The 277,463-nt window shown below is 42.3% G+C and overlaps 34 protein-coding genes across 53 annotated transcripts in view; 18 read left to right on the forward strand and 16 right to left on the reverse strand.

Annotated features, from left to right (window-relative positions):
- The first annotated feature begins 345 nt into the window (after positions 1–345).
- LOC108093653 (division abnormally delayed protein) lies at positions 346–70,153 on the forward strand. The gene is made up of 9 exons (XM_043208615.1): positions 346–1,529; positions 54,207–54,350; positions 64,570–64,693; positions 64,758–65,225; positions 65,624–65,813; positions 66,758–66,933; positions 67,514–67,718; positions 67,781–67,919; positions 68,101–70,153. Exons 1-9 carry the CDS (start codon positions 1,262–1,264, stop codon positions 68,259–68,261), a joined length of 1,875 nt encoding a protein of 624 aa, XP_043064550.1. The 5' UTR covers positions 346–1,261; the 3' UTR covers positions 68,262–70,153.
- LOC108096082 (probable isocitrate dehydrogenase [NAD] subunit alpha, mitochondrial) lies at positions 9,809–12,167 on the forward strand. Its single transcript, XM_043208617.1, has 2 exons — positions 9,809–10,996; positions 11,047–12,167. The coding sequence occupies exons 1-2, from the start codon at positions 9,889–9,891 to the stop codon at positions 12,078–12,080; spliced, it is 2,142 nt and encodes a 713-aa protein (XP_043064552.1). The 5' UTR covers positions 9,809–9,888; the 3' UTR covers positions 12,081–12,167.
- LOC108093818 lies at positions 66,935–67,460 on the reverse strand. Its single transcript, XM_017194137.2, has 2 exons — positions 67,304–67,460; positions 66,935–67,174 (listed from the first exon to the last, which is right to left on the reverse strand). The coding sequence occupies exons 1-2, from the start codon at positions 67,385–67,387 to the stop codon at positions 67,046–67,048; spliced, it is 213 nt and encodes a 70-aa protein (XP_017049626.1). The 5' UTR covers positions 67,388–67,460; the 3' UTR covers positions 66,935–67,045.
- A 201-nt stretch (positions 70,154–70,354) lies between the features above and the next one.
- Positions 70,355–73,117, forward strand: LOC108093892 (DNA replication licensing factor Mcm7). Its single transcript, XM_017194252.2, has 5 exons — positions 70,355–70,529; positions 70,588–70,957; positions 71,098–71,599; positions 71,660–72,717; positions 72,781–73,117. Exons 1-5 carry the CDS (start codon positions 70,499–70,501, stop codon positions 72,980–72,982), a joined length of 2,163 nt encoding a protein of 720 aa, XP_017049741.1. The 5' UTR covers positions 70,355–70,498; the 3' UTR covers positions 72,983–73,117.
- A 50-nt stretch (positions 73,118–73,167) lies between these two features.
- LOC108093901 (transient receptor potential cation channel subfamily A member 1) lies at positions 73,168–84,613 on the reverse strand. The gene is made up of 17 exons (XM_017194264.1): positions 84,547–84,613; positions 83,021–83,210; positions 82,367–82,522; positions 79,977–80,133; positions 79,830–79,920; positions 79,567–79,762; positions 79,145–79,252; positions 78,232–78,420; positions 77,650–77,878; positions 76,438–77,018; positions 75,914–76,228; positions 75,361–75,468; positions 74,963–75,183; positions 74,422–74,899; positions 74,202–74,364; positions 73,877–74,149; positions 73,168–73,815 (listed from the first exon to the last, which is right to left on the reverse strand). The coding sequence occupies exons 2-17, from the start codon at positions 83,162–83,164 to the stop codon at positions 73,520–73,522; spliced, it is 3,705 nt and encodes a 1,234-aa protein (XP_017049753.1). The 5' UTR covers positions 83,165–83,210; positions 84,547–84,613; the 3' UTR covers positions 73,168–73,519.
- A 1,116-nt stretch (positions 84,614–85,729) lies between these two features.
- LOC108093996 (myoferlin) lies at positions 85,730–92,100 on the reverse strand. The gene is given in 16 exon segments (XM_017194421.2): positions 85,730–86,010; positions 86,074–86,174; positions 86,234–86,524; positions 86,646–86,766; positions 86,893–87,074; positions 87,478–87,614; positions 87,669–88,733; positions 88,736–88,880; positions 88,948–89,119; positions 89,177–90,423; positions 90,508–90,956; positions 91,021–91,198; positions 91,262–91,385; positions 91,452–91,807; positions 91,902–92,054; positions 92,056–92,100. Coding segments are annotated over 16 exon segments (4,926 nt in total). The 5' UTR covers positions 92,083–92,100; the 3' UTR covers positions 85,730–85,832.
- A 588-nt stretch (positions 92,101–92,688) lies between these two features.
- LOC108093723 (tetraspanin-18) lies at positions 92,689–114,498 on the forward strand. Of its 3 annotated transcripts, none has more exons than XM_017193947.2 (7): positions 92,689–92,780; positions 93,199–93,282; positions 107,955–108,072; positions 108,545–108,643; positions 109,870–109,998; positions 112,779–113,138; positions 113,200–114,498. In XM_017193947.2, exons 3-7 carry the CDS (start codon positions 108,007–108,009, stop codon positions 113,347–113,349), a joined length of 804 nt encoding a protein of 267 aa, XP_017049436.1. In that variant the 5' UTR covers positions 92,689–92,780; positions 93,199–93,282; positions 107,955–108,006; the 3' UTR covers positions 113,350–114,498. The 3 variants fall into 3 exon arrangements, with proteins under 3 accessions (XP_017049436.1, XP_017049425.1, XP_017049447.1); XM_017193936.2 differs by having other exon boundaries at positions 92,734–92,970; XM_017193958.2 differs by having other exon boundaries at positions 92,734–92,944.
- An 887-nt stretch (positions 114,499–115,385) lies between these two features.
- On the reverse strand, positions 115,386–137,346 carry LOC108093688 (translational regulator orb2). 7 transcript variants are annotated; one of them, XM_017193888.2, is made up of 12 exons: positions 136,942–137,346; positions 132,802–132,904; positions 131,866–132,272; positions 130,987–131,048; positions 117,783–119,321; positions 117,510–117,717; positions 117,171–117,449; positions 116,917–117,114; positions 116,742–116,819; positions 116,465–116,653; positions 116,017–116,405; positions 115,386–115,947 (listed from the first exon to the last, which is right to left on the reverse strand). In XM_017193888.2, the coding sequence occupies exons 2-12, from the start codon at positions 132,824–132,826 to the stop codon at positions 115,521–115,523; spliced, it is 3,801 nt and encodes a 1,266-aa protein (XP_017049377.1). In that variant the 5' UTR covers positions 132,827–132,904; positions 136,942–137,346; the 3' UTR covers positions 115,386–115,520. The 7 variants fall into 7 exon arrangements, with proteins under 7 accessions (XP_017049377.1, XP_017049359.1, XP_017049367.1 ...); XM_017193870.2 differs by having other exon boundaries at positions 116,742–116,822; positions 136,942–137,345; XM_017193878.2 differs by lacking the exon at positions 136,942–137,346 and adding an exon at positions 136,100–136,703 and having other exon boundaries at positions 116,742–116,822.
- An 866-nt stretch (positions 137,347–138,212) lies between these two features.
- LOC108093908 (gram-negative bacteria-binding protein 3) lies at positions 138,213–139,828 on the forward strand. Its single transcript, XM_017194277.2, has one exon. It carries the CDS (start codon positions 138,239–138,241, stop codon positions 139,718–139,720), a length of 1,482 nt encoding a protein of 493 aa, XP_017049766.1. The 5' UTR covers positions 138,213–138,238; the 3' UTR covers positions 139,721–139,828.
- Positions 139,829–139,972: 144 nt separating this feature from the next.
- Positions 139,973–140,797, forward strand: LOC108093918 (50S ribosomal protein L7/L12). Of its 2 annotated transcripts, none has more exons than XM_017194289.2 (2): positions 139,973–140,082; positions 140,147–140,797. In XM_017194289.2, the coding sequence occupies exon 2, from the start codon at positions 140,158–140,160 to the stop codon at positions 140,704–140,706; it is 549 nt and encodes a 182-aa protein (XP_017049778.1). In that variant the 5' UTR covers positions 139,973–140,082; positions 140,147–140,157; the 3' UTR covers positions 140,707–140,797. The 2 variants fall into 2 exon arrangements, with proteins under 2 accessions (XP_017049778.1, XP_017049787.1); XM_017194298.2 differs by having other exon boundaries at positions 140,039–140,078.
- Positions 140,798–141,659: 862 nt separating this feature from the next.
- On the forward strand, positions 141,660–144,793 carry LOC108093880. 2 transcript variants are annotated; one of them, XM_017194231.1, is made up of 3 exons: positions 141,660–142,814; positions 143,424–143,582; positions 143,644–144,793. In XM_017194231.1, exons 1-3 carry the CDS (start codon positions 142,580–142,582, stop codon positions 144,516–144,518), a joined length of 1,269 nt encoding a protein of 422 aa, XP_017049720.1. In that variant the 5' UTR covers positions 141,660–142,579; the 3' UTR covers positions 144,519–144,793. The 2 variants fall into 2 exon arrangements, with proteins under 2 accessions (XP_017049720.1, XP_017049729.1); XM_017194240.1 differs by having other exon boundaries at positions 141,660–141,918.
- Positions 144,794–144,905: 112 nt separating this feature from the next.
- Positions 144,906–148,409, reverse strand: LOC108093872 (valine--tRNA ligase). Its single transcript, XM_017194218.1, has 5 exons — positions 148,145–148,409; positions 146,323–148,076; positions 145,817–146,266; positions 145,124–145,753; positions 144,906–145,066 (listed from the first exon to the last, which is right to left on the reverse strand). Exons 1-5 carry the CDS (start codon positions 148,236–148,238, stop codon positions 145,016–145,018), a joined length of 2,979 nt encoding a protein of 992 aa, XP_017049707.1. The 5' UTR covers positions 148,239–148,409; the 3' UTR covers positions 144,906–145,015.
- A 241-nt stretch (positions 148,410–148,650) lies between these two features.
- On the reverse strand, positions 148,651–150,182 carry LOC108094023 (probable polyamine oxidase 5). The gene has a single exon (XM_017194457.2). It carries the CDS (start codon positions 150,127–150,129, stop codon positions 148,699–148,701), a length of 1,431 nt encoding a protein of 476 aa, XP_017049946.1. The 5' UTR covers positions 150,130–150,182; the 3' UTR covers positions 148,651–148,698.
- A 228-nt stretch (positions 150,183–150,410) lies between these two features.
- Positions 150,411–151,127, reverse strand: LOC108093991 (40S ribosomal protein S14a). Its single transcript, XM_017194407.2, has one exon. It carries the CDS (start codon positions 150,997–150,999, stop codon positions 150,544–150,546), a length of 456 nt encoding a protein of 151 aa, XP_017049896.1. The 5' UTR covers positions 151,000–151,127; the 3' UTR covers positions 150,411–150,543.
- Positions 151,128–151,234: 107 nt separating this feature from the next.
- LOC108093963 (uncharacterized Golgi apparatus membrane protein-like protein CG5021) lies at positions 151,235–152,518 on the forward strand. Of its 4 annotated transcripts, none has more exons than XM_017194371.2 (4): positions 151,235–151,397; positions 151,534–151,616; positions 151,678–151,912; positions 151,962–152,518. In XM_017194371.2, the coding sequence occupies exons 1-4, from the start codon at positions 151,374–151,376 to the stop codon at positions 152,289–152,291; spliced, it is 672 nt and encodes a 223-aa protein (XP_017049860.1). In that variant the 5' UTR covers positions 151,235–151,373; the 3' UTR covers positions 152,292–152,518. The 4 variants fall into 4 exon arrangements, with proteins under 4 accessions (XP_017049860.1, XP_017049875.1, XP_017049868.1 ...); XM_017194386.2 differs by having other exon boundaries at positions 151,977–152,518; XM_017194379.2 differs by having other exon boundaries at positions 151,236–151,388.
- Positions 152,519–152,796: 278 nt separating this feature from the next.
- On the forward strand, positions 152,797–156,301 carry LOC108093826 (myotubularin-related protein 9). Its single transcript, XM_017194152.2, has 7 exons — positions 152,797–153,340; positions 153,446–153,696; positions 153,773–154,151; positions 154,214–154,689; positions 154,752–155,164; positions 155,218–155,315; positions 155,369–156,301. The coding sequence occupies exons 1-7, from the start codon at positions 153,182–153,184 to the stop codon at positions 155,444–155,446; spliced, it is 1,854 nt and encodes a 617-aa protein (XP_017049641.1). The 5' UTR covers positions 152,797–153,181; the 3' UTR covers positions 155,447–156,301.
- A 126-nt stretch (positions 156,302–156,427) lies between these two features.
- On the reverse strand, positions 156,428–159,080 carry LOC108093831 (protein Pixie). Its single transcript, XM_017194164.2, has 5 exons — positions 158,974–159,080; positions 158,454–158,667; positions 157,786–158,396; positions 157,015–157,731; positions 156,428–156,959 (listed from the first exon to the last, which is right to left on the reverse strand). Exons 2-5 carry the CDS (start codon positions 158,664–158,666, stop codon positions 156,665–156,667), a joined length of 1,836 nt encoding a protein of 611 aa, XP_017049653.1. The 5' UTR covers position 158,667; positions 158,974–159,080; the 3' UTR covers positions 156,428–156,664.
- Positions 159,081–159,463: 383 nt separating this feature from the next.
- Positions 159,464–161,801, forward strand: LOC108093930 (signal recognition particle subunit SRP68). Its single transcript, XM_017194311.2, has 4 exons — positions 159,464–159,613; positions 159,724–160,073; positions 160,136–160,798; positions 160,857–161,801. The coding sequence occupies exons 1-4, from the start codon at positions 159,514–159,516 to the stop codon at positions 161,559–161,561; spliced, it is 1,818 nt and encodes a 605-aa protein (XP_017049800.1). The 5' UTR covers positions 159,464–159,513; the 3' UTR covers positions 161,562–161,801.
- Positions 161,791–164,393, reverse strand: LOC108093937. The gene is made up of 3 exons (XM_017194324.1): positions 163,861–164,393; positions 162,724–163,013; positions 161,791–162,672 (listed from the first exon to the last, which is right to left on the reverse strand). The coding sequence occupies exons 1-3, from the start codon at positions 164,144–164,146 to the stop codon at positions 161,884–161,886; spliced, it is 1,365 nt and encodes a 454-aa protein (XP_017049813.1). The 5' UTR covers positions 164,147–164,393; the 3' UTR covers positions 161,791–161,883.
- A 1,963-nt stretch (positions 164,394–166,356) lies between these two features.
- LOC108093955 lies at positions 166,357–167,748 on the forward strand. The gene is made up of 2 exons (XM_017194358.2): positions 166,357–166,507; positions 167,352–167,748. The coding sequence occupies exon 2, from the start codon at positions 167,358–167,360 to the stop codon at positions 167,736–167,738; it is 381 nt and encodes a 126-aa protein (XP_017049847.1). The 5' UTR covers positions 166,357–166,507; positions 167,352–167,357; the 3' UTR covers positions 167,739–167,748.
- Positions 167,749–167,807: 59 nt separating this feature from the next.
- On the reverse strand, positions 167,808–170,784 carry LOC108093945 (N-acetylgalactosamine kinase). Its single transcript, XM_017194337.2, is given in 7 exon segments — positions 167,808–168,095; positions 168,152–168,356; positions 168,554–169,287; positions 169,479–169,575; positions 169,578–169,651; positions 169,717–169,895; positions 170,685–170,784. Coding segments are annotated over 6 exon segments (1,470 nt in total). The 5' UTR covers positions 169,890–169,895; positions 170,685–170,784; the 3' UTR covers positions 167,808–167,908.
- A 750-nt stretch (positions 170,785–171,534) lies between these two features.
- LOC108093754 (protein phosphatase methylesterase 1) lies at positions 171,535–173,736 on the forward strand. The gene is made up of 6 exons (XM_017194026.2): positions 171,535–171,752; positions 171,820–172,018; positions 172,081–172,190; positions 172,553–172,864; positions 172,923–173,147; positions 173,199–173,736. The coding sequence occupies exons 1-6, from the start codon at positions 171,679–171,681 to the stop codon at positions 173,506–173,508; spliced, it is 1,230 nt and encodes a 409-aa protein (XP_017049515.1). The 5' UTR covers positions 171,535–171,678; the 3' UTR covers positions 173,509–173,736.
- Positions 173,737–173,877: 141 nt separating this feature from the next.
- LOC108093765 (UPF0193 protein EVG1 homolog) lies at positions 173,878–175,075 on the reverse strand. The gene is made up of 3 exons (XM_017194037.2): positions 174,758–175,075; positions 174,254–174,625; positions 173,878–174,187 (listed from the first exon to the last, which is right to left on the reverse strand). Exons 1-3 carry the CDS (start codon positions 174,960–174,962, stop codon positions 174,012–174,014), a joined length of 753 nt encoding a protein of 250 aa, XP_017049526.1. The 5' UTR covers positions 174,963–175,075; the 3' UTR covers positions 173,878–174,011.
- Positions 175,076–175,371: 296 nt separating this feature from the next.
- Positions 175,372–183,073, reverse strand: LOC108093728 (protein Smaug). 3 transcript variants are annotated; one of them, XM_017194002.2, is made up of 4 exons: positions 181,876–182,116; positions 177,953–180,390; positions 177,310–177,883; positions 175,372–176,381 (listed from the first exon to the last, which is right to left on the reverse strand). In XM_017194002.2, the coding sequence occupies exons 2-4, from the start codon at positions 180,289–180,291 to the stop codon at positions 176,340–176,342; spliced, it is 2,955 nt and encodes a 984-aa protein (XP_017049491.1). In that variant the 5' UTR covers positions 180,292–180,390; positions 181,876–182,116; the 3' UTR covers positions 175,372–176,339. The 3 variants fall into 3 exon arrangements, with proteins under 3 accessions (XP_017049491.1, XP_017049473.1, XP_017049463.1); XM_017193984.2 differs by lacking the exons at positions 175,372–176,381; positions 181,876–182,116 and adding an exon at positions 182,623–183,073 and having other exon boundaries at positions 176,784–177,883; XM_017193974.2 differs by lacking the exon at positions 175,372–176,381 and having other exon boundaries at positions 176,784–177,883; positions 181,876–182,121.
- Positions 183,074–183,320: 247 nt separating this feature from the next.
- On the forward strand, positions 183,321–187,663 carry LOC108093744 (ubiquitin-protein ligase E3B). Its single transcript, XM_017194014.2, has 7 exons — positions 183,321–183,746; positions 183,799–184,288; positions 184,353–184,733; positions 184,791–185,416; positions 185,479–185,597; positions 185,673–186,853; positions 186,912–187,663. Exons 1-7 carry the CDS (start codon positions 183,592–183,594, stop codon positions 187,194–187,196), a joined length of 3,237 nt encoding a protein of 1,078 aa, XP_017049503.1. The 5' UTR covers positions 183,321–183,591; the 3' UTR covers positions 187,197–187,663.
- Positions 187,664–190,293: 2,630 nt separating this feature from the next.
- LOC108093679 (T-box transcription factor TBX3) lies at positions 190,294–192,411 on the forward strand. The gene is made up of 5 exons (XM_017193859.1): positions 190,294–190,480; positions 190,546–190,711; positions 190,866–191,133; positions 191,379–191,516; positions 191,584–192,411. The coding sequence occupies exons 1-5, from the start codon at positions 190,390–190,392 to the stop codon at positions 192,157–192,159; spliced, it is 1,239 nt and encodes a 412-aa protein (XP_017049348.1). The 5' UTR covers positions 190,294–190,389; the 3' UTR covers positions 192,160–192,411.
- Positions 192,412–193,750: 1,339 nt separating this feature from the next.
- LOC108093659 lies at positions 193,751–195,091 on the reverse strand. Its single transcript, XM_017193839.2, has 3 exons — positions 194,841–195,091; positions 194,247–194,786; positions 193,751–194,095 (listed from the first exon to the last, which is right to left on the reverse strand). Exons 1-3 carry the CDS (start codon positions 195,015–195,017, stop codon positions 193,877–193,879), a joined length of 936 nt encoding a protein of 311 aa, XP_017049328.1. The 5' UTR covers positions 195,018–195,091; the 3' UTR covers positions 193,751–193,876.
- A 3,170-nt stretch (positions 195,092–198,261) lies between these two features.
- Positions 198,262–206,386, reverse strand: LOC108094033 (T-box transcription factor TBX6). The gene is made up of 5 exons (XM_017194468.2): positions 205,840–206,386; positions 204,382–204,538; positions 200,711–200,978; positions 200,484–200,621; positions 198,262–199,450 (listed from the first exon to the last, which is right to left on the reverse strand). Exons 1-5 carry the CDS (start codon positions 205,928–205,930, stop codon positions 198,680–198,682), a joined length of 1,425 nt encoding a protein of 474 aa, XP_017049957.1. The 5' UTR covers positions 205,931–206,386; the 3' UTR covers positions 198,262–198,679.
- A 25,318-nt stretch (positions 206,387–231,704) lies between these two features.
- Positions 231,705–235,639, forward strand: LOC108093667 (T-box transcription factor TBX6). The gene is made up of 5 exons (XM_017193849.2): positions 231,705–231,967; positions 232,583–232,748; positions 234,005–234,272; positions 234,342–234,479; positions 234,944–235,639. Exons 1-5 carry the CDS (start codon positions 231,877–231,879, stop codon positions 235,451–235,453), a joined length of 1,173 nt encoding a protein of 390 aa, XP_017049338.1. The 5' UTR covers positions 231,705–231,876; the 3' UTR covers positions 235,454–235,639.
- Positions 235,640–238,340: 2,701 nt separating this feature from the next.
- On the forward strand, positions 238,341–239,690 carry LOC108093787 (arginine kinase). The gene has a single exon (XM_017194070.2). The coding sequence runs from the start codon at positions 238,431–238,433 to the stop codon at positions 239,589–239,591; it is 1,161 nt and encodes a 386-aa protein (XP_017049559.1). The 5' UTR covers positions 238,341–238,430; the 3' UTR covers positions 239,592–239,690.
- Positions 239,691–239,829: 139 nt separating this feature from the next.
- On the reverse strand, positions 239,830–256,384 carry LOC108093774 (arginine kinase). 2 transcript variants are annotated; one of them, XM_017194049.2, is made up of 3 exons: positions 256,331–256,384; positions 252,897–253,451; positions 239,830–241,326 (listed from the first exon to the last, which is right to left on the reverse strand). In XM_017194049.2, exons 1-3 carry the CDS (start codon positions 256,372–256,374, stop codon positions 240,243–240,245), a joined length of 1,683 nt encoding a protein of 560 aa, XP_017049538.1. In that variant the 5' UTR covers positions 256,375–256,384; the 3' UTR covers positions 239,830–240,242. The 2 variants fall into 2 exon arrangements, with proteins under 2 accessions (XP_017049538.1, XP_017049547.1); XM_017194058.2 differs by lacking the exons at positions 252,897–253,451; positions 256,331–256,384 and adding an exon at positions 242,086–242,726.
- Positions 256,385–260,831: 4,447 nt separating this feature from the next.
- LOC108093839 (F-box only protein 33) lies at positions 260,832–266,063 on the reverse strand. Its single transcript, XM_017194173.2, has 6 exons — positions 265,970–266,063; positions 265,638–265,901; positions 264,941–265,096; positions 264,774–264,878; positions 263,898–264,714; positions 260,832–263,834 (listed from the first exon to the last, which is right to left on the reverse strand). The coding sequence occupies exons 2-6, from the start codon at positions 265,778–265,780 to the stop codon at positions 263,712–263,714; spliced, it is 1,344 nt and encodes a 447-aa protein (XP_017049662.1). The 5' UTR covers positions 265,781–265,901; positions 265,970–266,063; the 3' UTR covers positions 260,832–263,711.
- A 277-nt stretch (positions 266,064–266,340) lies between these two features.
- LOC108093809 (cytochrome c oxidase assembly protein COX18, mitochondrial) lies at positions 266,341–267,630 on the forward strand. The gene is made up of 2 exons (XM_017194126.1): positions 266,341–266,878; positions 266,933–267,630. The coding sequence occupies exons 1-2, from the start codon at positions 266,414–266,416 to the stop codon at positions 267,521–267,523; spliced, it is 1,056 nt and encodes a 351-aa protein (XP_017049615.1). The 5' UTR covers positions 266,341–266,413; the 3' UTR covers positions 267,524–267,630.
- Positions 267,631–267,828: 198 nt separating this feature from the next.
- LOC108093796 overlaps positions 267,829–277,463 on the forward strand; it is a 10,171-nt gene continuing 536 nt past the window's right edge. Inside the window, exons 1-16 of one of the 4 annotated variants that reach the window (XM_017194094.2) lie at positions 267,829–268,047; positions 268,279–268,804; positions 268,855–269,049; positions 269,207–269,452; positions 269,506–269,982; positions 270,048–270,587; positions 270,727–270,969; positions 271,032–271,496; positions 271,555–273,117; positions 273,172–273,636; positions 273,694–273,972; positions 275,167–275,745; positions 275,913–276,304; positions 276,365–276,520; positions 276,580–277,360; positions 277,416–277,463. The exon at positions 277,416–277,463 is cut by the window's right edge and continues 45 nt beyond it. In XM_017194094.2, the coding sequence (XP_017049583.1) occupies positions 268,000–268,047; positions 268,279–268,804; positions 268,855–269,049; positions 269,207–269,452; positions 269,506–269,982; positions 270,048–270,587; positions 270,727–270,969; positions 271,032–271,496; positions 271,555–273,117; positions 273,172–273,636; positions 273,694–273,972; positions 275,167–275,745; positions 275,913–276,304; positions 276,365–276,520; positions 276,580–277,360; positions 277,416–277,463 (7,003 nt within the window). In that variant the 5' untranslated portion in view covers positions 267,829–267,999. Of the gene's footprint in view, positions 268,048–268,278; positions 268,805–268,854; positions 269,050–269,206; positions 269,453–269,505; positions 269,983–270,047; positions 270,588–270,726; positions 270,970–271,031; positions 271,497–271,554; positions 273,118–273,171; positions 273,637–273,693; positions 275,746–275,912; positions 276,305–276,364; positions 276,521–276,579; positions 277,361–277,415 lie in introns of all 4 variants that reach the window. The other 3 variants (XM_017194083.2, XM_017194104.2, XM_017194113.2) reach the window with 3 other exon arrangements.

Here is a 277,463-nt window from a genome sequence, read left to right on the forward strand (position 1 = left end):
ATTAGTCAACATATTTTGTTTTGGCTGAATAATTTGCTGATTGCTTCAAAAATGTGGTTTCCAATTTGTCATGGAATATTATTAGATATATAAACAAATTGTTTTTTAGCAATTTTTATTTTCTAATCGTAATGTGCACTTAACATTTCTGTTAGATATTCTGTTTGGTCATGTCGCACTCGTCCGGCAACATTTACTCTCTCGGCCACATGTTCGCTCTTTGGCAACATTTTCGCTCTCTCGACAGCACTTACGCTCTCTCGTCCAAATGTTGAGTCAACATGTTGCCAAGGCGAGAATCTAAGTGAAACTGAGGCGCCTCGGCTACATTCAAAGTTGGAAACAAATCCACGGCGAACGGTTCGTGCGAGCGCGTGAAAAATTCTACTTAAAGCGATTAATACGAGTAATACGAGAAAAACAAAACACAAGGTGAATTATTTCTGCGGGATATTTTCTTTAAGAATACGTTGAAATATTCAATTTACAAATTTATATTTCCAATTTATCGTTGCGCGTGCGGAAAAACTGAAAATCTCGGTGCGAAATTCGAACGGAAAAGCGATTGAAAATAAGGCGAGTGCATTTCCTCGACCTGCGAAGCTTTTGCAATTAAATCTATTTTCGCCGACATAAATACACAAGCCGTTGAAAACAAAATAGAAGAAAAACAAAACGCAATTGCTGGCAAATCAATTGCTCAAGGAATTGAAAACTATTCGCTGTTATGTCATGGAAAATCTCTGAGCGAATTTCTTAAAAAAAGTTTAACAAAATATTCGTGTGTAATTTTGTGACCATTTAAAAACTGCAAACCAACAACAACAACAACGACAGCAAAAAATTGCTAGACACGCGCGTGTTTTTTGCACACTTTTTAGCGGCTTCGAAGAGAAACTTCCACCGCTCCCCCGCGCTCTCTTCTCCTCTCAGCCGCCCACCACCCAACGTTTACTACCACTTTTATTGCTCACGCGTGTTTTTTCGGTGGCCTTTTGTTTTGTGCGCTCGTATTGGTAGCCCCAGTGTTCCGCAGTTCCTCTCTGTGTGTGTGTGAGTGTGCGTGTTAGCCGGCAAGTGCAGTTGTGTGTGTTTGTTGCCGCGAACAGCTGTTCTGCCCAGACAGCATGCAGAAGTAAATACAAGGAAATAAGAAGAGGCGAAAAGTGGTGCGAATAAGTTAAGTAAGCGGCTAAGAAATAGAAGGAAAAGCTAATTTCGCCGCATCATCCACTGTCTGGGCCAGCAAACATCCATCAAAATGGCGGCCAGGAGCATCCGGCTAGCGCAGCTTCTGTTTTTCTCTTTCCTGCTCTGCGGCCTCGCCGACATGTCAGCCGCCAAGCACCTGGACGTGGACGGGGTGCACCACCACCAGCACCACCAGCACAGCGCCACCACGCACCACCGCCGACGCCTGCAGCGGGACTCGCGGGCGAAGGACCTGCCCCCCGCCCACCAGTGCGAGAACGTCAAGAGCTACTTCGAGTCGATCGACATCAAGTCGAGTGGGACCTACAGCGAAAAAGGTAAGCACAGCACACACCGCAGCCATATGGCCAAGACATCGTAAAATCAGAAATATATAGGGGTATATATGCGGGCTAGGAGCTGGAAAGCCTCTGGGGGAAGTTCAAACTATCCATACGTTTCAGGTGCCTCGGGTGCAATTTCCATAAGTTAGGAATGAGAGAAAATATTCAATACCTAAGATATTCTAGATGTTGTGGATTAGCTTATCTTACTTGTATTACTATATGAACTTGTGAAGCTTTACTGCAAAAAAAACTTCATAAGCAGTTATTCGAAAATTAAATTAATTTTAATAACATTTATTGCACTGCAAATTATATTGCATTTATATAGATACTAAACTTTTCCAATAAAATTATGAAAATAATTAATTAGTTAAAACATATTTTTTTTTTAACGATACAAGTTTTACGATTAATAAACACTGTATATGTTCTTTAAATATGAAACTATAATTAATGGATAAATAATAAATTTACAAGCAAGATCCGTTTTCCAATGTGCATTAAAGCTTAAAGTTTAATAATTGACTGGATAAGCTTGCACGATAGACCCCAATCCGTCTTGTTAAGCAATTCATTCTTCAACCCTTTGTGCAAAATCTATTGCATCAATTGAGGACTTAACTTTAACGCTCGCCATCAGGCTTAAATACTTCAGCGAAGTAAATCGCGCGTCAGCCAAAGTTTTGGCGTCCTGCAGCTGCAGTTTCTCTTCTTTCTGCTCCCCTTAAATGCCCCCAACCCCTCTTCCACACCCCTTGAAACTTGAAAAACTGGAGGCATATGCAAATTCATTGAACTGAATGAAAGTCAGCCACTCGAGGCGAACTATGACCACTCGAACAGCCGGGCGCCGTTTGCAATTAGAAGATTGCGCATTGAGCAACGCCTCGGAAAAGTTTTCGACGTGGATAAAGTTTTTGGCCGCGGCAGGTTCATTACATCTCGCAGATACAAAGATACACTGGCGGCGTCATTTGTTATTCTGATTCCGATTCCGATTCTCTTGGCACTGCCATATCAAGTGGCACGCATCGCCAGTCGAACTGTGTGAAGGCTATGGGCGGTGTATTTATATATCCACCGATATCCACCAGATACTCGACATATTTTTGTTTATGTTATGCATATTTCACACATGAGTACGGCAAACGAGCGTCAGAAATAAAAGCAAAGTCAAAAGAAAAGGAACAATCGGATAAGATCAGAAACCAAACCAAACCGAAAACGAGCGAATGTCTATCTGTGCCACAGAGACGTGTAATTGAGTGAAAAATAATTATTATTGATTAACCGACCTTGACTCGGTATTTACGCGTTTACGCACAATTACATGATACGCAGCCAAGAACTCGCTTCGAATACAAATGAACAATATATGTTGTATGGTAGATATACATATATATATCTGACGATGATGTTGCAACTTTTTCCCCGTGCAATGCTTACTTGTCTGGAGAGGTTTTTCATTTTATTTTTATTTCTGTTTCTATTTCTTTTTACTTTTCTTGTTCTGGTTCTGGTGCTGGTGTGCTGGCTTTCCCACACGCAGGTAGTTAACGCCAAGAGGTATCTATGAGATACATTGCTGAGCAGCCCGCATCGGCGATGCCGCAAAGTGTGAAGAACCAACTGAGAGTTACAAGTGCATGTTTGTGTGTCCCGGCGACTTATCCACCTGACTGCCTGCCCAATTGAGTTGGTAGTTGCGAGTTATTAGCGTTGGCTTTGAGGAATTTCAATTTGGCTAATGCCCGACGCCGTATCTCCTCCGATCGGCACCCACACTCACACACACACACATGTATCTTGGTATCTTTGTATCTTTGCTCTGGTCGTTGCTCCTGCTTAAGTATGCCGAACTTTGTTTTCGACATTTATTTACTGTTTACATAGTTCCAATTGCGCCCTCCTCCGCCTTCCCAGTTATTTATGTATCTCTTTCTGTATCTGTATCTGTTCAGTACGTATCCGTATCTCCATCTATATCTCGTTCTGTTTGCTCTCGAGTGTGTTACTTTTACGTTTATGTGCTGTTTGTGATGCTAATCTCATGTCGGTGCCATGCATACGATAAATGCTCCTCCTCCTTCCCCATTTCTATTTTTTGTTTTTTGCCGTGCAGCTCCAGGTAGAGGCGCTCGGCATAAAACTAAATTTTAATTTAATTGCGCACACCACTCGACTGCTAATTGAGTTGCTTTTGGCCAAAAGAAGTACGAGGAGTAGTGCTAGAAATAAAGCGATATTCCCCGGCCCATTAACATGAACATTAAGCGCGTTACAAAGACGAACAGGAAGTCGTAGCAGCAGTATCTAATCATATCGCACAGTACCTCTACCTCTACCTCTACCAGTATCTGTATCTGTATCTGTTTGCCCACGGGTATCTGTATCTGGCCGAAGGCAGTTCCAATGCCCCGGCCGTGTTACTAAATATTTAAGCAACTCGTAACAGAAATTAGAGCAAACTATGAGATACGAGCCCGTGTATCCGCGTATCTCGAGCGACTGCGACAGTGAGTGCGACTATTTGTGTGTGCCGCACGGCTAGATAAGTGAAAAGTGCAAATAGAGAAGGCGAAGGCAAACGTGACTCGTTTGGAGCGGGGAAAACTGCTTGCCGGGCAACTTTTTCAAACGGATTCCATGACATGGTGATGGAGATGGAGATGGGCCAAGTGTGTGCTCATGCCTGCAGTTTTGGGTGCGTGGGCGGTGGTTATGCCGGCTTATGTCTTCAAAAGAGAGCGCGCATCCCTGGATAAAAATTTTAATTATCTCGAAAACTGCGCAAATACCCCGTACAGAAATCATTGCTGGCTCAAAGCAGCGCGCTCTTTCTGCCAATTAAAAGTTGAAGCTCCCCTTTCTGAGCGAAGGCAAATGGCATGGAACTCCACTTAAGGCTTAACGGCAAGCATAAATGTGCCAAATTTCGACTAAGCGAAATTCGTCAGAAAGTAGCTAAACCCATCAACCAGAACCGAAAAACGATCCATAACACTTATGTCGAACCGATCATAAAGTTCGTCGGCCAAATTCCAATGGCCAACGGAGAAAAACTCGTTTCCTATTTTGTTTTATTCATGAGACACATGTTTTGTTTTGCCCGGAATATCTGTTGGATAATTAAAAATTTATTTCTGTTCCAGTTGCAGCCAGAGCTACCCTTTTAGATCGACGACCACCTCCATTCAAGCGTATAACACTCATCCGAAGTTATCTCATCAATTAAGTTTTGAGTTCTTTTCAGTTGGGTTTAATTGCTGCCTTTTTCCTCCCGATCAATTAAACTCTAAGCCAGACAAAATTGTTAATTGATTTGGTGCTGGACGCAAAACTAATTACGACTGCGTTTTAAGTAGTTTCCAAAGGTTTCGTCCAGTTGCTTAATGGTTGGAAATGAGTTTTCCACTCCGCTTTCCACGGAGTCAAGGGGGAAAAGTCGATGGGTTCGTGGATAGTGGCTTAAAACTTTGCTTAATCGGTATTCATTACTGCACGTCTTTGTTTAATGCCTTGGAAAAGCTGAAACGTGGGAAAAACCCTGGGCGAAGTCTGTAGAATAAGTCTGCCATCGATAAATCACCGCTTAGAAGTTAATAAACATTTTAATTGCAGTTTGGATTTTTATAGAAATATTCTGAACACTAAACATTTCACCAAGTGCATTTAAATTGCTTTGATTTTACAAGGCTCACATAAACTATTTCCAATCTCTTTTCGAGACAACATCCGACATTTATTTGCCAGCATAAAACCATAAACTCTTCGCATAAAGCTTAAATATTGATAAGATACAACCAATCTGCTTCCTACACCTTGAATTGTACTCAAGAGTTTACCATCAATCTTAGAGAAGCGTTTTATGCTCCCGTAAATTAAACAACTCTTTCCGCTTGATGGTTAAAGAAACAGAGATCTTCATCGGCATTCCAGTCCATTGCTGATATTACACAATGCCCAAAAGCATTTTAGATTTTTTATATTTGCGCTAATTAGTTTCAATTAAAATTAACGACGCCTCTGCCCATCGATTTCACACGCATATAAAAAAGGCAAAATAAAGGCAAAAACAGGCAGCGAAACATAAAAATCTTGCCTTTGTATGTGGCCACTTTCTTAATGTTTGCTTTAGTTTTGTGTTTTTTTACACATCTGACCTCAATACCAAAGGCAATTCGAGAGTGGCTCGGTTCGGTTCGTTTTGGTTTCCAGTGTTTGCTTCAGTTCAGTGGTCGAGTTCTGTTTAATTTCTGATGGTTGTTTCAAAGGCGGAGTGATGTCATTGATTGGCTTTCTGGGTTTCTGTGCACGGAGTATCTGTTAGTTTCCAGAGATCCACGGATCCAGATGTTGCCGATGGGCTGCTCGCATTCAAATTGGTCAAATATTTCATCGTCTAACTCCCATTCATTCGGCTCTCAGGTGTGTTTGTTCATTGAGGGAACAAAACGATTTCCAGGAACACTCCGTTCTACATAACAAAACCCGAGAGGTAGTGACAATTTTTGTCGCTGGCTCGGCAAATACATATCTCATTTTCATTCATGCCTCATGCGAGTTCAGTTCACTTCATTTAAGTTCAGTTCAGGTTGGCTTAAACCGAACCTGTTTGGGTTGTAGTTAAGCTGACAAGAGGTCGTCTTGCTGTCCGCACATTTTAATTAGAATTAAGCCAAAGTGGAAGCAATTAAGTGCGAGTGTGTCCAAAGGAAGTTGTCAACTGGTCGGACTCTTCCGTTTGGCCAAGCTCGAATTCTACCTACCTATCTTCTTGGTCGATAAAGGTGAACTGGACTGCATTCCTGCGATAAGACGACCTGCAATAAGATAAGATAAAGTCCGAATGGCAACCAATTAAATATTTAGCGCTGGCCCCCTTTGTCTTGTGTATCTGCTGGATGCGCCCACGAGGGCCATAAAATGTGTGAAATTCGTCTAGGACAGGTAGTAGATACATTTGTATCTCACGCTCGTTACCTGCCAGCAGATATTTTTAAACATTCACCAGTGAATTCGTCAAGCAAACAAACAAACGCAAGAGGCTGCAGACAGCGATTGTGGATGTATCTGTATCTTGAAACTGTAAGTGTATCGCATCTGTATCTTCTTGTGACCGATTTGCTTTGGTCAATGTCGGTTGCTTATGCAACAATGATGATGCAGCAGCAGCAGAGGAGCAAAGTCAAAGCCAAATTCGCCGACGACTTACTCACTGGAAACACTTAACCCCTGCCGAATCGTACTCGATACCTTCGATACCTCTTGGTTCCGATTCTCCATCATCGTTTTCGAGTTCTTCGGCTGCCGATTCTCTTGGCGGCGGTTCATTGTTTGTCCATGTCTTTTGTGCCGCGTAATCGTTGTTTTCCAATGAACACACACACTGTGAGATACAAACGTCGCCGGATTCTTTCGGTTTTTGTGTTTTTTTGATTCATGGATGCCAGTGGCGCGTTGTTGTTCTTGATTCTTTACTTTGGATTGTTATGTTCACGGAAAAGGTAAAGGTTAATGCCTAGTGAAGTGTGCACAGCATCGAAATAGAACTCGGGGGGGGGGCTCGGGACGCAAAGATACAGATACAGATACAGAGATACAGATACAAATGCAGATAGCTGGGATACATAACTAACTAGTTGGCATTTCCGCTTCGAGTGGCGTTACCCCGGGGCAATAAAGCGTGTAATGGGATTGGGTTCTTGTCGGAAAAGCATCTTACTTAGATGATAAACACTTTTGCCACCTTTCCTGTAAACACTTTTTGCACCTCTTTGTCGCGGAGATTCCTATCATTTGCATGGCAGCAGAAGAGAAAACCTTTCGTCCCATCCCTAAATTGTTTTCGCCAACTTGTACTTACAGTGCGCCATGTCTGAGTCCGCGCATAAATCAATTATTTGCACCTAAGGCCCATAAATCATTTTGTGACGACCAACAGCAAAAGACAAACATTGGACTGGTCAAAAAGCCAGACGAACAATCGAATTAGAGGGGGTGAAACACGAAAAGCCCTCCACTGAGCCAAAAAGGCTAGCAAATTGCCGGAGTTGATTTTGTTTTCGCAATCTTTGTTTTGATTTTGTTGTCTTTTTTCTTTTTTTCTTTTTTGGGCCTAAGTGCCCTGAAAGCCGGGCTAATATGGCGTTGGCGTTCTTGTCTTGTTATCGCAGCAACAAAGGCCACAATAAAAATATAAACACACACGTACTATGTGTGAATGATTTCTGAAAATGACCAAAGGCACTTTGATTTCGTCTTTGTGTCTTTGTGTGTTTTTTAGAGCTTTGCCTCCTAAGCCAGGTTTTCTCCTCCGTCGAGTATTTCGACTCCATTCAATCGCCATCCGACGCGCTCCCTTTATTTTGTTCCCCTATTTGCTCGGCTCTTTATTCCCGCTCCTATTTGTTGTTGTACATTTATACGGTTTATTGACTTTGGCCGGAGCTTCTTTCGCTCTTAGCCAGTTTTTTGCACACTAAGCTCGCGTATAAACAAGAGTGGAAGTAAATGCAAACAATAACAAAAGTGTTAAATATGTGTAGAGGGTGTCAGCGGAGTGACTTTATATGTTCAGAAAAACAAGAAAAAATAGCTTTTAAATCAAGAAGTTCGGAATTATACAGAACAGCAAACAAATTGAATAGAGGAAAGTATAAACGTTTATAGTTTTATATGTTTCTCTTATACCATAACACAAGTTCTTGGAAAATAAAGCATCAGATTCCATTCTAAGCTACAATAAATACCTCGAAGTCTGTTATTATATTACCGTTTTAGCACCAGTCTCTAAAGTTTAGCACTCCAATTTACACTGCCCGACTGATTGACTAATTCCCTATATCTATTTGCTCCTCTCCATTTGCAGGTGCGTATTCCGAACTAAATGTCAGAGCAAACAGGGAAATGTTATCTGCTCAAATGTTTGCTTTCGCCCAGTCCTACAGCAATATATAGTAGATACAGATATCGGCGGGTATCTGGGCGGTAAGTCAGTCAGATAAGACCGCCCAAATGCGCATTCAACTAGACAGCTTGGCGATGCGACCCCTTGGCGAATTATAATTTCGGAGGTGTTCAAGTGTGGATGAGTTGAGCTCGACTGGGGATCATCAATCATTTAATAATAAATGCGCGACTTCACGCCAACGCTAGAAGCCAACCGCAACTAACTAAGAGCCAAAAACCAAAAACCAAAAAACCAAAAACAAAAGCAATCCAAAAGCGTAAAAAATCCCCCTACGCTCGCGTGGTATAGAAATCCACCAAATATGAATATAAATGAGAGCTGAGCTCTTTCAGAACATTAGGAAAATTTAATAAAACTTGAAAAGCGGGGAAAAAGGAGGGCGACGGTGGAACTTTGTGCTGCTTTGTCTGCAACTCGATGCCACCATTCACTTTTCGTTATTAATATATTTTTCGGTTAAAATTATGCTAATCCGTTGAAATATGATTATGCCGAATGACAACGGAGTGACGGGGGCGGTGGCAGGAGGGCGTGGCTGGTTGGGTCTGGTCTGGCGGATCGGTCGCATATATGTCGGCAGGTGTGCCCATTAAGTCGAGGGCTTGTGCATAATTTGATTGCCTTTCGCAGCTAATTTCGTTCACTGGGAAACCCGACCACCAAGCACTCTCGTCTAATTAAATAGATGGCGGAAATTTTCATATTAAATCATTTTGCGCGTTCTTCACCCGGGGTTGAAGTGAAACTTTTCCAATTAAAGGCAAGGCGACCTTCAAAGCAAACAAATTTCGAAAATGAAATTGCAGGCGAAAAAGTAATTTAATTAGCTTAACCCAAATAGGAATAAACAAAACGAAACGAAACCGAATCAGATTCGGAGAAAAGTCCTTTTCGCCGCAGCGTCTCCAAGTCGAAATCGAAAGGGTTGCACTGCTCGTCGCGTGTTTTTTTGGCCGAGAAAGTTTCGTTTCTTTGTCGGCGGTGGTGCCAGTCGCCAAACTTGGAGGCGCCAAGAGCAAAAGCCGCAGCAGAGTTGGCCATAAAAAGGCGCTGGCCTAAAAGCTATGCAAATTGGAACTGGAACTCGTGGCGATTCGGCCCCAAGTGTTGACTTCCGTCATCTGCAAATGAATTTTTTAAAATTCCTTCCAGTTAAAGTGGGAAAAGGAGAATAGTTATTGCTTTTAGGATCGTGGGAATAAAAAAATAGGTACATTTTTTATATTGAGCGAATTTAAAAGTAAGCAAATAAAAAGAATTTGATATAAATCAATTATTATTCAAAACTATTTCCCCTGAGCTTAAAATGTCGCATGCGTTCGTATCAATTTGTCGTAGTATTTTTCGACAGTAATTTTATCAAAATTTCTGTAGATCATGTCCGGCAAACTGCTTAAAATGTCAGTTTTTAGCAGGCCAACCACCACTGGCTTTCACACAAACCAAAGGATATTCCGACTGGTGGACGATGCCCTTATTCTGGTTGGCAAACCGATCTTCGAATTCAAGCAGCATCGAAGGTTTTTTTGGGACTTTAAAAAAAGGGAGATCCCTGTTCGGCAACAAGTTCCGCGGATCCAAAAGGTTCGTTATCCGGGAGCCAAGGAAAATCCTTTTCGTAGAAAGCCGGACTGTCTGCCCAGAAAAAATGAAGTTCTCGAGCCCATTCGCATTCAGCCGCCTCGGAATTCAATGTGTTTTTCAGTAGTTCGATTGTTTAGTAGCTCTGGCCCAAGTGGAGGATCTGGGGACCAGCCGGAAGATCGCGAGGGAAAACTTATTAAGTTCCCAGGGGGATCAAGTTCTGAAAAACCGCAAGCAGGGAAAGTTGAAATCTCAAAAAAAGAAGCGCTAACTTCTGACTCAGAAAAATCAACTACGAAGGAATCTAGTGAATCAGATATTGTATCAGAGATATCAGGAAACCTATCGAATAAGGACTCAACTTCTGATACACAACTCACAAAAGCTTTGGATAAGTCAGGAAAAGGCTGCAAAGATGATGAACTAAATAAAGTTATGCTTAAAGATTCGATCAACTTGTCAGTTGGTAAGGATTCCAGTGATCCCATCGGAATCCAGTCTCAGCCTCCCGAGACAAGTCAAAGTGCCAGCAAATCTCCAAGTGGAGGTAAGCCACCCACCAAACCTCCTTCAGGACCCACTCCTCCACCTAAACCGCCGGCAAAAAAATCAAAGACAGATCAAAAAGGAGCCCAACCTCCAAATAAAGCAGCAGCAGGAGGTAGTTCTCCCAATAAGCCACCCACTAGTGCTCCCAGTAAACCACCAACTGCCGCTAAGCCTCCCAATAAACCACCCACTGATGCTAAATCTCCCAGTAAACCACCTGCTCCCAGCAAAGCTCCACCTGCAAGTAAGGCTCCAAGTAAATCCCCCAGTCCGGCTCCAACCGCTGGCAATCCTCCCAGTAAACCTCCAACTAAGCCACCTGGCAAGTCTCCAACTGGAGGTCAACCACCCAGTAAAACGCCAGCGGGACCAACACCACCCACTTCCGGAGGAGACAAAAAGGCGGAGCTACAGGTGCACCCAGAGTAATCACCTTGATGCCCGGCGATGGCATTGGACCGGAGATATCGATGGCCGTGATTAAAATCCTCGAGGCTGCCAAGGCACCTCTGGTTTTCGAGCCCGTGGACGTGACCCCTGTGATGGATAAGCGAGGACAGACTTCGGTGCCTGAGGCGGTGATCGAGAGCATGAACCGCACGAAGGTGGGCCTCAAGGGACCCCTGATGACCCCAGTGGGTGGTGGCTTCCGCTCCCTGAACCTCACTCTCCGCCAGCTCTTCAATCTCTACGCCAACGTTCGACCCTGTCGATCTCTTCCCGGAGTGGAGACCATTTACGGGGATGTGGACATAGTGACCATTCGCGAGAACACCGAAGGCGAGTACTCCGGCATAGAACACACTCTGGTCAGCGGAGTGGTGCAGAGCATCAAGCTGATCACCCGGAACGCCTCACTCCGGGTGGCCGAGTACGCCTTCCAGTACGCTTTGGAAATGAAGAGGAAGAAGGTTACGGCCGTGGCCGAAATGTATGTGATGCGGATGTCGGATGGGCTGTTCCTGCGATGTGTTCGGGAAATGGCCGAGAAGTACAAGAGCCAAATGGAAAAGGCTGGCATTGTTTACGAGGAGTCGAACATGACCACCGTCTGTTTGAATATCGTGCAGGACCCAAAGCGATACGATGTGCTGGTCCTGCCCAATCTGTACGGAGATATCATTTCGGACACGTGTGCCGGATTGATCGGAGGATTGGGTCTGACGCCCTCGGGAAACGTGGGCACCGAAGGCGCCATTTTCGAGTCGGTGCATGGAACGGCTCCGGATATTGCCGGCAAGGACTTGGCCAATCCCACGGCCTTGCTGCTATCCTCCGTGATGATGTTGCACTACATTGGGTTGCACGAGCAGGCGGACAACATAGAACAGGCCGCGCTGAAGACCATCAGAGATGATAATATACGAACCATGGACTTGGGCGGCAAGGCAAAGTGCTCCGAGTTCACCGATGCTCTAATCAAAAACCTAAAGTAACTTGGGATCAAGTGATTCTATTCGGACAAATCTTAGTTAGCTTTTACTTTGTACAAATAAAATTCAAGTTGTCTATTCAATGATTAATTTAAACATAAATTAATCAATCCATGGCCAGAAATAGTTAGAATAACAATCGAGTTACCCATGCCTTTTACACAATCGACCAACCTTCCTCCCCTTCCTCCATTTAATTTGTGAAAATTCAATAAAAGCAACTCCCTTTCGTGGCGAAATGACTTTGTCAAAGCGTCCCTACCCGGCATGAGTTATCTGATGGCTCCGATCACACTAATTTTGCAACAGGCTGCGGAGTAACCAAACATCACAGGAAACCGCCAGCTCCGTCCGAGAGTCAAAAGCCAGAGCCAGACAGAATCGGCAGAGACCACAATGCCACTCCGATCCCGTGCCGAAAAACCCCCACCATCCCGAAAATTCCCAGCCAGCCAGTCTAACCAGTGCCAAAGTCAAAGTCGGACTGACTGCCAGAGAACCCAGAACCCAGAACCCAGAGTCAGTCAGTCTCTTTGGCCCGCTGCAAGTCATCAACCGCAGCACATGGTGACTCGCAACTGGTAACTGCTGACTGCTAACTGGTAACTGGGAACTCAAAACTGAAAACTGAAAACAGGGAACTGGGAACTGGGAACTCTCGTTCCTGCCCACTCCACTCAACCCAATACCACTCCTCTTTGGCCAAGTTACGTTGCATTTTTACATGCATGTTCTGCTCTGTTCTGTTCTGTTCAGCTCAGTTCAACTCGGGTCCCAGCACAAACTGAAACTCAAACTCCGACTGTGAGTCGACTCCTCGGTGTGCTGCGTTTAAAAGCAAAGAGCCGGCTCCTAAACAAACCGAAACTACTAGCCAACAGCAGCAGCAAAACAAGTAAAAGCAATGTAGTTAATGGGCAAAGACTTGACGATACCCTGTCAAGGATAATTTCGTAATATTTGAAGTCTACTTTAAGGCATTTCTTTGCGGAGCGAAGATCTTTGTTAATCAAATCGGAAGAGAGATATAAACTTTTAGTTTGGAAATTGTTTGTAATATAAGTAGTTGTTTATCAATTTAACTAAATCTTGTAGATTCTAAATGTATTGCATTGATTTTTTGGTAGAAAAAAAAACATTTTCAAAATTGGTTAACTATTCAGTAATCTTTTAAATTCTCTAACCTTTTAGTTCGTGGAAAATCAACTATTACCATTAATTTTTGTTTTCTATAGTAGAACATATATTTTCAATAGCAAACTTAAATTTTTTGTTCAGTAGAAGTTATGTTAAAGTGTTGTTTTTAGATGGACATTTAGAAGCTATATACCTATTCTATAAGTTTAAACACTGGGTACGAAAAGAACAACAAGTAAGGGCACTCCTTGGTTCGAGGTTCAGTGGAGCGTGCAAGAAAAAAGAACAGGAAGAAAATGCCACAGAATCAGCCAAAGAGTCATATAAAAATTAAAAAGAAACCAAAGGAAAAAATTTAATTTTGTGTGCTAGAACGAGACAGACTCTCTTGGTGGTTATCCGTGTGTGTGGTTGTGTGGGGTTGTGTGTGTGTGTGAGTGCATTTCAAAGAATTTTGATAAACAACAAAACCGGCGGAGGAAAAGAGAAAGAGGTTTCGAGGACCCGAGCAAAGCCAAAAGATAAACTCCGTTTTGTGTATGTGAAACAAAAGTCGAGAATTTTTCAACGCACAGTAACCGGTTTTCGGTTTCATTTTCCCCAAAAAAATCTAAAAAAAAGACTGAAAACTTCTGAAGCTGACACCATGAGCGTGGTCAGGAAGCGAAAAAGGGGGTGGACTGGGGAGGGGAGCGGCTGAGAAGAAAGGGGGTCGAGTGCAACTGGAGGCGGCCTAGTTGTCGCTGTCTTCCATTCATAAAACCCTCAACTGCAACTGCAACTACAACTGCAAATGCAGTGGCCGCCCAATTGGAATTGGCCAAAACACGCAAAGGCCAAGTTCTGCTGACTCGAATCGGGTGTTTTCGTTTTTCGTTTACATTTTTCCAGCGAATTCTGGCACAATTGCGAATAGAGGAAAAACTGGGCGCCATAATTGCCATGCACCATGCCACTCCGCTCATTAGAATGCTAATTTGTAAATGCAATCCGTCGGCTGGTCTTTTTTGCCAGAGCTGTGAACATTTGTGCCCTCGTAATTGCCCCCGCGGACTTGATTTCCCGGGAAATGCCGCAATCCGAGTACCACGAATGATGGCTGATGGGTAGCGAATTATATGTGTTTAATGCCAGATCAGACAATGTAAACAGATTTAAATGGAGGCACTGGAAACCGAAATGAGATCACTTCTCCGCGCAAATAGAACGCTAATGATCGAAGGTTGCCAAGCAAGGAATTCGCAGAAACTACTAAAACACAGGCATTTTAATCGCTTACCAGTATTTTATCTATCTTAACGAGTAATTAGCAAGTCACACTGGCTAGATAAGCAAAGTATTTCATATTTATAACACTTGGCGTGCGCATATTGATTGCGAAAGTAATCAGCGAACTTTGGGGCTACTTGACTATTTATAGTTATCTGACCGCTTTTGATTTATTTCTTCAAGGGACTCCGTTTCATTCATTCTTTTCGGCTTACTTTTCCATTAGCCGATAAGTTCACTCATCTGTAACCCCGTTGGCTCCTCGAAAAGGGGTTAGTTTGCGGAGTTAACCCCAACTTGAAAACTGATTTCCCTTGTTCGAACACACACTTAAACGCCCAACCCGTCGACCCACCAGACTCAAACCCACTGACATGGGTTCCCGGCACTTTTACAAAGATTTACGACCGCTGTCAATAGAGCTTTGCATAACACAAACTTCCACTCGGCGGCAGAAACAAAACAGCGGCTGCTGAAAAAGTGTTTTCGAATTTAAATCTATTTGTCACTTGCAAAACTTTTGCTACCTTTTCACTCGTTCAATGGCAATCGCACAAAGGTCCGACCATCGGACGCTGGCCAAACCAAAAAAAAGGTAATGCAAAGTGGCAGTTACAAATTTGCTGAAATCAAATGCGGGATGAACAAAAACAAGAGGTGGAGCAAAAAGGGAGACCGGAAAATATATGGGGCGGAGCAGCAAAATGTTCCATTTAAATGAGTCGGATGGCCTACACTCGGGTGGGTGTCCGTCGAAACTGCTCGATTGGTTTTGCCAAGGCCCAAACCAAACCACCACCCTTGTTACATTTCTCCTAATGCCCTTTTCAATCGTGGTAGCCTCCCCAAATCCCTGAGAGGCTAAACACCCCATTGCACGGACAAGTGGGAGGGGTCATAAAGAGTGTTATGAGTCCAGGAACACCCTATTTTAAACAATTGTATAAGGATCTAAAAAAGATAAGAGTAATTCTTCCTCACTTATATTGAAATGTTATGAAATTACAGTATTAAATAAAATTTAATAGGAATTTATTAATTAATTAGGAGTAGTTTCCTAAATCAAGTTGTTTATAAAAACAGTTATTGAATCGCATGACTTAAGGTTTAAATATTAATAATATTTTTTATAACTGCTTTTATATTGTTCAATTAAATGTATCGTATTTGATATACCCTCCCCTCACAAGTATTACTGGGTATGCAATCCCCCATCTAGATGGAGCAATAAGAAAGCAAGGAGAACAAAAAAAATGATTTGCATTTATTTATCTTGGTAGCTCTTCATCGTTCCCCGCCTGTATTTGAATTTGTTATTATTCTCGCACTCCGGAGAACTCCTTATTGTTTTGCCCCCTCAACGCTTTCCTTCCTCCCCATCAACTCCACTCGGATCCATTCTGCACCCTGCCCCACTAAACATTTCTATGCGGCGATGATAAAAATAATCCCATTTATTGTTTAATGCTTAATAAATAAAGCAATTTTTATTTATTCGCCGGCAGTTTGTTGCTGTTGCTGTTTGTGTTTCTTTTCCCTCGCTTTGCCTTCGTGCAATTGCGTTCCCTGTGTGCTTTATTGATTTTTATGCCTTTGGAGATGTCGATGGGAGCCCTGTTATGTGGTTGTTGCTATCGCCGGCAAAATACCATCAATTGTTTATTGTTTTGATAATGCGTTCGCTTGTACTTTATTGTTTGTGCTTGTGTCGAGGGCTTTGCGTGCAATCGTGGGAGTCACCGATAAGGCCCTCGTGTCCACGTAACAGCCGCCAACAAAGCGATAGTTAATTGGGCTCAAATTGAATGTGGTTTGCACTCTGCGTATATCGAGTGACCAATTAATTGAAATTTTTAGGGAGTAAATGGAGTCCCATTAAGCCCTTTTGTGTCTACACTTTATAGAAATGGTGGTTTCCCTTTGAAAAGATCGCATAACAAAACGAATTCAGTCAAAGCTTTTTTAGTGGTGGCTTTGACTGCTCTTGAATGCGAATTATTGGCCGCATAAATATTAATAAACATATTATTCTTCAAAGCCGAAAACTAGTTTTTCAATTTATTTATAACAAAGATTGATACAAATCTTTGGATGGCGCCTGAGCTTTGTCTTTAATTTATTCGTAGGTAAAAGGCTTTGTCTTTTGATCAACCTTTGAGTTACAAAAACTTTAAGCTATTGAGGTTGAAAGATCGGGTTAAGAAGATATCATTTACTGAAGTGAACTTATTAACACTATTGAATCATAATATTTGTTTAAATCTTTAAAGGCTTTTGCTACCAACACCTAACCTTTGACTTTCTGGGATTGGATTAACCTTAAATTTGCTTTACAAGTTGTTGACCTTCCCCTAATCGTATTTCCTATTTCCCATCTTGACTTAATCATTGATTAATATCAACTTGACTTAACTTTAAATTGCTTTATCCTGGAAGCCAGCTTAAGATGCATCTCTGGCTGCAATTCACATGGCAGGCAATTGGCCCGCTTCAGGATAATGGCGTTCAAAGCCCAATCGGTTTCGCATCCTTTCCTGCTGTTCACGTGTTAAACAGGATATCCGCTCGGGGTCTCCGTCGTTCCGCCAACAATCGCGATTGGTATCTACATATACACATATATAGTATAGTATGGCGATGCCGATGGCTGCCGTGCATCCTGGCTTTTCGCCTGATTTGCCCAATTGTGCAGCTAGGGGAAACTGGTGGAGGAGTGAGGAGAGCAACCGGGTGGCATAATAAAATTGATTGCATTTTTCACGCTGGAAGCTTGGGCTCTCACGACCCAGTTACTACACATGAGCCCAAAAAAAAAAAAAAAAAAAAAGCCAAACAAAAAATGGAGGAAAATATAGCACGGAAAATGGAATACTCGTATAATACAAGGGAACAACTTTTGCATAATGCGCTTGCACTTGCAAACAAAACCGGAGGCCCAGTGGCCCGGTGCATAATAGATTTTCCGTCCAGCCGAACTTTCGAGTGGAACTCCGGTTGCACGGCGACCTTAGTCGGCGGGGTTCATTGCCTTCCAGGTCAACAGCAGCAGCAGTAGCAGCAGTAGCAGCAGTAGGAGCAATTTTCGGCCTGGCCTGCTTAAAATTTCATACTGTTTATTAATTTCCAGGAGTTGCTGCCTCTATATACCCTGTTTGCCCAAATTTCTCGCAGGTGCGCCAGCAGTCTCATTTCAAATTTACAACTTTTAATTGAAAAACACTAAGCAGGATCTCCTGATGAAATATTACTGCAGCATTTTCGGGTGCTTAATTAAGGTGTACATACCGGGGGGATATGGTAGATATAACTCAACAGGTGATTGCAGACTTTTCGCTGTTCGTGTCACGTATCTGCAGAGGTTGGCTGCTTGGCTGAGTTTGGTTTTGGTTTACGTTCTTAATCACCGGAACCGACTGCACCAGCGAGTCCAGGTAGCCAGGCGGCAATTAGTGTGCCTTGGCCACGCCCACATTTGCCCACAAAGCCCCACCAAATATAGTGGTGAGTCGACCAAACACCCACCCACTTAACCACCCAACCACCCACTTACCCACTCGTCCAACGACAATGGCAAACGGGTAAGTTTTCTTTGGCAGGTTCGTGTTGCTGTTTTCTCTGCTGCGGGTTGTTCTAGTTAGTTGAAGTGCTTTGACTTGCCAGCGTTTACAACTTTGCCTAAGCTTCTTTTCGAATTTCGCAAAACATTCGAAATGGCCCGGGAAGAGCACTTTGGGAATTAGAAAGTTACTGAATGCAGTTGCGAAACTTATAACTGCAGCGATTGGTAAATAAAATGTAATTTCCTTTGAAATTCTCTGTAAATAAATTCTGTGTTTATTAAGTACCAAAATAGTTTACTCAGAAAGCCAGGCTCAAAATCAAAACAAAGCTTGGATGGCACTTAACCTTGATATTGGAGTATCAACAAGCGATTCCTTGCTATTTTTAAGTGCTGATTCGCATTGTATTGCCAGCTGTTCCAAACAAAGATTCCCAATATTATTTGTTTATATTTACTCCCATTTGTATACATGAAGAAACATAAGTAAGCTCGAATAACCCATGCAATGCGTAATACTTTTATGGGATTCTCCTTCAGCTTCTCGTGCGATTTCAATTATTCACACTCGGCTCTTAATTGCATTAATTAAACCAACACGAGAATGTTGAACATTTATTACAACGCTCGGCAGAAAACCACGCCACTTTCCTCCTGGGCGACCATGTCCTTATCAGCCACGTTTTTTCCGCGCTTTTCCTTCTGGAGCGCTTTTCCGGCGGTAATTGAATGCAGATTCCATAGAGACGAAAGGGTTGTGGGTGGTAAATGGGCAAGGACATTCGACTGTCACTGCCAATTAGCGAAGAGTCCGAGGAAAATTAAGGGAAAAGAGGGGAAAAACAGAGAGAGAGAGACAGTTCCCGACCTCTTGGCATTTATGAACTCCTCGGATTGCCAATTCATATTCGTTGATTGATTATGGCAAATACATTTTTTATTTTATCGACCCGTTGATTGATGTTGTGCAATTGGCGATGGATTCGAGCATCGAGAGTAATTTATTTATGCATATTTATGAGTCACTCTGGTTGTGTTAGGTCGTCATGGTGGAGTGTAAAAATAGAAGGGAATAATAATGGCTTTCGTTTGGTAATGTTTCGGTTTTAAGTGTCCTTCTCCAGGTTATGCAAACTTCCTGGTTTTGTTCTGACTCTGGTCCATCAAAGGCCATTGCCACGTGTCGCCAACTGGAGCGGGGAAAACACCTGCCTTTCTGCCTACCTTTCTGGCCCATAAATAATTTATTAAACAAAGAGCATGCCCAATGGCAGCAGTGACACTTTAAGCAGCGCACTCGTAATCCCGAAATGTCAGCCACCGCCCCCACTTTTGGCCCCATTCAGTTCGCTCCAGGAGGCACTTCAATTTGCAAGCCAGACAGAAATGTATCCGAGTGCCTGCCCTCCTCCCTTTCGCCGGATCATTGTTCCAATGGCATAAAAACAATGGCAACAATAATAATAAAGCACATAAATAAATGATAAGTCGGCCACATGCACAAAAGGACACGGCACACGTCACGGAAAAGGAGATGGAATTGTCATCGGGATGGGGGCACAAGTTGTAGATGCTTCTAAGTCTGAAAGTGTAGCATTCAACACGGCGAAACTGTGTTAAAGTTGTCAGGAAAAGGTCTTCTATGTTCCAAGGGAATATGCATATCAGTAGAATATAAAAGGAAGTGGAAGAGCATGCTCCACATGAACAAAAATATTTAAAGTAAGAAATTGCAAACTGATGTGTATTTAATTCTAATTTATATTTATATAAACCTACTTTTGCTGAGAAATAAGAAAACTTATGATCTAGATTATAATCACATTATACTCACACCTATCTGTATAATTAGCTAATTAATTGCCATATGTACACACTCCACCTCATATTAAGCTCGACTAAAATTACTTATTTCCCAGCGCAAGCAGTGCTCTGGTTAAATCTTCCTGCTGATGATTGCAATTAAATACACATAATTCCAGGCTAATGACTCTGCTAGAAGCTGGGAAAATATCAAACAGAGCCGCGCTTATCTCGGCCACGTTAAGCTGCCGACATAATTTAAGCCCGAAAGACATTCAGAGGCACTCGTTCCCCCACCAGAAATAATCGCACATTGAAACACATGCGCACACCGAATGAAACTGATGCCAGGCGGCAAGTGTTGGCCGCTTCCGTTTCCGGTTGGAGCTGATGATGCTGCTGCTCCGACTGCCGCTGATATCGGTTAAAGCCCTGCACTAAATAACTGTCAGACTGTCTGCGGTAGTCCTGTGACTTCCTCTCTCTTACTTTCAGTCCAATTCCCAGTCAATTTCGCAGACGGCAAAACTTTGACAATTTCTATGAACAGACTGCTGCGCGACTTTAGGCATAGAATCGGACAACTTGCGAAAGTTTCTGCATTTCAGCAGCTGGAGTCTGTAGTCTATAAAGAAAGTGGAGAACAACAAGCCAACATTGCTTCCCCAACGAACCAACGAACCCAGGAACTGCTGGCCATATTTTACATAACTCTGTGCGCAATAAAAATTAATTTGCTGCCCATTTGGAAGTGCTTAATTTGTAAACGAGACCATTGGGGTCGTCATGGAATCGCTTCAAATTGCTGACTAAGGTTGGGGGATATACATATATATATACATATATACGGAAAGCTCTGGGTGTTGGTGGTTTTATCGGTGTTGCCTTTACATGTTTAACAAGCTGTGCTTGCCTTTTGTTGCTGCCACAGGATAAATTAACTTTGAGTTGGAGTAGGATCCAAAAGGAAGTGTTGACATGGTGGAGAACAGCATATTGAAGTTACTTTGTCTGCTAAATGAACAGCTAACAGCTTTTTATTCACATTTTCCTATACAAATTTTAATAAAAATAATTTAATATACACTCTGATGATTTTATAAGAAACATATTTAAAATACAAAGAAGTTTTTGCTCTCCCAGCTGAAAACCGCAATTTAAAAATATGGTGGTTCAACGGAATAACTATAAATTTGCAGTATAAAGAAAGTTATTCTGTACTTTTAATAAAAGATGACGACTTTCAAATAAAATATAAAGAACTTGTTTTTTGAAAATATTAATAAAAATATTTTCCTTATTTTTGAAGGCTTCAGAACGCTGTTCAACAATATAAATTTCCTTACTCCCCATAAACTAAGCTGAACTTCGAAATTCTTTTATTAAGGGTATTCAAGCTTCTGGTTTCACCGAATCCCATTCTTTGGCATTTATTTCAGAGATTTTATCGCCGCTCAACGGCAAAAGCAACATCAGCAATCCGCAAAACACGAGCAACTTTTATGGCAAAAACGCAAATGGCGATGAATGTTTGCAATAAAACAAAAGTCGAACAATGCCTGCTTGTTTTTCTTGTTTTGTTTTTGTTTTTTGGCTGTTGCAGTGTATTGTTCATTGTTGTTGTTGTTGTTGTTACTGTAAGTATTCCTGTTGTTCCCGTTGTCCGTGTTGTTATTGTTGTATTTATTGTCTGACCCCCAATAGCCGGTTGATTTTTAAATGTCTGTGGTGCTGTCGGGTGCTGTTAATTATGTAGTTGAATGGACAAATTTATAGTTGTTCTGCTGGGCTGGAGGCAAAAAACCCACTCGACCGACAATCACCGAATTCCCTGCACTTGACACTCGTTGAACAGAGAAAATATATCAGTGGAACCTCTCAAGTAGCAACTTCCTCATTGCCACCAAATGGGTTACAAGAGCAAATGTATTTTCGTCGTCGTTCTCGTTGTTATTTACCGCCCAGTTGGTAGTTGATTAATAATTGTCAAAAGCAAAAACAGAAGGCTGAAAAATAGAATCATCAGCATTTGGCGCTCTTGACTTTGACCTCTGTGGGTGGCCCTCTATTGGGGACTTCCGCTTGTTTTATTTTTTTCTTTTTTTTTTTTTTGGATTCCAGTGGGTGGTGGCTAATGGCTGGCTGGCTGGATGGATGGATGGATGAATCCCCTTGTGGGCTCGACAGAAATGTCAAGTAAAGCGCGTCAACTGTACGATGAGCACAAGAGCTGCGACCTCGACAAACCGGAGGGATGAGCCCGTTCGGAAGGCCAAGAATGGGGCGGAAAAATTGTGGGAGGAGGGAGGGGCAACTTAGGGGGGACCGTCTGGATATTTGTCTGTAATTCCGCTCGTGTGGGCGGGCCTTACGTAAATCCAGACGAGCTGGCTGCCTGTCGCCACTGCATTAAATGCATACAAATTGGTCTGATTTAAAAAGGTCTGGAAAAATGCCCAACAAATTTTGACGAGGCCGACGAGGCCCGCAGATTAAACAGCAACTGGCTGGTGGCACTAAGGAGCGAACTGGTGCATCATCAGCCATAAGCATAATGCGCCACTCAATGGGGGTGTGCGAGTGTGTGTGTGTGTGTGGGTGGGTGTGTGGGTTGCAGGGACGTGGATGTCTAAGATACATCCTATGGGGTTAATATTTATGTACTGCTCGGTGGTAAAATGTTCAGCTCACATTGAAGGCTTTATACTCTGCAGTAAGGCGGCTTTGGCTTAAATCAGTTGTTTCCTCACCTAAGCTTTAGGGTTCTTACACTGAAAAGAATAAGAAACACTTCCAAATTAAAAAAAATATTAAATATTTTCTGTCTACATTTGCACTTTAAATACCAACTGATTTTTTTTCCCTGTGTGTAAAACCCCATTTCAAATACATTTTACATTTGCACTTAGTTTATAGCGCTTCCAAATGGATTCAATCAATCGAAAGGCCACCAAAAGTTCCATCTTTCGAATAGAAAGCCGAAATGAAATGATTAATAACTTTTGCCCATGCACAAAATCCCACCAAATTCAGTGGGGTTTTGGAACTGTCAGGGACAGTTACCCCCAAACTTTTTCAATAAGCCCCGCAGCAAATCGGGGGTTTGTGAAGGGCATCTGGTAAGTGGCTATCAAGGCATCCCAATCCGTCCCTTTTCCCGGATGCAGCTTCCCCAACATTTATAAAATTGTACATTGCTTTTTGTCAAGAACTTTTTACGCTTGCCACCCCATTTCTGTTTGCGTGTCAACGCGCTGACATCGGCTCCCCAAAAATGTGGCAAACCTGACTGCTTTCTAGCCAAATAAAAAATTTAAAAAAGAACCAGGAAAGAATAATATACAATTTTACTATTTTAACAAGTTAAAACATTTTATTGCTATTATCATATTTTTTTTAATAATGTTTTCACCTAATGAAGCAGCAAGCATTTTCTGAAACAAATAAATATTAGAGAATGTTTCTTTCTTAAAGTGTTTCTTTGTATTAAAAAAAAGGTTTTTATTTTTATAATATTACTCATATATAACATGATTTTCTGCTTGCTAAGTTTTTAAAAAAAATTTCGAATTTAGCTTTTTTTTTTGTGGTATCAAGTAGACAACACTGCTCGAAAACTCGCAACAAACTGTGTCAGCTGCCATTTGGCCCGTTCCGTGGTGGCGCGTCGCCTGACAAACTGCAGTGCGTGTGGTGGTGCATTGTGGCACGTTGGTGGTGCCGTGGCTCCACAGCCAACCACTTGACGATGCGTTATTTGTCTTTCGACACGACGCATCATCAGCGGCGGGGTTGCTGTGGCTCCTCATATTTTATTCAAGGCAAGTGTCATGTGCACATGAACTCAGTCAGTCAGACGGCGAGTGAATAGCAGCCACTTCCACTTGGCCAGGCATGAACTCTGACCCCCTGGCAAACGCCTCCTCGACCACCACGCCCCACGCCCCTTTATTGGCCATGTCCAGCTGGTAAATGGCTTTTAATTGCCGCCATGCAGACGAGACGCCGGCGAGGTGAACCGAGGTGAACAGAGCATTTTCCAAACATTTTCACTCAATAAACTGCACTAAAAATAGACGCCGGCGCATGTTGAACTTTGACACACAAGCAAACAAACAAATTACCTTCTGAGGTCGGGGGAAGATGGGGGAAAAATCTTCTTCCACGCACAAGTTGCATTATCTAAACAAATCGCTTCCCCGTCACGATGTCAGTCAAATGCATCCACTATTTCAGGTTTTGCCCCCGTTGTTTAGGCCGTTGTTGCCACATAATTAAATCCGAATTCAAACAAAATGCGCTAAACATTTCAAAGTATTTTATGGCTGTCGGATGGCAACAAAAAATTATAAAACCGAGGGGGGAATTCGTAAATAGATAGGGAAACTAAATGTGATGAAGAGGTGTGAGTAAATTTGAAATGCACACGCTTCGGTTACCTTCAAAATTTAATACGCTTTTATATTTAGAGAAAAAGGCATAAACAATATTTTTTATATAGTGTGTAACATGACTGGATACTTAAATTGTGAAAAATAAAAATATTTAAATTTTAAACCTACTGTTTTATGCAACTTAGCATTTATGTTTTCTTTTAGTGTTTGTAAATCCTCTTTAAATCTCTTACTAAAGCCGTATTTACTTTCTTCTCTTTTCAGGTAAGCTCACAGTTTCAAAAGGCACCGCAGCTGCAGTTTGTATCTGAATCTTGCTGAGTACACATAAGTACAAGCATCCACAAAGTCGGCACTCGCATTTTGGCTTGCCAGACACGCAACAAATAAGTGCAAGTGGTGCGAGCTGTTTGTTGCCTGCTTGATGTCCTAATGCCCCAAACAACAACTTTGGCGGCAAATGGAGGAAAAAAAGAGGCAGGAGTTGGAGCAGCGTTAACAAGCAGAACAGGGGAAATCACAACAATTGCCAGCAAAAGTCTTTAAACGGCAAACGGGGACAGATAGAAAGATAGACTGGGATACAGACAGCAACTGCTGCTGCTGAATCTGCTGCCCGACAACGAATGATGGCAACAATTGTTGCAGACACATTGACGGCAGCAGCTACGAGGCAGGAAACTCACTTGGCAGGGGTTCAAGGAGCAGCTGAAGGGAAGTCGTACGTTCTCTAGGTTTAGTTTTCCAGCTTCTCCTTCTTTTTCATCTTTTGGCTGCCGCTGACAGACGACTGTTGCACGACTGACTAAACGCACATTCCACTCGGAAATGCGGCTGCCATTCAGAAAAGCTAAAGTTTAGTAAAGAAGTAGCTTTATAAAAATATTTTCAGCTTACTTTTCAAACATGATTCGCTGTACGGATATTTTTTGTTGTATTTGTTTTATATATTTCCAAGAATATATTTCTACGCTAATCTTATCAGCCCCCGAAATATGTATTTCAATCTTAGGTCTGTGTTTAATTGTCTAATTAAACAGTTCTTGGCCGTCTGGAAATTAGTTCCTTATCATCCTCTCAAAATACATTTGATTTATGAACAATTATTATTGTCATTGTGATTTTTGTTTTGTTAGTTCGCTAATATTTGCCAGCTAGAGTCTAGCTAATTCAGCATCACTGCTCCGGCTGCCTGCAGCATGGAAAATTGATAATGAGCCGCAGACTTCAGACTTCGGAGCAACTCACCAAAGCCTGCCATATTTGGCAGCAAACGTCCGATGGTCCCTGCGGATGGAGCTGAATGAATGGAGTTGAAGCTGCATGAATGACTCGGCTGACCAACTGCAGATGCTTTATATATATATTACGCTATCGTATGCTGGACAAACTGCCAGTTTGTCTGGGGCGTAGAAAGCAATCAAGCGTGCGATAAGATAAGCCCGAAGCCCCGGCTTACAGCTCACAGCTCACAACTCAGCCAACTCAACCTGACTCCATCCCGAGGGCAAAAGTTTTAATTATGATTGACATGCGGTTGGCGTCGACGGTTCAGTTCAGTTCAGCTCAGCTCAGCTCGTTTCGGTTCGGTTTGGATCGGTTTGGTTTGGTTGCGCCTCCCTCGCTGATGGCATCGATTTCGACACAACTTAATTTCTGAAGAGGGTTGTTGATTGCCCCGCTCCGTCCGAAACCCCCTATCGAAAGGCCCACACCCCCCGGTATTTCGTTGGCGGTGTTGAAACTCATCAGTCAAAAGCGAGACAATTGCAACACAAGTTGCTGCCACGGACCACGGAACCATCCCTCAAAATGGAAATCTGCCCTAGATGAGGGTTGATGTCGATCCATGGGGAAACACAGGGAACACAGGCAAAAGCAGGGAAGCCGGGAAAACAGGGAAACTTGTAACAGACGGACGGGCAGACAGTCGAGGGCATTGTAACATTTTGCACACAGAAATATTAAATTATAGTCGCATTAACTGCAAACACGCAACACGACAAAGTCACTCCGCTTGCGTGTTGCATAAATCTGGCACGCAACAAAAAAAAAATATATTTAACTGATGGGATTACCGGCGATAGGGTGGTCCGCTCGAAGGCCAGAAAGGGAACAGTTGTCCTCCCATCGATTTCTGGAAATCTTGTTACGTAAACAATACCCTCCAGATGAAATGCGAGATGAAAATCAGTTTTAGTGGTTTTTTTAATCGTTTACAGCAAGATTCGGGATGATTCGGTAATTGAAGGAAGTCATTCTTAGCATAAGCAACAAATATTTCATATTTATTATAACAGCTGTTCTATTAACTATCCTTATATATATTTTTATACCTAGGTTGCCAAATACCATAATAGTTTGCATAACTTCCACAGTTTATTTAACATTTGATTTATAGATGTTCTGCTTTCCACCAAAAGATACCTTTTTATTTTCCCTTCCACAACTTTTTCGCCAAACAACTAAAAAAATACGACGTTGACTTTCGCGAAATTGTCCATTTAACAACAGATAAAAACTTAGTTGGCCATTAAATGTAAACCTTTTGGCTTATTATCCTTCGTGACAGGCGGGCAAATGTCCCGAAAATGCTTCCGCAAGAAGACCCAACATTAAAGTGAAACATTTCCCTTTATAATCCTTCGTGACAAACATCACTTATCATTCACACTGTCGTCCCGACATTATGTCAGATTTCTTATTTATATAATGGTCGTAAGGCAGTATTTCCTTTCCGCCTGACTCAACCCGCATTTGAATATTAAAGATTATGCAAACGGACGGGATGTTTTAGTTGGCCGCAGGGGGTCTATGCTGTCGCTTCCCCAAACTCTCCCAGTTTTCTTCTTCCCCCCCCTTTTTTTTTTTTTTTGTCATATGAGAATGGCCAACCCATTCAATAAATACACTGCAAGAAAAGCGGGGGAGGGGGGCAGACAGTCGGGCTGGATCCCACAACGCCCAAAACTTCCTTTCGTTCCATTTAAGCCGCTAAACGCGCAACGCATTCATCTTAATTAACAATTCGCAGCGGGGGAAATCAGGTGGGCTGTGTCGCTCAGTGTACGGGGGTAAACAGCCAAAAAGTTTGCCGACGCCAGCCTTTGACGTCGCATGCAAAAAAACCCACACTCTGCCGCACAAAAAGGATTTCGTCCGCAGGAGCAAACAGGCAACTTCTCGTTCCCTATATAGTAGGTTTTAACCCACCCAAAGATCCGCTTGCCCCACCGTCGCACAACAATGCCGCCCGAATGCCACTATGAATGATTGCCGCGGCGCGCTTTGTTCATGTTCGTTTCAAATTTTCAAACTAATCACTTGAAAAAATGTATTTAATTTAACTGCTGAACAGAAACATTTACCAGCAACAAATACATTGAGAAAATATTTCAAATTAAACAGTTTTAATTTAGTTTGAATTTTGCTAACTTTTTACTAGCAAGCTTTAAATATTTGTTGTTTCTATAAAGTAAAAAAAAAAAAGAAAAAAATTGTAAATAAAATAATAAATTTACATTTTCTTTTTTATACATTCAAAAATTACCATTTCAATGTTTTTGATTGGTGATCGCTGATTTGTTTCAAATTGTAATTAAATTCGCTAAACAAAATTTACATAACTGCTTCTATAGGAAACACATTACAAATTTTAAATTTATGAATCCACCACCCATTTTCTTGCCGTGCAGACGGGATAGCCAGACGGGGCTTGGACTTTTTGTGCGGCGCAGCGGATGTGAAGCAAAGCGGAAGCGCTCATACGCCATGTTGGCTGGCAATAGGGAGACGTTTGAAAATTGAATAAGCGCAAGTTTCGCGTGCCAAAAATTGTGCTTCTTGTTGCCGTCCGTTTTCTTGGCGCTCCCCTTTTTTTTCATTACCAGAAAACTGGCACTAGGAAATAACAAGGGAGCCGCCCGAAAGCGACTTGCAGATACTTGGCCAGCGATAAAAAGGTCGCGACTCGGCCCGTACAACTCAATAAGCCAAGTTAACAGTCGACTCAGTATCGAAGTCAGTGCCTTAGTATGTGTGTGTGTGTGTGCGAGTAGGACTACCCTTGTTGCTTGCGGAACTGACAGTTACCTAATGGCAAACATAGATAAACCATTAAGTTTTCGGGGAACCCAGACCCAGTCAACAAAAAAGGAAACGAGGCAAAAGTTAAATTCCAGCCGATGCCCCGTCGCCTGTCGCTGTCGCTCATACGAAATGCGATCGATAATTCGGGCTAAAAGATAAATTGCCGTTATGGCCCGTTCGAGGCAGTAGCCGCAGTTGGCTAATAGCGTTGCTGATTCCATTAATTTGCCCACTGACAGCGGAAAAGAGTGGGATCCGCAGGAGGCTGACCTCACCTCATCCCGATTCCAGAGATTCAACCTCCTGGATTCCCGAAATCCGGCCACGGCTCGCGCCATTTTGACACTAATTAATTAAGTTTTATTCTCAGTTGTTTTTTCGGTTGATGCTGTGATTCCCCTGCTCGGGAATTTATCTTGAGGAAATCAGGCAAATTGCAGCTGACGTATTATGTGCTATTTATAACAGCACAAGAATTTAAGAGGAAAGTGTGGCAAAACACTTTCAACAATCCCCTACAGATTTATAAGAATAATAAAATAATTCCTGATAATTCACTTGCCTTTAAGAAAAAGCTTATAAGTTGAATACTTTTTTTAATTCCCACTGCAACTCATAATTTGCCAAACAATTTTATAGCATTTTTGAAAACAATATCAAACCCCAACATTTTTTTCCCAGCTCGTTAAATATATCAAGCTCTCGCATATCAGAAATCCCTTTGGGGCCGTTCCCCCCAATAACTCACCAAATGAGAATCTCGAAAAGTGTGTGAACTCGCCTTATCCGTAATAAACATCTATGGTAATGGACCGATTGCAAAGTGTCACCACAAAAAGCTCTGCCTTCGGTCCTCAAGTAAATATAAATAAATATTAATTAATTCTGGGGCACACATAAATCTCCACCGAAATGCATTCCATCTGCTCACACCAAAGTTTCTCATATTTTTTATTTATTGTGAACATCGTGTGTGTATGTTTCTTGAAAACTTTCGAAATATTTTCCTTCACTGATTTATTAAACAAATATTTGGCCAATAAAATTGACCGAAAATACCGCGGAATACCAGAAAAAAGCAAGACCAAGTTGTTGTAATAAATATAAGCTAAATATAAATATTTGCCGAACTATATGAGCGTGTGTATATAGAATATCGGGCGAACGGGCGAAAGCGGCCAGCAGAAATGTTGGCAAGCAGTCTTTACAGCATTAAAAAATCTATAGAGAGGAAATTTGGTAAAATAGGCAAAGTATATTTGAAATGCTTGGTCGGTTGCCTTTTTTTTATGTTTTACTTTTTGGCGCGCCGCTAAATTTAGCAGGCAAATATTTGCGGCCCAAAGCAAAGAGAGCAGAGCAGAGCACCGCTTATGTAATGCAACCCGGATGGACGAGGAGATTTGAGGGTGGGGTGGGGTGGGGTATATTTTCGGGGTGCCCCAGCCTTTTAATTGCCCCAGCTCCCAAGTGTCAAAGACCCTGTGACCGAGTGGACCAGAGTGGGGAATCAAGAGAGAAATAAAATCTCAAATGAAATGTTGACAACTTGGCAACTTTCATCGTCTAGCGCTTCATTGCGTTCAATTAGATGGCAGCCGGTCAATCTCAAACGGACCGATCTGTCTGCTTATTTATTTGAGTGAAATATCTTGTATTGAAAAGTGTATCAAATTTTGAGATGGAAAAAATCCGTTGGAATTTCCAAGCAATTAAAAAATATAAGATATTGAAACATATATGAACATTTTTGGGGACTAAAAGCAAGTCAATCAAATTAAAGATCCAAGCAGTGGAACCCAATGGCATCGAAAACATTTATTCCAAGCTAATAAAAGAGTCTAACAACCATTTTATGGTACGTATGCACAAAAATACCTTGTCAACTAAAGACTATAAAAAAAGTGGGAAGTTCTGTGCATAAATATTGAACGGCTGGAAAACCGGAACTTTAAAATTCTAAATGTCATCGTAAACCATTTTAGTGCAGAGCCTGCGGGAAACTTGTGGTATAAATATAAGTTCCCACCAGCAGAGAGTAGAAAATAAACAGTGGAAAAAGAGGGAGCAGACACGTTTTTGCAGTTGCCAAATTAACGGGGCGCAGACTTTCAGCACAGACTGTCGCCGGTCGTCATTGTCGCTCGCTCGGCTGCCAACTGCAGCAACTGCTGCAATTTCTACTGCCGATGAGTCAGGCCTCATCTCGATGTCTACGTCTCAGTCAGCAGTTTGCATTTTAATTTTCATTTGTGCATTTGGCTGTGAAAATCGCTTTTCTATTTTCCACACCAAAAAAAAAGGGGCAACCAAAAACCAAGAGCCGAAAATGCAATTTTATTGTCTTCTCTTTTATTTTTTGACAATTTTCACACAAATGCGATTTTGAAAATAGTCTTTCCATGGCCTTTTGTCTTTAAATTGAATGCGTTTTAGTTTGCATTAACTTGGTTTTTCTGCTCCTGCTATTCTGCTGGTTTTCAGGTTGTTTTATTTTTTTTTGGCGACTGCACGTGCTTTGATGATGCAATTGAAAATCGACACACGCTGCCAGAATTCATTAAACACAACCATATAGACGGGTACCCATATGAACGGCTCTCTGTTTGGCTCAAATAGCAAACAGCAATCAGCCATTGGCAGTTGGCAACTGACTGCTGTGGTAATTGTTAAGCCAACACGCAACAAACAGAAAGTCAAGCTGCAGCGTTAAATGAATAAATACACTTTTTACTTTATCGTAAAGCCGTGGAAAAATCTGGGCATCTGGATATGCATGTGCTCATCTATGAATTACCTGAGCAAACGACTTCAAAGTGTTGGCAGACACAATTTTAGTTAATTGTTTTACTGTGAAGACTATCAATTATCCAATCAAACGACATTCTCGAAAGTCCACTCGAAACTCGTTTGGCTTTCTTGGAAATGTTTGTTCTTTTGGTTAGCGGGAAGTCCCAGTTTGGCACTTGGTATAAGGTAATCTTTATTTTTCAAGTTCAATGCCGTTTGTATAAAAACAACGATTAGATTGTATGCTGCACTTTGTGTGAAATGATTATCACATGGTTATGAACCTGAATTATTTGTTTCTAGATAAGATTGTGCATGCTCGAAAAGAAATGCAGACTTTGGGACTTCGCAAATTAATAAATTCATAGGAAGTAATGAATAAAAATAAAACATTTTATTCTTCAACAAATAAAAAGTGTGGAACTATTTAATATCTAGCTGAAAATACTCTGATTTCTTTGTAAGACCAAAGCAATTAAGTTTTTTTTAAACCAGTGCAATTGTTAGCACCAGACTTTCCGACGACAGCAATCAAGGCGTCAAGTGTGTCGAACGCCAGCAGCAATTCTGCAGCAGCAACACTGCATCAGCAACACTGCAGCAGCAACACTGCAGCAGCAACATTACAGTAGCAACATGGCCAACTAGCTGCAATCTCAGCCAGTTATTGCCATTGTCCCGTTTCGCAGTTGGCCAAGTGACATCATCCCCCCAGTTCCAAACAAAAAACAATTAAATACGTTTCGTTTGCTGGATTTTCTTAAAGCAATCCGGACATTGTAGGTATTGTCAACTCATCGCTGGCTTTCAACCAGTTTAATGGCCAGCAAGTGTCCCATGTGATTGATGCACTTTTATGACACCCGAGTGTGTGGGCGGTTGATGGCGGGGAATGTGGTCGTAATTGTTTCTAAATTGCTTGTACCACTAAAAATTCCACCCACCGCGTGGAAAAGTGCAATAGAAAGTTGGTGCCATAAAGTCTCCAGTTGGCAGCTTCATTAGCTTATTTATTTATGTATTTATTGCGGCGCGTTCGGGGCAGCTGAACAAACTTTCCCGGGTCGCGGCGTTTAACACTTAATTAATGCATATTTAACCGCCGGGCAATTTGAGGCTGGCTAATTACAAGACTCTCCATCGCCAACATCATCCAACCCCCGAGGGCGTCGATTGGAAAAATGCGAGAAGGGGGACCCCGGTGTTAATTTGAATAAACGGAGTCTTTTTTTTTTGAACACGCGAAGTTAACTCTTTTACCCATTTGCCTAACTGCCAAAAGACCTCGGGGCATAGACAGTCACAATTCCAGGTGGAGTTTTGACTTTTTTCCGCCTTTTGACAGCCGCCTGTCAGCTTGCATTTAACTCGAGACGTTGTAAAATATATAACATTATCGCTTTATCGTAATTATTTCCCCTTTTGCAAATTCTGTCCACGTTTTGTGCCTTATCAGCGGCTTTTGAGCCTCGGTTTGTGTTACTCGTTTTTTCGCAGCTCTTGCTGAAGTGCCATAAATTTGCTAATTTATTGTTAATGTTTTTTTAAAGGCAATTACACAACCCTAACAAAAAACCTTAAGGTTGTAAACGTTTAAGCATAATTTATGTAGGAATCGAAGTAAAAGTTCCCAGTAAAAAATTGATGACTTATTTAACCCAAGAGCTTACAAAATTTCTAACTTCTCTAATGAAGCCAGCCAAGTTTAAGCCACTAATTGATTGATCTGGAAATTGGGCAATCTTGCATTCCATAAAGTTTAAAATATCTGCGTTCGCTTTTATGTACAAGTTCCCTCTTTTGTTCTTCTCTGCAAAGATTTTTTAATTAAGTTTAATTTAGTTAATTGAATGTATTGATGCTCGCGGTGCCGCCATTCGCCTCTAGCAGTTTATTAGCAGCAATTAGTTAATTTTAGTAAATTTGGGCAATGAACTGTGATCTCACGTTGCGCCAGTCAGGCCGCTGGCTAAATAAATAATAAATACAAATAAAAACCACGACTATTTCCCAAACACATTCGATATACAATGTGGGCATATATATATATAAGGACACATATGACACATGGCAATGTCGCCGGCGAGTTCGTGACAATTTATTGGACATATCAATGACAACAAAAAAGGCAAATGCAATTGCCCGAAATCCATTTGGCATAAAGTTTTCCAAACTACTTTCGGCTTCGGGTTTTTCTCTCAACACATTCGCATTTACAATGGCTGCAGGAAAAAAAAATCACAAACGTAAATGTCATTTTATTGTGCGGTTTTTGTTTGCTTTTGTTGGCTAATTCTGAGATTGCAAAACTGAGAAATTGTCATCCGAGTTTTCTGCTGGTTTTTGGCTTTGCTGCCTGACCAAAAATGGTCATGATGCAAAATGTCAAACGCAAGTCACAGCCTTACACGGCGAGAAATAAGTGGCCGGCAAAGCAATTCGTCTAGTCTTCAATTAATTGGCGGTTCAGCCATGAATCTGGCTGTCAATTGCATTTACAAACGTAAACGTCAAACCATTTTGAAACTTTTTATATACACAGAAACAAATAAAGAGTCTGTGTAAGTAAATAAACATTTTATTAATAAGAATGATAACAAAATATTTTAATATCCCTGTTGTGGATAGTTTATTACTGTTCCTGCCTTTTGAAAATGTGTTTACCGAGATTTATTACACCTTCTTAGACTTTTTGGAATATTCAGTGAAATGCTTTAAATTAATCAAGTTCAAATGGGACATCAGCCATAAATTCCCGCGATTCGCGAAACTTGTTTAGGTAGCCGAACGTGTATGCAAAACTATGTCTAAGATAAATCGCAATCAGCCTTCGGTTTGTGGCCGTTTCATCTTTTCTCCCGGTGCTTCTGCTGCCAATTTATGGCCTGTGACCGACCCGATTGTGTTGGCCAAGTTTCTTGCGGCTGTTTTCGCTGTCTGTGCCCTGTCATCGTCATCCTTTCAAAGCTGCTTAGGCGGCACGCCTCACTACCAGCAACCAGGCAAGCCAGGCAAAGTGGCAACAAAAAGGCTAAGGCAGAGGCAACGGCACTGGCGGGGGCATCAACAATAACAATAACAATAACAGCCGGCTTTCAACAACTTCATTTGCACCGCTCTTGGCAAGGCTCAAATTACACGCACCGTCTGCTTGGCGAATCCGTCGCCGTGTCGCCATCGCCATCGCCACCGCTATAAGGTGCCCCTCCCCCTGCCCCTCCCCATTCCATCCCCTCCCCTCCCCTCTCCCTCGACGCCCATGTCGAACTCATGCACAATTAGTCACTTGCAAGTCAATTAGGTTCCCAGCGCGCCAACCACAACAAACGCCGGCTCTTCGGCCACATTCTCCCCACTTCCCCTCCCAACTTCTTCCCGCTGATGCCCCCCACTTCTCCAGATCCCCCTTCCCAATGTCGCATCCCCAGACACCCGGCCACACATCCCCATTCTCCATTCGGTTGGAACCCGGGTGACGATGACGATGACGGGGGCGACACCACACTCACGGATACCTGTGGCACCGTCTGGGAGCGAAGTTCTGGTTTCCACGGAGAAAAAAGCCAATTAATATATTAAGTTTCGTTCTCGAAACACAGGAAAATTTTCCTCAAAGGGGGCAAAGTATTAGGTATGACCAAGTTTGTTTGGAATATAAAAACCATACGTTATATATTGTCCTACCGGACAAAAAAAAATCTTTACACAAATTGCCTTGCTAATTTTTGTAATGTAGAATAATTTAACTCTACAAAATGGCATATCAACAATCAATCACAAATACTTTCTATAAAAAGGTAGTTTAATTTGTATCTTTATAAAAATGTTATCAATCATAGATCTCTTTTATGGATTTAAAATTAAAATAATATTATGTACATTTCATAAGTCCATTAATGATTATTTTTTATAACCATAATGAGAAAGCTTGTTTCATCATATATGAATTTACCCTCTAATATTTAAGCATCAAATTAAATCCTTATTTTGATAGCAAATAATTCGCGCAGTGTAGAAGCGAGAGTGCCAAGGAACTAGCACGGACCGCGGCACTCATTTGCAGTAAAAAGCAATGACAATGTCGGCGACAACGACTGCGACAAGAAAATTAAAGACAGACCCCGTAGACATGGACTCGAACACAGAGTGGGATGAGAGAAGGGGGATGAGGGGGAGGGTGGGAGGTGAGCACCGGGCTAAAAGTAAAACAAAAACCATATTATTAACGCCTCATTAAATTTTTAACGTTTTTAAATTACAGACTGCGGTGCGGGGCCGGCTAATGAATACAAATTAGCCGCAGAGTGTGTGTGCATTGAGCTTGGGATTAAGATACAACTGCCTGGTTACAAGGTTCACCTATGGCTCCAATATAAATCCGACATAGAGCGCCTTTCTGGCCTAAATGCTTTTCAGTGTTCGACAATGCGTAATTGACATCAATTATTGGCGGGGCCACTCCCAGCCAGGCCCAAGACGCCTCTGACGTAGCCAGGCCAAAATGATTATTAATCAGCCTTTGCTTCTGTTGTTGTTGTTTCTGTTCATTTTTTAATTGTATACACTTGTAACATGCAAATGAGTTTTGGACATCGACAGGGGACATGAGCAAACGCCGCCGTTCACGACTCGCCATCAAAACAGAACGAAGGGGAGGAGAAAAGGGGGAAGGAGGTGGAGGGGGAGGTCAGGGTGCTCTGATATATCACGACTTTGACTTTGCGAGGCAAACGATCCAAAATACCAATCCAAATGGTCACCATCACCGCCACTGCCGCCATCGCCTGCCTATGAATATTCAAATGTAGTTTTTCCATTTTTTAGTCCGAATCGCTTTCATTGAAATATTTAACATTCTGCCTTTGTCCATGCTCGACTTTAATGGTCCTCCCTCTGTTGTTCGCATGGCAAATTAAATGTATAATTAACAAATAAATTGCTTCCGTTGACGTTAATTATGTGACAGCATCGCCAAGATCTTAGGTGAAACAACAAAAGATGAAATTGAATGGAACACTCTTATGAAAAACTATTTTTTTTTGCGAGTCTGTCTGGTTGACACGTTTTAAATTTGTCTTTGTTATTAGCCAAAGTCCAAACTTTGATGGGAAGATTTTAATTTATTGTTTTGAGACCGAAACTGTTCCCAAGGAAGTACAAAGAAACAGGTCTGCATTTATCATTTATTTAATGACTCATAAAATCTTGTACTAAAATGTAGCTCGAGCTACTCAAGAAATATTGCCAAAATTAAAGCAATCATTATAAAAATAGAAGCAAAACTATAAATTATATAATATTTAATTGCCATACATATCAAATAGATTTTATGATTTATGATCCGAGTCCCTTGCAAATAATTGTGCATCTTTAAATCTATCTTGATTCATTACTTTCAATCCAATCGAATTGAGGGTTAAATATTTCCTACAATTTACTTCCGCATCCATTGGCAACATTTTTCCCGATTTCTTTGGGATTTGATTTGCCAATTTATGTGCTCTTTTCGTGAATTTCTCTTATATTCTTCAGCGAAATATTTCGCCTCCCTCTGACATAATTTTTCTAAAGGAAAATAAACGAGTCGCTCGCACGCTCGCCGGCTTTTATTTTTTTTTTTGGCCATTCCTCATGGCGGGGTTGTTGTTGTCGGACGATTTAATATCAAAGAATGCCGCCAGCAGACACAGGGCACATATAAACACATAGTGTATAGTTATATACGACTGCGGCCACGCCCCCCGTCCCTCAAAACAAAACAAAAAAAAATGAAATCGGTCGGCCTACGCGTCTGCGGTTGTTTTTGAGGGGTGCAAAACCGAAAACAAAAGTTAAATTGTTCGAAACATGAACTTTTGCGAATGTTGTTTTTGTTAGCCACTCGCCTGTGTTTTTCTTTTCGATATTTATCTTGGGTTTTTGCTCTCTGCTTTCTGGGGTGCAAGTAATTTGGCAAACAAAGAATGGCCAAAAAATTAGGCAAACCAAACACTCCGTAGAAATTGTCAAAATGCGAGAAATCGAAATTTATTCAAGCGTCACGCGATAAGCCATTTGAAATTGGTGTCTCTGGGCCCCATTGCGATTTCAGGTTCGAATCAAAGTCTGGCCGAAATCAACTTCGATTTTGGAGACTGTGTGGGCGCGTGTTGTTGGCAACATTAAGTCGAGATGGTGAGACAATCCGCCGAGATACAACCAACCAACTGGTTCCTCAGATCGTTTTATCGTTTTTCGAAAATAGATTTCATTTTTATTGAAATTATGACATTCATCTTAATTTGCGCTATCGCATAACTTATTAATTTTGTATTTCTTCTCTTGCAGGTGTGTATGTGACCAGAACAGGTTTAATCCCCCGACCAAATAAATCGAGAGAGATGTGAATAAGTGGAGAATCCATCTACGCGTCGTTAGGTGGATATGCGAAGACACTTTGCTGACTTGTGCAACTCATTAAAAACTGCAAAACGTTGCACAAGTGAACTTGACAGCTAACGAAGGTCCTCAGCCAAAGGTCCTTTTTCCTTTCCCGTTTTCCCAATGCCACAGAGTTCTCACGTTGACTAAAAGAAAACACATTCTCTGCCAGGCGAAGTGCATGGAAAACTGATGGGAAAATCTGTAAACGTTTTGTAGTCTTATCTCAGGTTGTCAAGGCGAAAAGTCAGTCGATAACATGTTGTTTGGGGTTAGGTTGGGATATTTTAAAGATATTTATAGAACCGATGAAAGAAAAAATGATGAAAAAAGTATTTTAAAGCAATTAAAATAATCGAAGGAATATTTTCGAAATTTAAAATCTTTGCAATGCTTTTTATTTTAAAAGAAATGTTTAGTAAATTTATTTATTATATTTTCTTTTATAGTCACTCTAGGGGGTTTCCATACCAAAGGAACTCCTTAGGTTCCCTTTCTTATCTTACATCACTTAATCTTTCGTTTTTCCGTCAGTTGCTTTGACCTTGCGACCCTCAATCATCCTTGAACCGAACTAAGTCACCCCTGGAGTGCAACTAGGACTCCTCTGCGGACGCCGCATGCAATTACTTTAGTGGGTTCAGTGTCGTCATGCCTCGTTTCGGCAGCTGCCACATGATGAATTCCCGGGACTCCCGGGATAGTAATCCGCTCGTTTGTAATTCAATTAAAGGCAAACAAGCAGCAAGACACAACTGCAAGTGTATCATTAATTTGAGCCTGTGCCAAGGCCCTGCACATCCGAGTTGTCCAAGTACGGAGCTACTATATATCCCATGGCTATATCCATAGCCGAAGCCACATAAATATCCATGTGCATGCCTGCTGTTTGGGGCTGTCATTAATCTTTCCACAGCTCCCCCGCCCAACTGGCAAAAAAAAAAAAAAAAAAAAACTGTGAGCTGTGAAAATCATTTTCAATGGCAAGGCTTTGTGTTTGGCTGCTGGCCGCCTTTGTCTAATGATCGCGTGCACTTTTTCACATGTTCTCCATAATGGGGCCGAGCTCCATACATCATATTTATGCCAAACTATTTCTATATCTCCATGCACATTTGACAACCCGAACACAGGCCTGCTTTTGCCTGCCAGATGAAGAATTATGTCGGTTGATTAATGCCCGGCTTTCCGTCCAGATGTCAGCTTTCTGAATGCGCACAGCGTTAATCACGGCAGCAACTTCTGCTTTAATTACCCGACTTGCTCACCGAGCAGGTTTTCATTCTGCTGGGATTATGGATTCAACAATTGATTGATCCTTTTATTACATTCCCGTACAATTTATTCATTGCAAGCTATTTACATATTGTATATACACAACTAACGAATGGACCACCCACAATGTGGCAAAGTGTGGCAATTGAATTTGAATACTTGCATAAGCAAATTACCGACCACGAAAAGGAAAAAGCTGTAACAGAAGTGTTGAGATCGCACTAATTACATGTCAACAGACACACACGCCCAGCGGCAACAGCAACACCAATCCCCGCAGCAACAGCAACACTAGCAACAACAGCAACATCAATCCCAGCAGCAACAGCAATTGCTTGCAACGCCAACACCTTGGCGCATAAATTTACAGCCAACGACGCATGTCACTGAAAGCAAATGCGTCACCCTCCCTCTCCCCTTTGGCTTTCCTGCCATCCATCCTATCCTTCAGATATGGATATATATATATACATGTTGCATGTGGAGCGGCGGCTGCCTCAATAGTGTCAAATGTGAAATTTATGTGGGCAACTGAGCGACAGGCGGAGCATGCGCAGCCATCAAACCTACAAAATTATACAAATTCCAGACGAAAGTTCCGGCGAACTGCTTACCATTTTTTAGTACCAGCAATTAGTGAGCATGCAAATTGCAGAGACATGATCACGGAGCTGAGACCAAACTGGGCCATAACTCGAAAATGCACAAAAAGCGGAGCACTAAACAAAAATACACTTGGTCAATGGGGTATAAAAGTTCAACAAAAGAAATAGTAACCTTCTAAGACCAACAACAAATACTATATTGCCTTGTTGGGTTAGCAGATTATACATCTAGAAGCGTCAAGATATATATCTATACAGCACATGCACCCGATTGACAAATTGATAGGTTGATTGACAGTTGCATTTAGCAATGCAAATATAGGCAAGATTTACACAAAAAATAAGGCATGCGCATCACAAACGATAAGTGTTTATTTATTTATAAGAATGCGGTAGACAATAAATCAAGGCTAGTTCTGCTTTGTAGAATTCGTTATTTATTATATTCCTAAATTCAATGAAATTCCAAATTAGTTAATTTTTCGTAACCAAAATAACTGATTTAAAATGCAATACAAGTATTCAATATTTATTTAGTTCACTGCTCAAATCTGTTTGTAATTTATAGAGCTGAAAAACTATTCCCTAAGTTGCATTAGTTGCATACTTTTCCCCTAAAAAATTTCCCCCATTTGCACTTTTTGCACTCATTAATTTAAGAGCATTTGCGATTCAGCGCAGACAGGCGGGCATTTGTTGTTTTCAAACTATTTTTTTATGCGTTTCTCTTTAAAAATGCAAATTTTTTCCCTCGCATATTGTTTGTCGGTCTGTTTTTATTATGTTTTGCGAGATATGTAGCACACGTCCATGTGGAACCGTCCGTCGTCCGTCGGTTCGTCAGTCCGTCAGTCCCTCAGTCAGTCAGTCTGCCAATGCCTCAGTCATTCAGTCAGTTGGGCAGACAAGCGTGTCACTGCATTGCCAACGGCTTTAGTTTTACACAAAAAAAAGAACAACAAATTCATTCAGGCACGCACACTCATAGATTCAGATACATTCATTCAGACTTTCAAGCGTTGTGCATTGTTGATTTTATGCTGCCTAAATGCTGTCACACAATGGCGCACAAATTGAGTCTTTACTGTGGGTGCATTCGGACAGCGGGTTGGAAAATTCTTGGCATTCAAATGAGCATGGAGCACTGCACGCCCACACTGTCAATTATGTTCGAAATAGTTTTCGTTTTGCTGTTCTATATTTACCAAGTGACAAGGCCTGCTCAATTCAGAAACTATGTTTTGCCTGTCATACTACGGTTCAAGGGTATTTTGATTAATGAGTCACACTCGCTTAAAGTGGGGAAATTATTTCGGGAACGGAGAGCCAAGTTAATCAATTCACTTGCGGGGTGCGTGGGAAAGTCCCTTTAATGCGCTTTTAATTGCAACCAACTCGTAAATAATTGCACTCAACTTTGTTGCGAAGGCAACTTTCACTGGCTGTAATTTAAACTGATATCGCTTCCCCGGGGAGAACTCTTTGCCAGCAATTACAGACGAACAAAAAACGTATAAATTACAGCCCCAAATTGGCATCGAACCCAAAAAACAAAAAAACTTTATAAGGAAGTTGGGCACCTACGTGTCGTATACGTAATTACAAATTTATGTGAATGTCGCTGGATGTGTACGAAAAACAATTACACGACCGCACAAACCAGAGACTCGAATGCATAATGCAGCAGTTGCAGTTGCACTTTCAGCCATTCAGTCAGTCAGTCAGCTGGCTTTGGGCCACACTTGCCAGGGGTCTTAGCCAGTTTACGGTTTTGCGAGCAATCGAAATCAATAAGCTCGCGCACAGTACAAATTTGTGCGACTGCCAAACTGGATGATCGACCCACGCACGAAAATTGCTTAAATAAAAAGGCGGCATTTTGCAATCCGTATCTAATGAGGTGCGAAAAGAGGCGTTACAACGCCCCGTTGAAACAAAACCAATGCAACAGAATATTGTCAACAGCTTTGCACTTTAGGCCTAATCCAGTGAAGTCTGGGATATATACCCATATATATGTGCACATATAGTGGGGCCTATCTGAAGGCGAGATCGACAGCGAGTGGGAAAACTTGCTCCTTTAACCACAAACCACCGATGATGAAGCTATTAAATTGAAAATTATATGCTGGCATTCGGTAATTGGCCAAGTGCCTTGAAATTAAGCCCGGTTTTAGTGTCTTGCGATTCGAGTTACACGAAAGTTTACCATTAATAAAGTTGAACATTAAACCAGGCGAATAAAGTTCAAGATATCTAACTAAAAGGATTTTTATTAATAAAGTGTTCGTTTAATTTAATTAAAGTTAACCAGTAAAGTTCAATTAAAATTAATTTACCCTTATTGAATATTTCATTTAATAAAGTTACAAAGCTAACTTCAAAGCCACTTAATAAAACCAAAATAAAGCCAGCTTAGCATATGAAAAAAACTATAATTGGTAGTCAATTGACTACTTTTTAGACAATCATAGAATATTTGTATTTAATTAAATTAAAAGCCATAAATAAAACAGGGGAAACCAAATGAAATACCAATATTAGCTTTTATTTATTAAAACAAAGCAAATAATATGAACCAACAAAGCGCACATTTGCACTTGAATTAAAAGCTTAAAGCGAAAATTGATTTGTATTTAAAAACCATATTTAGCTTTCTTATTGAAATGCAGAGTTTAAATAATTATTACAGTTTTTTTTTTCCTTAATATTATACTTTCAACATAATAAGGACGAATAAAAGTGGGAGATTTCGCATCTAATTTCCTTCTTACTTTCAACTTGTAATGAATTCTGCATTGCAAATTTAGACATTTAGACCGGCAAACCAGTGGATTACTATTTAAATTCCCTCAGTATTGGTAGAACATTCCAAGCTGTGGCTTAGATTGAACCAATTTCCCTTCTTCGCATGCATTATTCATTCCATTGTACGAGCACTTGGCCTATGCATATAAAATAAGAAAAAAGTTCGCTGAAATTCTCGATTTTTGCGCGCATTTAAAAATAAAAACCAACCCACGCCGAAAAGAAAAACGCGCGAAAAATTGAGGAAAAGCAGGAAAAGTCAGGGAATGCGTTCCTATGAATGAAGGCGAGGCTATATGAGTACGTCTAATTGCTTCCTTGAAATGAAACAGACCAAAAAACCACACATAAATAAATTTTAAACAATGCCGAGGAAAAGCGAAAGTATGAAGATAATTTTCCGCAGAAATTTTTGCGGTCCAGAGAATCAAAGTCGAACGATGACGTCGGTTCTGTGGTTCTGTTTTTTTATACCCTTGCAGAGCAAAAGGGTATTATAATTTCAGTCAGAAGTTTGCAACGCAGTGAAGGAGACACCTCAGACCCCATAAAGTATATATATTCTTGATCAGCATCACCATCTGAATCCAAATCCGTCTGTACGTCTGTCCGTCTGTCCGTCTGTCCGTCTGTCTGTCTGTCCGTCTGTCCTCCTGTCGGTTTCTATGTAAACTAGTCTCTCAGTTTTAAAGCTATCTGGCTGAAACTATATATAAATAATGGAAAAAAATTATAACGTCGTTGTTTTTAATCCCGCGAGCATGATTTTTGGAACATCAGGCTTTTCTAATACTCTTAAATCGAGAAAAAAATTTCATAAAAATCGGAGTAATATATCATATAGCTGCCATAGGAAAGATCGAAAAATCTATATAGAAATAACGGAAATAAAATTATTACCTCGATGTTTTTCATCAGACAATCATGATTTTTGGAATATAGAGTTTTCTTATGAGTCTTGAGTTACAAATTAAATTTTATCAAAATCGGACGACTATATCATATAGCTGTCATATGAACAATATGGAAAATTAATAGAAAAATCGTCATAGATTAGATGCTGTTTAGCCTTTTTGTATTTTGTTAGACATATTTAATGTCTGCATGGGTATATAAGCTTCGGCCTGCCAAAGCTAGCTTCCTTTCTTGTTTTTTTTTTTTTTTTGTATTTCTTGGCGGGAACTGGTAGATAAACAAGCACGTGAATTATCAAAATGCAAAATAAAGAAAACAAATCGCAGCATCGACAAACAAAACGAGGCGAGAAAAGACTCGTGTATGGGCCAAATCATCTAGGAAAACTTGGCAAATTTTTCTCGCCCCAAGCGAGCTACGTGAGCCGCATGAGAAGATAAACCAGGCCCGATCCCAAAGTGTTTGCCCGACCAAATGAATGGCTGCCTGGGAGACTGACTGAATGCCTGAATGACTGACTGGCTGACTGACTACTAGGTAAGAACAATCGCAGGAACAAGTGGAAAAGCCAGGAAAGAAGCCCAAATGAAAATCTCCGCCAATGTTTGCCCTCCGTGGCGGCGTCTTTTGTTTGGCTTTCTGTTTGCTCGGCGGCCTTAACGCCAAAACTCAATATTTATTCTTTTCGATTTACCCCTTTTTTATTTCTTCTTCGTTTTTTTTTTTTTTTTGGGATCCCTGAGCAAACCTTGGCGTGTATCCGCATTAAGTTTTATTTTTATGGCGAGAGCGTTGAGCGCAAAAACGCTCTTGGCTTTTGGCCGAATCCGGCTTGTTTGTGGGCGTAATTGAAAATCCCCGACGATGAAATGGCCACAACTAAATTTGTAAGGCAACTATTTAGTGCTGCTTTTGGTCCGATCTCCCCTTCCTCCTCTGAATATTCCCATAGCCCCTCGGTTTGCTCCGATAAATCGCTGGCTGGAGGCAACGACGTGGTCGGTCAACGCGGCGTATGCGCAATTTGTGCTGCACTTGCGAGGGCTTCCACCTCGAAATAAAAGCGTCGAAAAGAAGACTTGCGGCCATTTGCCAAACGCTTGAGTCGCACACCCGAACTGGCCAGACTTTCAATGGTTTCCATCCTCCTTCTGCTTTGAAATTCGGTCGGTTGTCTCTGGCCAGAGTTAGGCAAATATTGAAGCATTGAACACGTTTCGAGTAAATTGCAATTTTATTGTCCCACCTTTTGGCATTGTTCGGGTGGCCAAAAGGATGGAGGGATTGCAGCCTGTACGTTGGCTTACCATGATTTTATTTCCGGAATCAAGCCAGGGTGAAATTTGGTGTTTGGGTTTTAGGGATTTCTAAGGCAATTCCTCTGTAATAACATTTAATATTATTATATTGAAATGGTTTAATGTCGTCCCCAAAAGGGTTAAACTCAAGCCTTAAACTTAATATGCAGTTTTTTATGAGTAATAAAACTAAGTGCTTATTGAACTTAACACATTATTACAAGTTTTATGGTTTTCAGTTTATAAACATTTCTTCCCTGTTAAAGTGTTAAAACTACTATTTAAGTAGCTATTAAGATCGTTTTTCCCTTATACTTATACTCTATTCTAGCTTTCTTTCAATTAAATCCCATTTCAAGTTCTCCCTTTGTTCTGTTTTTACATCCGATAATTAGCCACCTATTTTCAAAGAGCCCCTTAAATGCTTACAATTCCAATCGTTAGCTTATCTCATCGCCCGACACCTCCAGCTCGCTTTGCGTTCCACAATTTAATAAACATTTACGAGCGAGTTCATGCAACCCGAAAAGCAAGGCAGTGGTGTGGATTGAAGGGGGGAAAGGGGGTTCGGGGGGTACGAGGTGCTAGGTGAGTGGAACCGAAGCTCTCATTGTTGTCATGCAACGCGCAAACACAAAACTAATTGAATTTTTCGTAGCTCTTCTCTATCCTCCGTTTTCTGCAAGTCAGCAGAGGCGTTGGCTGAAAAGGGGTGGAAATCCGAAGGAAAACCCATGGAAAAGCGGTGGGAAAAAATGGGGGGAGGAGAAGGGGCCGATGGGCAGGCCTTTTGTCTATGCCGTACGTGCCACAATTCCGAGTTGTCACGATGTTGTTGGCCGCTTGTTTGCTGCTGATATTGCTACGAAACATAATCAACATATAATTAAAAGCTACTAACATGCAACACATTACACGCAAAGTATACGAGTATTGCTGTTACACAATGCAATGTGGGTGGGGTTCTTCAGCATCCCACCCTAAGACCGAACCCCCTAGAAATTCCCCACCATTTTTTTTTTTTTTTTTCTGTCGTCGGACTGACCCAAAAATCCACTTCATGACCGAAGAAAAACAAAACCAGAGTGCGGTTTTATTATATTTATTTTATTTTTCTGCTGACTCTGGGTCTTGGCTCCATTTTTATGGCCTGGATGGTGCGTTGCAATTATAATACACACATTCACCAACAACAACAACAACACCAACAAGTGCTGCTTAAGTGCTCTGAACAACAACACAACAAGAGCACAATCTGATTGTCCAAAAAATAATAAATGTGACCTAATTGTGTTTTAGGGGTTTTCATTTCTGTTTCTGTTTCTGAAATAAAAAATAGTTGTCATAATTCACTTCTGTTGCTCCACATTTTATGCGAACTCTGCACTTATTTTGCTTGGCCAGAAACCTGAGTGGGCTTTTGTTGATCGGATTGGCATTACAAGAGTACGGAATACTTGAAACACGAGACAATCGCTGCGAGAGCGTAATTATATAGCCTCGCAGTCGGACAATAATATTAATGCCTCGGATCGCTCGACATGGCCCATATTTGGTGAATTGTATTGTAATTGTTGCCGGTCGTTATCAGTTTTCAGCTGCAATAACCCCATTAGCAGCAGACAACCCATTGGAATTAGATTTAATTTAGAAGCAGTGCTTAAACAAAATCTGTTTGTCAGCAATAAAGAGAAAGAGTTTATGATCCGTGTCGCAATTCAGATTTTACTTCATGCTTTTCATGGGACACATGAAAATGCAACTGATTGTTAATCCGACAGTTGGCTATATGATTTTAACGATCAGTGTCTGCAGTTTCATCCTCGATTTACGGCTTAATCTCCTGAATTTAGCAGCTTCAATTACTGCCACAAATGTCGGGTGCTGACAGCCACACTCAATAATTTTGCTATATTACCGCTGCATTTCTGTTAATGAACTTGATGAGCCTGGTTCCTTGGGATCTTCCACTTCGAATTCCCTTCCCATGCGCCTTATTTATAGTTGCGTTTGCCCAACGGCAATCATAAGAACTTTGCGTACATTAAGCCCATAAGTTTTTGCCCTACAATTGCCGGCATGACATTTGCCGGCAACGGCTGAAAAACAAGTTAATTACAATAGGATTACCCGGCAACAAAGGCAGCCAGAGCAGCCGGCACAAAAGGCTGCCCGTTCGCATATTTTCCCATTGGCATAATCCCATAAAATGGCATTTATGCGGGGTCCCTGGCAGATTTTCACCTCCCTCCCCGGGGGCTTGTTGATGCGTTAATTTGCATGCAACATGCACTATGATTACCCGCAATTTGCAGCAGCAGCATCAGCAGCAGCAGAAAAGCGGAAAAGCAGCGGCAATGCCAGCAACTAGATCGCCATTAGCGGGCCTAGCACTCGCAAAAAAATATAACTTTGACTTTTGTTAATTTAAAAGCAATCTGAAAAAATATTTAAATTCATTTACAGAATACAAAATGTATTTCTAAATTATTTTTTAAGTTTTTGAAGCTGTGGCCAACCATAGAGAACATATTTTCTTAAAAACAAGAACTTATTTACTTTTAAAAGTGATTAAAGTAATACAAATAATTTTGCATTAAACAGATTTTTAAGTTTCTAGTTTCAATTTTCAGCATATTTTTTATTCATTTTTTTATTCTTCTTTATTCTTCTTATGCATTTTTGTATTCTTTAAATATTGTGGGAAATTTTCAACCTATGTTTTGTTTTTTAGGTAGCTTTTCTAGATATCAGGAGAGATTCTCCCAGTGTGGCAGCTGGGGAATCGGATTGAAATCGGAATCGGACAGCTGGCCACGACCATCGGCCAACTGGGAGCTCAGAATTGGTTGCTCTTTGGACGCATTTATTTGTGGCTGTTTGTTTGTGTGTTGGGGTTTTGTTTTTGTTTGCCGCCGATGTTTGCACAACTGCGCCACAAGTGCAAAAAAAAGGAAAAAAAATTAAAAAATTCTGGAGTGCCATGGGGAACGCCTTGATACTCCCGTTTCTGCTGGCTGCCATTTGCTGGGAGCCCAGTTGTATAATTTGCAATTGTTTGTTGTTGCTGCCCCTGTGTATCGATGTGTTGCTATTGCTATTGCTGATGTTGTTGTTGTTGGTGGTGTTGCAATTGCTGCCGGGCTGCCCAGCAGCAATATGCAGCAGCTGAGCTGGTTTTAATTATAAAACTGCTGCTGCATCTGCGGCTCCTTTTTCGTGTTGTTTGGTTATTGTCAGCGATTTCCTCAATTATTTGCTTTCGTTTGTTCTCTTGTTTTCACAATATAAAAAAAAAAAGAATACAAGAAGCAATCCTCATAAGTTCAACATTTTGTTGTTCGTTTATTTTCGATTTGTGTGTTTAACATTTGCTTGCGACCAGCTTGTTGTAATTTGATTTCTTTGTTTACCCAAGTATATTTAATGTCCGTTCCTTTGTGTTTTTGGGGCTGCACTTCATCATCATGATTGGGTGATTGGATTGGGTGAATCACAATGATGATGAGCGGAGGATATGCATTCGGTTCTGGTGTTTATAAATAGTCCGTTCTTTGGCATTTCTGATGGATGCTGTGCATTGCCATCAAGTTCTTTGTTCGATGCATTTGAAATCTCCGATAAACTAGTAAGATATTTGCAATCTGTCTGCTGAGACAAAGTGCAGATCGCGATCTAAGAAATATATGTTCAAAGATTCCCCATTCAAACGACCAAAACTTTCCATCCAGTGCCATTAGTTACTCAGATATTGCAGACATTTGCATATAGATTGACTCAACTCAACTCCACACAACTCAAGTGAAGTCAACTCGCGCGGACAACTCTCTTTCTGCTGCCCCATAAATCTAAATAATTAATAATTGTCACTGCCCCCAAGTTGGCGACTGCAATTTGCGGCTAAAATGCTTTTTAATTAAATTTTTAATATATTTCGTACGGGCCACGAATTTAGCAGCACGAAGAACGGGAATTTGGCGTTGTGGCCAAGACGCGTCTGCCTGGCGCCTGCCAAAATGTAAGCCAATCCGAGGAGCTGGCCAAATATGGGGGCATGCAACTGGCAACTTGCAACTTGCAACTAGCAACCAGCTACAGCTACAACTCTGTGGCACGCATAATCTCGGCTGACGTTTTCATTGCAAGATTAGCACAAAGTGCAGTGCGTGCAGCCAAGCGAAGGAAGCTCAGATACGAATTCAGATACAGATACTGTTACGACGAGATACATTTGCGCGCATTCAAATGCGAATGCAAATAAACGGCAAAGAGATTGTCGCTGCAGCCGCCGCAATAAATTTTACATGCCACGCAGACGTGGCGCCAAAATCTGCCAGCTTCGATGTCAGCAGCATAAGCAACAACAACACAAGCAACAACAACAATAACAAAAACAGCAGAAGCAGCAACACCAACACCAACAACCTTGTTGCAAGTTAGCATCCGTGCGGAATTTGCCACACAAATTGAAAACTTATGCGGCACATTAACAATTTACCAGCAGAATTGTTGGGATTTTCCCGCGTGGCAGCTGCAATGCCAAATAATCGCTGCCAAACATATGCAAAATAACAAATAATTGAAAATGCCAGCACGGTGGCAAGTGACTGAAATGAATTTTTGAGGTTTTGCTTGTTGGTTTGGCTGGGAAATATAAATTTCGGGTAATACGGGTATAATAAAATATACAAAACGAAGGATAAATACTGGTTTTATAATAGCTTTTGTTTATTTGGTTTTAAATACCACTTGGAAACTAATTAAAAACCTAGTCTAAAATCGGTTCTTTTTTGCAGCGTTTCACTGTATCACCTGCATTTTCCGCCAAAGGATTTTAATGCTTGAAAAGCTAGCATGTTTCATATCAAATCCACGGATGGCAGGGATCTGTTTTCTGACATTGATTCGGCTCAAATGAAAACAGTTTCGATGAGATAGGGAAATCGCAAATATACCATTGTGGCCAATAAACAATACGGGCAGCGGCTAAATATAGACTGCCACAGTTCAACGAACCAGAAGTAAAGGTAGTTTTCCGGAAAGGAAAAACATGGAAAATGTGTAAACGGAAAGGGGGAAAAAAGTACAAACCAAGCGATCTGGTGATGATCTATGTTTGGTACAAACGTGTCATAACAGCAAACAGAAACCAACGAACCATAAAACGAACAACAGGCCAGGCACTTTGATATGGGGCTCCCTAACCCCTGAACCCCCCACCCCCCTTGACTTTAACCCCTCACCCCCTTGACTCCAACATCCCCTCCACCGCCATTTGTTGACATAATTGTTATCGCCGCTGCACAAATTGTTCGTGTTTGACAAGTAGTTTTCAACAATTTTTGATAAAAAAAAGAGCTGAAATTATTATGTGTGACATGCAGTCCGAGAAACGACCCCCCGACCCCCGACCCCCAATTTAACACCCCCTCTGCTGCGTGGATAGGAAGCCCCTGGCGACCGCGACGGATGTTTGTTATTTGGTTTGCACTGCAGTCGTTGCACGTTCATAAATTTATTAGAGAATTTATGGCTCTGGGCAATCGTTTGGACTATTTGTTGCGACCTGCGAGGAGAAATTAAATTGATGTTCAATCAAGGCCGTAAATTATACTCAAAATATACAAACGTTTTGGGGAGATTATATATATTTCATTAGATAAATATTTCAGTTGACATCGGCTGAAACTTCGGTTCGATAGAAAACTCTAAAGGGGTTTGATTTTTACCATTTACAAAATCATGGGTTTTTTAAATTTGTTTGAATTCAAAAGTGTTCTTATCAAAATACTAAACAAATTTATACTAATAATTTACGGCTCTTCAAAAAAAATTCAATTTTTTAAAAGTTTGATTGTTCCAAAAATTGCTCTAAATTTCAGTGTTGAATGCCAATCGATTGGAAACTGCATTGCAAACTCAACGAGGTATTACATTCCATATTCCGACCTTTATTTCCATTGTTGTTTTGCCAAAACTATGATTTTTTGTGTAAAAATATGAATTTGAAATCGGACTTCTTTCACAAGCACAAAATACGAAATACTACCGAACAGTTAGTAATTTTCATTTGATTTAATCAATCTTAATATGGTTAGACAATAGAGATAAATGTGTGTACCTGCAAATGATTCTATCTGCTTTGTAATTAAATTATTTTTAACACAAAGCCTGTCAAAATATTTCGGCAACCGAAGCAGGGATCTATTTTAATTACAGCAGTCAGAGGCAAACTTGCAGACAATTTGATAGGAACGGAATTCTGTTGGGCTCTCGGCTTCATTATTATCAACACGTTTGCAGTAAATTGTGCAAATTGAAAACGCATACAAGTGGCATATGCCACAGGGAATGCCTCTGTGGGGAGTGAAGTGAAGCGGGGGAGCGAGGAAGGGGGATTGGGGGGATTGCGGTGGAGTAAGGACACTCGAAATATGTCAAGGTATGCAAAATCCACTCCCAAAGCCAAGTGTTTTGCGGGCTAAGCGCTTTCTTGGCTGGCAGCCAACTTGGCTAATGCCAAAAGACAAGTAACCACAGAGCCAGAGCCTATCTCAATGGATATATATATGGTCTAAATATGTGCGTGTGGCAGTCAACTCGTGTGTGTGTGTGTGTAATCCACCCGCACTCCCCCTTTTTTGCAGTGAAGACAATTACAGTAAACAAATTCGCACACGTCGTCAGTTGCATTTGCGGTGACAGGCTGGAAAACAAGGCCTGAAAATATAGAGAGCGAGACAGTAGCACAGTAGCTGGAAGTGGATTGGGAAGGGGGGAGTTGGGTGGCAAGGGGGGTAGCAACGGGGAGTAATGGGGCCACTGGTCCCCTTCCCTCGTCTTCCCCGCCCCTTCCTCCTTTTGCGGTCAGGGCCGTTCCTTGGTATTTTTGGCAGAGCGTTTTCTGGCCATGCATGAGATTTGCATTTTTACACCCCTCCCAGTTGCCTTTGAAGCACTGTGAGAAAAATTGTTCAATAATAACACACCAAAACAAATATATAACAAATTGTTACAAAACGTTTAAAACATAAATAAAGTAAACTTTAACAAGAGCTTTTAACCCTTTCATGCCCAAATTAAATTGGGGACACGTAGAAAATATTTAACGCCATAAATGATCAATAGGAGCCCCAAGTAATGTTCATTACTGCGATGTTGCCTATAGGCAACATATGTCCATCCATATATATAAATAAGTACGTACGTATGAGTAATATTACCTTTACAAGAAAATACAATTCTGAGATTTTTATTAACAATAACTATATAAATATCAACTGCTTAACAAAAATTTGAAGTACACGTGTAGGCACTTTTTACTATATTGACAGTATAAAGATTAGCATAATTAATGAGTAAGAAGAATACTTCTAATTAATATATTTTTTTTATTTTAATTCCCGAAAAATAAATAGATTTTTTTGCTAGTAAAAGAAGATGCAAAGTTTTTCTTCTCCCGTTTTCTTTGAAGGGGAATGTTGCTTCTTTATTTCTGGCTTTTATTTTCTGTCAGTGTTGATACATCTCTCTATTCTCGGAGCTTCCCAGATCTCCACTTCAGCCGTCTCCGCTTTGGGCCTCCCTGCACGTTCCCTTTGCAATTTGGCAGTTGGTTGCCAGAAACAGTTTGCCATAGCATACTTTTCTGGGCCACGTCATGATATATGTATGCATGCAGCTCCTGTTGGTTTCCGCGTCTCTGTGTGTGTGTGTGTGTGTAAGTGCGTCTTTGCATGTGTGTATGCATGCACGTTGCAGCAATTGAATTGAATTTCTGCTGCTCGAGTTTTGAGCTCTTGAGCCACAGAAAAGAGTTGAAGGCGGAGCGTTCAGAAGCGAAGAATTCCAACATTGTCGGGGCAGGTTTAACTTGAACTGGCTTCCCTTTTTCACTTTTCCTCCGTTTTTCCTTATCTTTTTCCTTTTGCCCCAGCCATTTCTTCTTTTTTTATTTTGGTTTCCCCCAGACAGAGTGACTCGCTGACTGAGTGACGCCCGGGTTTCTGGCCAACTGCCATGCGGGAAGTGCTCCTTGGAAACCCTGAAACTCTGCCCCGATTTATGGCCAAGCAGTTGCAAAAACGCATAAACACATCATGGCCAAGGGAGCCTGAATGGCAGCCCCTAATCGATAAGTTATACAATGCAATCGCAAGGAGAAGAAGGGGAAGCCAAATCCTTTGGCTCCACTCGAGGAACCCAAACAGCTCGCCAATCGATGGCACATAACTAAAATCTGTTTGGCTTTCGTCTCTGTCGAGTTTTGATTGACTGACAGCAGGTCAATTTCGACTGGGAGGGGGATAGATATCATCTGTCCGATGGCTTTGAGCCAAGTCTGTTGTCAATTTCCATTTCGTTTTCCAGGCAAACAAAAAAAAAGAGAAATATGTGTCACGGCCCCCATCGGTTAACTGCAACTATTGATGTTTGCCATTAGTTAACCCAAAATAGATGCTGACTGCATTGGAATTTGTCTCTGCTTTTGTCAAACTCATTTCGCTAGCTAATTTTACGACAGCAACATATGGCCACCGAATCGGGCCACTCAGCGATATGCATATGAGAGATTGTTGACATCGTGTAAAAGCCATTAATTTAAATTATAAACTATAAAGTCGCAGGGGCAGACGACCATAAAAGTCGTTTCTGTTTCTGTTTCTGTTGTTGTCATTGCAGTTGTCATAAAAAGCCTGTCACACGATTTGTTTCTCCACTAATTTATGACAAAAGGCGATTGGAGGGGGAATTCCCCCCATTAACACATATGTTTTGTTGGGCTTTTAAAGCACCCGTTTTGTAAATCAGGACAAGTATCTTAGAGATACCCAATGGAAAACAATTCCTTTTCAATAAGCCCTGGCAATCAAGTCCCTTTTGTCCACGAATTTATTGTCCTAGCTTGAGATTTCTTCTTTCTCAGTTTCTTTCATTAGGCACTTTTTTCTGGGGCACAACGATTAGTCAGTTGAAAATCGTTTTAGCCCACTTTTTCCCCCATTTTCATTGTCATTGGTCTCGTGAAAAAACAATCATCGCCTGCTGCGAGTTTTATAGTCCAACATGAACTAAACTGCTTGGATTGTGTCGTTTTGTCAGCTTGAAAAAAATTGCAATTATGAGCCATTTAAAAGTTATTAACGCGACCGCCGTGATGAAACGTGCTGGCCAACTGGGTTCCTACTTCTGGCTGTGCATTTAGATATTGTAAATTGGCAAACCCACGCCGCGAATCGGAAACTATGGCCACTTTGTTGCTGCAGCCGAGAGCTGGCCAACACGCCCACTGCCGTTTTAAAGCCATAAACAATTAAGCGAGACAACCCACACGCCCACACACAGACAGTCGGCAGAGCTATGGGTAAATATTTGATTTGTGCGATAATTCGAAAATGATATAGGCGCAGCAGGCGTTTCATAATGATGCAATAGAAGATGAGCTGGCTAAAAGGGGTTTATTACTTCTCAACTCAGAGATCAAATGTGTTTATCTTTAAATTTACATTAAATGATGTCTTTGGTTTAATATAAAATGCTTCAACATCGATTTATTTCCCAAATGTTTAAATACCATAAATTAAACTTAAAGGAAATCAACTTCTATTCTCTCCTAATTAAACTGTTTGTCTATTAAATATTATTATAATAATATCGCATTTATAAGCCATTAGATTCTATTCCCTGAGCTCTTTAAGTAGCTTATTAAATTCTAAAATCCGAGTTGCTAATCCTTACTAATCCTCCGAATTCTTTTTAATTTCCAGGAGCCATTTGCGGTGGAAACTGCTGCAACAATGCCACGGAGCTGCAGCTGCGGGACAAGGCAGCCGGAATGTTCGAGCAACTGCTGCACCACCACACCAGCAGTCTGCGCGGAGTCCTCGAGACGAATGCCAAGCAATTCCAAAGTGAGTACGATGGGCAGATAGATAGATCCCTTTGGGGGACACAAAGGATTAGTGGGGATTTGTAGGAAGGCTCAAAGTGAAATCGAAAGCAGGCAAAATGCCTTTCTATGCAAATCCCTGGCCCAAAGAGTCTGGAAAGTTGGCCGGGCTTTTTGCGGGAGTTAGACCAAAGTATATTTTCGTGGCAATAAATAATTTATCATATGCAAATTCGCGCGCTGCGCAGAATTATGACGATAAAAAGTTCGCCTCGCAATCTGCAAAAGTGAGCTAACCAAATTAAACTTGAAACGCGAAATGCGAAATTGATTTGTAATTTGAATTTGTATGCAGATCAAAGCGACTGTATAATGAACTGAAATGAAAATATACCTTAAGTATATAAGGATTCATAACCATAACCGAACCGAACCGACTTTTTTAAAATGCAGCAAACGCGACTCTGACTGCATCTAATTAAAAAGGCATTAAATAATGTTGTAGCCTTTACTGTTGTTGTTGTTTTTATTGTTGTTGTTGTGGCCGCTGTCCCTTTTTAGACAATTTTGCAAACTTTGTCTGGGTCACGTTTTGGGGGCTGACACGCCTCCACGCTCCTCCGCCCCTTTTGTGCAGCCCCTTTCACACAATGCCTGCAAATTGTTGTCGTACATGCTGTAAATCTCGCTTCACTTTAAGGCCAGTTTTTGGGGTGATGTTGCTGTTGCTGTTGCTCCTGATGTTGTTGCTGCTGTTGTAGTTGCTGCTGCTGCCTCATTGTTGTTCTCGGCGGTCTGAGTCTGCAGTTCTTGGAAATGGGCGCCCGTTCGAAGAGACTTTGAGCACGCCCTCCTCGTTGTGAATGCCCACACATATTCGCATTCGGATATATACTGCACGTTTGTGCCGATCCGCAATTTTTATAAATACACTTTGGCGAATTTGTTTGCATTTTGTGTGTTGTCATCAGCTTAATTTATGCGAACCCCATTGATTCATTCGGATGGGGCTCATTAAATTTTGAGGCTTCCTTTCAGCAATATGACTGTAGAAAACCAGTGATCATTAAATAATTTTGGGATGAGATAACGCGTCTGGGGTTTTAAATTAATCAATTTGCTAATGGGCACTTGGGCAAATTATTATTCAAGGAAATCACAGAATAAAATTAATAAAATAAATACGTTTAAGTACTTGACCTCCAATAAAAATATAAATCAACCTCATTGTTCTTCAAAAAGCTCATCTGATTGAAACTCATAATTTTAAAATAATATATATTAATTTTATTATCGTTTGTAAAACGATTAATTGAACTGATTATCCTTCATTTCTTTTTTGATTTCCTGTTAAATTTGCTTTTAATGCACTCGATTATAGAGTGTTTCGCAAACAATTATCATTCAATTTGCATTGAAGAATTCAGCACACAATGATGTCACACAAGGCAAACACTGATAGTCCCGCGTTTATTAGATAAACAAAACAGGCAAAAAATTAAAATGCAACCGGCAAAGTCATTTGGCCTAACAATCGAATAATGAAACAAATTATAATATTTAAAACCAATTGCGGCAGCAATTTATTTGCTTTTACGAGCCGGGCTGAAAAGTAAGGAAAATAAATAAAAGTCAGCGAACGATTGATGAATGAATGGGGTGCAGCTGAATGCCAGTAAGATTTATGAAACAGTTGGCTAATTGATTCAGAATATAATATATAGGCCTGACAACTGGCGGATCGGGGGTAACTGATGGCTAATGGGAGACTGAAGTGTTTGCTTGTCTGGCGCTGATAACGGGTTGCTGCTTCTTGGCCAAAACTTCTGGCCCAAATGGCGTACTTGTGCTTATCGGCGAGTCGTTGCGTTGGCACGCGTTTCCCTTCGCTGCACCAGAGTGGCCATAAAAATTGATTTACTTTCTTTGGAGCACACCCGGCGTATGCGTGATGTTCTCCGCTGGGAAAAGAAAGAGAAGAGGGCCCTTCTCCTCAGTCCCCGAAAAATGCGCAACTATAAAACTTTATGCATTTCTTGGCAATCGCTGGTGTTATTGCTCTTTCTCCTGCTGCTCTCTAACGCATAAAATATTATGGTATGCGAAATAAATGCATATTTCTATTTTGTAGCATAAACTTGCCAACTACAACAGCTTGTGGCATATGCAATACAAGCCGGGGCTTCCTTCCTGTTCGAAAAATTCCCCTCCCTCTTTTCAACCCCCCTCCCATCCTCTTCCGGTTGGAGCTCATCCGCCCCCAAGTGCCACGCCCCTTCCGTTTCCGCGCCCTTTGTTGCGTCTCTTGCCCTCTCGCTCGCACTTTGCCTTTGTGGGTTGAATGCTTTGTTCGGCGTATTATTTTTAAGCAAGTATTTGCGTGTTTGAACACGTTTCGCAGCTTACGAATTATATGGGCCCGGGCCCCCGAATAACCCCAATCCGCAGATCTCGGCGATCCCCAGTTCCCCAGATGCCCCGCCGCCAACGCAATGCGTTTCCATTGCACTTACCACGTAGCCACCACCAACATCATCATCATCATCGTCGTCATCGTCCTCGATGCTGCTACTTTCATTTCGCTGGTGCAGTGAAAGAAAAACTTCTCAATACTTACATTTGGTGAAGATAATAAATGTTATTAAAAATAATTTTTTTAAGTATTTTTGCACTTGGTTTAGCACTTCCCACTTTCTTAAATTTAAGTTAAAAAATTATTTGTGTCAATAAAATATTAAATTGTTTAAATCATTAACTCCAATAATTTTATAGAGTCCCCAAAGAATTTTCTTAGACTGGACTAACTTATTATTTACTTGAGTTAATGTAGCACAGAAAATAAATATAAACTTTTTGTATTTGCAGACTAACTGACGCTTTACCCATGTCAAGAATTGCTCTTTTAATTTAATTTTTAAATATTTTAAAGTTTTTTTTCCTAATCAAGATAATTTAACTTTCTTTTTTCTCACTGCTTATTGTCATTGTCGTCTTGGCGTGTTGCTCACGCGCTTAATGCGTTTGGCTGGAAAACATTTCCACTCCCCCCGACACCTGGTCACACCCCTTCCCCCTCCCCTTCCTGCCCCCTTAACCCCCTTTCTGGGGGCCAGGGGCGTGCGCCAGCATAAAAGTTCCAAATGCTGACTTACTGCTCTGCCAGCACAACTTTTGCCCCTTTAAACAAAACAAAAACAAACAGCAACAAAAAAAAAGAAAAAAAAGAGAGCGGGGAACTGCAGAAATTATTTCTTTATTTTTGTGGCTGCAACGGCAGCTGCAGCAGCAATGCGTGCACTTTCATAAGTTGCAACTAGCAACTTTCCCCGACCGCTCCCCCTTCCAGCTTCAAGTTGGCCCAGGCTTAAGTCTTTTCGGCCATATCTTGTGCTTTGCCTGGCTGCCTTCTTGTCTTTACGGCTAAAGTGGTTTTTTGGCCGCCATCGCTTGTTAGCCGGCTTTTGTTTGTCTTGTCACATTCTGCCGTTGCAGGCTGTGCGAGTTTGTTTGCCAGTGCCAGTGCCACTGCCTCGGCCCCAAGTTGTTGCACTGGCAGGTCCAAAGTTTCCTGTTGTTGTCATTAGGTTTTAGTATGATTGAGGTGCCTCAGTTGGGTGTGGGTGTGGCAATCCCTAGTTAGGCTCTGACACAAAAAAAAGAATTATTTAAGTCTATCAAGAGAACAAATGCTGTTAATTTATTAAACTACCTGAAATAGTTTTGTGTATAATCTGCCACTTCAAACTAAATTTTTCAGAGAATGCTTATAAGAAAATATACGCCTTTTACCTTATAAACATTTTATATTGTATAATATGCCATCCATTTTTTTTGCACAAGAAATAAGAATGACTCAGATAAAACTTAACTGAATCCTAAAACCTAAATAATAAATAAATCGTCTCGATTCCTAAGTGTTATTTTTTTAAACCAAACTCGTTCTTCGGCGTTCTTTTTTCTTTCATGTTTACGTTTCAAATTTTTTTTTGGAGGCGATCTTCGGACTCCAGCTTCGATTTCTCAATGAATTTGAGGGGAAACTGAAGTTCAGAGCCAACGAACACGAACACCTGCAGATCGTTTGGGCCAAGAAAACGCCCCCGACTAAAACCAGTTGTCAATTTAGTTGACTAAGAAGATCTATAATTATTTGCTTGCTTCACTAATGCCGAATTACTAATGGAGCCGTCTTTTCATTAATTAGCAGAGCCTTAAATAAAAATAAACAGATAAAAACAAAAGCGATGCCATTTTGTCTGGCAGTTGCGTTCCAATATCGCCATTTGTGTGCATATATAATTACCATAATTAGTTGCTTGGCAAATTAAGCGCTGAAAGCTCGCGCTTGTAATTAACGCGCCACCAAAAACGGAAGGCAACTCGATACCTCGTTTGGCAACAAGAGGCAGCTTGGGGATGGGGTTGCAACTGGGAGACTCAGAGACTCAGAGACTCGGAGACAGAGACGTGGCAGATCAAATAACTCCAATGCCCCGGCCAATTGATGCATATGCTTTGAAGCATTTCAATATGTCAGAGCGGAGCTAAGCCGAAAAAAGGTCCTCCACTTCGGGGGGAGCCTTACCTCCTTTATTGCCCCCTCCCCCCCATCCCACCAACTCGATTCCAACAATGAAAAGTCATCCAATTACTTTGACATTGTGGAGCCCCTCCGGATCGGATCGGATGGCTTGCCATGGATTGCGAATGGGATGAGATGAGGCTGCCTGCCAAGAGCAGATTGCCCCAGGGCTCCCAGCTGTTGGAGCTGTTGGAGTGGCGAGTTGGATAGCTGGATAGCTGGATAGCAGGATGGTTGGATGGTTGGGTACTTCGCCAAAAAGGGGCGTGCCAAGTTGGCACGCCTGCAGAAAGCTAGTTACAATACATGCACTTAAGCTGCCTGCCACGCACAGTGGGCTGCAGCTCCAGATGGTGAAGTTCGGGGCTCAGAGTACTCAAGTTGGTAAGCTTATCTCAGGGTGAAGAGATTAAGGCGGTTGATACGAGGAAAATTAAATGCCAGTTTGTAGGGGCATTACTTATTGGATAAAGTAACGAAAGGATGTTATGGAAGTTTCAGTTTAAAACTAGACTCAGTTAGCAGTTAATATTAAACATGATAGTTTATTTCATAAAACTTTTACTTAATGTACACAAATGTATATAAAACAAAAATATTACCTTAGGGAAATGGTATTTCCGATTATTGTTACTTAATAGAAATCAGGTTTTTTTCTTATCTTATTGTTCAAGTTAATTATATGATTTTTTGTGATTAATTAAATTGTAGCTTTTTAAAATTAAAATACAATAAAAGGATATCCTCTTATTTACTTAATCATTACCTACAAATTGCAAACTAAAGTAATCAAAACAGCCATGCACTTATCATAATAATCCTTTGCTTGAATTCGAATAAAAAATACTTAAAACTAGTACTCTTAAAGATCTTACAAATTCCCCAATCCCAACTGGAGGTCATCCACCAACCACTGTGCCCATCGGCACTTCCCAGCCACTTCCTCCCGGTCGCTGGTTTCTGGTCTTCTGGTCGGCGGGCCGAGAGAGCTACTCCCGCCAGACGGACAGACGACCGGGAAGGCGACTTTGGGGCCGGGAAAGAACTTGCCACAGTTCGGAACGAAGCTAAACGCGGCTAAAAAGCTAAGCCCGCCGAATGGCAAAAAGCAAGGAGCGTAAGAGACGAAGAAGAGGAAGAGAAGGGGCAGGGGCAGGGGAAGCAATGAGGAGCACTAACAAAGTTGCTGTGGCATTCATAAGGCGGCAACGGATACCGCAGTCGGGATAGTGAACAAATACATGCATATAAAATGCAAATAAAAAATGCGGCAGATACTAAAATTGTAATATCCGCACAGGAACGCAGGCAACAAACAAAACACAAACAAACAGCAATGCTCTTCTTCTTCTTCTTCTCTTGCCCCGAGGAGCAAAAAAGTCGAAGCACTAAAAAAAAAATAAAAGGAATATATATAAATACAAAGCGGCAGGGAAAAAGCGGGCAAAATGAAACTAAACCTTTGGGCTGTGCTCGCTTTCGGTGAGTGTGTGTGTGTGTGAGTGTGTGTATGAATGTGTGTGTGCTGCATATTTTTGCCAGGGCGTGGGAAACAACAACACTGCCTGTGTGGACCGCGGTCGCGTCTGCCACAGGCCCCGCCTCCGCCTGCCGCACCGTTTTGGGGCTTGCCCCGGGGCACGAATCCCCATCGAAGTGCCCGTCCGATTCCGAAACCGAATCCCAAAACCGGTCGCCGCCTGGAACCCGGCATGCTAATCTCGCTCCTGCCAACAGCCAACTGCCAACCGCCGACTTCTAATGAAGCAATGAAGCCGAAGACGCAGGCGAAGCTCTTCCGATATTTGCTCTATGCGAATAGCTGAGAAAGCCACTGCGAAAAATGCAACTTATAAATATATCACAAAATTAATACAAATTCAACAAAAAAAACTCCAAGCTAACAACAAGCAAACTCAAAAACAACTTTTAAAATTTTTTTTTAGTTTTAGTTATGTAATAATGTTAGATAGCAGCATAAATTACATCCATAATGTTTACCTCTTTGGTGGGACTTCACTAAACCAAATAATCGAGTAAGCAAAACACATTTATTTATTTCAAATTTAAATAGCTTAAAAAAAAATACAAAATTGGTAAAAATTTGTAAACATATTATTAGGGGGTGTACTGAAATTAAAAGCCTCTATTCAGGTAATTGTAATAAAATTATGAGTGCATATATTTGTATACCTTAAATAAGGTTCTTAATTTAGAAACTTTGAATACAATTGCAAATTATTTTCGTTTTTCGCCAGTGTAAAAAGAAAACTGGCAGTCATATGAATGGACTTTTAGTGTCTGGTCATGGGCTTGGTGGTCGTCGGCTTGCCCTGGGAGTCAAAAAAGAGTTCCTTGGCCCTGAGACCTCCGACGGGCCAACTACTCTGGCCGCACTTTGTTGTCTAATTCAATTTCATTGTCTGTTTGCCCATTAGTGCGATTTTCCATGTGTGACGAGCGTGGATTCCTTTGCCATTTTCCTCCCACCCGGAAGGTTTTAAAAGCGAAAAAAAGAGGAAACCCAAGCTTAATGAAATTTTCATGTTTCATTGGGAAAGCCATTTGGCCTGCTTTATATTTGATTGCTGGTCGGGCATAGTTACGTATACGTACCGGTGTACGGGTATATATGGTATATACCTTGCTGCCACAATAAAAATGCCCTTGGTTAATTGTCAAAGCGGCAAGGAGATGGAGTGAGTGAGAGAGCCAACTAGGAAGAAACGAGATGGAGAGAGTGCGATAGAATCTGGACAGAAATTGCAATTAGTTGCACAGGCCAACGCAAACGTCCAGCAAATTGCATATGAAGTTTTGTGTGAGCCCGCAGGTGAAGTGCTGAGTTAACAATTTATGAGATACAAAGATACAAATGCATGCCACCTGAGGCGGCGCACTGTTCGTGTGTGTTTGTTTGTGTGTGGGCCCCGACTTAATTGAGCGCATTAAGCCAACAAAAGCAGCTGCAATAATGCATATCGAGCATACGCAGTGTTGACTGCTCTCAGCAAATTCCCTATCGACAATCGCTCGCAGCGAGTTCATTAAAATTGCAATTAGGCATCGAAGCGAAGGAAGTGCCACTGGATGCCGCACTGAATATTCCACCAAAGGAGTTAAGTCTGGCAATCCGGATAAGGGAAATTGCACGGGTTGAAAATGGAAATATTCGCAATCAATAGATGGCATTTTAGGCATGTCAGTCATGTAATTGTTGTCTGCATCCGCACTTTCTCGCCTGCAGCTCCAACTCCTCTTGATGGTTCACTCTATTTGCGCTCTCGCATCGATTTAATGAGCCAATCGAGTCGAGTTCCCGATGTCACACTGTGCGGGAATATATACGAGTACTCGTATACGTGTGTGTATATAGTATTTATCCCAGCGCATCAACACGTTCGACGCGGCGTGTTAATAATTAAATGTTTCCGCCAGTCAACGCTCCACTTTAACTATGCCACGGCAATGAGATTAGCGACAGGATGTATACGAGTACGTTCCCCACTTCCCCACCGATGTAACCCATAGATGAATCTCTGGCATCTGACGTTATTATGGTCGCCTTGTATCGCAAACGCGTTAAATCAATTGGCTGGCATTGTTTATCGCATCCTGCGCAATTGTCAGCCAGTGTCGAACGATTAGCGGCCCCACCAGTTGGTCCTGTGCTAAACCACGGCTCAAAAGCAATAGAAAATTTAATATCCCAGCCCCACTATTAAATCGATTGCCTTGATTGCTTACTTAAGACTTTAATTCAGTTTTATTGAAGCAGAGGTGCACATTAAATAATTTGTTTAATGGAATAGGATTGAAACGTTTATGCAAATTATCTCTTAGGCGCACCTCAATGTGACCTAGACTTTTTCTACTTATAATTTTCCTCACTTGTGAATTAAGTGAACTATCTAATTTACGTTCCGGTTTACTTATAATTTTCCTCACTTGTAAATTAAGTGAACTATTCAATTTGCCTTTCTCATCCTAAAAGTTGGTAGATACTTATGTTGATTTATTTATTTACATTTTTTTTTATTTACATTATCAACTTGAAAATCTATTTACCATAAATCAAAGCAACACCAATATTTATTTTATTAAATCGGGATTCTCTGGGTAATAAAAGTGTCATTAAAATATAATTTAAATGGCCATATATTAGACCTCCTGACACCTTGAAACTATTTTGATGTGAAACCCAACCAAATTGATGGCCAAACTAGAGCCCTATTTTACTGTGCACCGTTTTCACTTTTCTTCGGTTCGTTTACCCAAAAATCGCTTCCCGAACCCATAAGTTTTGCTAATTAAAAAGGGTAAGCCCTGCTCGCCACGGATGACGCATCAAAGGCCATTAGCCGATAAAGGCTGCCCGAGTGCAGAGCCAAGACCCCAGAAACTGACACATCGACAGCGCTCCAAGCCAAGCCCAAAAACCAGACACAAAGACTTATTCAAACGCTGAGAACGGAAATGCTCCAACATCGAAATCAAAATGAGCCGCAGCGCAGAACATAAAGCAAAAAAAAAAAAATAAAAACAACAACAGAAAAGAAGAACAAATCTGGAAACACTTTTGGCCTGTCGAAAAATGTGTGTTTAGTTTGTTGTTCCCGGCTCGCCGTTCTTTTGTTGCCAATTAACAGAGAGATTGACACTTTCGTTTGAAACCGATATACAAGACAGCGAATTGCAATTTGGAATTTGTCAGGGGCCAAAAAAGAGGGCGGGGCAGTGTTTGCTCTTTGTGTGTGAGAAATCACACGCCGATTTGACAGTTTCCCTCGATGCTATCTGCCTCTATCTATCCGATCCCCTCCCCACTTCCCTATATGTCGATATATATCTGGCCTTGGCCATTTGTAATCTGCGCTAATGACAGGCTGCCAGAAAAGTGTGTGTGTGTGTTTGTATCTGTATCCGAGTTTTGCATCGATTGCCAATCTGTGTATCCAAATCAATTCGCACAACTGCCGCTGACACCTTGACAGATAACATTGTGTCACATTTGGTTTTTCTTACGCTCAGCTATGTGATTAGTGTCTGAATATTAAGAGAATTTATCAACTTGCCGCGCTTAATTCGCGAACTGATTGACAGACTACAGATAGTAATCGATGGCTGCCAGTTGAAAGGGATTGAATGGGAAAACATCATCCAAATCAGTTTTATGTAATTAAATGAGGCATATAATATAAAGTATATTATTATGTGATTAGTGTTTGTATACATGAAAATGATATCGAGCTTTGGGTGATTGTTGGTAGATTATAGTAGAATAATTCTGTTCTTTACAATCAAATTAAACAGAACTAATTTATGCAAATTGGTATTTCTCTTTTCATTAAGAACAACCTCTGTTTCCGCCAGGTTTGTTCATATTTAACTCCACCTGGCATTGCCGACAGCCATATTAAATTGTATTTCATTAACTAAAAGCTTACTCGTACACAGAGATAAAGAGCAGTGGCAACAATTCTTTTTTCCAAGTGGGCGGAAATCCCAGCCAGTCCATTAGGACGGAAGTTTCGCAAATCCCAGCAGGGGAGAACTTTAGCGGCAAAGTGATTAAATTTCGCTAGGAATAACAATAACCATAACAATACTTTCATGGTTGCCCCTTTTTTTTCTCTTCCTCTCTCATTTCTTGCGGCAGGTCACGTCCTGGATCTGGTGCAGATTTCGGAGAACATGACCCATTCCCTGTTCTCCACGGTCTACTTCCGAATGGTGCCGCAATCCCGCATGATGATCCATCAATTGTACACGGAAATCATGAAGTAAGTACAAAGGGTAGATAATTTGGAGGGGTATATATATTAAACTGAGATACTCTTCTTTCAGCCAACTGATTTACACCTCAAATTACACGAATAGTAATGGCGAGCAGGGAAGACGGGGCATTGGAAGTGTGCAGGGAAGCTTGGAGTCCGCTGTGAGGCATTTCTTTGTGCAACTCTTCCCGGTGGCTTACCACCAGGAGGTGCACCTGTCCAAGAACAATCTGGGTGACTTGCACGACGACTACGTCAACTGCCTGAAGCACAACTTCGACGAGATGCGGCCTTTTGGGGATATTCCACGGCAATTGCAGGCCAGCCTGGGCAAGAGTGTCCACATGTCGAATGTCTTCATGAACGCCCTGCTCCAGGCAGCCGAGGTCCTCAGCGAGGCGGACGTCCTTTACGGCCAGCAGCTGACGGACACGTGCAAGCAGCAGCTCCTCAAGATGCACTACTGCCCCAACTGCCAGGGTCGATTGGCCAGGAGCGAGACGAACTTGTGCCAGGACTACTGCAAGAACGTGATGCGGTGAGTCCGGAATACTGAACTGGGGGATCAGAGGTCCACCAACCTAAATTTTGTAATGTACTCGCTACATTTCATACAATTATTAAAGTACAAAGTTCTGTAGTATTGGAAGAAGTTGATGTATAAATTCAAGAAATTTATTTTAAAATTTTATTTCCTAAAATTCAACAAAAAGCTTTCATTTAAATACGCTTTTAAATATTCGAATCATTTTTACTATCTTTAAATGATTCAAAAACCTTGACAACCCACTTTCAACATACGTATTTTATATAAGTAATAAAAATTATGTTCAAATTTTGAAAGTGTTATGTTGATTAAGATGATTGACCCTCATTTGTCATGTTTACGTTACAATCTTGTGCTTAAACTTTATGCATTTGTTTTACGATCTTCAGCGGCTGCTCGGCGGAATATGCTGGTCTGCTGGACGGTCCCTGGTCGAGTGTGGAGGATGCCCTCAACAACCTGGTGACCACCCACATTCTCTCGGACGGCGGCATCATCAACGTCATTAAACAGCTGCAGTCGAAGCTCTCCGATGCAATCATGACCGCCATGAACAATAGCCCTGATTTGGAGCAGAAGGTAAGTGGACCCATCCAAAGAACTTGCTAGTGATTCTGCTATTCAGATTTGGTTTTATAGGCCTTACAGCTTAAAACCAAAAAAACCAGAAAGTTATTTTTTTATTATACCCATTAAATGTTTTGGCAACCAAAACCAATATTGTCTGAAAGTTATTGAAATCTCGAGGGCACAATAAGTTTATTAATCTTAACTAGCAAAGAATATACCAACGATTTGGGATTCTTTAATTTATGAACTATAAATATTTGTCTCTAGTTATTATTGTGTATAGTTCCTATTTAGAATATACTATAAAAAAGGTGATTCATTTTAAAAATTTAAAAAGAAAAGAAATTAAATGCTGAAAAGTAAACTTTAGACATTACTTTATAAAATGTTGTAAAGTATTGGTTACATAAACAAATCAGATACCTTGTATTATCACATTTGGCATTCATTGGCTTTATATGAGCAATCTCTTTCGAGGACACAGCTCTTTTTTTTTGTGCCAGCCATCGGAAGATACGATCGATTTCGTTTATTTCTGTCCCAAGGACACGTCCGTTTAATGGTTTAATTGCCAGTTAATTTATGAACATTTTAAATGAATTAAATGAATCGGAATTCAGTTCCGGCCTTCGAACTTGCAGCAGCCTCGAAAAAAAAACATCTTTGGTATTTCGAGGGCTTGTTAAGCGTGCACATGACATCCAATTGATGCCCGTTGGCATGATTGACATGTTGCAGGGAATTTAAAATGCTAAATTAGAGCGAAGTTGTATTTTTATCCCCCCATGAAAGTTGCAATTTACATGCAGCTGGGCAGCTTAATAATAGTTGAAGAGAGGGGGAAACACGTGCGCCTTGCATGAGCGGCGGCGATTAGCAAGTGGAAGTGGAAGCCCCCGTAAACCGGAGAACTACATGGATGGCATTCCCCCCTTTTTTTTTCCATTTTCCAGGTGAAGAAGACGTGCGGCACTCCCAGCCTGACACCCTACTCCACCGCAGAGGCGGATGCGCGGCCACCGCCCCACAAGAACAACATCAAGTGGCCAGTTGCCCCGGATCCGGACATGGTCCGCTTCCTCTCGACCATCGAGAAGAGCAAGGAGTTCTACACGACCATCGTGGACAAGTGAGTGTTCAGACGATGCCACAAACTTTATTGATTGGGGTTTTGGGTGTACACAAACAACTTAATTGACTGACCAAGCTATGACTTCAAATGGGCCACATCCTGTGGGAAACTAGCCCTTTTTGGGCCCAGTGATCATGGCGATCAGGTCCTCCAGCAGGCAAAAGTACAGCGGTGTGACAATGGCAATGAAGAATATTAAGTTGGCGAAGAAGCCATTTTTCACCGGCACACGACAGCCCTAAAAAAATGATTTTAATTTGATTTTAGCAAAATAAAGTGGGGTACCTGTTAATATTAAATGACATATATATTTTATAGTATTTTAAAAATATTCCCATTTTGGAACTAATTTATATTCAAAACTTACTTGTCGTGGTGGCGGAATCAAAGGACGAGCCAGGCAAAAGTCATGAGCCAGGCGATGCATCCACAAAACGAATTCTTTAAACATTTTGTTTCCTTTTTTGTTTTCTTTGTTTATAAGGGAACTTGTCAATAAACATTAGTTGTTTTGGCAGAACTTAAATTGAGTTGAAAAACAAGCTTACTAAGTTCACACTTCGCTTTAATTGAACAGCTTCTGTGACGAGCAGCACTCTCGCAAGGATGAGCCCTGCTGGACAGGCGAACGCTTCGGGGATTACACCCAGTTGTTGAGTAAACCTGGAACTGATGGCCAGCGATACAATCCCGAGGTGCCCTTCAATTCGATGACTCAATTCAGCCAGCTGAACGAGCTGGTCGACAAGCTCATCAAGATCCGCAAGAGCATTGGAGCTGCGGTATGACTATATCTATAATTAATAATTGAGTTATTATTGAAATTAATGTTGGTTATTAACAGGCACCTTCGAACAGCATACAGTCGACTCACGACATCCAGAATGATATGGGAGAGGGTTCTGGTGGTGGCGAGGGCCAGATCGGCGATGACGAGGAGGAGTATGGAGGCGCACATGGTTCCGGGGACGGTTCCGGAGATGGTAAGATATTAAATCTTATATCTAAAACCATAAATAACATTTACAAAAGTTTATCCTGGAACTAATTGAAATATTATATTTAATCTGTGACATTTAACATAATTTAGTTATGAGAAACTTATTTAGATCATACTAGTTTGTATTAAATTTGTATTAAAAATTTAATTTTATTTTTTTTTAGGACCCCACACGCGCATCGAGGAAACCGAAGGCACCACAACCAACGACTTGGAGTCGCCGGACAGCGGCAAGTCGAGCGGGTCAAACCTGCTGGCAGCCAAGGCGACGTGGATGCTCTCGCTCCTCACTCTAGTCACAATGCTCTTCAGCAGTTGTAGTTAAGGATGCTGCCCCACCCGAGGGACTGGACGCACAATGTGCCCCGCTGCGAGGCAAGGAACGATGAAGGCACAACAAGAGCAACAAGAGCTAATGCACAAGAATCGAGTTAAATCATTAATTAACAACTATTATCATTATTATTATTATTTGTGTAATTCTTAAGTTGTTACAAGTAATTTATTAGGCCCTAAGCGCATTCATCTAGCAATCGACTAACAATTTACACACCAGAAGCGAAAAACTGAAACTGAACCCCTGAAGCGCACCTCTCCTTCTAGCTTTTCCAAATTTGGAGCTCATCGAATTTCCATGCCGCATCCAACTAGACTTGTGTGCCATATAAATGTGTTGGAGGTTTGCATACGGATCGAGTAATCGCTAAATATTACAATATGAAAATTACAAAAAAAAAATGAAGAAGAAAGAAAAATAGGCTCAAACTCAAGCAGAACCCTTTCCATAGAGTGTGCAGTTTGTTCAGATACATGTTAATATATATAGCGTACCGTACATAAAGCTCAATGTTCAAAGCAAGTTGTTCCTTTTCGGTGTAATTAACAAGTAAATAGAGACGAATTCAGAGGCGTGGCACCACATTCAATGGCTAGTTTTTGGAGCGATCACAAATATTATACGTAAAGGATATAAATCTGTTAGCTGTAGCTCAGTGAATGTTAAACTTAAACGAAATTATTGTTGTCTACACCTTTCGAACTGAAACGAATACGAACAATTTAGAAATTGATCAATTGGGTAAACGAAGCGAAATGCATACGAATGGAATTTAGTTGAGTAAACGCACTTTACGGAAAAACTAGAAGACTTACAGCTTTATACGCAAAACAAAAAACCGAGAAAAAAACACAAAACGAAAATCGATGAAAATCTATTGATAACATACGTACATTATATGTAGCATTATTTAAATTATATGAACAAAGAGAGAAGACCTTGGGGCAATGTCATGAAATGCATTCAGCTAATTAGAGTTTATGGGGCACTTCTGAAAGAGTTCTGAGAGAAAGTGCCGCAGAATGAAACGCAGAGTTCAGCGCACAAATCACGGTTCGCAGTCCGCAATCCGCAATTTGCAATTCGCAATCTGCAATTTCAAACGACACTATTGTTGCAATCTAACGGATACTTTACAGTGGGGCAGAGCGCTGCTGAATCAAATCCAGAGAGCAGCGCTGGCGACACTCTAAATAACAAATAAATCTATATATATATATATATATACAAATGAATATGAAATATGCATTAATACGAGTACGGCGCCAGCGATAAGAATGAAGTCTATATATATATATACACACATAAATGAATTAACTAATTAAATCGTAATTATATGCTAGTGCGTAAACTGTAACGATTAGCCCGTAACGTGTAAAAAGCAGAAACAGTTGATCGAGAACAACAAATTTAGTTAGTAGCAAATTAACAAAGGAAACGCCAACTGCCGCCGCACAAATCGAATTGGCACAAATATCGCTTAAATTTATGTGCGGGTGTGCTGGTTGAACTATGTATAATTATTATTTGTATCATTATTATTTAACTATTGCATGTGATTAATAATATTTAAGTTAAACGTAAACGCAACATATTAAATTGTAACTTATGTATACCGCAAACAGCCGCAATGTGCGAAAGGAAATCATCGTTGTAAATCTATTCGGAGATAACAAATGCGAATTGAAAATTGCACTAAAAATAAATGTACTACTTTTAGATGCCTAAAAACCAATAAATAATTATGTAACAAGAAAAGCAAGTCCAACAAGTTTATTGACAGCGAGACGCATTAGAGCTATGAGTAACGAAAACGAATACGAAAAACTTTTGTAAATTTCATTTAAAACCTGAATAAACGTCAATATTTGAAATTCAAATTTAACGTGGTCATTTTGGTTAAGCAATGTGGCAACGCTGGTGTACCCGCTAAAGGAGGATGTACTTGCTATGGTAGAGGGTGAATCGGTTTTGCTAGGACGGTGTACTTGCTAAGTGAAAGGGGTCACATCGCTTGGTGAGGAGGGTGTACTCGCTATCTCTTTTGGGTTTTTCGGTTAACTAAGGAACGGTCACACTAGCTCACTAAACGCATTTTTGGCGGGAAACATTATCATTATTTTCCCCGCATTTTCCGGCAGACAGCGTCCTGAAAAACACCTTGGGCAAGCAGCTGTCCTCAATTTATTGTTCTATACTCAACACACAAAAGAACCAAGCGCAAAATGGCTCGACGAGACTACGCTCAAGATAGAGGTAAATTTGTGTACCAATTTAGAAGGCATTAAATTACAAAATATTTATCAACTCACAGAATCCATCAAAACATTTCTGTCGGAGTTCTGTAAATGCGACGATGACGGCAAAAAGCAGTTTGTCTACGGATCGCAGTTGGTGAAACTGGCCCACCGGGAGCAGGTTCTGATCACCATCGATCTGGATGATCTGGCGGAATTCAATGAGAGTCTCGCCGAGGCGGTGATTGACAATTGCCGGAGATACACGTCGATTTTCAGCGATGTGATTGCCGAACTGCTGCCCAGCTACAAACAGCAGGAGGTGCACGCCAAGGACGCTCTGGATGTGTACATCGAACACCGTCTGATGATGGATTCCCGCACCCGGAATCCCATGGAGCAGCGCGACGAACGCAACAACTTCCCCTCGGAGCTGATGAAGCGATTGTAAGTGGTGGTTACTCTAATTTTACAGACAAACACGGGATGGTATAAAGAACGAAATTTAGCACTAATTTATATGAAACCTATTTTATAACCTTTTAGGTTAACTAATCATATAATAATAAGATCCCCTTCTCTTCCAGCGAGGTGGGTTTCAAACCCTTGTCCACCGAGAAGGCGCACTCCATTCGCGAGGTGAAGGCCCAGCACATTGGCAAACTGGTCACCGTTCGCGGCATCGTTACCCGCTGCACGGAGGTCAAGCCCATGATGGTGGTGGCCACCTATACTTGCGATCGCTGTGGCTCGGAAACCTATCAGCCGGTGAACTCGCTCTCCTTCACGCCCGTCCACGATTGTCCTTCGGATGACTGCCGAGTGAACAAGGCCGGAGGTCGTCTGTATCTGCAGACCCGAGGCTCCAAGTTCGTCAAGTTCCAGGAAGTCAAGATGCAGGAGCACAGCGACCAGGTGCCCGTGGGCCACATTCCCCGCAGCATGACCATCATGTGCCGCGGTGAGGTCACTCGATTGGCCCAGCCTGGCGACCACATCGTGGTCTCCGGTGTGTTCCTGCCGCTGATGCGCACTGGTTTCGCCCAGATGATCCAGGGTCTGCTCTCGGAGACCTTCCTTTCAGCTCACGTAAGTTGCTTTTAGAAAAACTTTAACATTCATCCAATAAATTCCTTATATTTCCCATAGCGCATCATTTGCATCAACAAAAACGATGAGATTTCGGACAAGGATGCCGAGCTGACTCCCGATGAGCTGGAGGAACTGGCCCAGGATGACTTCTACGAGCGTCTGGCCACCAGCTTGGCCCCCGAAATCTACGGCCATTTGGATGTGAAGAAGGCGCTACTTTTGCTCTTGGTTGGAGGAGTGGACAAACGCCCAGATGGAATGAAGATTCGTGGCAACATCAATATCTGTCTGATGGGAGATCCCGGTGTGGCCAAGTCGCAGCTGCTGGGCTACATCAGCCGATTGGCGGTGCGTTCGCAGTACACCACAGGTCGAGGATCCTCGGGAGTGGGTCTCACGGCTGCTGTGATGAAGGATCCACTGACTGGCGAGATGACACTGGAAGGAGGAGCTCTGGTGCTGGCCGATCAAGGAGTCTGCTGCATTGACGAGTTCGACAAGATGGCGGACCAGGATCGTACCGCCATTCACGAGGTGATGGAACAGCAGACCATCTCGATAGCCAAGGCTGGAATCATGACCACGCTGAATGCCCGCGTTTCCATTCTGGCCGCTGCCAATCCCGCGTTTGGAAGGTACAATCCCCGTCGCACCGTTGAGCAGAACATTCAGCTCCCTGCCGCTCTGCTCTCTCGTTTCGATCTGCTGTGGCTCATCCAGGACAAACCAGATCGCGACAATGACCTGCGTCTCGCCAAGCATATCACGTATGTGCACAGCCACAGCAAACAGCCACCGACTCGTGTCAAAGCCTTGGACATGAATCTCATGCGTCGCTATATTAACCTCTGCAAGCGCAAGAATCCCACCATTCCGGATGAGCTCACCGATTATATTGTGGGCGCCTATGTGGAGTTGCGACGCGAGGCTCGCAACCAGAAGGACATGACCTTCACCTCTGCTCGTAACCTGCTGGGCATCCTGCGTCTGTCCACCGCTTTGGCCAGGCTGCGTCTTTCGGACAGCGTGGAGAAGGATGATGTGGCTGAGGCCCTGCGTTTGCTGGAGATGTCAAAGGATTCGCTTAACCAAATCCATGAACACCAGAAGGGACAGTGAGTATTGCTCAAGATTTACAATGGCTACATATACTCACAAGTATTTATTTCTACTTTCAGTGTTCCCAACACTTCTGATCGCATTTTCGCCATCGTTCGCGAGCTCGCTGGCTCAGGAAAGGCAGTCAAGATCGCCGACATTATGGACCGCTGCACCACCAAGGGCTTCAAACCAGACCAAGTGGACAAATGCATTGACGATTACGAGGAACTCAATGTCTGGCAGGTCAACATGGGACGCACAAAGATCACATTCATGTAGATCGCCTCTTTCATTGTTCAACTTACAAATAGTAACTAAGTATTTGTCTCTTTATCGCCAATCGTTAATATTATTCCATACATTGTCACTTTACCATTTATCATTGTCATAAATAAATAAGAATTTTGTATTTGACTTGAGGACATTGTTTCCATTGTTTCAGTAATTAATCACTTTATAGTTCTGGGTAATATAATTTTATTTTATATACTTTTTAAAAGACATCCAAATAACAATGAATAACTTTTGCAAAGTGCATTTAAAACTACAATAGATCTTGTTGAAAGCCACAGCTTGTTCAAGTTACGAAAACAGCCCATGATCCTTGCCTATAAATTCGTTGTACAATTCCTTTAAGGACCTCACACGATACCATTTGCACATGCACACACACGATCCACGACGTCACTGTGGGACAACATTTGACACACACAAAAGGTGATATAAATAATATGGTGGCATAAGTAAGTTACATTTTTCTACTGAGGACAACACACAGATATAGTTATAGATGCGAGTCCCGCCAATCGGCAGGATCTACATGCTCTTGTTGAAGCTCAAGGCGGCTCGTAGTTTATTCCGGATTCTAGGGGAATTCCACCGATTTCCGCCCGCCGATCTTAGTCCCACCACGGATCGAAGTTCGTTGGGGGATATACCCTCATCCACGTCGTCTGCTTCGGTTTTTATCTCCATTTTCTGGACAATGAGCCGCACCAGCTGGTGTTGTTGCTCCAACATGCGGCTTATGTCGCGTAGTTTTCGTCTTTGTCGCTCCAATTCCGCATTGATATAGTCGTCATTGTTGTCGAAGGATATGGCGTCCATGGAGGCTTCATTATATAAGGGATTAAATCGGTTAAACCTATCCAAAATATGTCATCTATTACTTACAATCCTCAGTGAACGGATTGGAGAACCACTTGCGCAGGATGAAATCGCAGAAGCCAAGCTTGCACTTGGTCTCATTTGGGTACTCGATGAGCTCCATTTTGTCCACTCGCTGCAGCCAAACGTGCGGCAGCTTCCTCTCCAGCTCCGTGTGGAGCACCACCTGCATGGCCAACCTCTTCAGTTGGGCATTTCGACGCACTGACTCAATGTCGCCAACCGCCAAACCGATAAGCAGGTTCATCAGTAGAATGGGCATGAGGATCATGAAGACACCTAGGGTTATAAAATTCAATAAAGGGAAAATGCAAATGTGTATGTTGCATACTCAGAATCAAGAAGGAGGTCATGGGAACCTTCAACTGGTCGCGATAGTAGGTATTCACATAGGTGCCCACAAAGTCCAGCTCGCCCAGCATCATGGAGAAAGTTCTTAGCAAGGACATGGGTATATTGGAGAAGGACAAGTGGTTCGGTTGCGGGTCAATAATCTGTGGAAATAAATGCTTAAATTAATAGGAAACTCAATCTTTATTTGGTGCCCTTACCTTCGAAAGTAATATGTAGAAAGCCAATCCGAAAGCAATGATCAGTATGGAGAACACCATCAGCACCTTGATGAGCGTCTGCAAGATTTCGAGAAACATGACCACATAGATGCCCACCTGATCGAATCTCTGGAGGAACAATAGCAATCGGAACCAGGATAGAAACACGGCAATCGAGGCAGCCGAATAGTGAATTGTGGTGATACCACCATCCGGCTGAAAAGCCGGAGCCACCATCACCAAAGCCGAGATGTACAGAACCCAGGATATAAGGTTAACTGTCTCCAGGATATAGTGCACTTTCTGCTGGTAAATCTGTATGAGTTCCCGCAACGAATTGAGCAGTATGTAGACCACAATGACCACTGCACAGAAGAGTATCGCAGTGGTTCGATTTATGCGCTCCTGGCAGGAATCCAAGCGAATCTGGGATGCCACCGCAGGATTCTGCGAAAGATTCATTGTCAGCTGCTCCCAGCTGAAACAAAGGATTAGTTTTAATGCTTTCATTTACTAGTATGTTTTATAATTGAAAACTCACCCCATATTGCAGTACTGACTCATGGTTCTATTATCTCCAGCTTTTAATTCTATGTTGTTCATCATCAGCGAGGAATAGATGGTCACAAAGACCAGAAATATCGAGTAGATCAGCAGGTTGGCCAGGTGAAAGTACTTCCCATACGAGTTCCACTTCATCTGCAGATACTTCTGACTAAGCGGATGGGCCAGAAGTTCCACTCTGCCATGGGTGACCATTGTCTGTCCAAGGTTATATTGAAACATATCTCAGAAATGTGTTGAAGAACAAAAGATAAACATCCATACGACAACAAGATTCAAAAGCAAGACAAAGTGAGTTGGTTAGTGGGTTAGTTCTCGGGGACGATTCACAATTGCAGAGCTCTTTGATCAGTAAGAGAGTTCGAGGACACTCACGTTCACCACGGCCAAAGGCGAGGGTAGCCACTTGGGGTCATTGAACTCTTTGCGCTTGGCCTCAATCTGTTCGGGTGTCTTTTGATACGGCCAAAACGAATATTTTATCTAGATGGATTACCAATTAATGTTTAGAGATGATTGCTGCAAAGCTTTATGATGAACGATGGATCGTGAAGGCCCTTTTTCTGAACTCCATTCTAACTGATATTACTCCTCTCATTTATAGTCTAAATCCCTAAAGAAGGCATCCCCCATATTTAGATATGTGTCTTTTAAGGAAGGAAAAACAACACTGAAAACACACTCATGCAACAGATCTTTGAGGAATTCCAGTTTCCGCTTACATTTAAAGCTGGCAACGGAATCGGACTTGCTGTCGTAATTGACTCTCCGGTTTTCTCGTCAATCTTGGCAAACATAAATGGGCATTGCAAGAATGCGAAAGAGTACTTGATCTGGATACGATGATATCGATGGGAAATCAATTAGCTTCGATGGAATGATATGATGGAGAATAAAATAATTGCACCCTGGGAAACAACCCACTTACGTAGAAACTCTTCGAGTCCTTTTTGCAGTTGGCCTTGGTGATGCACTTATCCTGAACCGCCTCGAATACTTTGGGCATGGAGGCAATAAGAGCCAAAGTCACACAGGGATGCTTATCCGATCGCAGGGCCATGACCTCGTTGGCCCGCTCCTCGTGGGTCACCATGGCCAAGGCTGCCTCGGGATACTTGTAGTAGATGGCATAGTCGATGGCACTCATGTCCAGAACGTTGTAGAGCAGCTTGCAGCCCATGGACATCAAAACGGAGATTGCGTGAGGTTTGTTTTCCATTGTGGCTAGATGTAAGGCGGTGTTCTAAAAGGATAAGTATGAGCAAAGTAATAAAAATGATTTTTAAAATAAGTTTGGACTTTAATAACAAATAAGAGAGAGAGTTGGAAGACACTCGTATATACCTACACTACTCTTTAATTTAAAAACCTTTATAATATTTCATTTTGAAAATCTCAAATTCCTTGAAATTCCCAAATATTAATTATTTTATCCTTAATCTCTGCACTCACCCCATCCTTATCCACCTGATCAAGCAGATGTGAATGCACCGAGTGCAGCAATTCAATGGTTTCAGTGTATCCCGACATGGCCGCCAGCTGGAGGGGATTGCGTCCAGTGTGATCCCGATGGAGCAGGGCTCCTCGATTGAGCAGCAGTTGCACCACTCTGGTGTGTCCTTGCTGCGAGGATATGTGCAGCGGGGTCATGCCTGCACCATCGCTCTCGTTTATGATGAAGGACCCCTTCTCGGAATCCAGAAGTTGGCGAACCGTGTTGTATCTTCCGTAACGGGCGGCAAAGTGAAGCGGACTCTCGTTGTTGTTGTTCTTCAGATTGATGCAGGCTCCCAAGCGGATTAGGTTCTCCAGCGAGCGGATGTGGCCATCGCGACTGGCGTAGTGCAGTGGGGAGCAGCCCATGCTGTCCTTCTCGTTGAGCAGCAGCTTCAGCTGCGCATGCGTCTGGCAGTTGGCCACCTGCTCCGCAAAGTCCGTCAACCTTCCGCCGTTCATGATGACGAAGTGCAGCACGTTTCGAGCAGCGGCGTCCTTGACACTGATGCACGCCCCCAGGCGTATAAGGAGGTGCACTGGAAAAATTATATATTAGCATAAGTAATAAATATTTTTATTTTTATTTTAACAAATTAAATCTAGTATTTAATACTAAAGATAATGTACTGTAAGGCACTGGATACTAAGTCCTTCGGCCTGATATAAAGATATTTAATAATATTATATTATTTTACAGTCGAAGTGTAATAAATATATACCTAATATTCCCTAAAAATATTCAACAACATTTTTAGGTTGTTTTTGAGCAAAACGTGGCCAAATAAACTAATAGCAACTTAAAACCTAAACTAATTACCCACATCACTTCCCATCTGATTTTGAAAAGATTAATTTTTGTCCAATTTTCATTTTTTGTAAGAGGTAATATCGTAATTTGTTTATCAAAAATTGGTAAAAAAAATAAAATTGTCAAGGTTTGAATGCCAATTGATTTGAAATTAAATTACAAACTGCACAGTGTATTCAAAATTCTGACCATATTTACAATTTTTTCTTTCAAATTACTTAGTTTTTAGCGAGTTTTTATGGCTTCTGACAAAATTCAAACTTTTCTGGGCGTGTTCCTTTTATTGTGTTTATGATTTCGTTATAATTGGACAATTTAAAAGAGGCTATATAACATTTTTTAATGGCTTTGCAGCTCACCTGTTTTCCAACCGCTTCGAGATGCGGCCAACAGCAATGGAGAGCGGTGCTCCTTGTCCAGAGCATTTATATCCGCTCCTTCTGCCACCAAATAGGACACAATATCCGGGTGATCGAACATTGAGGCGCAATGTAGAGGTGTCATTTTCTGCACGTCCGTGCAACTGAGACACAGTCGCTTTTCCATCGGTTGCATTTCGAACATTAGCTTCACAATGTCAATGGCCCCCTAAAAAATAACAAATATAGGAAGAGAAGGGAAACCGTGTCGGATTCATTCATCCTTAGTGTGTATTTCAAAACATGGGAGTGCTTTGTTTTGTCAGCAACAAAGTCACGTTCGTCTTTGCGAATTTGCATAAGAATTTGTCAAATTAAAGTCAGCTCAGGACAGGAGGACACGAGCCGTGGCGAAACGAAGGGAAAGGAAACCACACAGCCACTTTTCATGGTCCCTGGGAGAAGCTTTAACGCTGTTTCCCTATCGCTTACTGACCAGGGAAACATGAGAGTTGCTGTTGGCTGCTTGGCGGCCTGTCAGTTAACCGCCGTTGAAGGATTTCCCGGGGAAACTCCACTCACCTGAGCACAGGCCAGGTGCACTGGCGTCGACAGATCGTGTTGCTGTGTGGATATCTTGGCCCCGGACTTGAGGCACAGCTCCACCGCCTTGATGTCGCCTCCGTGGACCGCCGAGTGGAGTGGCACGTTGCCCTCGGAGTCGTAGAAGGATATCATTTCCTCGCGGGTGCAGCCGCGCTGCTCGCCCCACTGTAAAATAAAATACGTGATTAGAACGGGGAAACTGATTCGTGTTTCCTCAGAAATAAACATAATTAATAAAATCGATTTGGTCAACGTTCAGGATGCTCTTCCCCAATTCCAAGAATAAAATATATTAGAGTATTATTATTTAATAATTCAAGTCCTTTAATCCCTTAAATACGACAGTTTGATTATATATTTTCGAACTTCATTTATCTTATCAATTTAATTATTTCCCTTGAAGAAATTTAAGTTTAAATTTAAAGAGCTAAAATATAAAAATGTATTTAATCTTATTTTGCCCCAGGAAATTTAATTGATATTTTGTAAAAAATGTTCACCCAAGTCAACGACCGACCCTTCCCGATTGTTCCAACATTTGATATTTTTTTCAGCTTAAACTTTGGGGAAAACATGTTTTCTTTCTGTCGTTCGTGAGAAAGATTGACCCCATGACAAACTTGATACTTTTTAAAGAGGACGCTGTCAACGCGGCGTATGCGCAACTTCAATCAGGGAGCAAGGGAAATAAAAATAAACGCAGCAGCAAGGAAAGTGCACAAAAGTTCAGAGGAGGGTTTAAATAAAAGGAATTAAGCAAATCGGTACGAATTCCAATCGGATACTTGCACAATAGAATAAAAGCGGGATGAGATGACATAGTTATTGGTTGGATGAACGATTCCATGCAACTAGTATATGCTAAAATCAGGGGAAACGGAAAACTTGCCTGGAAAAAGACCTCCATTGTCTTGGAGCTGGCATTCTTGGCCGCTTCATGTATGGGATAATAACCATTGTTACAGGGCTTACGGGGGCATGCATCGAACTCAGTTATCTGGAAGATACGATGAGTAATATAAAACGAATATATATATAGCTCTAATTTAATATGCTAACACTAGGGCACACACACACACACACAACCTTTAAGCAGGCAAACCCAAATTCTACGGAGGATACAAACCTTTTTTTCTGTTCTCTATGATAAATTAAACTTTTGTACGGTTGAGTGTGTTTCTCGATAGGGTGAAGGGTGAGCAAAGTTGATTAATGGTTCGATTTACATGGTTTAATGCAAATAAAATGCATGAATAAGTACTAAAGCGAAAATTAAAAGTCAAAATAATTACAAGGACTCACACCACTTACCAGGATGCGAGCGCACTCCTCGTGATCGTAAATGGCCGCCAAATGCAAGGCGGTCCTTCCGTGTTCGCCGCCCTGTTGGATGTCGATGACATTCCTGTACTGGCCCATCACTCTCAAGGACTTCACCTTGTTTAGCTCCGTGGCCAAGTGCACTGGAGCCTGTTTCTTTTCGTTGAGCACTCCCGTATCCACCGGACTGTGAGGAATTTGAGAAGAAATTTTAAGCTCTATCGCGCTAAATCAACCATCGCAAAGTCACTTACATGGACAACAAGTAGTCGAGCGCCTCGTACGAGTCGCTCTCGACGGCAATGTGAAGCGGGGTATTTCCCGCATTATCCTTGGCGTTAAAGTCTGTAAATCACAGTCGATAAGGACTTACTGCTTAAAGGCCAAAACCCCTCACTTACCGCCATTCTGGTCGCGGATGTACCGCAAAATGTTAACCCGATTGCGGGCAGCCGCCTGATGAGCAGCTGTTCGTCCTTTGGCATCCTTTAAGGCAATCCGAGAGTTGTCCGCCATGAAGAGACGCTTGAAGTCGTCAAGGTTCCCGGACTCAGCCGCCTGAAACGGAAGAGCAGGTGTCTCATAGTTTGTAGCAACTTCAATTAAAGCACTAAGCTCTGTTTACTATGCCAGCACTGAGAAAAAACTAGTGTTCTAATTCATTTTTAAAGATTATTTGTTTTAGGATGGTTGCTGAAATATTCTAGATTTTATTCCAAGTTTAGTTGAATTCCTTATATAAAAAGGACAACAAAATTATCAATTGTTTTTTTTACATTTTTTCTGTTCATTTTTTTTTTTAACTCTTTAATTTGTTTGTAATCTTTTGTTAAGCACTTATATTTTATAGAGTTCCAAGAATTCTGGCACTTTTTTTTATTTTATTCTCTTTAACGCGGCAAAGCGAAAGAAACCACTCTAAAAATTTAAGGTGAAGGTCCAGTTCTAATTATTTTCTAAAGAACTTTTTATTTGCCGTTTCAAGTGCAAGGCAAAGAGAGTACAAAACATCTTCCCACTGCAAAATGTCAATAAATCTTTAAACATTAACGCCACGAGGCAACTCAGTAATTCGATTGTCTTATTGCTTTTTCCGTTTTCCTCAATGAAAAAATACTATAAAGGGTGTTTTCTGGAAATATCCATCAGGAAAGTTTCGGTGAAAAGGGGGAAAAACTCTCCTTTAAACCTCTTAAGAGCTAATTTTCTAATTTGCTCGGGGTTAATTGAATGAATTCGAATTCGGCGTCCAGTAGTTTTACCTCGAGGTAGTCAACGATTTGTATCTTTGGCGACGAGGACATCCGCAGGATGCGTGCCCACTTTTTGGGCAGGTTAAGTGGGGCCATTGCAGTCATCTCCGCTCCGCGGGCACAGTTGCCCATCAGAAATCGCAGCGCACTCTTGGGGGTCTCCTTCTCGCCCGCTGTCATCGTCGACTTTAATTACATTTGCGTTTAGTTAGCAGATTAACTCTTATTGTCCCACGAGCTCAGTTCACATCGGGCGAGGATTCGAGAGCCTTGACTTAAGGATTTCTTCTGATATAATTTCCATAAGCGTTTGTTGGCCGAAGAACTCAGCTCAGATTTGCAGCTGTTACGTGTCGTTTGGCTTTTGTTTTAATTCCAACACTCAATTTGATTGCGTTTCGCAATCAGATAACTAGGTTTAGTTGCAACATGTAGTTTTTTGCTTAAAGAGTCCTGGCTTATGGGCTTTATTCTGATATAATTTCCATATGCCTTCGTTTTTTTGTATCAATTTAATTCTATTTTATGCATAGGTTGTTTGATTTTAATTCCGATCGATGCTCAATTACATTGCGGTAACCAGAAAAAAGGTATTTTAGATATGAGAACTTATAACTTTGATATGCATACGTTTCTCTAATTGCAAAAGTGTTTGTACTATAAATATAGTATATATTTATAAGTTAAAAGAATAAAAAGCTCGTAAATGCTTAAGGAAAAGCATCCAGTTAACAAATATTAAGTTTGAAATTTTATAATAAAACTTTAAACTAAACTTTGTTTGTGTAAATTGGTCCTAAAAAAAAATTTTCCTTTTCACTTTTTATTGCACGACAAAAGTCAAACAAGTATTATTATTAAAAGGGGTTTAAATATCCTTGTATATAATTAGGTATATTTTTAAATAGTTCCACTCGAATTTCGTAAATCTTTATTGAGTTAGGTAACCGCAATAAATGTCACAAATTGAATTTCTTTTGCAATGATTTTCTGGCAAAGTTAACTTGATTTTTGTAAGCGCGATGGAAATGAAATATCCGCAGGAAATAAAAGGTTAAGTTCACACAGGAAGAGCCGGGAATGACTGAAATCTCAGACCAAACACTCCTGCTTTTATAGCCAACTGGCAGCAGCTTCGGGTGCGTGTGCCAGAGGTCCTTTCAGAAGGATGTGCTTCGTGGATTTTCGTTCAATTCGCCAGTCAACGGCGGTTTCAATTTCAATCGCTGAATGTCAGAAGGACTTGTTGCGCCAAATCCATTTTTGTTAGTTTCTTTTTTAGAACGAATATATTTTATAATGCAATATTAAAAATTAAAAATCAAAATCAAATAAATCTTAAAACGAGTAAACTATTTCAGTTATTTCTTTTGGTAATCCTTTTGTATCTTAACATTTAAAACCCGAGTATGACATTCAATCGAGAAGCATTTATTATAGGTCTCGTTTGGGAAATGACCACGGTTCATCACTTTGGAGAATTGCAGCCCCCACCTGTATTTATCCTTTATTTTGTTTTTACCTCCCGATCGACTCACCCGCAATATCCTGAAGGGGCTGTCACGCAAGAGGCAGACCTCCGCCGGCGGTTCGGCTGGCAGGATGGCCTCCAGCGGGGTGTCCGCATCGTCGCCATCGATTTCTATGCGCTTGGGACCCGCGCTGCGCTCGATTATCATTGAGAATATCCAATACTGCAAAGGGATGTCAGTAATGTCAATAAATTTGAATAAAATATATGGCTAACCCTAATTGATAAAACCAATTCCGTGCAGAAAATTAAACAATAGTTTAACCATTATAATTAGGAGCAGAGATATGTTACTATAGTTATTTAATATTATGTTTGGTTGTGACTGCCATAATAAATGGTATCATAATTCATAATAATGAAGTGTTAATTAAATAACTTGTTTTCCTAGCTAAAAGAAATGTATAATGGACCTGAATAAAAATGTTTTTAATTCGCATAAAATGGCAATTTATTTTATAATAATGAATTCAAAGAACTGAAGTTTTGAACCATTTCAACTATAGTTTTAATTAAAGGGTATTCCAAATTAAATAATATTTGTTTTCCTACCCAAAGATAATGTTTAATGAATCTGAATGATGTACAGATTTTTTGGATTCGTTTACTGGACAACTACTTTTTTCCTTGGACATAAAAACTGTTGACTTTGGGCACTCACCTTGCTGTTCCGACCGGAGGTGGTGCCGCTGCCGCTGCTGTTGCTCCGCTGCTTGGGGAGGATCTTGGGCTGGGCCTCCATGAGGTCGGGGGGCGAGAGGGCGCCGCACTGGCCGCCGTAGACCCCGTTATAGAGCTTGGGCATCGTCGCACCGCTGGCTGCTGCAATCGTGAAGGGCCGCTGGTCGCGACTGTACATGGAGGTTAGTTTTTCGTTCGGATTTCGCCATTTATCACACATCATGGGGCGGCACAATCAGTGGGCTAATTAGATATTGATTGGGACTAAACGGTTTGCATACGCGTAAACCGACAGCAAAACCAATTTAGATAACCCGCCTGTCACATGATACAACCAGATATCTACTAGATAAACCCGAGGACGATAAAGACTCGGGAGAACCTTATCGGAGCAGGACCGAACAGCAACTGCAAATAGGGCTAACCGTGAAGTAACCCTTGGCCAATTTACACGCACTAAATGTCTGTATATATATATATATATATACTATATACGCGTTGGCCAGCAAGTCAATGGCCGTTTGTCATTTGCACAATTGTAGTCACTACCCCTGGGAATCGAAACGCCAACCCATTAACTGAAAGTGTCTAATTAATGGCTTGTTTATTTTCGCCAGAAGTTCAGCAGAAATTTGCATTATGCCAAGCCCCTGAAAATCCGGACTTACTCTATTTCCTCTAGGCTCATTTTGAACTGGTTTCGCCGAGCAAAGGATTCCAACTGCAAGCCCATTCGAATTGCGCAGAAAATTCCGGTCTTCCCAATTACATTACAATGATATCTATCGGACGATTTGGGCTGCGATTTCGCACTTCCTGCCCGCACTAATGAAATTGAAGTTGCAGCCCCAAAGGTAAGACAGAGCTCTGATTATTGAGCTACTGAGTTCCCAGGATGAGTTGACGAAACCCGAACCATTCGATTAGTGTAAGTGGTGATGGTCGGCAAATATCAGGGCAAACATCAGCCGACCGTCGGGTAAATAAATCCCTTAATTAAAAGGACACTTTATGGGCTTACTTTTTTGGTCAGGTTAAACGGTGTTCGGCAGCAAGCTTTTGATGTGTTGTAAAAATGTAGTAATTCCGGGCAAAGTAATTTCCATAATACATAAATATTATGTGCAACCAACTTTTATATGAACCATGAATTTTCAATATCCCTTAGCGGACTAAAAATAATACTATAGGATAGGAATTGAATATTGAAAACTATCAGAGGAAAGAAAAGTATTTATTATCTAGTATTATTCGTGAGTGGATTTTAATAATACATCTTAACACAATATTTTTTTAAAAATATATTCAAAAACCTATATTGTATTAACCAAAAATGTAGTTTTGCAAACCAAATAAAAAGGTTTCCAATAAAATTAAAAATGTGATAAATAAATAATAAATATTAACCAAAAATGTAGTTTTGCAAACCAAATAAAAAGGTTTCCAACAAAATTAAACATGTGATAAATAAATAATAAATATAATAATAAATAAATAATTTGTTACCTTATGTTTCTTGGAAATACTCGATTTTCAGCTCCTTTTTCACTCGATCAGCGTGTTTAGTATTTTCTCGGTGAGCAGCGAACGGGACGCACTTACATCTTCAGTCGACTTTGAACTTGAAAAACTTGAATTTGATTTTGATTTCCACCAAGACTAAAACAGAGCACACGGAGCAGGCACAACTGCGGCAGCAGCAGGAATTTTCCGAGCAGGAATATTCTGGCAGCGAGTTTAACCGCATTTAAGGCTGCTTGCCATATGTTGCACAGCCGATCCGTTCCTGCGACGTGGAGGAAGCACTACAAGGACTCGCGAGCAAGGACTCTGCAACGCCTGCAATGGCAACGGGTTGAGGCTGGGGCATGCAGCTAAATTAATTTGCAACTTTCACAATCGTGATGGACACCAGACACATTAATTATGGAACTTAATTAGCACCTTTGACGGGCAGAAAGGACTGCAAGGGGCTAGTTGTTTATGGGAACTTCCTGCTGAGTGATTTGCGAACCGACAGCTCCGATAGCTGGACACCAACTGAACGTGGCAGCCTTTTGGGCCCTCGAAGTTTCCCGGCCAGAACGGTTTCGACCAGTTCGGGGCGGTCCTGATAAGGTCCCTTAGCCTTTCGTCACTCTCGCCTCACTCGATTCGCGGAGAGTGTCGCCATTAACACATTAACACCACCACAAATCGAACCGATATAGATACCATATGTACTCATGAATGTTTACAAACCAGCGAATTGCCATTTTGTCACCCACATGGTGAAATAGTCTGGGATCCCTCAGATAGTTCTGGATGCTTTAAAGGGCTTCTCAAGGAAGTAAAAAACTGATACGCACTAGCATTTGGAAATAACAGATAAAATAATAAAGGAGAGCATGAGGTATGAATTGTTATAAAATAAATAATAAAGAAATAAATAATCAGAAATATAAAAGCAGGTGCTCTCCCTCATTTTTGAGTATTCTAATTTTGCTCTATTTCTAATTAACTTTAAGGCCTGTTTGTTCATATTAAAACCGCTTAAAATTCAAATTTTAACTATCATCATAAAAAGGTTAACCTATTTCAAGGGGCTAATTCCCAAGAGTTTTTATCGCATTCTCCCCGCAACTGCACTAAAGATGGCTATTACCCATTTCAATTAATTACTTTGCAAGTGACGTGGACGCAAAGCGAATAAACAACAAGTTAATTTATTGGAAAACTTTAAGAACGCAAAGTGGAACGCAATTTAACAAACAATAAAATAAAAACCAATAAACAAAACATGAACTAAACCTTCACTCCAGTGGAATGGTCATCAGTTTGTTGGGGAGATTAGAAAAGAAGAGCACCAGTCCCAGGATTACGCATAATATGAGTACAGTCCACAGGACATATTTCCGAATGACGGGCCAAAGGATGAGTCGCAAGGACTTGCAGGGATGCGTCAGTGGGTTAAAGGAGGTGTCCGGTCTGCTGTGGGTTTATACAATATAACAATTATGTACTTAAAATCTATATTTATACCATTCGACTTACTAAGGTGGATCCAAGGCCATTGGTGGGTCCTGTCCTCGTCCTGCTGGTCGACTGGCGGCCTCCACATCCGTGCAGATCTCGATACTCAGTTGCATTTTTCCCTGGATAGGGTTGAAAAGGTGAAAGGTCAAGAGTAAATTATGAAATCACCTTCACTCACATCGCTAACTTTGGCCTGGGAACGCTGCGAAGGATGCAAGTTGCTTTGCAGGGGAAACCAGCCGTTGATGACCTTGCGCTTGAAAAGGTTAATTCGCTTCCTCTTCTTGGGATAGGGCTTACAGATATGGGCGTTCGGATAGGGAGCGTACATATTGGAGAGGTTCAGCTCGAGGGCAGCCAGGTATTCATCCTTGGACAGCACATCCTTGTCCCAGACCTGGAAATAGATAATCGGGGGCTTCTTGAACTCAATCTCCTCCAGCAAACCAGCTTTGCGGCGTATAACCATCTGTGAATTATTAAATATAAAATATATAAAAAAACGGAAACGGGAGCCACTGAAATAATTAATGAGGGGAAGAAGCTCGGGTATTGTTTACTCAAACCAATTAGACAAGGTCGAGGCTCACCAGGTCCTCGTTGGGGGAATACTTCAGGCCGAAGACCATGCGCCAATTAAATGCCGCATCGCCGGCAAATGAGCGGTAATGGATATCGGTCGTTTGGCGCTTGTCCTCGTCCTCGCACCATCTGCGGAATATCACGAAAAACGTCGGTAATTGCATATCGTTTACTCGGTAATAAGCATCCCTACCAGTGGGGTAACCCCCATTCCCAATCCCCCCTCCCCTCTTTGAATTTGGGGTACCCTCTCACCCTATCACGTAGATGTCGCTCATTAGTTTGCCGAAAATGTTTTTGTCGCCCATCTGGATTCCACTCAGATTCTTGACCACAACACGCACCTCGAAATCCGCAGGCGGAACAGGCGTAATGTCAATGGGATTGGGCACATAAATGTTCGCCTCGAACAACTCGATCCACAGCTGGAGTTTACCCTGCAAGATATAGATATTAGTCGCCTCGTTAATTGATATTTTAGGATAACAAGAAAAAGCCTCCCACTCACTTATTTATTTCAGAACGTAATAAAAGATTGTCGTTGCTTCAAATAAACAGAATAACCTTTTAATGACATCAAATAATATCAAATAAAATTATCTAAAATAGATCAAACCAAAGTCATGCTTATTTATCATTTATCAACATTATAATGTTATTTATCATAGATTATTTTGTTTTGATAGAGGCTGTCTAGACCCTACTCCGAATAACTAATTATAGTTTTTTCATGGTAATGTTATTTATAGATAATGTTGACAATGAATCAGTTTTATTATTGGGTTAGGTTGAGCACTGATATTATTATGGAACTATCTAGCAGTAAATTTATTATTTTACCTGTTCGACGTTGGGAAAATCATCTCGGCACAGAGAGCGAGTTTCCACATGCTCGGGAACCAATTTGTAGCCAAACGAGGGAAGTTTTTCCAGATTTTTAAGAACAGCCAAACTGAGTCGCTCCTGCAGTTCCTCATCTGTAAAACAACTTTAGGTAGTTGGTTTAAAATACTTAATTTTTTTTAGCTAACCCTTCGATATAACCGTCTCATCACCAAACAGCATTCCATCCACCTCGATAACATTGCCATAATAATAAGGAGGCTGGATACCTCTCTTTTGGCAAAGATCTATAAGGATTTCCGAGGGCAACTTCAGGTCGTGCCAGTGGTTATAGCCACTTCGAGTGTATTCATTAGCCAAACCCACCGAAGCTCGATGTCTGGATCTCCACCGATCCTCCAGATCAATGTTCGTCTGCCCAATCACCTCATCCTTGATCTTATCGTGATCGTAAACCATTATCTGCAGCATGTGATCTCCTGGTAGCGTGGCTTCCAATTCAAACAAGCGACCGAAAACCGGATTGCTGTGATTGGGGGAAAAGTGGGCTCTGTCGGATACGGTTTTACCACCCAGAAATAGTTTCACATAGCAATCCGAGTCGCCTTTTACATCGCGGGGTCGCATCTGAACACCCTGCACTATATAGACACGAACTACTAGTTTTATGCTCTCGCTTAAAGCTTGAAGGGTGGATTGACTTCGGGGATGGATCGGATTTGTCCAAGGACGAACCATATCGCCACCTCCGCCAGGATCCTCGAGCTCCGAGCACTGGCAAGGCGTCAACTTGAGTTGCAACTTCAGAGTGGCATAGACATCCTCTTTTGGAGGAGCCTGCTTCCTGAACTTCACTCCATGAACCAATTGCACAGGCACTGCCCAATCCTGAAGGTAACCAAATTGAGCCTGCTTCTCCAATTCCTCATGATAGATCACCAATCGGTGTTTGTGTTCATGACTAATTTCCGCCGCAGTCCAAAACATTGAGTTGTAGAACTTTGTCCACCAGGTAAATTCCCTTTCCTCGATAAGTTCGCCATCATCCAGATCCCCATCAAATCTCAGAGCCTTACGATTTGCATAAGCAGCAGGTCGTAGGCCCAAAGCAAACATAAATCGCGTCCACCAGCTGTTGATCCTGGTGGGCTTGACCTCCTCCTCCTCCTCCCACTCCAGTTCGTCCTCCTCCTCACTATCCTCATCCACACTCACCGAGGTGGAAGCTTCTTGGGAAGCCTGCTCTTTTTGGGAACACACTTAATGGTTTTGTCACGCTGCAGGAAATTTGAGGAATTTGGAATGAGAGCAGCTCCCAAAGTGGATTCACTACTGAAACCGGAGAGCAGCACATCCGTGGCTATGATTGCTGGCCAATAATCCTGCTGGTCGGGCAGGCTCTGTTAGAAAAAATATATATTTATCAGATATTAGATATCAGATATATAGGAATATATATTAACTTACCACCACACCTGATGCATAGGCCACCAGAAAGTTAATGCTGTTTCTAATGCGAGCTGTTGAAGGACCACTGGTCAAAACCAAGTCACCCATCATCACCTTGATTTTTCGCTTGCCAGCGGAACTCATGCTGCTTTTGGAGTAATTCCGCAGACCCACAAAGAAAACTTCCAAGCTGAAAAAATATAATTAAATTAATAAAAAGTAAAAGGAAACACACTAGCAAACTCACATAAAATTCTGCATGTTTGGCCTTATTGCCACTGGAATTCCCGTGGCCAGAAGTGGCTCCTTGTTGACATCCTGGCTACTAAGACCCATTGAAAGTTCTATGAGCTCTGCGGACATTAGAACCTCAGCTTGAACGGATCCTTTTCTGGACACAGGCACCCATTTAAGAGGAGGCGGAGTGAGGTGCTTCAGCCTCTGCAACTTTTGGATGGGATTCTTGGACCAACCGCCAACATCCTCCCAACTGGAATCGGTGGCCCGATCTTCGCTAATAACACTCACTGCCAAGCTGCCCATTCCCACCAGATCGTTTGACAGACTCTTTTCCGTATTATAAAACTCCAAGGTAAGAATTGGGGGATTCTTCAGATACATATTAACACCTCCTGGGAGCGACAAGAAATTAAAGGTGATCACAGCATTCCAAATGGGAGAAAGTGTTCCAGGAGATGTATACGTTTCACAGGCTTGACCAGCAAATAAAATCCTCAGATGTGAATCAGAAATGCTCTTTTTTTCTCCTCCAGGACGAACTTTAGCCTGGTGAACATAAACGTGGCAGAGAAAATGTGTCTGCTTGGGACTTGGCTGCCAAACCATCGGTTCGATACAGTTCCAATTTTCACTAACAGTCGAATAAAACTCCTTTCGCTCCCGTTCCACCACAATGGCTAGACAACCGGAAATTATGGCTGTAGTGCAGCCGCAATTTGGACAGGTGTGAGTGCAACTTGAAGCCTTAAAGGAAAAGCTCCTCAATCTCCAGCAGAGAGTGTCCTGCTGCAAAGTCGCGTCCTGATTTTGCAAGTGCACAAAGAGCTTGGTATTCAGTCGGCAAACTCCCAAATCCTTTCCATTGGCGCTCAAGTAAAGGACCAACTCTGGCCACTCGTCCTGCGTGCGAGCCATACTAGAAAGTGCTCCAATTTCAGCTACCAAACGCTGCAGCTCATTAACCACATCGGCAACTGAGGCATCCAGGTGCTCCAGGAAACAGGTGCGCAGCCTTTGCTTTAGTTGATTGAGTTCTTGGGGCAACTTGGCGAAATAATCGAGGAGATACAGCTGCCTGCTTATATCCCAAGTGGTGAGTTGTGGTTGCACCTTGTGATCGAAACGGTGGGCTTCTAAACCCTCTTTTATCCTGCTCAACATGTTACCCACAATGGTTTTCAAGCACTTGGCCTGCTCATCGTCCTGAAAGGGATGTTTCAGCTGGAATATTTTGAAGATGTCGAGTTCGGAGCGCTGAAAACATATTTAAGAAATATTACAAAATATTTATTATAACAATTTTAGAGATATTAAAATTATATTACAATTTTATCTCACCATATAGTTGGCTATATCCATCATAAAGAAATCACTTTCGTACTTGGCACGATTATCGGGCAAACGAATTCTAAACATACAGGATCTATATGGTTCCTCCCGACGAAAACTCTTCGATTGAACTGCAGATCGAAACCGACCCGAAGGAGTCTTTAGCATTCCCTCCAAACTATTTGAACTGTGCTCAGCTAATCTCGCTGAGATCTTGTATGTGGTCGAGGTGGTCAGGATGTGGTGACCCATCAGTGGAAGAAACTCAACCAGGTAAACATCATCGTGCCAGAAACGAGACTCATCCAAACCAGGCACTGTCTTCGAGGACAATGTGTGGGTGGGCTGACCGTCATTTATGGTTTCCGAGCGAAGTTCCATCAGCAGTCGACCCACATAGGTCATTGGATTTACAGGATCGTACAGATGGATGTAGGTGGGACCAAGAGATGGAGTTCCTTAAGAAAAGATTTCTTTGTAATACCCTTGTACTAATTCTAATAATATAATTTAATAACTCACCTTTAAAAGCAATCTCCTCGAGGGACAACTCAAACTCAGCCACGCACTTCCACTGCAGATGTTCGTGGGCCAAAATGAGGATCAGGAATCGCTGCGCCACCGAGGGAAACATCCAGGCAAAGTTGATCTCGTGATTCCACACCGGCGTCGTAGTATTCTTGGCCACCGGCGTTTTGCCCTTGAAAGGATGGAATCTGTACTTTAAAAACGGAAACTTAAATCAATGCCAGGCGGCCAATACATTGAAGCCGGCGAACGATACTTGAATCATGTAATTGCCCTGCCTGATGAAGTATCCTCGATAGAAGGCGATGAAGTAGCGGATGTTGCTCTGGGTAAAAGTGTTTACGTTGGTAAGGAGATTTCTAGGGGATATAATAAACAATAAATATTAAGAAATACATTAAAACTATTTCCTTTTGGTAGCCCACCTCTCGATGTCATCGTAATCCTGATCCACCGACCACTTGTTCATATTTTGGGGATCCTGCTCTGATCTTAAACCTGTGGTCACCATACTATGCTGAGATACGATGGCCAAATCGAGTTGCAAGTAGCCATGAGATTCAGCGGAAGCCTCCAAGGGTTGGTTTTCCCCAATCGGTGCTTCCAGACGACCCCATTTCTTGAAGTAACCATGATTTGGCTGGTTCCACACACTGTGCAGATCCACTAGCAGTTCTCCCACAACCACATTTTTCTTATAAGTCATGTGCTTCTTCAGCTCAAAAAGGATTGTCAGACGCAGAAGTTCGGTCAGGGTGCAATGGAATTCGAAAACAAAGTACTGAAAAGGGGAATACATAGGTTTATATTGTTAAATAAATATCTATATATCTATCTATATATCTATCTATCCATATATATAATTCTATACACACCTCGTTAAAGAATGGATTCTCAGTATTAGGAAACGACTTCGTACTCTTGGTCATTTTATCCAGACTGATCCTCACATACAGCTCCCCGGAGGTCACGCCAACTTGAACCGCCTTGTGAACCGTGATGCAGATAAGAAACTCCTGCGGAGCACTCGGCGAAACAATCCTCCATATAGCTCATTATCTGTCCGACTCGGCTGGGAAACTGGGTTCGCAGATAGGCATTTTCGAACTGGGGTCGGAATTTAAGTGGAAAACAGGTGCAGCAGCTTTTCAGGACTTTGCATGAGCAAAGGCTCATGGCTTGGTTCGATCAACTCAACATTAACTTTGAGATTTCAAAAAACTGATTGAATTTTAGAAGATATTTTGACGGATTTATTTCTAATTATAATTGGATATTATTTTCTGCGCAATACCATACAAAAATATGTTTAAATATGATTAAACAGTAGTACAAACCAAATTAAGACGTAATTACCCATTTTTAATGTAACAAGCTTTTTTTAACAATTTTGTGGATAAACAATTTTATATGAGGTTATTGTAAAATATTTATTATTACATAAATTATACAAAAATAAACGACTTTTGGATGACAATGGGTTAAGAAAAGCCCCAAATAATTTGAACTGTCTGGCAACTCCGCAAAGCTCCCAAGTAGACTTTTGGTGCCGCTGTTTGCTGGCGGAGCCGAGCTTTCAGCCGGAGCAACCTGCTCCCCGCGCATGTATGCGTATGCGTGTGTATTGGTGGTGGCTCTGCTGAGGGGCAGTAACAACGAGCGGCAGCAGCAGCCAAAGCAGCAGCAGCTCAAAAGCAAAACGGCTTCAGTTGAAAGGCAAGCTTCCCAGCAGACGGTCGCAGTTACGCAGCAACGTGAGTCTTCGAGCGATTTAAGCCACGATTCGAGTCGAGAATCGAGAGTCGAGAGTTGAGTGCCGAGTGCAGTAGCTATCGTGGTCGGTGCCTGGTGCCTGGTGCCTGGAAGCATCCAAAACACACCCTACGCTCTCTTCGCGGTCCCAGTTTTTAAGCCATCGGTGCGTCTCTATCTGGATTTGGCTGTGTGCGTGATTTTGTGTATAATTTTTTGCGCGCGCTCAATCAAAACAGTGCTGCGTACTCCCCGTTTACTTTACTTTACTTGCCCAGCATCAACAATATTTACCAGCCACAAATAACTAGCTGCCCCAACCAGCCAACCCAGAAAAAAAGAAAAGAAATAAAAAAGTGTTGTGCTTTTTTCCACTCTGCCAAAGTTCTCAAATATTCAAATATTCTGGAATCATTGCAGTTTGATATATCCAGTGGGTCGTAAATCTTCGACGAACCGTAAATTATTAAACAGCTCGCTACGCAGCGTGCTCATATTTTACAGGTAAGTTTTTGCCTTAGTTTTTGGGAGTGCGCATATTTCTCAAAGCGGGGGGCAAAACAGAAAAATATACGAGCGAGTGCTACTGTTCCCAGTGAAAAGCAACCAACCCATCATCCACCACCCACCACCCACCACACAGAACCCACAACCCACGCCCTTGGGCATCCTCCCATCATCCGGGCACAGCCCTCGACCATCCGCTTTGTTGATACGCACACACACTTTTTGCGTCGCTCCCTTTGCCTTCGCCTTTCGCCTTTTGCCGCCCCCTTCCCTTTTGATTGCTGATGCTGCCCCCACTCCGCTCCTGGACTCCCTTTTGCGCTCCTGCTCTCCACGGGTACCGTTGTCTTTTGGGGCCGCTGCCCTGGCATCTGTGCCACTTTTCAATTGCGCGGCCTTTCTTTATGTTTATCACTAATTCTACCTTGCCTCTCCAATCGGGACAGAGAAAAAAAAATTCCAAATTTATCTGTTATTTTTCGATTTGAAAGGATCCTTGTTTTGAATATTCAATTTTAAAATAAATAAAAACAAAATGTTCGTGTCTTGTCTTTAGTACTATACAAGAAGTGTACAAGATTACTGCACACCAAAGCTTACGAAACATCAAAAACGTTTCAAATGCGATAGGTTTTTATTTTTTTTTTTTTGCTTTACATACATAGAAACTTTTTGTTGATTAGGCTTCATGATTTCTTAAAATATTTGTAAAAGGTTTGTATAGAGGAAGTAATACAAGGGTTTTTAAATGTAATTTATAAGAAATAAATAATATTGCTTTTTTTAACTGCAAACTTCGTAAACGTACATTTCAAATATCATTTGTAAGATAATAGTAATCGAATACATTTTGAACGATGGTCAGTATACATGACCTTTTCTAGGAACTCAAACATCTCTTTTATAGGTGTATTACTCAATAAAAGCTGGAAAACAAAAGTAATAAAATCAAAAGAGATATACTTACACTGTAAGCAAATATTTTTCAAAGTGTATCTGCAGTGAAAGGCTCCCTTTTGCAGTTTCCTCTCTATTTCCCTGCCCCTCTCCCGTTCCTTTTGTTGTGGAGTGTGTAAATTTTTGTGCAATTTCTTTTGCTCCACCGCCATTCGCTTTTTGATCTTGAAAACATGCTGGCTCAGAGTTCTCTCCCCTCTGAAAGCAACCTGTCCGCTCCACGAGAGTAGCGAACAAGTTTGTCAGGAAAACCAATAAAGCAAGTAGAATTGCTTATTGGAAATGAGCAAAGAACGAGACGGAGATAATGGGACAGAGAGAGAGGGAGAGCGAAAGAGCAAATCCCACAAAATCTTGTATTTTATATCGCACTAAATGGGGGAATGGGGCTACCAGGCTGATTATGATTACTTACAGAACTGCAGACTCACTTTTATTTCGTTAGTTTATTTTCTTGCCAAATTACCAATTAAATTATTCGAAAAAGTTTACCTCTGCACGGAAATGTGGAAAAAATTATATAAACGTTACGTGACTGTAAATTCATGTTTGATATTAATCTCTTAATCAGTCTGACAACAGTCTGCATATATAGTATTTAACGGGGTGAAAAGAGAACCAATTTATTCCGCTAATATATTAAATTAAATCAAAACCTGAAATTCAGTGTGCAAAATTAATTGCTGATATAAGTTATAAATTGGCAGCAAATAAATATTTGAGAAATTCATTTCAATCTGGCATTTTAACAAAAAATATTTCACAAATTCTGTGGTAATTTGGATGAAAGAGGCCGCAAGCATTGTTGACAGTTTCATAAATATTTAAGTTCTTTTACAATGCCAGATAATAAAATATTTAAAGCTTTTTGAGGTATAGAATGCCAGGGGCAAATGGACAAAAATGCATTTAAATTTGCAATGAGGTAACAATCAAATTAAATTATTTTATTTTGGTAGTTAAAGTTAAGTTTTAAGGAAGAATTCAAATTTAATAAATTTGTCTGTTTTAAATTGTTTAGATCCTGTGTTTAAGTATTTCAGATAAAATCGATGGCAATTTATTTTTAACTTCAAGATGATCGGAAACTGCAAACTCTAAGATATGTTAATCTTCTCTGGGAAGAATTAATGACCTAAGATTTACGATAACTTCTGAGTCTCTGTTTCCCGCAAAAACTTTGACTGCTTTTCCAGCAGTTTTTTTAAAGGACTTTTCTACCATTTTTCATCTTATCATCACACTAAAATCTCCATTGCTTGGGGGTTTGGCAAGGCACCTGCCAATTGGGACTGAGTAATTGGCTTAGATCTGGCTTCCCTAGCTTCCTCTATTTGGCTGGCAAATGGAAAACTAAAAGGGTAACAAATCACAGTAACTAGCTTAAAAATGTGATGAGCTAAAGAGTTGTGTACTTCACGAGGGAGATGCAGCTGCACCTGCAACCGGGTGCAAGAAACTTGGGCAAACATTTGAGAAGGGGATTCCATCTCGGCTCGAATTGAAGGCGTGACAAAACGATTCACAGCACTCCGAAAACCGTTAACCGTGTTTGCCAAGCCAACCCGTTTTGGCCGATGTGCTCGATGTGCGCAGAGAACTTGGTCTAAAGAGTTGGCCAAACTTTCCATTGGGAAATCGCAGGTAGGTGAGCGCACGCTAATGCACAGCCAAAAGGCAATAACTCAATTGGCAAATATCCGCAGCAGTCGCAGAACCATGAAGCTGACTTGCCGAAATGTGCAACATACATAACTCAATTAGTGGAATAAGAGCAGTGTACAAAACAGCAGGTTGTCGAAACGACGCCTCAGCGAGCATGAAATTGGCCAAAGGCCAACAGATTTATCATATACTACACGTAGTATTAAACCCCATTCATATGCTGGATGTGAATATAATATATAGACCATGGCTTTTAGCCCCCAAACTCGATGTTAAACGACTTTTTTACAAGCGCCGTTCCAAGGTGAACGAGCCACCCTGGACAGGCCCGAAACTGGACAGTATCTTTAGCTAAATATCTGTATCTGCATCTGTAAATGTATCTGTATCTGCGACTCCACTAAAATGTATATGCATCGGGTTACGTGTTGCGCATGCGTTGTCTCTGCATATTTTATGGTAATTCGAACTTGATCCACTCGCCGCCTTGGACTTTCACACATGTACAGATGGCTACCACATCCACCACCCTCGAGTGGTGTTCTTCGCCGGTCCGGTGGAATTTCCCATCGACCATCTTGTATTACACACGGACGCTTTCGGTTTGTGGCTCAAATTACTGCCGCAGTGGTGGCAAGTTCATTGCTTCTAGTGGCCAGTGGTAATTAAAATCAACCCAGCCATTCTTCACCCGGCAACACTCCATTCCAGCATTAGATCTCCGCCTCTTTGGCTTAAATTGCCTGCACTTTCAGCGGAAGCACAGGCACCGCAGTGCAAATACTTCAAATGGCTGTCCCACTGTGATTTGCGGCAATTGTCCAGCCATCTGGCCGACCATCCAACCATCCGACCATCCGCCTTGGGCCTGGGATACTTAATAGCCCGGCTGTATCTGCGGCTTTCCGTTCCGATCGATGTCAGTTAGTTTGTCATTGTCTCAATGCAACAATGGTCAATCCCAAACGAAGTCCCTTGCTGGCCATTTCGCAAACGTTTCTATCGGCAATGTAAACTGTCATTGATTTAAGTTAATTAAAAACTTTAAGCCAGCCATCTGGAACTGAACGAAAAGGGGAAACCTAATCGTGTTACACACTCAAAAATAAAGGTAGCTTTATAAGATTTTAAATACTATATACAAGGTTCATAGGTTTGGGTCGCACGGTAATTAGTTTTATTTTTAAAGCTGGCTGTTCGAAAATTTTAAAATTAGTTCATTCACTTGATAGGCCAATATCAGCTTTAAAGTCATGCAATAAATCATGCAACATAAAGTTTTATTTCTGTGTACTTTAAACTAATCCGGGACTTACGAGTTTTTACTCCCTTTACTCTCTCAAAAAAAAGGGAAAACAAAGATTTCTTTTTAAACTCTGACTAAATTAAATTTGCTTCCAACACTAAGATTATTATGTCATGAAAAGCTGTCCATCAAGAGTAAACTTTCTTATGAAAACTTAAAATAAACCACAAGAGAAAATCTCCTTATGTCATTATAAGTTTGCCCTTTAATCATATGGTTAATTCATAATCACCTTTCGAGGCCCTTGGCAATTTTCCCACTGCTATCTCTTTGTACCATTTTCTCATTTTTTATGCCCAGCAGGTGCACATAAGCATTTCCCCGACACATGATTAATGAACCGAAACTAGTAATAACTGCACGCATTGTTCGGGAAGCCAAAAATGAAAAATAAAGCGGATTGTAAAAATGTTTACTTTCGCAAGCCATGAAAATCTCCAGACAGCAAAACTGAATAAAAAAACAGATTGTGACGATTGCGCAATTGGAAATGCGTAACTTTGATTTCTGGGACTTAATTGAGGGAGCAGGGAAAGTAATAAGTAAAGGGGTAATAGCAATTAACGCACTTACCCACTTTAATCGCTGCCCGCCCACCGAACTCGGAAGCCCCCAATCAAGAGACCCATGATGTTTTTATTTGTGTTAACCATTTGTAATTGATTGAAATGTCGACGTGGATCGAGTGTGCGTCTTAAGTTCATTTTGAAATCTTGTTAACTGTTGACTGTTTCGTTTGACTCTTTTCCCAAAAAGAAAACAAAAGTGAAAGTCCAAATATGCAAGGCAACGTGCTGCTGCAACAATGCATATTAATTTTTTTTTTTTTTTTTTTTTTTTTGGCTTTTATTTTTGTGATGGCACGCCTCTGGTCATTTTTTGGAATTTTCTTTGGTTCGCATATGCAAAGAGATTAACGCCGAATAGCGAGTTGGCGATTGTTTAACCATTACTTGGCCCACCCCTTGGCCAAATGCTCATGTTTGGCTACAAAGAAGTACGCAAAGGTTTACCTATGTTTTAGCCTTTAGTTTTGTGTTTTTTTTTAAGCTGATGCAATTGGTCTATTACACAGCATGTGGAAGCGGACAAGTTTTTGGATAAAAAGCACAGCAGGTGGCTAGGCGAATTTGCTTGGGCATTTATTTTGGAGTCTAGAGTAGCGGTTCAGTTTGCTTATTTGGTTAAGTTTTATTCGCCGTAAAATTGGACTAGGCAAACCGATTGCATAAGTTTGTTTGAAGGCCCGAAAGTGGCAGTATGTGGTGTAGCCATAAAATTAAAGTTATTTTATAGGCATATATAAGGCTCCAAAGCATTAAAATATTTAATCTTTATTTATGAAACAAATAAAGAACCAGTTGCAATGAAAACATATCTGCTTTTATGAACTAATGGGACTCTCTGTGAATCGTTTTAATCTTAATATTATGCCTAAAAAAAGTAGAATTCCTGAGACTTCTTCTGCTTTTCATCGCATGCCTAACTTATTACCTTATCTCACAAAAACTATAAAGAATATTCAATCTGATGCATAAATCTTAAATGCAGATTATATCAGCAAAGATGAATGCACCCTTTTCGCTGGCCCCCTGTTCTCACAATCCGGAAAGGTTTACAGGAAGTCCGTCTCTCCGTTATTAGATAAGTTGCACTGTAGCCGTCAGGGTTTGGGATGTGGGGTTGGGGGTCTAAAATTACGAGCGTCATCAAAAAACTTCCCACATAAATTTAGCCAGCTCTGGGTGGGATATCTGCGTACTCTCACCGAGCGATGCGATATTTCATAGTTGCATAGGCGGTGGCGGCACAGGCACTTTGTGAGTGCAACTTTTTTTTGCTGCTGCACTTATTTTTTATTTTTCACTCCCATGCGTTGGGAGTGCAGTAGCATGTGTAGATACTTTTCTGCGGGTAGTCTGCATAGACTGAAATGTGAACCGAACCGAAATGAACTGAGCTGAGCTGAAATGAAACGAAACGATACGAAATGAAATGAAAAACTTGCCCCACAGCCGCAATGAGCAGTGAGCTTTGCTTTGCAACATATCGAATGAGAAGCATTGATTGCACTGCTGCATATTGCCAAATGCCAACAAAATGCGAATCGACTTGGCCGCCACGAAGTTTTTCGGGAAATTATCTTTCCATGTGGCAGGAGGAAGTGCCAAAGGTTGTGAATGTGAAAGTTGAGCCGGTGCTTGGTGCTTGCTGCTTGCTTGGCCAAAGGAGAGGCGGCTTTAGCCGCAAGTTAAGCGCATTGAACTTGGCCCCCAGGGGGTCCGAAAGAAAGTTAAATAACCGACGAAGATCGCACCGAGAGTCAACACACGATCCGCAGTTTTCACACTTAAGTTGGGTTCGCGTGTCCGTGGATGCAACTGTGACTGCAACTTATTTGCCAGATACTTATTTCATTTAAACATATGAAAGGTAATGTGTGAGAGCTGCTGCTGCTGCTGCTCGTTAAAACCCGCAATTTGCGCCCCGTGACTCGAAACGGGCATTATCTAAATCCAAGGGGCACCTTAATGCCCCTGGAATATCTGCTTTACTCCGCTGCCGACGAGCATCTGTTTGGCTTGTCGTCCGCCCACGCGGAAAATTGGGCGCCCGAAAAGGGGTAATGCGGGGTGTCCGCAACTTTAATGGAAATTTATTTGCATCTGTTATGAATTGAAGTGACAGCGGGCGTTGGTTATGCTGAACTCGGTTAGGTTTTGTCTCTCAAATGCAGGAAATTGTCGCTCCACGCCGCACACATGGCGTATGTGTAATCTCTCTATAACAATGGCACATGAACTCTCAATTGGAGAAACAAAAAAAAGGTGCATGTATATGTGGGGAATGTCTCTTAAATGGCACAGATGAAGTGGGATTGTTTAATAAAAACTGGATGAAACAATAGGAAGTCTGGTAAGTGGGGGTTATTGAATAAGATTATCAGTATATTAAAAACTGAAAACAAAAATTTTAATCAAACAGTTCTCAAGCTTTACTTAACCAAACAAAAATATTGTATAATATTTTATTGGGTGATATAGATAGATTTGTTTCATTTTAAATTGTAGGACCATTAAAACAAACAAATGAAATTTTAGTCCCTTCCACTTAAAATTCTCAAAAATCACAGAACCTGGTCCATTCTACAATTCTTGCACCTAATTTATATGCATAGGTTATATAACTTGTCTCCATTATTATTCCAAACTTTTGTGTTTTCCTCCAACTTTGATTTGACTTTGCCGCCTCTTTCTCCGTTTGTTTATCTTTGTCGAAACGCCTCATTATGCTACGCAAACAAAGACCATTTAAAGCATTTCATCAGTTTATTTAATTGATGAAAAGTGAAAAAAACCAGTAATAATAAACATAGTGGGGAGGAGCCAGACAGACAGCGATAAAGGCGAAACATTTGCCAGCTCATTATGGGCTAAATAAATGTAAGTGTGTCAACCTCGTTCAAGCTCTGTAATTCAGACTGACAGCTACAGCTAAAGTAACAGATACAGATACAGATACAGATCCAGATATTGTACATTACTCGTCTTGCAGCTTAACTGGAGCAATGAGAGTAATAAACCAAAAAGCCAGAGACATTGAACAAATTCTGGCTCGGAGCATTTCACTTTTCAGCAAAGAGCCAAGCCAGAAACTGAATAATTAAAAAGAAGAAATTAATAAAGAATCGGAGTGGGTTGCACGGGGGCGGAGAACCTACTCAATTAAGAAAATATATACGAGTAAATATGCAAAGTTTCTTTTCTTTGTCCACAGCGATGGTAATTGGCCCCAAATAGTTTCATATTTCTCCGGCCCCCACTTTGCTATTTACCTTAAAGTAGGTCAGTGTCTGAAATGTTATTCGACGTCTCGCGTTCTTGACAAAAATTTGATGCATAAGCTGAAATATTTGGGTGGGTCAAATAATTTACTCTGAAAGTAAAAAAAAAGATCTTTAATTACGAGTTGTTTGAAATAAAACTCCCTCCGTAGATTTTTATTTCAACGATTTTTTAAATCAACAGTAGATAAAATGTATGTATAGATATATATAGTGTGATAGAATAGAATGGAATGTCTCTATCAAAAGTTGTTTTATCTCAAGAACTGAATAACACAATTTGCATACTATCAGCGTGTTTCCCCTCCCTCAGAAATCTTTGCAAAAGTTATGGGCTTCTAAAGTTCATCAATTTTTTGACATTCTCTGATTAAATCTCTCAGCAAATTGAAGTTTTGACATTTTATCTGGCTAACAGAAAAGTTGTCAAAGCCATTTTCATACCGACTACCACCACCTCACTTTCGTAATCAAATCTAGAGTATAACTTCTGAAAATTTCCTCAACCAACTAGAAATAAATTCACAAAAATGTATCGCATAACTCTGCTAAATGGCCAGACGTGTCTGGGCCTCTCGTGGCCGGTTTGCAGTAGTAGTTGGCTTGTTTCTTTTTGGTGACAACCCGCCGGCCTGGCTACCAGATCTGGGTTCTACACAGAAATAAAAATATAAACAAATACATACCCCATACAAAAGAGAATTATTCAAGAAGGGTTTTCTAATAAATGTAAACTGGTTACTTGAAATGCTTAGAAGAACTCGAATTGAAAAGTCAAATTTCTAAATCTTATAGCATACGTTAAAATAAAAAAATAAAATACCATAATTAAAATATTAAAAACATTAAAGTGTTATGTTTTTATGGACATCAGTTATGGACTCTAAATTGATACCCAAATTGTTCTCAAATGTGGTAGTATTTTTTCCAGTATTGCTGCTGTACTGCTCTCGTAACGAAATGCTGTGGGCGGAGGGCGTGGCCGGGGGGAATTGGGGCTGGGGCGTTGCCATCGGAGCCCGCTCGCTTATGGCACATGGCTTGGTCCAGTGCACATGGCCCAAACGGAGCTGTCAGGTGTTAAATTGGCAAGCCATCAAATGGCAGCAAACATGGCAACAAACATCGCCGAAGCGAAGACCATTGACCTAAAAAAAGAGCGGAGTCAGACAAAGGGGCCCACTCTTCAACTCAAAGACCTTAGACTGGCTCCGGGGTTTTGACTTCGCGTCTCGTGCCCGAGCCCACTAATTATGTCGTATTAACGCACTTCATATGATTATATAAGCAAACTAGCCAAAAACTAACAGCCGGAGTTGAATGACTTTGCGAAGTGAAAAATGAAATTAACAAAACTGAATTTGTGCGACACTCAATTAGCCTTACGTGAGATGCCTTCAAATCGAAAAATGTATTTAATTAGTCATCTTCAAGGTACCATTTTGGCCGGGTCCTGTTGTAAATTCTGGCTCTCCGGCTTTGCCTTTGTGTATATACATATTTTAAAATTTGCCGTCCCAAAAGCTAACCAAGTTACTTGCCCGGCTTTTCTTGTTTTGATTTATATTTGCATTAATTAAGCTACGTTTATAAATAAATTGATTGTGTGGCTCGTGCGGCAGCGAAAAAACATCAAAAGCAAAAACAACAGCGTCAATATTGCGCTATATTTTGCTCAATTAATGGATTTTTATTCCAGTTGGATGAGTTCGGGTTTACAGCTTTTTTTTTTTTAAAGGGGACACAAATTTAGCAATCAACGAAGCGAAAGGAAAAAGGCAAATTGTTGGGCCAGCAATATGCTAAACTTTTTTATTCGAGGAACACCTTTGGGCAAGGTTGCAATAACTTGGTTTAATTAGTTTTTATTCGATTGAAAAATATGATAAGCCAAAAAAAATCGTTAACTTTTCAAAAATAAAAAAGCCATCAAATTAAATATATATTCATTGCCACCATTAAATAATAATTGTTTAAATATAGTGTCTAATTTATGACATTTTATATTTATGTTTATTTATCTAAGAACTATTTTGTTTACAAACGCAAATTTATATAGAACTGCAGTTTTTGGTAATTTATTAAGCTGTTTGGTTATAAAGCAAATGTATATATTTTTTTTTTTTTCAATTTTTATTTACATTCTGTGTTGTGACAATAAGTAAATTTTATGACAATAATTACATAACAGGAATAGCAGATTTCCAGTGAAACCTGCTATTAAGTATACCTTATCGTTTACTTAAATTTGCCTTTCAGGGAGATCAAGAATGAATGAAAGCTTTTGAGTCTTCTATATGTTGTATATTTAAGCATTAAATCATAGATTGATGATTTCAGTGAAGTTCAGCCAACGATGCAATAATTTTATGACCAGCCGTGCATTAAATTTTCTAAGTACATTAAACTCAAAAATAGAAATAGCGGTAGAAAGTGTTAAAGTAATGATTTAGTCGCGAGGCTTAATCAATTATACGAATAATTAAGTTAGGCCCACTATTTATTATGCAGCCAAAGTCGACTTAGGCATTAAACTCCTCTTAGAATAACCATTTATAACTAAGTAGTTCCCACACAGCGAGCCGGCTTCTTGAAATCCACTTTCGTATGCATACTTAAGATCTTAAGGGAGTGGGGGATTGGGGGATTGGTGCGCCACCCACCTGCATTTAAGTACTGTTTGGAGAGTGCGGTGACCCAATTGAGGCTTATTACTCCATAATTTAATTACCCGGCTGGGAGTTTAAGGGGAAAACCGCTGCTCTCAAGACGAAGAACGGAGAACAGAGAGTTTCTCACGCTTTGACAGATAGAAAAGTGGTTTCTGTGCGGTTCTCTGGCACTTTTGGTTTCGAGCTTGATGGGTTCTTTTTTTCCTCGATTGCTATTTCACATTTCCCATCTCCAGAGCCAGCCAGCTAACCAATCAAATCAGTATCGAAGAGCGGGAAAATACTCGAATGGGCAGCGGGCCGCGGAGCAGGGAAACAGAAAGCATTGGCAATAAATAAAATTTCTAAATTCTTGGCAAGCCAACGAACGTGACAAGTGTGAACACACACATGTTTGTGGGAGAGTGCAACTGGGATTGGGGATTGGGGAAATAACATCTCCAGTCCACAAGTTATGGCCAAAAGGTTTTGACAGCATTTTCAGTTCAAGCGCAGCGCTTTTTCTTCTTCTTCCTCTCAACTTTTTTGTTCCCCCGACTCTTTTTTTAATTAATACAAGTTACGACTTTCTTTAACCCATTTTGACGGTGACCTGCAGATGAAAACATTGGCGGGTACAACAAGAAAATCACTTCCAGTCCCACAACTGAGCCCCGCTCGAATTTCCTTTTTGCAATAGAAAACGCTTTAATCACCGTCGCGATGCCGAAAAAATGTGCATTGTTTTGAGAGCTCTCAGCTCCCTAGACTTCCACTTCCACTGCCACTTCCACAGCAGCCGGTACTACAAAACTTTCTACGGATAAAAAACGCTGTACGAGCATGTGCAAGCATTTAATTACGCAAATAATAAACAAAGCTCGAATCCGAATCAAAATCCGAATGCAAGTCAGCTGCGAAGCCCATGAATTTGCTGTGTATTTTGCGGCTTTTCTGTATTTGTTGTTGTATTTCACATTTTATTTGTTGCTGTATTTCACATTTTATACTTGTACAAAAAAAGCTTTAATCGAAATTTGCATCTCTCTTTGTCCACAACGAAAAAATATTATTATTGCCTGGATTAAACAGTTGCTTTTGTCCGCTTATTATTGGTATTTAAATAACCAATTTTATATTCATTTAAAATATTTGTTTTCAAACAAAAAATATTCACTTTTGTTATGTCAACTTAAAATTGGAGAAAAACAGCACTTTTCAAACAGTTTCGGTTTACCTTTGCCAATTTATCGGAATCTTAGAAGAATTTGTCATAAATAAAGGTCGCAAATTCACCTTCACCGAAGTTGAAAATTTAGACAATAAAACAATTTTTTATAAATAGAAGCCGGAAGGAAGGGTTAAATTAAACTTCGTCCTAAAAATAAAGAATCTTATTCATATAGGTTTGATTTAAATATAATTTTTTCCTCATCTAATATTTGAGTTGGTTGCGTACACAAAGTATCTTAAGCAGATCTGCATACTTAATATTTGAGTTAGAGGGAATGATGATGCTGAGCTGGCTGAATTTTTACCAATATTTTGCATGGCCCCCTTCAAAGTTAATTACAAGATTTAGCCCCTTCGTGTGTGTGGGCGTGGTGTGTGTGTGTGTGTGGGTGAATTAGCCATGCAGCCACGTAAGAGTGTGTGTGCTAATGGCAAGCTTTTGAATTTTGTATGGGCTCATGGCATCGGAAACCAGAAAGGAGAAACCAGCAGCGGCGGCTTAGTGGGTGGCTGCTGGAGCTTTTCCGATTTCCCACCTAACCGGAGCATTAATTAAAGCTCAGAGAGTCGATCTGTAGAGTTAATTAATAGATAAGGGTAAAGGTTGAAACGTTCTCTGATAAAACAAGAATCGAGTTTGCAAAGAGGGAGAGATAAAAGGGGTGACGCTTTTATTTAATGTAACAAAAATAATAAAACTTAAAAGTGAGTTTGGCCATCTATTTTTGAGTGCTTCAATGTTTATTTTATTATTGTAACATTTTTGAAAGCTTTGTGTTTGTTTTGCTTTCAACCAATCCGGTATGCAAATCCCCTGGGATAATATTCAAATTAGAATGCAAATAAAAATCGTTTTTAATACTTTATCTCTCAGTTAAAGCCTCTCGCAGACAAATGACTTGAGCGTCAATATTGGTAAACAATGGCTTGTATTTGCCTAAGCTCATATTATAAATTCAATGTCACATCCATTAAACATAGTATGCACATCCGTTAGGCAGTCATTTGCATGCGCTATCAGTAGAAAATTTAAACTAATTTAAAGCCAGAACTTCGGTTGTCGAAAACAATGGAAAAGCAATTAAAAATTTGTGATAAACTTTTGTTGCGTTGAAGGGTTCTGCGGGGGGATGAAGGGGCAAAAGTGGGGGTTGTGGCGCCCACAGAATCTCAGCTTATGTGTATGTATGTATATATATGTATGTATGTATGTATATGTAGGCCCCTAGAGCATTTTGCATTCAAGTACCTTATGCACTCAGTTTCTCTTTGGGTTAAAATTTATGGTCGAAATGTTAGCATTTTTATGCATTTTTAAAATAAAATGGCTTTTCAAAATGTTAAGCTTCATACCAAATTGTGCACTTACTGGGGTGAAAATAAAATTCTATAAAAAGGATACAAATTAAAGACAGTTTTAAAATGTTTTCAACAATTTATACTTTAAGTAATATTTTAGCAACAAATTTAAAGAACTTAAAAATTCAGACAAAAGTTAATAAATGTGTTACTTCATTTTAAATATCATAGAAAATGAATTCCCAAATATACCTGTGTTATTCTTTCGACCGCAGCTGTGTGCGTATACAATTACATTTTGGCCAAAACATCATTAGGGCTGCAACGGGGAGTAGGTGAGGGATGGGGGACGGGGGAGTGCTTTTACCGGGCTCAAAGGGACCAGCAAAAGAATGAGAACAGAAATGTTGGCAAGGAAAATGTTTGCCCGTCTCCGCGACTTGGCAACAGAACAGCATCGAAAAAAGCCGAGGCAAAAGCAGAGGGCTTAGCTCCGCCGCTGCCGAGTGCTCTACTTTTCCAACTTCAATAGCTCGTGACATTGTTTGTGTATGTGTATGTATGTATATGGTATGTGTGTGTGTATATATATTTACCCAAATAACAACGCGCACATGTAGAGAACTGAGAACTTGGCTCAAACCAGATGCCAACAACAGCAGCAGCAGCGGCAGCATCTGAAAAGAAAAGTGCTAAGCGTGGTGAACTGAAAGGGGGAAAGCGGAAAAGCGGCGGGGAAGCTGTTCTACTGCTAATGAGAAAGTTTACGTGGAACGAGATGCTGGAAATTGAGATCCCCGCCGACTCAATGAATTAATGAATGAACGAAAGCTTGTAATTTACTTAAACAATTTTTTAGTTGCTCTAGGAAGTAACGTATCTCTTTATCTGATGACAGCAGGCGGTGTTTCAGCTACACTAAAGCCGTAATTAATTTAGATTTAAATCGCATTTACGGCTTGTTAGCGAACTTGTTTAAATACTTATACGTACATATAGAAACTATTAGAATGTATTTACTTAAAAAAGAGAGAGTGGCCTTAACGTCTTAAATCAACTAAATTTTTAATTACTTCAAATTTAAATCGAATAAATGGTTTCAAGGCAAAACTTAAAGATAATCGGTCTGTTTTTGCACATTTAAGATTGACTTTCAACCTCATAAATACTTACTTACTTATATTTAAATTAAAACATTTTTCTTCATACTGAAAATATCAATCAACTCTAAAAATCATACAGAAATTTTTACACTTTATGTACTCCAAGTCTTTTAAGATCAAGTTCAAGTATTTATTTGAAATATTCCATTTTACACTTTTACTTTGTCAATTTACATGTTCTTTAATATTTTTGGGTACTAAAAATGGTGCTTTCTCTTTATCTGGAAATATTTCCTACCGAAGCCATTCTCTAATTTTTAAGGGCCAGCTTTACATGTTAATTTGTTGGGCACGAGGCACGTACAAACATGGCCGATAAGAAATGCAACTTGGCCAGAAATACTTTTCTTGTTTGTTTACACTTCTTGGTATTTTCGTTATTATGTCGTTTTTTTTTTTTTGTGCTGTGACACTTTCTTTTTGTGTGCTTGTGCCCAGTCGAGTGTGCGGCACTTAACATGAAATTAAGTAAATTAAGTAAAAATATTTTTATTCAATTAGAAACCTCAGTGGCGGAGTACTAAACATGGAATTTCTCTTTGTCATTGCAGTTGAGAGAGCTCCGAGGAGGAAAACAGCCCCAAGATTTCGAAAACAACGAAAATGGTCTTCGACTGCGGAGTCTGGTGTGCAAAGTATTTGCTTTGCATATTCAATTTTATATTTTTCGTAAGTATGAAGTAATGCCAGGTGATGTGTGGGCCATTGTGATTTATTCACCGGGTGCACATGGGTAACGCACCTATCTCTGCGTTCATGTCATACCAACAACTTCGACATCGACATCAACTATAACATCCATCCCATCAAATTCCATTGCAACTCAATCAAGCAAATCTCTGCGCATGCGCGCTGCTGTGGTGCTTTTTTCCCGCATTTTCAGCTCGGCGGCGGCGGTTCATTGACTTTCCGCCACTTCATCATTATCATCTTGATTGCCAAACATCATCATCGTCGACGTTTTCAAATGCAATCAACATGGGCAGGCAACGTCATAATAACAACAATCATCAAACTGCGTTTGCATGTCCAGCTGGGTGGGGGGAATTGTGTTTTATGCTTTATGTTTCACTGTAAAGCACATAAATGTACACACATATTTATGTATATTTTTCTTGTTTTATGTTTGTTTCTTTCACAGGTGCTAGGCACAATTATATTCGGCATCGGACTTTGGCTGGCCGTGGACAAGCACTCGCTGATTGCTCTCCTCAAGTTGGTCGAGAGCGAGCGCATCGAGGTAAGACCAATATCCCCATCTCCCCATCCATACCCATGGAAATCCCAGTGGCCGCCCAACTCCGGGTGAAAGTGTTGCCGCGGAAACACCCCCTTGAAGTTGCCCCCAAGAAACCGCTGCATTCCACCCAATTATAACGCAATTTATACGTATACGCAACCCATCGAAGTGTGTAATTCACATATCGAAATCGTAGTGAATCAACCCCGAAAAATAGATCACGTGCAGGTGCTCCAACTGGAGGTACAATTATTAAAATAAAACTATAATTATAGAATAAACATGTAGTTCGGTGGGGAATCGGTGGGAGTGGGGCACAAAAACGCTAATCAAAGTGCACGATGCATTGTGTTGACACACTGGCCAACAATAGGGGAAGGTTTTTCATATTACTCTAATTGGGTTGGAATAGTAAACCCCACTCTATATAAGGCAGTAAGGGGAAAAATTGAACTGGAAATAATGGAAACTAATAATATAAAACGTTTTGAAGGCGGAACTTTACTTTCCTTTGTTCTGATGTGTCAGTAAAATCGATAGTTTGTTGAAATTAGAGATTAGATTTACTAAATCATTTCAAATGAAAAATGAAAAACCATTCTGTAAATGTATGCAATTTAAGATAATTTTGTTTTGCTGAAATTTCCGCATTATATGTCATGTTGTCCCTTGCAAAACTTTCGAAAATTTACAAATCGTGGGATAAGAGGTTCCGCCCATTCTCGGGGGACAATTCACACAAATAAACTTTTTCAACTAATCTGCAACTATGACAAATTCCATCAAAAGTTGCATGTTCAGCGTTAACTAAAGTTGGTGTGCAGCCAGCCCCCATTTGCCATCTGAATAAAGGTAAAGGGTTTTTCGCTTTGGCAAAACAAACGAAAAGTGCATGTCCACACGGCAACTAATTGAGGGGTCACCTAGGATAAACACGGAGCAACTAATTGAGAAGGTTTAGCAGGAACTCTCCGCTGATGAAAAATGCCCCAGGTTGTTGGTCAATGAACCTGCAGCAGTAGTTTCCAAGCATATTTCAGAAATTATATAGACTAATTTACCTACAATTGAAGAAAATATGCGTATAATTCAATTACACGAATGAGGAAGAAGACAATTTTTGGCCAGTTCAAAGTTTAATTACGTATACGCAGTGGAGGCATCATCCGCAATTACTCTCACATTTGCTGACCATTTGTTTCCATTCCCTTTGTCTCTCGTTGTAGCAATTTACACAGCCGCAGGTCATAGAGCAGCTGGCCTATGTTCTGCTCGTCATCGGAGCCGTCATGTTCTTCATGAGCTTCTTGGGCTATCTGGGAGCTATGCGCGAATCCCGCTGTCTGCTGTCGACGGTAAGTGAACAAATCGAATATGGGTTACAGGTCTGCCCCCGGACAGTCCGACTCGAAACTGAAAGTCATCTACAGCTCTCGTTAAGGGCAATCAGTGATTTTTCGTGGGTTAGCCTTTTAAATAATCATAATTGAAAAATATGTTGCGAACTCAAGACTGTCGGTGGACTAATAAAATCATTAAGCCAGCTCAGGTTGAAAAAACTTAAGAACTTAACGCAGGCAGTTTTAAGCTGATTAAGATTCCTATGGTTAAAGACTTAATTGCCTGCACACTATCTGTTCCAATGAATAAACAACGTTTATTATTATTATTATTATTATTATTATTAAAAACTCGAATTTTTTTAAAGGCTTCCGTATTTTTTTTTTGAATAGAATGAGCTTAATAGTGTACAAACTTAATTTAAGTAAGTTTACATTATTATTTACATCTTCTGACTTTTGAACTATTAAAACTACAACTGAAAGCCGCAACTTAATCAATTTAAAAAAAATATAATAATACAACAATAATTTCTTTGGGAAAACTTATTTGCTTTCCATTACCGAGACGCATTGTCGCAAATTTGCATTTCCCCCGCCCAATCAATGAATCCAATCAGAGTTTTACGAGCTTGCCCCATCGGAAACATTGTAATGGATGACAGACAGCCACCGAAGATGCACAGGGACTCAGACTTTGAGTTGGGTGATTGCCAAGCTTTTGTTTACACATTTCACCGAAAAACGACTTTGCCACTGAAGAGGATTTCCATTTGACTTTGACTCTTGGCTGGAAAGCCCCCGACGAAGGCACTCGAGAGAAAGTTGTACCTGGCTGGGTATTTCTATGGGTAAATTATCGTATATATAGTGGATACATCCATATCGTGAGGCCGGGCGTGTTTGAACGATTGGTTAAGCGGTGGCCCCCATTGGCAAGCCCTTCACTTGGCCCTGTCGTCTGTTTGTATTGGTCTGTGAGCGGAATTGTAATTTCTCTGGACTGCTCGACTAGAAGATAATTTACATTTACGTACATTTGCAGTAAGTGGACAAAAGGGGGACTTTCCATGCTCGAGAGTGTTCACTCGGGTCGATTGTGGTAATTAATAAACGCTTTTATCGCACTCACCTGCATTATTTACCCCAGACGCACCCACATTTCTGGGCTTGGCCAGTTTAATTGCAGCGACAAACAGGTGAATTTAATTTACCTTAGCCAGAAGTGCTGAAGAATCGAGTGGGGGGAAGAGGGGGAGGAAGGGGGATGGGGGAAGGGCTTTGCGCATGCGCAGCGGTGCCGAACACGCGACCTGCATGCGACCCTCTTGGGTTTTGCACTTAAATTAGCCAAGGCCGTTCGGTTAACGCATCTGAAGGCCGCCAGCCAAACTCTTGGCATGGCTAACATGTCTTAGCATTGATTTTTTTAAGACGGCAATTTTTTTTCGTAAGCAAAAGACTACAAGCACACGCGTACCTAAACGCTTTCAAATCGCTACACTACACTTGGCATGCAAACAAAGTGAAGCTGCTCTCAATAGGCCGCAATTTGGTCGGATTGCATGTGTATCTGACAGATACATTTGCAGGGGGGAGGGGGCTACCAACGCCCACGATGGCTGAAATGAAACGCTGCCAGGCGTAACAGCCGCAACACAACCAGCTAAAACCGAGCATATCAGAGCATCGTATCAGGGCAACAACCACAACACGACAACCTCAGCGACAACATTAGGCAGGCACTCAGAAAAAAAGTTTAATGAGCCTAATAATAAGAAATATACTCACTCCTATTTACCAAGCAAGTTTAGAGTGAAATCAATTTTATATAACAATACGATTACGAAATTACTAAATTTATTGCAATTAAAAAAGCTACAGGGTTACTATACTATTTTTTGTTGGCCTAAGAACTATAGACTTAAAATATCATTTAAAAGTTACAAAAATTTTATGAAGTCTAGAATAACTTTGCATACGTCATAATACTTAACTTGGGATAAACGGTAGATTAAACAATAAATATTTTATAGTAAAAATATGAAGTTATTCTTTTCTTTCTCTGCATTACTCAACCAGAATAGTAGAATGAAAAGCCGCAAGAGCTTTTTCGAAACATGCAACAAAACATTGAGAAATGACCTTCAGCATTTACGCTGCATGCTGCGACCTCCTCCGGCCATCCGCCAATCCGGCCAACCGCCCATCCGCCCATTCGCCGTTTTAGCCACATTTCTATATACATATATGTATCTGTATCTGTATCTATCCGTGGCATTTCGCGAATGTGTGTGTGCTTAGGCCAAACTCACCACCAGCGGCAGGCCGGCAAATGCTGCACATTTGGCTCAGGGTCAAATGGCTAGATTTTTCTGCACGGCTCACAAAGTGGCCAACAAATTGGGTCAACCGCGAGCACATTATAAATAAACCAGACATCCGTAACATAAAATCACTGAATAAATGTATTGCATAATAATAAATTCTCACGCCTTTAAATGTTAATTATTTATTACTAGCTTTAAATTTAGTGGGTAGGGTCTAAGTCACTTAAGTTTTAATTTAGAACAAATTTAAAGTACACAGATAAATAGTTTTAAAGTTATAAAACTATTGTTTTATAAATTACCAGTAAATGTCTTTTATATATAAAATATATAATTTGTATTATGGATTCTTTTTATATATATTACTTTATGTATTATTTATGAAGTTATAAATACAGCTTTCATTAGAATTTAACTAACCAAATGGTGATTTTAATAAATATATTTTCTTATATTCTTTTGCAGTATGGAACCTTCTTAATCCTTCTTTTGGTGGCTGAGATTGTGGCCGGAGGACTGGCCGCCTTTTACAAGGACAAAGTGCGTGCAGAGAGCAAAAACTTCTTGCAGACGACCATCACCAGCTATTCGCTGGGCGAAAATGTGGACGCCACTTCGCTGATGTGGAACCAACTGATGGGCAACTTCGGGTGCTGTGGCATCAATGACTACCGCGACTTTGAGGCATCGCCGGCGTGGGTGAGTGGCAAGGGTAACCGCACCATTCCGGAGGCCTGCTGCATCCTCAAGGATGTGGCCAAGTTGGTGCCACGCGACGAGGACTGTGTAACCAATCCCAGCGATAGCAACAGTTTCTACAAGAAGGTAGGAGCAGAATAACCTTAAAACATTATGAAATCTAAATTATATTTGAATATTTTTTTAGGGCTGTTATGAGGCCTTCACCGAGTGGCTGATTGCACAACGCGAACTGATCATCGTGGCCATTGTGGTGGGAATTGTGCACCTGGTCCTCATCATTCTAGCCTTCGCCCTGTGCAAGGCCTTTGCCAAATACAACGACATGCGTCTGTAAATCGCTGAGGACGAGGACAGCGGATGTTGTGACAGTTTTCAGAGTTAGCAAAGTAGACGTAGGAACGAGAGCCAAAACAGCAGGACAGTGAAGAGCGACGATCCCTCCTAGAATTCCCCCAACAAAAAAAAAAAAAAACATACAACAACCAACGCCCTACCGAACACCGCGACGTGCTCAATGGATAAAAAATTAAAGTAAAAAGAAATTCTGCATTTGCCGCATGGAACGGGAAGAAGATGACACTTACACACAGTTTAATACAGCTATACTCTAACGATAAGCTAAGATCATAGCCAGCATAATCCATTTACCGATAATATTCAAGAATATCTTACAAGAAATGTTGCTCAATGTTTTGCCAGCAAACGGATGAATGGTTGGAATGAGAATCGGGAAGGTTTTACGAATGAAACTCACACTTGGAATATATTTATTTGTAAATCTGTTTTGATAGCAGTTTTTAGTTGTTAAGTAGTAAACTACAATATGCGTAGTATTGTAACTATTTTTCTTAGTCTTTTACGATTTTGTTATGCAAACACAATGCATTCGAAAACCACTCAAAAACATCACAGAAACCACATAAGATAACAAACAAATTTTTGAGATTGAGCGAACCATGAAATCAATTTTGAAAGATAACTTTTAACGAGGCATGAGTTTGGATGCCGCAAAAAAGCATAAAATACAAGCAAAGTAATATACAAATATCGATTGGGAAAATGATAAACAATGAAATGGCATTGACATTGAACTAGTATGTGTATTAGTTGGTAAGTCTCTAAGTTTAAGTTGTAACTTTAGTTGTTTTTGCTATGGCTATCTTCGAGTTTTTAACTACATATGCCGGGGCACGAAGTGTCGTGTTCCTGGCTCTTTTGTTAAAAATGAATGTTGTACATTTTTGAATTCTATATATACATATATAACTATTATTAATGCATATTATATACACGTATGTCTGTAGTTTACTTAATGTACTTTTTGGAAACAGCGCAATGGAAAGCCGTAAATCGAAAGCATAAACGAAAAAAACACACAAAACCGATAAATCCCCCATGAACGCGAGGCAAAAACCCCATTTAATGATGTACATTTCTGAACGTGAATGAAAAAGTAATTAAAATAAAGAAAATTTAAATCAAATTAAAAGGTCTTTAAGTTTGGGAAGGCCAAGCTTTTTCCGGTTTCTGTAGCAGTCAGCTTTTTGTGGGGAACAGAAATTGGTGTGCCAAAGAAAAAACGTTAACAGTTACCTATGTTAACTCAATGTTAAAATGAGCTTGAAAGCTCAATTATAACAGATGCCAAATCAAAATCAAACACTTTTGTGCTAGCAATTTGCTATCATTTATTTATGAAAAACATTTAAATATATATGTTGTAGCTAAAATGATTTACTTAGTTGTGTAGCCTGGAAAAACAACCGTGTAAATGATATTTCTTAGTTGTTGTATAAATTGGAACCCAAGGGAATAGTTTTGTTCTCATTTGGCAAAATATACGGATCCATTTCCGCTCTTTCACGTTCTAGCAGCGTATTTTAAATAGTTGAAACGCTTTAAGTACATACGTTTTGTTTTATATGGTTGAATGACCACAGATCGCAAATAAAATTCGATTTTCTTATTTTAAATTCACTCGCACTCTAAGTCTATGCTACGGGGAGTATATAAATATATATGGGTATATAGGTATATTGTAGTGGTTCGTGTAGAGTAGTGGATAAGTTGTAGAGCTATATGCCTGCATTATGCTATTGGAATACTTGTCGTGATGACCTCACAGAGCGGCTGTTGCAGCATATTCAATATGCTAAATCCTTTTCTGAGTTCCTTGATATATATTATATTATAGGGTATGTAAGTGTAAATTATTGTAGCTAAGATTGGGATTGTTCTGGAGTGTGAACAGAATGTGATGGAAATAAGCGTTTCGTAACTTGTCATTTGGAATCGGACGTCCCTTTCAACTTTTTCACTCATCGCTATAAGCGCTTAAGTATTTGAAATCGGAACTAGAGATCGCAGATCTAAGCTAAGCTTCAAATTTATCTCAAAACTAAAAAAATAACATAGAAAATCTCGCTCACACTTTGTGTTAAATTCATCGAATATAAAACTGTATCTCATTCCTTATTCCCTGCCTAATCCTCTTTATTTTGGTACTCAGTTGGCTGCATTCGCTGTCTCCTCATCGTAGCTGGGATTGCTGAGGAACGGTATGGAGAAGTCCACCATGTTCGGGTAGACCAGAAACTTGTTGACAGCCTCGCACAGTTTGCTCTCGATAACATTGGTAACGATGGACCAGTCGACGGATTTGTCGCCCACCTGGGGCTTAGTGGATATCCACAAGCGAGGCGGTCCGCGGAAACTAACCCACACGCGATCGGATGGCGGTGGCGGTACGTTCAACGTTCCACGGGCCACCATGCCCTTGAGATCCACGCGCAGGGTGATGTTCGCATTCATGTTCTCCATGGCTCGCTGCACGTACGGCAGCTCGGTGGCATATTGAAATAGATTGGAGGCGGCTATGCGATCCACAATCTTGAAGATGCGCCGCGCATTGCCGGGTGAATTCTGGAAGAATCTGTTGGGAAAAATAAAACATAACGTTTAGAGAAGGTTACACGTAAATAATACATTTTCCAATACATACTCCGTTCCGGCTGGATTTTCCTGAGCATTTCCCGGCGGTGGGCTCTCAGATTCGGTGGAGGAACCTCCTGAGCTCTCAGCATCGCTGTCGTAGATGACATTCTCCGAGTTCACATCCGAACGGCTGTGCAGATCCTGCGATTGCTCCGTCGCCATCGAGGTGGTGGGTCCGGTGGTTTCGGTGGCCATCGGTGACTTTGTCTTGCTGCGTATACGCAACAGATTCAGCTTGGTGGTCACTGTGATGTGGGCCAATCCCTCGTAGGTCACATCCGCATCCACCCAAACGCCGCGCTCATCCAGCATCGGCTGGGAGACACGATGACACAATACTGGCGATTGACCCAAGTAAATGTTTGTGATGATGACCTCCTCCATGAAGCTGGGCAGCTATTAAGAATTATAAATTACTAATGATTTCATCTGAGAAAGTTAATTAAAGATCTTACCTTAATTGAATTCAATTTCTTTTGCAATACTTCCTTGATCTTCTCTTGCAGCAGGGCGTCATGTAGCCAGCTGTAAAGGCAGCGACCCATTAGCACATTGGCCCACACAATGCTGCCGGATGGTCCCAGAAAAAGCGACTGGTCAATGCCCTTCCACAACTCATCTTCCTGACGTTTGGCACGGCGAGACTGTAAATAATTAGTAGTTAGTATTCCATTCACTTAAATTTAAAATGAGAATCTAAATAAGATTAAAATAAAAAATAATAAAACATACTTTCTTTGGGCGCCTTTCAACGGAATGCATTGTTCCAACGGAACTTCGGGTAACGGGGATTGATTTCTGGTTGCAAGCCTTCTACCAAAAGCCAATTAGAAATAACAAATAACAAATAATAGTAAATCAAAACTAAAAGACTGCAAATGAAAGGGGAGCTGGCCAGGAGTCATACCTGGTAAACGGCCATGAATCTGACATATTCGGGTGAATTCCGGGCCACATTGGCACTCATTATCATGCCGTCGAAGGTGTCGTCCTTCGGCGTCTCCAATAAATCCTCCTCTGTGATATTCTCGAATTGTCCATCAGGCGTTTGCTGATCCGGCTCATCGATTGCATTTGCTGTAGAGACCTCGTCCTCTGTTTTCCACTATAAATATTTAAATCTAGTTATTATATCATTGGGTTGCATTAGGGATTGTTTACCTTTACGCTACCCGTTCCTTTAGCCATTCCAGAAACCAATTGTAAAGCCTGTTTGGCGGCTGCCGCCTGAAGATCGGTATCCTCCACGAATCGTGCCATGGGCACCTGGAGGTCTTGTTCGTGGACGTGGCCCTTGCTGGCGGCTGTAAAACGGCGATACCAGTCTTCCTTTTCTCGATCACATCTCGAAAAGAGCAGCAAACGCACTTCATCGCCACAGGGGACGGTTATATCGTTGAGCTCCTTGTCCGGATTTACAGTATTTCGTAGTTGCTGTAACTAAATTAAAGGCATTACTTTAAAATTTCATTCCATTGTTATATTTTGTTGAAAACTTACATCTGCCTGCATCACTGTGGCTGCAAAATCCACTGGTTTCTCCTCCTCTGCTCCTGGTGGTGTTGTGCCCGATGAAGATGTAGTTTTGACCTCCTTGGCATCCTGTTTCACCGTTTGGTCCGACTGGCTCTCCACAGAGTTTTGCTCTTCGGGCAGATCCTTGTTGCTTTTGATAATCAGCTGAATGGGATACTTGCGATTGAAGAAACTAAAAGGGGGATTTATTGAATTTATAAAATATGTTAAAATATAAAAATAATGCAATAAATTCACCGCTTATTGGCCAGACCCAAAGGTAGCAACTCGATACGGCAATCCCTGAGATCGTAGGATCTATGATCCGTGAACAAAATCTTGTGACGATCGATTGGCGGCTCGTTCCACATGCGACGCTTGGGTATCCTGGCATTCGTGCCCGACATCTTCAAGATGCAGCCATCCAATCGCACATAGACCGCCCTTGTGAGACTGAAGGAGAACGTATTTGGATCGTAGCTATTGATCTCGTTCATCCAACCCGCGTAGGTCTTGATCGTCTTGTGTTCCTCGACAGCAGGGATTTCGCAAATCGGCATAAACTTATAGTTGGGAATGGCGAAGGTCACTCTCTCCGGGTGAGTGGTTAGCAGGAAGTCCTCGAGCAGGACTCGCAGATGGCCGCCACAACAATCCATCACGGTGAAGAACAGAAGAGTGGCAAAGACTCCGCGCAGAAAATCCGGCACAGGCAGAATCATCAACAGGACGAGAAATATGGAAAGGAGCACTGGAAAGGCAAACGCTGTGGCTCCTTGATGCTTCTCCCGCCACTGGCTAAGACTCATCACACTCCAGCTGGAGAGGAAGCTGTGTTTGCTCCACGAGTCGCGTGGTAATGTCGGCTCCTTGCCAATGAATGAACTGCCAAAGACCAGAGAACTCGCACCCGGCGTTACAGGAAGTGTCAGAGTGGCACGTGATTCTGCATCCACTGCGGCATCTGTATCGTCCTCTGCTCGTTTCTCAGTGGTTTCCCTCGAAGGTTCACTCTGTGCTTCGGTGGCGGGTATCATGTCCTCGAGCACCTCCACACCCGACTCGATCTCCACGTCCTTGCGGGCCAGCAGGATGCCCCGCTTCTTCACCTTGCCACTGACAACGGCGATCTCCGCCTGCTGGCTGGTGGACGGCTCACTGCCCGCTTCCACGACGTTGCGCCTGCGCAGGAATCCCGTTCGCACCGAAGTTGGCTGTACGGAGGTGCCACTGGGACTCACATCCTTCTTGCTCATCGCGGCCGCCGCTTGGTGTTTGGACTTCACCTTGGATCGGATGTGGGCCAAGCCTCGTCTCAGTCGAGACCTTTCCGAGTGGCCAGTGGCCGCTGTTGCTGCCACGTCTCCGCTGCCCAAACTTATGCTATCGAGCTGCAGCAGCTCCGCCTCCACGTCCGAGTCGGAGTTCTGCTTGTGCTCCTGGTCCAAGGGCAGCTCCTCGCTTATCGAGGTGTTCACGGTGAGACACTCGTTGTCCGAATCGGGATCGTTGCTCCAGCCAATCGATGGCGGATCGGCCACTATAATGGGTATGGCTGCCGTGGGTGGCAGCTTCGAGGACTTGATCTCCTCAAGGGTCTGCGTTACCTTGCCTTTAATTAGCCGCCAGGTGCCACCGCCGCTGCTGTGATCGCCAGAGGGGCCAGCCTCCCTGGCTCCCTGGCCGCCGCCTCCGCCTCCTCCTGATCCACCTCCTCCTCCTGCGCTGGCCACCGATAGTGCGGATATGAGACTGGTTCCGCTGGAGGTGGGCGACACACCCTCAATACTGCCAGATCTGAAATTTTGAATTTGTTTTCGTTAGTTTATTGTGTTTTCTGGAAAATCCCATTGATTGTTACGTCAATTTGGAAAGAATATTGGGCAAAAAATTAAAAATCCATCCTCTCATCATTATTATTTGTAGATTATTCTGTGCCACGATTGTATTCTAATACCATAAATTTTTTTATTTGCGAAGTTGAAAGAAAGATCCATGAAAATTACTTCTACGAACAAAACCTAGTTGAGAATAGAATTCTGTATTCAAAGCTAAAGTTAATTTTGCAGTAAAACCAGAGATCACCAGGTTTGCCCAAAAAAGTGTGCTATGAATTTTCCATTGACCAAAGGACCAAAGTTACAAAAGTAAAATTAATCTAAACATCTCGAACAAATTTAAAATCAAATCAATAAGATATTATTTATTTCCTATCTTGCTAGTACTTATTGTATTTAAGATTTGCCAACGCCTTTTTTCCCAAACGCCCCAATCTTAGCGAGAAAAATGAAACATTTCACTTTTGTATTATTCCAGAAAAAGTATTTTTATTTATTTGAATGAAGATATATGTTTTTTTTTGTTGCCATTTATGTTTTATTTACTTGTTCCATAACCTGCATTTTTCCTCAGTGACTGGGAGTGTGTTTATGTGGGGTGTTTTGCGTCATTCCAATTTTATTTCTTTTTTATATAAACACCATTTTCCGGATTTTCGTTTATTGTGAAGCGCTTTAAAAAACGACTTTGGTTTCGAATATACTTTGTGTATAATATAATCCTATATGTATATTTCCCTCAATAGGGGAGCACATATTTGTAATCTTTTATTTTGTATTTTTTTTTTTTTTTTGGATTTAGGGTTTGGTTTTTGTTTGCTTGGTTATCCTTTTTCGGTTTCCTTTGAAATACTGCATTGAAGTACTGCTGATATTTTGGTTTGCTATTACAGTTTCAATTTGTTGAGATTTTTTTTTTGGGGGAGAACTTTTTCGCGTATGAGTCTACTTTATATGTTAGTTTTGGTATTACTTCATTGACTTTTATTTCTATTTATTTTATTTTAGTACATATGTTTAATCTATGGTCTGTTTTAGTTTTGGTTTTCGTAACATTCGTTTTAAACATTTTTCTGGTAATTTAATTCAAAACGCTTCAACATCTGGAGCAAAAACACGCAAGGAAATCGAACTGTTGTTTACAATTAATATGTTAAATCAGTGTTTATCCCTTGATTTTGCGGATTTTAGAAAACTACAAATATTTTTGCTCATTTTTTTTCAACTTTAATTTTGTAAAAATTAAAAAATTACGTTTATTGAAAATGACTATAAAATATGGAATATTTTGCTAGTATCTTGTTTTCATACGCTTCATACAGATTACGTGTCATATATAAATTTATTTGTTTCACTATATAGTTTTCTGCCAACTGGTTTTTCGGTTCACTATTTATATTATTTTTCAGTTTTCAGTTATATTTTCACTTGTATAATGCTAAAAAATTATATGCCTTTGCTTGGTTTGTTTTGGTTTTGTTCTGAATATTTTGCTAAAAGGAATTCATTAGTAAGGGCGCTCAATTTCAGTTTATTCAAAGTACTAAACATTATATATACATATATATATATATATAGACGTAAGTATATGTATAGGCGTATGTCACTCTGTATTTCGCACACACGACCAAAGATAAATTAAAATGGAAGTGCGGGTGCCTAACACTCGCTTTACAGGCTACAATTTCTCAGTATCAATTTGATGTTTTATAAAATTCATTAATTATGTTTAAAAGGTACCGAATGTTGTTTTTAATATTCATTAATAACCTTGTCTTTAGCTGATTTCATTCTATTTTCACGGCGATCTAAGCTTCGATCCAATTAGCGTAAAATTGAAATTGTTTTCACATCGTTTCGGAGCTCATTGGGGTTGAGTCTAAAAAATTTTCTATTTAAAACGCGTTTGGTTTTCTTTCTTTCGCTAGCTACAAAACCATACACTGTACAAAAATTGTGCTATGAAAATACTCAAAAAATAATTAAATTTTTCTCTCAGCACTATCAGTTAAGCGTCCGTCCAACCCGAAACGAGGAGTATTTTCAACCCTATTTGCCAATTTTACATTAGAAGAGTTTTCACTAGCAAAATTAAAATGCAACTAAAATTTGCATAATTCGCTACGCAAGGTTTGGCTTAAGTGAATTTCTCTATTTATTTCGTTTGTCTTGTATTAGCTATTATTTGAAGCATTTATCTGGGGTTCGTCAAAAATATTTACTTATTTAAGTTTTAATTTTATTGAATTGTACTACGTGTAAATTTCATATAATTATGCATTATGTTTTATCATTTTTTTTGGTTGGTATAAAAAACACATATTGACCAATTTGCAGTTTAAATGTTCAGTTAACATATTTAAGACTTTAATAAGTTCGAATTTCAATACTTTTCTTTGCCGAGTCTTTCTTATCGTTTAAGTATTTATTTGTATGTACTAACAGTTTTTGTGTTTCATATTACTTTTTGTTATATTTCTGTGGTTCAGCTAAGTTAAAAGTTTTATTTATTTACAATGTTATAAAAAAGTACATACAAGATATATATAAAAATAAATAAAACACAGTTTACGTTATGTCCGTTTATTAATTTCAAAAACGTTTTTTCATTCATTTTACTTTTTTGTATAAAGTGTATATATCAAATATTGTTTTTGTTTTCTCATATTTTATTAAAAATATGTATATGTATAAAAAGAATAAACAAAGTATAAAAATGTCTCAACGGAGTTGGTTTTTTTAAAACTACCAGGAAACTACTAGCAACTACAAAAGATACAAAAATATATTTAAGAATTAGGCGTACAAATTTTCATTGTCATAATCGGTATAACAACAGGATCCATATAAAAATCAACATAAACATTTATCTATAACAATATCTTCTATAAAACTAAAATTTACCGACTTCTATCCGTAATTCAAGCTCAGATGAAGGGGATAAATTAAATGTCTTTGCTAAATTGTTGTTGCTTATTGGAATACTCAGGGAAACAAAATAAAACAGATTAGAAAACAAAACGGATTGCTTATTGATATAAATATTATATAGCACGCTACACAAGATTCCAGATTCCTACGCCATTAGCAGCAAAAACATTGAGCGGTTTGCCGTAAAGAGTTTATATCTCTATCAACTTTTTTTGGTATAGTAAAATATTTGTTTGATAAGTTACTTCTTTTACAGCACATTTAAAGTTTTTTTTTTAACATTTTCATCAAGTTTTCGTTAAACAGGTAAAGTATAAAGTATATGTTATATAAAAGTATAAAAATCTATAAAATATTAAATTTTACTACATTTAAAAAACACCATCATTACGCACAGTTATCGATAGCCTTTGACCGATTGCCGTTTACCGTTTACCGCTCACCGATTACCGTTTCCGTTTCGTGTTGGCTTTGTAACAGATTTTGCCTTTTTAAAGACTAGCATTTAATTACTTTGAAAGTTTTAGAACAACGCGTTTGCTTACATATTTGCACAAATTGTTTAACACTACATAGAGCAGGCTGCTTTATTTGATATAATATTTAATTGGGCTTGTTGGTTTTCGTTTTGTGTAGATTCTTTCGCTTTTAATACACGTTTCTTCAGTTAATATTTGAAAATAAAAAAATTTTAACGAAAACAAACAAACGTCTCGAGTCCACTAATTAATTAATTTGTTTGCAGTTTAAAAAATATATATGTAGTATATATATGATACATATTCTTTAGTTCATTGTAATATAAAAATTCTAGAAAAATTGCTATAAACTTGTATTTTTTGAAAGTGCCACGCGATCAACTTGAGTTACAACTTAGCATGACTTGAATTTCGTTTTGCTTTTTTTTGTTTGGTTGTCTTGTAAAGAAAGCGCGAGCAAAAATTTGCTAATAGATTTGACTATCGATTAATAATATATTATAGAAGTCCAAAGCAACATGGCCTTTCACATTTTTTAGGTTTATCAATTTGAATTAGATCTTTAGTACTTTTGTTGGTAGTATAGAAAAAATATCGTATTGTTTGCATGCACCGTAGCAAATTTTGTCACGTCCCCTTAACTCGTACAATTTACAAAATATTTTGCTCGTTTTACATTTTGATAATTTTTCGTTAGTATTGCCGTAAGTCTAGATATTCCATTTGATTTTAATAGGATTCAGGGGAGAGAACCATTAGCGAACTTTAAGCCCCGTTCGCATGGCAAAAAATGCATGCCAATTAGTTGAAAGTTGGAGAATCATTTTGGGAATCAGTAATATTTGACTACTTTGGTTATACGATTGCAATTATCTTGTATACTTTATGTTTGTACAAATACATATCTTTTTATAGTTTATATATTTGGTATTTAATAATACGCTTGAATCGTTTACGAAATAGTATTGCACATATGTTGTAAATATTTAAATTTCCTTTAGATGTTTTTAGCATGTCTATTAATCATCGCGTTTTTTGGTTTTTCGATTTTTCTTCAGTTATTTGGACTAAACTAACTTCTGAATAATCATAAGAGTAATAAAAAAAGTTTATACAAAAAGTTTCTATATAAAAAGTTGTCTAATACAAGTATTCATAGTGTTAATATATGTATGTCGTATATAAAAATTGTTTTTTTTTACATTACAGATATATATATATTTTTTTGCATTAATGTATACTTTCTTCTTCATCTTCGGCAGATAAGCCCTCTGTCCCTTAGTCAGCAACACGCCGTAAATTAAATAACGAAAGACAATTGATAAATAAATAAGGCCAAACATTTAACACTTTTGAAGTGAAAACTATTTAAAAAATCATAATACTGAACACAAGCAATTTGACTGTTTCTCTAGGTTTCGATTATTAATATATTCTTTTTTATTTTATGCAATGCCGAACGGCAACAAATGCAAACAAACTTCCAGTGTAAATGTGTGAGTGTGTGTGAGTGTGTGTGTGGTTTGTGTACGTACGTGTGAGAGTCGACTAGATTAAAATTAAAAATGAGCCGTCCGTATAAGGAAAGAAATAACCTTTCGCAGAGTGTGGGCCTTAAACTAATTGATTAGTGTGGTAGGACATTCATTTTTCGCTTTAAGTAACTATCATTCATATTCAGCATAACATGAACAGGGGCATGTGAAAATCGTAGTGGAAGCCACCTTCTGTCAAGGACTAATAAGGAGTTAAAATGGTTTATATGTCTATATCCAGTGTTTAGTTTTGTATAAGCCTCGTACGATTTTCACATGCCCAAAATTAAGTATTTGTTTTAGCAAGAAAGAGTGACGTGTTTGGCAAACAATCCAATATATAGGGCAGATAATATATATGATGCTTCCGATTAGTTAACAAGTAGCGCGTATTCACAAAAAAAAAGAGTGGGATTATAAAGTTCAATAGCAATAGCAACATTTAGAGTTGTTTATAGATATGATATGGTTTACCGATTTCTCACCGAGACACCAAATGTGGCGTAAGAAATAGCTCGCATAAAAATGTCTGACATTCTGCATATTGTCTTTTCAAAAGTCTTTTGTATAAATTTTATAGATTGATCTAATTAGGGAAAGGGATAAACCGATGCTTTTTTGATTAATTTGTTTTTTCACAATTTAGGAACTTAAGGACAGCCCAGGTCCACTCGAGCAAAAAGCCTTTCGAGAGAGGGTGAGCAGCTCACTAATAATTTTAGGACTAGCCTCGATTGGCATACAAGATGGCTCCTAAGTTAGCTAGGTTACAAAAAAAGTGGTTATCATTTATAAGGGGGAACGATTCATAAGCCTTTTGCGAGGATTGTGGCTGACTACGAGGAAGTAAATCTTCCTGCTTGGTTACTATTATCATCTATTTTCTACCTTTTGTTTTGGTGGTCTTTGTGAGATTAAATGGCATCTTTGGGACTTCCCCCTAATCAAATGAACGAAAAAAAAATTGCTATAAAAAATAAAGTACAAAAAATACTGTGCAGGCATTAAACGAAAACAAAACTAAGATTTCGGTTGTACAAAGGTTTAGGCCTGTTGCCTAAAACTAAATAGATTGCCAAATCTAAATAAGGACTAAAACTATGTTGCTTTCTGAGGGCTTTCGATTCTCGTGTTTCTCGCCTCTAGACTTTTAGACTCTGGCGGCTGTTTTTGTTTTTTTTGGGGGGGGTTTCCCGCCTCAATTTCAGCCCCCCAAATGTATTGCAATTGTCTTTTGCTTGTGTGAGTGTATCCATGTGGTGTGTGTGTGTGTCGTCGTCTCTAATAATTGGTTTACTAGACTCTTCGCCAGCGGCGGCTTCTTCTACTACCACCTCCACTGATCCCGATCCCGTTCCTCTTTCCGTTTCCGTTGCCGTTCCTGATCCTGATCCCGTTCCCGATCCTGATGCTTCTGTGATGATTCTGGGCACTGCCAGCGCTGCGTTCAGCCAACGGTGTCGCTGTTCCCTCTGTTGGCGTCTCTCGTCGTGCAGCGCGGCCTACCAGCGCCGCCGTTAACACCAGCGAAAGGGCACAGCACGCGGTCGGTCGGCGCCCTCCTTGACCAGCGGCTTGTGGTACTCGCGTCCCGGCCGCGAATGGATGACGGCCCAGCAGTGCTCGCAGTAGTACTGCAAACAGGTCACGTTGGCGCAGAAGAACGGCGCGAATTTGCCGCCACACCGCTGGCCCTCGCACTCGTCGCACATCTGATCGTCCAGGACGTAGGGCTTCACCTCCACCCGCTTGTCGATGTCGCCGTGCTGCAGCTGCACAAACCTAGCCGAGATGGCCGCTATGTAGCTCTGCTGGTTCGAGAAGGCCACGCGCCCGGCGCCCTTCGGATACTTCAGCTCCGGATCGGTGTCGATTCCGGCATAGCACACGCCACCGTACAACCTATCCATGATCATGGCCAGTTCGAAGGCCTTCAGAGGTCTGGGCACGCCGCCCACGAAGACCGTCTTGCGCGGATCCAGCGACATGGTGGCATCCAGGACATAGTCCGCGTCGGCCAGGCGCCAGGGACGAATCTGCACAGCCTTGTCCTTGATCGTGGGCGAGGAGACGCACAGATACAACTTGTCCTCGTCCGTGATGCACGAATCAATCAGCTGCTGCACACTGCTCTCGTCCTGGAACAGCAGGAAGGCATAGCCCTTGGGCGGGAAGTACGACTTGGACTCGGCCTTGTGCGGCCAATCGACGACCAGAGGACCGAAGCGCCGGAACGAAGTGGTGATCTCATCCTCATCGATATCCGGTGGCAGGCCACCGACGAACACCTTCCTGGAGAAGCGTGCCGTGCCGTCGCCCACATTGCCGCCATTTCCACCTTGGATCGGTGAATGCGGCGAGTGCGGCGAGAGACGCGACGGCGAGCCCATCTTGAGGGCATTCAGGTAGACCGAGGGATCGTTTCCACTCGCCGCAATGGCCATGGCATCCGCTTCACTGAGGTGCTTGGGTCCGCCCATCACGCGCATCCTGTCCTGCATGAGGGCCATGCTGTTGCCGTCGCCACCGTTGCCACCATTGCCGCCGCCCAGCGACATGCCGCGCATGTAATCGCTCAGCGAGTTATCCATGCCGCCATGATGCATCTGCCCGTTTGCCGTCATCATGTTGCCATAGCTGTTGCCCATATAGGGGGCATCGCCGCCGCCGCTGGCTCCTGCCGAGATCATGCCACCAGATCCGCCACCGCCTCCGCCACCTCCGTTTCCAATCGACAGAGTGGGTATGTTCATGTGCCCGCTGCCCATGCCATCCAAGTGGGGATTGCCATAGAGGGCAGTCGGGGAATTTCCCTTGATGGGGAAGGATATGCTGCGACGGTACTTGGGCGACACACCCGACATCTGGGGCGGAATAGGCGAGATGCCGCCGCTGCTGCAGCCCGCCTGCGAACCGTTGTACGGCGATCCTCCGCCACCTCCTCCTCCTCCACCTCCTCCGCCAGGCGATGAGGGACTGTGCGATCCGCCGCCTTCCCTCAGCTGCTGCTGATGGTGATGGTGGTGCAGGGCACTCAGATTCGGCGACAGTTGCTGCTGCAGTTGCTGGTGCTGCTGCTGGTGTTGCTGCTGCTGCTGCTGCTGCAGTTGCTGGAGCTGCTGGGGCGACTTGTTGAGATTGAGATTCGGCAGGCCGCCGCAACTGCAGGAAGAAGGGACAACAAGATGAAGAGGCTTTTACAACATTGGCAATTTTTAGTGGATGATTTTTTTTTTTTTTTTTTTTTTTTTTTTTGGTTTCTGTGATCTGTATAGACTTTTTGCATTATGAAAAAGGAGCAATTTGTTCAAGGATTTGCTTCGGATTCGGTTTAATTCTCGGTACATAATGCAATTAGTTTGGTGTTTTTGCTTAACCCATTGCCGCCCGGCTTTCGGAAATAAAAAATTGTGCAAATAAAACATTTAAGTAAACTGAAATTATTACGGGATGTACATATGTTGTAATCGTCGTTGAAAACTTACAAGAAATCAAATAGTTTGTTACACATTATCGCACAGACACTCACAATCACACACGATAATTTTGAGAAAACTTTTTAAGGAAATGTTAACTTGAAATGTTTTTAATTGTGTGTCTTGTGACCGAATAGCTCGCACTACATTATTTAAATGACCTCACTCATTTTTTTAAATGCTACTTTTGAGAGTTTTCTAAGCCTACTTTTAACATTGAAAAATATAATGAATTTGAAACTACTTTGATTGTTTGAAATATATATTAAACACAAATCTTTACAATACAACATCAAATTTCAGAACTTTTCAAACCCTAAATTGCTCCTTTTTAATATTTCTTTATTCTCGACGTTGCTTTGGTATTATTTGTTATATTGTATATATATATAATTTTCTCGATATTTGTTGTTGTTGCTGGCGGTTGTGGTGTAGGATTGCTGTTGCTGTGGTAAAATGGTGTGGGTGGCATTTGGTGGTGGTGGTGGTTGTGGTGGAACGAGTATTGTTTTTGGTGTTTTTTTTTTTTTTTTTTTTTTGTGGTGGTTTTGGTTCTTTTGCGACACATCCAATCAAAATGAAAATTTCAAGTTACTCTGGCGCTTTGTGGTTTATTTTTGTTTTGGCGAAGGTTTAGCTTTTTATCTTTTGGAAGAGGCGCAGTTATATAGGCACAGCAGTTGAGTATATTTTTGGATTAGTTAGTTCGGTTTTAGCACTGTGCACGCGAGCGATCAAGAGCTTTATATTAATATATCCTTTTTTATTTATTTTGATGATTTTCGATACGAAAATGGGAAATCCAACACTGTTCTTGGCACAACAAAATTCTCGGGGCATCGAACAATTCGCCCAGAATAACAAAACGAAAACCGAAAAAAGGGAAAATCTTCTTCTAAAAAAATACACCAACCAAAAAGAATCGCGCGGCACAGTGGGCGGCAAGGGGTTAATACGAGAGTTCGTTTGAGTACACATGTATGCTAATAGAAAACTAAACTAGTTCAAATGTGTATCAATTCGTTACGTTTATGCTTGTTGTTGTTGTTGTTGTTGCTGCTGCTGCTGCTGTAGGCCAATATTTGTATTTGTGTATGTGAGCCGAGTTGTTTGTTGTTTTGACACGTTCATGCTAATTGATTGGAGCAAATGCAGTGCATGCCCAACTGTAAGGCCACCGAGACATGAAATTGCATGGAAATTTTTAATTTAAAACGTCTCCGACGGAACGGGAATGTCTTGAGGGGTTTGGGTGGTAAATGCGGGGGGGTGTGGCAATGGTATGGGTGATCTGAGGTGGCATCTACTGCCCGATGTTGCTGCTGTGGCTTAATGTGGCTGCTGTGACTCGATGTTGCTGTTGTTGCAGATGATGCCGCTGCTGCTCCTGATGCTGATGATGAAATGTGTGTATAACAAACATGTAGAAACGTGTACAAGTGTAAATAGATAAAAACCAAAAGCAGCAACAACACGGCAGAGTGGGTGGTTGGGTGGTTAGGTGGTTGGTTAAACGGGCGGTGGTAGTGGTGGTGGGGGTGGCAGTCTGAAACCAAATGATAAGAGTCTGAAACGCGTAACAAGAGCAACGGAAAGGCAGCAGCAGCAACATCATCGACACAAGAACGCCGGCGATAACGAGACGACACACCAGGCAGTGTTGAAAAATGCAATTATAAAATGCAATTAGCCCACGGAAACTTAATTAAAAAAGCCAGCGGAAATGAATACAGAGTGCTGCGAAAACGAGGCGACACAATATCGTGAAGAGCGACTGATTGACGGCCAAATTGAAAATCGGACAGCGAGCAAGCGCTCTTTAAGACCCCAAATACGGAATTATAGTATAGACGTGTGTGCATACGATATCAGCTCACGAAAATCAATAAAGCGAATCAGGCGCAATGACGTCAAACGGGAGGAGGTGGCAATAGCTTCTCAGGTAGCAGAATCCCAGCTAGACTTGCCGTTTTTTTTAATATTTAAAACGAAAGAAACGGGGGGGAAAACAGGGGAAATCCCGCCGCAAATGGAAATGGAGAGCAGAGCAGACAAAAACAAAACTTGAGCGAAACGTGGCTCGGCGGTGACGTTGATGTCCCGTTGACGACATTCCCACCCTTCAAAAAAAAAGAAAACCGCCCACTTGCCCAGACGGGGCGGCACTTGAGCTGAAAGTTGCAGACGGGCATAGGCTACAAAAAAAAAAAGAAAAAAAAAACCAAATGAATTCCTACATACATATAATGTTGCATGTAGCAAGGCAGCATAAACAAAGCACCCACCACCGCTCCCGATTCGGATCCTTTAGCTAGTGCACTCCACAGATGCTCCAAACAACAACAACAACAACGAATGAAGTTGGTGACAAAAGCAGGAAAAAAAAAGAAGAAAAACCGTAGACCGTCGGCCGGGCAAGTTTACGGCCATTGGCAGGCGACTGCAGCCGGAGTGCATTAAATATGCACAAGTGGCGCAGGATATACGTATGCAAATACATATATATATATACATATATATAAGCGCATATACAAAATCAAAGTCACAAAACTGCAGCGAAGTAATTCGTTGTAGGGTCAACGGTCAACGAACCTGGGGCCAAAAAAAAAAATGGAACTTTAAGTTGTCACAGGACTTGGTCCGCACGATAAAGTGGTAATCCCAAAGGATTATGGTAATTTAATTTGAAAGCTCAATTGGTTTTTGAGCCAGTATCAGAAAGTAGATCTTTGAGCCATGGGATTTTATTATATAAATCGCAAAAAATAAATAAGATCACTTAAAACATCCCCTGAGAGAAGAGTAATCCCTTTAAATACATAGTAAATTGGGAAATTCGAAACTTTTTTTGAGGGGAACTCCAGGATAAAGAAAAAAAAAGAACACAAGGAAAGACCCTGTAAAAGAATTCAAGCCTGGCTTTCAAGACGAGCTTGAAGCTTCGTGAGTCACTAAACAAATGGTTTTAATGCATGCAATTCCGATGGACTGTGTGGGTTTAACTATGAACATAAACTGTATGTGGGATATGTATTAGCTGGCATGACGCATATGTAGCAACAACAACAATTATGTTACGGCGTACTCTTCTTAACTACACACACTTGAACTATTAGTGTACACACACACACACACACACAAACACACATCATTCCCCCAGGAAAGTGTGTTTAATTAAGGAGTATTAGGATTTTGGCACTCACCTTTTGCGATTGAAGAAGCCTCCGCCTTGCATGAAATTATTGCGCAGAGTTACTTCGTCGTTCTGTGATCAGCATCATCATTATAGTTATAGTCGTGTGCAGTCGTCGTCATTGGCAGAGATGAAAAGAAAAGAACATTTTGAAACAGTGAGTAATAGTGCCAAATGAGTTTTGCAATCGCCAGCGGCACATCTGTTGCAAATTTTGGCAAGTGCTCTGTGTTTGCAGCAGCGGTCACATACTTATGCCGCCCCAAACCACCGAAATAGCCACAATTTGAATGACAAACACACACGCGACGATCGCTGGCAAGCCAACTATCCCGAACTCGAACCCCCAAATCGGGCTGCTAAAAAGTGAAACTACACAGAAATCAAAAAGATAAGTGTTCCACTAATTTGGCCAGGCGAATGCTAATTGGCAAGCCTCCGACAATCAGCGGACAAATGCGGCGCGTTCTCTACAATGTATGCTTAATTTCAACGAGCTTGGGCTCGCGACGGATGAGAATGAATCATAATTTATGGCGGCCTGTTTTGATAAAGAAAGATATGGTGCGGGGAAGGCGGACGGAACGAAAAGTAAACAAAGTATCGAGTTCACTGCCAACCGCGCTAGATTAGACACACATTCGATTCCAGCTGGGTTGTAAGGTTACAAAAGAAAATATGTACTCAATAGTACCTAATAAATACAGACTATTTTGTAGTAAAGACTTCCTACTTTTGAAAGTATTAACCATCTTGTTAATGGTTGAAAAGGACTATGTTATAATACTAATATGCTAATATATTAGCAGAAAACCCTTTGAAGATTCATGAAACAATTTTAATGTTTCCCAAAACCAAATGGAGCTCGTTTCTTGGTAGCTGTACTTACGCCGAAAAGGGAAGCGGATCCTTGCATCTGTGGCTGTGATGGGCTGCTTGAGAGGGAATCGCAGGCGCCCACCACCATTCCGGTGTTGAGACCCAGGCCGTTGTTCTTCATCCCGAGGAGATTCGATGTGGGCGAGGCGTCTCCCCCGCCACTCGCTCCGCCACTGGGACTGTGCTTGCTGTGGTGGAAGGACTGCAGGATGTCGTCGAGGGACTCCTCGTTGGCATTAAATCGCACCGTGATCGGGGTGCTGCTGCTCAGGCCGGGTGGCGATTTTGGGGCACCGGAGAGGAGGCCTCCTGCCGCATTTCCCGAAGATGTGGGCGATGTGGCTGCGGATGCGGACGCGGATGTCGAACCGGATAGGTTGCTATTGCTGCCGCTGGCACTACTGGTGGCACTATTGGCTGTAGAATTAAAAAATACCTAATTAGTTGTCATTAATCAAAAGACATTTGGTGGTTCATGGTCATGAAAAGAGTCATACTAAAACTGGTTAATCTTTTTTAAGTAAACAAGTTGGATTTGTTTCTCTTATCACGTTAATGATACTGAAATCGATTTTTAATCAGCTAGATTAAAACCAAGCAAGGATATCTTATCAATATTGATTTGGCTATTATATTTTCTATCGGGTTAACATTGCTATAAATATTTATTTTAAATAAATAATCAACTTTTATTGAATACTTTTTTGTATCTTATTTATGTATATATTCTTTTTATATTATCAAATTTATAATGATTAACTGACATTGATTTTCAGCCATTAGTTTGACAATCGAAAGAAGAAGATGGGAACGTGAAGAGTCAAAACAATTCTTTCAACATCATCAACAATGACACCTTGTGATTTCCAAATTTCCATTCGAGTGAGTCGAGTTCCCCGGAGTCGTGTGCCAACGCCCCCATATCATTTCGACTGTGGACACTTACCCTTTGGTAACTTGAGCGAGTCCATGGTGCCCGCACCAACGCTTTCTACGGCTGCACTTGGGCGGCTCCGCTGCGCCTCAGTTCCGCTGCTGCCCTAGATGCCCTGCTCGGGAAATGGGAAAAGGGGAAAATTGGGGCAAATTGTGGAAATTGGAAACGTGGAGTCGCAATCGAAATCCGAGTGTCCAAAACATCAATCAGCGGCACATGAAAAGATAGTGAAAGAGAAAGGCCAAACGTTAGATAGGTATATACAAAGCTAGCCAGACGACAGGCGATATGTTGATCATATTTTGGCCTGAACACTTGCTGTTTTCGAAATGTCAGCGTCATGCGTTCGTTGGGAAAACGAGCCCCCCTCCACCCCTTTTCCCCCATAGCACTCCCCGTTATCGCAGCACAAGACCCGCACGTAATTGCGTTTAAAAATAAATAAATCGTACGGGGAAAAGCGAAAAAGCACCAGTGGCAGCAACAACAAAACAGCGGCAGCAATAGCTATTTGACATTAATTTTTATTTTCCTATTTTTAAAACCCTTAATACATTTTTGCCGCTGACCGTTTGGCCGATTGTCGCCAGCTCATCAGAAATTTATTTCCCCCGAAAATGTTGCCATTTCATTGCGAATGTTAAACGTGGTGCGAATTTCCAGATTTAATAATGTAAATCTCAATGAACTTGAGAATTCGATGGAGCAGTTGTATTAGCAATTAATTTTTTTAATTGCTCAATGTCAAGACATCAGTTATTTCATTAAGGTAACGTTTGACCCAGCTTAAATTTGTATGTTTCGTATTTCCATTACCAAATTCCCAAAATCAATATTTCTCAAGCGAAGAAACACTTTATTCAAATTTGGATTTTTATTCTTTAGTAAATGTTAGTCTGCAAAGAGGGGATTGGTAATTGCGTTTCTATTTGATGGAGCCACTTTTATGGCCAACAAAAATTTCACTATCTATTCGCCTTATATCGGGTTAACAACGGAAAGGCCACGATAAAATGGGTCACAAAATGTGCAATGCGTGTTGTGGGAGCGACAACAACATCAAAAAGAGAAAAACAATAGAACCAAACAGCAATCAATCATATTATTGATAAAAGGCAACTTGGCAAGCGACAGCACTAAAATAACAAGTGCTATTCTAAACTTTTGCTTTTCGTATTTTGAGCATGAGTAATAAATGTGTGTAGATATGGTCTGATAATGGGGTAAGCGGGTCTAAATTGGTAGCGCTATTCAAGCGAAAAACCTCCTGGTGGGGGATTACAATTGATCGCTTTTCCAATTACAAAAGCCACCCCCGAGGGCGAACGGTTTTCAGAGCCCGCTGCTCCCGATGTCGGTCAAATATGCTACCCATTTTGCATATAATATATATATAGCATCTATACACTGAGAAAAAATTATCTATGTTAGTCTTAGACAACGAACAGTTTGGAGAAACAATGTAAGCCATTGGTCAAATATTACAAATGTCAATTTATGAAGTATGTGATCCTAATAAAATCAAAAGTCATTTATTTACTTTCTTCAGAGGAGCTGGAGTTGCAAAGCCTTTTGTACTTCTTTAGAGTATTTTTATTCGGAGTTAATAAAATTCAAATGTTTGTCAGTGTACTCAAAATATCCAATTTCTAAAGCTTCTCGTCCGTCCCTGGACACGCACTTCATTTTGGGCTGAGCGACCGGAAAACGTCTATTGTTTGGAAAAAGGGGGAGGCCAGTTGGGCAGGGGCTCTTAATTAGTTAAATGCAGAGAGACAACGAAATCGTTGTGCCAATGAAATGGCTCACTCGGGCATGAAAAACCGACCGCAGGTGCCCCGCACTTCTCCGGTTTGAAGAGCCCCTGGGCAAAAGGAAAATAAAACTGGCATAATCAATACATAATTTTGCCCTACAAACGAGACGAGAAGCGACCCCCAAAAAATGGCCGAAGAAGAAACGACGACGACGACGACGCATAGCAATAACAACAAAGACAGTAACGCCCCCATGGAGCACACACAGACACACACCAGGGAACACTCGCTCGCACACCGACGAACACACGCACACTTGAAAAGTAAACAAGTGTAATGTGCCGCCAAAAGCATGCTTTTTGCACAGACTGCTTGGCTCAGCTTCAAGAGAGCGTTCGGATCAGGGATGGGGTATTTTTGGGGTTTCTTTTTGGGGCCTGTCACGAAAAGCACGAAGAAACCCCGAAAGGATAACAGCCAAGAATTTAAAAAGAATTTATGCATTTATCTGACTTTTATATACATATATGACACAACTAATCTATTGATAAAAATTAAAAACAATTTTTAGATTGATATTTTTATCGACTTTTGTTGAGTCAAAGGCACTTCACTAAACTCGCAAAGAGAATAAATTAAGTTAATTAAATGTATTTGCTTAATTAAGGCTATTCAGATTTACTTTAATTTATTAAAACATTTAGCACGGTATCAATGGAAATTCGTTGGTTTACACATTTCAACAAATTTGCAGACCGACCTTTATGGCTTTTTTTAGAAAAATTCAAAACCTTTTCACTGGAAAGACGGGGTTGCCAGTTTTGAATGTATCTAAGCACAGCTGGGGCCTTTGAATATAAATACTAAAGACTTTTTGGTGGTAATGCTTAAAAGTGAGTGAAAGAAAGCCATTAAAACCAACCCCGCAATATTACCAAGTGTTAATTTAAAAACCAGTTATTATACCTGCCACCCCCAAAACCGTTACTTGTTTACCAACTTTAGAACTTTGAATCTGAGAAAAGTTGAAGAGCCGCTCATCCCTGGATGACATGCATTTGTATCTGCATCTTTAGTTACGAGTGTGTGTGCAAACAAATTTGGTTAAAAACTCTTGGCAAATGAAGTTTGTTTTTGTTTGTCATGCTACTACTGCTGTTTTTTTTCTTGGTTTTAACCACCCCATACTTTTTATGCTGTGTGTGCACTTCTATTATCACGTCTGCAATTAGAGCCAAAGTAACTGAGTAACTGGGCCAAGTTGCAGCTTTCAGCCAGCTTTTCTCGCGCTTGCTTCAATTTAACGGGGTTGGAGATTTTTTAGGGGTTTATTGCGGCGTTTGCTTTGCTCCACCGATTCGTTGCCGTATTTGCCAGTTGCCCCAGTTCCAATTGGTTACGTACACACTCTTGCACACAAACACACGCACACACATAATATACACACGCGCTAACGGTAGATAATGCCAGCCCTGGATGAAAACTGGGGCAAATAAGACAGAATTTTAAATAGGATTTTTGACAGGTGCACTGAGAAGCGGAAAACTAACCTTTTGCTGCGTTTTTCTTTTTTTGTTTTAAATGCCGAGAGCAGGCGCACGAAGGTGGACACACGACGAAAACTTTCAGGTGCAAGTTTTTCACTGCGTCTGTGTGCGTGTTACATTTCCGGGGGTGCACACTCACACACGCACAGCTTGTGACGTACGAAAATTCCTTTGCAAACGGCTCTCTCCCCAATAACGGTAACTCGCTTAGCACAGCACTAATTCAGCATATTAACCCGTAATTTTGTTATAAAACAAATTAGATATTTACACTTGAACACTTTGCTTTTAAATTTATATTCCAAATTATTTGTGGGCCCTTGCGTGTTTTTTTTTTCTTTTCCTGATTTTCCCGAGCTGCGGTCCCTTCCGCTCGTCAGCAACGACTGTGATACAAAAAGTTTTCACTACTGTCCGCTTTTCCGCGAAGCTGCCGTTCGCCTACTTTTCCCGACGACGCACGACGAAAAATCAATCATTCTCGCTTGTTTTGCTTTCGTGCGGTGTTCCGTGCTGTGCTTTTCGCCCGCCCCCCTTTTTCACACCCCCTCTTACAACAACAGCTGCTTTGGACGCTGCAGTGGCGACGGCGCAGTGTGGCCATGTAATCTCCGATTAATCGATATATCGATAACTTTACATGTCACTCGTAATTAGCTAGAAAAATAAATAATGCCCTCGAATGTTGTAACAATTAAGTTAAGCACTGCACTTAGGAGCAATTAAACATGGCTAGGCATTACATAAAGCAACGTGCTATCTGGCAACGCCACAGCTGTTTTCAAAGAATCAACAACAAAGGATGGCCAAAAAACAAGCGAATTACATAAATCTTCATTACTTACAATAACACAGCTTCAATCCGAGGGGTATTTGTTTATCTCCTTGTTCTTTTGCCAGCTGCTCACACACACACACACGCACACTCATGGGACACACGAGCTGCGAATTTGTTATTACTTTTGTTGTTCTCCTCTGCAATCCGTTTTGTTTTCTGTAGAGTTTATTATTACACAAAATCAGTTGTCTAGAAAATGCGAAACCACAAAATATACGCGCACAGTGTCTAGCTTTAAATTATCTTAACAAAAATATCTTCATTTTTTTGTTATTTTTTGCGTGTGTGATATTTTCTACAAATTTTTCTACTGAGAGAAGAGAACGAAAGCTAACCAGACAAGCACACGGACGAGAATCAGAATTTCATCGAGTTTCGTCGCCTGCTGCGCGGTGGAGCTTATTTTTTATGTGTTTCAAGCGATGGATACCCATTAGTTGATGGTTTCCCAAAAAATAAGGCGCCAAATAACTTTCTAGGTATAAAGTTTCCCACTAAGACTGAAAATATACCTTAATCTTTGATTCTAAAAGGAAATCTCTTTTTAATAACAACACATAATTGTAAATTAATGAAACTAATTCCCTGCTTTGAGCTTATTTATAGTCTCTAAAATACCCTACCTTGATAACCCGATGGTAAAATTATCGATGGACCATAATCAGCTGACTGAAGAGTGCTGTAAAACTCTGGCAAAAATTGCGCGGATTTTTTAAATGTATGTGAATATAAAAACAAAACGTTTTCTGCCGAAGATAAGTATTAAAACATAAAGTAATCAGTTGGGCCTTGTTGATTAGTAGGTTTGTTTACGTTCTCTTCGACTCACAAAAAGCTTAAGCTCAAGATTGTGCTTGGGTAATTCCCAAGTCTTTTTATACGGTTTAATTTGCCTCTCTTTTTTTATAGATTCACAGATACTGGCAAGCGATTGGTACACTAAGAAATGCTTCTGCATACAAGCAAAACAAAAAATAAAAAACCATTTAAGATCACTTTATTTTTTCTTGTATTATTTGAGATATAGTTTTTAAACTTACAAATAATTTTAAAAAGTTTAACCATCTTTTTTAAACTATCAGCTTTAACATACACATTTGTAAACAAATTAATAAAATCGTTTTAAATTATGGCTTTTGTTATCATAATAACTTATTTTGATCGCACTATATTGTGTTGTGTTTATGATTTTAGCGCAGTGTGATACAAACAAACAAATCACCGACCGGTTCTTGATAAGCTTCTCGGCTTCTCAAGCTCGACTTGTCTGACCGCTCATCACAGTCGTATTCTTTATTCCCACAATGGCGGATGCATCGCGCTTCATTGCCTGGAGCTGCTGCCTCCATCTGCTTCTCCTTGTTCTTGGTGTCCAGGGATACGAGGTGACAAAAGCTAAGATTGAGGTTTTCTACCCCAAGGGATTCGAGGTCTCCATTCCCGACGAGGAAGGCATCTCTCTATTCGCCTTTCATGGCAAACTGAACGAGGAAATGGATGGTTTGGAGGCGGGCACCTGGGCTCGTGATATTGTTAAGGCGAAAAATGGACGGTGGACCTTCCGGGATCGGACAACGGCTTTGAAACCCGGCGATACGCTGTACTACTGGACGTACGTTATCTACAACGGACTGGGTTATCGCGAGGATGACGGGTCGTATGTGGTCAATAGCTACAGTGGTAATAGCACCTCGGTGAGCACCCCTCGCACTCCGGTAGCCCCCGTAGTAACCACCCCCTGGACTCCGCCTGCCGATCCGGATATCGACATTAGGGTGGGCTGTACCACCCCCAAAACCGAGGTCAATGGAGCACCCACTCGTTGCGCCGGTCAGTTGGTCTTCGTGGATGAGTTTAATGGCGCACGGCTGGATCCCAATAAATGGAAGGCGGAGCGGAGATTTTCCGGACAACCCGATTACGAGTTCAATGTCTATGTGGACGATGCTCCCGATACCTTGTGCTTGACCAACGGCCATGTGGCTCTAGCCACAAACACTATGAAAAAGCACTTCCACAAGGGATCAGATGCCAGACTGGACTTGGGTGAAACGTGCACGGGAGTGGCTTATACCCACGACTGTGTTCGCGATGGCAGGACTATGAATGATGGCCTGCCGCCGATGGTCACTGCTCAGTTCTCCTCCAAAGCGTTCTCCTTCAAATACGGTCGTGTTGAGGTCAGAGCCAAAATGCCGCGGGCGCAGTGGGTGACCCCGCAAATCTGGCTGCAACCGAAGTATCCTATGTACGGAGTTGATGACTACAAGTCGGGGCAACTCAGGATTGCCTACACCCGTCCGAATGGAGCTAATCTAGATCTGCATGCCGCCGCCATTCTCTTCGCAGATGAGCCCCTGCGATCCGTGATGAGCTGCTTAAAACCGGGCACTGGTAATACTTCCGAGGACTGGAGCGATAGTTTCCACAACTACACCCTGGAATGGACTCCTCGGGAGCTTCGGTGGTTTGTGGACGGCAAGGAGTGGTGCACCAAAGGCAGTGATACGGGAGCTTTCAGTGAGACAACAGCCGCCGGAAAAAGGTTGCCACAGGCCCAGAAACTTGAGGAGGGCTCTGGTCTGGCGCCCTTCGATCAGGAGTTCTATCTGACCTTCGGACTCAGCGTTGGTGGCTTTAATGAGTACCAGCACGAGGTGAAACCCTGGAACGAGAGGGCCCCGCAGGCTCAGAAAGCCTTTTGGAAGGATGTCAAGAAGAATCGGGATCACTGGCTGGACGAGGGGCACTTCAAGATCGACTACGTCAAAGTGTATTCTTTGTAATATTTCAAAATCACAAATACATCATAATACTCGTACATTGTAATTCCAATTAAAATAGAATTTGTTTTACTCACGAGTTTTAGGTAAAACAATTCCTTTGCCTTTTTATTATGTTAACCTTATTGAATTTTTTTCGAACAATAATTTGAAGAAATATTTATATTAAACATTTAAAAAGCGGAGCTCTCAATTCTTTGGTATTTTTACGTTACTTTTTTAAAACCACTTTGGTATTTTTAGGCATGGCAGTGCCTCTCAACCAAAATAGTGTTCGATCTAGCCCTGGCTGGTTATCGATAACCAACTGCTCACATAACCTGCTGCGGCCTCACGGAATTTATTTTGTCACCAGAAAACCGCAAGTAAATAGAATATTATTGCTATTTACACAAATCGCTTACATAAACCTTGACTTCCTGATTGTAGACACCAAAAAGATGCACATCACACGCCTAGCCCTTCGCCAGATTTCGCGGCAAGTGCAATTGCATCGCATGTACAGTGCAGCGGCCCCGGCTGCCGCAGTTGGTGGAGCTGAAAAACTTGTGCCTCCAACGCCGGAAGGAGTGGCTAAGCCACCCAATCCCAAATTGGACTCCATCGTCAACAACATCGCCGCCCTCAATCTGCTAGAGGTCGCCGAACTGAGCACGCTGCTCAAACAGAAACTGAACCTGCCCGAGACCGCATTTGCTCCCCAGTTTGCTGCTGGACCGGCACGTGCTGCTCCCGCCGAGGATGAGGAGGAAGCGGCGCCCAAGAAGGTTCAGACCTCCTTCAAAGTAAAGCTGGTGAAGTTCGACGAGAAGCAGAAGGTGGCGCTGATTAAGGAGGTGAAGAACCTGCTTGAGGGCATGAACCTCGTCCAAGCCAAGAAATTCGTGGAGAGCGCGCCGACTATCGTCAAGGAGGACATCCCCAAGGAGGAGGCCGAGAAGCTTAAGGAGGCGCTAGCAAAGGCGGGTGCCATCATCGAAATCGAGTAGGATCGCCGTCAGGACAGTTGTTTCCCTTTTGTGCGTTTAGCTGCTAGTTACTGTTTTAATAAAAAGCCAGGCAACATTTGCTGTTAACTTAGTAATTTGTTTATTTAAAGAAGGTGACTTAAAATAGTACTCCCTGTTACGACGATTCATGAAACGAATCACCTTGTTTGCGACCAACAGTTCGTTATCCGTATAACAAATTAACTTTTTTTTTAAATAGCAACTCAAAAATATAATTTTTTTGTGTTTTTACTGGCACAAAAAAAGGAAATAGAAATATAATATTATAATTAACTTCAGGTCTGCTTTGTTACAAAAATTTGCTTTTGTATATATGTATTTATTTTTAATACCGGTGTTTTAAAAATATTTTAAAATTTCGGCAAGAAATACATTTTAGCTAGTGGAAGTAGTTTTAAAAAAGAAGTCATTTGTGTAATAAAAAAACAAATTGGCGTACTTTTCTATCATAAAAACTCTTAAACATTTTTTTAATGTTTTAATAACAAAAAATATTGTTATTAGAATCTTGATTAAATTCAAAAAGCTCTTTTAAGTTCATTCGAAATATTTTAAACATTCAACATGTACCGTTAGTTAATAGTGTTTTAACAGAAATTATGATAACATAGATCGCTTCACAGTTGGCAACGCGGCAGAGCACTTGCAACTTTCTACGCATCGCCCTGGAAAACAATCAAGTCATCCACTTTTACCTTCCTTCTGGGATGAAACATTAATTAGAGGCCCGAATAGTCGCCGATTAGTGATATCCTGCTAATTGGCGTCGTGTGTAAATGCAGCAAACCAGATCGATCAGCAAATGAGTCAAAAACACGCGCCAAACTCAACTCGATTGTACAGTTACATCATCTGTAAGCGGATCGATCACAATGGCCACCAGTTTTCGATTTTATTTATAGCCATTAAAACTGGCTCGAGCGGAAAGAAGATGCTAGACATTAGGTTTACATACCGGAGAGAAGAGCAAACAGACGGACACTTTCTTTTATCCCATTTTTTTGGGGAATCATGCGGCGCTGCACGCGTGCGCAGACCGCCAAATTGGATATCAGTAGTGCGCAGTGACAGGCACTTCTTTTTATCACTTTCCTCGCCCAGAAATCGGTTTGTTGTCGTCGAGAAGCGGTACGCGTAAATTCTGGTAACGAATAAAGCCAATAAGAGTCAGAAGCCGAGCATTTCCCATGCGTGAGTGCTCCACATTCTCTCCCAAACAGGTGAAATAAGCCCCACACGATTTGCGGACAGGTGTGGATCAAGGCTCTTAGATGGGGTGAAATTCAATTAACTTAAATTCTTAAATGATTTGAATTTGCCAAAGTTAAAACTTTAAGATCCTGTATTCCGAAAACTTAAATGTTTTAAGGCTTACTATATTTTGTAAGAGTTGAAATATGCACCAATTTTATAAGAATCGAACTCTAGTGTTTGATTAATATTAGTTATAATTCCAAATATTAAGAAATGGAATTAATTTTCTATAATATGTAAAGCTTTATTCTGATCATGGTTTCTGATCACCGAAACGTCTCCTAAATTTTGATGGCAAACTGATACAAAAATACTGATATGGCTCATAAAAACGGAACATGCAATTCCGGGAACCCTAGCCGTCCCTGGATTTGGTGCATGGTTGTCGGGTTCTCTCAATTAGCACCTGAGCACCCCACTGGCCCACTCGCCAACAGAATCTGCCCCCAAAACTCGGGTCTCCAGCGGCTCAGTCTCCATTGTGTCACAAACGCGAGCGGACGTCTCTCTCGATCGGTAGCCAATCCGTTGCAGCAGCTATAGCCCCATAGCTTCACCGAGTGAAAACCGAAAGTGATCCGTACGAGAACCGATTATCATGTCTGCCGGTGGCCGTTCCTCGCAGCTTCTGGCCCTCGTGGCCATCTTCTTCAGCAGCTATATAGTGGGCATTTACAGTGCGGCACGTGCCAGTAGCTTAGCCATAACGTCGCAATCGAAAGTTAATGGAAGCCAGATCCTAGGAAACGGAACCTGGATACCGGGGAATGATACTTATTTGGAGGCAGAGGAGGATTCCAGCTTGGCCCGCAATGGGACGCGACATCCTCGCTGTAAGTTTAGATTCCATAACAGGTGACTCTTTCAAAGATCCGACCGGATGAATGCCGGTGGTCTGTTTTTCCGTCTTGCTGGAGGAATGTGGGTCAGGCCTCAATTATCACCCTCTGTGCATGTACCGCAGGTGGACTCTTTAGTCTTAGCTGTTTCCGCACTCCACAAACATCATTGGGTGCGCGGAAAGCGGTTCCATTTGCGCATTGCATTTTTTGATTAAACAGTGGAACCTCCTTAAGTTGAATTTCGCACGGCTCGAAGTTTTAAAGATAAGGAAAACACATTGCATAAAAGCTCAGCATAATAATTTAAATGATTTTCATAGTTTTCTGTGTGCCATTATTCGAGAAGTTTTCGAAATTAAATTTATTAATTTTCCTCCAAAATGTTGTGACAAAGATTCACATTTCGATCAGCTTATTTAACATCTCCAAAACATATTTCGAAGCACTACTGTAAAGAGTACTTAGTTATCTCCTAAGGTTTTATGATATTTGCCCAAGGGCTGATAATAAGTTCGAGGAAAATTACAATTTCCGCCTCCACCCTCACGGTTGTAGATTTCCCAAACCATGAGATTTCAATAACAACTTCTTCGTTTTTAGGGTTTCCTTTCTACACAATTGGCCGCTTCTCCAACGATATCTGCACGGGCAACAATCTGCTCCTGGGAACCTGTGTAATCAACGGAGAGTGTACAGACAACAGTGGAGTGGCGGCGGGCAGCTGCTCCTCCATTACAGCTCAAGCCATTTGCTGCATTTGTAAGTATTTTCAGATTACACAACATATAATCAAATACTAATTCGTTATATTTCCCTAAAGATCAAAGGACATGTGGAGCCAGCACAACGTACAACAACACGTACTTCTACAACAGCAATTATCCGGCTCCTTATGCAGGTGGCGGTCGCTGTTCTATAGTAGTTACCCCGCCGGATTCGACGATCTGCCAGCTGCGAGTGGACTTCCTCTCCCTTTCGCTGGCTCCGCCGACAGGCGATGGATCCTGTTCCACCGATGCTCTGACCATCACCGGGGGAGCCTCGCAGGTGCCCACCATCTGCGGTGAGAACTCAGGACAGCATGTTTATGTGGACTTCAACGGCGTGAATCCGATCACCATCTCTGTGGCCACTTCCGGAGGCTATACATTCAACCGCAACTGGCAGTTCCAGATAAGAATGCTGGGTTGCTCCTCAGCCACTTTGGCTCCCGCCGGATGTCTTCAGTACTATATGCCCAGTAGTGGCACCTTGGCCAGCTTTAACTACGTTTCGGCTGCTTCCTCGGCCCTGAATTCGATTGGAGTGCAGGGAACCAGGCAGCTGGCGAACACAAACTACGGAATATGCATCCGCAAGGCGGCGGGAATGTGCTCCATCACCTACAGCCAGGTCAGCTCCGATACGTACTCATTCACACTCACAAACGATGTGGGCGCCGTGGATCCAACTCTGCTGGCCACCTCCTCCGTTCAGAGTCAGGATTGCACCACGGACTATTTAGTTATTCCGGTGCCGACGCAGGGCGGCGTTTCGATGCCCAGCGATCGGTTTTGTGGACTCGGTCTGGTGTCCACGACCACGTCGGCAAAGCCTTTTGTGGTCTACACAGTAACAGATGGAAATGAGGACATGGATATATCGAATCGCGGCTTCTATTTGTCGTATTCGCAAAACGCGTGTCCCATTCTGTAAATATGGTATACAAAAAAGACTTGATTATGATAGCTTAAAATAAATGATTAAATATTTATTGGAAGAAATAATTGGGTTTCCTTTCTAATCGATAAATGGTTAAGAAACTATAGTTTAGAAACTATAAAAACAACATACCAATACTATTTCCAATCCCAGCCAATACTTATAGTTTGTTTTCAATGTTTCGTGAAAGTAGCAATTAGCAAAAATGATCTAATGGGAATTTAATCGTGTTCGAAGAAAACAAATATGTATTATTTTGCGGTTTTCTGTGACAAAAGAGTTAGCAGTTTAAAACGGAAATGTCCGGTCTTGGAAACAAACATCAAAATTTTCCGAAAAAAAATAGTAACTTATTTACTCATTAATCTCTTAAGGTACAAGTGTTTTTAATAAGTACGGCAGTCTTTAATTCTAAAACAAACAAACGACTTAGTCGTTTATGTAACAACATAGGTTTTATCTAAATTGATCAGGTAAACTACACATAGGGATCACGCTGACAGTCTTATGAGGCTGTTAATTTCCGCCTCAAGTTCTTTAACCTGCAATAAGGAAATATATAAGTATTTTTATAGATATCAATAATATTGCTCTTTCACCTTATTTTCGAAATGCATTTTCACAGTTTTGTCAGCCATCAGCTGGAAGGCTTCATTGTCTAAACGCATTCGGTACCGCTGCAGCTCATTTACTAGTTTCTTGAGTTTCTTTGTGTTGGCCAGCTTCATCTCGTTTCGTTTATCCGATGCTACAGCCAATCCATCACTGACCTTTAAGCCAAAAGAACAGAGTGCTCCCGCCGTGGAAAAGAAGCTGAGTTGCTTGGAAATATTTGAGGTATCATCGAGCAGTTCTAGTTCCACGCCGTCGCAACGGGTGAGCACTTGAATTTGGGGCAGGTGGCGACGAAGAACGCCTTCCGAATCCGAGTTCTGAGCAAACAAACTGAGGCGCGGCTGGTGTCGCTTGCTAATCTCATTGCGACTCTTCACCTGCCGAACGTTTTGGCATATGCTCACTATTTCGTTGACCTCTTCCTCCAGTTTGGCATCCTGGTAGTCGGACAGCTTAAGCTCAATGTTGAGCGGTACATGTTGCAGCAGTTCAGAAGCCACAAAGGGAGTAAATGGAGCCATGGCCTGCAAGCCCCAGCTGAGACAAGCAGTCAGGGTGCCGACATGGATGTAGGCATTGGCAGTGCGATTTGATATTGCCGATTTGGTAGTTTCCTATGGATAAGCAACACTGGATTTAGAGGAAATAGATTAACTTTAAACTAGTAAAACACTCACCAAGTAAATATCACAGAGATTTTGGTAGAAAAAGTTTTTCAAGGCTGCTGTAGCCAAATGGAAATTGTAGTTGTTGTAGCTCTGCGAGCAAATAGACAAAGTTTCCGCTAATCGGCCAATGATCCAGCGATCCCACATGCCCAAATTGACACCTTCCAAAGTTTCGAACTGTTGCAGCGAGATTCCTAATCCCTTAGCTGAACCCAAGGTAAAGCGCATCGCTTGCCAGATTTTGTTCAAAAACAGCTTGTTAGTGTAACAGGCATTTACATCGAAGCTGATGAAGTGGCTCTTAATGTTATGGCTCATCAGAGTGAAGCGCAGTGCATCAGTGCCGCATTCTTGAATTCCATTGGGAAACATCTTGGTCATTCCAGCTGTGGAGGTTTTAAGCTCTGCGGGTTTAATAATGCCGGCCTCGCAGGATTGCTCCAGACCAGCTTTCAAGCTCTGCGGAGATTATTCAAAATTACTTTACTATTAAAACCAGGAAATGCAGGTCTTACTTCCAAGCTTGCGCCCTGAACCACTTGTTGGGGAGCCACTATGTTGCCCAGACTCTTGGACATCTTTCTGCCCTGAGCATCGCACACAATGCCGTTCAAAAGTATTCTCTGGAACGGTGCCTCGCCGGTCAGTTTTAAGCCCATCATCATCATGCGCGCCACCCAAAAGAAGAGTATATCGTGACCAGTCTGCATCAAGTCCAAAGGATACTTCTCCTTGTAACCCTCGTCCGGCCAGCCAGCCGTGGAAAACGGAAGCAGCGACGAGGAAAACCAAGTGTCCAACACATCCTGATCACGTTTTAGCGTAAATTCCTCACTTCCCACTAACTGGATAGCTTTTTGCTTGGCTAATGTTTCACTTGTTGCGGCCACCCATTGGCTGTTACCCTTGGAGTCAATCACTTCGTAAGCAGGCACCTGATGGCCCCACCACAACTGCCGGGAAATGCACCAGTCGCGGGTGTCCTGCAGCCAGCGTTCCCACTCCGTCTCAAAGCTTGCAGGTTGTATCTGCAGCCGACCACTGTGAAGTTCAGATAGCGCATCCTTGGCCAGGTCCTTGCACTTGAGAAACCACTGAGGCAAGACCATATACTCGATAACATCCTTGGAGCGCGAGCAGATCGGTAATTGCATGCTGTGGGAGCGCACTTGGCGCAGCAGTTCCATTTCCTCCAGTCGGTTCACGATTAAGTCTCGTGCTTCAAAACGCGGTTTGCCTTTGAACTCGGAATAAGCTTCTAGCACATGACCCGCTTCGTTGAACACCTGTCGGGCTTCCAGTTTATGGCGATTAGCCAGCTCAAAGTCGAATTTATCATGGGCAGGGGTGATCTTCACCGCTCCCGTTCCAAATTCCTGGTCCACGGCAATATCAAAAACGAGCGGAATGGTGTCGTGACGGAAGGGATGTTTAAGTTTCACTTCTTCAAAATTCCTATACTTGCTGTAGCGAGGATCAAGTGGATGTACAGCCACAGCTACATCTCCCAATATAGTTTCAGGTCTCGTAGTTGACACAACAATCTCCTCAACCGAACCATCAGGAAGGGTTTCGCCATCCACAATGCGATAAGCAAAATCGTAGATTCTACCAAAAAGCACATTTTGTTCGTAGCCCGGAACGGCTATCTCCACAGGTTCCTTAATGTCCATGAGATCCACCTCGATATCAGAGATGGCGGAGCGCAGAGTGGTTGACCAGTTGACCAACGAGTTGCGTCGGCGGATGAGACCCTCATCGAAAAGTCTTTCAAAAGCAACGTTTACAGCGTGGGCCTGCTTCTCATCCATGGTAAAGTACTCGCGCTCCCAGTTAAGCATACAGCCGAGTTGACGGAGATCCTGAACTATGCCAGCACCTTTCTCCGCCTTCCAGCGCCAAACTTCGTCCAAAAAAGCCGAGCGCCCAAGCTCTTGACGAGTTTTTCCTAGCGAAGCGGCAATCGTGCGTTCCACGACCACTTGGGTGGCAATCCCTGCGTGATCTGTGCCTGGAACCCATTCCACCTGGTAGCCAAGTTGCTTTCGCTGGCGTGCAATCACATCCTGCACTGTGGCCATTAAAGCATGACCCAAATGGAGATTTCCGGTGACATTTGGTGGCGGAAGCAGCATGCGATATGTCCCTCGCTTGCAGTTACTGCTTCCAGTCTTTGGCAGGTTCGCCAGACGCTCCTCCCGCTCCCAATAGGCTTGCTCTACTGGACGGGGCTGGTATCCTGTGGCCAAGGGCAGCTCTTTATTGGCATCTAGAATCGGAAGAAAATAAATTCTTTAGCCGGCAATGGTTTTATGAATGAAATCGAAGGAAACACACCTTTAACTGTGCTGTAATACAAGGAGAACACCTTAGGTTGGCAGAGATACTTGTATTTGAGTAGTTTGCTTCTGCAATTCCTTATTATTTGCATTTTTATTACTGTGTTTATGCAATGGAGCTAACGAATTAAAAGCGCTTTAGTGATGGCCTGAAAACATCTGATGCGATAATCGATAAGTCTATGAAACGCGCCAATTTTGAATTAAATAATATTTATGCTTTTGTGTTGTAATTTTTGGAACCTTTTTATTTATTTACAAGAATTGTCAAAACAAAGCATGAATAAAATACAACTCCAGGCTAAGTAGAAAAAATTTCCCATAGTTGTGTTATTAAAAGCTAAGAGCAAAAATTATTTGGAATTTCATTGACCATTCTTGTAGTTTTACTACCTTACAAGTAATTTTAGCAATACTTCCATATTCCATATTATATCTCACATAAAAAAAGCTGTGTTAAAGACAATTATTTATTTTATTTTGTATTAAAAAATTACTTAAATAATTTTATATAATAAGCAAAAAACTTGATCGACCGAATAAAATAAATTTTTAAGGATTCGAACTGCAAGAAGAGTAGTGCTGGATCAAACGGTCTGCCTCCCGAAATCCCGCTTCAACGGCGCCGTGAACGGTGGAAAAGTGGTTCTTACTGGAGGCTTCTCCTGCAAACAGCAACCCAAGATGTCCATCGGGTCCCAAGACTGGAGTCTCTAGATCCCATGGCCCCGTTTTCTTTTCATCGGCCTTCAAGCAACGATGGCTGTAGCTTCCGCGGAAGTTTGGATTCGAATACCACTTGCTGCGCATGAAGCGCTTTGGAGTGGGAACCTCGAAGGTGAGGAACTTCCGGAAGAGCCACATCAAACCCTCAAGAACCTTTTCATCGGACAAAGTCTCCATATGGCGACCATGTGGGCCGCCCACCCAGGCAAGCAGTAGGCGTGGTTGGCAAGTGATTTTGTGGCAACCGGTGATGCCCTCCAACCAGAAATATTCTGATTTCCGTAGCTCCTTCAAATCCTGCTGAAGCCAGAAGCAATAAAATCCCACCCAATTATCAGGAAGCGGTTGCTGATCGAATTCCATAAATAATTTGTTCACTGTTCCGAGGCTTAAGCCTCGAATGGCGTTCACCTTGGCAGGTGGAAGTGGGGGAACGAACAGTTTTTCAGCCTGCTCCTGCAGGACTCCCAAAGACACTGTGCAAATGACATGATCCGCCTCGAAATAGTCCCCATCTTCGCAGCGTAGGAAGACCTTATTTGGGCAAGCCAACTCAATTTTGTCGACCTTCTTGCAGAGGTTGACACGTCCTTTAAGCAAACCCAGATCGTCTGGTTCATCCTCACTGACCTTCATCAGCAGGCGAAGGAATCGCTGGAAGCCCTTGGTGCCCCAATGTTGCAGCTTGTCGCCATCGCACTCATCGTACTCGATGTGTTCCCTCACAGAAACCTCAAACAGGTTATCCGAACCGATAATAGAGCTCTCATGTTTGGTAAAAGCATCCAAAGCCTCGCCAGCCAAGGCTCTTTCCACTTCGGGCATCTCTTTTTCGATTAATCGCCAGTAGCTCTCCACCATGTGAGTGCCGAAGGATCCCACTACAGGATTAGGCCCACTAGGCATGCTCCTGATGGCAATGTCGTGCAGGTTACATCCTACCGCCTGAGACACCTCCTCCTTATTCGATCGTACCATCTTCATGGAGCTATAGTAGTCGCCCGTTAGGTGTAGGATACCAAGATCCTTCACCATTTCGTACACTTTATTGCCCTGCTGGCCGTGACACCATTGAGCGCCCACATCGATGACATTGTCCCCGAACGAGATAGTGTTGATCCGCCCACCGATGCGATTCTCCGCCTCCAGGATCTGCACATTACTGAAATTGTTTTGCAGGAGTCGCGTGGCGGCTGCGATTCCTGAAGTTCCGGCTCCGATGATCAGAATCCTAGAGGAGGCTCGACATTTGTCCATTGTAAGACGCTGGGAGTGAAGTCCGCCCTACAGACCAGACGATCAACGAGCTACTGATCAAGTTTTTAACTTATAGTTTGGCTCGACAAGTGTTGGCTGGTGGATTTTTATGGCTTCAATAGCGATTTTCTTCACCACTTGTTGAACACTTTCAGGTTCTAAGCCACAAAAATGCAGCATTGACAAATCTAGGTCGCAAACTACTTCAATTTGGTCACAACATAACAGAAAAAAATCTAAAAAGTAATTATAAGATGTCACATAGTCAAGGAGTACAAAACTTTCCATCATAATGTTCCTGGTTTATTACAGTGCACCTATGTATGTGCACAAACAGAATCAGTGTCATGCCATTATAGGAAAATGCTGTATTTTGACCAAAAGCAGGGACTTCTGCTCTCCAGCTTCAGAACTTTACAGACGACGACCACGGCGACCGCCCTTCCTGCGGGTGGAGTCCGATGGGATGGGAGTCACGTCTTCGATGCGGCCAATCTTCATTGAAGAGCGGGCCAGGGCTCGCAGAGCAGATTGGGCGCCGGGTCCAGGGGTCTTGGTCTTGTTGCCGCCAGTTGCACGCAGCTTGATGTGCAGAGCAGTTATGCCCAGGGTCTTGCACTTCTCGGCCACATCCTGAGCAGCCAACATAGCGGCGTAGGGCGAAGCCTCATCACGATCGGCCTTGACCTTCATGCCCCCGGTAACACGGGCAATTGTTTCACGGCCGGACAGATCCGTAACATGAACGAAAGTGTCGTTGAAGCTGGCGTAAATGTGGGCCACTCCGAAAACAATCTCTCCGTCGCGAACTTGGGGTCCAAGCTGAACCTGCACTTCCTCCTTTTGAACTTTAGCTTTCCTGGGTGCCATTTTGGGGGTATTTTCTTTGATCAGCAACACTTGCGTGAACCGGATATAAAAAAAAGAAGCCTCCGGATGTCAATGATATAATATATTTTTTAACCAAGTTTATTTGTAATAAGCAATCGGAATATATAAAAATTTTCCAATATGACCACGTTCAAATTCGATAATTTCCGGAGCTGCCAACCTAATCTTACTCTAAGAAACACGACAGCTCTACAATCTATTGACATAGTGCGATAACGATAGACAGCTACGCAGGCAGAAACAACAACAACCTAAGAACTAGGCGAAGAAAATGTATTAAAATCTTTAAAAACCGCGAAAAACCCATATAAATCCATCACAATTAAGCATTAAAAGTCAAGCACAACGCAAGCATGGCCTCCGCAACGGTAAGAAATGTATGTATGCCGCACTAACACCTAACAAGCTGCTTTTTTGGTGTGCCACCCTGACAATACGACCCGAGGTTTTCATCGAAAAACTCCCTTTTAAAGTCTTTGCCAGCTGAACTAATCCAACTTACGTGTTAAACAGGTGCCGTTACTCGACGATGACACGATACCCTTTGGCGAGGAGGACGAGATGCGGGATCCCAGTCGTGCCTCCCAGAAATACACGTAGGCAGAACTGACCAAAATCCATAGAGCAATTTCTCAAAATCCTACTTTCAACCCACAGGCACCCGTATGTCACCTTCTTCCACCTGTTCTTCAGGGGTGCCGCCATTGTCATATACATATTTTGCGGCTGGTTCATCGACTCCTTTATCACCAGCTTTGTGTTTGTGGTGCTCTTCCTATCCGCTGACTTTTGGACGGTGAAGAACATTTCAGGAAGATTACTGGTGGGTCTTCGATGGTGGAACTACGTCGACGACGAGGGCGTTTCGCACTGGGTGTTTGAGTCCAAAAACGTGAGTCACGAGATAAGCTAACTTGATAGCCCTTGATGATGAAACGCAGTCTGAATCCTACCAGAGTCGGATCAACAAGCACGAGCAGCGAATCTTTTGGCTGGGCCTCATCCTGTGTCCCGTTTTCTGGGGTCTCTTCTTCCTAATAGCCCTCTTCGGGCTGAAGTTCAAGTGGCTTCTGCTAGTTATGATCGCCATTGCGCTCAATGCCGCCAATTTGTATGGCTACATCAAATGTAATTACGGCGCTAGCAAAGATCTAAACTCCGCCGCCACGGACTTTGTGAAGACGCAGCTTTTTAAGAACGCCATGGACATCATGACTAAACCCAGTACCGCGCAGCCGCCAACCAACGTTCGTCCCACGGGAGTCGTCTGAGCTGGGAGAGACTCCGATTACTAAGTCACCTTGCCACCGTCTGCCGCAGCGCATTCCAAAGAGTATTTAACGCTTCTTTTGGCCGGTAACCAAGAACTTTGAACGGCATCGCTGTCTGTATGTAACATATGTAAAACTTAATTTAGCCATATTGCAATCTATCTTAATCATTTCTTACTTTTACTTGAATTAAACGATCGCATGTCCGTGTGACAAGCAAATAGTAATCGATGGTTGCAAATTTAATGGGATTACAAAAAATTTCAAGCAGTCAATGGGAATGTAGAGAGTTTGGTCGGTAAATAAAATTTTTATGGATTAATTGGATTTTAATATTATATTGTGTGTATTACTTTTATTCAGAAAATATATTTATTATTAAAATACATGGACTTCGAATTCTGAACAATTTATGAATAATATTGTGGTGCTATTTCCTGATTTGAATAACGGTTCATAATGGTTCGGCAGTGTGGCAATACTCTTTTGAAGTGAGCTTTTACAGTCAGTAAGCAACGGGCACACTGGCGCGAAGCACAAAACAGTCGGAGGAAACGGAATCGCAAACCGAAAAGAAAGAAATGCAATCTGTGCCGTAAGTGGGGGCGTGCAACAAAGGTTTTCATCGCCTGGAGCTAGTTCGATTGGTGGAAAAGGATCATCAAAGCCCTAGAAACCCATATAAACCTCTCCAGCGCAGGTGACGTACGCACTGCTGTCGGTTCAAAAAAGGTCCTCAAAGGGCGGGAGAACCGCGGAGGAGAAAAGCGGCTGCGGCGACAACAGAAGAAGCAATCAAGTGGCAACAGGAGATAGCCGGGCGCAAAATGCAAAAAGTTAATTAGTGCCCCGGCCAAATCAAATCGGGACACCCCGCAGCGGCCATCGCCATGGAATTTGCCGACCTGATAAAGACCCCCAAGCTGGACGGAGTCCTCCTGCACGACCCATCGAATGCGGGGGCGTCGGGCGCAACAGTTGGCACGCTGTGCATCACCGGGCACCATCTGCTGCTCAGTGCTCGTCAGGAGACCAGCCAGGAGCTGTGGGTAAGTGGTTTTCAGCCTGACCGCTTCCCTAATCCAATGTGCTTCAGCTTCAATGGAGCGCTGCTAATTGAATTGGTCACTCATTCTCGTCCTCTTGTTTTTCAGCTCCTGCACAAGAACATCGACTGTGTGGAGAAGAAGCCTAGTTTGTCGCAGAACATCGTAGTTGGAGGCCTCATCACCCTAAAATGCAAGGACCTGCGCATCATCTCGCTGGAGATCAAGTGCGGAAAGGAGTTCTTCAACGTGGCCGCATCGCTAGAGGCACTTAGTGCCATCCAAAACACCGAGCTGCTGTATCCCTTCTTCTACCGGCCCATGTACTCCATCCTAGAGGACGGCTACACGATGTTTAGGTGAGTGCACACTTTGCCCATTACTGCTGGCAAATTGGCTACAATTCAATTACAATCTTGCCCCCTCTACAAACAGGCCCGAGCTGGAGTTCGCCAAGCTCATCAGCGGGGTGGGCATGGGAGGCGGGTCGTCGCCGAATGTGGCCAACATAACAATTTGCATGCCATCAACATCGACAACGTCGCTTGCTGTGGGCCCTGGCATTCCCCATCCCCTCCAAAATGGCTTTGCGATAGACGCCCTGGCTGGAAATCCTGGGGGTGGCGTGCTTCAAGGCTCACAAGCTGGCTGCGAGTGGCGCATCAGCAACGTCAACAGAGACTTCAGCGTCTGTGCCACATATGGCGCCACGCTAATTGTACCTAAAGCAATTACGGACGAGCAGATAGTGCTCTCCGCTGCGTTTCGGGATGGCGGTCGTTTTCCCGTCCTTAGCTACAGGCATGAAAATGGCGTAAGTCACTGCAGCCACAGCAGATTAATTCTATTAGATAATGCAATGAATCATATTAACAGGCCACCCTGATGCGCAGCTCGCAGCCGCTCTCCATTCAGGGCATTAAACGCTGTCGGGCTGACGAGGCTATCCTGAACCTAGTCCTTGGTCGCAGCCGAAAGGGATTCATTGTGGACACGTGGGGCAAGGGCAAGTCCAACACGGAGACGGATCTGCACTACTCACAGTGGAAGAAGGTCAATCGCTCCATTGGCAACGTCAGCTCACCCGCTTCTATCTTGGATAGTTTCGCTCGGCTGATTGAGGCCTGCAACGATTTGGGTTGCAGCACGGATAAGTGGCTTTCGAGATTGGAGAACAGTGGCTGGCTTAGCCTCGTACTGAACTCCCTGAATGCCTCTTGTGTGGTGGCCCAGTGTTTGGATCAGGAGGGAAGTCCGGTGCTGGTTCACGGGGCCAAGGGCTTGGATTCCACGCTCATTGTCACTTCACTGGTGCAGATCATCCTCAATCCTGACTGCCGCACAGTGAGAGGGTAGGTCATCTTCTAATTACCTTTCCGGTTGGTCTTGTCTCTAATTAGCGATTTCTTTTCAGCCTGCAAGCTTTAATAGAACGCGAGTGGATCCAGGCGGGACATCCCTTCGCATCGCGTCATCGCTACTCTTGCTACACACCAAATCAAACGAGGAACAAGAGCTCGGGTGCCACTTTTGTGCTCTTCCTGGACTGTATCTATCAGCTGTACACCCAATTCCCCTGCAGCTTCGAGTTTAGCACACAACTGCTAATCCTGCTTTTCGAGCACAGTTACTTCTCGCAATATGGTACGTTTTTGTGCGATTCGGAGCGAGAGCGCAGCGAACTGCACGTGCACACCAGGACAACGAGCTTGTGGTCTTACCTAAACCGACCAGATGTTTTGCAAACACTGCTGAATCCACTGTACGAGCCAAATGCCAATGTGATATGGCCTTCAGTGGCGCCTATTAGCTTGGAGTTGTGGAGCGGTACGATATAAAACTGACCTAACGTGCAAGTCGTTGTTAATCGTTAATTTCAGATCTCTATTTGCGATGGGTGATAGATCAGCGCAGTTGCGCCACAGTCATGTCACAAATTCAGGAACTTGTGACCCGCGAAAAGGAACTCAGAACTCAGGTAAGTCCGTTTAAATTTAGAAAGCGTATAGCCTCATGCTTGCTGTCTTTCAGGCCCTCAAACTGCGCAAACAGGCCTTGGAACTCGGCCAGGAAGTGTCCACACTCATGAAAGGTGCAGACAATGCATAGACGGCTACCTCAAAAGTTCTCTATTTGTTAATCTCCTGCATGATATACAATTATTTTTGATACGTTCTGTTGCAACATTTCGACAATTATTTAAGCATATAGCAACACTAAAATTAAGTCACTAACAGTTCCATTTACAAAAAAAATATGCTGAAAAAAGGAAAATAAAAAACAAGGTAAATTAAATTATTGGATAAACCATAGGATCTGCTTTTGGATCAACTTGAACACTCAATTTTAGGCATACGAATGTCCATTTTTACCAACTATACTTCTACTGGAGAAGTTCCGATACATAACTATAAAACACAAAATGATGGCATTATTGTAACTTGAAACTCTCTCCTTGCAAAGCGCTCTCTACTCACAGACTCAGATTTATATTTGAAAATTGAAAATGCACATAGCGCAACTATCAAATGTTTAGTCAATTTTTGACGCATTTACTTTTATGGAATTTTTAGTGCATAAGTCTTCAGAAATACATATTTATAGTACTTACGTGTCAGTTATTTAGTGGTCTTCACGCCACGGATCAAATTTAGTATTATAAATTCAAAGATTTGCCTTTTCAAAAATTTGTATGTACATTTGATTAAATCGCATAAATTTAAAGCTTTAAAAGCGTTTATATTAATATTTATGCTGTGCATGCGTTGGTATATCCATAAACAAATATTGTAAATTATACACCTATAAATGTTTCTAGCTGTTATGTGTGTTTATTTCGAATTGTGATCGTATTTGAAATGACAAAAAATTTGTATGTAATTTATATCCACTTTTACATTTCTATTGTGCGTATTTTGTGTAATTATCGCTAAAGTGCAATAAATACGTGTTAATTTGCAGAAATCTATGGCGTTTTCAACTTTAGGCATATAAGATTTCAAAGGACCACCTGTTGATAGCTGTCTTCTTATAGTTTCCGTTTTGTACAAAGAAATTGTTTATTTTTGCTCAACACCTTTAAGACATCAATTTTTGTTGGTTTTTAAGGTTCACTATTTATTTCGCTGTAAAAACGTATATAAAACTCACTTTAATAAAGTACAACAAAGCCCCAATCTTTGATTGTACGTAATCCTTGACAACAATAACAAAAATAAGTTGATAGCAAATGGGTGTTTTTGACCAAAGATTGCAAAATGAACAAAGGAGAGCAAAAGAAAACAAAGTGAAACGAGCTGTTTAATCAAAGATGTCAGTGATTCCGGATTAGTTGCTTGCTTCGTCTTCCAAAAAGAAGAACTGGCCGGAGCGCTTTTGTTCCGTGTCCTTGACCGAATTGTTCTTGTTAATCCGAGGCCTGAAGTTGTTGGGATCGCGACGGAAGGTGATGCCGAGAAGTTCGAGAAATCGGTTCATGCCATTTAGGAGAGACTGAGGCGTAGAGGCAGTCGTTTTCACTGAAGGCTGGCCTTCAATAACAATGACACGGTCGGCGAGGTAGGTGGCCATGATGAAATCGTGCTCCACCACAAATCCAGTTTTCTTGGCGTGCAAAATGTAGCTAAAACAGATAATTGCCAATATATATGCCACTTTGAAATCAAGATAAAACATACCGCTTGATAACCTTGGCGGCTACAAGACGCTGCTCCGAATCTAAATACGCGGAGGGTTCGTCGATGAGGTAGACATCTGCTGGCTTGCCAAGACACAAAACCAAGGCGACTCGCTGCAACTCACCACCAGAAAGGTTTTGCACCTCCTGGTCCATGATTTCTTCGATCTTCATGGGCTTCATCACATCGGCAATAAACTGCGGATGCACGTAAGCATCACGAATCTTGTCATGCAGCAAATGACGCACATGGTTCTGGAATTTCGGGGAAATCTTCTGCGGCTTGTAAGAGATGTTGAGCATGGGCAGCTCAACCTCGCCATCGGGCTGCAGATTACCGGCCAGCATACGGATAAACGTGGTTTTTCCCGTACCGTTTTCGCCCAGCAGCACGAGGATCTCGGAATCGCTAAAGTGTCCCTTCTCCACGGTCAGCTCGAATTTTCCTAGGGTCTTCACCATGGCGGGATACACGTAGTGGTTCATGCGTTTAATCTCCTCTTCCGTGGCGGACTCAGAGACTTTAAACGTTAACGACTCTGTACGGAAACGCATATTTTCGGTGGGCACAAAGCCATCGAGGAAAATGTTGATGCCTTCACGCACGGAGAAGGGCATAGTGACCACTCCGTAGCAACCGGGAACTCCGTAAAGGCAGCAAATAAAGTCGGACAAGTAATCCAGCACAGACAGATCGTGCTCTACCACGATAATGAACCTGAAAGTTAGTATTTTGTTAATAAAAATGATCGTTTGAAGATTACTAACCTACTTAGTGGGATGAAGAAGCGACCGAATAGTCAAGGCAGCATTAAGACGCTGCTTCACATCCAAATACGAGGACGGCTCGTCAAACATGAAAATATCCGCATTCTGTATGCACACCATAGCAATTGCAAAACGCTGCAATTCTCCACCAGAAAGCTGAGCGATCTCACGATCTCGGATGTGCGAAAGGTCCAGCATCTCGCAGATTTTCGTCTGCAGCTCACGCTCGTCCTTCTTGTCCAGCAGATCGCCGACAGCACCGCGCACAGCCTTGGGGATTTGATCCACATACTGTGGCTTAACGAGCGCTTTCAAATTGTCCTCCAAAATCTTAGTGAAGTAGTTTTGCAACTCGGAACCACGGAAGTAGCTTAGGATCTCCGTCCAGTCGGGAGGATTGGCGTACTTGCCCAAATTCGGTTTCTGCTTGCCCGCAAGGATCTTTAAGGCGGTCGACTTGCCAATACCGTTTTGACCCACCAAGCCAAGCACTTCACCTGGACGCGGAATGGGCAGACGATGCAGCTTGAAGGAGTTTTTGCTGTAGCGATGCGTTGTGTGCTTCTCCAGGTTGCTGGGCAAGTTGATAATTGTGATGGCCTCAAAGGGGCATTTCTGTGGGGCAAACATGGTTATTTGGGTTGGAATTTTAGGGTCAGCTGGTTAACCTACCTTGACACAGATACCACAACCAATGCACAGCTCCTCGGACAGCGAGGCTATCTTGGAGGTGGGCGTCACCTCAATGCAGAGCTTGCCCATGCGCACCACCGGGCAGGTCTTCTTGCACTCCTGCCGACACCGCTTGGGTTTGCACTTGTCATCGCTGACGATGGCAATACGCGTCTGCTTGTCCACCTCCTCGTTCTCTTTTCTGCGCGACATGCTGTGGATTAAAAAGAAAAGTTTTTCAATCAGTTGTGGTTAGCTCTAGTAATCAGTCGTCTTTATGGTAATCAGTTCATTGTCAACGTTGCAAATCCCCAATCCCCGGCCGTCAAAACAAATCTGGTGCATTGCTTTTAGAGCGGAGCGGGGGGGTGCAGTGACTCTGTTCGCCAGTGAGTGAAAGTATAACCTCAAAGCGTGGCCAAAACAATTGCTTTTCACGGCGAATTTTCTTTGTCTGTCATGCAGTTGGCTTTCTTCTACACTTTCACGTTGTCAGACTAACAAAAACTTTAAATTTTACCTGCGAACTAGGCCGAAATTGTTGTAAAACAGACAGAACGCACGCTCTTGCGTGTCAGCCAACAAGTTTCAAAAGGGGGGAGTTTCGATGAATTTTCCAACACTTCTGCGGATAGAGGCGGGCAGATGAACTATCGATATCGATACCTATACCGTTAGTTAGATTTAATGGTTGAGACATGTTTTTGATTATTTTAGATTTAAACAAATTTTAAAAAAAAAATTATTAATAAAAAACACGATTTAAAACTATTTTAAAACTTTTAACAATTGTGGAATTCAGTAGTGACAGCCTTAGTCAAAGAGGAAATATTAATTATTTAACCGGTTTTCCTTTAGATATTTGATAAACTTACATATAATTATAAAAAAACTGACTATAGTCGTAATTAAATAAAATTTCGAATAAGAATTATACACCGATACATATTGCGCGAGAACTGTTACGCAAATATCGATAGTGGCGGTGTTTTTGACAATCCCAATAAGTTTCTCATCCCTAATTTTTACACGTCGTTGATTTGTGTCGACTGGCTTAAAAATGGTCGTCCAAGAGGATAATCAAAATACTGGAGACGTTCTGGAGAAGACGGAGAGTGCTCCGGTAGCGCCCGAGCCGGTTAAGATCTTCACAGTGGAGAGTAAGTTCCCAAATGGGCGCTACCACGTCGTCGAGCGCACCAGACGCCCAGCTCCCTTTAACCTAAAAGTCTGTATGCTAATATGCATTGAACTTTCACTCTCGCTTCAGTTCTGCATATGATCAAGGATGCCCAACAGCAGCACGGTCTGCGCCACGGCGATTTCCAGAGGTATAGGGGCTACTGCACGCGCCGTATCCGTCGATTGAGGAAGGCACTGAAGTACCCGCAAGGCGACAAGCGGCACTTCAAACGACGCGACGTGACCATTGGGCAGTTGACGGGCAAGAAAGCGGACGAGCGGTTTATCCACATCCCACTGATCAGCGCAGAGCGGGCCTGGGCTTACGCCATGCAGCTCAAGCAGGAATCTAACACGGAGCCGCGAAAGCGCTTTCACTTGATCAACAAGCTGCGAAGGGCCTGTTTCTACGCTCTCCAACTGCAGGAACTGTGCAATGTAGGCTACAAATTTGTGCTATAACATATATGCATTAAGTTTAATTCATATATTATTCCTAGACTGAAGCATTCGATGCCCGCACCAAGCTGGAATGCGAAGCCTATGTTGCCTGGATGCACGGCACACTGCATTTTGAGCTCCAGCTGTGGAAAACCGCTGGTGAACACCTAAAGCGAGCCCAGGTGGTGTACGAGAACCTTGCCAAGGCTCTGCCAGATGACGAACAGGAACTATACCGCGCAAAAGTTAATGAGTTCACGCCTAATCTGCGCTATTGCGCCTATAACATCAGCGGTGGTGCCAGTGGCGGAAAGATCGATGAGATCCTGGAGCTACGCGCTCAGGGAGTGCTCGAGAATCTGGATGTTTTGGTCAGTCAGACTAAGACGGAGAGCAGTGAAGGACTGCAGACGATCGACTGGCGCGGTCGCAAGGTCACTGTACGCCCGGAGAAAGTTCGTTTGTTCCTGCTCAGTGCCCAGGAGTTGGACAAGTCGCTGGCCAAGGCCACCAAACTGGATGCCAAGATAGAACTGATCGAGCGCATTCTGATGGACTGCAAGGACGCTATCCAGGCAGTGCGGGACGAAATCAAACAGGATCCCAAGTTACGTTCACTAACCACCGGGCAGACAGTATCCGGCGTGCAATATCTTCTAGCCTACTTGAGTTACATTCGCCACAGCCGCACGCTGCAGCGTAATCTTTGCCTAGTGGAGCAGGTAAGTCTTTATAAACTAGTTTTTTTTTCTACTTTCTTATTTCTTTAACCCTCACCAGGCCAAGCTAAACTTTGACGATCCCAACCAACAGTCACAACAGAATGTGGGCGACGGCAAGCGCGTGAGATCCCAGGATTTGGCCCGCCTCTACGAGATCATCCTGCAGAATGTCACAGAAATGCAGCAGATCACTGGCTTAGAAGACGATGCAAAGTACCAGAGCGAGGTGGAGAACCTCTCCATTACCTTCAAGGCCTTCCGCTGCTACTACATTGCGCTTACCCTGATCGACATGAAGAAGTGGAAGGAGGCAGTGGCGCTGTACGAACGCGCATCCAACTACGCCACCGAAGCGCTAAAGGGCAAGGCAAGCCCCGAGTTTCAGCTGCAGGATGAGCTTAAGAAGGTCGTGTCAGCCATCGAGGGCTGCAAGTTTTCTGCCCATGCGTACAGTGTGCTGGAGGATGACAACAGCGAGGAGGCCGGAACTACCACCAAGTCGCAAAAGACGACGAAACCTTTGTACGAGCGCTTATCACTGTACAAGGAGGACCAATCTCTGCACACCAAGACACCCAATGTGTTCAAGTTGACCCCCGACATGGAGCCCATACCCTGCAAACCGCTCTTCTTCGATTTGGCCATGAACTACGTGGAGCTACCTTCGCTGGAGGACAAACTGGAGTCGCCCGGCAAGAAGGGCGCATCGATCACCGGTTTCGTCAAGGGATTCCTTGGCTGGGGCGGCGGCGGCAACAAGTGAGATTGAAACTAACCCCCACGAAGCACTCTTCTGGAATTCCACGCATCCATGTTACACTTATAAAGCCTACAGATCCATGTCCATGCCACGGTATGTCCGTTGTTCTTTATAAGTTCTTTGTTTTGGCTTTTACCCCGCGCCAGATTTGTTTTTCTACGCAACTTTTGTAAGTTAAAAATTGAACAATTATTCGGTAATAAAGGAACCTTCAAGAGAGAGCTATAGTTCCTCAAAGGCAAATCTACAATCTATTTATTGCGAACGTTAGAGTTAATTGTATCACTACATGACTAAGAATACTTTTACAAGTTTTGCATCTCGTTTAGAGATAGCCGAGCTCGTAGAACTCCATCACCAGCTCGCGGATACGCAGATGGTACTCCGAGGTGAGCGTTTGGGTGCACTTTATTTCCTTGCCAGTGAGATTTTGCTCGCTCATTACGTCCAAATTGGGCAGGTTGTCCGGATCAAAAGTGACAGCTGGTAGGATCCACATGCCGATGGCAAGGCCGTAATGCACGTGTCGCACATACTCCGCACTCAGTCGCTGCAATGAAAAGGCTTCGCATAGATCCTCTAGTCTCTCTGCGGCTGGGGTACCCTCCAACTGGTGCCTTAGTTCTTGACCTAAAGCTTCGGAGTAAGCAGCCAACAAAGTGTCCGTGTGCAGATCCCTTAGCTGCCTTCTCGTGCTGGTGTAGATAAAATGGAGTATATCGAAGATGGGTGAAGTCCGTCGCATGGCCTGCAAGTCGAAGAAGATCACCTCCTCCGGATCAGAGCGAAACATAATGTTGTTCACCCACAAGTCACCATGGCAGATCACGCTCAGTGGCGCCTCCGCAGCGGCATTAATCTCCTGCTTTAGCTTCCCAAATAAATTGGTACGGAGTTCCCCGAGCAGGCGAATGGGTGTGGTCAGACTATCGTTTACATTGGCGCCACCTAAACTTTCCAAAGCCTGCTGCACCGAAGTATCGAGAATGGTGGCATAGAAGTCCGTCGCCTCATCGCAATAGACAATCTCTTGAAGGTGATCCGCTTCAGACGCGAAGGAGGCGGAGTCCAACTCCTGGGCAACTAGCGAAGCTGCATGCATTTCGGCTAGTTTCTAATATGAGGGCTTGTAAGTAAAGGATGTTTTATAGAAGGACTCACTCACCTTCATCACCAGCAGGCAGTCGTGCAATTCCAAACCAGTTAGACGATCCTTCATGCGAAAACCCAAGGCTTTAAGGTCCTGCAACACGATAATGGGCTCCCCTTTTTCGGAGTCCTTGCGATCCTGGCTTTCCGCAATGTGGCACACCGGAAAAAGTTGCTGGCGGCTGTAAGCTGCCAAAAGGGGAGCCAAATGCCGATAGGCCTTGATCTCGTTGTTGAAGGCCTCCTCACAGCGGTAAAGCTGCCGTCGCGACAGACTCGCAATTTGCCGCTTGACAATGACCGTGACTAAACAAAAAGAGTGTATAGAACAAAATAAATAGATCATAAAATATCTCATAACTTTTCGTTGTGCAAATAATATTATAGCAACCTGGCTTACTGCCTGTTGTAAGTAGTTTTCGTATTAATAACAAAATGTTATACATTCATTTTATCAATGAATGTGTTACAAAATGTAGCTTGGAGAATCTTTATGAGTAATGCGTGGTTTTGACTAGTGTAGGGGGCAGAAAACGCAGACCAAAACAAACCAAGAGAGCGGCAAATACGACCAGCTGATTTTTGTTTACGTCGCTGTCTATGATTTATATTTATGAATGAACCGGCGGCGGCCTTGCGTGCGTGAGAGCTATTTTCGCCGCCTCTCTCTCTCTCTCTTTCGCGGGTGTGTGAGTGTGCGTGCTGACCTTTAGCAAATTTATATTACGTATACGCCTGGGTGTATGGGTGCATTGCATTTAGAATGCGTGCAACAAGGTCAACCCACTCGACACCACCGCTCAGCATGGCAAGCTGTTATGGTTGAACTTGCATATACCCTCTTTTAAAAATCATTGTTTGTTCTTCTTATTATATTTGTAAAAAATAAATGAATAAAAAATAAAATTCCTTAAAATAATCGAAAGCTTAGGTTTGTAGGAGAAAAATAAAGTTCACGTTGGATCCATTATTATTAATAATTAAGAAATATTTTAAACCAGGTTACTTTCTTTGTTTTTTTACAACTTATAAGCTTTTCGTAAATTGGGTCCAATAGGAACTGTATTCATAATGACCAACATTTTAGGGTATCAAAAAGAAAATCGATACGATGAGTTTAATGGCGCCTGGCGTCTTCACAAGTTGCGCTTACCGATGTCATTTCTGGTCTGCTCATGATCCTGGGTCTGATCTCTTGCCGGCGGCTCTCGGCTGATAGTGACCCGCTTCACCACGGACATGTAGTTGTCGCCGCTGCTGCTGCCCGCGGAACACGTGATGTGGGCAATGCTAAAGGACACCAGCTTGCTCTGGCTGAACAGCTGGCGCAAGTGCTCGGCATTCTCCTCGTATTGATTAACAGAACTACCAGTCGAATTCATGGTCATTGCCATGCCGCCACGCGAAGGTCCTGCTTTTGGGGTCGCTGCCAAAGCCATTTTATCCACTTCACTTGGCTGCCCGATGGGAAATGGTTCTCGATTGGAGAAGGCTACTGCCAAATCTTTTGTTAGCCGTCGATTTCTGCCGCTGCAGCATTTTCTTTCTAGCACTGACACAAATCCGAATTCAGTCCAGGTCAGTTTTTTCCGCAATTATTATACAATTTCCGCTGGCTAAGAACTGGGAAAACACTTTGGTTATAGCACACCTATGCGAAAAGTGTGCAAAGTGCGACAGACAAACCGCCCGTCGAACTGCCAAACGTCGACTGGCAGCCCAAGTGTAATGCAAAAACTCACTAGAGAGCTTAAAACGCAGTGAGAAATGAGAACCGACACACTCTCAGTTCTCTTGCACTTCGCTCAGTTCTAAATTTGAAATTGCATTTTGAAAGCCGGTAGGAGGTGGCAGGCGTGACTCTCGTTCAGGGTCACCGTGTAGTACTTTCACTCGGCCCGGTTGCGTATACTTAATGCGCCGACCCGCCAAAGCGGATGTTGCTCATACGCCGCGTCGGCCGAGAGCAGTTTGCATTGGCCCACCAATTCGTGCACTTGAAATTGCATTGGCTGTCCTTGGCAGGCACTGCGTGTGGGTCGAGGTAATGTGCATTAAAATCAAAGCGAAAACAGAATAAAAGGGGTTCATTTTTTAGAAAAAAACACGGTATCGTTTCGGTAATGTGAAACCGCCACCTAAAATCGCTGAAAATCGAAATAGTTATTATGACAAAAGTTAATATTAATAATAATTAACAATATTTAAATATTAAAAATTTGATAACAACAAGAATCAGACAAAAGTGGCAAATGTATCAAATGCTTAAGTAATAGCTTAACTTAGGTATACCAAAAAAAAAACATAAAAATGCTTAATATTCCTAAAAAGAATGGAATTAAATGTAGATTTTTAAAAATAATCCAATAAAAGGGTTTTAAGCTAAAAACCCAAACAAATAATAGGATTACATATTTTCTCATTCAAATTTGTAATGGGTTTATTATTTTTCTTGAAGCATCTGATTTTCAGACGCCGAGTTTCTCTGAATTTTCGGTCACGTAGCCGCAGACGAAGCCTAATAAAGTTCAAAGACCAAGCTCATTAACGTCTACCGCAGTCAACAATGCAGGGGCCAGGCAATTTGTTTATTTAATATGCATCTACAAAGCCGCTAAATGGCCATTAATTAAATATCAAATCTGCCACGGCCAATAAACAAGAGACCACTCCCAGAGACGAAGCCCAAACAATGTAAATACCAATCGCAGGCCGAGATACGCACCTGAGATCGGGAAAGTTCAAGGCTGCCATTCGGCTGGTGATTATGCCAAAAGTCCAGTGCGGGCAACTCCGGGCTTTAGCTTCCGCCTTAACTGATCGGTTGAATAACCCCAGATGTGTGTACACCCCAACACTCCGACACCCGTGGCAAATTAGGGTCAAACATGTGCAGCCACAGAGCTCGACTCGATTTTCAGGCTCTACTCTAGCTAAGCATTAAATTCAGGGTCAATCGGTACTTTCAAAATCGCACAGAGCTCGGATTGAGTCGGACATGGATTCTAAGCAAACTTGTCAATCATTGTAAGCGCTGTACTACTTGTACACTGAAGAAACTAAGCAGGTTTTCTACCATTTAGATTAGTTTTTAATGATAAAATTATTATACTCGAAATTTCTAATACACAAATTCTTTACTGAATGTTATGTTTTATAAATAATAGCAAAAAAGGAAAATTTTGCAGTTTTTTTATTTCACAACTCATTTTTTTTGTGTGCTTGTGATTAATGTACACATTTTTTCGATTTTAATAAATGGTAAGTACCAAATGAGTTATCAATTTTTGTAAAACATGTTAATATTTGTTTTTTCGAGTATAATGGTGCACACAAATATCTGTGTGACTTTTGCCATGCGTAACGCTGCCGGCTGGCAAATCCGACCTTTTTTGGGGGGCACTTTTATGGAGCATGAGAAACGGAGACAGATATCATTGCTTTTAATTGCCCAATCTAAGCGCCTAGGCCTAGGTCAGTCTGGCTTGCCAGATTGCAGCCCGCTCCACACCGCTCCGAACATAATTAATTTAATAAAATGTAAAGCAGCCAGCTGAAAAACTTGACTCATTCTCGACGCTCAGAAGCGACTTTGAGCGCGATTCGAAATCGGAATCGGAATCGGTTGACTCACAAACTTGAGTTCAACTCGTTTTTGTGGCATTCAACGGCAAGCGAATAAAAGTTCGCCGCCTCGATATTCTATGATCAGTTTACAGTCTCAACTTCACCCAGGTGTTCCAGTTTCGGTTGAAGTGCTTCTCTCCGAGGATTAGCCCCTAAAAAAATTTCAAATCAAAGTGAGTGTCGTGTGTGAGTGGGTGCTTTGGAGAACCGAAATCCAATTCGGCTGTGTGGGACTGTAACCTTGACTTTGGCTGAACCAAAGTATCTAAACGTAAATGCATTTTTAATGGCACATAGGCACAGTGAACAGAAAGTATAGATGACTTTCAGCCAATGTCACCTTTTCAAGGATTATTTCTAGGCAAACGTTTAAAGTTTAAACTGAGTAAACAGAGCCGAAAATAATAGTAATTATCAGACAATAATAAACTAAAAAAAGAGTGCCTCCAACTTTGTTTTCGATTCCAATGACTTTTTTCAAATAAAGTATTAATATTAAAAATGTAAATTAAAAAAGTTTTAAAATTGTAAATACAGCCTGTTCGACTGTATGCTATTATAAATTAAAAAAAAAGGATTTGTAACTAAATATTGAAACAAACTATTAAGTGTTCAAGCTTTATAATAAATTACTGATTTAAAGACCACTGTATTTGTGTATCTCAAGCTTTGATTGCTTTGTTCAGATCAAATTGGAGCACTCTACGCTTGACAATTAAAACGCTCTACTCAGTTCGCGGCCGGTCCAATTCTTATCAATAAAAAAGCCAGTTCCAGTTGCAAAAAAGTTCACGGATTAGCAACTGTAAGAGTCCGAGCCAAGATCTCCGCGCTGCCCACTCTATTGGCCATATGCGATAATTGATTTTCCCGTACATAATTTATGACGCACGAAACTGACAGCCGACTTGTAGATTAAAAACTGCCACTGACCGGCGGCAATAAATCTGTTCGTATCGCTTTATTAGAACGTTGGACAATAATGCCAGCTCCTGCTCCTTGTCGCCCCTTCTGTAGCCAATCATGCCGACCGCCTGCCATGTAGCGCTGCTCGCTGGATGTCTATGTCTGGTCGTGAGCTCGGCTCGGTCCCAGTTCTTCTACCACCAGGCGTTGGGCCTGCCGGCTGCGCACTCATACGAACCGGCCAACCAGTACCAGGGATATGCCACAGCCGATGCCCATCCTTCGGTGGTGCGGAATGCACAGTGGGAGTCGGAGCTGCCGCCCGAACTGTCAAAGAGTGCGCGATTCTACAACGATCCCGTGATCGCCGCCAATTTGGCCAAGGAATCCCTGCTGACGAAGAAGGAAATGGCCGTTGTGCATCGCGAGGCTGAGAAAATTCCGCGGGAACAGGTCTACAAGCTGTTCAAGAACGCCGGCTACCTGAGTCGCAGATAGAAGTCTCGCTCCCAGACGAATTTCATTTCCCACGTGCCTTGTTGTATTTTAGCTTGTAAATTGTTAATATATTGTACATACATACATATTAAATGTTTTTCTTTATAAATGACCGTTGGATTATAGTGACTGAAAGGTGATTTTGGTATAAAAGTTGGATTGGCAAGCGTTCACTGTATGAACAACTCGGCTCCGTTTCCTGGAAGTGTGGCGAAGACCACCTCGCTAAAGTTGTTGGGCTGATGGCGTTCCAGCAGATGTGATGGCAGATGGGCATAGTAGTCCCGCTTCAAAGCCTTTATGTACTCGTCAGCCGCTTCAACGGAATCGCACATGGCCACTATGCAACCACCCCAACTTTAATAAAGCAACTAAGTCAGTAAAGTATAAATTAAATCACTAAGGTTGCCTACCCAGCTCCTGTAACGCGAGCACTGACATTCTGCTCGTTGGATATGGCAATAAGGCGCTCCACATCTGGATGGGAGCATTCATACAGTTCACGAAGACTTTCATGGGACTGACGCATGAGCTCGCCCAGCTGTTTGGCACCTTCTTTGCTGGGTCCGGCTGCCAGTTGCTCACAAATCTTCCGGAATTTAGCCACACGACCGGACTCTGTAAAAAAAGTAAAGTCAATAAGATTAATGTCGTTTCAGTAAAAAACAATGCCAATGCCTTTTTAATTGTCTGTAATTACTTGTTCAATTACCAATAAATTATATTGAGAAACAAAGTCAGGAACTAAAACTTTTGAATAATGTTCGAGATTTAATCTAAAATGTCAAAATCCTGATTTAGAGCTTACAACTTACCCTGAATAACATGCAGTGCACGTTGACGCAACTTGAACTGCTCCATGTGCCGAGTGTTGGCTGAGAGGAACTTGGTTTCCAGTTCCTGCTCGGTGACTCCCAACTCTTTGCAAATATCCGCCCGCGTGTAATTCCACTTGGTCAAGTTGTCCTTTATTAGCTTCTCAAAAGTCTCGTTATCCATTTGGCAAGCCTCCTCCAGATCAATGAATCGAACGATGTCCTGCCAGTTGATCAGACCCTTGTGTTTGGCCAACCATCGCGTGGCTAGTCGGCACTCAACCACACGTTCGTTGTAGTCGGAAGAAGCAGCCTTGTTCTTTTGCGCCAGACTGTTGGCAACGACGAAACACTTGCCCGCTGGCAAAGTCACCGGAGTGCCCTTGAGCTTGGGATGGAACTCGATGTGGTGGGCACAACCTACTCTTCCCAAGTAGGCAATAGCTTGATCCATGCCTCCGCTGTGGGTGCCAATATATTGCTCACATTTAGCCGAAATTGAAGCCAGCTCCCTGCGGTCCAGCTGCTTGCCCTGAACTTGGGCAGTGGCCAAGACAGCGGAGCTAACCATGGCACTGGAACTGGAGAGTCCTGCAGCCAGAGGCACGTTGCCGTCGACAGCAATGCGCATTCCTGTGGGTTTCCACTGACTGCCTAGATTCTCTTGGATGCCCTTAATGCCGCACAAGAAGTAATTGTACCAGGCTGGTCCACCACTTTTTGGCAGCTCAATTCTGGGATAAAACAAACATGTAGAAGATTTAAAAAAAATGTTTTCGAACCACTTTTCATAAAACAAAAATTGGATGAATATTTTAAATATGGCTTTGTCAAATACAAAAATGCATTTAGACAAGTAGAAATAAAAAATCTATAGTAAAATGTTCATCTTTGCTCTGTAATTATTATGGCATGAATCACCCACCTGAGCGTTTTAAGATCTGCATCGTAGCCCGGGAACTTGGTTTCCTCCAGATTCCTGAGCTGCAGTTGACTGTCATTCAGATTTTTGGCCACTGCCAAAAGATGCTTTGGCTAACAGCCATGGGAAGCACCGAATAACCGCAGTAGTCTACATGCTCGCCTATGATGTTGACTCTAACAAGATTTACATATATCTAATTTGAGCGATAATATTTATACTATCAATAAGGGGGACTCACCTTCCGGGCACACGAACGAAAAACTCTGGATCCTCTCCGAACTGCTGTTTAAAAAACGCGCCAAGTTGTTGCACGCGCTTGTAAATCATCGATTCCGGTTGTAGCTTCTGTTGGGCCACGATTTCGATGCCGGGTCCCAAATCCCTACCAGTTCCATTCCCGTTGGCAGTCATGTTCACCTGCAAGCGTGCAAAACCTTAATAACAGAAATTATTTTCGCAGTCGACGAACCGTAAACGTGTCGCAACTGGTTAATCTAAATTTATGAGCAAAAACAAATTTACATACGTAAACAAATAGCGTGAGCAACAACAGTTGCACCTGTGATTGTGTGGTTGTGCAAAAAATTTGCTTATCAACCAATCTCACCTTATCAAAATGTCGAAAAAGCTATTAGTACACAAAGTGATGTACTAACTTTTCCGTTATCTGTCGGAAAAGTGATTTCCAAGTCACTAAAACATTAGATTGACTCCAATTTGACCGCTTAATTGGGAAAAACAAGTGCCATTCTGCCGGCAAATGAAAAGGAAGGGCATGCGGAAGCGAGAGGGCGATAGATAGCAGCTGTTATTTAGGAGTTGCCAGGCTTACGAAAGCTTTAACCCTCCTGATATTCAAGGGATAAACACAACCTAATCTTATCAGCGTTAAAAACATCATAAATTCTGTTCTTTAAAAGAAACTCGTCAAATTGACTTTAAACATCTTTATAGAAAGCCTTTATCAACAAACCGACTAAAAATCCTTGTAAAAATTGTAACAATACACTTTAAGGGACCCTGTTATTTTAGTAGAAGTTTAATGCTGCTAAATAAGCACGTATTTGCACTAAACAACAAATAATCTAAGCGGCCTTAAATTTTACATTTAATATACGTTTTCTTTGAACCAGATAATTTAACGAAACTGATTTAGGTTTTCTTTTTATTTACAAACACGATGTTAGCACTTTTGCCAATACGTACCCAATAATGTCTTATCTTTCTCTGTATGAGGTCAAAATAACTGAGCTGTTTCTTAGCCTTATCAGAGTAGAGTTCTAGTTTTTCGGTGTGAGCACGTCGTGTTCCATCCAGCAACTGAGCGATCCGGGCCGTGCTGTTTCCGTTTTAGTCCGGAATACAATAAGCAACACAGTGAAACTTCCTTATCAGGAAACCATTAACTAATTTAAACATAACAATTTCACTTTAACATAGTGACCACTTTTTGACCATATTGATAAGCCCAAGTTTTCAATTAGCGAAGTCTGACTGTGGGTATTAGTAGCAACTTGTTGAGAGCTTTGTTTGTTTATAAGTAGCTGTCTTTACCGTTAAATAGGTCAAACATCTTCATAACTTACCAATACTTTCTTGTTTGCATTCTAAAAAACTGGTTTTTAAATTTCCTTTAGCCAAAATAGCTTTTTAGCTTCCACTTGAAAAAGGCTATTACCTTGGTCATTATATTGTTATTAAAGTCAAGTATTTGATAAGGTATCGGTCTAAACGGTTACATATTAGCTACACTACTAAATTTTTTTTTCGTTAAATTAAATTATACAAATTATATGTTGCATATGTGTTTGATCGAACCTTTAGCTTAAAAAAAAAAAACGAATCAATTATAGCTCTTTTATGTGGAATCTGTATTGAACAAATGCGATGTTAAATGGAGACTGTTAGTAAGAAATAACGGAATTTAAAAATATTTAAGTTTGGATTTAAAAAAATTATCAGTTACATATCGGCGTTGCCAGACGAAGGCACTGCCAACCGAAATTCTGTAAGCAGTGCTGCCAGCTGTCTTCACTTTATTTTTTCCCAGCCGCGGTCACACTGCAATATCTCATCGTTGGGAGCTATCTTATTTGTTTTCAAAAACGGATATTTTCCAGCAACAGCAGTGCAATTAATCACCTGCACCTGCACCGTAGGAGCACCACCTGTTGACCCCGTTGCGAAGGCAATCGAATCAATGTCGAGTTTACAGCGCACACTGCTTAAGGGCAAGCTGCCACCCACAATTCCTGGCGGGCGCATCGGCCGAGCGTAAGTGTTGAGACTCTAGGATGGGGGGAGCACGTACGCAATCTCTACCCGATTTGGCCAATTATAGGGACTCGTTCAAGAAGTCACGCATCCGCGACTACAAGCCGGGCATGTGGAACGAGTTTTTCGCGGAGAAGGAAGACGTCGTGGTGGATGAGAAGCGCACCTTCAGAATATACCGCACCAAGCAGCCAGAGAAGCCGGGTCCAGTACTGCTCCTGCTCCACGGCGGTGGCTACTCGGCCCTCACCTGGGCCCACTTTTGTGTGTGTATCTGCCGGTGTTTTGATATTAAATTACACATGATAATTCCACTTATCCACTTTAGTCAGAAGTGACCAGCATGATCTACTGCCAGTGCTTGTGCATCGACCTGCGCGGTCACGGGGACAGCAAGGTCGACGACGAGGACGATCTCTCTGCGGATACGTTGGCCAAGTGAGTTGCTTCCATCGCCCAAGTTTTCGTTTTGCGATAAACAAACGATTAAAATCAGCTTTAATTGCCAAATTTGCATAATATGTTTATATATATGTATAAATAGCCCATTTTAATTTAAATGAGGCCGATCTCTACGTTTTTAGAATGATCAAGACAAATTACTGTATTGATCTACTTATTTTTTAGGAAAAAATTAGGAATTTTAAATGTTTGACATATACTCAAGATTCTAGCTTACGTCATTTGTCTCAAAAAATTTTAATTCTAAAATTGGTCGTTTTTACGATCAATAGCATAAAGCTTAACTTTCAAAATTATTTTAATATTTTTATTTATTTTTTTAATTTCCCCCAACATAGAGACATTGGCGACTTAATCCTGAAACTTTATGCCGAGGATGTGCCACAACTCTTTGTGGTTGGTCACTCGATGGGCGGTGCCATCGCCGTCCACTTTGCCCACATGGCTCTGGTGCCCAATTTGATTGGCATAACCGTTATCGATGTTGTGGAGGGCACTGCCATGGAGGCACTGGCCAGCATGCAAAGCTTTCTGCGTTCCCGTCCAAAGTATTTCCAGAGTATTCCGAATGCCATTGAATGGTGCATCCGAAGTGGCCAGGTGCGCAATGTGGACAGTGCCAAAGTGTCCATGCCCGGGCAGATAATTAAGTGAGTGAGGCGGTATAAATAACTTCTACAGAAAATCTGAATTATAAATTCGTTTCAGCTGTACAACGAATAAACTCGCAACGAATGATCTGCCACTACCCGACGAAGTTCTGGAGGAGGCACATCACAATAGCATGTTTCCCAATCCGTTTAGTATTTCGGAGGACGAGGAGTCGTCACCGCCGGGTGATGAGGCCACGGATGGCAGCCCGGAAGGCGTAACAGCTGGTGCGGATTTCAAGAAGCCCATCACGACCAAATCGATGACCGAAGCTGCCAAAAAGTATGATCTTTATATTTTAATTAGGCGTACAATTTATTTCCGCTTTTCCAGTTACACCTGGCGGATTGACCTGTCCAAATCGGAGAAGTACTGGGTGGGCTGGTTCTCGGGACTGAGCGATAAGTTCCTCAACTTGCGCCTGCCGAAACAGTTGCTTCTGGCCAGCATAGATGGACTGGATCGCACTCTGACAGTTGGCCAGATGCAGGGTCGCTTCCAAATGCAGGTTTTGGCCCGCTGCGGCCATGCCGTTCACGAGGACCGTCCACACGAGGTGGCCGAGGTTATTAGCGGCTACTTGATTCGGAATCGCTTCGCGGAGGCTGCCAGCGAATTCCGCTGCCACATGCCGTCGTGCTAGACAAACCACCTCCCCCTGGAATCCAAGGTTGAGCACAAGCTGGGGTCACAAAAGTCTATTTTTGAATGGAAGGAACATTACTCTTTGAACTAACAGATGCGTGCATATATATATACAAAGTGTAGTGCGTAGATCGAGATATATATAGCCGTATATTCTATATACACATATACTTATAATCCAGTAATTTATTCTGTATGTTTAATTAAACCTTATGAATTTTTAACATTGTACTTTATACTCATTTTGCCAAAATCTAAAGTCAAAAGTGCTTGCGTTTGGGCTTCTTACATTGTTAAAATGAGTGTGTATTAAATATGTGCCAGATCAAAACGAAATTTACCGAAATCCAAATTATACGAATGCAAATAAGTTGAATAAAGCTATTTATTAATCGAGTGTTAACAGAAATTCCCACATAATTCGAATGAATCTTGGAATTTATTCCATTGGTTTGTTCTACATAAAAGAACTCAGTAAACTTGGATAACAGACCAACGCGTTTAGTCCACAAAACGAAAGCCCCCATCAGATTTCATCTTTATCTTAGATTCCAGCGCTTGAACGCGACGCAGACGCTCGGCGATTTGATCTCTTATTTCCGAACGATACTTTTTTCCCTGACCCATCGACTCCATTTCGGTCAACCACTCGGCACGCTCGTTGATTTGGTCGAGAACTTAAAAACAATGAAAATTTCTTTTATTAACATTTTGTTTTTGAATCCAAAAGATTTTCAACTTACGCTCATTAATTAGGTCCTCCTCCGTTACAAGTTGCTCCTCCCGTGGACGTCGTCGTGGCTTGATTGCTGGATCCGGCAAATGAGTCCCGGCCATGGTAAACTGAAGCTGCGACTTGGCCTTCTCCCCATGCATCCTATTATCCGTCGGCGGACGGTAGTAGCTCTGCTTGTAAGCTCCGCTCGCCTCAATCTGACGAAGATTCTTTCGCTTGGCATTGCGTGCGCGGTCCAGAATGGCCAGTGTCTCCTTGTCCGGATCGTTTTTGGTGTTGGGACGCGGCGGTTCGGGAAGTGGCAAAGGTTCCCCAGTTCTTAGACTCTCATCAATCTGCTTGCGTACCAACATCGACATCTTGGACTCTTTGACGAGCACTATAAATTATGATGGATTATAGGACTAAGCAATTGTATTTTTACCCGGTTATTTTTACAAGCAGTTTTTATTTTAAAAGTAGTTTTCGAATCATAATTAATTATTAAGATTATTGACCTGAAGCCACTTACATCGAATCAGATCGGCTGTTTCCTTGCTGTACTCCACTTTTGCTGAGTGAAAAGCTCCAGAGCCACCCGGACCAATACGTTCGCTTGGCCACAAGGGCATTTTCTTCGAACTGGGCTGCCCGCCATCCGCATCCGGCTCCTTGTGGGCCATAAGTCCTCCGGGAAGAGCCTTAATCTGTACATTGTTAAAGCGATGTCGGCTCATACTGCCAATCTATAAATTTTTGCTCAAAAAAGGACTAGACTTCTACTTCACAAATCGCTTCGACAATTTTGTGTGGCGTGTTCGAAGGTTAACCTCGGTGTGAAGTTGTTTTACGCCGGACAACAAGAATGGAGAAGCATGGCAACCTGGGTTGTTAGGTAAACAGCATGGGTATTTTTAATTCTCGAAATAATTTATTGAAAATAAATATATGTAGGTATTGTATGTGTGTATATGTGTGGGTAGGTACACGCTTGGTTTGTGTTCGCATTCTGATAAATTTCCTTTTCCCAGCGAACATCTAACTGACTTATGCACATTCGTCTACGAGTAGTTGCACTTTATTTCAAACCATTAAGTTTTGTGGATCGTTTTAAACTCTCTTAAGTTTGACAATTAGATTCAATTATTTCTGTATTTGAACTCGCCGTACAATAGGTTTTTTGTTTATTAATAAAAGCATCAGCGATTTACAGTGTTGCGGCTGTTGTCAACAAATTATCTTGAGAATATCGACAAGAAATTAGAAAACAAAAACATTTTTAAGCAAGATATACACATGCGTTTGTTCGGTTTTATACATTACAATTAGACTACACGTTTTTACGCTCTTATGGTAGTTATTTTTTGGCTGCCTTTTTTCAGCTCCGCCCTCGTCGTTTCTTTTTGATCCTAGCTTATGATGCGACATACATCTATATATATAAATATATATAATTTTTTAAAAACAACTAAAACATAACATATCGAGTGATTGGCTTACCATTTACATGATATAAACAATTGACTAAAGCAAACATAATAGTAATAGTAGAGATAGGCTAATTAATGACGTTGGTGATCATGATCGTCGGTATGCAATACATGGGTTTGGCCTAAGCTTACTTATACAAAATACAATATGTGGTTCCGAATCTCCAACACAAACAGTGAAACATGAAACTCTTCCCGTTTAAAGTTTAGTCTAGTGGTTGTTTCCGCTGTGTTGCGATCTCCTCTGGTGCAGTTACGGTTCAGCAATTATGTTCCTTTTAATTTAAAATAAATTATGTGTACGTGTATACATATAAACATATCCATTATGTGACTACTACTTCATTCAGCAAGCCTAGTTTTGATTCGCGCAAACAATTCTCAGCTCTCGTTTCTCGTTTCTTTTTTCTCAATTCTCGCTTTTCAATTCCCTCTCCATCCAGCTTTCTTCTTTCTAGTTTTTATAGTTGCGAAAAGTAATCTTAGTCAGTCTCATGGTCACGATGCAGAGTTCATTTTATAATTGTTACTAGATAAACCTTTTTCGTCGTCGTTTAGCGGGCTACTTTTTCTTTCAATTGGCGACGTTTGTTGATGGAAATTTAGTCGATGATGTGATTAGGATTAGAATAGCGTAAAATGTTGATCAAATTTGGCCAAATTTTCCTAAATAGAGAGAAGTTACTGTACTTTGTGTGTTTGCGATGTGTTTTTCTGTTGTGGAGCTTGGCATGTTAGTTTAACTACATAGATGGCGACAACATTTACGAAACCTAGACATTAATAACATTGACAGCAAGATACCACGCCCCCGCTGACAGCTGAAACAAGGATTTCCTGCGGGGAGTGCAGCATGGACTCTGCAAGTTCAACGGCCAGCCGTTGGTCCTGCGAGCCCAGCCAGCTGATCATATCATCCTTTGGGGGCATCTTGGCACACAATTAATAAACTTAACATTAAAACAAACTATTGCCTTACTAACTAAAAACGGTTACAAAAGACGTGGTAAAAGGGGACGCAGAGTGGACAACTAGACGCGACACAAACATAGATACGAATCTTACAAAGCTAAATATAAAAACATTGATGTTCGTTTATGAAATTAAACTTCAAACACGGTTCAAAGCTAGGTGAACACAAAAACTGCTGGCAGCCACAAATCTAACGCCTTTGCAATCCAATCTCTCCTCAGACAGCCCAGAACCGTGCTCAGTTCATTGCCTGTTCAGTCATTTGGCGGCACAGCGTCTCTAGCTGTTCCAGGCTCTTAAAGTCGTTCATCTTGTACTCCGTGACATGGGGCGATATGCCCAGATTAACCAGCTGTGGCTGGGACAGGCAATGATCCACGACATGGTTGTTGTTCTTGCCGCTTTGGTGACAGAGATTGTGGGCACAGGCACCACTAGTTACACCACCACCATTGGAACACAGACAGCTGCCATTGCTCACGGCAGCGGCAGCCGCTGCCAACAGTTGCAGCTGTTGCTGATTAATTAAATTGTTGTTGAGCATGCTGTTGTTATTGTTGTTGTTGTTGATCAGGATTTGTGGTTGATCGAGCTGCTCCTGGCTCTGATTTTGATTACTAACCATCACAACGGCGGCCATTGTCTTCTTTGGTTGCTGATCCGAACTACCGCTAAACTTTCGTTGCTGCTGCTGCTGATTGCGATCCATCACAAGATTGTCGTTGGATCCGTTGTTGGTCAGCACTCCTTGGCCAGGCTTGAAGATCAATTGCTGCGGCTTCTGCGGACCGCCGGCCACCAGGATAAGATTGTTCAGCGATCGGCGATGCGACTGCGGTGGCGTCTGCTGCGGCAACGCTGGAAAATGGTTGTGTTGCTGCAGCATTTGTTGCATCTGCTGGGCATGATGGTGCGCCTTGTTGGGCGGTGGTGGCGGCGGAGGCTGCTGCTGTGGATTGCCCAAATTGAAGCTGGGGTACGACGAGCTCTTGTACTGCGGCTGGTGCGACGGACCGCTGCCATAGCCGTTGTAATCGAACTGTGGCAGCGGCGGGGGTGGCTGCTGCGAATGATGGGGCAACGGGTGTTGCAGACAATTCAGCGAAAAGTTTAGCATATCGTTGGAGTTTTTGCGGTTGTTAATCCTATCGTTGCTGCCGTTCTTCGTATCGCACTTACGAGTCTTGCCATTCCACCTATAAAAATGAGATATTTCCATATTATATTACGATTCAATATTCCCGAGACAAGGCTTAAAAACATACCTCGGTTTGTTTAAATTCCCATTGCTTGGTCCAACTCCGGCTGGCTTAACGTGATGCATTTTCGTCACCATGGAGATCTTAATCTTCGAAAGCTTAAACTTCAGGTCCTTGAGTTGACTGGCTTGGCTCATGAATGCCTCGTTATGAATGGAGCGGTCCAGAATCCACATAAACACTCCCAGCGTCTCATCGTCCTGCGCGGCATAGGGATCTTGCTGCAAAGTGTTGCTCACAATGTCGATAACCTTGAGAAACCTGAGTGCTATATTTTCCTCCGGCGGTCCAATGGCCTCAACGGGCTTCATCGGTGTCAGCACAATGTTGGTCATCTCCTCGACCGCAGTGCTTAGTTTCATTTGACCCGCTAGTAGCTCCTGCTCCACCCGGTTGAGAATGTGGGCGCGCTCCTTCAGTTTATCGATGCACAGGGCCAGCTTGTGGGAGGCGCCCTTGGTCACACCCACACTTTGCAGGAAATCCTCGGTTATCAACAGCATCTCCTCGTACGTCATGTTCTTAAACAGTTCGATGTATTTATGCAGGCGCAGAGACTTAAGCCACAGTCCGATTCCCGACATACCCAAATTTCGAGAATAAAACTTGATGTAGTTGGGCTTAAACTCGTCCAGTCGCGTATCGGATCCACTGTTGATTAGGGCGCCGCGCTGATGTTCAATGGATAGGGAGAAACTGCGCGGTTTGTTGGCGAATTGGGCCAGGTTCTCCGTGGAATTAGAGCAGTTGTCATTGACCGTGATCACCGACGAGTTGGATGAGCTGGAGCAACTGGAGATCGTTTGCGTGGTAAGACTGTTGGATCGGCGCGTCTTCAAGGCGGCGATCTTACTGTCCAGGCTCCAACGGTTGATATCTCCAAACTGATCGCCTACGTTTCCCATCAAGATCGAGGCATAGGGTGGTGGCTGCAGCAACTGCTGTTGAAGATGCGGTGGCGGCTGCAATCGATCCTCTGCCGAAGTTCCACTTGCAAGACTGCAAGCTTCACCTAGGTCCGCCGTAACCGGATCAAAGTCAAGTATCTCCGTGCCATTCTTGCTAAATGACGTGTCATGATCGTCGCCACCAGCGATGCCCAGCATTGAGCCTGCTCCGGCGACCACACCGTTGACCAACGAGGAGCTGTTCTCCAGCGACAGGCCGAGGCTATTCTGACTAGAAGCTAATTCGTTCAGGGTAATACCATTTATATTATCACAGAGTGGATTGATGGAACCGCTAGAGCTGCCGCCTCCGCTGCTCCGCCACTCGCCGGCCAACTTATGCTGCAGCTGTTTACTGGGCGGCGCGATGGTCTGCCAGTCGTTGGTACGCGAGGATCGGCTACCGCTGGCGGGACACAACGATGAAGAGGCCACCGATGAGCAGGAGGCCGTTGAGGAGCTGGCTGCCGATGAGGAACAGCTTCCACTGCCCGTAGAACTGCCACCGGCGACAAGTTGAGGGGAGGGCTGCAGAAAGTAACTGCGATTTGTCAGGCCCGCCGCTGCTGCCTGGATGTGATCCTCCAGGTGTCGCAGCCAAATGTTCAGCGACCGTCTGTCCTCGCTGCTGATGGCTGGATGGATAAGTAGGTACGAGAAAATCTGCTGCACCAGCTCCGTGGGCACAATCTGCTGCATGGTGTCCTTGACGGCCACCGGGATGAGGGCCAGGTAAATAAGCTTGGCCTCTTCGTTGCCGGGCTTCAGCAGCGGCAGCATGTTGAGCACCTCGTGAAGAATGTCCTCCTTGCGGGCATACAGCTTCCGCTCGTCACACTGCGCCGACGTGGTGATCTGGAAATCGCTACCATAGCACGGCATTGAATCCTTGTCTGATGAGGATGAAGACATGGCATCGAGCAGATCACATGGCTGGAACGTCTTGTAGGCGTTCAGAAGGTTCTGCAGGTATACCGGATTGTTGGCATTGATGTCGATCACCACGCTGCTCAGATTCGTCTGCGAGGTGCCCAGATTCTGGGTAAGGTTGCTATCGATCGAATACTGGAGAAACTTGAGGCTTGGGTAACGCAGCCGCTTAAGCAGCGCGTACATCACGACGGTCCTCTCGCAGTCGTTCCACTTCTCAAAGAGATTTGTCACTGTGGTCACCTGCTCGCAGAACAGCGCGTTAGAAGGTTGGCTCTGGCTGGAATTGGAATTGCCATTGGCGTGTGTCGCCGTCGTCGTGGCTGTGGATGTGTTTGCGGCTTCCTTGTGGGCTGCTGTGGGTGTGGATGTGGTAGGCTGCATCTCTTTGGATGCACTGTTAGTGTTTTGGGAGGGGCCGCTGATGCCGGAGGTCATCGCGTTGTCAGTTCCAGTTGCGTACTTCATCTCGTTGTTAGTTTCTTCTTTTTTTTGGGGAATAGTGTCTATTTTAGTTGATGGTTTTATTATTGTTACTGCTTCTTTGTGGTTATTTGGTTGCGTTTCCTGAAAGTAAAGTTAGGGGATATGTTAATAAAGTGTTGGGATTGGTTTAAGTTGTAAACATTTTGGGGAGAATACTTAAACTATTAGAAAGTAAAAATAAATTTTAAATCTTGAGCCATAATCTTTATGGCTTAATTTAAAAAGTATTATATAATAACGATTAGCTGTGAATGAACGGTTATTTTTCACATAAATGTATGGTTGCCCAGGACTTTTTATCTGAAGGTTTTAAAAAGAATAATTTAACCTTACTTTTAAATTGGATTACAAAGGCCACTAATTGAAGCCTTATTTTATACCCCAATTCAGAACCACGTGATCAAATCAATCAGTTCTTCTTTTTTTCGCAAAGTTGTCGCCATTGCTCCACTCCGGATTAGAGTGCCGTGTGGCGATAATAAATCAAACTTGAAGCCGCAAATAAACGTTCGGATTTAATCAAATCAGTTTTCGCTAATTTGTTAAATTTACAAGCTCGGAGACAGCAACGCGGTAGCAACAACAATTATTTGTAATTGACGAAAGGAAATTAGCATTTGCATGGTCCGCTGATCGAACGTTTGGTCGACTGGCTTATCAGGAAAGCAAATAAACAACAAATATATAACACCTTCTATTCGTTTCGATTGCGCGAGTGACGACCGATGATAAATCAATAAAAAACAAACATTTCAAATACGAAATCGTTATTTTCGACTTTGAATTTGATTTCCGGGGCGGTAAAGGGGTTAAGCGCGGGGGTGAGAAGTTTGGTTAGGTTTTTTTTGCCCAGTTTCGCACTTTTCATTTAGTTTCGTTTGCCATTGCTTGTGTGTTCCCATTTTGAATCTTGTTTCTTCTGCCGCCGTTCGTTGTAGTTGTTGCTTTTGTTCCGACTTTCTTCAACTTTTTTTTTTTCCATTTTTCTACTGTTTTTACACTGTAAACTCAGAAACCTGAACAAACATAAATGTCAATTAATAAAATCCCTAATAAAATAGTGGTTGTTAATCAAACCAAGAATTATTATTAACCCCACAGTAATGATTTGCAAACAAAAACATTAATTTATATTAGTCCTTTTCCAATGATCACTTTTTTTTTATGTACATATATAGTTTTTAGTAGTTTACAATGCTGAGTGCTCACTGTAGACTCCCATGTATTGGTGCCTCTGTGCTTGTGGGCAAGCAGTAAAACATAACGGGCCCCAATTACTGCATTTAAAGCACTGCTACTGCTTTGGAATTTGCCGATGTTTCTTTTTCATACCACTTAACGTTTAAAATAAAATTTCACATTTATATCTTTTTGCGACTGAGAGAGCGAAAGAGATGCATTTGGCGCGCCTCGATCTAACGGTATTTGTGCATGCCCGGGCCGATCTTTGAGGTTATGCGTCACTGCAATTGCTGTTATTTTCCAACCGGCTTACAAAAAACTATAAAAGTTCAATAATCGCTACTGGAAGTTCACAAACACACGAACAGGACACAGGAAACTCACGTTATTTTATTTGTATTTTTCTGCCTCTTTAGCAGTCGCGATCGCATACGTTTAGCATATTCCCAACGTTTATTTACGTTATGAATAATTCAGATTATCTGCCACTTGCAGAAAAGACACTTTATATTTGTTTTATTCGATAAGCAAGCTGGAAGGCGAGACTGCACTGGAAGCTGCAGTGGGGAGCACCGCGGAGAAGGAGCGGCTGATGGCGAATGATTGGCGCTGGCGTCAGCGTTTTAGAAATAAAATGGTGGAGCTTCTCAGGGCAGAGCAAAACGGGCGAAAAGGAGCGCGCGCCTTTTTTTCTTACAGCCCAAAAGGAACGGAACGATGATGCTGTTTGTCAAGAAAATGGGGAGAGCACACACACACGGAGACCTTGCTGCGCTTTGGCAGAATGTGCGCGTGTAGTGAGAGTGACACACTGAGCAATGCACGGGCGAAATTGCGGCAAATTACATGAGAGCGCATTACAGGGCAGTTCATACCTCTCCTCTCACCGTTCCCCTTTCAATTGTTTTCATTTACACTCGCTTTCCGTTCGCAGTCTTTTCCTTGCAGTGGCGTGGAGCCAAAGGGGTCTGTTCAGGGGAGGGGGCTTTGTTGTTTTCACCACACAGAAGAAGATTGGCCCCCAAAATCACGCCCCACCCACCCAAGCAGCCACCTAGCCACGGTCGGCCAGACAACAAAAATATATAGCTACACTGCGCTTGTGCCAAAATCGTTCTATTTTTCAATTACCTTTTCGCCTTCTATTCGCCTGCTGCACAAACCTTGAAAATTATTTTCTGTTGCAATTCACAGTTTTGATTCGATCAGCACGAGAATCGAGCATATTTCGTTAATTTGATATGCTATCGGATCGCGCATTTATTAATTTATAATTTTCACCTTTGCTCGCGCGCGTGTGTGTGTGGTGGTACTGGTGTGGTGTGTGTGTGTATTTTTATTAGCACTTTTGGGCTTTAGCTTTGTTGTTTTTGCTAAACCATCGCCTTTTTTAGCCACACACTTTCAGCCGAGTACAATTTACGATTTTTCAAAACGGTCAGGTTACGGATAAACGCACACGGCTGGTGTTGCATTTGGTTAGATGCATGTTTTCGCCAGCTATTTCATTTTTTTCAGCAATTAATTAATTATTTATTCACGCGAACGCAGCGTTGCTAGAGCTGGAACAAAAATCGATGACTGATTGATGATATCGATATAACAAGGAGCTTATTTAAAATCGATAGTTTGTCTGCGACTCGAAAATGCACTAACGCGTTCAACATTTTAGTCGTGATGGTAAACCAAGGTTCGGACATCTGCTAGTCAGCGGGTACGAATCCAAAATATTCCAGCTGCTGTTTTAGCGATATAAAAGCCAAAAAAGAACCTACAGATCTTAAGCCAGTGTTTTGGCTAGAAACAAGCCGTAACAAACAGTTGTTTAGCAAGGTGGTGTTTTTAAGGAAAAGAGCGGCAGCCACACTGCAAAGCCAATTGGAACTAAGATAATTTTTGTAAATTTTCTAAAATTATGATGCAGAAAAGATACAGCGATGCAGTGAATCAAGGCACTGAGTTAGTGCTCAGGACGAGGAAGTAATTGCTTCAAGATAAACACCCCGTAACGGCGACTATCCCAACGAAAACAATTGCACCACAGCCACAAAAACAACAACACATCACATCAAAGTCGCCATCAACTTGCTGCAGTGCAAAATGTTTGCCCAAAATCATAAAACTAGCTTCTTGGAGCAAAACAAGGCGGCGCGGGAAGAGCGGGCACTGGAAAAGCGCCGAGAACAGGCGGCCATTTTGCTGCAGGCCACCCTGAAAGGATATGCGGCTCGCAGGAAGTATCAGAAAAGGATCATGTATGTAATCGCCCATTCCCCAAAAACTTTAATAAAAAACAAAACCTTACAGCCATGATTTCGATGCCATGTTCACGGAGTGTCAGGATGACAAGGATGCCGAACTGGAACTGCTGGCCATCAATGTCTACCCGGTGCTTCGACGCTATCTCACACAAATCAAGCTGGATAAGAGCGATGTGCGGTCGCGGGAGCGTTTGGAGCGCATCTGTCGGTATATCATCAAGGCCATGGAAGCGGAGAACACGAAGCTGTCATACGCCGCCCTTTGTCTCTTCAAGGAGCGAAGTCTGCCGTGGATAGCGCACATCAAGATACTTCTCACCAACTGCCTGATATTGCTGCCTGAGCTCAAGCCGGAGAACCATGCCGACAGCCTAACCTTAGCCCTCTTCCTGCACACATTGGTGGTCTTCACGGCGCCCAAATCCTGGGCGATACTCAGGAGTGCGCAGTTCGAGAAGCTGCAGCCGGCCATGCAAAAGATCTGCTGCAATATTCAAGGGCATCTAGTGCAGCACGACTTCTACAGAACCATGCGAGTGGGTTTGACTTTCCTAACCATATATTATGGCTACTAATATCATATCTGATGTCATTCACCAGCTCGTTTTGCTGCGGGGCACGGTGCGCGAGGAGTTGTCCGTGAAACCCGTCACCCTGGTGGCCATCATCACGCTCTGCCTGCGTCCGCTGATCGATGGAAACTTCAGTCGTAATCTCCTGACCAAATTCCTTTCGGAAATTATGTCTGTGCCCGCTTTGATCTACCACCTTCACCAGAGTGTGCCGCAATGCCTGGATCAGTTCTCGTCCTTGGGGCTGCTGAAGAAGGCTTTGAGCATCTCAGAGGACTTGGAATGGTTTAAGGAATTCAGCGCTAGCATGCCAGGCACCAAGTCGTTGGCTTTTCTGGGAAACATAGTTAATCTGTTTAACATTGATGGCCAAGCTGAGTCCAAGGACTTGGCATACCCACTACTGCCTGTAAGTTGTGGGGAAAATATATTTTTCAACGGGAAACTAATGATTGAATCCCTATAGAAAACCACTAAATGGCTGCTGGAGCTTATACCCAACACGGTGACCACCAAGGGAGTCTTCACCCAATGGCACGAGCTTTTGGGCTGGCATACTCCCGGTCCAGAGCCAGCTCAAAATCAGAACGTGGCTCTGATTAAGAAGCAGTTTCACATGCTATGGGATCATCGCTGTATAAAGCTGCTGCTGGGAGATCTGCTGAAGGACATCAATCAAAACTACGAGCGCATTGAGTTCCAATCCCCCCAGCAGCCTTCCACGTCGAATCTGTTGCGACGGGCCTTGGAGCGCAGCTCGACGAGAGGAGTTAACTTAATAGGTGGCACGAACAGCAAGCAAAACAAACAGCAGTGGCGCAAACTGGACAATGAGGATGTGGTGCAGGTGTCCCGCATCTGTAGCATGTACTATGCTGCCCTCAACACTCTCTCCCAAATGAAGCTAGACATACTGACTGGCATTTGCTACAACGACAATGTGCTATACGATATTTGGCTGCTAATAACTTCCCTGGGTCCCAGCTGCGGCATGAAGGAGTACCTGGAGCTGCTTAAGTCCGAGTCCAACCTGCAGAAGCCACAAACTGCCATGCTGATGCTGTTTTGCGACTGTATGACGCACTATGTCACGTAAGAGACTCTACTTTCAAACTGACTAGATTTTCTATTGTAATGGATTATTTATTCTATAGGATTTTGGATGAATACGAAATGTACACGGAGCAGAATCCTTTTAAGCTGAATGATTATGTGATGCTGACCTACTTCCTTAACAATATTCTATACAAACTTATCAACGATAATCTTCTGGGTAAGCCTTTACTTTATATTTAAGAATATTTGAACTTTATGTTTAAATGTTTATAAATTCTCTTTCATTCTCCAGCAGGGGCCAAGAACATTACTCAGAATTCTGTTTTCCACTCGCTGCACACTTTAATGCTCTGTTTGTATCGCCGAGACTGCCGCCGCCCATTCACCCCGCCCAACCACTGGCTCATACCAGAGGTGAAGCCCTCAACTTTCATCAACGATCTGGAGAAGGCTAAGCGCAACGCAATGCTGCTGTTGGCCAAGATGCCGCACATTATACCGCACGAGGATCGGGTCAAGCTGTTCCGAAAGTTTGTGCAGAACGAAAAGGCGGTGATGGGACTGACGGAGAGTGCTTGCGCTTCGCCGCGTTCTGCTCTGATCGTCATCCATCGCGAGCGGATTGTGGAGGATGGGTACAGGCAACTGGCTGCGCAGCCAACGCAAGCTTTAAAGGGCGTCATCCGGGTGCGTTTCATCAACCAGCAAGGACTTCACGAGGCGGGCATTGATCAGGACGGCGTGTTCAAGGAGTTCCTGGAAGAGACCATCAAGAAGGTGTTCGACCCGTCGCTGAATCTTTTCAAGACCACCTCAGATCAGCGCCTGTATCCCTCGCCGATTTCCTACGTCCAGGACAATCATCTGCAGCTCTTCGAGTTCGTGGGTCGCATGCTGGGAAAGGCGGTGTACGAGGGCATCGTGGTGGACGTGCCGTTCGCCTCCTTCTTCCTCTCCCAGCTGCTCGGCCAGACGCAGCAGGCCCTGTACTCCTGCATGGACGAGCTGCCCTCGCTGGACAACGAATTGTACCGCAGTCTAACCTTCATCAAGCACTACAAGCAAGATGTGGCCGATCTTAACCTGACATTTTCCGTGGACCAGGATGTGATGGGCAAGATTGTGACGCATGAACTGCATCCGGGTGGCAAGGCGCGTGTGGTCAATGACCACAACAAGTTGGTCTACATCCACTATATGGCCTTCTTTCACATGAACACGCAGATTAGGGAGCAGACGATAGCGTTCAATCGTGGCTTCCGCAGCATTGTCAATCCGGAGTGGTTATCTCTTTTTTCGCCACCCGAACTGCAGCGCCTTATTTCCGGGGACACCGTCCCATTGGATTTGAAAGATCTACGCAAGCACACACAGTATTATGGTGGCTTTCACGACTCCCATCGCGTGGTGGGCTGGCTCTGGGATATTCTGGCCAAGGATTTCACGGAGGAGGAGCGAAAGCTGTTTTTAAAGGTGCCTTGTTGATATGCACATTATGCTTAAAAGTACTAATATTAAATATTCTTTCCAGTTTGTTACCAGCTGCTCGAAGCCTCCGCTTTTGGGTTTCGCCCACCTGGAGCCTCCCTTCTCCATTCGCTGTGTGGAGGTGGGTGATGATGAGGATACGGGGGACACGATTGGAAGCGTGATCCGGGGTTTCTTTACCATACGCAAGAAGGATCCGCTCAACCGCCTGCCCACCTCGTCCACCTGCTTCAATCTGCTAAAGCTGCCGAACTACCAAAAAAAGTCCACGCTGCGGGACAAACTTCGCTACGCCGTGAGCAGCAACACCGGATTTGAGCTGTCCTAAAGCAGCTTGAAGCTCTTTCTCCCACTCTTACTTCCTTATTTAATCACACATTTTGTATGTTACTCCTTTTTAAGGATCTTTTCGTAGGCAATTCGGTGTAAATGTGTTTTTAATGCTTTGTGTTCGCATCACAATCGGATTGGAAAACACATTTAATCAATCTTAAACACAATTATTAACAAATAAATATAAACGTATAGCTGTGATAAAACTATAATAAACTAAACGAAGAGTACACAAAAATACCAAGCTGAATTACGAATACTGGAACACACAATCCATTTTGGTGGCTGATGATAAAAACAAAAAAGAAATGTGTCTAGTAAATAATGTAAACGATTGTGGCCTGGCACACACAACAAATATCTAACCCACGTACAGTGTAAGCCAAAAGTTACATGTAAACCACGAACAAAAAAAAACCAGCAACAATAAATCTATGTGTCTGATTCATGTGCAAAATGTAAGCCTGTTTATCAGATTTGTCTTGCGTAAGGTAGCCTAAGCGCGTTCCCAAAGATAACAAACATGCAATTAGTGAGCGCAGCTCGAATTTCCCCGGGTTTTTCCAGCCCGAAAACTGAATGAAAATGGAAATGAAGCCGGACTCGACACGAGTGACGAGCTGCGCGAGCGCTAATGACACAAATCCGTCTGGACGGGGCCTGCAATCCCGAACTCCTCCGCTAATTGCCTGAGTCACACTCAAGGGTCTCGGGTCAGGGGCACTTAGACGGTCCGCAATAAGCGGAAATACGGCAAGAAGTTTATGCAAAGCTAGTCGAGTTACGAATTACCGGAAATTGCATAGCTGACTAATGACCGGAGACGGGCAACGGAAATGCGAGCAGGGATTAAGTAGATGTCCTTAAATAACGAGATATCCCCAGGAAAAATATGATTAGAAAGAGAATGTCAAAGGTTGGGTTGATAAACGTTATGGTCATTTTTATTTCCAAGAAGTTTATTTACCTTATACCGGTTCGAAATTTCATCAATAACCGAGTTCTTATCTTTAAAATTTCGAAACATAAAGTTTTTGGTGATCTGAACTAAAGGTTTGTCAGTTAAATTAATAGATATTATTTTCTATTATATTATTATTTTATCTTAAAATTAGTCTAACATAAAATGAATCGAATCCGCATCTCCGGAGGTAATTTGAGACTTTGTCCTGGTCATCGATCGTTAAGGATCTTTATGGGCTCCGTTCCGGTTCCCATTTTGGTACCCCCAAGGCGATGTCCTTTTGCGGTTTTGTCGGCCCGCTTTTGTCTCCAAGTCTTCAGTCGGCGGCCAGACAATAGCAAACAAATTGTAGAGCAGACCCACAAACAGGCAATAATCATAACAATAATTTCGAAAACTGCAGCGACGCAAACAGTCGGCGGTCGTCGGTGGTGCGCAGCCAGGTCATAAAACTCGCATCCTCGACGCTCCGGCTTTTGTTCCCTTCGATGAGAGGAGAGGACAGCATCTCGGGGACAAAGTGTGATGATTTTTATGACTACTCGCCTGTGAGTTTTCGCCGCCACCGTCGCCCTGGCACCCGAAAGATGCCACGAAAACAGGACAAGTGGCAACAAGTGACTGATCCGTTAGACATATCCTTTATTCCCAACCCATCCCACTTCGATGTTCAAGTGGCCCGGAGGCGACAGCGGCTTGGCGCCAGTTTGATTCGATGGCCACTCCCGGCTGCCGCAATTTGTTGTGGCCCAGCATCAAGTGCCGTTTAAAGGTTTGATTAGCCCGACTTATCACAAAGCGGATCTCTTTTCGGCGACCCTCCGTTGCAAACGGTAGCGGCGAGATTTCGTTGCATCTACAAGATGCGATGATGCAAGACTGCAGATAAGTTAAACGTTCTGGAGCAGATGGGTGCTGATCATGTCTTCAAGATATCTGTATCTAGCGGATATCAAGGGTTTAACACTCAAGAGCGCTCTCTTTAAAATGCCGATTATATAAATTATAAATATTTTTAAAGGTTCTTAAGAAAAACTCCATTCCATTTCTAGGCAAGTCTATGGGAAAAAGTAAATCATGACTTTCTAGATTTAAAAATGATATTGCGAAGAAATTTAAAGTATTTCTTTATATGTATCTTTTTTTACATAAGAGCCTTAATTTTTATAAAAAAAAGTCTTATATCCCATTTCTTGTTTGAATTTATTTGCCTTAAAATATTATTATTTATTATAAAACTATCAGAATTCAAACAAGGGCGATTAGAAGAACCCAATCATTAATAAAAACACATCGTAAAATACTTATGAAATCGAAATACATATTTGATTTTTTAGTAATCTAAATATCTCTATTTAGTTTACAAATTAAACAAATCACAAGACAGACATTAAAATATAATTCGATTTCGTGAAAGTTGAAAATGTAAAGAATGTTAAATAAATTTAAACCAAAATGTTTAAAGAACTTAATAAATCTTATACAAATCTAACATAAAAAATATTTCATCGCCTTTTTTTTGGATTGCCGCGTGCTCACAAAATTACAGCTTCCCATTTTTAGAAGGCCGCAATCTCATGGAACATTATTGGTTGGCCCATATCCAAAACGTTTTCCAGTTCCATAAATATTACAAGCGATTAGGCGACTTCAAAGAGCGCTTCCCCACATTTCCCCAGAAAAACCCCCAGTCTCATAGCCATAGCCGTTCCCCTTTCCATATAACGCTATCAGCTATCAGCGGCAAGATGGGTGCCGTGCCCCCAGTTCCAACAAAGGAGGAGGAGGAGGTCACCAGAACCCGAAGCCGAACCCCAAACCGAACCGAAACCGAAACCCCCTCTTCAGAGCATAACGAAAATGGCGTTCCGTCTGGCGGAGAGTGCGAGAGCGGGACGACATAGCTCTCACCGATAAGCCACCAATGGCAGGGAGAGATAAATATAGAAGCAGTGGGAGTGAGAGAGCAGGAGAGCGGCAGACCACTTGAGCAGGGGAACAGGTCCAACGACTACCTGATGATCGCGGAGGAACCGAAGAGCGAGGGAGGAACCCAACCGACCGGATTCGGGCGGAATCGAAGTAGTGCCCGCTCTCAGATTCCGAGAGACAGTCTCAATCTGGACAGCCAAGCGATCAGTTCGTGTTCCAGTCGATCGATACTACCCGCGGACCAATATCACACAAAATACCTAAGATAACATATCTCTAGGAAGACCCCAAAATGTTGACCTTGCCCAACATCGCCGATCTGCGTTTGCAGCAGCAGATTGCCCAGGAAATATACCGCCAGCAGATTATGCAACGATTGCCGGGTAAGTTTGGCATTATCACCTGGAAATTTGCCGTCGGCTAACTGGCAAATATATTTCTCCAATAGATCCCCTTTGCGGTTTGTTGCCCAATTTTGCCGGACACTTTGTCCCACCGCCGCCACCACCACAACCCACTTTACCCGGAGACGTGGAGGCCAAGCTGGAGAACAATGAACTGTGGCAGCAGTTCCACAGCATCGGCACCGAGATGATCATCACCAAGTGCGGCAGGTTGGTACCACTATTTACTAATTGCCTATTTGCTCGTCCCCATCAGCTTATCTCTTACGACGATAAGCCATCTGGTTATTTTGGGGCTTTCGCTGGAAACGTGTCACCCAACACATAGTAACATTATTAATATATTATCTTTATTCCTTTTTAGGCGCATGTTTCCCTCGATGCGCGTTTCTCTCAGTGGCCTGGAGGAGGAGGCCAGCTATTGTGTCCTCCTCGAAATGGTGCCCATAGGCGACTGCCGCTACAAGTTCTCGGGCTCCCAGTGGGTTCCTGCCGGAGGAGCCGAGCCCCAGAGCCCCCAGCGAATGTATCTGCATCCGGAGAGTCCTGCGACGGGAAAGCATTGGCAGTCGCAGGCTCTGCTCTTCAGCAAAGTTAAGCTGACGAACAACACTCTGGATAATAATGGACATGTAAGTGTGAAAACGATCTATATTTGAATAACTTTTATAACTCTGTAAACAGAAATTATAAAAAATGATGTTAAAGATACATCTTAATCTTCAATCTTCATAAAAATGTTCTATAAATATCACTGCTCCAGTTACGCATACATTTCCAAGAAATAAATATTTTTGGTTTAAAGATAATACAGTTAATCGAAATGTGCTAAAATGTTTACTTACTTATTTATCTTCTGTATTTTCCCCCTTTCCAGATCGTCTTGGCCAGCATGCACAAGTATCAGCCGCGTCTGCATGTCATTCGCACCTCCGATCTCGGCCAGATTCCCTGGGCTCCCCAGCAGGCCTTTGTGTTCCCGGAGACGGAGTTTATAGCCGTTACGGCTTATCAGGTGTGTGCTGCTATATCTCAGTCTAAGTACGAGATGTGATAACTAATCCCCGTGTTTGCATTTGCAGAATGACCGCATAACCAAGCTGAAGATCGACAACAATCCCTTTGCGAAGGGATTCCGTGAGTCGGGTCAGTCGCGGTGCAAGAGGAAGATCAATGACTCGCCACCGCCAACGCAGCCGGAGGTTACCCAGGTGGACCCGATGCCATCGCCGCTGGCCAAGCGTTTGCGACTGGTGGAGGAAGTTCCCCAGCATCACCATCACCATCAGAATCAGCACCCGAATCTTCAGAGCCTTCCAATGCAGCGTCACTATCTGCTGGATACTCTGGAGGCCAATTTCTATATGCCAGCGCCACCGCCGCCGTCGATTGATTATGCCAGGCACATCGGAGGCTATCCAAGTTGGGCCTACACCCCTCCCTCGCCGGCCTCCTCCGTTTCGTCCTCCTCGGCGGGTTCCTCCAGCGGTGAATCCTCGGCCGAACGGGAGGCAGATGCCGACACCTTTGTGGATGTGGTCGGAACCGCCACTACTGCTCCTCCAGCCTCAGCTCCCTCGCCCAGCGATCCAGTGCCCAAGCCAAAACGAAGCAGCTTCAGCATCTCGGACATATTGGGAACCAGCTCGTCCATTTAAACCAGATCCAGTCCGAGGGGCAGGTGCTCCCATTTGGCTTGAAATCGGTGCCTTGTACATTTAATTAGCGTTTAGTTGCCATCGTCTGCTTAGTGTCTAAGCTAAATTGTGATATTTTGCAGTTAATTAGGATTTCCAGGTATTTGCCATCAGTATTTATCGTATTTATTATGCAATTTTAATTGTTCAAATGATTTCGTAATGGATTTATTGTCTTTGGCATTTTAATGCGGCATAAATAAAATATCTATGTATACACACACTGAATCCAATTGAGATATGTATGGATTTCTGGGAGCAAACAATGCCTGGAATGTGGAGCAATTAGAGGCGACAGACAAGACCGGGGACCTGTATAAATTCCCCAATAACTTCCCATGACTGCGCTTCGAATCCTGTTCCAGCAATTTGTGTGTTGCATGCTTCCCATTTGCCTGTCGTCGCCGAATACATAATTCGGTTTCGGTTTGGGTTTCGGTTTCATATCTCCCGCATGCGAGGCATAAAAACCTGTTCCCTGCAAGAAACCCACGGGCCTCCCTTCTAAGAGCAGAATAACCCACCGGCATCCAGCAATAAGCAACCAGCAACATCGGCAGCAACAACATGGACATGGGCTTATCAGCAGATCAGAGCGAGCCGCATCTTAAACGCTGGCGCCGGCGCCAAGTTAAATGCGCTGATTGAGCGCCACGATCGCCGGCAATCCTGGCGAGCAGCAGTCCGACTTGGAGTCCCCAATCCACAGTGCACAATCCCGGGTAATTGATGTTTTCACATTGTAGTTGTTAGCGAAACTGTGGCCATTTACATGCAATTGTCCCGGTGTCCCATCACACATCTCCATGCTATCGAGCGGAAACGAGGCGGTGCCTTTGATTGCCAAAGTCCACCAGTCGCAAGTGTTGCCCCCAAACAGAGAGCCGGCTAGATGATTGGCCGAACAGGCCAGCTTCGACGGTGGCATTCGCTTCAGTTCGCGTTAAGAAACAATTGTTAAGAGCCAGGATCGCAATATCCCAACGATACCCACACACGTTGCTGCAACCTGTTTTCGGGTCCATTCATGTTGCCGCTGGAAGTGTTTATGGGCTCCACATTAGCCACACTGCATATTCATGTTAAACGTCGCCAAAAGACTAACGACAATGTTCGGCCCATTGTGTTGTTGTTGTTTCTGCTGCTGCTGCTGCTGCCGCTGCCGATGTTGCCTCTACCTTTACCTGAAATTTATTGAATTCTCATTTGGGGGCCTTCCGCTTGGCCAAGAAGAGAGAGTCCATGTTTGGGGGCCGGAGCAAAGCAAACGTTCGCATGTCAGCGGCAAATGAGCTCCGACCCGAGCTCACTCGGCGATCTGCCAGCCGAGATAAGCCATAGCCATTCCCTCCTCTCCACAGGCATGTGTAATTTCCTTGGAAATTAATGTTGCCGCGGCCGAAATCAAAGTCACGGGCAGCATTTTTCGCTGGCGACAATTTTATCGGCAGCACAATGAAATCATTTGGAGCCGGCGACGACGTTCCCATTCAACGTTGGCGATATTATGTCTTCGCCGCAGTTTGACAGTCGCATATGTTTGGCGCTCTAATTGCTTTGGTAGTTCCCAATCTTTTATTGAAGAAAGACAACCCCTTATAGAATAAATGTCAATTCGTCCAGCGGGTATGTGATGTGATGTTATGATATAAAGTTGATATTATAATAGTTGTATCGTCTAGTAGATGCGATCGCCAGTGCGCATGGTGGGACGATGGTGCCAGTGGTTTGGATTCTTCGGCTCCACCAGTCGGCTCAAATCGAAGCCGGCTGGTACTACAATGGGTTGCTTAATGCCTTTCAGCGCAGGCGATATCTTCCGGGGAGTTTCTACTTGCATCCTTGGCAGAGGAGATACGTATTCCTCGGTTTTCTCGATCGGAGGTGCCACAGCGATCTGAAAGAGAAATGCATGAACATTTAATATTTAACCTAAATAATTGAAAATGCGACTTATAAAGACAGCTAGGTGTGGTCTTGGCTTATCTTCAAGTCAGTTTAAATAAACAAGTGAACCAATAAAGACCAAAACCTAAAGGGGAACCTACCGTTGCTGTATCCACATTGTCTTTCTCCTTCTTGTCCTGCTCCAAATAAATATCCGCTTGCTTTCTAGCCAAATCCCTTTCAAAATAGGCCTCCAGGGCCACGGAAAACTGTCGCAAGCGTGAGGCCTTTGGCTGGCTTGTTTTTTGCTGTAAGTCCACCCAAATTTCGGTAAAGGCGTATTTCTGCATAGCCTCTGTTTGGCAACTGTTGTTCAGGTGCTTTTCAAGAACCGTTGGTGAATGGTCCAGGCTGAAAACGTTGTTGCAAGGCATCTGCTTTGAGGAGAGTTCCGGCACGTCCCACGGACTGTTGAATACGGGATCTGGCTTTTGCTGGTTTGTTGGCGAAATGTTGAACTTGTTGGGAGTCTTGAAGTGTCCCATCCCCTGTGTGGCTTTTCCTGTTGAGGCACCATCACAGGCGGATGAGTCACTGGAATGGACCTCCACATAGGACGACTTTGGCTTCAAGACGATTCCAGAACATGAGGGCTTTGAAGAGACACCAGCGGCTTGGGCCACCTGGTCGGAATCATTGATCTGCGAAGGACATTCTTATCACTTTGGGCTAAATATAGAGCCGATTTCACTTGCCTTATTGTCCAAATTCTCTACAGAAGTCTCATGCTCCGATCCGGACTCAAAGTCCGCGGCGCTGTCGATGTCGCTCTCCGAAAGGGAAGGGCTCAGGTTGTCCCAGGATGCATCGCTCTGGTTAAAGGAGTGGAATGAGTCATTGTCCGAGTCACAATTATTAGCGATAAGGCTCATTTCGCTTAGTTTTTCTCGTTGCTTGCGTTAAATTAAAATAATTGGTTCCAAATGGCGGCTATAGTCAAAATGACAAGTGCAAGGGTTGCCAGGAGTTTCAAGGGTAATGGCACTTGTCATTATTTTTGATGCGTGCTTGGGGCTGTTTCCACTTTTGCTGCGGTTATAAAATAAATTAAAAAAATTTTATAAGTAATAACTTAAAATTTATACATTGGTCTTTGTTTCTTTGTATTAAAATCATAAAAGTACATATTGCATGTAATTTAACGTACTTCAAAATCCAATGTTGTCAGTTTCTATTACATATTTTAAACAAAATTAAAATTCTTATATATATTTTAAAACTTCCGCCCAATTAAAGTTGTGAGTTTCTCTCTAGTGGAAGCCCGTGTCTCCTGCTTCACGACAACTGGCAACTCTGGCAAAGCTTATCATTAAATGGCGCGCATTAATTTGAATTTGATTTTGTGGTTTGTATTCGAAGACAACAAAAGTATGCAAATAGATGGCGGAAGACAATGCTGCTGCATTTTGCACTCAATAGAGTCGTAAACAAAGCCAAGACAATGGGAAGAGGACCTCTGTAAAGGATGTGCGTACTTGACGACTGCCATTGTGCTCCGGTTTTGATTGTTCCACCTCGAGTATTTTCGAACTGATCCCGAGATTTGCCCATATGATCATATATATGCACCAACCCATCCAGAGAGCACTGTAGTGGACCTGCTTATGTGGGTGATTTTCATTATCCTCTAATTGTTTGTGCCATTGTTCACACGATAGGTTTGAGAAATTACACGCTTTGTTAATTGTGCCAGCCCAAAAGGGTCGCTCCTTCCTCATATTCAGCATGCATATTCCAGCCCACATGTGAGCCCATTTGCATAAACTGCTTTTACGGCCTTTGTTGGCCAATGGCCAGTCTTCTGCCGCCGTTGAGCCTCATCGCGGTGGTGGTGGGTTTGTTCTGCTCTAGTTTAAAACCCCAGCTTAGTTGGGATGTCTGGTTACAGAGGGTACAGGTCGATTTGGGAACACAGACGACCTGGTCCGGTGCATCCGTTTTATGGCTTGGCCCCGGCGACACGGAAACCTTTCTTTGCCACGCTTTGTTGCATTCTCCTCGCGACCAATATATTTGCATTGGCCAACAATAAAAACTCAAGTACCACCGCATTGTTGCCATCTTGTTTGCCTAACGCCGGGCGCAGACCGAACCAAAGTTTGAGGATGGGCTCAGACGGAGGCTGTCTGGGATTTACTCTGGGACCTACTCTAGATCTTTAAGAACCTTAAATTGATCCGTATATAGAAAATAGTGAAGATCGATGTGTTGTGATCGTAAATTTCAAATAGGTATGAGTAGATTTTAAAACTTTATAGCGGTAATATCTCTGAAGGTAACACGCCATCAAAAAATATAGGTAAATAATAAAACATTTCGAAGCAATGGTAACTTTATTAATTTAAGTTAACCTGCGAATATATTCAGAGTGGTTTTCACAAGAGTAGATTTATTCAAGCACCTGATGGCAAACCATTTGAATCGCGATCCTTATCCCGATTCAAGTCTCAATTTGTAGTGGCAGCCACGCGTGCGCTGCGTAAAATGCTTTTTCAACTCATTAGCACCGACAGTGCCAGTTCCCCCTAATAACTAATTAACTTTCGTTTAGGAAACAATTTCCCCCTTTTTCGAGTTCCCCAAATTCGTGTTTACACAACAAAAATGCTGCTCGACAAAGTGTATCTAATTTCATAACATAACAGAAAAGAGGCAACTTGCAGCGGCCAGGCAACAAATGTGGCAGCGTAAAAAGCAACAGCCATAGTGCATTAATTATCCGGGGACCTGCGACATCTGCCGCGGATGGACGGGGTTTCTTCTTTTTTTTGGGGGGTGAGGATGGGGGAAGTACAGCCATTTAATGAGGCATTCATTGCACTCGCAACCTTGCGCCTGTCAACACACGCACTCGCACACACGGCCGACATCTGTCACCCGTTCCAGTCTGGGATCCCCTATAAAACCGCAGGCCTGAAGATCGGAACCGATCCCCGGAGACATAGAAAGACGGCCATGCAATCGGCAACAATTTCAAATCGATTTGGTACACCGAAAGAAAAACGGCGATCGACAAGGTGATTTGTTCCAAATGGAATTTTCTAAAATATATTTTTATCGTAATTCCTAATAAATTAACTATTAACCTTTAAGGGATATCCTTCACAAAAAAAATATTTTTTTCATATAAAATATTTGAACTAAATTAAAAAGTATTCAGTATTAGAAGAATATTTTTAAAAAGTATTTTAGTCTTTGGTTTAAAATTGTTACTATTAAAAAAATAGAAAAATTTGGATGATATTTAGTATTTCTTATTGCATATCATATTGCATATTCACATTTTTATCCTTACGTTATCTTTTTCCTTTCCCTAATATTGAGTTGATTCCGTCTAAAAGATTGTTCTTTTATATATCACATTTTTAATAGTATTTAAGTCAACGGAGAGCTATAAACCTTTGGTTACTTTTTTTCGGTGTGGTAAATTGATTCGACCGTGTTTGTTTTTCCGATGGCTGGGCGGGTAGATATGTCTGCACCGCCCCTTCGGTCCTCAAACTCAGACGAGACGTGGGTGGTGACGCATGTCATCGTAAACTTCATCATTGGCTCCGTTCAGCCCCTGGCCAAGATCCTCCGGCAGATCGGTTCTGCTTGCGCTCTGCGGCGACTTACATAACGAATTGTCTATTTTCTTTGGCTTCGTCTCAGTCTCTGCCCATTTCATAAATAGCAAGGCCCTGGATCCGAGTCTCTGGGGTAGCATTCGAGGGCTGCAACCGAATTTCATGCCTTGTCGAGCTATTTAATTGCAAACAAATTATGTTCTAGCCAGTCGCATCTCTGTGTGGCTAATGGATGCTGCTGCGGAGGATGCCCTGATGATGTTGTCGAAACCCGAACGTTTATCTTGTAAATTGGTTGGGATTAATGTCTGGCGGAAGTTGTGATTTCCAGCCCAAGATCGGCCAATGATAGAGGGCCCACTGCCGGTAGTATTTTTCCTTTCCGATATGTTCATTTACCTACAGCGAAGGGTGGGCGTTCTGGCTTTGAGGGCTCGGCCCAGCAGGGGGATATCTAATAATCCAAAATCGGAAAGGGTTCCTAAGCCAAATAAAACGAATTGATTTTCTTATACTTTAGTGTAAGTTTAATTGCTTAATGCTCAGTTTAACTTAGTAAATAATCAGGCTGCGATTTGCGTAATATCAAAATGAGTACAATGATTATGTTTAAATATCTACTAAAGTCAAGAATAAAGTTCTGGAATCAAAGAGAAAAAATTTACAAAATTTACAGAATTAAATTTATTCATTAGAGAAACATAACAAATAGTATAGAATTATTATAAATTAATTTTAAGAGATTACAATACTCTATGTTCCTTATTTTTAAGGAGAAAGTTGAGTAGGGATCTATTTTCTTTATAAAAATAATTAAAGAGGAATTTTAAGTAATGCAAAATAAAGTCAAACAAATAATTTTTACTTAAAAAATATTCTTTTTTAATCTTAATTCTCAGAACTTATTCTTGACCTTAAAACCTTAAGTTTCCCCCATTATCTTACTTGTGACAGATTATATATAACTAACTTCCTCCCCCCAAAATGGCCGATATACTGAAGCCCTTGCTCCTTGTCGAGGGTTGTTCCGGTTGTGGTTCCTGTGAGGATTGCTCCACAGCCGACGTCTCACTGCCCACATCCAGTTCGAGTTCCTCGGCTCCCGACTCGTCGGATATGAGATCCCCACCGGAAGTGCCTGGGGGTAGATTAAGGCCAGGCTGTGGACCCATTCCGGCCTGCAAAATGGCTGCCGGGGGATAAAGACTCGGAACAGCTCCACCATATTCATGGGGTCTTCCGAAGTAGGTGCACGCCAGGTCCACAAGTGAGGGTCTCAGCAGACTCTGCATATTCTGCTGGAAGTGCTGCATGAAAACACTGGAGGCACTCCTCGACTGGAGGGGATGGTGATGAGGTGGCGGGGAGCCGAGGGCCAAGGAACTGGCGCCATTCGCCGACTGATCGTCCAGCGATGACGATAAGGAGCAGGCGGAGCCATTTGATCTTAGTCGCTTAATTTGCGGGCCATCCAAATCGCCGATTGTTGATGTTCCTCCTCCTCCTCCTGATCCTCCTGCTCCTCCTGCTCCCCCTCCTCCTGGTGTCTCAGTGCCCTTCGATGGCGACATGTCCGATTCGGACGGGGATTGTGAATGGGCTAGTGACTGCGACTGATCTTGATCCTCGCCAGTCGGTGATGAAGACATCTTGCGCTTGCAGCGTGATTGTCCCGTTTCGCGGAAACCCTTGGCAAACGGATTGTTGTCAATCTTCAGCTTGGTGATGCGATCATTCTGCGGAAGAAACGGGCAAACAGAGAAGGGAAGACGAGCGTGAAATACGACGATTGCGCCAGCATGGCATATAGTAATCTTAAGCAACTGGGAACTGGGAACTGGGAGAACGGGAACATAAGTCACTGGCGTCCAGTAGCTGCTGGCGTTAAGTAACAGGGCCACTTGACACCGAAGTCGGCGCCCTCGGCTCGATTCCACTCCAGATGACTTGACAACTTTGTGATCTTTCGGATCCCCTGAACTGCTCGAATCTCTGGCGATCTTGCTAATTAGAGGCAGACTGGCGGCGTCGGCTGTCAATGGTCCCAGACCTAGACAAAAACACAGCGAGGCGCTCAAATTTACAAGGATGTGGCTATCCAACTTCCTAAAACAACAATCCGACCCGCTGACTTTCTGCCTGCCCTCCGAACCTCGATCTTCGATCTTCGATCTACGATCTTGGAACTTGCGTCTCGCATTTTGAAGGCGTTCCATGCTAATTCGAGACGTTGGCCAAGCAACCCACGGCGTGAGCGATCGCCGCTCGTTTGCCCAAAATTAACCAATTAGTGTGCGAGTTCCCAGTCGATGGGCCAGTGCTCAATGAATTGGCAAAAAAGAGCGCACATGAGGAGGAAGGCTGCCCTCGAGGACACATGCCTCGAATACCCTTGGCAAAAACACATTTCTTTTAGAGACACAGCCTTGAAAGTGCCTGTTTAAGACTGAATTATAACATTAAAAACCTCAGAATACTATTTAATCATGCATTTGAAAACTAGATGCTTCAACTAAAGACGCTTTAACAATGCGGAAATATTAAACATTATTGAGAAATCAGTTTTTAATTTACAATATGAAAGATATGATTTCCTTGAAGAGCTGTTCTGCCAAAAAATGTCACTTTGTTGACAACCTAATCAACTTAATCATTTTGGAGAGATTTAGTAACTGCTACTTTAGAAGAAGCTTACAAACATCTGGCTCTAGTTAGTGTTCCCAAAGTAAGGGTATATTGGGCAGTGGGAATGGAGATGGCACCACTTACCTGGTAGGCCGTCACGGCCACGAACTCGGTCTCGGCGAACACAAAGGCCTGTTGGGGGGCCCAGGGAATCTGCGCCAGATCAGCGGTGCGTATGACGTGCAGACGCGGCTGATACTTGTGCATGCTGGCCAGGACGATCTGCGGATGCGGATTGGGAAGGAGCGAGGGATTGGGATCAGTATGGCATCAGTAACCGGATACGACTTCAAAGCCCCGTCTGCACTTACATGGCCGCTGTTGTCCAGCGTGTTATTGGTCAGCTTAACCTTGTTGAAGAGAATGGGCTGCGCCTGCCAATGAGCTCCTGTGGCAGGACTGTCGGGATGCAGATACATCCGCTGCGGACTCTGGGGCTCGGCTCCTCCGGCCGGAACCCACTGGGAGCCAGAGAACTTGTAGCGGCAGTCGCCAATGGGCACCATTTCGAGCAGGACACAGTAATTGCTTTCATCCTCCAAACCGGAAACACTCAGTCGCATCGAAGGGAACATCCGTCTGTTCATGAGAAAAAGATAGGGAAAAGTTTAATCCAAAATCTATAATAAATAGTTATATTAACATATGGCCAACGCTTTCATGAAAATGAATACATTTTATAAGCTTACAAATCAATTTCATGAATTGATATGAAAACGAATATAAAATGGTTACGAGTGATCATAATATTATTACACAATTAACTATGAATATCACAAAATATTTTCGGAACTATTTTTATCCAAAAAAGAATAACGGTTTTTACACAAATTTTTTGTAGTCTATGTTTAATTTTTTTATCGATTTTAAAAAACATGTTTCCCTCTAAAAACCAAAACCGAATGTTTGCAATATTGTTCCCTTGAGTAAATTGTAGAGCACCAGAAGAGAGGGAGAAGTCCAGGAAAATGTATAGAAATCTTAGAGCCTTTGTTTACCGAGCAAACTCAAATATAGTCATGCTAGATCGACAAAAGGAGCCCATGGTCGAGCCTGCGAGGGCGTTACAAATATTTAATTGTGAGATTTCCCTTCCATGCGCCATGTAATTAGGCCTGGTCAAATAGAGATTGCCCCGCGGAGGAGGAGGAGGAGGATCAGGAGGAGAAGGGAAAGAGGACTGTGTGCCTGTGCTAACAAGGATGCGAGTCCCTGACCCTCGCCTCCAATTCCAAGTCGCTGCCGCAGAAAACAGCAGGTGGCCACGGTTCTTGGCGCCAGCCCGAAAAATGTTTGCCCTTCGCCCCCGACCACCGACCCCGGAATCCTCGTCCTCAACCTCATCCTCATCCTCCTCCTCGTCTTCATCCTCATCCTCATCCCCGAGTGGTTTCGTGTTTTTGGCAATGATTTTGTGTTTCTCCGGGCCGATGATTAATTAATTGAAATCCGCTGCGCTTTGGTTTGCTAACATTTAATTTGATTCTGACTTTTAGGGGCTGACTTTCAGCTCTGTTGAATTCCATTAGACCACAGCACCGAAATATTTCGACATTTGTGCGGTTTAGAATTTCATTTTCAATTTGGCTCCTCTCTGCGTTTTTGTTGATTGTTTTTCCTCAGTTATTTTTTTTTTGGCAAGAGTCCGCTGTCTGGTTTTGGACAAACGATTTGTTAAGATCGATATCTTTGGCGCGTCTGTGCATAATTACCAGTGGAATTTTTGGCTGCGAGTGAGGAGCATGCTGACCATTTGACGGCATTCGACTTGGCGCTTGACGCTTGGCAGGTGCAGGGACACAGTCCTGGAATGTGAGATCCCAGCGATCTCGGACTCGAGAAGGGTCCTCTCAAAATACCCACTCACTTCCCACCCCGCTGCACTGCACCACTGTTTACCCTTCAGTTCCACATAAATGGTGGCTCGTTTTCCGTGGATTAGCATATTTAGGAAATTAAAAGTGAGACTGTTTATTAATTGACAGCTATAAAACTAGAAACGACCAAATAAATTTAAAACTCTTTTGGGTCATTTAAATTTAAACTATTTAAGGGGTTGAAGTATATCCGACCGTTTTAACTTGTTGATATTTTCGTGGAAATAGAATGGAATAGAATATTGATTTCTGATAACATGATAAATAGTTTAAAACAAAATGCTGTTTCAAAAATTGTCAAAATATTTTCTTTAAATAAAAAATTTAAAAAAATTCTTAGATGTACCATGTTTGTGTTTATTTAAAAAATAAGTGACTTTAGATCACGCTCTTTAAGTGCTGATTTGAGGCTACTTTTCATCGGGGGCACTGTAAATTCTGGGCCATCTTCCCATCGAGGTAAGCGTGTCGCTTCTGTTTACCGGCTCTCTTGGCGCTTCCCATTTGGCCGAGTTACTGAGCTGGGCCCACACACTCTAAAAGCTTCGTGACAAAGTCATTTCATTTGCCGCCGTCAGGCATTAACCGATACGCTTTGTTCTATCTAACTTTAATGGCCGTCTGCGCTTTTACCACCCAAAAAGATGGAACGGTTCAAGTGGCAAGTGGCAAGCGGAGCCCAGACAAGCAACTAATTAGTTTTTATGAGCGCCACTTGGCATAGGCATAGGCATAGGTTTTCGGCTTCGTATAAGATCCGAAAATGGGAATTGAAATGAGGAATCGGAATGCGATTGGACAGACGGTGGCACTCTGGCGCCTAATCATTAAAAATTCAAATCGATTGCATCGCGACCGCTCCACCGAGGACCATAAAACATTTTTGATGAGCATAAAAAGTATTTAATACGCAGACTTTATGAATAATTCATGGCATATATATAAAACGAAAGGGTTGTTTGGTGCTCGGTGCTCGAGGAGAGTTTTTTGGGCTGCATTTCAAGACCAAAAGTTTGTGTTAATGCACTGGGAACCCTTTTTCGATCGGATCGAACTGAGGACAAGTGTGAAATCGCTCGTATCTGTCGACAAGCTGTGGTCACTGTCACCGCAAAAGATACAGATATGTACATTTTTTATTTGAAGGGGAATGCAGAATGCAGAACGCAGAACGCAGAACGCAGAATGCCGAATGCAGAACTCGAAGATATTTCGAGGGTTTCGGGACTCGGGCAGTTTGGTGCGCAGACAGGCGCCACAATAAAAACGCTAAGAGCTACAAAGATGACGACAAAGTATCCTTGACGCGAAGATTTATGCCAGCGCAGGAATAAAGGAGTGCCGACCAACCGAACCGACAGGACGTCCCACTGAGCTCGGCGTTCGGCCGGTCTACAATAAATTACGATGACGCCACTTTACGCACATTCGAACAAGTGCCGGACACTTTTAGGTAGTCGTCCGACCAGCTCGAGCTGTGCATCTGATATATCCATAGAGGACAGGGGATACACGATAAACTAGCCCCGGGCGATCGCGCTGAGCCTTTGATTCGACGACGAGTCGAGGTGCCTATCTTCAATCTGGGCACGCAAAGTGCCGGCCAACTTGTCCGCTTTACGCCTCGCGCGATAGTCCATTATGCATCTCGAGTTTGAAGTACTGCTACGAGCTGCAGGTACGAAACGCTTTTCCATTTCCCATTTCCCATTTTCACATCCTGCCAATGCGAGGGCATCCTTCCGCCTTGTTTGCCTGTGAAAATTGTTGTCGCGACGCCGCTGTAAACAATTTGCAGGCGCCTGCGTCTAATGAGCATTTAACATAGCAGGATCCTCGCTGGACAGGACTTGCTTGGCTCAACTCTCAACTGAATCGAAATCGGGATCGGTTTCTGGTGGGATGCTTTAAGTGCCTCTCGACCGCGCCTGGTTTATTTTTCTTTGCCCTGCGTCTGGGGTATTAGTTTTCACGTTCGTGCTAATGCATCGGCCGATATATGTTTGTTTCCGAATTCCAAAGTCTGTTTTTCGAGATTCCCCCTTACCCTCTCGCTTTTTTTGATTTTCATCATTAAAGATTGTTCTTTTGTGTCTGGGACCTACCTGCCACTTTTGGTGATGATCATTTCCGTGCCAATTTGATGGAACTGCTTCCACAGGTCGTCGTTCTGCAGGGTCATCTCCACGCCGGGCAGGGTGACTCGGGGTGGCATGATCACGTGCCGCGGCATCGGAATGGGTAACATGGGTGGGAAGGGGTCTGAAAAGTAGCAGGGTTGGTTAAACAACAGTTAAATGGAAAATACAAGCTTAAGCTATCTTATAAGTAACCAAAGCTTGTGACTAATAATAGGAAAAATTAAGAATGAATTCCTAAATAAAATTAATCTTTCCTGAACAGTTTTATAAAAACCAAAAGTAACTAAAACATCTGACTAACAATAGGAAAAATTAAGAATGAATTCCTAAATAAAATGAATCTTTCCTGAACATTTTTATAAAAACCAAAACTAACTAAAGCATGTGACTAATAATATGCAAAATTAAGAATGAATTCCTAAATAAAGTTAATCTTTCCTGAACTTTTTAATAAAAAGCATAAGAGTGAATAGATAGGACGATAAATTACTAAAGGTATACAATACACTAGCATGTTTTTAGAAATTTTTAGTTGAAGTTCCTTAAAGAAGCTTTACGATATACGGAAAGATTTATTCCCAACAAACAATTAGTATCTCTTAAAGCCTATTCTGTTTTTGGTTAAAATTTACCCGTGATAGGATTATTTTTATTTCGGGGTTTAGTGCTAGCACATCTAGTACAATTTCAAGTTTGGTAATCTTTTAACAAACGTAGATTAAAGTAGCGAATGAATCATCTCATCACGTGCCACAATTATTTTGTGTTAAAAACAACACCCCAATTAATTAATAAGAAAAATAAAAAACGGTTTCCATTTTGAAAAGAAAGCTACTCAAGTGACTTAATGATTGCCATTAGTTTTTGAGTTTTTGTGTGGGTCTTATTTAGGGTGATCTTCAAAAGATGTGTGATATTTCTGACTTATCACGAGAGGTTTAACGAGGCAAAGCCAAATGGAGCTTGACAAAAATGGTCATTGCGAGTGTTCTGTTTTTGGCGAACAAGGAACATTGATTCTTCGCCGGTTGTCAAACTTAATGCCCGCCATTAGGGATCAACGAAATATGGAGCCGTATTTCCCCAAAAGTGATTACATACAGAGATAATGCTTTAGGGGTGCGCTGATCCCGCTGCTTAACGATCGTCGGCAAACAAGCAAAATGCATTTGATATCAAGTTTCCCGATCGGCGATCACTTTCCCACATTACTCAGCTTTATGATCGTCTGGCCATAAACACTCGCACTCGAACAGCACACCCCGCTGATCTTGGCCAGCCAACTTGAAGGGGGTTTGGGGGACAGAAACCCAAAGAAAGAGCTGGCCAAAAGCCACGGCCATTAATGCTAATGATGCTTAACAGCTTTGCCGCACGCTTAACGGGGCGGATGAGTGATATGGGCTAAGTAGAAGAGCTTACCCGGTATACGCTGCATAATCTGCTGGCGATATATCTCGTGCGCAATATGCTGCTGCATCCGCAGATCCACCAGCTCGTTCATCGTGATCATCGTAATGGTGGTTCCCGAAAATAGTCTATCTTAATATGAAATTCACTCGAAGCGAAACACCTTTGTTGGCCTTTGTCACTTGCACAATTGTTCCACACACAAAGCACTGTCACTCGCCGACAACATATGGCGGGGTCTCCTCTATTTCTATTTCTATTTTTCCGTCCGGGGTTTACTTTTCAGCCCGAGAGCACGAGACACCGCCGATTAGCGTCAATTATGCAAATCACGGCACAAAAAAGTCTCTCATGTGCGTGGGTGTTAATTTGATTAGGCCGCTGTCATATGTGGGCTATTTTGCCATATCATATCGCATATATATATATATCGTATATAGAGAGAGTGTGTGTTGTTTTTAGCCGACGGTCGTGTCTTGAGCTCGCCAAGTTCGCATTTCAACTGAGCAAGTTCCGTTGGCGGCGGAGATCTCTCGATCGAGCTGGAAAAGAAACGAGCTTGACTCGTTTCCCCTGAGCCATTGATCGAGATTACCTGCTGCGCTCCGGCCATTGGTTAATTCGGATGCTCCGAGTGCGGGAGCTAGCCGTCCCGCTCTGGTTTGGCACCTCCATTTTGAAAAGTGCCTCGATTTTCCAGCTGCCATGGCTCCGCCCACGAACCGTCGGCTGTCTTTGTCTCTCCGGTGATGCCGGCCCGCTCTAATTGCGTTTAATTCTGAAGTGCGAAGTTGCACAGTCAGCGGAGCAACAGCTACAGCAGCAACAGCAACAGCTACAGCAGCAACATGTTGCTGCGGGGTCCATCCAGTCGCTCTGTGTGTGCTGCCTTTTAATTATGATCATGATGATTGAAATTGTTTTTTTCTCCGTCTCTCCTCTTTTTGGCATCTTTTTGTGTATTTATGCTTTGCCCATTTGTAGCCGATGCCATCATGGTGGTCCTCTTGTCAGACCCCTCGAACCTCAAACCCCGAACACCGAACCCCGAACCGTGTGTGTTTGTCGTTTTGCTGCTCATTTATTTCATCTTACCCCGATCTACAGAGAGAGGAATTTATTGATATTGTTTGATCATCCATTTGATGGGGTTTTATTGGAAAAATATTGATTTAAAGTGTGTACACAGCAATATGTTGATCTTGATATCAATAAGGAGTCGCCTCTTCATTTGGCGAACCTTTTCCGCATTGATGGCTTGTTTTTGTTTGTTCAGCTATGTGCGAATTTTTCATAACAATATGGATTTAAATCTATAAAGTTATGGGTTAAATAGTATACATTTTATAATACTCTTGATGAGTTCAGTGGTTAAATATCAATATATTAATCAAAGTAATTCGATAAATGGGAAATTGTAAAACAAGCATACTTAAATAAAATGGTTACCAATAAATTGAGAAAGTAGTTTAACTTCTATATAATTAATTTACCTGCTCTATACATGAAACAGGAAATTTTAAATCAAAACAAGATGTATATTTTGTTATATAGATGACTGTAAAGATTAATTAAAAGGAACCTAATCGTCAAATTTGATCTCATAGAACATCCTGAACTTGTTTTGTTTCTTGCTGTGTGATTATATGCTATTTTGGCTTTGACGCTGCGTCATTCGGGCATTGATATGGCGGCATCCGAAGGCCCGATATGGCGTCTCTACTTGCTGGTACACCGATCTCTATGGCTATTTGGCTGGCGATGCAGGTGGTGGGTATTTTGGATCTGACCTTTTTGAGAGCTTGACAAAACATTTGTTTCGAACGACGGAAACGCGTGTCAGAGTTTCTTGCTTACAAATTCGAAACTAATTAAGCTCCAATGAAGTGGCATGAACTTTGACTGAAATTAAGCATACGCCATGTGGGCAAACCAAGGCGAAACGTGCACAGATTTTGGCCATGCTTTTGGGTCTCGTGTTTGCCTCCAGTGGCACTTCCTTTCGAGATTAAGCCAATCGCTGGGCTTATCTGGGCTGCATTACTGCGAAATTCCAGAGACTCTTTAATGGGTAAATATGTAGTTAGCCGAGCTAATTTACACAGCACTTTGCTGGCCTGACACATCCACGCATTATTTCCATACGGCCAACAGCCGAGTTGGCGGCGATAAGCGGATGAAATTAATTTACTATTAGCAGTCCGACATTTCGCCCAAATTGCGTTCTGGCCATGTGCCGTCTGCGCGTAATTTATGCCTCGCGTTTTCACATTTGGTCGCGCACACTTCCGGTTGAGTTTTCCCCGACTGTTCGACTGTCCGACTGCCCGACTGTCTTTCGGCTCGACCAGGTTCGTCAAACCATTAGACAGCGATCCTGCCTGCAGGGCCTGCATTTTCCGACCCTGCCAATAGCTGTGCAATTTGTCAGCACCCAGCTAATTGGTGCTGCCCCTGTGCCTGCTGCTTGACTAATGCATTTCGGTTTACTTCCGTTCGGTTCCGGATAAATGGGCCAACAGGTAGCCAGCGGTGCACTCAAAAAAATCTTAATCAGATTGCGGAAATTCGCAAAAAAATAAATGATTAAGTACAAGGCAAATTTCACAGTCTTTTTTGGTATTTACTCACTAACAAGTGTTGAAGAAATTGCTAGAATATATATATTAACGTCTAATTACTTGACTAAATAAAATACTTCCCACTTACTACTTGATGTTTAATAATAAAAACGAAAGTTTGACGTATTCAAATATATAGGTATTTTTCCTTTGATAATTGGTAAACATAGAGCAGATTTTTATTAACTTAAAGAAGTTATAATCCTTCATTAAAAGCTTGTATTGAAAATTTATAAAATGTTTCCAAAAGTTTGTAAAATGAATTATTCATATTTATCTAATTCTAAATGAACTCCTTTATTTTGCTTAGTTTTTGTTTCTGAAAATATCCTCTTTTGATTTTCCGAGTGTAGACGCATTCCAACCGCTTGATTCAGCATAGAGGATATCTGCGTGGGCTGCATTTCGCTTTATCAATGTTTTGGGTATACATTTCAGCGGTACACTTTGCAGACAGTGATTAAGCGAATCGGGGAGGACAAACAGATCGGCCAGCCTTGAACCGGGGTCCGTCCTCCAACGGCATTGTAAGTGCTACTCGTCGGGGTCTTTCCACCCAGTTGCGAAATGAACCCGATTCCGATTCCGATGCCAAAGGGGCGAAGATGGAGGCTCGAGCCCTCGGCTTCTTTCTCGCACGGCTGCTCAAATTAAAATTAGCATAAATCGTCTACGAAAGCGATGTAATTTTCCATGGAAAATATGCCCTCCACTCATGTCAAGTAGCCAACAGCAATCGCAATTTATTGATTTAAACTTTTAGCTTGGATTCGTTTGAACAAGCCCTAGCGCCTTTATAGCCGACTATTAACAACCCGGCACTTGATCTTCGCATTATTTGTGTTTGCCTACCCGTGAGTAGATCCATTGTTGCAACACGACTGCCCCCCAGTCGGTGTGCGGCATGCAAATCTACTTTTGTATGCAAATCAAGTGACTCAATCAACATGGCTAGCTGGATGGATGGATGATGAGCAACCCCGATGTCCAAAGAGGAGGAGGCATCATAATCATCTGTGTCCATGGCGGACCTCTTGACAGCTTTCAATGGTCGCGGGACCGGCGCAGACCTACTCCAATACTCCAATAATTGAGAGGTGTTTAATCGTGTGTTTCGTTTTTGTTTTTCTGCACATTCACGACCCCCGAGACTTCGATTTATCATAGGCCTTTTATGGCCTATTCACGTTCCACGGTTTCCACCGGCTACCAATCCACTCGATTGCTGTTTGCTCTCGAATTATCATAAGCAAATACGAGCCCAGACGGGGATTCAGATTGAGATTCAGATTTGTGTTCATATTCGGATACGGATTCGGATTCGGGCAGACCCTCTCCCCCCGATGTCTCTGACTACTTTACGCTTTTCGGAGCCCGTCGTCTTCAAACTGAAGTGCTAAAGTTGCTGGCGACGCGACGCTCTGAGAGGCGCTTCTGTTGTGTAGACCCTTGAGTTATTACAATATTATATTCAAATTTCAAGTGCTACTGGCTCGCCGGCGGTCCTCCTTCACTCCACCGATCGTCTCGCCCATCCAAGAGATATAGTATCTGGGTGCCGAGTCGAAGAATCTGCATATTTTCCGAGGCAACGCATTTGTTTGTTTGCCTTCGAAGCTCATCGAGTTGGCACTCGGCGGAGATGCGTGTTAATGGCATGTGTAATAACAAGATCATGGATTCAAATTTGGCGTTCGAAAACAATTGCCAAATATGGTACACACGCATTAACAAGAGAAGGTGATAATTCTCAAGGTAACAATAGGGGGAAATATTAAATCAATTCAAAATAAATAGTTTGATTAATACATAAATTACATTACTTTACAAGTACTTTAAATCAAAAGTATTTTTATTTACCCCTTAAAATGTTAAGTATCGGTATATAAATATTTATATTATTCATCTTTTTTTTAGTTATCCTAAAAATATTTAATAAATGTATCATAGCAATCGGCATTTAAATATTGGTTGCTATTTTAAAAGCTTATGTAAAAGCATCAAGAATAATAATAAAATCAATAAAACAAACTTCTTTCATTCAGTTTGGTCACGTTATTCATATGCAAATTACCAGAAGTAGTTCTTAATTTATTTTATTCATATTTAAAATCTTAGAAATATTTTTATACATTTTTTATTGCTCAAAATTAATACATTTCTGCCAATGACGCAAATCAGTTTGTAGTTGTAACAAAAAGCCATTAAGTAATCAAATAACGGTGAAAATGATGCTGCATTTCATTACCAAAATGGTAAAATGGTAAAATGGTGGCTAGCTGTGGCCGGCCAACAGCCAAACCAAAACCAGTAAAAAGTTCAACGGCCAAACGGTGACATCAAAGCCGAGAGCAGATGATCGCCGACAGGCAGCCGAACAAAAGGAGAAAACCCCGGGCCAAGTCCAGTAGTCGAACGGGGAGAAGAAACCATTTCGCTGATAAAAACATCCATTATGCGTAACAATTTGACGGCTTCTTTGGCTACCGCTACCGCTTGCCCGATTCCGATTCCAAGGCGGCGACTGCGGCTTTCGCCTTTGATTGAGTGGTCGAGATGGTTTTGGCCCAGCCGCGGGGTAATTGTTGTCGCTAGCCGGCTAGATCGACTGGACTACGAGATCGGATGGAATAGGAGTGGATCAGAGTGGATCCGAATGGATCGGAACGGAATGGATCTGGCCTGAGTGCGCAATTACAATGGCCGTGATAAAGAAGCCAAACAGAGAGCGGCAAAGGGCGAGTCTTGCGCTAACGTCAAAGAGGAAATGCCTTAATCTCGTGACAACAACAGGCCTTCGTCGTCGCTTTTCCTCCTTCACGTTCACAGAGTCCCCTTCCTTATCTATGCAACCTGCACAGGCAAAGAAATTTGATGTTTGTTTAGAAAAAGCCAGTACGAATTGCTCAAAGGATCATAGAAAAACGAACTTATTAAATGATAAGGATACAAGTTTTACCGAAATGATCTTACCTTTAAGGGAAGATAACTAGAGTTTTTATACCCTTGCAGAGCAAAGGGTATTATAATTTTGGCCAGAAGTTTGCAACGCAGTGAAGGAGACACCTTAGACCCCATAAAGTATATATATTCTTGATCAGCATCACCATCTGAATCGAAATACGTCTGTACGTCTGTCCGTCTGTCTGTCTGTCCGTCTGTCCGTCTGTCCTCCTGTCCGTTTCTGCCCAAACTAGTCTCTCATTTTTAAAGCTATCTTGCTGAAACTTTCCCAAAAGGTGTGTAGCTATTGCACGCAGTATATAAGTCGGAACGGGCAAGATCGGGCGACTATATAGGATAGCTCCCATACAAGGGATTGAAATACAAAATTCTAACGCCGTTGTTTTTGATCAGATCGACTTGATTTCTTCCACATGGCGTTTTCTAGTTACTATTGAATTTCGGGTTAAATTTGATCGAAATCGGATAACTTGATCATATAGCTGCCATAGGAGAGATCAAAAAATATATATAGAATTAATGGAAATTAATTGATAAGGTGATTGTTTTTCATCACACGACTATGATTTTTTGAGTATCAAGTTTTTTAACTAGTCTTGGTTCATAAAAAAATTTTCATTAAAATCGGACAACTATATCATATAGCTGTCATATGAACAATAGTCAAAAATATAAAAAATTAATAGAAAAGTCGTCGTTGCTTCGTTGTTGTTTAGCCTTTGTGTATTCTGTTCGAAATATTTGATGACTGCAAGGGTATATAAGCTTCGGTTTGCCGAAGCTAGCTTCCTTTCTTGTTTTTATATAAAATAAATGTTATTAATTGGTAGGTAATATATATAATTCGATTAAATCGGAATCAAATCTATTAATGTAAAAGAAAAATTTCATACCTGTTTATGTTATATTTTTACTAATCCTAACAATTTATTTAATTGCATTACGATTGTTGATCTTTTTTCTTCCATATCGTTTGAGGTTTACTTTGTTTTGTTCATTATTTGTTCTATAATATAGTACTCTTCATTTTTCCAAGTGCATCATCAACCTGAGGAGTGTTGGAAACGTATTTGTTTGCCAGCCCGTAACGTCATAAGCCCAAATATAGCTGGCAGAGTCGCGTTGTCTCCGATTCCGATTCGTATTTGAGCATCGCATAGCTGCACGGAGGTGCTGTTGCTCTGTTGCTCTGGATCTGGCCATAGTTGTCTATCTGGGTCCGTATCTCCCTCCGGCTGTCTGTGTACTCATGGCACCAGTCATAGTTGACACTTTATGAGCGGCTCCCACCCCCCATTCCACCTCCCTCCCCTCCCGTGCTCCTCCAATTCTGATTGCTCTAATGGCGTCAAGACTTTCGCTTTTATGGTGCCTGCACTTCTACGAATCCTAATCAGCGGCGGAGCACTTGCCGCGACTTGATTTAAATGTGGAATTCTCGTTTGTGTGTACATGGTGTACATTGTGTAGTTGCGATGGAATTATCGGGAAATTCTGAGGCGTATGGGAGTTTAATGGTAATGAAAGGAGTGCTGGAATGTAAAAGGGATTGAGCAATCAAAATACTCTGAATTTTATACAAAAAAGTCATTACAATTGGGACAGCATTCGAATAGATGATATTAAAGCGATTATTAAACAATGCATTTAATGTATTAATTAACATTTAAATTAAAATAAAAGATGGATGAATTTACTGATAAGTTTAGAAAGGGATCATGTATATATTTTGTTTGATTTTTTATTTAACTTACTAACTAAGATGTATATTCTGCTTTTAATTAAGTAGGAACTTGAACAATATTTGCTTTAACTTAGCCATTTCCTCTTATTTAATATTTATTCAAGCTTTCCATTCTGGAATTCCTGGAGATATCCATTGTGGCGCCAACTCTGTCTGGAGATCTCCACCAACTTTAATTGTTTGCTATTCAAAATGCTAATCTCCGAAGAGCTGGCAACCGCGTTACACGCTAGATAGTGCAGCCCAACTCCCCCTGAAGCTACCACCTCCTCCCCGCCCATGTTCCACAACACCACCCCCTTTTATTTTTCGAAGGGGGTTTCGTGGAAAACGACACACGCACACACAGCGGAAAGCGGCAAACAAATATGGCGCAAAGTCAAACAAAACAGAAAAAACACGGCCATTACTCAATGGCGGCAAAGCGAGAAAAATTTATGCTACCTCTGCAATGGAGCAAAGAGAGCTCCATGGTAACTCCAGTAATTCCGAGCCATGTGAGGCGTCAAAAGCTTAAATATTTACAGTTCCAAACGGCAACAGCAACAAACCCAACAGCACGAGAAGACCAGAAAAATAAGCAAACGAGATTAGAGACAGCCGAGCCGAGCCAAGCTGAGCGGACAAAGAGCATGAAAAATATTTGTTAAAAGGCAAATAAATTGCGGAAGATAAAGATCTAATTTTGATTAAAATTTAAGCTTTTTCACAACCTCGCCAGCTACCGAACTGACTCTGATTTCTTGCAGAGGGGGGAAGACCTTAAACTGGTAATCGGAGGATCCATGCGGCTATACTCTACTGTATATCGTAAGGGGGAGCGGGCCGAAGAAATTAAAACTTGTCGCATCCAAAATTTATGTTTGTCTTCGCTGCCAGCGAATGGGAGAACGAAACAAAAACAGAAACAACAACGAGAAAATGTCTTTAATAAATTAGAGTCTGGGAGTTCGTTATCGCGGCGTGGACAGCATGTTGTTGCTATATATGGCAAACAATACGGTACTTTTAACACCAAAATCAGGGCCCCACGATCCTAAACAAAGGCCAAGACAGCACAGAAGCGACAGACGCGTAGCTGCCGTTCGAGCAGCTGGCCCAAACAGCCGAAAAAGATACGTACGTACGTATCCGAGAGTTACAGATACCGAGATACATGCCCCGTCTACAGATACGGATTCGGATTCGGATTCAGATACAGATACGTAGTGGCCGGCTGCCCCCATTTGCATATGAATGTGGTAATGATTACAAATTTCGCTCGTAAAAATGTTTAGTTTGTTTTTTTGTTTCATTTTGGGAGCATAATTAACTATGTATCCGATCTGAACCGATCCGAACAGAATGCACTGCAAGAAATATGTTGATTAAATAGTTTACCAAATGCAGCGTTTAAGGGTAATATATAAATATTTATTTAAGCATTTTTATAAGAATATATATTTCTATGAAATGTTTTCTTAAGTTCATGGATTTGATACAGTTAATCCCTTAGTAATTTCAGATAATTTCTTTATTTCAGTGTACCAATCTGTAGAAATGCGTTGCGGTTGCGGCAATTTACCGTCTTGGGATGGCCGCTCGAATGTATCTGAGCGATACGATCGTGTATCTTGTATCTGGTATCTGGTATCGGGCTTAATAGACGCGGGGATACGCATGCGCAGCATCGGATGTCAATGGACCTGATTTCCTCGGCGGTGGGAAAGTGTTGAGCCATTTACATTATTGGGACTGTTACTGAATGAATCGGACCTTTCACAGCCAATTAATAGCGGCTAACAAGATCGATACTGTTGTAGATAAGCCAACGAGCTGCATAACTAATGGCTCAAGTCTGACGCATGAGAAAAAGCCCACGCCCATTCGGCCACTTCTAGTTTCTCTTCTGGTTTTCTGGCCAGTAACTCTCGGCTGACAGGACTGTAGTACGTTGGATTTTTGAGATCCTGCCAGTCGGGCTTGTGTTGATTGTGGCGCGTTACCTTAATTTCTTGGCGCCATCACTCGATCCCTCTCGCCTTTGAGTTGCCTGCCTCCTTTGCTGCGTCATAAAATTAAAACTCTTCACTCCATCATTTTCGTGTGCGAGTGCAACATTTGACAGGTAAATGTCTGGGAAAAAGGCAGCCAGAGCCACTACTATACTTCGCTGACTGGTTGCCGCGCCCTCCAATGGAGGAAAGGCACTCACAGACATGCACTTGATACCCTGCAATTAACAGTTTTTGGCTAAAAGGTTTCATGCGGCCAATGGTAGGTTTTTTGTGGAAATTCAATCACGAAAAAAATTTACACAGGATCTAACTGCACCAAAGTAGAGGCTTATGTCGGGTAACTATGATAGCATGATTTCTATTTACCAAGAACTTCATTTGTAGCAGAAGAAAGAATTATTTTCCTTCACCTACAACTACTTATTAAAAAAATATAAGAAAACTTATGATTTACTCATTATATAATACTATTGCTTCTTAAAAAAAAAAACAAATAAAATATTCCTTAGCATTTATTTATAGGGCATTACCACTTCGATTTCTTCATCCTTGTTCTACATTTTTATATCTTTTTTTTATTAATTTTTTTTTGTATTCTTTTTCCTCTTTTGGCTGCCAAGCATTTGACCATAACTTTTGACAGATTTATTAGGGAATATTAATTTTTATATCAGACATTTTCGAAAGAGGTGTGCGAGCGAGTGCCATTGGGCTTGGAAGTTCTCGCTCCCATTATCACCTACCAGGGATCGGGCTGGGATAGCTACGGATAACTGCTGTAGGTAGACCTTAACCAGGGGCAGAAGCTTCCAGTGAACTCTTCGGGAGACCAGCGATCCCTTCTGGGGGCCAAAAAAGAAAAAAAAAACAAGCAAAAAAGAAAAAGAGTCCCCAGTGTTTCCTCGGGTTGTTTGTGTGCTTTTTGTCTGCTGACCGAACGGCGAGTCGTCGGAGTCGAGCGGTCCAACGTGTGAAAATGCATTTGCATATTCAATCAACGGCACAATAAATATACCCATTCTACACACGAATTCATACAGAGTCGTTAAACAAGATTTACATATGAAAATAACAAAATATTTAACAGCAGCCGCAGACGAGCTGACTGGCTGATCCCAAATTGAAATTGTCAATAGTCGACGAACGGCGGCTTTGGCGACTCAGCGACCCACAAAATAACATAAAGCGGCACCACGGCGGACTTTCGGTCTCAGATCTCGAATCTTGTTACCCACAAAATTCGACTCATGCCCGTGCTCGTGCTCACTCGATATCTGTTAATAGCCACGATGACTTGGCGAACTCGCAGATCGAAAATATTTGCGTGGGCATTTTGGCCACGGCTATTTTCAGTCCGAATTTGTACTAAAATTAACATGCCCGCAATGGAAACGTTTCCCGATCGTGTGGGCCATCCGTATAGGAATTCCACTGTCATCTTCACAATGGCCAAGTGTGAGACTTGCCTCGGTAGTATTCGGTATAGTGCGGCCCAACCCCACCACTCGACACGCGCTTTGCACCACTCCACTCCAAAATCCACAGCTGCTCCACCGCCGCCTTTTCCACTTTCCGTTTCGAAGCCATCGAATCTGGTAGCTAGATAAGCGAATTTCGGGAGGCAGCTGCCCGCTCGTCATGGGAGAATTATCAGCCGCGTGCCCAAAGAGCCGGGAATCTAAATGCAAAACCATAAAAACAAATTATGAGCGATACGCTAAATCAAGCAGATGCACTCAAACGGAACAATAATCTCGGCCGGCATTTCACTTAATGAAAATGTTGGCACTGCAAGTCAAGTGCTTCGAGCTGAAGCCAAACAACCATACAAATAAGTATAATTTTTAAAGTACACAGAACGAAATTAGTATTCACTGATTTGAAAAAGCAAGTCATTTATTTAATAACTAGTTATATACCTTAGCTTAGTAATACACGCATAAATTGTTTATATTTGGTTAGAAAACTTTTATAAAAAGGTTAAAGAGATTTTTGGGGCACACCTGAATTGAAGTTCTTGGCAAATATATATTATATTTAAAGATACCTGAATTTTTCCTGTGTAGTACCCACGAAACACACTCAATCCCAAGCGACGATTGCTGCACGCAAGTGAAAAATGTTGGCGCCAGGCGCCACTAAAAAATCTTATGAATGAAGTAGACACATTTTTCGAGTTGTCGGTGTTGTAGGCCCCTTTTCCCCAACTTCTTCTCCTCTTGAGGTTTTTGTTTGACTTCTGTGGATTGTCTTAAGACTTAAGCGTAGCCTGGTAGACCGGAATCGCGTCTCTTTGGTTAGATCTCCGTCGTCTCCGCATTTTAGTCTGTCATTATAGTGGTCTTCTTGGAAAGTTCCTGCATTTATTAAGTTATTAAAATGAAATTAGCAGCTATCTGGGTAAATACTGAAAATTCCCTTCTAATAAGGGAAGCCAATAATGAAATTAAAACAGATCTTAAACTATTGTAGCTTTGTTAGGTTTTGAAAAGTTGTAAGTAAGCAAGTCTTGTTAGTAAAGAAAAGTTTTTGTGATTTCATTAGAATAATATGATATTAAAGTTTTAAATGAAATTAAATAATATTAAGTGATATTAAATGATGATTATTTTCACTTACTTTGTAAGCTATCTGTATTTTTTTTTTACTTCAACTCAAAGTATTTTGCTGTAGAAAAAAAAGAATTAATTTATCGACAGCGATTTTAAATATTTTCTTTTCGGTTTTTTCTCTCGTACATTTAAAATGGGTATTTAATTAAAATATTAGTATTGTAATTTTTTTTTATTATTTATTAGTATTGATTAGAATATCTCCTGCCTTCCAGAAGCACATTCCCACCCTTTATCAATCGTTTCAGTGCGGGGCTTTCCACGGAGAGTTTCCATTCTGGGCAGTGCTACCTGGGGCACCTGATTAGCCGGATCGTGTTCCATATTAAATCCACGCACTAAAGGCATTAATCACCATTTTCACGCGACTGGCTGTCGCCGTTGTCGAGCGATGCCGCGATTCCTGGTCTTTTTTCCCGCCTCCGTGCCGGCAATCCAACTCGTTAGTCCTTTCGGACTGACACGTTTCCACGGCCTGCGGTGTGTTTCCAGGAAAAGTCTCTGGACCTCTGGACGGTTAGAGCAGCAGTAGAGCCACCAGAGCCACCGCGTGTTGACTAATGACGCGCATTTAGCAGCGATTAATGAATTTTATGAGCCGCCATAATTTTATGGCACATCAACTGGCCGCTGGCTAGGAAATTCCAGCGAATTTCCCCGCATCCCGACCATTGACGAGCGTTGCTGGAAAATCCGGCGCAAAGCTGCAGGACCTGCGGTTTTATTGCCCAGCCTACCTGGCGAACAAAGTACTCGTACTTTTGTATAAGGAGGCACCGGCGTTATGGCCACAATGCCGAGGTACTTGAGATTTTATGGCCACATGCGAGGGTGTTCGCTCGTTCGTTCTCATATGCTAATCAAGTGCTCTCGGCCTTTGGGTTCTCGAGATCCCCGGGCCCTCGGGCTTGAATAGGGCGTTTGTATGACAGCTAATGTCTCGCATAATAGAAATCACCTACTTAAAATCAAGTGCAAATTGTACAGACGCCGCCGACGACGAACCACTTGAGATTCAGAACCAGAAATCTCCGAGGAGATCCTCTTTTCGAATCCATTTTCCATTCCCATGTAATCCTCGTATAATTGAAACAAAGCGCAATTTGTTTTTACAGTTTGTCGCAGCCCCGAAGATCCCATTTCTCCTTCAGTTTGTTTTCATTTCCCTAACGATATGTATGCACTTTTGTTTGTCACAAAGATTTGCTCAAAGGATTTCCCATTCTTCGGGCGATGGGTTTTTGGGCCCGGGGACATATGCGTACATCTTGTGGTTTATTTTTACTGCTGCTTAAACAATTTCGCTTAAATTGTTTGTGCCAAATGGGATTTGGGCTTGCCACAAGAGGCTTGGTTAAAGGATAACATCGTTTTGCCATTGTTGACAGTACATCGCTCCTTGTTCGCATTTCCCATCAAAGTAAAAAAAAGCTGGGGACAATTGACGAACTGTTGTCATCTGGTTGACAATATCTGTTTGGATTTTGGATAAGGGGGCTCCCTTGTTAGGCTTAAGTGCCATCTATCCTGCAGCTGGATCAGAGTGTTGATATAGCCGGTGTTATCTGTGGATCTCCGCAGAAGGATGATCGTTCCCTGAATTAGCCAGCGAGGGGATCCTTAAATGTAGCATAAACAGGAGAAACAATAACAAATTGGTTAAAGGAAAAAATTGTTTCAAGATGGTTAGAACAAATATTTGGATTTTAACAAGATATCTTTGTTTTGAAATACTTTAAAATGCGAACAGCGTACTAACAATTTTGCGAACATTTTACGGAACTTATTAGATCTTTGAATGTTGTCATACAAATTAGGGAAACAATTTTAAATCAGAAGTTTAAAAAAAAAAAAAAAAACAATTTGAATGTAACTCACGACTAAACATTTTAAATTTGTTTTGAGAACATTTTGGAAAGTATAACAGAATTATCTCACATTGAATTGCTATTACCTGAGAACTAGGCATAAAATTATATTTCTATAACCAGAAAAGGTGAAGGAAAAAATTCCAGAAACATTGGCTTATCAAATACGTTGTTTTTTATTGTGTTCTCTGAATCATATGATGATTCACTCGTTGTATGACCAAGTTCACAACTCTAGAAAGATATTTTTCGTCATGGATATCTATTTGAAAGCGCGGAACTCTCTTGAGTGTGATAAGGAAAAAGTATTAGATGGTAAAATCCTCAGCTTAGCTTTCAACATTTCGGTGTCAATATCAGTCCACCGTCCAGTTAAAGTTTTCCCAGGCTAGAATCGATCTTCAGCCTTATGATAATCATGCCCGGCCCGGATTTTTTTCCCTGGACAGTACTCCAGATCTTCGAGAACGGCCTTCTTTCGGCATACCACAAACGATTATCTGCATCGGCGCACTCTCAACGGACCCGGAGGGCATCCTCCTGCGATGTCTTCTGGCCAACAATGGACGCGGTTAAAGTACAAAGCATCGCACTTTATTAACTACTTGAGATTAGGGCTGATAAGGAGATAATCCCAGTCGGTCGGCCGTCAGAAGTCCGCACTCCGCACTCCTACACCCGAAAAAAGGGAAAATAAAGGGAGGGAGTTGGCTGGCTGGTTGGTTGGTTGGTTGGTTGGCTACTTTCGGTAGCTGGTTCGGTGTAATAAGCATAACAATATCGTTGTCCGCCCAATTGACAAGCCAGTCGAATATATCTGGAGCGATGATGTTGGCTTGTAAACTGGATCACAGGTACTCCGCGGAGAGGTGAGATCAATGGCAGCAGCTTATCATCGGAGGTTCGGATCGAGGGCTAAAGATTTCGATCCACACGTCACTGCACTTTCGCCAGACATCTCGTCATCGCACAGGCGCATCTGCCTTTGATCAGTCTTCCGTGATTTTAAGCCAAATTGGTCGGGCCTTTTCAAGAGTTGCCGCTGGGGGGAATCCGTGAATCCGTGTCCGATTTTGATCCCTCCATCGCAGGAGGAGGAGTAGCAAGGAGGAGGATGAGGATGGAGAGTGGTGTTGCAACCTGGTGCCAATGTCAGAGGTCCTGCGACGCACTTCTTCAATGGCCCCGCGTGAAGTAGTAACATCTTTTGGCTCTGCTCTTTTCAGGCGTGGAGCTACTGCTGTGTAATGGGATTTACCATTGGCCCTATTGTCCCTCCTCGCTGTTTTTCCCTCTAATTTCCCTTTGTTTTCCACGCACGGTAGCTGGAGCTGAAAGGTAATTGAATTTTCAGCGGATCACCTGGACTGAAGAAGCTCTATCATTCGATCCGCTTCTGGTTCTAAAAGAGGCCTGACAACGCTTCAAGTGTTTATGCAAATGCATTCTAACACCTTGGGACACAAATATTTTCCAACTACTCACAATCATATTGATAACTTTTATAAATAGCTACCAGCTTTAGTTACACACGGAGAAATGGGTTAAGAGAGGGGTGTTGATTGGATGTTGTCAACTCAGTTTTCACATATCGATTACTCAACGTGGAAATGCCTTGGAAACAGGAATATAAAGAGCACTCTTGTTTGATTTTTTACGGTATGAGATTGTGCTAAAAATAATAATAGATTCTCAAGGTAAAATGTGTAAAATAGACTTTAAAAGAAGCTGATCAGATCAACCGCTCTGTTTTTGGGAACAACTGAAAAATACTTTGATATAATCAAAGATACATAAAAGATAAAATCACTTTTAATATGTATTCTTTTAATACTTTAATCTGCATTGTTTTAAATGGTTTGGCTAAGGAGTATTCTTCTAAAGAGAGTATAAATAATATATTTAAGTGTTATTTTTCTCTGTGCATCTGGAGTTGGGGCGAACTGGGTGCTCCAACTCGGAGTTCTCGGGCTGCAGCTACTGCACAAAAGTTGCAGGTTGCGAGTGCCTGCAACGTGAGGCGTAAATTAATTCTATTGAATCGCTGGCAGTTCCCTGAAAAAAAACTCCGACTGGCGGCTAGGCAAACAGTTGGCGGCCAAGACCGGATCACGGGATGGAATGGGACGGATTGGGATGGGGAATGGGGGATGGGGGTAAAAAAGTGTTGAATCCGTTGCTCCCGCTGCTGTTTGCTTGTTTGCAACTCGGACGACGTCGTGGCTCATTATGCGATCGCGTTAACCTGTGAAATTTATTGTTTGCCCGGCTACAATACGGGTGGGGAAAACGGAGGAGGTGGATCGCAGATGGAGCTCAAATTGCTGGAAGAAAAGCTCCGGAGATGCGGGCTGACTTACTGCTGCTGCTGTTTCTCTAATCCCGCACTATTGACAAAAACTCAATACCAGTAGTTGAGTTAACAGTTGGCATTGGCATTTATGAATTATGGAAAGCCGGGCTTAGAACCAAGCCAAGTTGGAGCAACTGCATCCATCAGCCGGCCGAGCTTCGGGCGAACAAATGTTTTATTAATGAAACGATGCCACCACAGTGTGGGCCAAACTCGGTGGGGCAGACGGGGCACATTCGTCTCTAAGCGAGACAAATTACCACATTTCAACACATACTCAAAACTGGCGCTGGGCTCTGCCCCCCAGTTCAAGTGAGCGGATGATTCTCCCCCGAGTGTTGGCCAACTTGGCTATAAGATAGCTAAAACATGATAACTTAGAGAATTATTAGTTTAATATTAGTTAAAGGCCAAAAAATAAAGTGTCACTTTGAACAGGAAACCATTTAGTTTAACTTTCGGAGGAGATTTTATTTATTTAAATCTTATTTCTGAACGATTTTGAATTTAGGATAAAGTGGCGCAGTTCCTCCCGAAAATATAAGATCTTATATTGATTTAGATTTATTATAAATAAACTTTATTTTGTAAAATTATTACTTTTTAATCCTTTTTTATGAATTTGCTTTAGCATTATTATTTAAAATAAGTAAAAACTATACTAAAAGTTATTGCCTACTTTTGTGGGTATCATTGTCGCATAAGTTGACATATATTACAATCTTTGCAAATGGCATTTAAATGAAACCAATATTTAATTTCATATTCTTAAAACAAGTTCCATTGCATGTAACAAATGGTTCCCAACACTGATCCCCGCCCATCCATTCCCCACTCCATTTCAGCTTCCCAGCCAAGTGGCCCTTTTGGCGCCCATTGCAATTGCGTGGCCCTTGTGGTCATTAATAAAAATGTTTTTTCGTTGTGCTGTTGCTGTTTCTTGGTCAACTCCCCGAAAGCATAAGAAAAACAAACAAATGGACGGGCGGTCGCTTCGGACAGCTCGAAACCGTCGGAGCTGAAGTTGAAGTTGATGCCGGATCTGGGGCTAAGACTGTTTGGTGGGTCCAGTCAGCCAGCCCCTACTTTGGGTCAAATAAGCCAAGTCAGAGACGTGAGCATGAATCAACCTGTCAAAAGTCTCGTTAACGCCAACAGCAGAGGAGATTCCATCTCTCCCAATGAAGAGTTTGGTTTGGGCCACAACGAACTAAATGTGAGCTATGAACCTTTAAAAAAGGAAAGCATTTCTCTATTAACCTTAACACTTATTGTATAAAAATAATAATAATAATAAATAAAAAGAAAAGAAGAAATCTGTTCCAAAAAAAGATTGAATAAATTTATTCAGAGAGGTAAAGTTACGAATTATATGGTGGGTGTTTCCACTTCAAAATACAAATTAAATTGGCTTCCAAATAATAAATACAAACATTCCCAAAACGTTTTTAATAATATCCTATTTTCGGTAAATTTATGTAGTTGCTTACACAATAAGTATTGTAAACAATGCTGACTTGACATTACCCCCATAATTCCAAAAATTCGTCTCACTTCCTTAGCCAAATCATAAGTTAATGACTTCCTCAACTCAAGTAAATTATTCGGCCACCGGCAAACTTGCCCCAGAAGTCAGCATTAACCCACTGGTGCCCCGGATCCCCTACATCTTAAATAACACGGGCAAGATTATGAGGAGATGCACTGGGGAACGGAACCCCGAGGGGCTGCCAAAACCACTGTGCGGCCAAAACAAGCTGCACCGCAAGATTTCATTAAATGCCGCATTTGGGCAGCCAAAAAGCTGGCGCCAGGCCACGGCCATATAATCTGGGCCTGGTCCGAAATGCAGCAAGAGGGCACGAACAAATGGGCAGCAATTTCTACATGTTGCGAGCAAATTTGGCTGGAATTCCATGGGCAGGGGAGAGGAAGCGGAGATGGGGGAGATTGGGACTGGGTCTTGGGGCAATGAAGTGCGCCGTTGTGCTGCTAAACGATCTTGCCACCGCCCGTCCACACCATGCCACACACACAAAAAAGACGCAGCGAACCAGGCCAAGAAGCACGCACGAACTCCGAACTTGGGGGCAGGGCAGCTTGTTAGCCGGGCTAAGGAGAGGAGCCCTTCACCGACTGGCAGCCGACTGGCGCTAGCGTCGTCTACACTACAAGAAAATATAATTTATAACTTGTAATTTGGTTTTATTAAAGATTTAATTAACATAAATCAACATAATAAATAGCTAAAAAGGTAGTCTAATTACTTGATCATTGCTTTCAACTGAATATAATTTGAATAACTTGAAGGTATTTTGGCTTAAATAAATAATTGTTAACCTAAGTCAATTTTAAAATAATTGAACTAGTTGTTAAAACAGCAAGAAAATAATTAAATAATTAATTACACTAATATTACGTATTTAAACATGAACTTGTAAGGATTGATCTCATATAAAGAACATATATAATTTGCAGGTCTAATTTTGCTGCTTTCTGTTTTCTTGCTGTGGGAATTTGTTATTTTCTTAGATTTTCAAGAACTTTTATCTAAAATAGACTCACTGACAACTAAGAATTGCCTTTTCTCTGAGTGCAAACCTAAGTTTGGTTCGGATTGCCCACACGGAATTCGGAGGTGCAAATACGTTCGGGCCAGTCTCCAATTTGTGCTGCAGAGCGATCATCGTCATCGCCGAGTTGCCCCGCCCCCCGCCCCTTCCTCCTGCCCCCAACTCCTTTTCCCAATGATGACTTTCGGGTTCTGATTTCTGGGTCTGCCTCCGGTCGCCGGTCTTCGATCTTCGGTCTTCGGTCTCCAGTCTTCGGTGTTCGGCGTCGCCAGCGTCGAAAAGGAAATGAAATATTTGTCTGGTCTAAAAGTTATCATTTTATTAAAAAGTGGAGGCAATCAGCGCATTCACATATTAAACTCGACTTGTGGGATCTCCGCAGTTTGTGGGTCGCTGCGGAAGGGGAAAGGCCTCGGAGTTGAGTCACTTTCCTCGATCGGGAGACAGGGGCGTGGCAGAAGACGTCGCCAGTCTTCTGCCAGTTTTCATTTTCCCTCTTTCCTTTTCCCAAACTGACCAACTGTGAGTGGCCTGCTGTCTGCTGGAATCCAAGTGAAGGGTTCTCTTTCTCCTCCGGAATTTCGGATGGGCGTTGAGGGGGAGTGACAGGGTGATTTTCATCTGGTTAGGTTACAAATGGATTTGTCTAGTTATGCGTCTGACTAATGTGGGGCGTTCGACAAGTACGCTTGGCTAGAATTACACTTTTGCTACGCACTGTGCTTCCCATTTTGTGGGTGTTCGGTAGTCTTGTAAATTGACAAAATAAGCTGACATTTGAACGAAACCCAACCCGAAATGTTTGGGAAATGTGAGCCAACAAGGCTCTCGACTGTCATCTCCGCAGCATTCATAACTCAATCAGACTTCGGGTCGTAAACAGAACGCTTATCTAGCCGAAGGCCCACGCCCTGTCGCGGGTTAATAAACTCCCAATATAAATGTTTAAATTAATTAATGTTTACTATGGCCCGCCAAGCAAATCTGGGAACTTGGATCGGTGATTCTGTGATTCGGGACCCACCGCGCGACAAACTGGGAAAACATTGAAATCCAATTAAATGACGGCCATTAAAGAGCCAGCATGCTGCTGCCTCAAATTCGGTTTTAATTGCTTATTCCATAAAAAAGAGAAGAGAAAGATGCAGCAGGTTCTGCGACTCGAGACAGAGGTGAGTATTATCATATTAACGCTTTGCCAGGGCATTCAAATCCAGCCCCTCTAATGCTCAAAAACCCCACCTACCGATCGTAAAGTTCCCCCCCAAAAAAAAAATAAAGAAAAACCCAAATCCAAACTGGAGAATCTCACAATTTTTGATTGATGTCCTTGGCCGTCAAACGCTCGCCTAAACGGCTGCAATAAAAAATTTACCACATTGGAGCCCAGCGGGCGGTGCCCTGGCGCCAGTGATATATTTCACCCTTTTTCCACCGATCTCGGCTGGAACTCAACAGCGTGGGTCGAACGGCCTGAGAAACTCATCTGGGGATCTCTGGACCTCTGGGCCTTCGGATCTGGGATCTCCGGCCCAAAAACATTGGACAGCCAGAGGAGCATAAAAAGGTGGAAATGTTAAAATTTAATTATGGGTTCGGATTCGGGTATCGAGATCGCTGGATACACACATATATCACTGCAATAAAACACACGACTGGCCGCCGAGTGTAGAAAAGTCAACAAAAATTTGTTTTTAATTTACAATTTAATATGCGTTATAAAAAATTGGACTCAATGACGAGACATAAATATTTATGAAGGCTCTCGCTGGACCAGTAAAGTACAATGGGCATTGGCTAAGAGGAGCGAAAGGCATTTTGGGCCATGGAGTGCGCTACGAATTTACGGCAGGATATCAATATCAGGTGTGAGCGGACTAAAGTAGATAGGATCGAAGATAAGCAATTATAGAATCATAAATCTAAAGCTACCTCTAGTTCTCCCTAAACACTATCTGGGCCATGAAAATCCTTGTTAGGCTGTTGATATGCCAATTTTAAGGAGCAGCTGAAGAGTAAGAATTGGGTTTACAAATGAAAAGTAAATAATAATAAATTCTGAAGAGGAAAGTATTTTCTCTTTATAAATATCTATGTATAATTATAAATAACTTTTAATTTTTTGTTCGTAATAAGGTAAACTTATAATTAAAAGTTGGAGGATAAGTACAACATTTTAATAATTAAGATTTTGGATCTTGGTATATTGCAAACCTCATTACCCTGCTGATATACCCTCTGTTGTCCCCTAAAATCTTGCAGACACATTCCTGGGGAATTTGTCAAAGGCAACTTGTGGCTGACTGGGCTTCAAATATGCCACACACATCACGAATCTGGCCGCATAAATTGCCAAACTTGGCCCAAGTCCGTTCCGTCCTGGCCGACAGACCGTTTTGGCATTTGGAGGCGTCGATGTCGCCGTCTCGGGAGCTCCAGTTCGGCAGACCGCAGACCGGGCCCCTCATTATTTATTATGAATTCTATAAATATTAATGGATTTTTAAATGCAATTATAACAACTAATTAATAATGTGCATTTTAAGTTGCAAGCGCAGTCAGTCTGTCAGACTGCCGTTGACGTATTGGCTGACGTATTTATTGCTTGTTTTCTCGCTTTAACTTTGGCCAAAACCAAAACACCGCAACAACAACAAAACAAAAAAAAAACAAGGTGCGCGAAAAAATTAAACGAGAATGTCTGGCAGAATTTATTTTAATTAGTGCGAGTGAGCTGTGAGCGGAATGCGAGATGAGTTTGTCAGAAATGGGTGGATATATTATAGGTTTGTATAAGTGGAGGAGGAGGGATGCAGGGGATTTGGCCGGGGGGCAATCATAGATCACAGCCCACTGATCGCACTGATCGCAGTGATCACAGGCTGCAAATGCCGACAGACTTGCTAAATTTCTGCCTGGCAAAAGATCAACGATTGCCGATCGCCGAGTATCGATTACACACCGTTCGACTTCTGTTGGGTTCAGGTCAATTGCCCTCGGCTTTTTGTTAGCCCGTAATCGATATGGCGGAACTGATACCTCCGCCGGCAAGCTGTATCTTAAGTAGCTACTTAATGCTCCCAGATGCCGAGTCGCTGATAAGGCGATGATGGCGTCTCCACTCCAGATGACCGCCACCGATGGTCGGTAGCCCGAAAAGAAGCCTGTCCCCCAAATCACTTGCGGGCGCCACAAGGCATCTAGGCATCCAGCTCTCGCCGTGAGAAATATACTCGTACATATAAATATTATGCAGAGAAAGGGTCAATCAATCCATCCAACGATCTATCGATCGATCGATCGGTCGATCGCCCAAACGTCTTAACAAATTATAAGGCCCGATGGCGCCCTCTCGGGTCGTCGTTAAGTATCTCAACTAGTAGCCGCTAGGCAGCCGCAGAAAGTGATCATCTCAACGACAGGCCATCGATCATCCCAGAAATGCCTCAAAAATAAGTAACCAAACGGCCAAACCCGAAACATCGGATCCAAAGATGCTGCATGATGCTATATGCGATATATGCTGGCGTGGTAGAAAGCGTGTTGGAAAATTAAATCATCGTTGCTTGTGGTCTCAAGTCTCGGAGTTATGTACTTATGCACTGGGAAAAAAATGGATTAGGAAATGTAACAAATGATTATTTAAGAAAATATATAAATAGTTATAAAATAAGTTTATCAAACGTAAGTATTCAATTCATAGTTAATTGAGAAGGATTATAAACATAAGAAGTTGAACTAGTTGTTATCATAATGTAATTCATTTGCTTTTGTTATCTTATTCTAATTAAATATTGAAACAATTCGAATAATAAGCAATAAATGAGGAAGATTAAAAACATAAGAAACATAAGTTGTTATCATAATGTAATTCATTTTTCTTTTAATTATTATATTTCTTCCTTTTATAAAAAAAACCAAATATATGGATTATTTAAAAACAATAATTGGATACCAATTTATTATGTTTATCTTTACTTTTCATATTTTTATCTTTACTATTCATATGTGATTTTTAGATTGTGGAACATACGAAGCACCTGTAATATTTTTATGAAATCACTACCGCTTTTTTCTTAGTGCTCCCTCCTGCCTTAATGATGTTCTCGACGCACCTTGAGCAGCGGCTTAGTATCTACCAAAAAAACCCAGGAAAAAAGAAGCTGGGGTAAAAAAAACAGAGAAGGAGATCTCTATCAGCGGGTTAACTCGTTTAGCATTTAGTTGCAGGCGCCTAAGCAGCTAACTTTATCGCGTAGCTTGCATCTTTATGCCCATGATGTTTTCCCAGGATTTGGACTCTCGGCTCTGGGCTCTGGATTGGTATCGGTTTTGGGCCACGCCCCATGCTTATTAGGCGCAGACAGTGTCGTTTATATCATTTATATTATTTTATGACATTTGCCTCTCCGCCGTGCAGCCTTTGTCTTGGTTAAATTATGTGTAACTTGTAGTTTTGGCAGCTCACGATCGCCGAGATCTTCTTCGGGGCAGGTGACACACGGGTTTCGATGCCTGCGAGCTGGTTAATTACGGTTGTCCATGATTTATTGATCTGTCGAACCGGGGGGATATGTTACTCGTCCCCCATTGATTATGGGCATTTATAAGCTGATGGTCTTTTAATATATGAATATGGCTGGTCATTTCGATCGCGGGGTTATATGTTAATTACCGCCGATTGTGTGGGTTGGACGGGAGCTTCCGTCCACCGGTATATGGAAGCCCAGACCCTCGGGGGTAATCTACATTGGTCCAATCTTATCCGACTCCCAGCGAACATATGTCGTTGTCAACCTCGCTGGCAGTTTGACCGGCTACCGTTCAGCATCTGCAGATCCAGGGCGGCAGATAGCGGACTCAAAAGGGAAATGTCCTCTGGACCCGGGAACTTCGTTTGTCTGGCGCCAAGAAATACTTGAGAGCGAACCAAACTCAGTCACTTGTCGCGTCTGAAGTCCTTGCTTTGAGGAAGGCGCCTCGCAAGGACAATAGAAAATTATTACTTCAATTGGCGACAGACGACGACTCAGGTACTTCAGTACTTCTCCTTCGAGGGCAACATCTCAAGCAACTGAGGATGCCGCCCACGGGACACTTCACACCCAGCGAGGACACACCGCAAAACGACCTGTCCTGGGAATCCTCAGAGTCCTCGAAGGACTCTCCAAGGAGCGCGGTCGTTTTGTGGGCTGTGCCGATGTCGCGTCAACTTATGTGTCTCTGTCTCGATTATGGTTACTTCGATCTAGTTTACCCTGCACCCGCATGACGCAATTACACCTGAGTTATCCAGGGGTTAGTTTAATATCTGAGAAGACATCTACTTGCATCCCCAGCTGCGACTACCGGCCTTTTTGTGTGACATCTCTTTGTCGGTGTTTTTGGGCAGGCGTGAAGCGTTACAATTCCGAATCCAATCTTTTGTTCCAACTGCTACGATATTTGTATAAAAATATTTTACGATTCTCTGGCGCCGAGAAGTCATCATCAACCTCATCAGCTGGCTGGGAACCGGCGATATGCCGTCTCGTCCGAAGATCCGGAGACATAATGCGACAGTATTTAGAAGAACGTGCCAAACGACAGCGAAATGCTAATTTAATGAAGGCTCCTCTTCGACACTGACTTTCTTTCTAGTCGACTGGAGGTGAACTCAAGCCTGAAATTATTTTGCAGGCGAAGAGTAAGATAAATAAATGCATGTCTGGCTCTAGATTGTTCTTTTCGTTAGTCAGATCATGTCTGCTGGGATGCACTTGAGACACAAATTGGTTTCAAGATCAATGTCAAAAAAAGAGCTAACTTTTATGCCTAAAAATAATAACCACGAGTTTCAAAACAAAAAAATTTAGCAATGAATTAAATTGTTATACATAACTTGGATTATTTTTATATTATAATTAAAGTGAATTACAATTATTGAACTCACTTATAATTATATTATAATTAAAAACTTCTTTAAATAGTTTTTAAAAACTGAAATTTTTTATAATACCTAACGTTTTTGAGTCATTCTAATTTTTTCCATGGTTGTCTTCAATTTAAACTTGTTAAATGGGGACCTCCCAAAAAAAGGATTTTAATTTAAATTGAATTCTTTGAGATTATATGCCCATAAAGATAACAGAGAACGTTAATATTAAGAAGATTTCTCGAAACACTTAGATAATTAAGACAACGGAAAAGTATGACTCATTACTATGCATTCTTAATGATCAATAGCTCATTAAATGGCAATTAAAATACTTCCTTTGGGCGTTGGAATGTGAATTTAAATCCACCTCCACCGCAGGCACTCAAGTCAGCAATTTCCAATGCTGACAAGCACTAATCAATAGGCCCTCGAGCCAGACCCAAAAACTATGGGCAACTTAAGGTTCTCCTTCTTTATTTTTTTTTTTTTTTTTTTTTTTGGGTTAGTTCAACGCATCGAGTGGCAAATCAATAGCGAGGGCATATCGAAATTCCAAAACGGGCAATTAACAAAGCCAACAAAATTTATGTTTCACCTGTCTGCAGCCAAAGTACATAAATACCCAAGAAACGGCAGACAAATGTTGAAGATAGGAACCCCGGCTAATTACACGGGGGAAGGTAAAAGGGAACGAGATACAGGCCCAAACGGAAGACGGCTGCAATGGAAATGGCAATGGACATTTTCCGACAGCGCCAAAAAAAAAAAAAACAAAACTAACACACACCAAAAAGAAGAAAAAAACCAGAAGAAAAGGCAGCTGAAGACAGCAGACAGGCGCGCTGTGGAAAATCTCACTTCTGAATTACAGGCAACGCCATATCCACAATCCGCTGTATATATATATATACGTACATCTGACAGTGATCGAGAGGGAGACAGGAATAAAGGCGAGGAGGCAGTGGCGCAGAAAAACACTGCGGCTGATGAAAATCAACAGGGCTAAGCGTTAACTTCGCCACTCGTCTTCTACGCAGCTCGATTTTCCCGCTCCCTCCGATCGCAAAATGGCGATCCACCGATCTCCGCCAGAGCGGGACAAACCTAGTGCCATAGCGTAGGCGTCGCCAGTCGGCCAATCACATTCGATGCTCCGGAGAACCGGTTTTCCACTTAGCAGGTAGCTCCGATCGGGAAAAACTGGCTGCGACCCAAAGCGAGTTAGCACTCGAGCGGAGCAACTCGAGATCAGTTCGTTGCGAAACGTCGAGCGTGAAAGAACCTCAGAGCGCATCTTCAGTTTACGAGCGAGTGAAGAAGTGATCAGACTACCAAATCGGTTATTATATCAGAACCCATAGTTTTTACCAAGTGTTTGACTCCCGTGCAAGTGACCAAAAATGCTTTCCATGCAAGAGCTTATGGATATGCGGATGCAGCAGCAGCTGGCCCACGAAATCTATCGCCAGCAGATCATGCAGCGGATTCCAGGTGGGTTTTTATCTATAAGGTTAATGGCTGGTGATCGTGTGCCGTCGGCAAAATACGTTATGATTTTTTAGAGCTACAAAATAGGAATTTAATACTAGTAAAAGGGGTTCAAAAATATCAGTGAACTACATTCCCTATTCTCCATTAAAGTTTTGTTTTAGGATTAATAAAAAAAGTTATACAATTGAGAGATAATTTTTGGGAGAGTATTGGTTTTATCACAATTGATACTATTTTTGTGGATACTTATTCTCAATATTGAATAAAAAGTTTGATGTAAATTAAAAATGGTTTTCATTAAACAGTGTTCTTTAAGTTATGTATTAAAGACTTTTAGAGATTGTTTTTTTCTTATCCAACTAATTTCGAAGATTCTGTAACTTTTGTTATATTGTTAAATTTAATTTAATATCATTTTTAAATATTTATTACCCATTAGTTAAAATTAAGCTCAAGCAAGAGCTTCTTTCATTTGATACTTACTTACAATAAAATTCTAGGAATGCCAGATCCTATCAAGTATGATTTGAATAGCCCAGGAATACGATTCTCTTCGGGAGCCACCTCCCTAAAGCCCATGCGAAACTAATGAACCAACCAAACCGCTTCTTCCAGATCCCTTCCCATCGATGCTGCCGTTCAACATGCCCCACCAGCCGCCGCAGATGATGCTGCCCAGCCGACCCACCTTGCCGGGTGTGGAGGCCAAGTTGGAGAACAACGATCTGTGGCAGCAGTTCCATAAAATCGGCACCGAGATGATCATCACAAAGAGCGGCCGGTGAGTTTCCCCGAACCCATTATCCTATGCCAATAGTTTGCCCGCGTTTTCCAAAGAGTCAAGTGCGTCGCACGGCCTATGTAAATATTTGCTCCTGTCTTAGGGTCTAGTTTTCCCATCCCAGTCGCGATCCCTGAACCGTTCCGAGTACCTTTCGATTTTCCCGGGCCTAATGTGGCGCCTGGCCATAATTCAAAACGCAGCAGGAGTTTCTCGCTCGGAGTGACAACAAGTGCAGGAGGAGAAGACGAGAGGAAGACGCCGCCCTGGCGCCGGACCGCTCATAAAAATCTTTCTTCTTTCGGTTCTCGGTTGTCGATTGTCGGTTGTTGGTTGTCGGCGTTGACAATCGGGCTTGGTCCGATCTACCTGCGCTTTTCACACTTTGCCCACAATGCCCCGAACTGTCGGGTGACCCTTCTCCGGGGCGATCAGACCCTACAGACAGAGCTCATATCTCGGATAGGGGAACTATCGAACAGCGACTACCGAGCGGGAGCCGAGACAAATTTACATAATTATGAGCTGAGCTCGAAGTTTAGCTTGTCAAAGTACACGGGGAAAAAATTAGAAAGTTTACGGGCCAGCAAATGCTTGTACATATATTAAAAGTCATATCTTTACAAGAAATTACAATTTACAAAAATTATTTAGTTCAAAGATAAATATCTCTTTTTTAAATATATAAAAAAAATTCGCTTTGAACAGTTCTTGTTTGCTAATAGTTGTTTTTCAAAGCTTTAAAGCACACAAAATATTCCAAAAAATTAAAAAAATTGTTTTCTACTCAATAAAAACATTTTAAGACATTTTATTATATGTTCCCCTACACTTAACATTTTCCGTGTGCTTTAATACGCGATCGCAGTCACTTTCTCGCCTCATTAGACATGCATTCGACGCTTGGAAGCCGTTAGGGCGACTCCCAGATTTTGTCTAATTGCTTGGCGCCAGATTTCCCCCGCTCTCGGAGCGATCCTCCGATTTGCCGCACAATTAATCATCTGGCGGTGGCACATTGTTTTGTTTGCGTTACGTTTTAAATCGATGCTATGCGATGCGATGCGTTGCGATGCAGACTCCCCGCTGCCCGCTTTTCGGTCCATAATTACACACTTGTTAGCCGTGGCCACAAATCAATGTGGCAAGAGAGTAGAATAGGATAGATGCCCGGCGACGCCTCCTTTTGCCTTGATTTATATGCAGTTCGTGGCAGGCCACTTAATCAAGTCCTATTCTTTTTCGCCTCCTTGCAGACGCATGTTCCCCTCGATGCGCGTTTCTCTCAGTGGACTGGAGGAGGAGGCCAGCTACTGCGTCCTCCTCGAGATGGTGCCCATCGGCGACTGCCGCTACAAGTTCTCCGGATCGCAGTGGGTTCCGGCCGGCGGAGCCGAGCCCCAGAGTCCCCAGCGAATGTATCTGCATCCGGATAGTCCGGCCACAGGAGCCCACTGGCAATCGCAGGCTCTGCTCTTCAACAAGGTCAAGCTGACCAACAACACGCTGGACAGCAGCGGACATGTAAGTTTGGAAATTCCTTCTGAATTCCCTAAATAGATTACTTATAGGCATCATTACTCTTCATTCCAGATTGTTTTGGCCAGCATGCATAAGTACCAGCCACGCCTGCACATCATCCGCAGCAGCGAGCTCACCCAGCTTCCCTGGGCTCCTCAGCAGGCGTTCGTTTTCCCGGAGACGGAGTTCGTTGCTGTCACGGCCTATCAGGTGGGTTCAACGACAACATCCTTCCATTCAGAGTCCCAAGCGGGACAAAGGCTCTGCGGGAGTCGTCGGCTAATTGAGGCATTTCCAAATTTGTCGCCTCGCCTGCCACTTGAGATTGAGATGATCCTGACGAGGATCACAGTGGAACTTTTCAAGTGCTTCCCAGCCGACGGCTACTTACTGACGCCTCGAAGATTGAATGTCTGGCAGACAGAAAAAATAGAGATCAGTTTACCATTTAACAAATTTTAAATTGAACCTTACCGAAAAATTGCCAACACTTTAAGACCTTGACAAAATTAAATAAGATAGGATATTTCTTTAAAATATAATAAAAGTAACTCTTATTTTGTTTGTAAAAAGTATAGAAATTTTACCTTTCAAATATTTGGTTAGACTTTAATCCTGGAACCAATAATTCATTATTACTCTTCTTTTACTAATTTGTTTTCTTATTCTTGCAGAACGATCGCATTACCAAACTGAAGATCGACAACAATCCCTTCGCCAAGGGATTCCGCGAGTCGGGTCAGTCCCGCTGCAAGAGGAAGCTGAACAGCAGTGGAAACTCCAGCTTGGAATCGGAAGACGATGGCTCCAGTGTGAGCAGCTGCGACTCTCCGCAGGCAAAGCGACAGCGCCAGGACTTCGAGCAGGACTCCACAGGCAGCGTATCACCAGCTTATTATGGAGCTCATCCAGCTGCCCCTTCTTTGTCCCCGTATCACCGACATCCTTTGAGTTACGGACCCAGTGGAGCTCCAGGATTGCCGCCCAGCTTGGCGGCTGCCTATTTTGGAGGAGTTGCTCCCCAGATTCTGCCAATGCATCCCTCAACCTATGTGCCAACTTCTGCTCCTGTGAGTCCTGTGGCCTCGCAACCGGTTACCTCCAGCACACCCACAACATCACCACGACCTTCAACCTCTACCAAGCGAAATAGCTTCAGCATTTCAGCTATTTTGGCTTACTAAAACATCCTATCGAAAAACTGTTTAAGTTGAAGTCATCTTCTGTTGTGATTAGTGAGAAACGTGTGCATATACTTCATAAGTTACTCTGTACTACTACTAAGATCGTTTAAGATCCAAGCTGCAATCATATACTTTGTTAATTCGTTTTAAGTGTCTTTGGTCAAATAAACAAAATAGACATCCAAACCGTAGAAAATGCAAAGTTATTTGTGCGGGGGGACAACCTTCAGCGTTTCCGTTTTTACAGGTTTTTGCGGGGTTATGGAGCCTGGACCAAAAGTTGTTTGGCGACCGCTTCGGCGGGCCTAAGACAAATTAATGCTCTCCATTATGGTGACCAGTCGGTTCTCGAGCCACACGTATCTGGAAAGCATCCAACTCCGGTAGTAGTTAAAGCAATTCTCGAAAGATAAGGCGTCCATTATGAGCAGCGATTTGACGGCTTTCAGGCCGTTTGGTCTTTGCCGACCCAACTCCCCAGCGACTCCATCCTCGTCCTCCGAAAGAGCCTATGACGCAGAGGTGGCTACACAGAAAACTTAATGTGTGTTGATTCGCTTTCTACTGTTAAGTAAGGATTTACATGACCTTCATATTAGAAATATCTAATAAAAAAAATTGAAATAAAAATAGTAATAAATTTCTGTTTTCATTTGCAACTTTGTTGATGTTAAAACTTAATAAAGTTGTATTTACTGAAAGTGAAGTTTTGAATCACACTAACCAAGCCATCGGAAAAGTAGAAAAAATCAAAATAATAAATTTAAACGTGCATTGTTAAACAATTTTATAACAAATGTTTAGAGATATGCCTCTTTAATTGGTTAAAAATAGTTAATGTTGCCGAGCATTGGAAAATGGGATATATTTGACATACAATTTATACATGAAGCTGAAAATATTTTTAAAAAAAATGCATTGCTGATCTGCCAACAATTTGTTTTAGTGCAGGTGTTGCGGCTGCCGTCTTGTGAAATTTTCGTTTTATCGCACCTTTTATGGCCATTGGCCGGGCCAAAACGAAGTGGGAGCTGGCCAAGAAACCGATTCCGATTCCGAGTCGAGTACGATGCCGATGCCGATGCCAATGCCGATGGAAATGCCGGTGGAGAGACTTTGGTGTGGTCACTCCTTGTGTGCATTATCGTGTCAAATGCGACAAATCTGTCTGTGGGCCGGCGGCTGCCTTTCAGCTTGCATAATTGAGCTGATAACTCAGCGGCCGTGGATGTGTGCGGTCCACTTTTGAGCGCTTCCTAAACGGTGGCGCCAAACATTTCGTGTTTAATATTTTTAATTAAGTTTTTAAGTGCATCTAGAAAATGGAGCCCCAAGATCTAGCCAGACGACCAAGAAGACGACCTACTCTCTTCGAAGGCGGTCAGTTCAAAGGCAAATCGAGGCGATCTGAGTTCCATTCATAGAAACCTTTGCATAGATTATGCATATGTAATCCGAATCAGCGCGAAATAATTCACTGGCCACACGAAACCGCGACTCAAGCTGCTTTGACTAATTTGGGCTTAGTTTTGTATTAGCGCTTTGTGTTTCTCCCCATCTTCGATTGGATTTGGTGGCGAATAAATTTACATCCGAAATGCTGAAACAATTAAATTATGGGATTTGCACGTTTTCACCAAAAACAAAAGAGGCCAGAAAAACATCAAATGTTGTCGGCGTCTGTGCTTTAGAAGTGTTTTTTAAATGCTAGGTTTATTTTTGCTGATTTGCTGGCTGGCTTCTTTTCGAAAAAACGGTGGCAAAAAGCGTCAAAATTTGTAGATTATGAGATAAAAATGCAAATGGGCTTCGCTCACGTATTGCATTTCTAATTTGCGCTTGTTTTAATATACTTAATGAATTTTTATGTGTAGGTTGGCCCATACCAATACCCATGCCAAAAAATTCAAATCCGGTTTGCGGTCAAAGCTGTTGATAATGATAATGAGGATAACGATGCTTTATTGAGAAGGTGTTGCCGTTCAAATCTGAATTTTATTTGCGCCACATGTTAGCGTGTTGTTGTTGTCGCCGCACCAGCTTTTGTTGTTCTTTATTGCTAATTATAATATATTTGATTTGGTATTTAAGCTTTAAGCTATAAAAATGTTGGCATTCTCTGTTTTACGAGCCAACGGCTTGCAAACATTTAATTAAATTGTGCGAACAAGAACAGGTCGAGGTGGCTAGTTAATAGTTTTAATATTTAACACACCTTTGCTTTAATATTTTAAGCTTGATTGAAGGCCCTTAATTGAATTTTACTAAATTAATTTAACTTGAGAATTATTGGGCAGACAAGCAGCTCAAAAAGTTATCTTACCTTTAATAGAAAGTTCCTTTAACATGTAGTATTTCCAGAGATTTAGATTAGATTAAGAGCTTTAATTGCAATAAATGTTTTAAAGTATGAAATATTTATATATATTTTTATTTTCTATAAAACTTTGCTGTAGAAATATGGTTTAACACGTTTCTTAATATGCCTCTTACCTTATTTACTTTATTACTTACTTTACTTTACAGTAACGTACTTTCTACACAGCAATCAACACGACTACAATACTTCTACACAGCTCACTGAATTGTATGTAAATCTTACAGATGTTTGAAACTGTGATAAATTATTACACTCAACAACAAATTGTACTTTTGGAAATGTGCTGGGACTGAAAAACACATTGCTTTAGTTTATCAACATACTTAATAAATATACGAATTTAAGCAAAGTAGCTTATCAATTTTAAAACAAATTTATATAATATGGTTTCAGTTTTTTACATACACGGTATCATACATTTATCCAAACAAAGACATTAATTAAATCAAAGTTTTCTACCCACTAACCAAATTTTATTGGATGCTTAATACATGTTTTTGGTTTCCTTTAGTACATTTTCTTAAACCTTTGGTATATAGGGAATAGTTCGACAATAGTCACCCTGGTTACCTACACTCGACACTAAACACTTCAAAAATGCTGTTAAATTCAAAAACCCGGCCAAAATTCAAATTTCTGACCAGCTGGATTCTAGCCACCTTTCGCCATGCCAGCAAAAAGGTCGATAAGAATCTCCTGAAGCAAATGGAAGACGACTTCCAGAAGCTGGCCGACTCCAAGTCCAAATCCCTGCTGAGGAGACATCTCACCAAGGAGATCTTCGATAAGCTGAAGACGCAGACTACGCCATCCTACAACTCCACTTTGATGCACTGCATCAGTTCGGGACTGTGCAACCACGATTCTGGAGTCGGCTTGTATGCTCCAGACCCGGAGGCCTACAAGGTGTTCGCCGATCTCTTTGATCCCGTCATCGAGGATTACCACAAGTGCTTCCGGAAGACGGACAAACAACCGGAGACTGCTTTTGGCAAGGGAAAGGACTTTGAAAACCTCGATCCCGATGGAAACTTCATTGTATCCACGCGGGTGCGCTGTGGTAGAGCCCTCAAAGGATTTCCCTTCAATCCCTGCCTAACGGAAGAGGATTACAATAAACTGCAGAGCGAGATCTGTGCGGCACTGAAGAATCTTAAAGGGGAATACAAAGGTTGCTACGAGTCACTTTCCACAATGGATAAGTGCAGCCAGCAGAAGCTCATCGATGACCACCTTCTGTTCAAGGAGGGGGATCGTTTCTTGGAAGCCGCCGGAGCTTCTCGTTTTTGGCCCATTGGTCGAGGCATCTACCTCAATGATGCCAAGAATTTCGTGGTTTGGGTCAACGAGGAGGATCACATTCGCATCATCTCGATGGAGAAGGGCGGCGATCTGGGCAAGGTCTACGATCGCATGGTTGGCGGCGTTGAGGCCCTCGGCAAGCAACTCCAGTTCAACAGGGATGAACGGCTGGGATTCCTTACCTTCTGTCCCACCAATTTGGGCACCTCCATTCGCGCCTCGGTTCACATTAAGCTGCCTAAGCTCATGAACGATCCGGAGGAGCTTAAAGAGCTGTCTGAGCGGTACCGTCTGCAGATCAGAGGAACCTCCGGAGAGCATTCGGAGGCCAAGGATGGAGTGCACGATATATCCAATCAGCGAAGGTTGGGACTCACCGAGTACGAAATCATCAAGGAAATGCACACCGGGATCAAGGGTCTCATAGAAGCCGAGAAAAAGGCAAAGTCATGTTAATTAAACTCTTTTGGAGCGATAATTAAGTTTTAAGCTGAGACAAAATTTGTTGGTTAACAATAAGAAACTAAACCTTTTAAATCATTTCGAAAAACTAAACTTATTGGGTTTTTATTTTTTTTTTTTATTATTTTTTAATAATTTTAATTCTTTTATAAACTTAAGACTTAAAATAAAAGTATTTAAAGTTCCTTTTTTTGTTTTTGCTTGACACAGATGTCAAAATGTTTTACATTGTTTGGTTGTAATTAAGCAAATGTTTTTTTTTCTCAAATAGTTATCCGTTGCTGTTGCGTTGCTTCTGCAGTGGGTGTTGTTGTTGTTGGTGTTGCAAGATGGGATTGCTGCCACGGTGGCCCGCAACCCTCAAAGTATACGAAATGCCGAAGGTCGCCGGGTTTCGGTCAGCAACTATCCGCACCCTCGCTACAAACTAGACTTGTTGTTTTACAGCCCGAACCGCCCAAAAGCGACAAGGCGGACGAGCCGAAGATTACTAAGTGTTGCTCTTCTGTTTTTTGTTTTTGTTGTTGTTGTTTTTGTTGTTGATTGTTGCGTGTGCCCTGACATGGTCATCCTCCAGGGAAAGATGTTAGATCCTGGGGAGGCTTATCCAAGCGGAGGGACGATGCTTTGCGGTTGGCGTGCAGCTTACAGGCTCTTCTCGAGCTTGATCAGCTCGGTGATGCCGTCGTACATCTCCTTGACGGCCTCGAACTCGGTCAGACCCATGCGACGCTTGTTGGAGATGTCGTAGACACCGCCCTCGGCCTCGGTGTGCTCGCCGCGGGTGCCGCGCACCTGCAGGTTGTACTTGGCGGCGACCTCCTCCAGCTTGGCCTTGTTGGAGGCCAGCTTGGGCACCTTGATGTGCACGGAGGCACGGATGGTGGTGCCCAGGTTGGTGGGGCAGAAGGTCAGGAAGCCGAGACGATCGTCGTGGCTGAAGGGCACACGCTTCTCGATCTCGTTGACGGCGGTCACCAGACGCTTGTAGATCTGGCCCAGATCACCGCCCTGCTGCATGGAGATGATGCGGAGATGGTCCTCCTCGTTGCACCAGACCAGGAAGGTCTTGGCATCGTTGTGGTAGATGCCACGGCCGCTGGGCCAGAAGCGGCAGGCGTTGGCGGCCTGCAAGAAGCGATCGCCCTCCTTGAACAGGAAGTGATCGTCGATCAGCTGCTGCTGGACGGCCTTCTCCATGCCGGTCAGCGGGTAGAACTTGCCCTTCAGCTCGCCCTCCAGTCCGGACAGGGTGCTGCTCACCTTGCCCTCCATCTCCTTGTACTGGGCCTCGGTCAGGCAGGGGTTGAAGGGGTAGCCCTGCATGGAGCGACCGCAACGGACGCGAGTCGAGATCACGTACTCGTTGGTGGGGTCAACGTTGCCGAAGGTCGACACATCGCCGAACGTGGAGGCCGGGTGCTTGTCGGTCTTCTTGAAGCCACCATGGTAGTCCTCGATGATGGGGTCGAACAGGTCGGCGAACACTGTGTAGGCCTCGGCATCGGGAGCGTAGATGCCAACGCCGGAGTCGTGGTTCTCCAGGCCGGACTGGATCACATCCAGCAGGGTCGACTTGAAGGTGGGCGTCACCTTGTTCTTCAGGTTGTCGAAGACCTCCTTGGTCAGGTACTTCTTCAACAGCGACTTGGAGTCGGAGGCAGCCAGCTTGGCGTAACCCTCCTCCAGTTTAGCGAGAACAGCGGCATCAACCATGGTGTCTTGTTTGCTGCAGAGAGCGATGGAAAGCAAGAAAGAGAAAGAGAGAGAACGAAAAGTGGGGTTGACCATTAGTAAAAGGGCGTGGCTGGGGCGGTAGTTCAAAGTTTTTATAGCTATCTTCGTTTTGTGGCGCCCAAAAGTCGGCAACATGTTTTCTTGTTTCTGTTTTCCTCAATTCCGGCCTGTTTGCCCCGCAATTAGTTTCGGGTTATGGCCATGTGCTCATGCCCGACGACTTTCCTCTGACACGCGACTGCCACACACATACCCACTCCATCCCACCCCACTTCCCCCCTGGGAACTCCCAAACACCCATCACCCCTGATCCCGATCCCACAACGCCCCGTTTTTAGTGGTGGTTTCTCGTTTGTGTCCTGCTTTTGGTGGTGGCTGACTGACTATAAAATTTTGCCGGCTGCCGCTGAATACGCAAATCGACGGCACACTATACACCCTACCTCCCTCTCCCCCCTCTCTCTTCATCCCGTTGAAGGACATGCGCACTACAACAACATGGCGACCCAGCCAAAGTCCTGGACAAAACGAAAGGACCAGGGCAATAATAATTTTTTTATGGCACTTTATATTTGGGCGCTCTGCAGACAGAGCAGCTTACGCACCAACACACACGCACACATGACGTCAGACCACCTCGCACGCCCACTCCCCGCCTCAATCGGCCACCCGACCAGCAGGATATAGAGACAACTCCTGTCTAGGAGACCTAGGCCCGCCGATAGACTGACAGAATGCCCGGGATACACACCCATCTTCTCCAGCGGCGGCTGAAGTGGCGGTGCCATTGGGCTCACCATTGGCCACCTCGCCCTCGATCACCTTCTCCTTTTTGTCCTTGGAGGCGCAGAGACCCATTTTGCGTGTGGTTTTGTTTTTGGTTTGTTGTAGAAGAAGGGTTCCGTGTAAAGTTTTCAAAAAACGTTTAAAAATTTGGCGTTGGCTTGGTCACAAAGTCGGCGTATAAAAGAGCCAATCTTCGTTTGTTTGGTTGCGTTTTTGCAGGTAAAATGAAATCACAATGCAGCTTTAGCTCCTCAAGGATCTCTTATTTTCTTTTTTTTTTCTTTTTGGTAGGGGATCCCTCTTTGAACACACACACACACAGACACGCTTAACGCTATTGCTTTTGATTTTCGGTGATTGGATTGATTGATTCTCGTTTCAGCGTATATTATTTTGTATAGCTTTTCTATTTGGTGGTCGTGCTCGTCTTCGTTGGTATCAAAATATCGGACGCAACAATGTTGTATATATTTTCTTCCTTTATCGAGAGACTCCTGCGACACTCTGGTTGGTTTTTCGCTGCTGCCGCGCCCAAATGTATACTACACTAAACAAACACTACGCGATGCTATTTTTAGGGGGAGCAAAGGACTTGCTGACTGCTGCTCGGCTGGCTGACTACTACCGGAGCTGCTCTGCTCTGCAGGATGTTTTAGCGCGCGCTGAGCTCAATCGGCAAAAGGACGAAGAGGAACAAGCCGCAGCAATCGGCAAATCGAACGGAACTGAGAGAAGTCGCACCCATGAGCCCGCACTTTACGGCCGGCATTGAGCCGCATTCAGCGCACTCAGCCGGGAGAGTTTTACCCGGAGTTTCGCTCTCAATCGGAGTGTACTATATGGAGTGCACGAATATATTTGCCGGAAAAGGGAGGGTCGGAGGACGGAGGGTTGGGCGGTTGGAGGGTTGAAGCGGCAGAAGCAGCATTGCCTACCCGCAGGCGCCGGCCCAAACTGTTGCCGGATGAGCGGCAACATAATGCGGAAGGATATATTTACACGATGCGCTGGATGGACAAACGGACGTACGGACGTACGGACGCACCAACCACCCAAAACCCCGTAAAGCAATACCCCTCTCTCCATCCCCTTCCGAATCGATAAAGTTTATAGCACGCGACTGGCAGCTGGGAATTGTTGAGCCTTCGCAGCCCGGGCGGTCAAGTCAACTTCAAGTGTCGGCCTGGAGTGTGAAATGTGCTCTGGTAATGACAGGAATCGGGTACACGGGTACCCGGGTACCTTCCACTCCTTAACCTCCCTCCCTCCCCTGTTTTCCTTGCCTAAGTGTGTGTAAAAAAAAAAATCAATTACTCGGCAAATGGAAATCAAAGGCAGCTTGCAGGGTTCCCAGGACAAGGACACGGGCACTTGAGGCTTGGGAATTAACCCATTGCGGGTTGAATTGAACTTGAGTGCGAAAAGTGCAGGGAACTGGTTCCAGTTTCTCATCATCGCATGTCTAATGCACATTAAGCCATGAAAAAATTTCATTACATTCGCAACTCGCAATCTTTTGTTTTGTTTTGGCTAATTTCATTTGCAGCTTCAATTACTCAGCGGAGGGTGAGTAATCGCAGTCGATCATTTACTTTTCCTTTTGCCATTTTCCAACGCCATTTGGCTTTCGGCTCTGTAAATATTGATTGCGAATTGGAATTGGAAACAATTTGCCATTTTAACTGGTAACCAAAGCAAACAGCAAGTGTTTATTGATTCGCTGTGGAAATTTCTACCTCATTTCGGAGTCATATGAGCCGTTTCAATCGACACCGCGTATTGCCACTCCACATGAGTAATCTGAGGCCTGTTAATGCCTCGTAAAGATAGTGGACTTTGCGAATTGCAATGTACCCGCCATCGGGGGCGTTGGTTGCCAACTTTCGAGTTTTAAGTGGCTCCGAATCATGGCAGATAAAACTAATGACTTAGTGGCCTGTCTGGAAAGCGTTGAAACTAATCAATTAACTCAAGTGCCGACCCGATAGAAACTGGAGCACAAAAACATGACAAGCAGGAGGAAAAACCCCCCTGCTAAGAAGCCGTGCACAAATCAAATTAAGCTGACGCACAATTGAAAAGTCCGATTTCATTATGTAACCCTCTTGATGAGCAGCGGACAAACAAGGATTTCAGGGGGAGGTGAGAGCAAAAACAGGATAATTCCCGAGACGGGATCAGCAGGCAGAGCAGCTCTAGCGTTTTTTCGGGGTGACTCTATTCTCTAGTCACACACGCGCCAACCAATTTCGGTTTAATTCGATTTGGGCTACTTAGAGCCTCCGATTTATAACAATATCACGCACGGATTTTCTGCAACCGTTAAGGCTTAGCAACAATTCGCGAATGGCTGTCGAAAATCAGCGACGGCCAGTAGGCATACACCAATTCACCTGCCGCAAAACTGGAGCTGGAGAAAGAGAGCAGCTGAGAGTCCAGAGAGTCGCGATTATTTGTTGGCCAGAAGAGCTGGGAAGGTAGATAAGCTCCCAGCTGATAAGCTTTCAACTTCAGATCGTAAAAAGTCTCGGCTGTCAGCCGAGATGATCAGTTCTAAGGCAGGAAGATGGCGATAAGATAGCAAACAAGTCAGCTCTTCTAACTACAGCTGCTTGTTTGGCCATCGTATAACTGGCCGAAAGACAAGGCTCTGGCACTACAAAGTGCAATCGGATCTGGGGAAATTGGCAAAGCGAACACTAAACGGCCAGTGCAATGGGTAAGTTTATGGCCAACGGTCTGGTCGTTCACCCGAGAAATCGCTGCAATAGTTGCCTTGGTTAATTGCGATTTTGGCCAGTCGATTGCACAAAGAAATTGGCAAGTGTACGAAAATAATTCGAAATGTATTTTCGGGAAATTGGCCGACAGCGACGTGAGCGACTGCAACGGGAAATTGGGAGCGGCGGGCAGTCACTCCGAAACTGGTCAACGTCGTTTGATAAGGGGAATGGAAAGATTGGGCCCAAAACGCAAGCATAACTGATAATAACCACCCAGCCAAATGAGTATGGCCCCCCCAATATTCATTCATTCGCACACTCATTTCGACACTAATTGAATCTGGACATGGACATGGCAGCCCGCTCTTCCCAAACAATAATTCCGGCCAGCAGCATTCTGCCAATAATACTGCTGGCTGTGACATGAATTCGACATAAAGCTCTTATTAATAAATATTTGGCCCTATAGGGGTCTAGTTATCAGGGGTGAGTTAAGGGTAGTTGAGTGTTATTAGGATTGCTGCTGGTCACCCGCATTTACTGACCAGATTCTCCTCTTGACTCTCTTTTTTTCGTTCTCTAGCGGTCCTAATTTAATTAAAATTCTTTTGGCAAAACGTCAAAGCGGCTCACACTCAATTAGACAGCATGCAGTGAAATATAAGCATATATGCGATGGGTAGATGTAAACTGCTGAAGATGATGAAAAATATCTTTTTGCACACCAGCTAGTGGCGAAAAAAAATTGCTGCTGGCACTAGCCGGATGTCGTTGATTTAAATTTCTGCTGTCTGGGAAGACAATCAGCGAAATCAGGCGAGACTTCATTAAGGTTCAGAAGATGCAAAGGGTTATAAGTAGGATGCATATATTATGAGAAATTGGAAAGATGTGAAGAAGTGTGATTCACCGTAAAATTCAGGGAATTTAAAAACTAAATTGCACACATTCATTTATATAGAAAAAAAATTAAAGAAAATATTTAATTTTAATATTTAAGTAAATGTTCTCTTTTTTAATTCCCTTATGTTCTACAAAAGTTTGAGCGCCATCTGGCGTTTTCTACATGGACGATAGGAAACATTTACACTACATTCTACAATAAGTCATCAAGTTTTTACTTCGTGTATGTATCACTGATGTAGAAAACAATCAAAAGTAAATACGTTTTGGAATAAAGCTTCCCATAACGCAAGGATATATTTTAAACAGAAAACTTTTACCACCCAAAAGTCCTTCATAAGTTCCTGAGCTAAGAACTTAAATGCTCTAATTCATTCATCAACAGTAGCGTCGGAAATATTAGAACAGCTTTATCCACGAAAGAACTTGAATCGTTCGATTTGTTTACGTTTTGCTGAAATTTAAGCTATTCCAAATATTTGTTTATTTACTGGCTAAATGAATTGCGAGGCAAATCGGCTTGGTGTTATTCGAAATTGATTGGCTGGCACTCTGGGAGATTCGGATTCGCTCCTTCTACCCTTTGAATGATTTACGTGTGCGATTCCATTTCCTGTCTAGCCAAAGAACCCAGCCCAGTTTTGATTATGCAACATGCAGCCTTTTGTTTAGCCGGGGAAAATGGAAGCGTTACCCAGTTAACTATCTAGACTGCGGTAAACGCGACTTTTCCAGCTTTGTGACAAGTTAATCGGGCGGGCTTCTGGCTCGATTTTTTCCGACTCTGCCTTTTCCGTTCTTATTCAGTCGAGCGCTTTAATGGATCTCAATTGAATAATTAACAGCAACGTGCCAGTGGAGAAGAATGAAAAAAAAAAAAAAAAAAAACACCGGGGGCAAACAATTTGTACAACAAATTTGCGCGATTTGTTTGCTGAATATAACAAACTGTGTGATACACAAAGCCTATATACAAGGAACCCCATAAATTTGTCAGCTGTTTACGTATAGAATATGCCTTTGGAATTTTCGGCTGAGGTATTTGAGGTACCTATGGCCTACCTATATAGCCACCCTATCCCCGATGTGTGCTTGTGCTTTTGTTTTGCTTATTTGCTTTGGCGGGGTTGTATTTTTAGCAGCCGGCATTATATCAACCCGAACTAAATTTGGCCCGGTAAATTCGATCGGAAATTCCCAGTGGCTCTAAAACCTATTATATAATTGCCGACTTGGGATTGCGTTGCCCTGATTTCTGCTGGGCCAGCATTACTCGTTTAATTGCCCGAAATTGTAGATAAAATTCCTATCAGCGATTATGCAATTGGTTGGCATTGACCGCGAAAATGAGTGTTTTATGGCCAAGTAAGAACTTTTTCTTATTTATAGCCACCGGTTGTGGGCAAGTTCAAGAAGTGGAGAATAAAGCAATAAACGAAAGAAAGAAGCCAGCGAAGTGCTAACTGAAAGTTCGTTTTGTCGCCCCTTATCTATCATTTAGTTAGCAAGGCATTAACACGGGCCAATATCTTATCGAAATCGATATAGGAACACGCTACACAGCACTTTCTAAGAGCCAACGAACGGCCGACCTTAAACTGCATCCCCGCAAACATCGAGCCCCCTTTTTTTCCCCCAAATTCAATGCACTTGGCAAGCGGTACAGTCCTCCGTTCATTGGCATTTGGCCGCAAAATTGCACAACTATATGGGTATATAGCAGACGTACGGTTTGCCAGACCGTGACGGCAGGGCCAAACAAGTTTCTGTGCTGACTGGCGAAAAAAAAACAGAATCTGAAACTGCATAACTATAAACTTAAAGCTTTATAGGCTACAGCCGCCCGTATAAATTTCTTTTCGCCGGTAACCGGTTTTCGATTTGCAAAAATGCATCGCATGACTCAGCTGCCGATGTGAAAATTTAACACAAGCACAGAGAGGTGATATTATTCAATAGCTTTTTAAAATTTTTAACTTAAGAATTTTGTATTCATTTAAATTTCACTGCTGCGTAGGCATTTTTAATTATTTTATTCAATTGTCTGGGTTGGAAAAAAGTACTGATTTTTATATTGCTGTTTGTTAATTAAATTTAAAAAAAAATCCAAAATATCAAGGGTTTAGGTTCTGGACAGTACCACTTGCAAATTTGTAAAAATTCAAACAATTAAATTGCCTCATCAAGAAGAATATTTAAATTGAAAATGTTTAATATTAAAGCAATACGCACTATTTAATTGCCAGTAAAGATAAACATCTAAAAGCAATTCACTGGTTTAATGACTACAAACTGGGAAAATGTACACAAACCCCCTTTAAACGATTGAAATTTAAAAGCCATTCACTGTTGCAAGAAGCCGAAAAGGGGGAAATTTAATTTTTGTTTGCCACAAACCCGCAATAAAAACATTTTAAATCTGACAACTATTCACATGGTTTTATAAGAAAACATAAAATCACTTTATATTGGTTATCATTTAACTTTGGGGTGCCACAAAACTGTTTAATTGAATTTAAAAATCTAAGGCTTTGACACTGTATCTGTGAGATACTTGGACGGCCAAAACTGTTCACTTGATTTGCAATTATTATCTTTGGAGAACGGCTCACCTTTGCAACCGTAGAATTCAACGTCCAACGTTACAATGATCGGAATATTCTGTTCTTTAACCCAACTGACTGCAGTCGGTGCTTTAGGAGCGCCAGCGTCGGCAGAGGCAGCGACTGCGGCAGAGGCCACCCTTCCTTCTTTCACTTTCAAAATACACGAACACTCACACAGATACTAAACACAACGAGCGGCAGAGAGCAAAAGCTGCCTCCTGGCTTCTCTGCCGGCGGTGTGGCATACACACAAAGAAAAAAAATATAAAAAAAAAAATATAAATATATATCAAATTCCTGTTTGGTATGCAATTATTATTAAAAGAAAGGAATGGTACAATAGTATTGTAGAATTGCATAATATTTGCAATATATTTTCGAGCTCCACTCCTAGGTTGTTTAATTAATTTATCATCATATCGTATCATATTTTTTTCTGTGTCTTGTCGGTTTATGCCTATGTATTGGCAAGAGCCGACGATTGACGTAGGACGTGACGTACGACTGAAAGCAGAAAAGTAAAGCTCTCTCGCACACACAGGAAAAGAAAGCTCACCCCCCGCCAAAGAAAGAAAAGGAAAGTGTTCAATTGGCAAACAGCTAGAAAACTGCATTGCTCCATGCGTGAGTGGGAGCGAGAGGCCCGAGAAGAGCACCGACTTCTTGCAGCTGCAAATCAAAAATATTTGTGTGTGCACTTGGTGGGTGTGCAAAATCCACTCACACACTCAAAAAGCCAAGAAGGAGCGGTCTCATCGTTTAATTATGACTAGACTTCGCCGACAGCAAACGGAATGAAATGATATGGTGCGATATGCGAGGAAAGTAATCAAGGCAAGTGGCACAATTGCACCAGAAACAAGTCACTCCCTCCATGAGAAGAGCAAATATTCTGAATGGAACTCAGCTCACAAGATCCGAGCTTAAAGTGATGAATAAACATCCAAAGCAAACCAGCAGAGGAAGCAAATTGTTTGGGCAGTTGACAAAACACACAGAACTTTTATAGCTTGAGTATTTATCTTTCGAAATCAAGAATTTTTAAAATTTTGATACATCAGCAAAAATAGTATCTTCAAAAATGTATCTTTCCCATTTTTGAGTTTTTAAAGACGTACTGCTTTTCAGAATAGGCTTTGTAATCGGAAATTAGCTGTATTTTAGAAAAGCTGTATATACTTCTATGTAATCTAGCGTAACGAACATATAATTTTTGTATAATATTTGCACATGGTCTACAAAAATTCTGTTGTTTTTGACCAAATAGAAAACAAACAAAACGTACCCGTCATAAATTTTGGCACTAATACCGTAATATAAAATGAAAAATGCTGTGTGCCTAAATGTAAAAGATTTAAACAAAATTGGGGGAAGATCTAAAGATAGATGTGCCAACTAAAACATTTTTACAAAGTTGTGTTATACAAAAGACCATTTTACAAGGATCCCGAACAGGTTTTCCTTAGCATATTTCAAACAAATAAACAGAAAGTATAAACGTTTACACAATCTTTAACAAAAGTCTTGAACTTGATTTTGAATTTTCACACAAACTATAGAAAACCAATACATAAGCCTAAGGAACATACATTTTATCATCGAAAAGAACATATTCATTTGTTACTAGATGGAAACTGAGGGAAAATATTTGAAAAGTTGCCAACGAAATTTATGCAACGCGCAGCAAGCATCGGAAGATATATACGATACCTAGCCCATATCTATTAACGTGTGTTGTTTTTCACAACTTTTGCTTTCCATCGGCACACGAATTTTCCACGGGCGGCCATTAAAAATATATATCAAACCGCCGTTCCAACAATCAAATTATATATGCTTAAAAAATATGAGCAGATTAATGTTTTGATAGAAATTTAGCAGATGCCTGGCGACAGGCGACGCTTATATAAGCCAGAAATGTCGTCGCCTCTGCTTTCCATTCGGGAAAGTGTGCGTATTTTCAATTTTTACTTTGGTAGCTTGTCACTTCTGCCCCGCCTGTTTTCGTTTTCATTTTCAATTGCCGCCGTCGAGCGGCGCTGGGATTACGTAAATGCTCCCAGCAGCTTTTCCATCCCATCTTGACTCCTAACCACCGAACAACCAGCCAACGAACCTATCAACAACCAGCTGGCAGTCTTTGGGGGCTGGTGCCGCGTAGGATTTCGCATAGAACAATAGACCTAGGACCCCCACGAACAAGTGGGGGAAAAGCGAAATGGCATATACTATATTGGGTTGACCTTGAAAAGCTTGTGAAACAAGCTCGCGGATATATAGACACAATAGCAGCCACTGGCGATTTCGTTACTGTTGACACACAGTGGAGAAAGCACTTAGCAAGAAGGGGTGTAGAACGCACAGACATGGTCAAAAATATAGGTCTATATTATAGGTGAGACACCTTAAACAAGCAATTAGCAATTAGAACGACTAGACTACACCATATCATATAAAAGCTAATTAGAAATATAATTGGATCATCACTATAGGATGAAATAGCAAACTTGTATAATTGAAATAATGAATCATTGTTTTTAAATAGCATGTTAATTACATAAATGTTTTAATAGGTATAAACTACCACGTAATATAGTCTGCAATTGAACGTAAAAGCTAAGATATAATATTTCATCATTTTAGTGTGATGAACAAGCATTCAAAGTTCGCTTAGCTACTTTTTTACCCACAACTGTTTCTATATATCTAAATGAGAGATTAGTATTGAGCCGGGGGTTGCATGTGATGAGCCTACAATGAGCTAAGTCTCGCTTGAATCCCCAGTTGCGGTTTCTAACACACTAAGCCGCCGCATACACGATCTTTATCCGCACATCTGACGAATAGAAAATTCTTGCATAACATTCTCGAACGTATGAATGGTACGCAGTGTTTATAAAAGCATTTAGTCATTGACGGATTGCGGCCTCGCTGGAGGCCAGCGATCGAGAACATAACGCTAATGTTTTGGAGGGTAGGGGGGCTGCAAAAACGAAAGCCAAAAATGAGTAAACCATTTGAAATATGTGTTATTAATTAGTTCAATTTGCGGCCAACGAAGCACGAGTCCAACTTAATGCCCAGTGCCCGCTATCCGGGCAATTAGCTGTGAAATTACTACTCGAAATTGGAGAGGAGGGGCTGTAGCACTAGCAGTAGCTAATTATCCGTAGATTGCAACAGATCATAGGTGTAGATACGAAAACGCATATATAGTATGCTAAAAGCTCTGATCGTGTTGTCAACTTTCCATCTGTGTTTCGGCTCTTGCCTTTTGTTTGCTAAACAATATTTTGGCAGAACATCAAAAGCGACGCTTGCCAAAAGCAATTTTTTTTTTTTTGCACAGACGCGAGCCAAGTGCTTAAAATATATATCCGTACATATGTACAGACGTTTGTGAATACATAAGCCTAAGGAGGCACATCAAACAAGACACCTAAATGAAGACCTCTGTCCATCAGGAAGCGGGCATTATGAAAGAGGGCCCGAAGGCGGATCAGATATGAGGCATGACGCCAGGCTAAAATGGGATCCCCTTCGCAGCAGGAGGCAAATATTGCTGATGCTGATGCTGCTGCTATTGCTGCTACCAAGCTAATTTGCTGCATATGAACAATGAAACGTAAAGAAATGTGTGTACTTTGTCGCGCCACAGCAGCCAGACTCTGCTGCGTTTCCAAATATAAATAAACTTTGCATGGGGGAGATCATGTGACCCGACTACAACGGCGCGACAGGTCTTATGATGGCCCGCCAACGGCACATCATTACCAATTCCATTTCCATTTCACTTGGGCAGCCTGCCAAAAACTAATAAACTGCCTAGCAGTTCGCCGAAAGATCCTTGAACACCTGGGCAAGGACTTTATTGGGCAGGGCTTGCGTGCTTCAAGGTTTGTCTCCGATTAATATTAATGGAAAATCAATTGCGCGCAATTAGAGGAAACGGAGAACGGACACATGGCGAAGTTGGGGTTCATAAATAAACCGTGGACTGCACATGCAGCACCAGAAAAGATCCCAAACTGGCGACGCCATGTGAGCCGAGCTGTCCGCCCAAGCAGAGAACATGAGACAAAAATAACAGAAAACTGTGGTCTCCACACCATCATCATCATCATCATCGGGTTGATCCAACGAATTTGCTGATGCTGCACCGTTGTCGCCAAGCGGTTGTCTTTCCGCCGCATGGCAACTATTTTTGCCCGCCGTTGAGAAGTCACGCGAGTGCATTGAACCCACCTTCTCACCACGGGAGATGCGGAAAAATCAAATTTAAAAACTCAAAAGTTACAGAAATACATTTGGAAGAATGCTGGCGAGATGAGGGCAGATTAAGCGGTAGGCAACTACTTTCTTGGGCTTAGGATTTTACAGGAAAACATTGTATGAAAAAAGACAACTATGGAATTTAAAAGTAAATATGCAGCCTTTTATCGCCAACTTATAATACTTGGGAATTAAGAAGCTATAAAACTGAGGGATTTAAAAACTTAAAAGTCACATAATTAACTTATAAATCTGAAGGATTTAAGACTTACCGCTCGCCCAGCTGCTGTGCCTCCTTAATAGACTGGATAAAGGCATTGGTCTCGCCCTTGATGAAGTCGTTGCTGGCATCCTTGGGCGTTGGGAGCACTTTCTCGCCCTGCTGGCCACCAAAAACGCGTTCATCCACATTCTCGGGGGCATTGCCATTGGCTGCGTTGCCATTTTGACCATTTGTGCTGGCCTCGCTCAGCGATTTTGGCAACGGGATGGGCATCTTGTCGGCTTGTTTTGGCGGACTGCTGGGTTTCGGCGGTGGAGTGGGTTTTGGTGGAGCAACAACGGGAGCAGAAACGGGTTCTGGTTTGGGCTTTGGTGCGGGTGCTTCTTCCTTTGGAGAAACTGGAGCAGGAGCAGGAACTGGGACCGGACTGGGTTTGGCTACCACGGGCGCAGGTTTCGGTGGCTCTGGTTTCGGAGCTGGAACTGCAGCTGGTTTTGGAGCAGGAGCAGGTGCGGTTTCCTTAGCGGGAGCGGGATTTGCTGGTTTGTTGTCGAGCGCGGGCGCTGCAGGCTTGTTAGAACTAAATAACCAAGCTAAACGTTTGCTACAAATCAAAAGGGGGAAATAAAAAAAGAAATAAATAAAAATCAAATTAAAACAACAAATAGGCTAGAGTAAACTACAAATAAAATCAAATGCAAATAATAGTTAATGATACAGATGTACATATATATGCCTTAACCCTTTACATGGTGGTGATGCATATCTGCATCATACCGTTCAAATTCAATTATTTTTCAACGGGCATTGCAAAACTGTCTGAAATCTTTTTAATGCAGTTCAGAAACTTTCGTTTTTTATATAACAAGTGTTAGTCAGTCAGAATTCTGTCCAATACTCAACAGCTGATTACTTTTCTCGCCAATTTTGTAAATGTGGATATCTGAATTGGTTGTGCAGTTTCTCATCCAAATATAAATAACAAAAAAAAATGTGTAGTTGATTTAATTTATATTTTTAAACAAGTAAATATTATATTTAGTTATATCTTGTCGAGTTTTTGTGTTTGTTGCATTATAATACGAATAAATCAACAATTTCGCTTTGTTGCAGATATGCATCAAAGTAGCTTAACACATAAAAAAATACTGCAAATATACGAACTTCACTGGATTCTCCCAAACGGAGTGCAAAAAATGTGTAGTTTTTTTATGTTTTAATAAAAGAAATAATTTCTTTAAAAAATTTAATTTAAATTGACATATTTAAAATATAAATTACTATATTTTAATATTGAATGAATGTTATTATCTTTCTAAAACACATATTAAAAAAATTTTCCTTTTAAGACCTTTTGATGCAGAAATGCATCACACCCCTTTTGTAAAAAAATAGGGTAAAACCAAAAAAAATTAAAAAACTAAAAAGAAGTGTATTTTTTATTTTCACTTATCTACCAAACAAAAAAAAAATCAAGAAAATCGGAGTTATTGCCATGTAAAGGGTTAACTGATAGTAAGAATGTGTTGTTAAACACCTTATGTATACGCCAAACTTATAGACCTTTCAGTAAGTACTCATAAACGTAAAATGTGTTTTAAGCCACATTCGCATCTAAACAACATCCGCTGTAGCATCTTTTTTTCAGTGCGCTTTCCAGAAACTTCCAGAATAAATGAAACGAAGCGTGTCGCTACTGAAAGTGCACTTTATAGCTGAATTTTTACAATGGTTTGACCCACCTTCAACTGTAGACACCGCCCAGCGTTGAAATACAGTAAATTGCAATAAGTATTTGACAGAAACAAGGTTATTTATTGGTAAAACGGTTAACCGCGATTTACACGTTCTAATTGACCGGATGAAAAACTTAAAAGGGACAATGAAAGTGACAAGCAGTGTAACCACACCCAATATAGCTTTCCTATCGGGGTCACTAAACACAGCCTTTTCTAGCCTTTCCTTGTTAAGTATTTTAAAGTTATTTACTATTATATATTTAGTTACTGTGAATAACTAGTCAGGTAATTAATATAACTCGGTCTTAATTTTTCTTTCTATTAGTGAAGTCATACATAACATAAATTATAAATAATAATTTATGCTCAATTCGGTAATAGGGACACACTGTCAACCATTCGCAAATGGTGGACATTTACCTGAGCCCTGGTTTTTGAACTTAGTTCAAATTTTTAAATGGAAGGTGTTTGTTATTCAAGGTTTTTGTATTTTAACCGTCTAATATTTGTCCTGATTTAAGAAAGTCTGTAAGTTTCATGTAACTTACAAAAAATAAGCAAAGCAAAATTATTTTTCCCATCAAACCCCACGTAATAGAGTCAATTTTGCTTTGTTATTAGCAAGGGGCGTTATCCTACAAGGGGCGTGGCAGTTGAACTAGAATATAAAAGAGCTTGCCGTTATTTAGAACTGTTACCACAATTCACCCACTTGAGTTACGAAATGACTTTCTCCACTCCCCATTTTCCTCAGGGGAGGCGTCGGCATTTCTCTTGTCACGTACGCCAGCCAAATCGGCAATAGCTGGCGAAAAACTCGTGCGGCAAATAGATAAGCAAATAAACGAGCTCCACCCGGCACAAACACCACGAAAAACCCGGTCCAAAAAGCCGGCTGAGAACGGAAAAAACTAATACCGCTCCAAACTTCAATTATCACTTTCGTTATAGCGCTAATTGCCGGCAGATAACAACTGGTCGCTTAGCGTTTATTTATTTTTTTTCCCAAAAATTGCGATTTTTGTTTGGCAAATGTGCAAATGAGAGACTGTTTGCGTGTTGGGGCTGATTGCACTTATCACGAATGAGAGTTAGAGCCACGAAAGCCGGTTGTTGGGGGAACATTGAGAGATCGGGGGAATACGAGAGCGGAAATCGGGCAGATAGTTCATCATGTGACGGTAGAGCTAGGTGACTAACTTTGTTGCCGAATGCAGGGAGCTTGTACTGTGACACTTAGCACCTCTCAACCATAACGATCAGTCTCGCAACAGTCGGAGAATCGGTGGGCTAGATTGGGCTAATTCATCAACTGGTTAAGATTAGATTATCGGTTTTGCAATGATTACGTCGAAAATTGCGGCAAAAGTTATCGCGAAGATTTATGAAATGCAAGGAAGTTCCAGGAAACGGTCTTCATGATAATGGTTATATAATCGGTTTGTATTTACTGATTACTACTTCAATCCTATTTTGGTTTAACGAAAACTCCATTTACCCACTTGATTATATATTATCCAAATTTGTTTATCAATTGTAAAATTGTATAAGCCTTTTTCATTAAAGAATTAAGCACATTTTTTACCAATCAATTTTAAAAAGGACCTTATCCGTTAATAAAACTGTTCCCGAATTCTACATAAGCACCCACTATCCAGCCGAAAAGTAGGCACCAAAAAACCTTCATCCGCCCTGTGGGCCCCCAGTGCTGGTCAAAACTGTAGAAAAACCGCCTTGCACTTACCGTATTTCATCGACAGCGAATGTTAAATACCACAAAGCGAACATTTTGTATTAGCTGAAAAGAAGACAAAATCGAATGAGTAAATAGTTAAGTGAATTTCAAAGCAATTTGCCCGCTAATTTATTCGGATCGATTGTACTCCAAATGGCAATTTTCACGGCACATGCACTTGTTGGACTGACACTGAGTCTGATTCACCGACCTCGAGAAGCGCAACAAATGACGTCGTCGTCAGGCAATGCAAAAAACTCAATGGAGCGCCTCGCTCATCAGAAAAGTAAGTTTCAGAGAGTCAGAGCTCAATTAAGACCCAAGACGCAGAGATAAAAAATGAAAAACAGTCGGCGAACCACCAGCGAAAAGACAGCAGTGAAAATACGCCGGCATTATTCAAGGTTTATTTATAAACAAAGCGCGCTTGGATGTGCGAAGTGCCCTAGAGCGTATGCAAAATGCAGAATACCAAATTCGCAAAATGAAGAGACATTTGGGCATTCGGCCAGAGATGAGCGATGGCCAGCAGAAAATTAAATTTTTTAATCAGAAATGTAATAAAATTGGAAATTTAGATTTTCTCTAACCGACAAAAAATTGATTTTTTGAATTTTTTAATTTTTAAACAATTATACAGTAAAACGATACAAAAATCTCTTGTTTAAATTAATTAATGTTGTAGTCTCTGTAAGCTTTTTTTAAACCATTGCAATATAACTATAGAATGAGAGCAGGAGTACCTCAGGGCAGTGTGCTTGGGCCGCTGCTTTACTCTTTATATACAGTGGATATACCAAGCCCAAACAGACATCACATGATAGATCCTTCCAAAGCTTTGATTGCTACATATGCAGATGACATTGCAGTCATCTACAATTCCAGATGTCGGAGGGAAGCAGCAAATGGAATACAAGAATACCTTAAGGATCTTTCTGCTTGGTGTAAACGTTGGAATATGAGAATCAATCCGCAAAAAACTACGAACCCCTGCTTTACACTGAAGAGACTTGTATCTAACACCCCTGAAATCCAGCTAGAGGGAGTCAGTTTGGAACAGCCGTCGCAAGCAAAATATCTTGGTATCACACTGGATAAGCGCCTTACGTTCGGACCACATCTGAAAGCAACAGTCAAAAAATGTAACCAAAGGATTCAGCAACTGCGTTGGCTTACACACAGAAGGAGCACTTTGCCGCTGAGATGCAAGAGGGCAGTATATGCATTCTGTATCCTGCCAATCTGGCTTTATGGTATTCAAATTTGGGGGATCGCAGCCAAATCGAACTACAAAAGGTTACAAGTGTTGCAGAATCGGTTTCTACGTACCATTACTAACTGTCCCTGGTATGTGCGTGGCACGACACTTCACAGAGACCTAAATCTACACACTGTGGAAGAACAGATTGGGAGACACACAAGCCGATACAGAGATAGATTAGGAAGACACCGCAGCTTTCTGGCTAGGAATCTACTCCCAGCGAGACCTTTGAGGCGTCTCAAAAGGCAAGGCTTTGCCAAGACGATAAGGAATCAATAAGAAAATACTATATATAATCCTCTTCTTAATGCTGAGGTTTGGTTTACATTTCTCATTGGTGACACCTGTGTTGTTAAGTACTTTAATTTGCTGTACAGATTCTGCACTAAATAAATAATAAAAAAAAAAAAAAAAAAAAATTGTTAATATTCATTTAAAATTACTTTTTTATACGCCAAAGTTTTTTTCAGTGCACTGCAGATCAGATTGGGAAAAGAGGTATTTTTTGTGCACCGGATGGCGCCCAACAGCCGAAAGGCTTCTAAATTTAGACCGTTCCGCCATCGATCAATTATGAGTATTTTCCGCGCTGATTGCGAACCCTCTGAGCTTTGTTTATCCCGCGGATTTGTGCCGCAACAACCGAAATTCGCAATGGAACCCCGTCTGCTTTTGTTTTCTTTCGCACACGCGGCGTATGAGCAATCTCAGATGGTACAAACACACTGACAGTTACGTCACACTGCGAGAATGAGTGGGTGAGTGTGGACGATGGGTGGGTGGGAAAACTCATTTCCCACAGCACTCACCATTGCAGCATGCCACACATAATAAACAACTGGGGACCAGCACTTGTGACCCCTTCTGCGTGCACTCACCTTTTGTGCTTCTGTTGTTGGGTAATAAAACGGCTAGAAAAAGTTGCAAGCGGTTTCCGGAGGGTTTTTCTTCGTTTTTCTTCGTATATGAAAAGGTTCGATTGGTTTAAATGCTTCTCAGCTGGTCAAATATCGGGAACTGTGTTCGATTCTAAGTTGTTTGATTCTGAGTAAAAGTACAAAATTAATTTTCTCTCGACTCTGGCTGTTGAATGCTTCTTTCAATTTTTTTCGACTGTCGTGCTCCGTGCGAAAATCGACTGCTCAACTGGCGGCAAAAGCGACGAGACTACGGCTACGACAACCTCCGAATGAGAGAGCCCCAAAGAGATTGGGGAGCACGGAGAGCGCCGACGCCAATGTTTCCTAGCTGCACTTGCGACGAAGCTTTTCTCACGAGATTCGCCCCCACACACCCCAACGGGTTCTGTGCCAGATACACCCGAAAAAACACCCAAGATGATATCACATGGTATCACATTTCTTTACGTAGTTTGGAAAAAACAAACACAACTTAGATAAGAAGAATTAACATGTGCATGCGTTTATTCTGTCATATTCAATAATATCTGTTTTCAACAAATACTCTTGTTTCTGATATTTAAGGATACGCATTCCTATTTTTGGAATAAAATATAATTAATTATATTTTGGGTAAAGATCCTAAGTGAAAACCTTGAAAAAATTTTTTTTAAATTGTGTTGCGTGGTACAAAGGAAAGTTTTAAATTTTAATCCTACAAATTATAAATAGGTACATAATTAAAGAGTTAAGATTTTTTTTCGGTGTACCCCTTTGGATATTTATTTGCCTGTACTCTCCGATTCGTGCTGTTACTCATACGCTTACGTTATGTGACCGCTATGTGTCAATAATCGAACACAACCTGGCCAAAAGGCTACCTAATCAATAAACAAAACATTTAAAATAGAAATTTTGGGAACAGTTTTAGGGTCACTGGACAAGGCACCTCTGCAACTGTCCTAATCAGTTCGTTGATGACTATTTTTTATGGTTGACTGCAGGGCCAACTGGCCTTGGCCAAAACTATCACATTTCGCGGAACTACAGACTAGTGACGGCTTACGCCAGCTGTCTGTCGTAGGCAACCATTCTAGATAACCAACACGTCCAGTCATTCATTCAACAGCGCTATCTTTTCTGCAAAGCCCACTTAATTGGTCCGGTTTAATTACTCTTATCGCTCGGCGGGACCGTTGCAGTTTGAGAGCCACTGACTCGCCAAAGATGCAGCGGCACGCGCCCAGAATCCGTGGACAGGTTGCATAACACTGGCGTGCAGCTGCTTACATAACCGCAGCAGCGGGATAACCGAGCAGAAACAAGGTCAAAAGTTCAAGGACTGAGAAAAGCTCCCGACATCCTGGAGCGCTTGCGTTGCTCAGCGGAAGTTCCAGCAAGTGTGTGGGTGCACGGTTTTTGTTGACAAACCGCTGTTATTATTTTAAATTGTGTACTTTTAATCGGCTCCCTTGGGGCTCTTTCATTGGCCTATTGTATAACGCCGCCCACGAAGTATGCAACGAAAATAAAGCTCAAAATGCTTTTCAAGGATTATGTTTATTAAATATTAAGACCAACCCACATTCACTAAAAGGACATATTTGTTTTAAATTTCAAACGTTTTTATTGGTTTTTCAATTGAATGCATTTTGTTTGCTACGCTTTAATTGGTTTATATTTCTTGCTTGTCTTAAATCGTAATGATATTGCATATGCCACACAAACGGTCGTTGGCCTCTGTTTTGTTTTTTATTTAAGCTTTAAAATCTTGCACAAATAATAATCATGGCAAATCAAATGGAAATTGACTTTAAATAAAGTTTTTGCTTTCGTATATATTTAAGGCTATGTGCACTTTTTATGTGTGTGTTCTTCTACATATCGATATATAATTTAACATTTGATTTCTCTCTTTACTTTTCTTCCTGATCGGAATACGAATGATATTCCACATGCTGTTGTGCCGCTTAGACACTTCGGTTCAAAACTTTGGTTCCCCTTTTCATCCTTCGTAATCCTGCTAAGCTAACTACTACTGGATCTGATTCGATCTTCTACAATTCGCTTTAGATTTCTTATCATTGGCCATTTCCGATGGTCATTCTTCTGGCGCTTAGTTTTGGAAAGGTTGTTAACATTCTTTTGTTGGTCGCACACGTTTCGAATTGGCTTGTCGGTTGTTTTTTGTAGTTTTATGTGTCGGTGTTATCTTTGTGTGTTGTCGGTTGTTGTTTGCCTTTTTGTTGGATTTTGTTGTATCACAGCTTTCTTCACTTTTGCTCTTATAACTTTTAAGCATAACTTGCATATACATATATAAACATTGTTGTTAATGCACGGCTGTATCTTATCGTCTTTTCATTTATACCCCTCCACCGCCGATGTCGCTCTTGTTGTTCCCCTGCATACATATATTAACACGCTGGCTTCTGGTTGTTGTTCTCGATCAACACTTATCTTAAACTCGGTTGTTGTCTTCTTTCTGTAGTGTTGCTACTGGTTCAGTACATAAGTTAGCATAAATCGCATTGTTTAGTTGTTTGTGGAATGGTTTACAAAATTGGATTCGGTCTCCTCGAATTTAAATACAATAAATGGCATATAAAATATATATTTTTTGTTTGTAGTAAGTATACAAAAAGAACGTTACTCATATGCAGCAGCGTTGGAAGTGACTCTAGTATAACAGAAAAACATAATACTTTTTTCATTTACTTTGATTGTAATTGAATGAATCCACTGATTGACTGCCCCTAACAATTAATGAACGCTGAAGATGGAGCTTACATTCTCACACTCTCTTTGCTCGGTTTCATAGCTTCACGAAACTTTAATTTTGTGATGTTCTTGAGGTACAGATGTTTTCTTTTTACAGATATTTAAAGAATTTTTGGATCTTTCCTCTTTTAATTTGTATACCCTTGCAGAACGTTTTTTAATTTTATCCAGTAACAAACATGATGTGAATTGGCGACTATTGAATAAGGAATTAAATTGTATTCATATTGAATCACTATGACATTGTCGTCGGTTGAGTTTTTAGCGACTCTTGAAATACAAAAGCAATTAAAAAAAAATTAAAAATAAATATTATGGAACACTGAGGTTTTTAAAGATTTTTTCTTTACGAATTAAATTTCGCTGACAAAAAAAAATTTTCATAGACTGAAGTTCTACTACTACAAGGGTATATAAGCTTCGGCTTTCCGAAGCTAGCTTCTTTTCTTGTTTTCTATGGTTAAGTATAGGTTCCTTTCTTCCTTTGTATACTCCCTTGTTTTGTTGAGGAACGAAGAAAATTATAAAGGCTATATGTAGTTTTGGACACTATACCTAACTTTGCTATGAAAGAGAGCCGATCTGCACTATGTCCCCATTTATCGGGGCCCGCCTTTCCAATGCTTACTACAGTTCTCCTTGCTTCAATCGTGCACCATTTGGTTCGCATTTTGCACAGGTTGTTGTCCTTGGAAGCAGCATGACACTTTTATCACATTTGTTGTTGGTGTTGGTTGTTGTGTTGGTACGTACTAGACTTAAATTAAATACACGGCCACATAAAAACAGGTCTGTTTACAAATTTCAGCGCTCGGATTTTGAATCGTTTGCAGGCGCCGTCGACACTGTCTTCGATATTTTCTGTGGCCGTGTTACAGTTGCTGTTCAGCTGCTTGGCATACATTCTTAGATTGCTTCGCTTTATACATGATTTGCACATGTTTTACAAAATTAATATTCGCTATTGCAGTTCATAACAAAAATTATTACATGCATTGGTTACATATAGATACATACAAATATAGATGGTCGATTGGATAGTTGTAAGAGTTGTCTTTGAGATCGCATTCTGTTTGCGGCTGCCTGTCTCGGAACCCAGTGCCATCCTCCGCATTGCTCTGACAACGAAGCCAACACCCTTGTCGGGATTTTCTTTGTCGTTCAGTCTTCTGTTTCAATAGATTTTGTGTTTGTTTAGATTGTTAGATTTGAGCAAGTACTTTGTGGTTGTTGTTCGGTTGTTCTCTAAATGCTCAGCATGATCTTCAGGTACCATTGTTGTTGTTGTTGTTGATGTTGTCATTGTTGCTGTTGTACTTGTTGGTTGGCAAACAACTCTTGGGAGGATGAGCCGCGGCTCGTGACAATACGCTGCTGTTTTGTGCAAACATAGGTTAAATATAGTACATAGTTGTATAAATTAATGCCTGTGCTACGAAATACTTAAAAGTTGGTTTTGGGTCTTACAATTGCCTGGCTTTCTGGCCCCTTTTCTCTGGCCACAACGAATGTACCACACTCGACAGCTAACTTAGCTCCTTTTGGCTATTACAATACATATATATCTGAGTGGTGTTTTTGCATTTGCTTACAATTTTCTTTGCTGTTGCTGGTAATATCACTTTAAACTACACAAATGGCGGCGCTTAGCGAACGAGGATCGAGCTCTCGTTGTTGTTACATTTGCTTTTGTTGTTGTTTGTTGGTTTATCACAATTGAGCGCCGGATTCCGTACTTATTCACACTACTACAAAGGTTAACAATTTGTGCCAATTGAGTTTTGAGCAAACAATTTGACATTGGTCGTAGTTTTGGTTTACAAACATTTTTCAACACTTTTGTTTTGTTACTTTTTAACTTAGCTAACTAGACAATTCGCTTAACAATTTTTGTTGTCGTTTTTGTTTTGTTTTGTTTTGTATGAGAGTTGGTGTCGCAATTGCTCACACTGGCTTACACTTGCATCTGCACTCGCTTTTGCATTTCGTTTGAATCACAGTTGTTGTTGCTTATATAATGATGTTTCGCTAGCAGGTTTCAACAAACTCATTTTGCCCCATTACATTTTTACATAAATTTGTGAAGTGCTCAAGTCTTTTGCTTTGTTCTTAACATTCCTGTTACTTTTGGCCTAACAAATAAAGGCAAAACGCGATTTTGATTAGAATGACTAAGAACATAGGAAAATTATGGTCTATAAAATGCGTTCCAATCAAAATGTTCGGTTTACATATACAAATTTTGATAACTTAGTATAACGTTTAAATTTTCTTTTTGCTTACATACTTTGTTTGGGGTTTGTTTTAGCTACGTAATAGGGTGTTGCAATTTTAAAATTAGTTTCTATGCGCTCGAGTTGATCACGTGTCATGATTGCATTTCTTTTGTTTACTTGATGACTTTGCTTCAATATTTGGTTAGTTTTGAGTACTTCACCACTTCGCCCACTTACTGGCTGAGATCCTGGCGCAGCATTTTGTAAATGAACTGATCGCAGTCGAAGGCTAGCATTGGCGACATCTTGTCAAGGTTAACGGGTGACCACTGTTGTCCCAGCAAGGTGCTTATTTCCTGGGACCAAATGATATATGGTTAAACATTGATAAATAGCTGTTTAAGTTTAAAAGCTCTTACCTCATTAAAGGCATTTAGCGAAGCAGCGCTGGACCAGTCGATCATGGAGACCTCAAGACGTTTCAGCTGCCTTCCCCGAAGTCGGGCAATGCCAACCAGATTGTGCGGATCCATCAAGTAGCCGTGCACAACGATCTCCTCCAGCTGCTTGCAGCGCCAGGCCATCATGACGAAGGGATCCTGGCGCAGAAAGCCGTGCCGAGCGTAGTCCATGCGGTTGGAATGCTTGTACGCCGAGTCCACGTAGTGGATGCTGCGCAACGTTTCACTGTGATGCACCGACATCCAATCAAGGGCCTCGGCGTTCATCTGCTCACAGAAGAGCAGTCGCACGTGGGTAACAGGCATGTTTCTACGCAGAACACGATGCTGCAGCAATTCGATGGCCTCATAGGCGTACACCAAGGTCAACACCAGTTCAATGTTGGCAAAGTGGTCGGAGAAGTGGGCCCAGGCTGTCTCTGACACATCGGGATGCTCCTCGCTGTCCAGGCCGTGCACTGCGATGAGAAGCTTGCGAAGCGGCAATATCTGGATGGTGTGCAGCAGTTCGTCGGAGAGTGTGTCATAGTCCAGGGAGAGCACCTGCAGAGCGGCGCACTTCTGCAGCAGCGTTGCGTCCAGCGAAAGAATGGGATAGTGACTAGGGTCGTACTTTATGCTGGCCAGTGTCAACTGGAGCAGCTCCTGGGGCTTGCCCATGGCCTTAAGGAAGTCGTGGCCATAGTATGAGAGAGCCTCGATGGCTCCGAGGTCCAAAAGCTGACAGGGATGACGTTTGCGGTTCAAAAACAGCTTCAAAGGCTCAACAAAGCATCTGTGGAGGGTTATTTTGTGTTGTATGATAATAATGTATCAATTTTTAGCACTACATACTGTTCGATAGCCACCAAATGCTCGCTTTGCATACTGCCGATTGCAACAAGGCCCACATTGTGGGTTTGGAAACGCAATTTCTGGATATTATCACAGCGTGCCACTCTGTCAGGATATAAATGGTAAAATAGTTTGGAAGGTTTTTGCTTTCTTTAAACAAATCTTACCTGTATAGAAGTCGTCGCATTTTTTGGATGTGAAATGCATTTTGAAAGTCGAACACTACAATCAATTCCCTGGCCAAATTAGCCATGGAGCGATGGAAGAATGCTAACTGATCATCGCGGCCCACATCCAAATGAAAGCGAAAGTTCCTAAAGTAGCTGTGGGGTGAAAAAGAAGGACACCACTTTAAAACTTAATTCTTAAAAAACAGGAAATAATTACTGAATTACCGTAACTTTCAGTTCATAAAAAATTGTCATACAGATATGTACGTATTTTGTTAAACAGAACAGAGAAGCACGTATATTATATACATTAAAATAAATGTATTTTTCGCAATCGCTTCGACCGCCGTAAAAAGCACGTATTTAGCTGATCGGATCAATAAGTTTAATTAATTGCTTTGATTGACACTGGGAATTCCTCTTATCGTGGACTTTCCCCTTTTTTCAACACTAACATAAACAAACGGGTCGAGGTGTTTGCCACATACATTAAAACTCTGCCAAATACGAATTTTGAGGTCTTGGATTGCTCTGGCTTGCACAGATGTTTTTGTATGCATCATTAATACACGGATATATTATAAGGGTAAAAACAAAGAAAATGTACCCAATAAGCAACGAAATTAAACATTTTTACCCATATACACCCACGCACACAGACACACCCCCATACATACAGAGGGCACGAACTTACCGTTTTTGAAAGAAGGAAAGTCTCCAGGAAAAGCAAACACTCGCTGCCGATCGACGATCTTGGGGCTCCAGATAGTCGAAGATGTGATTCAGTGCCACTGCTGGTATTGTGTGCCATTCTGGTTGGCGTTGGCTAAAATTCATTACTCTTATTAATAATTAATTGCGTTTCAAACAATGAAAAGTTGCAAGTGCAGCCGAGTATGCTGCACGAGATAAAATGCCAAATTAGAGTGGCCGTGGCTCGTCGTTGAAAATTGCCAAGCTTGAAAAAAAAAACAACACAAGTTATTTTCAGAAAATGTCAAGCCTGAATTTTAACACTGCATTTACCCAAGCTTCTGAGGCAGACAAACTTTTTTAAATAATTTTGATTTAACCAAAGACAACAATTATCACAGTCATAAACTATTATATATGAGCTGTCATATTTTAACACTCGATATGATGGATTTGTAAAAGCTACCTTATCTATGTTTTTTGTTTCGATTTTCTTTAAAACCTTTACCAAAATAAAAACTTACTTGGTATATTAGTGAGGGTTCTTGTTATAAAATTATACAAAATAATGTGTTGAGCAAACTATGTTTATATGTATTTCAGTTTGAGTGTCCAATTTGCGAAGCTCAGATAAGGGTTAATCGTGGCAGAATTTGGTAAGTGACTTAAGCCGGTCACACTGTTGTTAGCGAGACTGTAAGCAATCAGCTGTTCTGTAAGCATAATAGCGGTCACTTGGTTGTTTACATCCATTTTGTTATTATTTATTAATTTTAAATGGCAGCTGTGCTGCTTTTGCGTGCCTGCAGAAGGCCAACGGTCGCTGGCACCTACAACTTCATTTACCCGGCAACAGCGACTATTAATTACACGTACAATCAGAGGCTGGCATCTACAGAAGCTGCGGCGGCAAGTGCCCAACTAGCAAATGCCGGTGGATTGGTCGGTTTCTGGCAGACTTTGTCGAATAGCACGCCAGTGGCCTACATGCAGGATGTCCTCATCAAGATCCACGACTACAGCGGTCTGCCCTGGTGGGCATCAATCGTGCTGTCAACTTTCCTGTTTCGAAGCGTTGTTACCCTGCCACTTACCATATATCAGCACAAAATCACAGCTAGGATCGAGAAGATAGCACTGGAGATGCCCGCCATTGTTGAGGAACTGAAAAAAGAGGCTGCCATGGCCAAGCAGAAGTTCAAGTGGAGCGATCAGCAGACGCAGATTGTCTATAGGCGTTCGGTTTGTTTAAATCAAATAGGTTTCGAAGCTTTCCTAATCTCCATATCCTTTTAGATTAAGAAGCAGTGGCAGAATCTGATAGTTCGCGATAACTGCCACCCCATGAAGACCATGATTGTGCTGTGGGGTCAGATTCCATTGTGGATCTTCCAGTCCGTGGCTCTGCGCAACCTGGTTTACATGCTTCCGGATCCCATGGCAATTGAAGCTCAAATCGTGGCCACCGAGATGACCATTGGCGGATTTGGTTGGATACCTAACCTCACTGTAGTGGACAACTCATATATCCTACCCGTAACACTAGGACTTATTAATTTAGCCATTATAGAAGTGCAATCCATGTGCAGAACGCGTCCTCCCACCCGCTTGCAAAACATAGCCAACAATGTGTTCCGTGGCCTGAGTGTTGTGATGGTTCCAGTCGCCTGTACCGTGCCCTCAGCTTTGTGTGTTTATTGGGTGGCATCCAGCAGTTTTGGACTCGCACAAAACCTACTGATCCTATCGCCGGAAGTTCGACGATCTGTGGGAATTCCCAAAACGCAAACAGAACTCAGCCAGCCATACGATCTGCTCTGGCTAAAAATACAGCAAAGGCTTCGACTCGTCGAGAAGCCGGTGGCTGATAAGCCGGCAGGCAAATGATATAGTCTTAATCATGTAGTTTAATTTAGGTAAGACGTTGAGTTTGTTTTATGACTTATATAAATATAGACCTTCATTAAATGCGACTGCGCCACTGTAAATCATCATCATCCTAATGCATCATCTCGATTTCCCTGAAGTAAACAAACGAGTGAAAACCCCCTACAAGAAATGCAAACAAAAACAGGGCGATAAGGCAGCCAAAAAGGTCTTGAGATTACTAGCTCAGATAGTGGTCCACTCAATTGGATTGGCGGCTTACGAGAGCATCTATCAGCAGCGGCCGAGATAGAGATTCATCCCGAGCCCAATTGAATTGAAATGCGATCTGGGTCTGAGTCAGTCGAGCCTGGAAGTTGGACAAGACCACAACGAAAAATTTAAGCCGCGTTCCGAGAAACATAATTGAGTGATCGCTATCAGCACTGGTGCCATCAAGGAAATACTTTCATATAGAAATATTTTAAAACGGAAATATGGCCAAGTGGCTCCTGAGCCTTTGTCTGGTGATCTTGCTAGTGGATGTTAGTAACAAATTGAGTTTGTGTTTTTTATTTACTAGGTGTATAAAGTTTAAAAAGAGTGCTTTCTAAATAATTGTGATTTAATCCAGATTTTTTTTCATAAATTAAAAAACACCTGTTTTCGCAAAAAAACGTTTAAGATTATTTCGCAAATTGCCCCTAATTTAAAGCTATTGCTCTTAATTACTTCAGTTCCTCAATACAAATATTTCATAATTGCGCTTTTGACAGCGACCCGGGGTTATAGCTTATCGATCGGGCAGCGGCTACCGGAGCGAGCAGTCGGAACAAGTCGGCTTATCAGCAGCAGGGCACGGGCTCTCGAGTTACGGAGCCGACCAACGGCAGGCGTGTCCGGCGCATTTTACGGGTCTGGTTGCATATCCCCACGACTGCCATCGCTATGTGAACTGCTACCAAGGCAGTCCCACCATTCAGACTTGTTCACCCGGAACGCTGTTCAATGCCAAAACCCTGGTGTGTGATCATCCCAACAATGTGGATTGTTCTTCACCACCTCCGGAATCCACTCGCTTGGGTCGACTGCAGCAGTTGGACAGTGAACCAAAGTGTCCAGCCGGAGTGAATGGATTGCAACCGCACCCAACGGATTGCACCAAGTTCCTTAACTGCGCCAATGGCCATGCTTTCATTATGGACTGCTCACCGGGAACTGCTTTTAGTGCCGCATCACTGGTCTGTGTCCACAAGGACGTGGCCAATTGTGGAGCTGGAGCAGCAGCAAACGGGGGCCATGGTACGTATTAGTAATTTTTGATTACAAACCTTAACTAACACCCGGGTCAGGCTATTCTGTTGGTCCCGCGGGCGACTTGGATTGTCCATCCGGCGTGCGTGGCCTTCGTCCGCATCCCCACGATTTGCACAAATATTTGCGATGCGGCATCGGTGTTAAAACTCAGGTGGAGCAGTGTCCGCAAGGACAGATCTTCGATGGCTCCACTTTGGTATGTGTTTATTCTGGCTCCTCTCAGACCTCCTGTAAGTTTTCATTCTTATCTCAATTTCTTTTGGCTTTGCTTGGTTCATCTGCTTATCCATTTGGGGTTTGTTTAGCTCATATTATGCGGTACATGCTTTGCTTGCTTATTGGCTTGATTTACTCTATTATAACCCTAATCCTTTTGAATTGCAACAGCTTCTGCCTTCACCTCGACTGAGATTCAGGTCAACTATCTCCTGTGTCCACTGGGAGCAGTTGGTCTGTTTGTTCACCCCTTCGATCAGACAAAGTTCCTGAGTTGTAAGGATGGTAAGGTGGCTGTGCAAAGTTGTCAGCCTAATTTTGTGTTCAGTATATCGAAGGGTTATTGTCAGGTGAAAACACAATTGGCTTACACCGACTATGTCACCTTAATTGTCTCCCAGATCAGCTATGAGTACTGTAAGTTAGCTTACTTTCACTGTAAACTTTGATGCTCATTGACATTTTACTAGCCTTGACCCTTAATGCATGTCCTGGCGACATTACGGGCGTCTTCTTGTATCCCTACGATGCTGAGAAGTACGTTCAGTGCTCGGCTGGTGGCAGGATGTCTATTCTAAGCTGTGGACCTCAGTTGGCTTTCAGTATATCCCGAAGATCTTGTCTTCCACGTCGTGAAGTGCAGAGAAGTGATCGCGTACAGTTCTGGGAGGAAATCCAAGTTGAGACTACTTACTCCTACCAGGAAAGTCAGGGCAGGGCCCAAAGCCAACTGTCTTCACTCAGATCGTGCCCATCCAAAGTTCAGCAGAACTATCCTTATCCATTCCATGCTGGTCACTATGTAAAGTGCCACAACGGAGTTTTGGAGATTGTTTGTTGTCCCACTGGTTACTTTTACAGTTTGTCTCAGCGACAGTGTGTAGCTCGTCATCTTCTCGCCGCCCACGACTATCTGGACTATTCCTATATCAGTAATGAATTATCGAGTAAGATCTTAAAAGAAATACCCTATTTTAGATATTCTTGACTGGACAGCCCTTCTCCTTCGCAGCTGAATTTATGGTGGATCAATCGACTCTCACTTGTCCTCCCCAAGTTTCTGGATACTTTTTACATCCATTTGATGGCACCAAGTTCGTCAAGTGCTGGAATCAGCAGACTTCTATTGAAAGCTGCCAGCCGGGAGAACTCTTTAGCTTCTCCAATCAGAAGTGCGTACCCAAGGATCAATGTAAGGGTCCCAGTGATCATGTTGAATATCTGATCGAGACAACAATTGTTGGGACTTATGAGATTAATGGACCGGATCATGGAAACCTGGTTAAAAACGGGGCTGTTAGTTGCCCACCAGGATTCTCTGGAACTCATGCCCACCCATTTGAATGTACACAATTCCTGGAATGTGCAAATGGAGAAACCTTCGTGAAGGATTGCCCGCCAGGAACTGCATTCAGCACAGTCATTAACAATTGCGATTTTGCCAATAAGGTGGACTGTCATGGCGGAAGAGCCAGTCAGGCTCAAGTTACCCAAACAAATCAAGCTAGTTATCCAGAACATCAAGCAAATACCTTCACACCATTGCAAACCAGTAAGTCGGACTCTAAGGATTAAAAGATTGCTTTATTCATCTGCTTTTGCATCGGGATTTCTCCATTTTGCCTACCATTTTCTGCTTGCTATATACGTAGTTACCCCCAAGTTCATATATTATTTAAATCCTATTTTAGAACCCTCTGCCCTACCTGCAGAGCACACCTCTGACCTTTTGTGCCCACCTGGAGTCGGTGGTCAATTTGCTCACCCCTTCGACCAAACAAAGTTCATTGTTTGCCAGGCTGGCAAACTGGCGGTACAAAGCTGTCAGCCAAGTTATGTATTTAGCATTTCCAAGGGTAGTTGCCAGCTGAAGACTCAGTTGGTCTATAGTGACTATGTGGTATATAAGGTCTCTGTGATCAGCATCGAGCAGAGTAAGTCTTCTTATTAGTTCTTTTCGTGTTTGGGTACTTTTGACTGAATTTCCCTCTACCAGCCATGATACTCTCCGCTTGCCCCGAAGGCACCGACGGTCTTCATCTTTATCCCTATGATGCTGGAAAATATGTACATTGTTCTGGTGGAGGCAAGATGTCCATTTTAAGCTGTGAGCCTCACAACGCCTTTAGTTTGTCTCAGCGAGCTTGCCGTTCAAGTCGTCTGGTGACAAAAGAAGATCGAGTAAAGTTCTGGGAAGAATTGCAGATTGAGACAACTTACACCAGTCATGACATCCAAGCCCATTCGTCTCCACTGAGAAGTTGTCCACCCAGTCTTCAAGGGAATTACCCATTTCCCTTCCACGCTGGTCACTTCATAAAGTGTCAAAATGGCAATTTGCAGATTGAGATCTGTCCCGTAGCAGCTCTGTACAGTTTGTCCCAACGCCAGTGTGTTGCCCGTCACCTTCTTTCCGCCCATGACTATCTGGACTATGCCTACATCAGTGTAATGTTCTCGAGTAAGATCTTTCTCTCCAATCTGTAATTTAGGTACTACGTGAATGTTTCTATTCGCAGCCGATTTCTTCCAGGATCTAACAACGTTGACTTGTCCACCGCAAGCGCAGGGTTATTATCTGCATCCTTTCGATTGCACCAAGTATCTGCTATGCAGGGGCACACAAACTTTCATAGAAAGTTGTCAGCAAGGCTGGGTGTTCAGCATCTCCCAGCAAAAGTGTGTTGCCAGAGACCAGATAACGGAAGCATACGATCGGGTGGAATATTTCGAAGACACTCAGCATGAATTGAGCAACGAAGGGGATGAGAAAGGAGGCCAAGGACTCCCGCCTGTTCAGCAACCTGTTCCAGCAATTGGAAATACTGTGTCCAGTTCAAATAGAGGTTACCACCAACCTGAGTATCAGCCGAATACTAACTCAAATGGAGGTTACCAGCCTCTTCTTCCAACAAGTGGTGGCTACACACCACCTACTCAGGGAAATGGAGTTTACCAGCAGCCTACCAACAGTAATGGAGGCTACGAACCATCTTCCCAAACTAATGGAGGATACCAGCCATCCTCCCAGTTAAATGGAGGTTATCAAACACATTCTCAAGAAAATGGAGGTTACCAACCACATTCCCAAGTTACTATTGCGGGATACGACACATCTTCCAGAGCTAGTGGAGGTTACCAACCACATTCCCAAGTTACTGGAGGTTACCAACACCCTTCTCAAACTATTGCGGGATACGACTCATCTTCCAGAGCTAGTGGAGGTTACCAACCACATTCCCAAGAAAGTGGAGGTTACCAACCACATTCCCAAGAAAGTGGAGGTTACCAACCACATTCCAAAGTAAGTGGAGCTTATCAACCACATTCTCCAACGGTTGGAGGATACGCGACATCCTCTCAAACTAACGGAGGTTACCAACCATCCTCCCCAATCAATGGAGGTCACCAACCTTCTCCTCAAATTAAAGGAGGCCACCAACAACATTCCCAGATAAGTGGGGGTTATCAACCAGTTTCCCAATCAAGTGGAGGTTACCAGCCATCTACTCAAACTAATGGAGGTTATCAATCAACCTCGCAAATAATTGGTGGTTATCAACCATCTTCTCAAACAAGTGGAGGTTACCAATCATCTTCTCAAACTAGTGGAGGTTATCCTCAACAAACTTACCAAGGAGAAAACCAAAATAATGGAGGTTACCAGCACACTTCTCAAACTTTTGGAGGTTACCAGCAAACAGATCAATCAAGGGGAGCTTACCAACCTTCGCAAGGAGGTAACCAAGAAAATTATCAAACAAATGGAGGTTACCAGCAAACTTCTCAAACAATTGGAGGATACCAGCCGCCAATCCCATCTACTGGAAATCAGTTCTCGAGAGGAACAGAGACTTCTGCTACACCTTCTCCCTTGCTGTGCCCTGAAAATGTCAGTGGGCTCTTCCCAAATCCTTTCAACGCCGCCGGCTATTTAACCTGCATCGAGGGTCACACGCTAGTTAGGCAGTGTCAGCCTCTTGACATTTTTAGCGTTTCGCAAGGTTATTGCTTGCCCGAGCAGCATGTGAACAGCACGGATCGAGTTCCGTATCACAGGAAGGAAACCGATCAGGAGAATCGTGAGTGAAGAACTGATCCTAGCAGGTCTTTTGACTCTAACCTCTTACTTACAGCTTTCGCCTGTCCGCGAGGTTCCATTGGCTTCTTTGTGTACCCCTTTGACTGTTCGAAGTATCTTAGTTGCGGCCCCATCGGAATGGAACTTAAGAGTTGCCCGGCTGAACAGCACTTCAGTATCTCGCATGGATTTTGCAAGCCGGTGAATCAAGTTCAACGCGAGGATCGCTTGTTCACTCTTTCTGAACTCCACATAATTTTCGAGTGGACGCAACGAATGAAACTTGAGGGCGCTATAACCGCCTGTCCCCAGGGAATAGCCGGAACTCTGCCGCATCCACGTTGGCCGAGCAAATACCTCCGCTGTGGACCTGGCCAGGCCGAGATAATCGATTGTCCAAGTCAGCAGATTTTCAGCGTTTCCCGTAGAATTTGTGTGCTGGATGAAGCACTGCGCAGCGACGATCGTACCGACTATATAGTTCGGGAGGTTCCTTCCGATTGGCTAGATCCGTCTAATGGTTACTAACCTTTGGTATTCCTCTTGCTTTTCTTAAGTTTTCTCTCTCTGATTGCAGATAATCGCCAATCCAAATCGTACCAGACTTCTGGCGTTGATCAGTACGGCAACAGATACACCACTAGGATTACTTCCACAACGCGGGTGATTGGCGATCGCTGGTCGGACATGAACATGCAGCGTCCCTCGGGTGTTGGTCTGGATCAGAATCCCCACCATCACGAGCATCATCATCAAGAGGCATACAACCCCAGTTGGACTGGCCAGGAGACATCTTATGTCCATCGTTCACCCACACAAAACACTTTATATGTGGAGGGATCCCTGCAACCCAATCGTAATTATCCTTCCTTTAAGGCTCCGTTGGCACCGATGAAACCCATCAATCCCGGAAGGGAATACTACGCTCAGCCTGTTTACGAAAGAAAACCAGAGCCCGAAAGTCCAGTTCCTTCGCGACATAACTATAGTCGCAGAATTAATTACGGCTCACCTGACAATGGATGGAAGCCCATGCCACCTAAAACTCCTTTGGCTGGACAGCAACCATTAAATCTAGACTACACACCCCATTCTCCTGGTGCCGGGGAACCGCAACCAAATCCCCAAGAGCCTCTGCCCGGACAGGAACCCCTTGACTTGGACTATGATGACCAACAAAAACCCCAAGATCCTTACAACGACCTTCAGCCTCCTTTCAATTCGCCACCCCGTTCCTATCCAGATCAGTTGCCCAGTAGCTCAAAACCGATTGGTAGACAGCAACCTTTTGGTTCTCCAGGCCAGCAATCACCTCTAGATAATCATAACAATGATGAGTTGCCTTTCAACGAATCCAATCTTTATGGAGGTCTCTTACCCCCGAAACCAGACTCCTCGTCTGATGCGAAACCAACTTCCACCCCCAATCCTTTAGCTTCCCAGACTCCAACCCCTCAACTAGCTAACCGACTGCACACATTTCCCATTTATCCACCCGTGGATAATAAAACCTCTCACCAGACTCCCCACTACAGTCCTTCCTATGCGGGAATTGCTCATTCTCGAAATGCCTCCTGGGCTAAAGTTCCTGTAACTAGTACCACGCCTGCCCAGGAATTCGATCCTTTTAATGATCCTGATGAGGACGAACCCTTCTATGATGATGAAAATCTTACAACCACAACAGTGCGAAGAGATCTTGTGCCACCTCCTTTCGATCACAAGTTCTACAATCCCCAGTCTCAGATTCCTAGTGCCAGCCAAGATCCAAATTCCCAAGCGGCCATTAAAGAGGCTCTCAAACTAATGCTGCGACCCTACTTCAATCATAGTGGCAATGCCCAAGAGAAACTGGCCAAGCAGACTGAAGCAGCTATAGTTTCGGTGATTAGTAAACCCCCTACGACATCGACCACGACTACCACACGAAAACCTCAAACTACGACGACTTCGACTACCCCTAAAACCGATCTTGACTCCGACGCCGAACTGATTAAGGCGGGCGAACAGGAGAGCCTGGATTCCGCTGACGACGACTATGTTTTTCCAGATGCCCGGGAGACGTCGCGAACCGAGCAGACCCTAGATCCCAGTACCACCTACTCCTCGACTGACTTTCAACGGAACACCCGCGGTACCACGACCACAATGAAAAACAATTGGCCAGCGACGGGTCACAATCGTGACTACCACCGTCGCCATCCAAATCTACCCGACCCGTTCTCCGGGCACCATCCCAATCCCCAATCTCCCCACCAACACCATCGCCATTCCCATGAACACAAACACCACGAACACAGTCCCGATTTCCATCGTCGTCATCCCGAGCTGCCGAATCCATTCCCGCAAAAGGATGAAGTTGACCAACAGGAGCAGCAGGAAGAAGACTGGGAGGAATTCAGAAATCCAAATGCTGAGGAAGTGACTCCCAAATTGGGCGTCCGTTCGAATTTCGACCAGGAGTGTGACTTTGATTGCGGCAATGGCAAGTGTTTGAAGAAGGAGCAGGTCTGCGATGGCCAGAAAAACTGCGATAATGGCAAGGATGAGGCTAATTGCCCGCCCTTGGACTACGAGGTGCGTTTGACCGGAGGCGAAAGACCGCATATGGGTCGCATTGAAGTTAAGGGTGAGTTAAAATATATATTTAAGCTGTAAATTTTTTATAAAAACTACCAATTACCTACTACATATATGAATCCTTTCATAAAGTTTTTCCGAAAGTAGGCCTCTTTTTATTTCCTTGTCTGCTATGTCCTCTTTAATTGATGTTTGTGTCATCTTAATCCCCTCCAGCTAATGGCCAGTGGGGCTATGTGTGCGACGACAAGTTCGGTTTGAAAGATGCAGATGTAGTGTGCCGAGAACTGGGCTTCAAGATGGGTGCCCAAGAAGTGCGTGGCAGCTCTTTCTATGCTCCCCCCAATCAGGACTTCAACTATTTGATGGATGAGGTCGAGTGTCACGGCAATGAAACAAAGTTGAGCGAGTGCGCCTTCAAAGGATGGGGCGTCCATAACTGCGGAGTTGACGAGGTGGCTGGCGTCACTTGCAAGGTTCCGGTGATGAAGTGTCCGAATGACTATTGGCTTTGTCACACCTCCAAGGAGTGCATCCCTCCGGCGTTTGTGTGCGACAATACCGAGGACTGTGCCGATAAGTCGGATGAGTGTGCGGCCGTCTGTCAGGTGAGTTAATTAGAAGTTTCCAGTAAATTTCCTGTATTATAATTCCAATCCTCGCCTCAGGCTCCCGTTCAATACCGATTGGAGGGAGGACGTAATACCAACGAAGGCCGCCTGGAGGTCAAATACCATGGTGTTTGGGGCAGTGTTTGCGATGATGACTTCAACTTGAAGACGGCTCAAGTGGCCTGTAACTCTATGGGCTTCTTTGGACCAGCGGTATTTAAAACATTCCACTTGCAAATGAACTTTATCAGTATATTTCTTTTATCCATTAGAAAATCGAGAAAAACATCTTTGGCATTGGCAATGGACCCATTTGGCTTGATCAGGTGATGTGCTTTGGAAACGAGTCCTCCATCGACAAGTGCAGCCACTGGAATTGGGGCGAGCATAATTGCAACCACACCGAGGATGTGGCTCTGCATTGCACCGCCGGTCCACCGCCACGCAGTGGTAAATTGTCCCAAAGCCAATTAAAAACTGGCAGAAAGCTGGGCCAGGAAAACGCGGCCAGCAGCTACTCGCAAATTGGCTTGTGGGAGAGGTCAAGCAAGGCTTTGCACACTCCGCGTCGCTGTGGCATTTTCAAGGACGATTTAACCGATGAGTACGCCCATCGAGAGGAGCGCGTGGTCAAGGGGAATGTGGCGCAGCGCGGTCGACATCCTTGGCAGGCCACCATAAGGACTCGCGGACGTGGTGGCATCTCCAGCCACTGGTGTGGAGCGGTGGTGATTTCCAAGCGCCATCTCCTGACCGCCGCCCACTGTCTTTATGGAAACCACAAGGGCGCCTACTTTGTTCGCGTCGGAGATCACTATGCAAATATAGCCGAGTCCTCCGAGGAGGATTCGTTCATTGAACACTGGTACACGCACGAGAGCTTCCGCAAGGGAACCCACATGAATAACGATATTGCCTTGGTGGTGCTGAAATCTCCTCTGAAGTTCAGTGATTACGTGCAGCCTATTTGTTTGCCAGATAAAAAGGATGAGCTGGTCGAGAACCGCAAATGCACCATTTCTGGTTGGGGTTCCATCAAGTCGGGAGTGTCCAGTAAGTTAGTGATTTCATAGCTCTATTATTTATATTTATTTATTTATTTGTTTAGCACCTGCACAAGTTTTGAAATCAGCTGAGCTTCCAATTCTAGCAGATA

The sequence above is a fragment of the Drosophila ficusphila genome, unplaced genomic scaffold, assembly GCF_018152265.1.
Source record: "Drosophila ficusphila isolate 14025-0441.05 unplaced genomic scaffold, ASM1815226v1 contig_106, whole genome shotgun sequence".
NCBI lineage: Eukaryota > Metazoa > Arthropoda > Insecta > Diptera > Drosophilidae > Drosophila > Drosophila ficusphila.

Coding starts and splice junctions, on each gene's coding strand:
- LOC108093653 (XM_043208615.1), top strand. CDS start 1,262: ATGGCGGCCAGGAGCATCCGGCTAGCGCAGCTTCTGTTTTTCTCTTTC. Junction 54,351..64,569: donor GAATGCCAAGCAATTCCAAA/GTGAGTACGATG, acceptor TTCTTGCGGCAG/GTCACGTCCTGGATCTGGTG. Junction 66,934..67,513: donor TACACGACCATCGTGGACAA/GTGAGTGTTCAG, acceptor TTAATTGAACAG/CTTCTGTGACGAGCAGCACT.
- LOC108096082 (XM_043208617.1), top strand. CDS start 9,889: ATGTCCGGCAAACTGCTTAAAATGTCAGTTTTTAGCAGGCCAACCACC. Junction 10,997..11,046: donor AACTGGAGGTCAACCACCCA/GTAAAACGCCAG, acceptor GGAGACAAAAAG/GCGGAGCTACAGGTGCACCC.
- LOC108093818 (XM_017194137.2), bottom strand. CDS start 67,387: ATGTTTAAAGAATTCGTTTTGTGGATGCATCGCCTGGCTCATGACTTT. Junction 67,175..67,303: donor TGATTCCGCCACCACGACAA/GTAAGTTTTGAA, acceptor TCATTTTTTTAG/GGCTGTCGTGTGCCGGTGAA.
- LOC108093892 (XM_017194252.2), top strand. CDS start 70,499: ATGGCTCGACGAGACTACGCTCAAGATAGAG. Junction 70,530..70,587: donor AGACTACGCTCAAGATAGAG/GTAAATTTGTGT, acceptor ATCAACTCACAG/AATCCATCAAAACATTTCTG. Junction 71,600..71,659: donor AGACCTTCCTTTCAGCTCAC/GTAAGTTGCTTT, acceptor TATTTCCCATAG/CGCATCATTTGCATCAACAA.
- LOC108093901 (XM_017194264.1), bottom strand. CDS start 83,164: ATGCCCAAGCTCTATAACGGGGTCTACGGCGGCCAGTGCGGCGCCCTC. Junction 77,019..77,649: donor TCGAAGCGGTTGGAAAACAG/GTGAGCTGCAAA, acceptor TAATTTTTCCAG/TGCACCTCCTTATACGCCTG. Junction 74,365..74,421: donor TCTACATATTACTTTCGAAG/GTAAGGGCACCA, acceptor TTATTTCCACAG/ATTATTGACCCGCAACCGAA.
- LOC108093723 (XM_017193947.2), top strand. CDS start 108,007: ATGGTCTTCGACTGCGGAGTCTGGTGTGCAAAGTATTTGCTTTGCATA. Junction 108,073..108,544: donor TATTCAATTTTATATTTTTC/GTAAGTATGAAG, acceptor TTTCTTTCACAG/GTGCTAGGCACAATTATATT. Junction 113,139..113,199: donor GCAACAGTTTCTACAAGAAG/GTAGGAGCAGAA, acceptor ATATTTTTTTAG/GGCTGTTATGAGGCCTTCAC.
- LOC108093688 (XM_017193870.2), bottom strand. CDS start 132,826: ATGGACTCGCTCAAGTTACCAAAGG. Junction 117,450..117,509: donor CCACAGTGATGCAGGCAGAT/GTAAGTTTTCAA, acceptor CCTTTAATTTAG/TTACAGCAACTACGAAATAC. Junction 116,406..116,464: donor AGAAATTGAATTCAATTAAG/GTAAGATCTTTA, acceptor AATTCTTAATAG/CTGCCCAGCTTCATGGAGGA.
- LOC108093908 (XM_017194277.2), top strand. CDS start 138,239: ATGGCGGATGCATCGCGCTTCATTGCCTGGAGCTGCTGCCTCCATCTG.
- LOC108093918 (XM_017194289.2), top strand. CDS start 140,158: ATGCACATCACACGCCTAGCCCTTCGCCAGATTTCGCGGCAAGTGCAA.
- LOC108093880 (XM_017194231.1), top strand. CDS start 142,580: ATGTCTGCCGGTGGCCGTTCCTCGCAGCTTCTGGCCCTCGTGGCCATC. Junction 142,815..143,423: donor TGGGACGCGACATCCTCGCT/GTAAGTTTAGAT, acceptor CTTCGTTTTTAG/GGTTTCCTTTCTACACAATT. Junction 143,583..143,643: donor TCAAGCCATTTGCTGCATTT/GTAAGTATTTTC, acceptor ATTTCCCTAAAG/ATCAAAGGACATGTGGAGCC.
- LOC108093872 (XM_017194218.1), bottom strand. CDS start 148,238: ATGCAAATAATAAGGAATTGCAGAAGCAAACTACTCAAATACAAGTAT. Junction 146,267..146,322: donor TTCAGGGCGCAAGCTTGGAA/GTAAGACCTGCA, acceptor TAATCTCCGCAG/AGCTTGAAAGCTGGTCTGGA. Junction 145,067..145,123: donor AAATGCATTTCGAAAATAAG/GTGAAAGAGCAA, acceptor TCCTTATTGCAG/GTTAAAGAACTTGAGGCGGA.
- LOC108094023 (XM_017194457.2), bottom strand. CDS start 150,129: ATGGACAAATGTCGAGCCTCCTCTAGGATTCTGATCATCGGAGCCGGA.
- LOC108093991 (XM_017194407.2), bottom strand. CDS start 150,999: ATGGCACCCAGGAAAGCTAAAGTTCAAAAGGAGGAAGTGCAGGTTCAG.
- LOC108093963 (XM_017194371.2), top strand. CDS start 151,374: ATGGCCTCCGCAACGGTAAGAAAT. Junction 151,398..151,533: donor CCTCCGCAACGGTAAGAAAT/GTATGTATGCCG, acceptor CGTGTTAAACAG/GTGCCGTTACTCGACGATGA. Junction 151,617..151,677: donor CGTGCCTCCCAGAAATACAC/GTAGGCAGAACT, acceptor TTCAACCCACAG/GCACCCGTATGTCACCTTCT.
- LOC108093826 (XM_017194152.2), top strand. CDS start 153,182: ATGGAATTTGCCGACCTGATAAAGACCCCCAAGCTGGACGGAGTCCTC. Junction 153,341..153,445: donor AGACCAGCCAGGAGCTGTGG/GTAAGTGGTTTT, acceptor CTTGTTTTTCAG/CTCCTGCACAAGAACATCGA. Junction 155,165..155,217: donor TAGCTTGGAGTTGTGGAGCG/GTACGATATAAA, acceptor CGTTAATTTCAG/ATCTCTATTTGCGATGGGTG.
- LOC108093831 (XM_017194164.2), bottom strand. CDS start 158,666: ATGTCGCGCAGAAAAGAGAACGAGGAGGTGGACAAGCAGACGCGTATT. Junction 157,732..157,785: donor TCGCTTCTTCATCCCACTAA/GTAGGTTAGTAA, acceptor ACTAACTTTCAG/GTTCATTATCGTGGTAGAGC. Junction 156,960..157,014: donor GCCGCCAAGGTTATCAAGCG/GTATGTTTTATC, acceptor TATCTGTTTTAG/CTACATTTTGCACGCCAAGA.
- LOC108093930 (XM_017194311.2), top strand. CDS start 159,514: ATGGTCGTCCAAGAGGATAATCAAAATACTGGAGACGTTCTGGAGAAG. Junction 160,074..160,135: donor AACTGCAGGAACTGTGCAAT/GTAGGCTACAAA, acceptor TATTATTCCTAG/ACTGAAGCATTCGATGCCCG. Junction 160,799..160,856: donor ATCTTTGCCTAGTGGAGCAG/GTAAGTCTTTAT, acceptor AACCCTCACCAG/GCCAAGCTAAACTTTGACGA.
- LOC108093937 (XM_017194324.1), bottom strand. CDS start 164,146: ATGGCTTTGGCAGCGACCCCAAAAGCAGGACCTTCGCGTGGCGGCATG. Junction 163,014..163,860: donor GCAGACCAGAAATGACATCG/GTAAGCGCAACT, acceptor CTTTTTGTTTAG/TCACGGTCATTGTCAAGCGG. Junction 162,673..162,723: donor ACTGCCTGCTGGTGATGAAG/GTGAGTGAGTCC, acceptor CCCTCATATTAG/AAACTAGCCGAAATGCATGC.
- LOC108093955 (XM_017194358.2), top strand. CDS start 167,358: ATGCCGACCGCCTGCCATGTAGCGCTGCTCGCTGGATGTCTATGTCTG.
- LOC108093754 (XM_017194026.2), top strand. CDS start 171,679: ATGTCGAGTTTACAGCGCACACTGCTTAAGGGCAAGCTGCCACCCACA. Junction 172,019..172,080: donor TCACCTGGGCCCACTTTTGT/GTGTGTATCTGC, acceptor TATCCACTTTAG/TCAGAAGTGACCAGCATGAT. Junction 172,191..172,552: donor TCTGCGGATACGTTGGCCAA/GTGAGTTGCTTC, acceptor CCCCCAACATAG/AGACATTGGCGACTTAATCC.
- LOC108093765 (XM_017194037.2), bottom strand. CDS start 174,962: ATGAGCCGACATCGCTTTAACAATGTACAGATTAAGGCTCTTCCCGGA. Junction 174,626..174,757: donor AACAGCCGATCTGATTCGAT/GTAAGTGGCTTC, acceptor CATAATTTATAG/TGCTCGTCAAAGAGTCCAAG. Junction 174,188..174,253: donor GGAGGACCTAATTAATGAGC/GTAAGTTGAAAA, acceptor ATTGTTTTTAAG/TTCTCGACCAAATCAACGAG.
- LOC108093728 (XM_017193984.2), bottom strand. CDS start 180,291: ATGAAGTACGCAACTGGAACTGACAACGCGATGACCTCCGGCATCAGC. Junction 177,884..177,952: donor GGGAATTTAAACAAACCGAG/GTATGTTTTTAA, acceptor TCATTTTTATAG/GTGGAATGGCAAGACTCGTA.
- LOC108093744 (XM_017194014.2), top strand. CDS start 183,592: ATGTTTGCCCAAAATCATAAAACTAGCTTCTTGGAGCAAAACAAGGCG. Junction 184,734..184,790: donor TGGCATACCCACTACTGCCT/GTAAGTTGTGGG, acceptor GAATCCCTATAG/AAAACCACTAAATGGCTGCT. Junction 185,598..185,672: donor TATCAACGATAATCTTCTGG/GTAAGCCTTTAC, acceptor TTCATTCTCCAG/CAGGGGCCAAGAACATTACT.
- LOC108093679 (XM_017193859.1), top strand. CDS start 190,390: ATGTTGACCTTGCCCAACATCGCCGATCTGCGTTTGCAGCAGCAGATT. Junction 190,481..190,545: donor GATTATGCAACGATTGCCGG/GTAAGTTTGGCA, acceptor TTTCTCCAATAG/ATCCCCTTTGCGGTTTGTTG. Junction 190,712..190,865: donor ATCATCACCAAGTGCGGCAG/GTTGGTACCACT, acceptor ATTCCTTTTTAG/GCGCATGTTTCCCTCGATGC.
- LOC108093659 (XM_017193839.2), bottom strand. CDS start 195,017: ATGAGCCTTATCGCTAATAATTGTGACTCGGACAATGACTCATTCCAC. Junction 194,787..194,840: donor TAGAGAATTTGGACAATAAG/GCAAGTGAAATC, acceptor TGTCCTTCGCAG/ATCAATGATTCCGACCAGGT. Junction 194,096..194,246: donor ACAATGTGGATACAGCAACG/GTAGGTTCCCCT, acceptor TTTCTCTTTCAG/ATCGCTGTGGCACCTCCGAT.
- LOC108094033 (XM_017194468.2), bottom strand. CDS start 205,930: ATGATCACGATGAACGAGCTGGTGGATCTGCGGATGCAGCAGCATATT. Junction 200,979..204,381: donor ATCATCACCAAAAGTGGCAG/GTAGGTCCCAGA, acceptor TCTCATGAACAG/ACGGATGTTCCCTTCGATGC. Junction 200,622..200,710: donor CGCTGGACAACAGCGGCCAT/GTAAGTGCAGAC, acceptor CCGCATCCGCAG/ATCGTCCTGGCCAGCATGCA.
- LOC108093667 (XM_017193849.2), top strand. CDS start 231,877: ATGCTTTCCATGCAAGAGCTTATGGATATGCGGATGCAGCAGCAGCTG. Junction 232,749..234,004: donor ATCATCACAAAGAGCGGCCG/GTGAGTTTCCCC, acceptor GCCTCCTTGCAG/ACGCATGTTCCCCTCGATGC. Junction 234,480..234,943: donor TTGCTGTCACGGCCTATCAG/GTGGGTTCAACG, acceptor TTATTCTTGCAG/AACGATCGCATTACCAAACT.
- LOC108093787 (XM_017194070.2), top strand. CDS start 238,431: ATGCTGTTAAATTCAAAAACCCGGCCAAAATTCAAATTTCTGACCAGC.
- LOC108093774 (XM_017194049.2), bottom strand. CDS start 256,374: ATGTTCGCTTTGTGGTATTTAACATTCGCTGTCGATGAAATACG. Junction 253,452..256,330: donor TTCGCTGTCGATGAAATACG/GTAAGTGCAAGG, acceptor TTTGATTTGTAG/CAAACGTTTAGCTTGGTTAT. Junction 241,327..252,896: donor GCACAGCAGCTGGGCGAGCG/GTAAGTCTTAAA, acceptor CGCTCTCTGCAG/CAAACAAGACACCATGGTTG.
- LOC108093839 (XM_017194173.2), bottom strand. CDS start 265,780: ATGAATTTTAGCCAACGCCAACCAGAATGGCACACAATACCAGCAGTG. Junction 264,715..264,773: donor CATTTGGTGGCTATCGAACA/GTATGTAGTGCT, acceptor AACCCTCCACAG/ATGCTTTGTTGAGCCTTTGA. Junction 263,835..263,897: donor CGCTAAATGCCTTTAATGAG/GTAAGAGCTTTT, acceptor ATTTGGTCCCAG/GAAATAAGCACCTTGCTGGG.
- LOC108093809 (XM_017194126.1), top strand. CDS start 266,414: ATGGCAGCTGTGCTGCTTTTGCGTGCCTGCAGAAGGCCAACGGTCGCT. Junction 266,879..266,932: donor AGATTGTCTATAGGCGTTCG/GTTTGTTTAAAT, acceptor ATATCCTTTTAG/ATTAAGAAGCAGTGGCAGAA.